The sequence below is a fragment of the Natator depressus genome, chromosome 3 (genome assembly GCF_965152275.1).
Source record: "Natator depressus isolate rNatDep1 chromosome 3, rNatDep2.hap1, whole genome shotgun sequence".
In the NCBI taxonomy this organism is placed as follows: Eukaryota; Metazoa; Chordata; order Testudines; family Cheloniidae; genus Natator; species Natator depressus.
Window position 1 is genome coordinate 84,218,284 of NC_134236.1, and position 217,649 is coordinate 84,435,932.

Consider the following 217,649-nt stretch of genomic DNA (forward strand, 5'->3'; position numbering starts at 1 on the left):
TTGTGTGTCTGATTGGTTTGTAAACAATTCAGGATCGAGCATACCTCATACTGTGTATTTATAGAGTTTTGTCCACTCCTGCAATTTTGGTTGTTTTCTTGAAGCCCCAGCTCCTGGAATCATGTGATTATGTAAGGCTCTTAGCTATCATTATAAAAGAAAAGTTTCTAACTCGCATGGTTAGGGAGGAAAGCTTGGAAACATTACTTCTAAAGATTTAAAAACTAGAAAGTGAATAACCTAATATATATATTTAAAATCATGATTTATAAATCAATTTCATGATTTTTGGGTCCTGACTCAGGATTATGAATGTTTAGGATTGGCAATACTAGTACAGTTGTAAAATGGGATAAACCTTGTTATGGGCTGAATTAAAATATTGGTAAAATCAATGTGTGAATGTCCCCTTCGGTTAACATTGCTATAAGGAACAGTTAAAGGGCCCACATAAAATGCAAAATGGAGTCTGCCTAGAAAGTAGGACCATATGGGCAAAAGTTTCTACTACGTATTGTTCTGACCAAGTAGGGACAAGTGTGGGAAAAAGTATAGCTGGGAGAGCGAACAAGGAACTGGCAGAGACGCAGAGGCAGTAAGAAAGCAAAGCAGCAACCTGTAAGTTTGGCCCTAGGAGAAGCCTAGAGAAAGATTCTTGGTTGCAGGTGTTAGCTGAAAAATGCTTGGGCTGTAAACTGGCTTGGATGTTTGTTTGTTGCCATGATTGAAACTGGCCTTGCATGTTTTGTTTCTTATTTTTCTTCTCAAAAGTCCAGTATACAAAAGGAGAATGTGGTTCCTGTTATCCAAAGGTTGCTGAATCTTCAGCGGCAGGTGAATCACTGGGGGAAAATTGGTGGTGAGTCTTTAAAATTATGTGTTTCTATACTGTTCCATTTCATGGTCTCTTAGTTACATGATAGAAAATCTATCCCATCTACTGGATAGCTTAAGAGGTATCCAGGGGAGCATGTTCTATGACAAAACTTTTAGGAGGAAAGTAGTGTGTTTTAGAAACAAATTCTAAAGAAATAGTGAGGCCATCAGAAAGCAAAATAAAGCTGTTTCACCTGCCCGTGGCAGCAAGTTGTAACAAGACTCATATTCCAATAGTCTCATTAAATATTTGAGACTTAAAAGGCAAAAACTATCCTGCTCTAAAAGTGCTTATCACAGAAGTGTAGGGCTGGGAAAGCCCTGCGTTGAGGCGGGACCAAATATACCTAGACCATCCCTGACAAGTGTTTGTCTAGCCTGTTCTTAAAAACCCCAATTGATGGGGATTCCACAACCTCCCTTAGAAGCCTCTTCCAGAGTTTAACTATCCTTATAGGTAGAAAGTTTTTCCTCATATCTAACCTAAATCTCCCTTGCTGGGGATTGAGCCCATTGCTCTTGTTCTATCTTCAGTGGACACAGTAAAGAATTGATCACTCTCCTTTTTATAGGTGAAGACTATTATCATGTCCCATCGCCCCCAGTCATCTTTTTTTCAGGATTAAATATGCCCAGTTTCTTAAATCTTCCCTCATAGGTCAGGTTTTCTAAATCTTTTGTTGCTCTTCTCCACTCTCTTTCCAATTTACCCACATCTTTTCTACAATGTGGCACCCAGAGTTGAACACAGTACTCCAGATAAGGCCTCATCAGTGCCAGGTAGAGGGTGACAATTACTTTGTGTGTCTTACATATGACATTCCTATTAATATACCTCAGAATAAGTCAGTACTAGGAATAACTATTCCCTAACTCATTAGTTCTCCATTATAATTGTCTTTAAAAACCACCTACTCTTAGAATTGCCCTACCCTAGCCCAAATATGTCTTTTTGTTTGCTATTGCACTTGCCCTTCTGATCAATATCATTGTTTAACCCTTTTGTTATTGCCATAGCCCTCCCACATGAAGATGGTTTCCCTCCTATTTTGAATGAGAACTGGTTCCCATCCCCCGTAACATCTGAGTCTTAATTTTCTAATGAGGCTCAGGAGCTCCTGAGCAGAGCCTAATTATTTCCTCCTGTTTACCAATCTGCCAGGATACTCAGACCTTCCTCACATTCCAAAAGGCTTCTTGTACTGCTTCTGCTCTAATTGGCAAATGCAAATTGTTGTGGGGTGAAATAGAAGAGGGCCAGGTGAGTAACAGCAGATGGAAGATAGCATGGTAATATCAATAGCACTGCAGGCCTGAGCACTAGAAAACAAACACAGTAGGAAAGGAGATACTTATATTTTTCTGCTGGGGGTGATGTGTGCACTTAAATCCCAATCAGCTTTAAGAGTATACAGCACCTCTCAGGAGGGAACTTTAAGACAATTAAGTATTAGAGGAACAAATTAAATAGAGCTTCTTATGAGTGGGAAGAAACTGCTCCTTTATTTCATTGCAAATAACATTTTGTTGCTAGTGAATGCAGAACAAGATATGGGGAAAAGGAGATTGGAGGAGGAAGAAGAAAAAAGAGCAACAAATGAAAGAGGGATGATAAAAAATGAATTAAGAGAGGGAGGATGAGGGAGAACAATGGGGGAAATGGATGATGGAAATGGGAGTGATTGGAGGGAGGAGTTATGAGAAGGATTTATTAGGAAGAAGAAACATGCTATTTTATTAATTTATATGCTTGTTCTTTGTAGACAACTCTTATTTCCTCACTGCAGAGGAGTTGTATTTAATTATTATTGAGTGATTTAAGGAAAATAAATTTAACTGTGAATAATGTATCCTAGTCTATCTAGTTGCATGCTAATATGGCAATTGTTAATAAATCTAAGCTTGTAACCTAGTCCCTGTAACTACTAAATTCAGCTCTTAGCTGTGTAGAAGAGTTATGCTTAATTTGCTTGAATGCTATTTTCTTATAGCACCTACGACCTGATTTTATGAAGGACTTATGACTGAAAAACCGTACTAGATGTGGAATTGGACCTATTGACTTCAATTAAATAAATAGCAAAACTTTAACTTAAAATGGGTGGAAGATTTGGCTCAATAGATACCTCATTGGATACCTCACAGGACTAGGACCTTAGTGACAAAAAGATTGCTTACAAAATATTTGGTTTCCTCAACACTGGTTATTTCCCAGCCTTATTTCAATATATCTAATAGTAATTCCACTCTTCTCCCCCCACCCTTACCCTTCTTTCTACTAAGAGAAAATTGTAAATCTAATTTTATCCCCCCCCCCCGAGAAGTTTTGCATGAGTCTTTTGGCTTAAGTATTAAAGGGTTTCGGTACAACTTCCACAGTGGCTTGATCAAAAAGGTGGAGTCCTGAAAGCTCTGTGTGTTTATCCAATCCTGAGTCTATCATCAAGCATGCACCTTGCAGACAAAAAGGTGACTACTCCTATAGGTTCTCTCTGTTTTTTATTTTTATTTTTTAATTCTCTTCTGTCACTGAGCCATTGATTTCCTAAATCATTTAATCACCTGCTTAAGACCCATTTAGAGTGGGACTTCATTAGGACTTAAGCACATATTTAACTTTAACCATGTGTTTAAGTGTTGTATCAACTCAGGGCTAGCACTGATTTAGCTCAGTGACTGTTAGCAACAGTGGGCATGCCTCCCAATAGTCCTGAGTTTTGTGGGACTGTTCCACTTTGATGCCCAACACTCCCTTACCTGATTGAAGTAGAATGCTTCCTGCATTCAGTGGTGCCTGATGCTATATGCACATTGTGCACAGTGTGTACAATTGGCAGGGAAAAGGATAGGGAGGGCAGCAGCTTCAGCTGCTCCTGGGTATGCTCAGCCTCCTCAGGTATGCTCACTAGCTGCAAGGTAGATCAGGAATGGGGAGTGATGCTGGTCCCAAGCAGGCTGGGTTGGATGGTGAGGACTGAGCATGGCACAGGTGTGCAAGGTGCTGGGGCCAGTGGCTGCAGTGGGGATGGCTCCACAGGGATTGACTATGACCAGTTGTCCCGCTTTAGCCACTTGAAATGTTGGGAGGTGTGACAGTGGGTGCCCTACCATAGATAGGTGGCCGCTGCCGCCACCTCCACCATGTTTCTAGCTTGCCTAGTTTAGGGAAAGTTCCCCCTTTGTCCTAGTGTTAAATTACACTGGTGCAATATCCTTAGATTCGCTTTGAGCAGCGTTATAGTACATGCTAGTTAAAATGGTGGTGGCAGGGTTTAGCGAATGGGCATTCCAGTGAGTTTAGAACTCAGCCTTCAATATGTCAGGGGTGAGGTTTGCCTATGATATGTTTTCCAAGTGGGAGAGAGCAGTTCTTTGCTCTTGCATATCAGCGTGGTATTGGTTTTAAAATAACTTATTAAGATAGACTACACAGCTGTTTAATCTTTCTCTTAGTTCCTGGTGGAAAACAAAGCGTGGGGGGGGGGGGGCGGGGAAACAATTGAGATCCATTTGGATTGTGTCACGAAACAGACATCTAAGCAGTCTCTTGCCAGCCACAGTTGTCTCAAGGGGATAAAGCAGCAGCCAACATACTGGGAGTTTCTTGGTACTGCCTATGTTATTGCAAGTAAACTGAATTGCTGTTTTAATGTGTCAGTAAACAGTGAGTCATTCCTTCAGTACATTTGAGGGTTTAGTGTGTTCAAAGGTGAATAAAACTATGGACTCTGCATACCCAATAGGTCAGTTTTGAAGATGGATAGCTTTGTTTTCCTAAAATACAGATCCATATCTTAGCTTTTTTTAAAAGAAAAGAAAGAGTGAAAATCAATCATCAAAATAGAACGCCTTACATTTTTAAAGTTTGCATCACAGAAGCCGTCACAGTTTGCACAATTGGTACCTTTTGAAAGGCAAATCAGGTTTGAAACAGTTGCATAACTGCGTGCAGGATGTCTATATTGCCAATGGTGTGGATTTAGTATGACTATAGGCCTGCACTATTCACCCGTCTTAACAAAACCCTTCAAATGTGTTGTTTTTCAATAAACTAAAACTACATGTTGTCTAATGTTGCCAAACATTTTCAGGCTTCCACCCTTACAACATTTTTGTGAAAGTCATAATTACTTGATTATAGGAGGTTATAACTGGACTTTGTCCTTCTGTAGTGTAGAGCACATTATTGGTGTCTAATAATTCAGGTATCAGTGACATGGTAAATTGTGCTAAAGATCTATAACCACTTCCTCAAAAACAATGAGAAGTCTGGTGGCACCTTAAAGACTAACAGATTTATTTGGGCATAAGCTTTCATGTGTAAAAAAAAAAACCTTCTTCAGATGCACCTGTTTTTGTGGATACAGACTAAGATGGATACCCCTCTGATACATAATCATTTCCTGTACTTGACACTACAGCTATTCTACATTCTCCAGGTGTTTTATTTAAAATAAGGTAGTGTTCCTGAGCTATGCAGTTTTTTATGGATTACCATCTCTCTATATGTCCCAAAAATGAGAGCAACATGGACCACACTCTAATCAGAGATTGACCATACACTTTTGGATCCCTATGACCCAAAAACTGACCTCGATTTTCACTAGAAATCTGACCTTGTTCTACTAGCCGTGCTGAAGCTCCACCAGTGCTAGTACAGATGAGGCACTAGTGTTCTTACCACCCAGTTATCTAATCCCTACTCAGTGCAGGGCAAGATGAGTTGGTGGTAAAATCTCTGTTGGCTCCTCACTCCTGCAGAGAAGCAAGGGTAGCAAACTCACCAAAGAGCACGTCCAGACGGGGCTATAGGTTGATGTTGTGGATATCGGAGGTGGGGCTGAAAACAGTTTAGTTTTGTCTACACTAGGAGATTAGCCGCTTGTTGAAGGGCATGTGTTGCTAGCACAGGGACAGCTAGCTAATAGAGGACACAGGTGGGGGCCGGGTCCGCTCTACACGAGGGAAATGCTAGGGAGCTGAACAATCTGGGGAACCCTTGTGCGGCAGGCGACTGGCAAAGGGTATCGACTAGCTCCACTCTAAGCAGGGCTAGAGGGCACCGCTCACAGCGTCCCAGGGCCTCGTCCCAGGGAGCCCCGCTGGAGGGGAGGAGCCCCAGCCGCCTGCTACGGCTGCACGCCAGTCGCTGAGCGAGCTGAGGAGAGGGCCTGGGCGCGGCTCGGAGAGCGGGAGGGAAGGCGGCACATTTAAAGCTGGGCCCGGGCAGCCCCTCCCCGGAGCAGCCGCGAGTCTAGCGCGGGCCAGGAGGCGGCAGGAGCAGGTAACGCGGCGCTGCGGGAGGGTTGGTCCCTCGTCCCTGTCACCCCCTTCTTCTCTCCCCCCGGCTCATCCTGCCTTTCCCCTCAGCTCGGGACCCCGGCATCCTTCCTCGCAATCCGCTTGCGGTAACCGCATCGCCCTCTCCAGCGCCCCCCACCCCGCCGGGGCCGGGGCCGGGGCAGGTGGCTCTAGGGACTAGCAGCGGCAGAGCCAAGGCACGGCGCTGCTCTTCGCCTGCTGCGGCGGGCGCTCAGGCCTCAGCTGCGTTAGGAGACCCGGGGGCTGGCTGTGCAACCTCCCCCGTCTCACCGGTGCGTCCCCGCAGCGGTTCGAGTTAGTGACCCAGGGAAAGGAGCCTCTCCAAGGAGAGCGGAGCTGTCTGGAAGAAATGGACGCGGATGGTAGATCGGGTCATCGGGCTGCTGCTAACACCCCCGCGTACAAAAGCGGGAGCCTGGCTTGGTGGGCTGCTTTTGTACTGCAGGTGTGGTGAAGGGACGTGGAAACCTCGCTAATGGAGGTGAGCAGTGTCTCTCTTGTGGCCTTAGGAGCTAACAGCTCAAACAACAATCTGGTTAAACAGTGCCCCGCAAAGGGAAAAATGGGTTTGGGGTCGTATATGATCTATTTAGATGGCCTGAAAGTTGTTTCAAAATACTCCCCCTTCCCCTCTTCCCGCCTTGTCTTTTATCTTCTAGAAATATCAGGAATGTCCAGTCTGGGTGGTGGGGTTGTTCTTCCTTTTGGGAATTTTTTAGGCGTTCTTTGAAGGGGTGGAGGTGGTTGCATCTTTTAAAAAAAACTTTCCTATTTCAGTTGAATAGTTGTAAACAATCCAAATTTTGATAGTCGGAGTAAAAAATTACTTCCTTTCTTAATGACCTAGGTTTCAGTTGCTTGATACCTGTGCCTCCCTTATACATTCATAATAAAGTTAAAAATACATAAACTAATTTTCCACCATTGTTTATCTGTATTCCAAATACAAAGGCCCTCCACTGAGATGTAGCATCATCATTATGCTAGGTCCTGTAAAACTTAAGAGTTCTGTGCCTACATAATGAGACAGGCCATGGGCAGGGGGAGAAAGGAAGTATTGCTGATAGAAGGTTACATGCTTTGTAGCTTCAGTCCAAGTGCATTGTACACACAAAAGGTGACCAGATGTCCCGATTTTATAGGGACAGCCCTGATATTTGGTGCTTTTTTATATATAGGCATCTATTAACTCCCACCTCCTGTCCTGATTTTTCACACTTGCTGTCTGGTCACCCTAGACACACCAGAGGTTCCTTTTATCCCTCCATAAACTCCATTTGTACTACTCTCCCATTCCCCTCAAAAACTTCCTGCAACCACCCATGCTAGAGAGGTTGCGTGTGCCCCATCCAATAGCCCCATTCCCCATCCCATTGGTTGTGTGCCCCTCTAGTCCCCCTTCCCATATGCCAAAGTCCTCTGTTCTGCCCCTTTATGCACAGGGTCTGTGGGCTATGAAGTTTTTGCCACTTCAGTTATTTTGGTATAGTTAAAGTGGCAAACCTCTCTAGTGAGGGGGTCTCAAACTCAAATGACCACGAGGGCCACATAAGCACTCGTACATTCGCCCGAGGGCTGCACCACTGACCACCCCCCTCCACCCCTTCCATGAGGCCGTGCCCCTGCCCTGCCTCTTCCCACTCCTTCCCTGCCCCCATTCTAACCCCTTCACCAAAATCCCCACCCCAACTCCGCTCCTTCCCTGCCCCTGAGGGATGCAGGAGGGGTGTGGGATGCAGGAGGGGTGTGGGGTGCAGCAGGGGGCTCAGGGCAGGGGGTTGGGGTGCAGGAGGGGTGTGGGGTCCGGCAGGGGGCTCAGTCCGTGTGCCTGGAAAACACTAACCCAGACATGTCCTGGTGGACTTTGCTGAGTCACAGAGTTGAGCAATCCCCCATTTTGCGATGCTTGCACAGCCCTCTTACAGCATTGTAAATCCCTTGATTGTAACTCCCCTGCTGATTAATGGCTATTTAGCACCATCCTGGGAATGGGTCACCTCATTTGTCACTGGAGAACTAGCAGTGAAGACTCTCAAACTTACAACATATTTCAGTAACAACCATATAGCAAAATCTCATAACTTCATACACACACATGATATACATATTTTGACAGAACAATGGGTTTCAGAAGATCATAACTTTTCATATATCTTCTTATATGGCATGCTTTGTATGAAATATATCATAATTATATGATTGGTGAATATGGGGGTTCCTGGGTGCTGCTTTGAGGTACAGAGTGCCACACTGGTGTGTAAGTTTGTTTTCAGGACCACCAACCTGGCCCACAGATTATTTTATGAACCCAGCAAAGCACACAACCACTGCTTGCTGTAGCAGACAAAACCACTGCTAACTCCAGAGTTCAGATCCAAGGAACAGGTTTATATCAGTAGAGGTACAAAGTACCACACCCCTGTGATCAGTTGAGCGTGACCTGCCAGTGATCTGGCTTAGTACATACAGACAAGGCTGTACACAAACAAAGGCAAAGACTTAAATTTCAGTACACTTTTATGCTCAAGATGACCCCATATTTTTATCCACACCCCCTCCTCTGATTCATTACATAACGAGTAATAATATTTTATGACCAAATATAAGATTCTGCATTACACCCTAAATTATATAACTTGATTATCTACTTATTAATAATTTTCTTATTGTTAATTTTAATATTTGACAGGGACTTTCTTTCTTTACCCTGATCATATTTGGTGGGGTCATCACAACCTCTCATTGTTACTGCATCCTTGTTATTTACCTAAATATCAAGGACATTTCAAGAAGTGAAATAACAGGATATTTAGTTAGCCAAAAAGTTGTCTTGCGCTCCTTTCCAAAGGTCTGATGAACCAAACTAAACTAGGCCTACATTTATATTGATTATGCACTTGTCTATCTAATATGTGATATATATGATCCATTAAATACACTTAGGTCCTTACCCTTTTACATGAGGTAAGTTTACCTAATCATTGTCTCACCTCCTTACATGGTGTAACTTTTCTAGTGTAGACTACCACTTAGGGTATGTCTACACCTACCTTGGATTGACACTGTGGCGATTGATCCACTGGGGGTTGATTTAGCGGGTCCAGTGAAGACCCACTAAATCGATCACAGATCACTTTCCCGTCTACTCCAGTACTTCACCAGAATGAGAAGCATAAGGTAAGTTCTCCCGTCGACCCAGTACAGTGTAGACACCACAATAAGTAGACCTAAGCTATGTCAACTCCAGCTACGTTATTTAGGTCGACTTAGCCCTGTAGTGTAGATCTGCCTTCAGTGTTGAACAGAGCCTTCATGCAAACAATGTAGGGTAAAAATGGAACCGATCATACCTGAATTTATGCTGGCTACTTATTTCCTGATACATATTTCTTGTCACAATGGGCTGAATACAGTAGGTTTCCTGGAGAGTCATTTGTTGCTGGTTCAGGCTTTATTCAGATGTCTGCATGGGACCCTCAGTGCTGTAGCTGAGTAGTTACATACACATGTAGAGAATGATTAATTGTCCATTATAAGCTAAGGTACATTCTCTGAAAAGAGAGACACTTGGGTGTTAAACCAGTCACCCTACAAATATTAAGCAAACTAAATATAAATATTAGTATAAAATAATATTCATGGCTTAGAAAGGCCTCCCAACATGCAGCAGGGAGAATTAACTGATGGGTGTTGTGGGGACACAAGACATCCTTTTCAAAACTTAAACTTTGTTTTTAAATGATGTTGCAAAGATAACATTAAATAGCTGATCTGAATGTAAACTGATGTCATTTTGTCTGGCCTAAACTAGCATTTAGGGAAAGGAGGTGGGGGAAGAAAATCTCCTACTAGCGTAAAAAATGATGAAGGCAATAGCGTGGTATCTAAATCAAGAATTCTCAAACACTTTTGTGGACCACTCCTTCTTTCAAATCATGATATCTGAGATAATCTTCTCTCCTAATCATGATAATAGCCCGTTGGCAACTCTGGAAATTGCTTACATGGAAGAGTTATACTATGAAAATATTAAAAATTGGCTACAAGCACCTAAAATTAAATTTTTTTTTTTTAGCAGCTGGAAATGTGGAGGTGAGCAGCCAGCTTCCTGCAGAGTACCATTGGTCCACAAACTGCAGTCTGCCACTCTCTCTGCTTTTATTTGTGTAATCTTACACAGATAAAAAGGATGCCCTTTTTCTCAATGTTGCTATCACTGGTGGAATTGCAATGATGTAAGACTTAGCACCAAAAAAGCTAGTGTAACACAGCCTCTAAGTCTCAAGACAGATGATTGAAATGACACTAAAAATGACTCTAATGTTTTCAGATGACTGTTCCAGAGGCATTGGTGAAACTGATCAATAATATTGCCAATTTCATGCTGCTGCAGATGCTTTACTGAGCATCAGCAGCCACTATTCCCTGAGGAGTAAGAGCTCCAGCCATGGCCCCCCAAAAAGAGGCTGGAAGAAGGGCTGGCTAACAGGCCTTTCTGCATTTCACCTGAAACAGTGAGATGCTCATAGGGTGGGGAGGAAGAGAAGGAAAAGAGACAAAGCTGCTATCCTTTTCATAAAAAGAAAAGGAGTACTTGTGGCACCTTAGAGACTAACCAGTTTATTTGAGCATAAGCTTTCGTGAGCTACAGCTCACTTCATCGGATGCATACTGTGGAAAATACAGAAGATGTTTTTATACACACAAACCATGAAAAAATGGGTGTTTATCACTACAAAAGGTTTTCTCTCCCCCCACCCCACTTTCCTGCTGGTAATAGCTTATCTAAAGTGATCACTCTCCTTACAATGTGTGTGATAATCAAGGTGGGCCATTTCCAGCACAAATCCAGGTTTAACAAGAACGTCTAAGGAACGGGGGGGGGGGAAACAAGGGGAAATAGGTTACCTTGCATAATGACATAGCCACTCCTAGTCTCTAGTCAAGCCTAAGTTAATTGTATCCAATTTGCAAATGAATTCCAATTCAGCAGTCTCTTGCTGCAGTCTGGTTTTGAAGTTTTTCTGTTGTAATATTGCAACTTTCATGTCTGTAATCGCGTGACCAGAGACCATATACTGTCCTGTAGTAGGCGACTTCTGGGTACTCTTCTGGCTCTGTCAATCTGTTTTTTCACTTCCACAGGTGGGTATTGTAGTTGTAAGAATGCTTGATAGAGCTCTTGTAGGTGTTTGTCTCTGTCTGAGGGGTTGGAGCAAATGCGGTTGTATCGCAGAGCTTGGCTGTAGACAATGGATCGTGTGGTGTGGTCAGGGTGAAAGCTGGAGGCATGTAGGTAGGAATAGCAGTCAGTAGGTTTCCGGTATAGGGTGGTGTTGATGTGACCATCGTTTATTAGCACTGTAGTGTCCAGGAAGTGGATCTCTTGTGTGGACTGGACCAGGCTGAGGTTGATGGTGGGATGGAAATTGTTGAAATCATGGTGGAGTTCCTCAAGGGCTTCTTTTCCATGGGTCCAGATGATGAAGATGTCATCAATATAGCGCAAGTAGAGTAGGGGCGTTAGGGGGCGAGAGCTGAGGAAGCGTTGTTCTAAGTCAGCCATAAAAATGTTGGCATACTGTGGGGCCAAGCAGGTACCCATAGCAGTGCCGCTGATTTGAAGGTATACATTGTACCCAAATGTAAAATAGTTATGGGTAAGGACAAAGTCACAAAGTTCAGCCACCAGGTTAGCCGTGACATTATCGGGGATAGTGTTCTTGACGGCTTGTAGTCCATCTTCTGTGTGGAATGTTGGTGTAGAGGGCTTCCACATCCATAGTGGCCAGGATGGTGTTATCAGGAAGATCACCGATGGATTGTAGCTTCCTCAGGAAGTCAGTGGTGTCTTGAAGGTAGCTGGGAGTGCTGGTAGCGTAGGGCCTGAGGAGGGAGTCTACATAGCCAGACAATCCTGCTGTCAGGGTGCCAATGCCTGAGATGATGGGGTGCCCAGGATTTCCAGGTTTATGGATCTTGGGTAGTAGACAGAATATCCCAGGTCGGGGTTCCAGGGGTGTGTCTGTGCAGATTTGATCTTGTGCTTTTTCAGGGAGTTTCTTGAGCAAATGCTATAGTTTCTTTTGGTAACTCTCAGTGGGATCAGAGGGTAATGGCTTGTAGAAAGTGGCGTTGGAGAGCTGTCGAGCAGCCTCTTGTTCATATTCCGACCTATTCATGATGACAACAGCACCTCCTTTGTCAGCCTTTTTGATTATGATGTCAAGAGTTGTTTCTGAGGCTGTGGATGGCATTGTGTTCTGCACGGCTGAGGTTGTGGGGCAAGTGATGCTGCTTTTCCACAATTTCAGCCCGTGCGCTTTGGTGGAAGCACTCTATGTAGAAGTCCAGTCTGCTCTCTCAACCTTCAGGAGGAGTCCACCTAGAATACTTCTTTTTGTAGTGTTGGTAGGGAGGTCTCTGTGGATTAGTATGTTGTTCAGAGGTGTGTTGGAAATATTCCTTGAATTGGAGATGTCGAAAATAGGATTCTAGGTCACCACAGAACTGTATCATGTTCATGGGGGTGGAGGGGCAGAAGGAGAGGCCCCGAGATAGGACAGCTGCTTCTGCTGGGCTAAGAGTATAGTTGGATAGGTTAACAATATTGCTGGGTGGGTTGAGGGAACCATTGCTGTGGCCCCTTGTGGCATGTAGTAGTTTAGAAAGCTTAGTGTCCTTTTTCTTTTGTAGAGAAGCAAAGTGTGTGTTTTAGTAAAGCCAGCCATGAGGAAGTTTGTGTGGAAGGTTGGTTTTTTATGAGAGTATCCATTTTTGAGAGCTCATGCTTTATCTTTCCCTGTTTGCTGTAGAGGATGTTGATCAGGTGATCCACTGTTTCTTTGAGAGCGTGTGGCACAAGCTGTCAGCATAGTCTGTGTGGTATGTAGATTGTAATGGATTTTTTACCTTCAGTCCTTTTGGTACGATGTCCATCTGTTTGCATTTGGAAAGGAAGATGATGTCTGTCTGTATCTGTACACGTTTTTTCATGCAGTTGATTTCCATTCCATACTGCTAAATGCAGTACCTTGCATGATGACAGGTTTCAGAGTAGCAGCCGTGTTAGTCTGTATTCGCAAAAAGGAGTACTTGTGGCACCTTAGCGACTAACCAATTTATTTGAGCATAAGCTTTCGTGAGCTACAGCTCACTTCATCGGATGCATACTTCACCTACTACAGGACAGGCCTAACAAAGAAAATAACAGAACACCACTAGCCATCACCTTCAGCCCCCAACTAAAACCCCTCCAACGCATTATCAAGGATCTACAACCTATCCTGAAGGATGACCCAACACACTCTCAAATCTTGGGAGACAGGCCAGCCCCCCAACCTGAAGCGAATACTCCCCAGCAACCACATACCATACCACACAACAGAACCACTAACCCAGGAACCTATCCTTGCAACAAAGCCCGTTGCCAACTGTGCCCACATGTCTATTCAGGGGACACCATCACAGGGCCTAATCACATCAGCCACACTGTCAGAGGCTCGTTCACCTGCACATCTACCAATGTGATATATGCCATCATGTGCCAGCAATGCCCCTCTGCCATGTACATTGGTCAAACTGGACAGTCTCTATGTAAAAGACTAAATGGACACCAAATCAGATGTCAAGAATTATAACATTCATAAACCAGTTGGAGAACACTTCAATCTCTCTGGTCACGTGATTACAGACATGACAGTTGCGATATTACAACAGAAAAACTTCAAAACCAGATTCCAGCGAGAGACTGCTGAATTGGAATTCATTTGCAAATTGGATACAATTAACTTAGGTTACCTTGCATAATGACGTAGCCACTCCCAGTCTCTATTCAAGCCTATTTCCCCTTGTTTTTTTCCTCCTCCTCTTCCCCCCCCCCCCCCCCAGGAGAGGGTTCGCAGCTGAGAATCACAAGCAGAGAGATGCACCTACCTGTAGTGAGGACTTAGGCATTTTTGTCTGTGAGAGGGACAAGACTTAAGACACGCCCCTGCCATCAGCGTCTTCCATTGGCTAAGTAAGGGAGCTCTCTATGTAGCATGCTGTCTGTTGTGGATCATATTCTAATGTGCCTGTCTCTCTCCATTCATTGTATAGAGAGCCTAGGTGCCTAACTCAGACTTTGTGGATTGCATTGATGTTCCTGTGATTTTTCTAGGTGCCTGAAAGTTCGGGGTTGTGATGCTGAATGTGAATCTAAGCCCCCGAATTGTTCAGCTACCGAATTATATCCTTTGGGTATTAAACTCCTATAAACTGGAAAGAAAGGATCATGAGATAATGTAATGCAAGCTTACTTATGTGTTCCTGTGCTTTCTGCCCCATGCAAGTAGAATTGTCTACTGTATTTTATCCTCTGCTGCTTAGTAATCAAGACTGCATATGATCTCCTGTCCTGGTGAAGAAGGTTTTCTCATCAATAAGAGCTACTGTGGCAGGATTCAATTTAGATAATGTGGTTTGTAATCTGTAGTAGATATGATGTTGCAGTGTTCTGTATGACATCCTAGAATACAGTGGTTGTCAGTAGCAATAAAACTGCATTGGAATGTTATGGGCTGAAGTACTCTCCAGGACAGGACGGTGATTTGTACACGATTTTGAACAAATTATTTGTTTGACAACTTTCGTTAGATAGTTTTAGCGGAGTGGACTGTTATAGTTTGGCTGTGTCCCAGGTCTTAGGGAAACCTCTATGAGCTCTAGTTCATCTGAAGGGTTAGCTGTGAGAGTGTCTTGAAATCAGATATGTACTGACCAGAAGATTTCTGAGCTTGATAGCATCTATTTAATAGTAATTTAGAACATGAGGAAGGTATCCGACCGAGAATCTCCGATTTCTTGAGTAGCTTGAAGATGCAGCATACCAGGATGTTGGCCCTTTTTCTGTTTTAAATGCCCTCTGAAACATCAACACTGACCGCTTTTTCTGGAAATTTTTTTCTGTTTTGAATATTTTTTTCAAATTGACTCTCGTCTGGGATCTAACTTTATTTAGATAAATGCTGTAGTTTGTTGTGGGTTGCTGCTTCTTCCTGTTGGTTCCTTTTTGTTACGCCCCCAAATGAGTGGTGTAAATTACTTTGTCTAAACAGAAACCACGATGCTGTGCTGAGTAGACATTGGGGTTCATGCTGGAAGTGGTACAGCAAATAATCTTCCGTGGCAGACAATACCCTCTTTCTGCTACTTGGTGAAGAAAAGGTGAGTTTGCTGCAGTATTTTAATCTGCTGTATGGAACCACAGTTTTACTGTATTACTAGGCCTGCAAGTAAGTTGTTTTTCTGTAATGAGAATTGTCTTCCACTGAGCTGTGATGGTATGATTAACAGTTGCCTAATTCGGTATTGCAGTTGCTCTTTTTGAGTTTAATTATTTAGGCTTGTTAAAGGAATCTTACATGTGTCTGATGTGTTTTGATAAAAGCTGTCATCTTCTGTGACTATTAAACTTTTGAAGTACAGCACAAAACCAAGTTTCTGGGACCCAAGTTAAAACCAAAGATGTTGAATTTGAAATAAGAAATACTGTATAAGGCCTTGGAAATTCACAAATTAATTTGTGAAAAATAATGAGGAATGTGAGTAAAAATGGGGCTTATGCATTTGAGCTGACTTTGAGATAGTAAGGAGTCAAGAATGGATGGCTTGTAACTATTATGTTACAAGGATTGTCTACAGACTCTCCAAACAATCCATAGTTACAGTAGGGCAGTTTTATGAACTCGTCATTAAAACACGATTGCAATAAGACTGAATAGAGGTGAACTTGAGCTGTGAAGTTCTGACTGAGAGTTTTGATGTTAGGCCTATCTATACCCAACAGATATATTTAAATAAAGCACCGTAAGAAATGGTAGGGTTAAGAAACCATGAAACAACTGACATTCTTAAAACTTGTTTCTAATTTGTCTTGAGCATCATTAAGGTCAAATTAGAAGTAAAGTAATGCAGTAAGCAAAATATTGTTTATACACGATCAATAATCCAACACATCTGAAAAACATTTAAGAAATGCATTTCTTTCATATTGTCACATTTTTTTTTCTCCATTTGGGTGGAATACATAACTAATATTCAGAGCTTGAATATTTAATTTCTAATCTAAATATCTGAATGGAACTTGAGTTAGTTATCCTGGAATAAACATTTTTGGCTGAGCTCTGAGGGTCAACTTTACTAAATCACCTAGTCCAAACTTCATTGTCTGTATCTCAAATACAGTTAAACTGTCTTTTATTTTAGGCAGAATAAACATGCCCTTGAAAATCTGCTTCTGACAAAATGAGGAGTGTGGGGGAGGGGGGGAGGAATTCTTTTACTGGATTGTATTAATGGGAATACAGCATATTTAAATCAAGAAAAGGAAGGCAGGGGTTTTTTTGCTTGGCCATTATTAGGTTTCAGCTGTATTAAATTTTGGACACGACATGTTTATTTAAAAAACACCTGCATTGGTGGATTCAGAGGTTTGGGGTGGGGTAAAGTATATGTAGGGAAAAAGCATGCTCATTGTACATTAAAGATCAGACATAACTGTCCTGTAAATATATGAGGATGTTAGCAAAGGAGTGCATTATTCCCTGGTCAAAAAGTTAAACAGAATAAATGTGTTTAGAAGTCAAGAAGGAAAAATGTAAGAATCTTTTTGGTAATAAAACAAGATGCCAAGGGAATCTGTAGCATTTCTCTCATTGGTGGTGTTTTGTTTTTTTTTTAAGGAATTTGTTGGGAGTTATTTAAGCTGCAGTATTCTTGATACAATGTAGAGGGAAGGACCAGCTGACTTGCTCAGTGTTCTTTCCAACCCAGTTGATTTCATTTGATACAAACTTAGGGCTTGTTCAAGACAGGGCATTGGACTAGTTGTTGGTGCTATAATAATAGTCCATTTAGGAAATAATGGCATTATGTATATCTTTCCTTCTACAGACCATGGGTTCTGAATCAAAGCAAAGTTTCATAGGAAGCTTTCTGCAGCCTCCAGATAAAATGGTTGTTCCTACCTTTGGTCAGAGCAAGTCAAAGAAGGCAACAGCTACCACTGGTGACATGCTTCCTGCCCCAAACAACCAAGGTAAAGCCACAAAAAAAGTGTTCTTTTTAACTCTATTAAGCAAATTGCCTTGTCTGTTCTACTTATGAACGTTAGTCATTTAGATCATTGGACTGGAGGCTTGTGTGGAGAGTGAGTAGTATCCCCAGACTTGGGGCTGTATCCTAGAAGCTGGTTGCCACCTCTCGTAACTTTGGCTGTGAAATCTGTTTTGTTTGAAAATTGGAGATGTGCTCTGAAGACAAAGGAGAATGCTTCTGTAGAGTTTGAAGTTTATCACTTTCTTTTTAGTATTACTTTGATTTGAAACTTTGATTTTTGTATGACATTGTTTGCTTCCCTCTAGGTCAAAAATCACTTAACTTTCTGTATAAGATCCCCTGGAAAACTTGAGAAGAAAATACATTGTAAAGAACCAAAGTTATAAACTACTTTGGTTATGGATAGTTTTGAGCCAAGTCTTGTTCCCGTTGCTGTTAATGTGAATTATTTGCTATTGATTTTGGTGGGAGCAACATTGGGTACTATGTATGTGAACATGTTTCTTTCTACTGTGGCTTAATCATAGGAAGAACCTAAGGCTCCTTCTTTAGTTGACCCCTAAGAGGGTTCTTACACAAGCTTCTGCTATGAGAGAGAGAGAGAGAGAGAGTGTGTTGGGTTGTCTCTTTTAAACTGTCGGACTACAGTTCTGGAGCTTAGTCTTCAGGTACACTGGAATAGTGCCTGGTACACCAAGGGGAAGATCTAAGGTGGCTTTATACCACATTTCTGCCTTCTAGTCCCTGATCTTAGGGACAGTATTGCTCCAAGTTTGAGGCCTTTCTACATTAGGGGCCATTGTGCTAGCTGGGGGTCACTGCAACATGATCCAGCCAACAACCATGCTCTGAGGAAAATGGGGGTAGCTGGCAGGGAGAGCGGGGACATCACCAAGGGAGTCCTCCGTTTGTGTACAGGAAACCTTAAGGCTTATGTGTGCTATTGGAATGTCAGAGTGCTTAGTTTGTGTCAGAACTGAGCCCTTTCTCTGTAAGCGTGTGACTATGGAGAGGCAATAGCATCTTCGGAGTAAAAGCTGTAGCTGTGGTGATACTTCATCATAAACATTTGAAAGCACAGTTTTAACCACACATTATGTTAGGGAACAAATACTTTTTTGGAATGTAAAAATGGTTCCTCCTTGACATTTTTCCAAAGTGTCTAACTTTCCCTTCGATCTGTCCAAAACAATCACATGATGCCACAATAAGTGAATCCTAAATAGATGTTGAGGTTGACTCATCCAAGAAGCTTTTTTCCAAGGACAAGAATAATCAAGGATAATTGATTATTAGGGATAATAATCAAGATGATAATCAAGGAATTGCCATTATTTGGCAGTAGAAGCAGTTCTTTCAATAAAGCAGATATTGGGGAGAAAAAGGGGCAACAGAATATCTGACACTCAAAGTAGCTCAAACTGGCTTTCAGAAGTGAGAGAAAAATCTAGGATCTGTTAAAATGTACTCCTCTTCCTTCCTGCCATCCCTATGAAAATGCCCCTGTGACCTATAAGGAATGTAGATTGGGTAACTGAAGAGCAGAGCATAAATCAAGTGCAGAGGTTACACAGAAAATACGACTGAGCCAGAAACAAGACTTAATTTCTAATCTCAATAGCAAACCCATGTTGTATTCAGTAGATCACTGTGCCTCTGATGCAAATTGCTTCCAATCTCTGTATTTAGGCTAATTGTAAAACTGGGCAAACAATGCTTACCCATTTCTGAAAAGTTCTCTGAAATCTAGAAATTAAAAAGGATTACTCACCCTTCTCCAGGAGGCATTGCAAGTTAGGCATTGGCTGTTTAACTTAGAGACCTGAGTTCTAGTCTTTGGTCTGATATTTAATTTGCTATAACTTGCTGGCACCCCTTACTAGCATTTGGAGTGAAGATGGCTATGCATGTATACACAGCACATTCTCACTTATCGACATACAAAACGCATTTGTTTTGTAAGGTGTACATTGAATGTGTTGGGTCTCCATAGGATCCACTGTTAACTTTTCCAGTGGGTACTGTGGCTCTTCTCTAATAATTGGGTGAGTTATTTATCACATGTATTCTTTCTTTTTTAAATGGTCTTTTCTACTCCATTTAAAAAGGAAAATGGAGTATATGGCTTTAAAAACACATACACCACTGGGGGAAGCAAAACAGTTGTTTCAAATAGCAGTTAACTGATGTTTGTAATGTTGATTTATGTAAAAAGTACACTGTCTCTTCATAACCCTTATTGGTTTTTTTAAACATTTCTGTTTGTTTTTTTGGGAATCGATACAAGTTTTTAATGGCTAACACTATATTGCAATGCAGTAAAACACTTTTTTAAAAAATTCACTATTTTTCAATTGTTCACCAGCTCTGATGTCAGCCCTCAAAACTCTTCAAGAAAAGATCCGTCGTCTAGAGTTGGAGAGGTCGCAGGCTGAAGATAACCTGAGCTGCCTTTCCATTGAGGCTGCCCAGTATAAAAAGACCTTGCAGCATGAAACAAATGAGAAAGATATAGCACATGAGGAATTGATACAACAGAAAAAAGGTCTCTCTCCAATGGTGATAATTAGATTTGCAGACTTGCCATCTTTTTTTTTTTTTATTTTTATTTTTTTTTTAAATCAAAAATCCTGGAGCAGTCGCAATAAATTTAGTAAAAATCATGGGTTTAGGAGGAAATGGTGTAAAGTCACAGGTGTGTCATTTAAAGTGTAGCGGAGGGATTTACAAGTATGTGGGGAGGCGTTGGGCCCTACCCTGACGGGAAAGAGGCCTTGGGGGTGGGAGTGTTGCAGAGTGAATCCATCCTGCACTCACCTTCCAGCAATGGCTCCTGTCCCACAGGGCTAGCCCAGCTCCCTGCTACAGAGTCCAGGCAGGGTCCACCTCCTGTGATGACCCTACCGCCCTTCCTGGCCCTGGCGCTGCTGGATTTCCTGTCCCAAATTGGGCTGTGGAAGCATAAGTGGTCTGGCCATGGCCCACGTGCCCCCCCCCCCCCCCCATGCAACGCAGCTCCACAGCCTGTGAAACCCTGGACACAAAGAAAAGTCATGGTATTCATGACAACTTTACCTCAGTGACAAACCTGTCACCATACTAATAATAGAAATAGTCAGTATAGCTGTTAGTTCTCTCAAGTGAAGGAGTGCTCATGTTTGTTTTGGCAAGCTGCTATTGAATGCAGGTTCTAGTTTCAGCTTTGAGGAGTATAGTCCTATCCAATCATCATAATTTGTCTGAATTTTTCTTAATAAAAATTAACCAAATATTGCCTTACCAATCATAAAAGATTAGGGTTGGAAGAGACCTCAGGAGGTCATCTAGTCCAACCCCCTGCTCAAAGCAAGACCAACCCCAACTAAATTATCCCAGCCAGGGCTTTGTCAAGCCAGGCCTTAAAAACCCCTAAAGATGGAGATTCCACCACCTCCCTAGATAACCCATTCCAGTGCTTTACCACCCTCCTAGTGAAATAATTTTTCCTAATATCCAACCTAGACCTCCCCCACTGCAACTTCAGACCATTGCTTCTTGTTCTGTCATTGCCACCGCTGAGAACAGCCTAGCTCCATCCTCTTTGGAACCCCCCTTCAGATTGTTGAAGGCTGCTATCAAATCCCCCTAACTCTTCTCTTCTGCAGACTAAATAAGCCAAGTTCCCTCAGTCTCTCGTCATGTGCCCTAGCCCCCTAATAATTTTCATTGCCCTCTGCTGGACTCTCTCCAATTTGTCCACATCCTTTCTGTGGGGGGGGGGGGCCCAATCTGGATGCAATACTCCACATATGGCCTCACCAGTGCTGAACAAAGGGGAATAACCACTTCCCTCGATCTGCTGGCAATGCTCCTACTAATGCAGCCCAATATGCCATTAGCCTTCTTGGCAACAAGGGCACACTGACTCATATCCAGCTTCTCATCCACTGTAATCCCCACATCCTTTTCTGCAGAACTGCTGCTTAGCCAGTCAGTCCCCAGCCTGTGGCAGGGCATGGGATTCTTCAGTCCTAAGTGCAGGATTCTGCACTTGTTCTTGTTGAACCTCCATCAGATTTCTTTTGGCCCAATCCTCCAATTTGTCTAGGTCACTCTGGACCCTGTCCCTACCCTCCAGCATATCTATCTACCTTCCCCCCCCCCCCACCCCTGGTTTAGTGTCGTCCGCAAACTTGCTCAGGGTGCAGTCCATCTCATCATCCAGATCATTAATGAAGATCTTGAACAAATCTGGCCCCTGGTACTGTCCGCTTGATACCGGCTACCAACCAGACATCAAGCAGTTGATCACTACCTGTTGAGTCCAACAATCTAGGCAGCTTTCTGTCCACCTTATAGTCCATTCATCCAATCCATACTTTTTTAACTTGCTGGCAAGAATACTGTGGGAAACCGTATGAAAAGCTTTGCTAATATCAAAATATATCACATCCACTGCTTTTCCCCATATCCACAGAACCAGCTATCTCATCATAAAAGGCAATCAGGTTGGTCAGGCATTACTTGCCCTTGGTGAATCCAATCTTGACTGTTCCTGATCACCTTCCTCTCCTCCAAGTGCTTTAAAATGGATTCTTTGAGGACTTGCTCCATGATTTTTTCCAGGGACTGAAGTGAGGCTGACCGGTCTGTAGTTCCCTAGATTCTCCTCCATCCCTTTTTTAAAGATGGGCACTATATATTTGCCTTTTTCCAATCATCCAGGACCTCCCCCGATCGTGAAGAGTTTTCCAAGATAATGGCTCTGCAATTACATCAGTCAACTCCCTCAGCACCCTTGGATGCATTGCATCCGGCCCCATGGACTCGTGCATGTTCCAGCTTTTCTAAATAGTCCTTAACCTGTTCTTTCACCACTGAGGGCTGCTGACCACCTCCCCGTATTATGCTGCCCAGTGCAGCAGTCTGGGAGCTGACCTTGTCTGTGAAGACCAAGGCAAAAAAAGCATTGAGTACTTCAGGTTTTTCCACATGCTCTATCACTAGGTTGCCTCCCACATTCAGTAAGGGTCCCACACTTTCCCTGACAACCTTCTTGTTGCTAACGTACCAGTAGAAACCCTTCTTGTTACCTTTCATATCTCTTGCTAGCTGCAATTCCAATTGTGGTTTGGCCTTCCTGATTACACCCCTGCATGTTCGAACAATATTTTTACTCTTCCATAATCATCTGTCCAAGTTTCCACTTCTTGTAAGCTTCCTTTTTGTGTTTAAGCTCATCTCTGTGAAGCCAAGCTGGTTGCCTGCCATATTTGCTATTCTTTCTGCAAATCAGGATGATTTGTTCCTGCGCCCTCAATAAGGCTTCTTTAAAATACCGCCAGCTCTCCTGGACTCCTTTTCCCCCTCATATTAGCCTCTAAGGGAATCCTGCCCATCACTTCCCTAAGGGACTCAAAGTCTGCTTTTCTGAAGTCCAGGGTCCGTATTCTGCTACTCTCCTTTCTTCTTTTGCCAGGATCCTGAACTCGACCATCTCCTGGTCACTGCTGCCCAGGTTGCCACCCACTTCTACTTCCCCGACCAATTCTTCCCTGTTTGTGAGCAGCAGGTCAAGAAGAGCACAACCCCTAAGTTAGTTCCTCCGGCACTTGCATCAGGAAGTTGTCTTCAACACTCTCTAAAAACTTCCTGGATTGTCTATGCACTGCTGTGTTGCTCTCCCAGCAGATGTCAGGGTGGTTGAAGTCCCCCATGAGAACCAGGGTCTGTGATCTGGAAACTTCTGTTAGTTGTCCGAAGAAAGCCTCGTCTACCTCATCCTCCTGGTCTGATCTGGTCAATTGAGTTACTTTTCCGCTTGGTGCTAAATAAACCAGCTTTAGATACTGGATGTAATAAAGCTTATCAAGTAGCTGTTTCTGTGAGAAGTATAGCTATTTCACATGCGATCATGAAGGCTTCCGGCCTGCAACACAGGGAGCAGCCCCTCAGTCAGTCTTTGCTTGCTGAGGGTTGGCTGGATGAGATGTCCATTGGTGGCACTCCTAAAAGAACCAGGACGTCACTACAGGTCAGAATTCGGTGCTACTTATATGGTACCCCCAATCTGATGAAAGGTACGGAGGGGGCAGGAGGGAACCGGATTTGATTAGGTTTATACTGGTGTAAATGGTGAGTAACTCCTGTGAAGTCAGTAGTAACACAGATCAGGGTCTGGACCTGGAAACACATCCTGAGTCTTGCACATGTTAAAATACTCCTTGTTAACCACTTCACTGGCCCAGCCCAAGTACCCTTTTTTATATTTAAAAAAATACCAACCCAAAAACTTTGAAATCTCCAAGACCATAGGGTGAGGGGCAGGCTAAATGTTACTCAAAAATACTATTCTACACTGTGTGTGTCTGTGCCTCTCTCCACAGATGTTAGTGTGCAGTTAAGTGCAGCACAATCCCGCTGCTCCCTACTCGAGAAACAGCTGGATTACATGAGGAAAATGGTTTTCAATGCAGAGCTAGAAAAGAATATGGTTCTACAGCAACAGGTGAAGTATTTAGTATAATAAATGAAACAGTAAGAGCACAAAATTGTAGAGATAAGATTGTACTTCCTGCATATTGCATCTCCCCAGTTCTGCTCAGATTGGTAATGACGGAAAGTGATGATCATCGGTCAGCTATTCAGAGAATTACACAAAATGGCTTGCTAGTGTGCCGTTTCTAATAAGCTGTCATGTTCCTGTGTCAGGTGTAGCTTGCCCAGAGAAAGCTCTGTAGCCAAGATACACACCAGATATGTTCATTATAATATCCTTTTAATGCTCTGGCCGGTGTTGGCTGAGGTTTGTTAAAATAAGGTATTTTATACACCATGCTACCTAGTGGCTGAACACTATAATACAGTTTAACATTCCATTACATCTCCCCCTGTAAGTTCTACATTTACACTATCACACTGTCTTTGAATTTCGTCTGTTAAGTGTCTCTGAATTCTACTGGTTTTCTAATTACATAACCCAAACTTGTAACAACTTGGTCATCTGACTGTCCATTAGTTGCAATGACTGGTTTTGGTTGGTCTAAAATCCTCGTCATCTTGTTCTGCACCTGCTATCTGTTCCTTCTGAGGAGCAAACTGTAGATGTCAATGTTTTTTGTTGAACTCTCCGCTGGCAGTCTTGATCACATATGATCTGGGTGCTGAATTCCTTTTCTTTAGGACAGCTGGAGTTGTCCATCCTTTTTTTTTTTTTTTTTTTTTTTTTCTATAAGAACAGCCATGCTGGGTCAGACTAATGGTCCATCTAGCCCAGCATCCTGTCTTCCGACAGTGGCCAATGCCAGGTGCCACAGAGGGAATGAACAGAATGGGTAATCAAGTGATCCATCCCCTGTCACCCATTCCCAGCTTCTGGCAAACAGAGGCTAGGGACGCCATCCCTGTCCATCCTGGCTAATAGCCATTGCTGGACCTGTCCTCCAACTTTATTTAGTTCATGGTGTTGTGTTTTTTTTTTTTTTTTTTTTTTTTAACCCTGTTATAGTCTTGGCCTTTGCAACATCCGCTGGCAAGGAGTTCCACAGGTTGACTGCGTTGTGTGGGGAAAAAATACTTCCTTTTGTTTGTTTTTTAAACCTGGTGCCTATTAATTTCATTTGGTGACCCTTAGTTCGTGTGTTAGGAGGAGGAGTAAATAACACTTCCTTGTTTACTTTCTCCACACCAGTCATGATTTTATAGACCTCTATCATATTCCCCCTTAGTCATCTCTTTTCCAAACTGAAAAGTCAGTCTTATTAGTCTCTCCTCATATGGAAGCCGTTTCATACCCCTAATAATTTTTGGTGCCCTTCTCTGAACCTTTTCCAATTCCAGTATATCTTTTTTTGAGATGGGGCAACCACATCTGCATGCAATATTCAAGATGTGCGCGTACTGTGGATTTATGTAGAGGCTAGAGCTGGCAGCTCTCTAACTGAATTATGTCTGTGGTAAGTGTTCCTAGGCTCTTTTTGCCATTGTATCCAGTTTGACTGCTCTTTTCATAACTAGCAACTTTGGAGATGGATTCTTTCCCAAACTTGAAACAGTAGTTCTGAGTTGTTTTTTCATCAGCAGTTGTGCTGGACTGTATCCAGTATCTGCTATTGGTGTTGATCTGTAACTCAGAAGAGCAAGAAATGGATCTTCCTGCTGTAAGATTTTCTTGGCTGTCTGTATAGCTCTCTCAGTTCTCCATTCATTGCTAGTATTGTGGGCTGCTATTAATATGCTCAAAATCATATTTAGTTTAGAATGACTTAAATTCTGTTTGCAGGGAATTGTGGTCCATGGTATTCCAGAACAACTTGTGATGGACAAAAGTGAGCAAAAGCAATAATAATGCAACATATCTTTCAAGTACGTTATTTCTGTATACCTGGGAATGTACCTGTGCTTCAGTGGGTCACAACTGAGAATACCAAATTCAGGACAAATTGCTGAGAAATAGGGCAGAAATACCCTAAAACTGGTGGTTATTCTTCCATAAGAAATACGAAACCAGCAACAAAAGTAAACTTCTGTCTCACCACACTGGCTAACAAGAAATCAGAACTGCAGCTTCCTTAGGTATTCCAGTCTTTGTTTCAATTCCCAGACGCTAGACTTAATGATGAGTGGTTATTTAAAACCAATTTCATCAACCAAAGGATTCTTCTGATCCCAAACTACCAGCCACATACCCAGATCAATATATAACTTAGATCTTACCCAATAATCACGCTGTTGCCAATCCTTTAGTATCTAAAATATCTAAAGGTTGGCTTATAAGAAAAGAAAGGTGAGAGTTAAAATTGGTTAAAGGAATCAAATACATACAATAATTGAAAAATTCTTCGATTAGGTTTGAAGCAGTAATGGCATAAACTGCTGGCTTAAGTCTCTGGTTGCTCAGTCCCTTGATTAGATTTCTCCCATTCATATAAGTCCATAGTCCAGAGATCAGAGCAGGAAAGAGGCAAAATGGAGATATTTCCAGGGCATTTTACAGTTTCTCCCATGTGGAGGGTCTGCTCTCAGTACAGCCAGTGGAAACGTGCAGGCACAAGATGGAGTCCAGTGTTACACGAGGTGGTTACATGCCCTTGCATGCTTCAATGAGTCATAACAGGGGCCATTACCCATATTCTGGCTGGAAAGTCCATCAGGAGGGGATAAACTTCTTCCATGGCCCATTATGTTTGTTGATGGGCCATCAACTTGAATAGTCTATTCACAGTATGCTGGCAAGACTGGATGAAAACTACCTTGAGGGTGTTACCAGGAGCAAACACATTTGAAATACAGATATACAGTCAATATTCATAACTTCAAATATGAAAATGATACATGCATACAAATAGGATAATCGTATTCAGCAAACCATAACTTTTCCATTGACACCTTACATGACCTATTTGGCACAAGATTTGTTGCATTTGTATAACAGTGGTAGCAACAATGATCTACATATTCATGTTTTAATCCTATAGCATCACAATAGTCCATAGTGACCAATTGTCCTCTGAATTTGCATAAATCTGCTGCTTGTCTCTTCCAAGGCCTCTCTGTTAGGGCTGATGTTACTAAAGGTTCTTTGTATTGTGTTGGTCTGTTAGCTCTGCAATGTTCACATAAAATAACTTTATTTTTCACATCCCTACTGATGCCTGTCCACCAAGCTGACTAGTTGGTCCATTTGTGTCATTTAATTAATCATTAAACTTCACCCATGAAGGACATTAGGATTTCTCCTCTCCTTTCATTTGGAATTAATATGAAATGGCCTTTACTCATGACTTAATAGTCCCTGCACCACAGAGTAGTCTCTTGTCACTTCCTTTGTGTTTGTTCTTTAGATACTTGGTCCAGATGCAACTTCAGCAAATTCTAAGTTACTTTAGGGTCATGTCTGTTGAGGTTGCTTGTTGTAACGGATGTAGTCTGTTCTGACACTGGTCTGTATGCATCCATAGCTTTCACGTATGCCTTTACATTATCTTCCAGCTCATGGATAGTTGAGTGTGATGCTGGGCTCTGTGACAGTGTCTGCTACTACCAGATTTTTCCCAGGAACATATTTAACAATTGGGTTAAATCTAATTAACCTTATCCGTAGACACTGGCATCTCAGCAGTGCTTGATCCAGGCCTCTTCCATTGATGAGGGTTACAAGCAGCTTATGGTCTATTATCATAAACAAATTCAATCCACACAGATACCTGTTTAATAAAACTCATGCCCATACTCTTGTCAGGCACGCCTTTTCAATTTGTGCATATTGTTTTTCTGTTTCAGTGAGAGTGTTAGAGCAAGATACAACTGGCTTCCACGCATGTTGCAAAAATACACCTAGACCAGAGGTGGGCAAACTATGGCCCATGGGCCACATCCAGCCCATGGAACAGTCTTGCCCAGCCCCTGAGCTCCCAGCCTCTCCCCTGCTGTCCCCTCTCCCCTGTAGGTATGGCACTGTGCAGGCAGCGCGGCTTGCACCCGCCCATCTCCCAGGCTTGTCCTGCCGCTCTGAGCGGCGTGGTAAGCAGGAGGGGGGCTGGATAAGGGGCGGAGGGGGGTTGGATATGGATCGGGGGTCCTGGGAGAGGGGGGACAGGGAGCAGGGGGAGTCCTGGGGGGGGCAGTTAGGGATGGGGGTCCCAGGAGGGGTCGGTCAGGGGACAAGGAGTGGGGGGGGGGGTTTGGATGGGTCAGGGGTTTCGGGGGGGGTGTGGACAGGGAGGGGGGGGGGCCTGGCTGGGGGGGGGGCAGTCAGGGGCAGGGGACCCCAGGAGGGGGTGGTCAGGGGACAAGGATTGGTTGGATGGGTCAAGGGTTCCAGGGGGCCTGTCAGGGGGCAGGGGTGTGGACAGGGAGCGGGGGGAAGGGGGTTGGATAGGGGCTGGGGGGTCCCAGGATGGGGCGGTCAGGGGACAAGGATTGGTTGGATGGGTCAAGGGTTCCAGGGGGCAGGGGTGTGGACAGGGAGCGGGGGGAAGGGGGTTGGATAGGGGCTGGGGGGTCCCAGGATGGGGCGGTCAGGGGACAAGGATTGGGTGGGGGGGTTGGATGGGTCAGGGGTTCTGAAGGGAGCAGTCAGGGGGTGGAAAGTGGATAGGGGGCGGGGGCCAAGGGGCGGGTAGGGGGCCAAGCATAGCCTTCCCTACCCAGCCCTCCATACCGTTTCGCAACCCCGATGTGGCCCTCGGGCCAAAATGCTTGCCCACCCCTGACCTAGACCATAGCTGCTTGCATCCTCACTGACCATTGTGGGTTTGTTCACATAATAGTACTTGAGAACAGGAACTACTGAGATAATTTCTTTTACCTCGTAGGAGGCAATGTCTTGATCTGGCCCCGATAGCCAAGGTGTATTGGACTTTAATAGTTCATTCAGTGGTTTTGTCACTGTAGAAAGGTCTTGTAGGTATCGACTAAGGTAATTTACCATCCCCAGTATACGTCTCAGTTCTGGTATGTTAGTTGGTGCATTGCTTGAATTGCTTTTGCTTTCTCAGGACTAGGAATGATTCCATTTTTGTTTCTCAAAAACCTCGACATGGGATAGGTGGTAAACACATTTTTCCTTTGTTTAGCTTCAGTCCAGGCTGGCTGACTAGGCTTAGGACTTTGAGGTTTTGTTGTATTCTTCCATTGAAGATCCATATGTGGAGTTATAGTTAACAGTTCTACCTTTTTTTTTTTTTTTTTTTTTTTTTTTTTTTGGAAAATTTCAAGTGTACTGGTAATCCCAAAAGATAATCTTCACAAGCAAAAACTCCCAGAGGGTGTGATAAATGTAGTCAGTTGAGCACTTTCTTGGACTAAAGGAGTTTGCCAGTGTCTGCTCAAGACATGCAGCTTGGAGGTTACTGTAGCTCCTTTCACTTTGGGGAGGAAGTCATCCAGTGTTGGGAGGATATATTTTTCTCCCACAACTGTTTCATTAAGTCCTTTTAAGATCCACACAGACCCATATTTTTCCATTTTTTTCCTTATTACTGCTATCATTAGGGCATACCATGCTGTTGGATCAGAGATTTTTCTCAATGTGCCAATCCCTTCCATTCTCTTTAACTCAGTTTCCACTTTATGAAGTAATGGGATAGGAGTCCTGTGAGGTTCATGTACACTATAAGGTTCAGCATTGTCTCTTAAGGTTATTTGTACCGGATCTCCTTGCAAAAGTCTAATATTACCAAATATTCCACCAAGTTCTTCCATCTTTCTCACTAGGCCCATCAAGGCTGCCACACTGCAGCTGAGAAGGTTGTTGGTCTGTGATTCTTTGATCACATACACTTTGAATGCAAAGCTTTTGTCTCTGTAAGTTGTCTCTGTGGTGAACTGGCCCACGCAATTCAGAGAACCTCCAGGGCTATTCAGAGTGGTGTCGGGTGACTTCAGCTGTGTGAGAGGTTGAAGGTGATTGTAAGTGCCTTCTGAGAGTATTGTGGCACCTGCTCCTGAGTAAATTTTCAAGTCAATAGTTTTGCCATGAGTATTCACTTTCACTCTCCAGGCAGGTTCTCTGTCACCACAAGTGCTAGATCCCAGAAACAATGGCTCTTGATTATCTGTCATATCAATCAACTCCGACTCCTTTGGTGCAACAAACAGCTGCAAAATGTTCATGTTTCATGCATTTAACACACCATGTGCCTCTGGCTGGACATGCATCATCTCTTGGGATATGACTTTTTCCACACCTTGTGCATGTAGGTTGGAATTTGTTCCTTTTAGCCTGGGAGTTCTTTCCTTGCGTTGCGGGCTTGATGGTAATACTCTGAACATTCAAGTGTCTGTCTTATCATTTCAAAGCTAGTTTCAGGGATTTCAAATTGCTCCTACCTGGTGTTCTGTTTGACTAGTTCAGACCACTTTGCTCTCTGAATAGCTATGGCTAGGATTAAGTCTGTCTTCTATTTAGCTACTGTGAAACATTTTTAACCCAATAACCTGTCTCTGTTACTTTTCATGTTTTGTATTCCCCAAATCAGTTTTCATCCAATGTATGCAGAGCTCTTATAAAACATTCGACATTTTTCCTCTGGTTCTTGAATCACTGGTGGTGGGGGGGGGGGAAAGCACATTTCTTTGGGGTATGAAAGGTGCATCAAACATAGCCAGAACACTTTCATAGTCATCTTTGTGACTGTATTCTGTAAAATCAAAGGATATAAAGAGATGCTCTGACTTCTTCTCCATCACCTACATTAAAAGAGATACTGGTATATCTCCAGTTTCCCAGTGGAGCTTTTTTGCAATTCAGAATTTTGTAATTCAGAATTCTTACTGTCTGTCCATTGTGAAGGTTTGTCAAAGCTGAAGTTCTCTTGGGCACTGAAGAGCAGTATGTTGATGAGATCCTGCAGCCTTTGTTGCTTTGTTCTTTCTGTTCTCTTCTGGCCTAGTTTACTTTTGACACAATGGCATGTTCCTATATCAGATATGGACTGGCTATAGAACTTGCATTTGCACAAGGTACACACTGGTTGTGTTCGTTCTAAGATCCTTTAATGCTCTGCCAGGTATGGCTGAGGCTAATGTAAATAAGGTATTTTACACACAGTGCCATGTAGTGGCTGAACTGTGTAATAGAGTTTAGCATTCCTTTACAGAAGTCCATGACATTTAGGAGGTGGGAGGCAGAAGGGAACATGCCAATTGAGACCTTTTGTTGACAAGCACTTTGCTCACATGTTCTCTGGCCACTTTTCAATGTGACCACTATTTTCCTATTCCTCCAGGTCCAGGCTGACTCCAGCAATCCTTACCTAGGTAATTCATAGTTTATGCGCGCGCGCACACACGTATTGAATACTTGCTGCCTCTAATATTCCAGGGCCCTAGACAATTGCCTCTTTCAACTGCAAGGCTTAGTTGGTGGTTCCGGCTGAGGTTCAGCAGCAGCCCAGCCCTAGGGAAGTTAGGCCTGTTGCTGCTTGCACCCTGCATGCTCTGTGGGCAAACTGACATAATAGCTATACTGGGTCAGACCAGTCGTCCATCTACCCCAGGACCCTGTGTTCAGACAGTGGTTGGTGCCAGATGCTTCAGCGAACAGAACAGGGCAATTACGGAGTGACCCATCTCCTGTTGTCCACTTCTGGCAGTTAGAGGCTTAGGACACCCAGAGCAGGGGTGTGCACCCCAGACCATCTTGGCTAATAACCATTGATAGACCTTGCCTCCATGAATTTAGCTAACTCGTAGTTTTGGTCTTAACTACATCCCATGGCAATGAGTTCTACAGGTTGACTGTGAGTTGTATGAAGAAGTACTTCCTTTTGTTTGTTTCAAACATGCTGCCTATTAATTTCATTGGTTCATGTGTTTTTATGTGGAAGAGTAACCAACACTTCCTTACTCACTTTCTCCACACCATTCATGGATTTTGTAGGCTGCTGTCATATCCCCCTTTAGTCATCTCTCTTCCAATCTGAAAAGTCAGTCTCTTTAAGCTCTCCTATGGAAGCAGTTCCATACTTCTAATCATTTTTGTTGCCTTTCTCTGTACTTTTTCCAATTCTAATATACCATTTTTGAGATGGGATGGCCAGAACTGCATGCAGTATTCAAGGTGTAGTTGTACTATGGATTTATATAGCAGCATTATATTTTCTGTCTTATTATATATCCCTTTACTAGTGGGGCCAAACATTGTTAGCTTTTTTGACTGCCGCTGTACACTGTGCAGATGGTTTCAGAGAACTATCCGCATTTACTCCAAGATCTTTTTTGAATGGTAACAACAGCTAATTTAGACCCCATCATTTTGTATGTATGGTTGGGATTATGTCTTCCAATGTGCATTACTTTGCATTTATCAACATTGAATTTCATCTGTTTCTTTTGTTGCTCAGTCACCCAGTTTAGTGAGATCCCTTTGTAACTCTTCGCAGTCTGCTTTGGACTTGACTATCTTGAATAGTTTTTTTTTTTTTTTTTTGGTATCATTTGCAAATTTTGCTACCTCACTGTTTGTTTACCTCCTTTTCCAGATCACTTATGAATATGTTGAATAATACTGGTCCCAGTACAGATCCTTGGGTGACACCTCTCTTTACCTCTGTCCATTCTGAAAACTGGCCATTTATTCCTACCCTTTGTTTCCTATCTTTTAACCAGTTGCTGGTCCATGAGAGGACCTTCCTCTTATCCCATGACTGCTTACTTTGCTTAAGAACCTTTGGTGAGTGACCTTATCAAAGGCTTTCTGAAAGTCCATGTATACTATATGCTCTGGATTACCCTTGTTCACATGTTTGTTGACCCCCCTCAAAGAATTCTAATAGATTGATGAGGCATGATTTCCCTTTACACAAGCCATGTTGACTCTTCCCCCAACAAATCGTGTTCATCTATGTGTCTGATAATTCTGTTCTTTACTATAGTTTCAACCAACTTGCCTGGTCCAGAAATTAGGCTTACCGGCTTGTAATTGCCAGGATCACCTTGGAACCTTTTATAAAAAAAAAAAAAAAATTGGCATGACATTAACTATCCTCTAGCCATCTGGTACAGCAGCTGATTTAAGGGACAGGTTACATATCACAGTTAGCAGTTCTGCAATTTCATATTTGAGTTTGTTCAGAACTCCTGGGTGAATACTATCTGGTTCTGGTTACTTCTTACTGGTTGATTAATTAATCTGTTCCGAAACCTCCCCTACTGACACCTAACTCTGGGTCAGTTCCTCAGATTTGTCACCTAAAAAGAATGGCTGAGGAGTGGGACTCTCTCTCTCTTACATCCTCTGCAGTGAAGACTGATGCAAAGAATTCATTTAGCTTCTCCTCAATGGTCTGGTCTTCCCTGAGTGCTCCTTTAGCACCTCGGTTGGTTCGGTGGTCCCACTGATGGTTTGGCAGGCTTCCTGCTTCTGAGGTACTTAAAAAAAACACTGTTAGTTTTTGAGTCTCTTGCTAATTGCGCTTCAGATTCTTTTTTGGCCTGCCTGGTTATACTTTTACATTTGCCTTGCCAGAGTTTATGCTCTTTCTATTTTCCTCAGTAGGATTTGACTTCCAGTTTTTAAAGGATGTCTTTTTGCCTCTAACTGCTGCTTTTACTCTGTTTAGCCACAGTGGCATTTTTTGGTTCTTTTACTAGGTTTTTTTTAATTTGGGATAAACATTTAATTTGAGCTCTTATGATGGTGTTTTTAACAAGTTTCCATGCAGCTTGCAGGCATTTCACTCTTGTGACTGTAACTTTTAATTTCCATTTAACTAGCTTCTTCATTTTTATGTAGTTCCCCTTTCTGAAATGGTACTATGGTGGGCTTTTTTGGTATTTTCCCTTCTACAAAGATGTTAAATTTAATTTATATTACTGCGATTGCTATTACTGAACAGTTCAGCTATAGTCACCTCTCGGACCAGATCCTGTACTCCACTTAGGACTAAATCAAGAATTTCCTCTCCCCTTGGTGGGTTCCTGGGCTAGTTGCTACCAGAAACGGTCATTAATGGTGTCTAGAAATTTTATCTCTGCATTCTGTCCTGAGGTGAAAGGTACCCATTCAATAGGGGGATAGTTGAAATCTCCCATTATTATTGAGTTTTCTATTCTTATAGCCTCTCTAATCTCCCTGAGCATTTCACAATCCCCATCCTAGTCAGATGGTCAGTAATATATTCCTACTGGTAGACTCTTATTATTCAAGCATGGAATTTCTCTCCATCGAGATTCTATGGTACAGTTTGATTTAAGATTTTTTACTATATTTGACTCTATGCTTTCTTTCACATCCATACCAGCACGACCTACTCTCATTCCTATATACCATATATACTCCATCATAAGCCGGTTCGTTTATAAGCCGACCCCCACCAAGATGGATAAGTTTAAAAATGGAAAATTTTTATGAAGCATTCATAAGCCAACCCTATAATTCAGGGGTCAGCAAACTTTGGCTCCCAGGCCATCAGGATAAGCTGCTGGTGGGCTGAGATGGTTTGTTTACCTCAAGTGTCCGCAGGCACGGAGGTAAACCTAAGTAAACAAAGTGTCCCTGCGCACCAGCTGCTTACCCTGACGGGCCGGGACAGAAACGGATGGGGAAATTTTTTTTGGCGGTGGGGGGAAGCTGGGGGTCAGGGTTGTCACCGGGGTTACTCCCCCCCACATGACCCCATCCCTTCCCACCTTATCTGGGGAGGGCCGGGGAGGATGTCTCTGGCCCGGCCAGAGCTGGTCCAGCACGCTGGACAGCGCAGTCACGGCATGCTCCGGCGGGCCAGACCAGGCAGCGTGGCTGCAACATGTTCCAGCAGGCTGGGCCAGGCAGCACGGCTGCAGTGGGCCGGGCGGCGTGGCCACAACCTGCTCTGGTGGGTGGGGCCGAGCAGTGCAGCTGCAGCCTGCCAGCCCTAGAGCTGCAGCTGCTTCGGCGGCTGGGGGGAGAGCTGCGCGGCCAGAAGCGGAGAGACTCTGGCCCCGCCTCTTCCCTTCTGGCTCTGCTGGATGTGCTGCCTCTCCTTGCCCCTTCTGTTGGGGGGAGGGGCTGTGTCCCACCTCTCTCTCTATACCCGTTCATAAGGCGACCCCATTCTTTGATGCTTCCCTTTTTTACTAAAAAAAAAAAAAAAAAAAAAAATTCGGCTTATGAGTATATGCGGTACTTTGTACCCTGGTATTTAAGTGTTCTATTGATTATCATTGTTCCACCAGTCTTCTCTGGTGCTTATTCTATCAATATCCTCATTTATTACCAGGCACTCAAGTTCACCCATCTTAGTATGGAGGCTTCTAGCATTTGTATACTTAAAAAATTTGTCAGTTTTTAGTTATGTGATATGATTGAATTGAAACTCTTTTTCATTTGACTGTTTCTCTTCAGTTCCTACATGTACTTTATCAGCTTCTGACAGTGGTGGAAACTGAACACTGCTTTGTCTGTCTGGCATTTTTCATAGCACTGAACTTAATACTTAAAATTGTAAACTGTTTAAACAAAGTTCACTGTGGTGAGAGATTTCTTGGTGTGTCAAACTATTTTATCAGCTGCCAAACTTAACTTTTGCTTATTCTTTCCAGACTCAGCTTCAAAAGGAAAAAGATCAGAATCAGATGGAGCTCCATGCAAAACTTGAAAAGCTTGAAGTCCTAGAAAAAGAGTGCTTCAGACTTAGCACTACACAGAGAACTGCAGAAGTAAGCAATCCTAACATGACCATGTGCAGTTACAGTTCATTTCAAATTTCTTTGTGCCACATTTGCCAATTGTGCTAAAATACACAGACCATTTATCAACTAGTTCCAGCAGAGGAGTATAAGATCTCAACATTCACTTTGCCTTCTAACTCAGACTTCATTTCCTATAAATCTGAGGAATTTAAGCCTGCTTAAGAAGATTAGTAATTTTGACTATTTCAAGATTCCTTCAAATTGCAAGGTACTTGCCAGTTCTGATTCACTGGGCCAGCCTTAAATGTGACTAACCATACTAGTGTTCTGTTTCAGGACAAGATCAAACAATTGGAGGAAAAACTTCGTGAAGAAGAGCATCAGCGTAAGTTAATACAAGACAAAGCTGCTCAGGTAGGCTAGCCAAATTACTGGATTTATCACTGAGGAAATAGTGTCTCTCTTCAAGACACTTTTTTTTTTTTTTTTATAACCTGTTTATTAGTTTGGAAAAATTCTGTAACGCTAACTTGACAACTCCAAATGATAAGCTTTGCTTAATGAGGTTTATATTATGTACATTTGGCTTCTTCTAGAACATCAGTTCCATAGGTAAGACTGAGTTGTGTTTTGAACTTAAAGCAGGGATTCAACCTTTTTTTAATTTCTTCTAAATGCATGAAGAATATAGCACATTCACCTCAAAATTAGAGTACATTCTCATTGAATAAACAATGAATTTTCTGAGAATTTATAATTTAGTTTAACTTAAAATTAATTATAAAATGGGTCAGTTAAGCAACTTAGCATCCTAGGTTAAACTTTTTGTCCTGAACTATCTTAACAGAATAACGCAGACTTTCAACTTTCCATATGGTTAAATCCTATACATTTGGCTACACTTAGAGACCTTTTTCTTTGTAAGATTCATTTTTTCACTATTAAATAAAAAATTTCTTCATCAGAGGCTGAAAAATAAATGATCTTCTATAGAGAATTCCATGAACTGATTTTCCTGCCAGGGCCACCATCTTCCCTGAGTGCAGCTTGATTTTACTCACACTAAGAACACTGAGAGACACTAGTCATTTTAAAAGTGGGCATGTTTGCTATGAGCAGTCATAGCCTCACTCTCATTGAGAACTATACTAGGTAGCAGCCGTTTTGAAAGAGGGCAGTTCTTTTTGGAGTTTACTGTAGAAGAATACTTACTCTTCAGCTCTTGTGTTGCACAGACCTAACAATTACAGAAATGTAGATCTAGAAGGGACCTCAAGAGGTCATCTAGTCCAGCCCCCTGTGCTGAAATAGGACTAAGTACACCTAGACCATCCCTGTCAAGTGTTTGTCCAAACTACCTTGAAAGCCTATTCCAGAACTTAACTACCTGTATAGTTATAAAGGTTTTTCGTAATATCTAACCTATATCTCCCTTGCTCCAGATTACGCCCATTACATTTTGTCCTACTTTCAGTGGTCAACACATAACAAATGATCGCTGTCCTCTTTATAACGCCCCATAACATATTTGAAGGCTGTTATCAGGTCACCCTTCAGTCGTCTCTTATCTTAAGATTTAAACATGTTCACTTTTTTTTTAACCTCTCCACATAGGTTAGATTTTCTAAACCTTTTTGTCATTTTTGTTGCTCTCCTCTAGACTCTCTCCAGTTTATCTACATCTTCCCTAAAGTGTGGCACTCAGAATGGGACATAGTACTCCAGCTGAGGCCTCACCAGCGCTGAACAGAGCAGGACAATTACCTCCCGTGTGTTGCATATGACAGCGTTTTACAATAAGAGAAGCTAGCTCCTTACCCATTTTCACCATTGCAGTCGCCTCCTATAGCAGTTCCACCACAACCTCACTGGCTTCCATCAGTCAGGAACTGTAGAATTACCCCAACACCTCAAGGACTCAACTGAATGCCACAGTCCAAAACACAATCCTCTGGGTCTCTCCCTTAACTGGTTTTGCTAGCACATAAGCCTTCTGTGCATGTCTGACCTTATAAAAAAAAAAAATACATAATACAAAGCTTGCCTAGAGCAATTAATTTGTCTTCAGTGCCACTGCAGAGAGACTCCATCAGTGCAAGAAAGGACTCTGGTGCAGTAATGTGATCAGTATGCTGACTACTAGTCAGATTTTACCACAATCCAGGATCTATCAGAGTTGGTTTTGGGGTGGGAAACCTTCTGTTACAGGTCAGGTGCCATGACTTCTCTTCAACCTTCTCTTGATTCACGCTCAGTGAAGTATCTGGCTGGGGTAGTTTGAGCTGATGATAGTTCTACTGCATCTTTTAGCCAGGTCTGCTTATATGTGCAAAGACAGAGGCCTCATCCCTTAAAGGGATGAATGGTAACTGCCCTATTACACTAATCTCGTATAGACAACAGTAATTATAAAGTAATCCCTAGGAAAAAACCCTCACTTGGACAATGGGACTGATGCTAAATGTTGCATGACAGGTGATAGATCACTCAATTGCCCTATTCTGTTGGTTTGCTCTGAAGCATCTGGCTCTAGCCACTGTTGCAAGACAGGACACTCGTCTAGATGGACCACCGTTGGTGACCCAGTATGTCCACTCCTGTGTTGTCCAAACCTCTTCCCGCTTTAAATGGCCATATCCCTAGCTCACTGCTATTTCCAAACCCAAGTACAGCAACTGTATCTCTTGGACTACCACAACTAATGCTGCAATCTCTAAGGCAGCGTTGCAAGGTATATTTGATACCATGACATCCTGTATCCTATTCAGTCTCCATATCCTCTTTTATAATCCTCCTGCCTCCCAGAGAGTTCAGTTAGTTATGCATCTAATTAATCCTCTTTCATGTGTGGATGAAGATTCAATCTGTGCTATTTAAAAAATTTTGATATTTAAATACTTTATTCTCATTACTATAGCTTCAAACTGGACTTGAGATAAATAGAATTTTAATGTCTTCAGTGTCACCTCAAAATGAGCCAAAAAAGAAAAACTGGAAAAAGAAAACTGCAAAGGTAACATGCAAGTTTGTCATTTGCACAGTGATAATGTCTCTAACATGCCTCTCTTATTTTTGTAGCATCTCATTCATGGAGTGATAGGGATGTTACTGGAAAAGTGGTGGTGGGTGGGGTTCTGTTGGCTCTCTCTACTCTGTCATTTACTCTGGAAATATAACATGCTGTTTTTCCCTCTCTTTAGATAACTAAAATATGTTTAATGTGGTAAAGCCTACTTTTAAAATAGAAAACTTGCCCACTCCAGCAGAACCTTAAACTATGCGCGGCCATTTCACTGGCCTGTGTTCATGCCCTTAGTCGATTTTTGAATTTACTTTCAAAGACCACTTGAATTAGGATTTTTTGAAATGCTGTAGCAAGTGTCATACTGAAGGCAAGATGAACTTCACCCACTGCATTCTTTTCATCCATAGGCATTGCAGGTCTGCTAAAATGACATGATTTGTAAAACTGAGTCTGTTAAATGCACAGAGACAGTGCTAAATTTCTCAAATCGTAATCTACTACTGAGTTGTCAGATTAACTGTGTACTAGATCTCAGTCTTATTGGAAATTCTTCTGTATTGGGGAGAAGTAGGAAAACTTTAATACCCATTAAAGGAGATGAATTGAGACTGCATATTTTACCGGCTATTATGGAGCACTGCTTTTGTATGGAAAGATTTGTTCCCTAAGTGTAGCTCAGACTTGTTCTCACTGGGGCAGGGGGGAGGAAAGGTTTGTTGACAAAATACTTGGGTTACGCTCTTCTTTATTATTTGTATTGTGGTAGCACTTATAAGCCTCAGTCATGGGGCAGGACCTTGTTGTGTTAGACACTGCTCAAAGACATAACAAAAACAGCCCCTGCTTCAAAGCGTTTACAGTCTAATTTGAAAGAAATAATTTTAAGGTTGCACTGTTAGGCAAACATGTCTTCTGTCTACCGTCTGTCAGAAAAAATCTGCTCTGAAGAAAGTACATCCTCCACAATTTTGCCTAAAGGCTGGGATGCTGCCTTTTGTGGCTGGGAAGGTGAGCCTGATTAGATTCTCATTTAAACATGTGTCCACGTTCTTTTTAAATGAACATTTTTCCATTAATTACCTTAGTTATAGCTGCTTACAGAAGTTTCCTTTTCTCCTCTCAAGTCTGCCAGCTCCAGCCATTCTGTTAGTGCAAATGTACAAAGTGTCTTACATATGATGAAACATCGTAGTCCATGTGTCTTGTCACGGTGTCCAGAAGCAGCTGAACACAGGATTTCTAGACGAACTATTGCATGCAAATCTGTATCCTCTTGTTCCACATCTTCTGTCACTGAAAATCTATCTGACCTTTTGCTGGCGATACAAGATGAGCTAGGCCAAATGAGCTTGTAAGTATGTATCTGTGTATTATCTCCAAAGGATAAAAAGACTGTGATGCTCTGAGTAAAAATGGCTGCAAGCTGCAGCCATGTGAGGGCTATTTAGAGGTTGTACTAGAGCATGTTTGGGTCTAAAAATATTTGGGGAGTGGGGTTTGGGTGGATCTTGCAGATAGGATTTTCTCTCATTGGGAAGTTTTTATAGCCCTTGCATTTAAACAGCTTCACGAGCAGATAGTGGAGGTTCTTTTGTACTTCTGGGGCTTTTTTTTTTTTTTAAAGCCGCACTTTTAATATTCGTGCAGCAGGCTGTCTAAAATGAGGCCTGAAGGATATCCTTATCCTCAAAGCTACACACAGCACAATGGTAGGTTTTCTTTTGGAGAAACCTTTTATCTGATACCTAGAAGAGTAAGCCATATTGCTGTTGGGGTGTTGCCAGCTTTGACCTTATTGTGACTGACAAGAGGCCCGAGATGAAAGGGACATGATTAGTCCAGAAGGACAACTGCATGGGTTGGAGACTAGATGTCCTGCTGGTGTCCATCTAGTCCTTGTAAATAGCATATGTGTTTTGAATCCACATAGCATTTTAAAATTCCTATCTCACAGATCATGCTGAAATAGTTGTTGATCCTCATTTCAGGACACGTGGCATTGATTAATCTAAGCTGTTTGCAGAATCTCTTCACAAAGCTCTAGTTATAACTCCCTTATTAGTTGTGTGCCAATCAGAGAAAATATTTGATTTAGAGTAGCAATTTAAGCTGGAGGAATTTATGAAGAGAAGAAATAATTATTTATTTTCAGTTGTGGTCACTTTTTGTGCTAGGCATTGTATTAAAATATAAAAGAAGGCATGGCCCTTTGCCACAAAGAACTTGTTGATCAATAACTTCTAACTGTGAAATGTTCTTATCCTTTGTAACTAATGTATAGCTTAGCTTTGTTTCTCTAGTGGGGAGACCTCCTGGAGTTGAAACTTGTGCAATGTAACAAAAGTCCATGTAAGAAGAATGTTGTTCAAATATACCACCAATACTATTGTCTAATATCTTTGTCTCTAACAGTGAGCATCAAGAACTCCTGAAGCAGATACAAGAAACTCAAAACTGTGAAGTTCGTGAAGACCTAGAACGTGAATTGGATTGTCTTGTAAAGCAAATGGAAATTAAAGGGGAACAGATATCTAAGTTGAAAAAACACCAAGCTAGTGTAAGGAAATTTTTAAAGAGTTTACTTAGAAGCAAACTATTGGAATACGATGAAAATAATTTTTCATGCTGTTGCTAGAGAGAGAGCCAGTGCCTACCTTTTAGAATGTACAATTCCGTTGGGATTCCAAGACAAATAGGTTCAAAGGTGTTGAGGCTTTAGGTAAATATTTAGATTCAAGGGCTGATACTGAACATCTGGAAAGAAGCTAAAGTGGAAAACATTACCATAAGTAGGATATTATAACTGATGAGGGCTGGTTTACATTGAAAAGTTATATCTGCTGTGATACATGAGAGCCAGGGAGCAGTGGGAGAGTGCTAGAGGGGAAATATATAAACTCAAGGCTAATTAAAGCGTGGTTCCCTATAGACTAGGGAAGGCGGCTGCAGGTTAATTGGAGCACCTGCAGTCAATTAAGGCCCTGTTAGGAACCTAATAAACCTCCCTGCTTCAGGCAGACAGAGGAAGAGGAGGAAGGAGAGAGGACTGGAGATTGGAGGTGTGCTGTGAGACTTGGAAAATCAGAAAACTGAAGTAAGGGGGACCCTGCCCAGTAGGGGAGGGAGACTCCCTTCCCCAGCATCTAAGCACTGCAGGTACCCCACCCAAGGGGGAAGAGGGGAAGAACCCACAGGGGTTGAGAGGGGCTGGGGCTCAGAGAGAGGAGCAAACCCAGACCCCTCCCCAGCTTCCCTCCTTTAGCACCTTCCTGGGCCACTAGCGGGGCCATCGACACCCCAAGAACAGGGGCAAGGGGTGGCATCTTACCTCCCTGCCAAGAAAAGCACAGGACCCACCAGACTAACATTGGCCATCTTGTCACACTGCATAGCAACGTCTCTTGGGCATATGAAAAATCCACACCCCTGAGAGATGTAATTAAGTTGACTTAACCCCTAGCTACCGCCTCTCAGGGAGGTGCATTACCTATAGCAGTGGGAGAACCCCTCCCATCGCTGTAGTAAGTGTCTACACTGAAGCCCTGCAACAGTGCAGCTATAGTGCTGCAGCTGTGCCTGTGTAGTGTTTTAAGAGTAGACATAGCCTTAGGTAAGTCAACCTATGCTATGCAACTCCAGCTACATGAATAACGTAGCTGGAGTTCATGTACCTTAGGTCAAGTTACTGCGGGAGGTCAATGGGAGAAACTCTCCCGTCGACTTGCCTTACTCTTCTCGTCAGGGGTAGAGTACTGGGGTTGACTGGAGAGTGATCTGATGTGGTGGAAAGCTAAACTCTCCTCTCTCTTTTCATTTATAGTTGGTGTTTGAGATTGTTGCTCTTAAGTGGTGCTTGGGTCTCTAGCCAGTATCCTTTCTGAGCATTAAAACTTTCATGCATATATCTTCATTTTTAGGTCCACAAATTAAAGCAAAAAGCTCAGAAATTGAAGAGACAATCAGCTCATGTCCTACCAAAATCTGATGACCTAAAAGGAACAAGAGAGATTCCAGTTACTTCAAGCGGAAGAGCATCAAAATCCTGTCCTGTGCAGAAAAGCAAAAGCTCACTTCAGCTATTAAAAAATGTGCAGAAACTTCAGTCAACACTGAAAAAAGATGATATCATGTGGGAACAATAGTTTTTTACATATTTATATAGGTAGTGCCTCTTACTGGCATGCCAAAAAAAAATGTCTGACCCTTCTTCATAGGTTTGGATTGAACAAATATTAGACAGAATTAAATGTTTAATATTTCATTTATGCCATGTCTGAATATTTTCTAACCGAATAGTAAATTTCAGTTGAAACTTAGGTTTGGGTTGAACAAACTCACTTTCCCTGTAGCTATACATATTTTGTAATATCTGTTTTAACTGTTTCATGAAGTGTCCCAATTTCTTTTAACTTACAAAATTAAAAACTATCTTTTGAAATATATAAGAAATGCAATCTGTTTTTTTACCCACTTTCCTCCTCATCAACATACATGCAAACACTCTCAAATAATTAAATTATGAAGTAGAGGAGGAAAGGAAAACTCCTTTAATGTAGGTCAGAAACTCAGGATTATCACATTTCCTCCATGCTCAAAGGAGATACTTAAAGCCTGCTTCTGCAGCCCTAACAGGGCCAAAATTCCCAGTGGAGTAAGTGGGAGTCTTCCTTTTGTGAGGACTGAATACTTGGGTTCTTACAATTTAATGCAGACAAGTACAATGTCTGTCATGAACATGCACTTACTAATTTTGTAATGTAAAATTATCTAGGACATAAACTTTAGTGCCTGCATTCGTGGACTGATGTTGAAGATTGCTTCTTTTGCAGAGGCAGTTTGGCAATAAGTCATTTGTAGTGATAGAGCAAAAAGGTCTTCTGTCTACGAAGTACTTTTTTCTGAAAGTGCAATGGCTTGTATTATACACATTTGCCAGTCATAGGGCTTAAATGGCCTGTATTGGTTCAAATATGGTGTGGGTTCTTTTTATTAAAATAAAGCAAAAAAAAATCCACCATATCTGACTCTTTAATGCTGCCTAATTATAATTAATGCTAATAAGGCACCATTTTATACTGCTGCCACAGCCATGTTTTTAATATAAATATTGCTAAACTCATTTTGGCTGGATACATGGAAGGGCCCAATCATTAAAAACCTAAGTAGATGCCTCACCTAGAACTCTGTTAACAGAGCCTGCCTAAATCGTGTAATAAACCAGTGTAGTGGAAACATGTATAAAGATGGCTGAAGCCATTGTGTGTACTGGGCCTAGAACCCTTGTCTGTACTCAAATATGTAACGAATGACCCAATCCACTACAGCTGTGGAGTTTTCAGACTCTCTCAGCTGCTTGCTGCTGTTAGTACAACAGAGGTACACTCTACTTCTAATATTTAGTACTTAGGGTGTGATCTACAAAGCAACTTAGTTGCCTAAGTTTGCATACACTGTGATGAATAAAACTCCCACTCAGCTGTGAGGTGCCTAAACTGACTCGGTGCCTACATTTCCATTGTAAAAGTTCCTAGGCACCTAAGTTTGAGCCCCTGGAGCATGTACACTGCTGGCCTGCATTAGGCAGCTGGGTGCCTATTGCTTGCCTAACCCCGACTCCGATCTATGAATCGGGAAGCTAGGCAGAGGAATACCTCTCTCTCTCATTTTGGGCCTGATCCAGTAGGTGTGCTCCGAGACCAGCTAGTACCTGGCTTTTACCAGTCCATGCAGCACAAGGGGCAGAATGTGAGTGTGAGCAAGGTTTTGAGCATGACAGAAGGGGAGGGGGGAGAGAGAGAGAAGCAAGATCTGTTGGAGAGACAGCAGTCAGGTAGTGCTAGGTGTAGATAGACAGGGATAGGTATTGGGTTAACACATCAGAGGGTAGCTAATGGGGCCTCTAGTGGGGCACAAATTAGAGACTGCTTAGGGTAGGGAAGGGGAACCACAGATAACCAAGGAAGGGAAGCGGGGAGAGGGCTGGGAAAAGGCTAGGAAGCAAGAAGGGAGGCATGGGGGGCAGCTGAGCTGCTCCTAGGCAGGGTAGTGGGAGGCCAGGGAGAAAGGTCCAGCATGATAAACAGAATTTTCATGTTGCAGCACCAGTTATGGCAGCAAGAGGAGGAAGAACAGGGGCAGAGGCAGTCCAGTCCAACCCAATCACCAGTCTCAGGCCAAGGCCAACCTTGAGCCCTCGGCTGAGGCTATCCACCGCAGCCAACCCGGTGAATTTACCAATCCCACCACAGTTTCATGGGGATCTCTCAATGGGCCTGCATCTGGTACTATGTGCTAGGCCCAGACACTCTCCAACACCTTTGTAACATTCTTCATGAGAACCTCTCCACAACTGTACACAGGAGGCAGCCACTATCGGTCGCCACTGGATCAGCACCACTCTGGGGATACAGGCATCAGGATCCTTTCAGCGGATTGCTGCACAGACTACTGCCATCAGCAAGTCTACAGCCTCCAGGGTCCTAGACCAGTTCCTGGAGGCCGTAATCAGTTGTTCACAAATACATTGACTTACCAAGCCAACCAGAAGGAAAACAGAGTTCCATGGGGCTGCTGCCTTCCCATGGACTACTTCCTAGGAGTAGTCAAAGGTATCTGCGAGACCACTGGCATTCGTATGTGACAACTCATCTTGGCTTCCCCTCTCCCCGTCCCCTTGTCTACTCTGCCCATCTCCCTGAATGTGAGATATCACGTCCCTCAACTATTATTGAAGGGGGAATTTTAAACTCACCATATAGGGTATTTGCATCCTGTGTGTGCAGAAACCTGGTGGCAGCTGAGCTTTGTGCATGCTGTCCAGTGGGGAGTGTAATGGGCAAGTGAAGTGGTAGGTTTTGAGAGGTCCAGGGGTGTCTCATGAGTATGTCTTTCAAACACATTTCTTAAGATAATGTACATCTCAGAAAGTTATTTTGTCTTTGTGCTGTCAACGTGAGGCGCTTGTTAGCGCTTCAGTGGAGCTATAGATTGGCATGAGCACTTGCGTGTGGGGGTTGGGAGTCACCATGCTGCCTCCCCTGGCTGACCTAATTAACTCCTCACTGCTTGGTGGAACGCAGTGTTTTTCCTGTTCTCTAGATTGATTTGAACCGGGGTCTCCCACCCCCCCCCAAGTGGATGCTCTATCTGCTGGGCCACAGACTGTCTCTCTTGCACTCTGGCCCAATGATTCTTTTATACTTTGTCTGCAGAGGACCAGTTATTGGGCTAGAGGAGGTGAGCATGCTTCTCTGGCCCAGTTGTTAGGGCACCTACCTAAGAAGTGGGAGACCTTGGTCTGGTCCCCCTACTTGAATGATTCTTTCTTAATCTTTCGTTATTTATCCACTAGTGGAACAGCTTCAACAGGAGAGATTGTGGGGGAGAGGCAGGTGCTTAATTCATTCCTGCAAAAAATGCCTAAGATGCCTGATGCCACGCAGCAACTTTCCATTCATGGATCACAAGCAGAGATGGGCGTCTCCCTGCTGCCTGGATTTAGGCATCTATCTCTGAGGAGATCCGCATCTCCGTTTGACTGGCCTAGGTGACTGCCTACCTAGTTGCTTGGCTCAGTGGATTGCATTTTTAGGTGCCTATCTCTCCTCATTCGCTATATAAAGGGCCTTGGGTGCCTAATTCAATGTGGTGGATCACAGTGTTGTTCTTGTGACTTTCCTAGGTACCTAAAAGTTAGGCACAGTAATGCTGAGTGCTGCAATGCCTAGGTCCCCTTGTGTACGCCAGGGTTACTTCCTTTCCCCTCATGTAAATATGGCAGAATGCACAAGCTAATTATTCAGACTTGATATTATAATCACCTTGATGCAATAAATCCCTGATTTAGTGCTATCTCTCTCTGCACCACTTTTTTCCTTCCAAGGAGTAGATAGGGAGAGATAGTAATGCTAACAAAATATAGCTATATCCTAACATTTTGAAGAGGATAAATCGGTGGTTCAGTGTTACAAACAGAAGTAGGTGAAGGAAGGATAGTGCCTTTGTAAGAGCATAAATAAACCTCCTCTTAAAAACAAGCTAACAACAACAAAATCACCAAACCACCACCATGAAATTAACTAGGAGCAATTGTCTTTCACTTTCACACAAAGGCATATTAGCCACACCTGCTGGAAGCTTCAGCAGCTTCATGGTAGGAAAGGAATAGAAGCTGCTGTAAAGATGGCTCCTTTTCTACTCCCAGATCCGTGGAGTACACAGATTTTTTTTTTCTCCTGGGAATTGTCTACACCCAACCTGCTGGCTATGAGCATTGATACTATCTGGAGTGTAGCAAGGGGAAGGGTTTGTCCAATTACAGCTCAAAATTCTAGTGTCGTTCTGCAACTCATGTTAATTAAGGGTAATTTTATAAGTCTACATACACCAGAAATAAAACGTTGTGTTGTGGCAGTTCAGTGAAGTTCTGCTACTGATCTCTGGTGTGAAGAGCTGGGTGGTCCCCACAAATCTTTTTGCAGATAGGGCCTTGCAAAAAGTAGAGCCAAACCCTGTTTCCAGGGATTTGCAGTTGGTGTTTTCAGAAGAGGGTCTTTAATCAGAAGATGACAATGCTGCACGGTTGTGGAATAAAGTTAATAAGCACTTTTGGACTAATGGGTTGTGCTTAGTGACTTCCCAGTGATGAAAGAAGACTGCATATGTTTTGTGGTGTATGAGCTGTATTGTCTACAGATTCACTACAATTTATTAATTTTTTAAAAAGTTGACTAACTGGGAGTCTTATAAACTTAATGAATTGTTTTAAAGCTTTGGTGACTGGTGGGAGACCAGCAAGTTTAATTAACGTTTATTTCTGGTCTGTTTGCCTCTAAATTGTGCCAGAGGCTGAATCTAGGATTTCTCTTATGGAGCATGTCTGGCCTAGAAAAATAGGTTGTGTTTTAGAATGTGTTTCCCAACACAATTTTAAACACTAGCATACACACCTTTTAAAGACATGTTTACTGGTAGGGGTAGCCTCAAATTGACCCAAAGGATTGATCATGATCAGATAACATGGTTTTATTTTTAAGGATATCAAATCCTGTCTACATTAGTGTTTAAAAAGGCATTTTAATTATTTTCTAGTACAGATGGGACTTGGATGAAGAAAGGAAACCTATTTCTATACACTGAAGTCAGCATTGCTAGAGGTAGAAGCAGTGTTCTGCAGTTGCAAAGAGCCTGCTCTGATTTTAGGTTCATATTTCACCTTAGGAGCCCCTCTTATCTTAAACCACCTGATTTCCTGCTATCCCTGTGAAGTAGACAAACATTTCAGGAGGCAGGGAGGGATAGATCAGTGGTTTGGGCATTGGCATGCTAACCCTAGGGTTGTGAGTTCAGTTCTTGAGGGGGCCATTTAGGGATCTGGGGCAAAAATTGGGGATTGGTCCTGCTTTGAGCAGGGGGTTGGACTAGATGACCTCCTGAGGTCCCTTCCAACCTTGATATTCTATGATAGGAAAACTAAGGTACAAGGAGTAGTCTAAGGTTACCACACAGTGAGTTCCTAGCAAAGCCAGCATTGCTACTATGGGAACCCCTGTACCTAGTCCAGACCCTGCAGCCTATTTTCAAAAAGTTTCAAACACTTAAGGGCCATATCATGTCCCAGGTAGCCCAAAGGGTTGCAGTCAGCTCTCGCAAGAGGGCAGGGGATCCTACACCTAAGCAATAAACCATAGACCCACTGCTGTTAACTCTAGACAAGAAACAACCAGACTTTCCCCCCCGTGTGTAAGTACCAGGTGAAAGTCTTTGCACAATGACAGCACCAGAAGCCAGGGAGTCCCTGCACCTTCAGAGCCAGAGATGATCAAAGGCAATTGCAGCTCCTGTCTGGAAGCCCAGGAAGATCCTTTCTCTGGGCTTCCCCGCCCCTTAGAACGTTCAGTGTACTGGGGTTGCTATGGTTACACCTGGGCCTGTCCACGCGCTGGGAAAGTGGCGAATGTATCAGCTGCTTCCTCTGCGCCCTGATTTTGATTCTGTTGTTAACTCTAGAAAGCTGGGGGACAGAGTGTTGTTGTGTGTTACTGCTGCAGGGAGAGGATCGGAACGTTTCGCTCACTGCAAGGGTTGATTGGTAGCAGCGGCTGACAGACAGCAACCTCAGGGGAGTTAGACAGGTATTGTATGGCTCTGAAGCTGGTAATGGAGATTTTGGTGCTGTGGTCCTGTTTACAGAATGGAGGAAGGGCCAATGTTTGAATGGCATAGCAAATGTGTAATAAAATATTTAATCGACATAAATAGGTTACTACACACCGCTCAGATTGCCTGTCTCTGTGGAGTGGAAGGAGATGGAATAGGAAACCAGGTACAAATGGTTCATGACAGAGAGGTAGTTACTTGAGATCTTTACTTAATTTTATGTCAAACGTGTTCAGTTTGGAGTCTAGATGCGATTTTGGAGAAAAGAGGTGAGTTGATCATAAAGCAGTTTTTTAAAATGTATATAATCAAAAACTTTTATGCATGTTTTATATTTCAGCACCAAACAGTTCAACCCATTTTTTAACATGAATGTCTCACTATTATTTGTTCTCAGGAACTGTTTAAATTTTTCAACATGGGTTTCCTTTCTCAGAGTAAAACAGAACTGATGTACTGTAATATGCATTAAAAAGAGGTAAAGTATAGATAATAAAATGTAAACCTCAAAGTTTCCTTAGCTAGAGAAAAAAATATAGAAATGAAAAATGCATTCCTAAAAAGCAGCAACTGCAAGAGTTTGTTTTGGAATAGTATCTCAGCATTGCCTGGAGTGGGGAGACTAGCTAAGTTATTTTTTATTTAGAAAATTTACAATTGGAAGCAGTTGTTAACTACTTGTGATGGGATTTTTAAAGGAGCCCAAGGCCCTGCACCTGCAAACATGTAGGCATGTACTTAAATTTACTAGCATGAGTCGTTCCATTGATATCCGTGGAACTACTCATAGTAGTAAAGTTAATCACATGCCTAAGTGTTTTCAGGATCAGGGCCTATTATGAGAGTTTGGCGTTCAATATCAATGGGATTTAGATACCTAATTCCCTAGACTCCTTTGTGAATCCCAGTCTTGAATTCTGTAAATGACTAATATGTAGGAGAGTTTTCAAACCGATTTGTTTTACTCAAGCAGCAAGTTTGGCTTAGTGAGGGCTTGGTCTGGAATCTCTTACAAGTCCTTTTAAATTATACATAGAAGAAAGAAAATAGTTTCAAATGCAAAGGACATTTAACTTTTTATGTTCATTCGCATTTTGAATATTATTACAGAGGCAGCAGACAAGTGTTACAATGACCCATCCCAAAGGACAGTAATCACCCCTTACACTGGGTTATACAAATTGGTCTTGCATAAAATGATCAATGACAAGAGAATTGATTAGTGCTCTAATCCAAGGCAATAGTTTACAACTGGGATAGCTCAGTGGTTTGAGCATTAGCCTGCTAAACCCAGGGTTGTGAGTTCAATCCTTGAGGGGGCCATTTAGGGATCTGGGGCAAATGAATTGGGGATTCATCCTGCTTTGAGCAGGGGGTTGGACTAGATGACCTCCTGAGGTCCCTTCCAACCCTGATATTCTATGATTCTATGAAAGCAGGACAAAGGATACAGGCCAAACAGTATAATGGGATACCTAGAAAAGTAAATTGTATCCAACAACTGTTCACATTTCTGGTTTTAATCAAATATACTAACACACGTTAAACAGTAATACTCCGATGCATCCGATGAAGTGAGCTGTAGCTCACAAAAGCTTATGCTCAAATAAATTGGTTAGTCTCTAAGGTGCCACAAGTACTCCTTTTCTTTTTGCGAATACAGACTAACACGGCTGCTACTCTGAAACCAGTAATACTGTTACTTAAACCTGCTGGAAATATTTTTTTGTCTCTGTACAAAAGGAATTCAGTTTGAAAACATACGTTACGATCTTCTTCCCAGCATAACTAGGGATTGGCCATTAGATAGCTCAATAAATCCACTGTGTTCTGGGAATAGGAACTGGCAAAAACACTTTTAGAAAAATATCAAGGCAGGATCCCATCAAGACTTGGATACTTACTAATATAACTAACTACAGATGTTTGTGTGGACTGAAAGATTTACTGAGAAACATTTGCTTCCCAACATAAAAGTACCATACAGAATTGTGATAACTTTATGGCAGGAAAATAAGAAACTAGATATATGGGAGCATATGTTCTTATTTCAGATTAAAAGTTCTATTTTCATCAGTTCACTCACATCTGGGAAATCCACAAGGAGACTACATTGTCCTCCTGTAGGGCCTGATCCAAAGCCCAATGAAATCAGTAGGAGTCTTCCCACTGACTTCAGTGGACTTTGGGTCTGTCCCTTAAAACTCCCCCATGGTGTGATGTATCAAAAACACTCGATAGTGGTAAGGCACTGTTCGTAACTGTCTTACTTGTTCCCTTGCATTCCTTTTCTGTTTGTCACATCAGTCTGTTGTATCTTGTCTTAAATTTGGGCCCCAGTTCTGAAAACACTTGTGCATGTGCTTAACTTTACTCCAGAATAGTATCATTGACTTCATGTGAGTAAATGTTTGCAGGATTGGGGCCTTAGGTTGTTAGCTCTTTTGGGCAGGGACCTTCTTTTTGTTATATATTTGTACCATGCCTAGCATATTAGGCTCCTGGCCTGTAGGTGCTATCACAATACAAATAATACTCAAAGTCCAGGTTGTTGTTTAATTCCACACTCTATATCCCCTTATAGAATGTGGACGTTTGGTTGCCTATATATATAAATATATATAAGTGTTACTGTTCAGTAGCAATGTAACAAATGCATGATATGTTTTCAGGAAATTAAAATTGGTTCCATAATCTTATACAGTGTGAATAAGATGCTGGTTATTGTTACTTATTACTAATTTGTGTACTTGTTATCAGAGTTGAACAGTTTTTGCCTGAACGTCTATAGTACAGCTGGAGAGCAGAGATTGATTTTGGAGGGACTGTGTCATACCAAGTGACTTTGCATTATCAATTTTGATTGTTTAGCAAAAACCCCAAGCCTCACCTCAGCTCTCGATGAGCTTTTCCTTTCAAAGCATTTTACAAAAGAGGCCAGTATCAGTATCCCTCCATTTTACAGATGGGGAAACTGAGGCCCAGAGAGGGGGAAGTGACTTGCCCAAGGTCACTCAGCAACAATGTGATTAAACTCCATGAGACTTACTCAATAAATCCCAAAATGCAAGAATGCAAAGAGTGTAATTCCAGAGTCAGGAATAGAAATTAGACTACGGGATTTCTTTAGAAATTCCAGTGGATCTGGTGTTTCCCACACCAGAAGAAAATTCACTGTGTTCATTATAATATATGTCCTGATGGTCATCTCATATGCAGCACATACCACCTGTGATCTCTGTGGAGTTTTTTTTTGTTTTAAACCTCATTCTTTGGAAATATAAGAAAATCTCTGTGCATGTAGCTAATGTAATGTGCTCTTGAGGGGGAAAACCCTGTCTCTAGGCTTGTCATATTCTATACTGTACTTTGGTTGTAGACTTAAAGCACTGAGGTTTACAATATGGATGAATTTTACAAGATCTCTTCCACTGAGAGAGTCCAGCAGTTGGAAAAAGAACTAGCTGCTCAACTGGCAGAGCTGAAGACAGAAATAGAAGACAATGGGGTACTTCAGGGAACACCAGATAGATCTTACAGGTAAAGAAAACCTCTTGGTGAATGAGGAAAAGAGGACTGATTATGTCAATTATGTATTTTATAAGTGTCTGTTTCACGCACTTTTGTTTCCTCTTGTTAGAAATCCTACATGCCTAGTGATCTAGAGGCTTGGACACAGACCTAGGAACCAGGAACCTTGACTCTTTCTTTCAGTCCTGGCTCCGCTACTGACTCACTGTGTAATATAGGAAAGCTAATTCTAAACTCTTTTTGGAAATTCAGTGCCGTTCTATGTTTTAAATCCCAAAACAAAATTAATCCTCTCACTTCTTTCTTTGAAGAGGGGTGTCTTTAAGTGTTCTAATATGGTTTCCTATACATTGCTTTTGGATGTGATTCTGCAGCTCATACTCAAGTGAGAAGTGGGCACTTGGTTGGTATTTAAAACATACACATTCATTTTTATTTAGTAGTATAAATATTTAATATTTACAATAGTTTTTAGTGTGTAAAATTTTTAAATATATCTACATAGGTTGTGTGTGAGAGAGAGAGATTTGGTTCTTATCCTTTTTACAGCCTTGGTCTTCAGTGTCAATAAATACTGGGTCCTGTCTTGCAGGCCTCACTCAGGCAAAGCCTTTATTTATTTCAGTGAGGATTTTAATTGAGTAGGGCTTACAAGCCCTGCCCAGGTGTACACACGATCTGTCTGTCTGTCTCTCTCTCTCTCTCTCTCTCTCTCATTTTTTAAACTTTTTTGCCTTAAAAAAGGGATATTTACTGTGGATAATATTTACCATTGATTTATACCACTTGAATTGTACTGGGCCTTTCAAATTATGCAAAGGAATATATTAATTATCTGACACTGCATTGTTTTCTATCTGTCTGTAATATTCTTTTGGATAATCTTTCTATAGCTCTGTTCCGATACCAAAGGACGCTTCGTATTTCAGAAAAGAAAGGGAGGTGATACTAAAGAAAGGTTTACAGGTAACTGAAGAATATACTAGCATGAAAAAAGTCACCTTTAAATATATTCTAAACAGTAACTGAGAACTAACTTCAGTTAAAGGTGGGTTTGTTTTTTTTTTTTAAATGAACAAAAGTGTAACTGTCTCCATTTTTGACAATAAGGAGTACGGGGATAGGGGTGGGAAGAGTACTAATATAATTGTTTGTATAGTAGTGAAACAACCCTTTATTTTTTCTACAACAGCTGTTCTTGTGATACTGATAATTTTTGGCCCAATCTGGTAGCCGTTGCCCATGTGATCATTCCCACTGGCTTCAACGGCTACAGGATGAAGCCCATAACGATAGGTTTTCTTTATTTAAAATCAATCATTTTGTATTCCAGATTGTGAAAAATTAGCCTGCTGCTGAGACTTTTGTGGGGGGAAGGGTGGTTTTGCCTATTACAAAACATGAACGTAGCATAGCATTTTTCCTGAGTGTCTGTATTTGCCCACAAAGGTTGCTTGATGTCTAATTACCTGTGCTTGCAGGTAGCTGAGGCAAAACCTCTTGTTGTTCAGGCTGATGTCATGCAGAGGGAGCTAGAGAGCTGTCTGAGAAGAGAGAATACAGCAGAAAGCTTACCTCTGTTACTGCACCAGGTAACTTTTTTCTATTTGCAACTCAAAGACTCCGACAATGTTTCAACATGTATGTTCTAGCCTGATGGTGACTGAGTTATGACTTAAAGCAAGGATTAAACAAAACTCTGTTCTAAGGGCCATCTTGAAAATGGATGTGCTTAAAGCATTTCCTTGGATAATAAGGAACCTCTTGTACTACTTGGTTTGGTATCTGAAAAGGGATCAAAGTCAGCCGGGATGGGCTGGAACAACATTCCTGTACTACTGTGTGCCCTCATCTGTTTCTGTAGGCTTTGTTCTTAAGCTTTTTTTTTTTTTTAAGTTGCTAATCCTAGTGGGACAGATTCTGCTGCCTTCCTCATGCTGATTAGTACCTTACTAACAGTGGTGCAAATAGAAATCATACTGCACTCATGGGAGGGACACAAGGGGACATCATGTGACTCCTCCCCGGCCCCAGCCCAAGGCCCCCATGCTCTCCCCATCCCCTCTGACATCCCACTTTGTATATACAATGAGCAGCATGCTTAACTACTCACTTTCCCCCCAAATATGTAGTATTCGGTCTGTTTATATGGAATATGGGATTTGAGTGAGGAGCCATTTCAGCAGACGTATGACTTACTAAAAGACAAATTTTAAGTAGAACTGTGTCATAAACTGCTTTATGGTATTGTATTCAAAGATTGCATTTCAATGGGGGATTCAACTTCCTTTATAGGAACAGACTCCTGAAACTCTTACCAGCCCACAAAAGTGATCCACAGTCATGCAAATAGTCCCATTGTCTTCAGTGGGATTGATCAAATGATTAAGGGTTTACAGGATTAGGGTCCAAGTTTGTAAATTGTTCTGGATGAAACTGACAATGCCTGAGCTGTCAGATCAGAAGGAGCTTCATTCGAATAAAAACGAGGAAATGTGTGATAAGACTTAGCTCCGTTGCTAAGATGAGGAACATATTTTCAGCAAAGTTCTAGGCAGATTCTTGTGGCAGCTGGCTGGTTTAAGGCTGTCAGTGTCCGGCATTATAATCTTCACTTATAGTTCTCTCATGAATAAAGCTGGAAAATGAGGCATTTGTTTTCTTTGTTTTGCTGCTCCAGTTCCAGTTAACAAAATGCATGTTAGACTAGTTTGGCTGCAAAGAAGAATGCTGTGTACACTGGGGACAACACCTGATTCCTGTCAGGCTGCGGAACTGGGCTGACATCAGAATCCAAACATTCTCTGGTCAGTGCAAGCAGAGACATTCCTCTAATGATTTGGACTTGATGTGATGCAGTATGGATGTCATGGATAATTCAGAACAATGGGGAGAAACAGAATCGAAAACACTGTTTAAACACCTTTCGTCCCCTCCCCTCTTGAGGTCCTGACCAATGTAACAGCACAATACATATGCTAACAAACTTAAACAAAGCCTTGCCGCTTTCTGCTCCTTTAAGGAGCAGAGTGCAGCGCCCCCCTCCCCAAGTCTTTCCGGTATCCCGTACCCACTAAAAATCTCTTGCTGATACTGCGTATTGGAGGGTACCGCTCTACTTGCACCACTGCTTACTAGTGAGTAGAACCATTTTCTTTACTAGGACTACTTGTAGAGAAAGTTATCTCTCAGTGTGAGGATGGGTGGCAGAACGGGGATACTAAGGGACTGACTATTTCTCCCACTTATGTTATTCTCAGTTCTACTTTAGTTCCCCATAATGTTAAATTGTTACCATTTGCTCAAGTGTGACACTTTGTTTATTTTTGGTTTCATTAAAGTTTTTTACAGACAGAATTACCCATCTTGTCCAGAGTAAATATTTACACATGCTTAGATGGAAGAGATTTTGTAGGCACAGCAGTGTTATTGAACAGCTTTATCCCCTCTATCAGGTAGGAAATCAAAAAATAGAAATATTGCATATGTGCATGATATGTTCATGGTGTTTGAGATGGCTGTCTTGCACTTAAGTGACAAAGCCATAAAGGATAAGGATCATCCATAAAGCACTGAGATCTTCAGATGAAAGGTGTTCATATGGTAGCACGTAAAATGTGCTATGCAGTTTCCAGCAAGAGAGGAGAACACACCACCTACCCTAAGAATGTACCGTGAGTGGAGGGAAAGGAATATTGAATACAAGTGATTGGGGGCATAAACATGTGGCCTTTTAGTACACATTTGTGGTTTATTTTCAAAGGTAACCACTAGATGCCAAATGTTATCATTACTATTTATTATGTAGGTCATTTCAAGAGCATCAGAAAGACCTTTTATATCACCCCCTCCCCAAAGTATTCTTCATATGCCATATGTTAGCAGAATATAGTTTAGAAACTTCAAAAACATTTTGCTGGTACTACGTTTGTTTTCTTCCCTCCACTTGTAATTCAGACGTTTTTAGTGCTATGAGTCCAACTATACATTCTTGTAAAGAGCCCCTGTCACTGTAATGCTCAAAAATACCAGAGCTTTGAAACTAGTATGGCAATGGTCTTAACACTGTAATCGCACATTTAGCCCAGCAAGCTACTAAGTCATTAAAACCACATCACTTGGCAGCTATGGAATTATATGGGTTTATTCAGTAAAATCTGTTTTTGTGACTGAAAACCACAGGCTTTAGAATATAGGCCCCTTCTGAATCTCCCTGCCAGATTATCATTTAAAAATGAAGCAAAAGCAGTTCAAGAAGAGTCGAGTCCAGTCCAGGAAAGTGGAAGGCTCTTGCCCATTCCAGCTTTCCATGCCCTCATTTATTGTATTTCAAAGAATGTAGCGCTTGTTTCGTTCAGCGCAGGTTCCTTACATTTCCAGGAGAAACACTTCTCGCTGAAAATATTAGTGGTGGAAGCTGAAATGTGACATTATGAAATAATAAATGTTAGGGTACAATAGTTTAAATGCTCCTCTTGACAACCTGTTCTTATTGATTTAAATATAAAATGTTTAGTGACTGTGAGCATAGTAAATTTGTTGATTGCATTTTCTGGTTAGTATGTTATGCAGTTGTATTGTAAATATCTGTATTGTTTACCGACTCTAAATCAATATACATAATGAAAATATCAGCAAAGATAAAGTGGATACTGCAAGAATCCTGTTGGTTGTAGACACAGACAGATTATGGTTATTTTCCAGCATTTTGTTATTCTAGCAGTGTGGAAGCACAGTGTCAGAGATGATAAAGCTGTTTCTACCTTCCACCACGGCAGGTTTATCAATTTAAAAAAAAAAACTGCTACTTAATATTTGAGCAACCTTTTAAAGACCGGAAATTCAGAGAAGAGGTAATAGGTTATGGAGCCAGTCACTAGCACTCAATCTACTTGGTAATCTCTGTGACACAAGTTGGTGGTTTCAGTGCATTTTCTAGTGGACTGTTGTCCAGATCATATGCCATTACCACAACTGGCACTTACTGGCAGCCTCCTAAAAGGGGCCAAGGACTGAATGGACATGGAAACTGAAACAACCCTCCATTTCTACCACGAACCAGAGTAGATGCACACTGGCAGCGCACATGAGGAAACTTTCGCTGCTCTGGCATGTGCTGAACCTCTGTGGTTGGCGAAAGGCCCAACTGTAGCACAAGAACTACTGTGTGCTAGTGTGATTCTATGCAACAGTTGTGGGGGTTGGTGTTGTAACAGCCTGGGAGAGTATTTTAGGCGAGTGTGTATCGGGGAAACTGTAATAAGGAATAATGTTTAACTTAGTTTTTAATTAGTGCTTGTGCAAAACTTGGGATGTTGTTGCTAAATGAGGAAAAAATTACTTTCCACTTTCTGATGAGCTCTAGTTTCCACCAAGAGCATCAGGTAACTAGGGATGTCAATCTAGAACATTCACTAGCATTAAATTTCCTAAAAATATACAAGGAAAAATTGTTTTTGAAAAGGCTTTTGTTGTTTGGTTCTAAAAGCACGATGTAAACTGATGTCACAAATGCCACTTATTTTTTATCCAAGTAATCATTGCCATGTGGAGAATGGGGTGTATTTAACTGGAAAAAAGATTGTGGATGATTCTGAGTTTTTATACATTCGGATTTTAGACAGCTGGGTATATTAATTACAGCTTCTTTTACTGTCAGAGATGACTGCTAATAAATTCTCTGTTTGAGACTGGAGATGATCTTTCCTCTTATCCCTGGTCTACACTACGAGTTTAGGTAGGATTTAGCAGCGTTGGATCAGTTTAGCCTTGCACCCTTCCATGCTATGAAGCCACTTTTCCTGACTTTAAGGGCTCTTAAAACCAGTTTTTGTACGCCTCCTCGACGAGTGGATTAGCGCTGAAATCGACCTTGCTGGGTCCAATTTGGGGTAGTGTGGACGCAATTCGACGGTATTGGCCTCCGGGAGCTATCCCAGAGTGCTCCATTGTGACTGCTCTGGACAGCACTCTCAACTCAGATGCACTGGCCAGGTAGACAGGAAAAGCCCCATGAACTTTTGAATTTAATTTCCTGTTTGGCCAGCATGGCGAGCTGATCAGCACAGGTGACCATGCAGTCCCAGAATCGCAAAAGAGCTCCAGCATGGACCGAACGGGAGGTACTGGATCTGATCGCTGTATGGGGAGACGAATCTGTGCTATCAGAACTCCGTTCGAAAAGACGAAATGCCAAAATATTTGAAAAAATCTCCAATGGTATGAAGGACAGAGGCTATAACAGGGATCCGCAGCAGTGCCATGTGAAACGTAAGGAGCTCAGGCAAGCCTACCAAAGAACCAGAGAGGCAAATGGCCACTCCGGGTCAGAGCCCCAGACATGTCGCCTCTATGATGAGCTGCATGCCCTTCTAGGGGGTGTCCCTACAACTACCCCAGCCCTGTGCGTGGACTCCATCAATGGACTCTCACACAACAGGGATGCGGATTTTGGGGACGAGGAAGATGAGGAGGAGGAGGAGGTTGAAGCACAGCAAGCAAGCGGAGAAACCGTTTTCCCCGATAGCCAGGAACTATTTTTCACCCCGGATCTAGTACCTCCCAACCCACCGAAGGCAGGCTCCTGGACCTAGAAGGCGGAGAAGGGAGCTCTGGTGAGTGTACCTTTGTAAATATAATACATAGTTTAAAAGCAAGCGTGTTTAATGATTAGTTTGCCCTGAAGTCTTGGGATGCATTTGCGGCCAGTACAGCTACTGGAAAAGTCTGTTAACATGTACGGGGATGGAGTGGAAATCCTCCAGGGACATCTCAATGAAGCTCTCCTGGATGTACTCCCAAAGCCTTTGCAAAAGGTTTCTGGGAAGGGCAGCCTTATTCTGTCCTCCATGGTAGGACACTTTACCATGGCAGCCAGCAGCACGTAGTCTGGAATCATTGCATAACAAAGCATGGCAGTGTATGGTCCCGGTGTTTGCTGGCATTCAAGCAACATCCGTTCTTTATCTCTCTGTCTTATCCTCAGGAGAGTGATATCATTCATGGTCACCTGGTTGAAATAGGGGAATTTTATTAAATTTTATTAAATTTCAGAGGTGGCGGTTCCTGCTGGGCTGTTTGCCTGTGGCTGAACAGAAATCATCCCTGCTGTTAGCCACGCGGTGGGGGGAGGGGTGAAGCGATCATCCCAGAGCATTGGGGGGGGGGGGGTGTGGGGGAGGGGGGTTAGTTGGGTTGGTGCTGCACATTAACCCGAAAACCGCAGCCCCTCCTTTTAAATGGCCAACCCATTTTAAAGGGCCAACCCATCGGGTGCTTGGTATATGAAATGAGGGCACTGCTGTTTGAAACCATTCCCACATGTTAGGAAGGTTAAAGAAGCCAAAAGACTGTGGCTTACCATGTCTGCCTGCAAGCCGAATTCTGTTGCCTGCCAGCCCTGCGTGTGTGATCTCTCACACCAAACCGTCAGGCCCTCGATATAAGAGGCAAAATGCGACCTTGTAAAGAAAGCACATGTGCTATGTAATGTTAACAGCTTGGTTCACCGTGAAAAAGTCTACCCATTGTTCTCTAAAATGCCTGTTTTTTAAAGACTAATCTCCCTCTTTACCCTCCCGCAGCTGCAAATGTTTCATCGCTCCACATATCATCGCCATCCCAGAGGCTATCAAAGATTAGAAACCGAAAAAAACACACTCATGATGAAATGTTCTCTGAACTCATGCAGTCCTCCCATGCTGAAAGAGCCCAGCACAATGCATGGAGGGAGACAATGTCAGAGTCCAGGAAAGCACAAAATGAACGCAAGGAGAGGAGGGATGAGCGAGAGGAGAGGAGGCAGGATGCAATGCCGAGGCTACTGGAGGATCAAACTGATATGCTCCGGCGTATGGTTGAGGTGCAGGAAAGGCAGCAGGAGCACAGACCGCTGCTGCAGCCCCTGTGTAACCAATCGCCCTTCTCCCCAAGTTCCATAGCCTCCTCACCCAGATGCCCAAGAATGCAGTGGGGGGGCCTCCAGGCACCCAACCACTCCACCCCAGAGGACGGCCCAAGCAACAGAAAGCTGGCATTCAACAAGTTTTGAAGTACAGTGTGGCCTTGTCCTTCCCTCCTTCACCACCCCACCTGGTGCTTCCCTCCTCCCGGGCTACCTTGGCAGTTATCCCCCCATTTGTGTGACAAATTAATAAAGAATGCATGAATTTGAAACAACAATGACTTTATTGCCTCTGCAAGCGGTGATCAAAAGGGGGAGGGGAGGGCGGTTGGCATACAGGGAAGTAGAGTGAACCAAGGAGGTGGGTTTTCATCAAGGAAAAACAAACAGAACTTTCAGACTGTAGCCTGGCCAGTCATGAAACTGTTTTTTCAAAGCTTCTTTGACGCGCAGTGCGCCCTGCTGTGCTCTTCTAACTGCCCTGGTGTCTCGCTGCGCATAATCAGTGGCCAGATGATTTGCCTCAACCTCCCACCCTGCCATAAACGTCTCCCCCTTACTCTCACAGATAGTGTGGCGCACACAGCAAGCAGTAATAACGATGGGAATATTGGTTTCGCTGAGGTCTAACGGAGTCAGTAAACTGCGCCATTTTTAAACGTCCAAATGCACATTCTACTGCCATTCGGCACTTACTCAGCCTATAGTTGAACAGCTCCTGACTACTGTCCAGGGTGCCTGTGTATTGCTTCATGAGCCATGGCATTAAGGGGTAGGCTGGGTCCCCAAGGATAACTATAGGCATTTCAACATCCCCAGTGGTTATTTTCTGGTCTGGAAAGTAAGTCCCTTCCTGCAGCTGTTGAAACAGACCAGAGTTCCTGAAGATGCGAGTGTCATGTACCTTTCCCGACCATCCCACGTAGATGTTGGTGAAACGTCCCTTGTGATCCACCAGTGCTTGCAGCACCATTGAAAAGTACCCCTTGCGGTTTATGTACTTGGCGGCTTGGTGCTCCGGTGCCAAGATAGGGATATGCGTTCCGTCTGTGGTCCCACCACAGTTAGGGAATCCCATTGCAGCAAAGCCATCCACTATGACCTGCACATCTCCTAGAGTCGCTACCCTTGATAGCAGCAGGTCAGTGATTGTGTTGGCTACTTGGATCACAGCAGCCCCCACAGTAGATTTACCCACTCCAAATTGATTCCCAACTGACTGGTGGCTGTCTGGCATTGCAAGCTTCCACAGGGCTATCTCCACTCGCTTGTGAACTGTGAGGGCTGGTCTCATCTTGGTATTCTGGCGCTTCAGGGCAGGGGAAAGCAAGTCACAAAGTTCCATGAAAGTGCCCTTACGCATGCGAAAGTTTCGCAGCCATTGGGAATCGTCCCAGACCAGCAACACTATACAGTCCCACCAGTCTGTGCTTGTTTCCTGGCCCAGAATCAGCGTTCCATGGCATGAGCCTGTCCCATTGCCACCAGGATGGCCAAATCGCTGGGGCCCGTACTTCGAGAGAAGTCTGTGTTCATGTCCTCCTCTCTCTCCTCACCTCGCTGCTATCGCCTACTCGCCTGCTTTTGCAGGTTCTGGTTCTGCATATACTGCTGGATAATGCCCGTGGTGTTTAGAGCAGTCACAACTGCCGTGGTGATCTGAGTGGGCTCCATGCTTGCCGTGGTATGGCGTGAGCAGGAGAGCAGAGTGGCAGCGGCAGGTAGATGACGATGCTGACAGCAATATGGCGCCTGCACGGAAAAAGGCGCGAAATAATTGTCGGCCGTTGCTTTCATGGAGGGAGAAGCAGGCTGGCAGCAGACAGTGCAGTACAACTGCTAGCCACCATCTCCTGGGTGCTCGCGGTGCTGCTGGCTGGGAGAGTAGCCTGAGGCAGAATGGCCCCCTCAGGGATTGAGCTCACAACCCTGGGTTTAGCAGGCCAATGCTCACACCACTGAACTATCCCTCTGCCAATATTCTAGGCAGGACTGAATCTCCATTAGACAAAACTTAAAGAAGAGAATGACCTGAGTCAGTCCCATTTATGTCCAGGCACCCCTGACAGATCTTACCGAAGTCTGCCAGGAGCACCCGGGAGACGACAAGGACAGATACCAGTCATACTGCACTGTCTGCTGCCACAAGGCAATGAGCTGCTGCTGTGTGGCAATACAGTCCCACGTCTGTCAGCACCCAGGAGACGTATGGTGATGGTGTGCTGAGCGGGCTCCATGCTTGCCGTGGTATGGTGTCTGCATGGGTAACCGAGGAAAAAGGCACAAAACGATTGTCTGCTGTTGCTTTCATGGAGGGAGGGATGGGGGGGCCTGACGACATGTACCCAGAACCACCTGCGACAATGTTTTTTGTCCCATCAGGCATTGGGATCTCAACCCAGAATTCCAATGGGTGGCAGAGACTGAGGGGAACTGTGGGATAGCTACCCACAGTGCAACGGTCCAGAAGTCGACGTTAGCCTCAGTACTGTGGACGCACTCCGCCGACTTAATGGTCTTAAGTGGGGACACACACAATCGACTGTATAAAATTGCTTTCTAAAAAATCGACTTCTATAAATTCGACCTAATTTCGTAGTGTAGACATACCCTTAGACTGCAAATATAATTTTGTCTGGGAAGCAAGAGCCTCAAAATTACTCCCAAAGTAGGATATTTCACATGGTGGGAGTGCAGAGTTCTTTTAGTTAATTAATAGATTGCATAAAGAAATAAACACAGGAAAATGATGGTCTTTTCTCTCTCTACATAGAAACAAATTGGTCACATTATGCAGGAGTACAACGATGCTGTTCAGAGGGCTACGAGGCTGTCGGCCGCACGACAGAACTTCCTGACAGGAAAGAAAAATCCTGTAAATATAGTGACACAGGAGGACCTGGTTATTTACATGCAGTGGTTAGTGTGTCACCTACACTCTCTCAAGGCGATTCACAGCTACCTGAGGGTAAGAGAGCATTGTGGACCGTGCAACATAATTGCCAACCTCCGCACTGCAAAATATTAGCGTTTATTAAATGTAATAATATTTCCCAGGGAAAACGTGATTTTGCTGGAGCGAAGGATTGAGAGTATATCTCAAAACTCTATGGGCTTGTTGTTTTAGGGGAACAAATCCTTGCAAGAATGCTGTAGCTAGTGTAAAAATCTCTGATGAAAAAAGAGAAACTCAGGAAATTCAGAGTTAAGGTTAAATTTTAAAAGAAATTCAGAGATTTGAAAGTATTGAATTGCACAAGCAGAGTGCCCTGTAAAATGCTGGCAATCTAAGGGCCTGCTAACACAGTGGATAATTCTGCTAGAAAAAAAAGAGATAAGTTCTTCTGGCTCATTGAGGTAAGTAGGATAATGAGTCCCCTGGGTATAATGTAAATAGGCTGCTTGGGTTGAAGAAGATCAAGGGTATGGGCAGAGCAGTCTAGAAGGAGAACACCTGAAATCTTCTCTCCAGGCTATCTTTATAATCAGAGGCCTGGTCTACACTAGGATTTTACATAGGTATAGCTACGTCTCTCAGGATTGTGAAAAATCCACAGCACTGAGAGACATGGATATACCAACCTAACCCCCAGTGCAGACAGCGCTATCTTGGCAGAAGAATTCTTCTAACGACCTAGCTATTGCCTCTCAGGTAGGCGAATTAATTACTCAGAAGGGAGAATCCCTCCCATTGAAGTAGGTAGTGTCTGCACTGAAGTGCTACAGCTGCACTGGTGCAGAGGCACCGATGTAGCATTTTAAATGTAGGCATATCCTTGTGGTGGTGGTGATTGGTTAATAAAGCCAAGCCCCAAGGAGAGATGAGTTTGGACTTTGTCTGTTTGTACGCTAGATTGGGAGTGGCATTTGCTCACACACCCATACAACCTTAACGCCGCCCCTGTAGCAATGCCAGTATACCTAAGGACTCACCTAAGAACACAGAAAATTTCAAAGGCAAATCTGAGGAGTTGTTCTGCATTGCACTTAGTTTACCTAGTGATTTTATTGTATAATCACTGAAAGTAGTTTTTAGTTGTTTATTTGTATCTTTCATAGTACAAATGACAGGCAATCATGGTTAACTTTTTTTTCTCTTCTGTGTTTATTTTTTCCCCCATTAAGTCGCAGACTGGGTGATTTTAGTGCTTTTTAAGTGAGGTGAAATAACGACACATGCATTTATATTTTCAGGTACTCCAGTATTTGCCAATCTCTCGCAGAATGGAAGTAGTTATTGAGAAACACCCTGAGGTGGCCCAAGATAATGGGGACAGATTCAGAAATGCCACTATGTCGGAATCCTTATCTTCTAATATTCACTTCTCTCTTTGCTCCAGCATTTCAGGAAGAGAGGGTGAGAAATAATCGCATTTCCTTTAAAACCACAATAAAAAGACCTCTAGAGTAGAAGTCATCTGTTGATGTGTACTCTTGAGACAGGTCAGCAGTCTTGGTTTGGAAAATATTAAATGTTATTCTTGTTTTCACATCTGAGGAATCTGGAGTGCAGCTTGTGAAGCCAGCCAGCATCCTGTAGAATTGAGAAGGCTTCAGAGATCTAGAGCACAGAATTGAAAATCTGTGCTCCCTTCATTTTGCAACCCTCTGATTGTAGGGGAGGTTTGTGTGTTGTTGCAAATCCTGATTATCTGAAGGGCTTGTATGTGTATTGAGTCATAATAACAGCATATTAGAAAAACACTGCAGGACTAAACTTGATGGGGAGTCTGGGATATTGTTCTAATTATACTAAGCATTGAAATGTTACTCCTGTCTTTTCATAAACATTGCTTAAAAATATGTTTCAATAGGTGACCTCTTTATGGAGAGATTTATAGTTAAAAACTAGGGCTCTCGATTCATCGCAGTTAATTCAAAAGAATTAATCTAGATTAATCACCGTTTTAATCACACTATTAAACAATAGAATACCAATTGAAATTTATTAAATGTTTTGGATGTTTTTCAATATTTCCATATATATTCTGTGTTGTAATTGAAATCAAAGTGCATATTATTTTGATTATAAATATTTTCACTGTAAAAATGATAAACAAAAGAAATAGTATTTTTCAATTCACCTCATACAAGTACTGTAGAGCATTCTCTTTGCCATGAAAGTGCAACTTACAAATGTAGATTTTTTTTTTTTGGTTACATAACTGCACTCAAAAACAAAACAATGTAAAACTGCAGAGCCTACAAGTCCACTCAGTCCTACTTCTTGTTCAGCCAATGCTAAGACAAACAAGTTTGTTTACAGGAGATAATGCTGCCTGCTTCTTATTTACAATGTCACCAGAAAGTGAGAACAGGCATTTGCAAGGTATTTACGTGCCAGATATGCTAAACATTTGTATGCCCCTTCAGCCACCATTCCAGAGGACACGCTTCCATGCTGATGATGCTAGTTAAAAAATGTGTTAATTAAATCTGTGACTGAACTTCTTGGGGGAGAATTGTATGTCCCTGTTATAGCAGTCTCAGATGATGACCCAGCACATGTTGTTCATTTTAAGAACACTTTCAATGCAGTTTTGACAAAATGCAAAGAAGCTACCAATTTGAGATTTCTAAAGATAGCTATAGCACTTGACCCAAGGTTTAAGAATCTGAAGTGCCTTCCAAAATCTGAGCGGGACGAGGTGGGGAGCATGCTTTCAGAAGTCTTAAAAGAGCAACACTGATGCAGAAACTACAGAACCCGAACCACCAAAAAAAAAAATCAACCTTCTGCTGGTGGCATCTGACTCAGATAATGAAAATGAACATGCATTGATCCATACTGCTTTGGATCGTTATCGAGCAGAACCTGTCTTCCACATGGACTCATGTCCTCTGGAATGGTGGTTGAAGCATGAAGGGACTTATGAATCATTAGCATATCTAGCATGTAAATATCTTGAGACACCGGCTACAACAGTGCCATGAGAACACCTGTTCTCACTTTCAGGTGACATTGTAAACAAGAAGCAGGCAGCATTATCTCCTGCAAATGTAAACAAACTTGTTTGTCTCAGCAATTGGCTGAACAAGAAGTAGGACTGAGTGGACTTGCAAGCTTTAAAATTTTAGATTGTTTTATTTTTGAATGCAGTTTTTTTGTACATAATTCTACATCTGTAAGTTCAACTTTCATGATAAAGAGATTGCACTACAGTACTTGTATTAGGTGAATTGAAAAATGCTATTTCTTTTGTCTTTTTACAGTACAAATACTTGTAATCAAAAATAAATATACAGTGAGCACTGTACACTTTGTATTCTGTGTTGTAATTTAAATCAATATATTTGAAAATGTAGACAACATCAAAAATATTTAAATAAATGGTATTATATTATTGTTTAACAGTGTGATTAATTGTGCGATTAATTTTTTAAATTGTGCAACAGCCCTATTTAAAACATATACAAGCATTTCTATAGGAAAATCTCTTCCTGGTGATTCTCTGTTTCTGCTGAATTAAGGGGACAGTGTTCTTGTTTATAGAGTGCCACAAACGTGTATGGTGCTTAACAGCCAAATAAGACACATCCCTACCTCAGAGTTTAAATCCAATACTTCACTTTACAGGCACAGGGGTGCCTCTGGGACCTCCTAATGTCAGGGACTGCAGGTCTTGAACCCTGGGCTACAGAGCACTTCGGCACTAGTAAGTTCCAACCTGCCACCTAGTGACCCACTAGCAACTGCCCCAATAGAAGCTGAACCCTGATAGAGGACTCCAGTCCTGGAATCTGATTGGCAGAATGCTGGAGGTCCTGACTGGTTTACAGCTTCTATACAAACCCAGCACAGGAACAGAAAGTTGTCCTTGCAACTGGAATCAATCTATTTAGGACTGCTTCTCCTGCAATACCTGCTCCTGCTACTTCCTACTGATCTCCTGGTAACCTGATCCTGCCTGCCTCCTGATACCTGACTCTTGGTTTGCCATCTGGCCTGTCTTGGACTCTGACCTCCTGGTATCTGATGTGGCTTAACTCCCGACTCCTGCTCTGATCATTAGGTCAGACCACCCATGCCCCAGCTGTGACGCCTAGGTGTTCAGGGAGCCTATGGCACCTATTACATTTTGGGGCAGCTAGGAAGCTAGGCTGAGCAGTGTGAAGGGGCAGAGTCAGCCTAGCTTGTTGGGGACTTGTTGGGGAAAGGAGGGGAGACTCCATTTGGAGGGGCTAACACTAATAAGCACATGGACTGCAAATGTAGGTTATCACCTGTAGAGGGAGCACCTGTACAGCAGCAGGGCACAATCTGGCTTGGAGTTGGTGTTTGTTCATAAGTGAGTGATTAAAAACGCTCTGGTGGAGAGAGGAGAGGAAGGGAAAAGGAGGGTAAAGGATGCATCCGTGGGCTCTAACATAGAGGAGGGTATGAGATTTGGAGCAGAGATAAAATGCAGTTGCATGAAATGTCCCCTGCTGCCATCCACTATAATGAAGATGGCAGAGCACCTGCCCTGAAAGGGGTTGATGGCTTGATAGAAGGGGGAAGAAGTTGGAGGACCAGCCACTGCAAGCCTCATGTTTCCATGTACACATAGATCATAAGAGTCTCATAAGTTACCGTGTCTCTCAACACTTGCTCTGTGACCACTGTCAGAGTGGGTTCACACACACGTTACTGATTTTGGAATGTCATTAGCAGCACAGTGCTAGGATGCCAACAGAGTGAATGGAAATGCATTGAAATCTGCTGGGATATTGATGCTACTATGATTCTAGTGGCTGTATTTCCTGAAAATTCTGGTGAATCTGGCACAAGAGTGGCATGTCCACTTCTGTGACTTCGTACAAATTATTCCTCATTTCTGCAAGAAGGGGAAGAGCATATTGCTTGAGTTTGTAGTAGAGAATGAATTGGCAGAGGATCACCCAGTGGTTTTGAGAATATTTTTAGAGTATTGTTAGTTTTATCACTGTCGGCTATCCTGGGAAATATCCCTGATTGTCTTCCTTCCCCACAATATCATCATTTTATACCATGCAGCATGTTTTAGAGTACATGTGGTATTCACTTTGCAGGGGAATGGGACCTTATAGTAACAAAAAGCTACTCAAAGGTGGCTTAGCTTATTTTTGGTTTACTTCAATAACATGTTATCTAATGTTTGTACGGTATTATATTAACATTGCAGACTTCAGCCATCTATTATCTAGATCTGAGCCACATAGATTAAACAACAAATGATTAAACAAAACATTAAAAGCGAAGACAAAGTGAAGTGTAGAACGGGAACACAGATGGCCCATTACTGCCAAAGCAATTAGATAATGTATTTGGTTATATATAGTTCCACTGAAACCCCATGAGTCTGATTGAACTTTAGTGAATTGTAACATATCAATTAGAATTCAATGAGTATGTCTGCAAAATACTGGATAAAGGAGTTGATATTTATTTGGACTTTCTGCTGTTAAAGAAACTAAATAGCTGTTGATGAGAAGTGAATAATTGTCAAGGGTTAGAAACTGGCTTACAGACAAACAAAATAAGAATTAATGGTCATTAATTTTCAGCATAGCAAAGGTTTGGCAGAGGATATCCTGAAGTTCCATGCTAGGGCCAGTCTTAATATACTTACTATACGTCTGAAAAATGGGGAGAAAAGTAAGGTAACAAAATTTGCAGGCAGCACAGATAATTAGGTTGGCTGAAAAGACTTTGGCAGGTCTGGTTCCAGACACAGCTGGAAAAAGGAATAAGGGGGAAAAACACTTAACCATTTCACTACTTCCCCAAAAATATTCTAAAAATGGGTGATTTATTTGGGAGGAAGGGGGGTTATTTCAAGCTGGTTCACCCATCCATAATACAGGCATGAGAAGAGCGGGTCTTGTTTCTGGAAGCATGTTGTTGAAGAAAAACTCATACCACTATCACAACAGTATTATTCACAGTGGTAATAATCATGCGATTATTATAAAGATATTATAAAGAAATCTACTTTAGTTGCTTGTAGACTGTGAAGATTTGATTTGGCAGGCTATTGGCACCGTGGCTTTCAAGCAGACAATGATGTCATTAAAATTCAAGCAGTAAAGTTTGTTTCTGTGCTGGCAGGTGGCTACTGCTGCAGCAGCGACAACAGTACGTTATATTGCAGGCCTGTGCATCGAGAATAGCTATTAGTATTTTGTCTTTGGTGATGGTGGAGGTTGTGGCGGTTCAATGACAAGACAGCACAGAGCTTTTAGCAAGCAAGCGAGCTGGTCTGCTAACGACTTCTGCCTGTCAGCTTTCCACCTTCCCCTTTGTTCTCTCTCTCTCCCCGCGCATTACATTCTCCAACAGATAAAAGAAATACACTGGCTTTGTTTAACATTCTTATTTACCAATTTCTATCTACTGCATTCCTTGCTCTCGGGCCTTGAGCCCAGTCCTGGGAGGCTTCCCATGATACATGTCATCTGTGCGAGATTCCAAGGTTGATGCCCTTGAAAGGAGCTGTGTGTGCACAGGTCCAGCACAACACTCCGGGTGTGCCCTGAATGTTGCCAAGCGCATAAACCTTGTATGAATCCTACAGGAGGTTTTAATAAAAATATCCATTTAGAATCCAGTGGTTGTTCCCTATCAGACTAAACACCAGATCTTAATTAATTTAATCTGTACATACAAAAGAAGTGAGAAAACAGTAGTACTGTATAGTCCCCAATAAAGGACTGCAGCATGTTCCAGAACCCACTGCTTCTCAGCTATTGCTAGTAACTGCTACAAACTGCTGTTAGTTTGATTCTGGCCTTTTGTAGGACCACTCGGCAAGGATGCTGTATTCACGCTGCCCCAACACACAACAGAAAATGAAGAACTGAAACCTCAGCTCCAACTTCTGCTTTCTCACTTTGGTGTCTGCTATGATACGGAAAATCTCAAGAACTCTGCTAATGAGATGGAGCTTTTTTCCATGGTAACTAAAGCATTACAAAATGTTCATGAGCATGCTCATGAGGTTTGGCAGGAGAACACAAGAATTGTAGGTTGTATTGCATTGCAGGAATAGTGTTGTGAATTCTGTGTTCTTGGTTGGAAGTACAATTATATAGAGAGCAGTAAAAAGCCTGTATAGCTTCCCTTATAAACATATTCTACAGTAATAGCCAAAAACATCCTAGTATTGTTGTTTTTAACATTACTGTTCTTAATAAAATGAAGGATTCCACAGCTTTATTCTACCCAGTCACCCTCCTGCCCTTTCACACAAGCTCATTTCTCAATTTTTTCCCTTTTAGTTTTAGTATGTATTACAGGCATTAGTTACCAGCACTAGGAATCTGGCTTTTACAGGTCATTAAGAGTTACTTTACCAAATCCATGCAGGTTAAAAATTACCAGTTTGAGAACAATTTTCTCTATTTTACTACTTTACATGTCCAGGATGTAGAGCAGGTGCATAATATTAATTCTATCTAAAGTGTATATTGTCCCTAATAAAATAGCCACTTAGGTACATGCTTAAAATTTAGCATGAGTGGTCCCTTTGAACCTCATTGAGACTAAGCATGTGCAGAAATGATTTCAGGATTGGGCCTTAATGTAGAATACCTGTACTGTGTGTCAATAGGCAGGTATAGATCCTATCAGTGAGTTCGTATGACCAACTGGAAGAGATTAGGACATACTGTAGTTGATTGTTCAGTGGTTAATATTGTAAACTTGCCCTGTTTTGTGAAACCTGTTGAGAACCTCCTCCATATGCCTTTCAGGTTATCCGGAAATTTCGAAGTGTCTTCAGCAAACAGCAGACAATGAGAACCTTTCCAGTGTATGATGCAGGGGTGCCTGGGTCAGAAAACTGGAGTATTTTAGGACCTAGCATGGTTTTGAAAAAGAGAGCCAACTGGATTCCTTTTATAAAGGTAGAAATAAGTGATTTTTCCCTTTTTGCTCTGTTGGTAAACTGTTGTAATTGCAATTCAGAATATGGCAAGACGCTTTCCAGCCATTTACTTTTTAAATGACCACTTTTTAAAAAAAAAATTCCAGAACCATGTCTAACTACCGTCATATACAATGGGTCTATTTCTGATTTTTCACTCCAGGCAAAAAAGTGAATGAAAATGAATATAATGCATATACTTTATTGTATATTGCCTTCTATCCACATACGACATTTAAGTCCTATTTATAAATTTTTCCCTTGCTTTTCTGTCAACCAGATTAAGCCCAAACAAGATCCCTGGCAGCAAAAGCTTTTGACAAAACTGAAGCAATGGAAAAAAGTAGATGAACTATTGCATCTTCAATCAAAGTTTTTAGAGGTAAGTAAATAGGATATTTTAAATATATTCTTTTTGTTTACTAAGTGCTCTTGGGAAACTTTAAATCCCTGGAGAAACAGCTTGCCTGTGCAAAAAGCTTGTGTCAGGCTTACATTTCAGACTGTAGAGTTCAGACAAACTGAAGATCCAGTACTGAATTGATGCAGATTTTTTTTCTTCTGTTTTCAGTGAATATTAAGGTTAGGAAAATTTCAAAAGATTCAGAATGCAGGTTGGTTACTTGACTAAGCATTCAAAATTTCCAGAGCATAGTTCAGGTTAAACTCCAGGTATTTACATCTCTTGGGCCTGATTCTGATCTTGCATACAGCAGTTTTACAGTTGATGTCAATGGCATTACTCCTATCATACACTGTTGTAAACTAGATCTGAATTAAGCCTGAAGAATTTATCTAGAAATCTCACAAGAGCAGGCACTTTAGTGAAATTGTTGGCACTTATTATCCTGGTAGGGCCTGAAATACCACGAGAATAGCATCTCTCACAGCATTTAGCAGTTCAGCTTCCAGTGTAATCTTGGAAATGGAAAAGAAATATTATGTGAACCAGAAACTCATACAGTACATGTGCATTAATCTTGCATGACTCTTGTTTCAGAAGCCTCTTGAGAGACTTTACTGTAGTATCACCATATTATTAAGGCACTGCTGTAGTGCTGTGCTGTAACATCCTGTAGTATAGTTGCTTATAGGCTTGGAGATTGGATATGGATATTCCATAGCCACACTAGTTTCTAATGAGTTTATAGAGTAACATTTCACTGATTGTTGCAGTAAGTCTTGGACAATATGGAAATCTGGCATGTCATTGATAGTTTTGGGGAGATGAAAGGTGAGGGGGGCGGGGATTGCCAGCTGGAGGAGAATAGGGAAGATTATTCTCTCTTCTATGGAGTGGAGCAACGGAATAAATGATTCTAGTTCATTAAAAATGAATTTCAATAAAGATAAGTGTAACGTACCCCACTTAGGAAGGAAAAATCAAATGCAGAGCTACAAAATGGGGAATAACTGGGTAGGCAGCAGTACTGCAGGAAAGGATCTGGGGGTTCCAGTGGATCACAAATTGAATGAGCGCCAACAATGTGATGCCATTGCAAATAAAAGCAAATGTCTTTCTGGGACATATTAACAAGAATCTCATGTGTAAGACCTGGGAGGTAATTGTCCTGCTCTACTCAACACTGGTGAGGCCTCAGGTGGAGGTCAGTGTCCCATTTTGGGCACCATACTTTCAGAAGGATGTGAACAAACTGGAGTGAGTTCAGAGGACAGCAACAGAAATAAGGTGTTTTAGAAAACCTGACCTATGAGGAAAGGGTGAAAGAACAGGGCATGTTCAGTCCAGAGCAGTGGTTTTCAATCTGTGGTCCATGGACCCCTGGGGGTCTGCAGACAATACCTAAGATTTCCAAGGGTATCTGCACCTCCATTTGACATTTTTAGGAGTCCACAAGTCAAAAAGGTTGAAAACCAATAGTTTAGAGAAGATAAGGCTGAGGGCAGACCTAAACTTTCAAATATGTAAAAAGTTGATATAAAGAGGCCAGTGATCAGTTGTTCTCTGTCCACTGAGAGTAGGACAAGATGTAATTGGCTTAGTTTGCAGCAAGGGAGATTTAGATTGGATATTAGGAAAATCATTCTAACTCTAAGGATAGGTAGGCACTGCAATAAGTTACCTAGGGAGGCTGGGGAATTCCCATCTCTGGAGGTTTTTAAGAACTGGTTAGACATACCTGTATCAGGGTGTACTTAATCCTGCCTCAGCATGGGCGGATTCACTAGATCAGTGGTTCTCAAAGCCGGTCCACCGCTTGTTCAGGGAAAGCCCCTGGCGGGCCGGACCAGTTTGTTTACCTGCCGTGTCCGCAGGTTCGGCCGATCGCGGCTCCCACTGGCCGCGGTTCGCTGCTCCAGGCCAATGGGGGGTGCGGGAAGTGGCGCAGGCCAAGGGACTTGCTGGCCGCCCTTCCCACAACCCCCATTGCCCTGGACCAGCGAACCACGGCCAGTGGGAGCCCCGATCGGCTGAACCTGCAGACGTGGCAGATAAACAAACCTGTCTGGCCCGCCAGGGGCTTTCCCTGAACAAGCGGCGGACTGGCTTTGAGAACCACTGCACTAGATGACCTCCAGAGATCCCTTATAGCCTGACCAAAACTGCAGTTGGTAAGCAGGTTTTGATGACTACCAAATAGGTGAGGTGGCATTATTATTATTATTTGTTTTTTTGGTCCCAGTCTCTACCAATGTTTAAAATAAATCTAGGGGGAAAATATAGGAATACAAAAGGTACTTGATAGTAAAGGTAAAACCTTCCAATTTTTTTTAAAGTCTTTTGCTGTATTTTAGGGTAGTATGAACAAGAGACCGGCAAAGGGTGGAACTCATTGATAACACTCAATAAATAATGTGCATGACAGAAAATTGTGGTTTATGTGGGAAATGAATGAGAAATGGTGCTTTTGAGTGGAACTTGATTTTTAATTTGTCTCTGTTAAAGCTTCTTTTTGATTCAGGCCCCGTGCCTATATTTTGTTCATTTATTTTTAACAAGAATTAATGATCAGTATGCCTTAATTTCCAAAGCATGACCTCCAGCACCTTAATTCAAAAGAATTATGCAGAATATTTATTGTAAAAATCCTAGACCCCATAGCCTTATGTTTGCTCCTAAATGTATAACACTACATTAACAGAAACCCTTCCTATGAGAGCTGCAACAGTCTTAACAGTGATTATTACAGAGACACCGTCAACTTAAAAATAGTACTTATTTATCTCTCTCCTTTTTTATTTACTAGCATTTCTTGTAACACATAAAATTACTGACAAGAATAGAGAGAGGTTGTTTTTTTTTTAGTTTGTTTAATATATGCTTTTTGGCAGCACTTGGTGTATATTCAGCTTCCCTGCCTCTGAGCAGAGTTGGTCAGTTTCCTATTTTGTGTGAGTCTTTTCACACCATGACAGGGGAGAGATTTAAAAAAAATGAATAAATAGGAAGATAGAGGGGCAGTGCTGCCTCCTGGATAGAGCATTGGACTGGGGGATTCTGTTCCTGGCTTTGCTACTAGCCTGCTAGGTGACCTTGGGCAAGTAACTTCTCTGTGGGCCTCAGTTTCCCCATCTGTAAAATGGGGATAATGATACTGACCTTCTTTATAAAGCACTTCAATATCTACTGATGAACCTCACTCTGTAATAGCGAGGTAGGTGATAGGGGTGGTGGTTTTATTAGTATTTATTTATTAATTAAATGACTATAATGCCACAAAATGGACAGTGAGTTGGGGGCAAGTGTTGTACTTAACACTACTTTTAAACTTTTTAAAAAGACCAGATTTCACTCTGATGGATCCCTTTAAGGAATGGAAAGATGTGATATAGAAGAAAAGATGTATATGATGCACTGACTGTAGCTGCTCCATATCTAAGACTGAAACGGACGTCTCATTGTAGGCCCAATTTTCAAACCCCTCTCCTCCCACCAAAAATTCCCCAAAGAAACAAATCCACCTGAAATTACACATGCCAAATCTTGTATCTCAGAGTAGAAATTTTCCAGCAAGTTTGGGTAAAATAAATAAATCCAAAAAGGAGTTTTGAAGTGATGACTAAAAACAGTGTCTTGTCATTGACACTGTGAAAAATCTCCTAATCCTTTTTGGGGATCTTATTTTTCAATAATGCCTTTTTCTCAAAACTTAAAAAAAAAAAAGCCTTGCTGAGGAGAAATGGCATTACTGTTTTTTGGTGGGTAGAAGAGGAATTACAGAAATAATGTTCAAGTTTGGGATAGGGCAGGGCCTGAAATACCTAGTGTGATGGGATCCCCAGGTAGAGCATGGGACTGCTGTACCCCCTTAACTCTCTCCAGCCTGAGCTGTCTCTCACAATGCCTTGCTCACAATGCCTTGCCAGTGACAAGCAGCAAGCCCCTCCAGGTGCTGTTATCACTCAGCACAGCCGCATGTGGAGCCCCACACCCAGCTAGATTGCATGAATGCACTCAGAGCCACTCATGAATCTCACAGAAAAAGGCACCAGCCACGTCCCTCCCAGCACTGTACCTCAGGAATATACTGTCTTGCTCAAGATGGGCAGTACAAATTTATTAATTGGTTCACCACTTCATCAATGGAAAGTGGACATACACCAGCCTTTGCAAACATGAGCAGTTTTGCCACACACTTTATACAAACTCACTGGTAAAGATAAACAGTTAAACAAATGTATTAACTACAAAAGATAGATATTTTTAAGTGATTATAAGTGATAGGCAAAAAGTCAGTTAGTTACCAAAATAAAATAAAATATAAGCATGCAGTCTACACTCTCAACCCTATTAGACTGGGCAACATCTAGATTTAAGCAGTTTTTCTCACCCCACTGGATGTTGCAGTTCATAGTACACAGATTTCACCCTTGAAACCTGGGCCATTCTCCTCTGTTGGAGTCTTAAGTCTTCTCCATGTTCTTATTGCTTGCAGCATAGGTGGGGGCAGGAGAAAAGGCCAAGTGTGTGCCCCCTATGTTCTGCTTTATACCCTCAGTCCCATGTGCTTGGAGAACACAATGTCCAGGCATGTCTGGTGGGCATTGCTGAGTCCCCAGGCAAGGCTGAGCAATTCCCCTGGTGTGGCCTCATGCAGGTCAGTCATTGAATTGTAACTCCCTTGCTGGACAATGGCGGTTGATGGTTGTTTGACACCTCCCCCGGGCGTTGGTTACTTTCCTTGCTGTTGTCTCTGGGGAGCTATCATCTGACTGATTCCCCAGCTTACAGCATGTTTTAGTGACAACCATATAACACAATTCTCATAACTTCATATGCACTAAAGATATACATATTTTGCTAGAACAGTAAGTCTCAGCTGATGACAACCTTTTCCCTGATACCTCACAGGGCATGCTTTATATGCAATATCACAATTATATATAGATGAGGAATATGGGGGTTACAAGACACTCCCCCAAGGTATAGTATGTCACACCGAGGGGGGTCAATAAAGGGAATAAAGAGGTGGCATAGGAAGTTGGAGGGGAGGTGGCACTGAGGGGAAGAGGCTGTCCTCTTCTCCCTCTACCAATCCACCTCCATGAGGAAATGAAGTATCTCTCTCTCCCAAATCAGGTGGCTCTCTTGTAGTCTTCTGCTATGGGGAGGTCTCATCTGACATCTTCAGCCTTTTGGGGAGGTGGGAGGGAGGGAAACAGACAATTTACTTGGGCAGAGGAGCAGCAATCATTTGCAGGTATATAATGGATTGGATGGAGGTGCTATGCTGCCTTGCTAAATTCCCTAGAACTCATCCCAACTCCTCAAAAAAAGATTGCCTTGCTTTTAGCTTTGCCTTGTGAATCTTAACTCTTGGATATTTGATGTGATTGTAATAAGGTTTCTGACATGGAGCAAGTGATTGACGTTCTCCAGGAGCATGCTACAGAAGTGCTAGAGCCAAGTCCAGTGCGATCAAGTTTTGTGACTTCTCACCGCTCAAGACAGCATAACTATGATCGAATCTGGGAGAGAATTTATAGCAACTCAGAACTCCAGCAGGTATTTTTGAAGGGGAAGATCAGGTGAAACTTGTGTAACTATGAGTATGGACTAGTAACTCCTTTTTGAGAAAACCTTCATTTAATCAGTGATGATGAAGAGCCTCTACATTGAAAGCTTCTGTAGGGAGACCATGAAGTTCCCTATCTTCCAAAACTCGGTCTCCCTCCTAGGATGTTGTTTCTCATAGGATTGTGGGGTGGGTTTATATATGATTGTTCATACAGCACTGAATGATTCTGGAAAATGATGGCTGGGAGTGGCTGGGTCACTACAAAAAGTAATTTTCCCTTTGTTGATATTCACCCCCTCTTGTCAGCTGTTGGGAATAGGCCACTTCCACCTTGATTGAATTGGCCTCAGTAGCCTTTATCCCCCACTTTGGTAAGGCAACTCCCATCTTTTCATGTGCTGTAACATATATGCCTGCCTACTGTATTTTTCACTCCATGCATCTGATGAAGTGGGTTTCAGTCCACGAAAGCTTATGCCCAAATAAATGTGTTAGTCTCGAAGGTGCCACAAGGATTCCTCATTATAATCTCTTCACTGTCCTGTTGTCTTCTAAAGAATACAGATTTCTGATGCTAACTAGCACTGGGTGCGTGGGTGGGTGGTTTAAGAAATAAATGCCAGTTTTAACACCAGTGTAACTCCATTGACTTCAGGGGAGTAACTCCTGATGACACCAGAGAAAGCAAGATTGGAATCAGGCCTTGATGGGGGTGGTGATGGCTGGGCAGTACTAGCTACTTTCCTGAATAATTTTTACATTTTTTTTAAAGTTTATTGTGGAAGGGGCCTAGAAAAACAGACATCACTACAAAGTATTTCAAAGATATTATCTACAGCCCTGAATTGGGGTGGGGTGGGGGACTGATACAGTTCCAATTACTATTATGATAGTCTCCTTAGGAGTCTGGGTTTGATCCTTCATTTGTATGCCTGCATGTAGGTTCAGAGGAGGTTCACATGAGAGAGAATTAGATTCCTCGTTAAGTATCAGGGGGTAGCCGTGTTAGTCTGTATCCACAAAAACAACAAGGAGTCCGGTGGCACCTTAAAGACTAACAGATTTATTTGGGCATAAGCTTTCGTGGGTAAAAACCCCACTTCTTCAGATGCATGGAGTGAAAATTACAGATGCAGGCATTATATAATGACACATGAAGAGAAGGGAGTTACCTCCAGAGGTGAAAGTAACTGAGGCCACTTACCGGTACGGGCAGCTCCGGCCCCCAGAAGGGGCGGGGCCTCGGATGGAAGGGGCGGGGCTGGGGGGTCAGCACCTTCCAGTTCGGCTGGCCCGCACCGCCCAGGGCTCCCGTGTTGATTTAAGGGGCCCGGGGCTCCGCTCGCCGCTGCTGCTGTAGCGGCAGCGGCGTCCGGAGCCCCGGGCCCTTTTAAATCGCCGGCCCCAGGGCAGCTCCTCCCTTTGCCCCCCTGCGCCCGTCGGCGGTCAGGGGGGCCAAAAGGGGCAGGAACATTAAAGCGCTGCAGGGTCCTTTGCCGCGGCAGCACTTTAATGTTGCTGTGCCCCCCACCGACGGGAGGGCGCAGCAACATTAAAGCACTGCGGCAGCAAAGGACCATCCTTAAAGCGCTGCTGCGGCAGCGCTTTAATGTCCCTGCCCCTTTTGCCTCCCCTGTTGGCGGCCCTGCCGGTACGGACCCTACCACCAGACGCCGCCGACAGGGGAGGCAAAAGGGGAAGGGACATTAAAACGCTGCCGCGGCAACACTTTAATGTGGGCTGGGTATGGGCCGGTGCGGGTTCTTACCGGTACGCAGTACCGGCCCGTACTGGCTCACTTTCACCCCGGTTACCTCACAAGTGGAGAACCAGTGCTGACAGGGCCAATTCGATCAGGGTGGATGTAGTCCACTCCCAATAATTGAGGAGGAGGTGTCAATTCCAGGAGAGGCAAAGCTGCTTTTGTAATGAGCCAGCCACTCCCAGTCCCTAATGTGAGCTTGAATAGGGACTGGGAGTGGCTGGCTCATTACAAAAGCAGCTTTGCCTCTCCTGGAATTGATACCTCCTCCTCAATTATTGGGAGTGGACTACATCCACCCTGATCGAATTTGCCCTGTCAGCACTGGTTCTCCACTTGTGAGGTAACTCCCTTCTCTTCATGTGTCAGTATATAATGCCTGCATCTGTAATTTTCACTCCATGCATCTGAAGAAGTGTTTTTTTACCCACGAAAGCTTATGCCCAAATAAATCTGTTAGTCTTTAAGGTGCCACCGGACTCCTTGTTATTCCTCATTTAAATATAAATTAAGGCTTATTCTAATGTTGGCTCCCTTCTTTATTTGAATGGGAAATCTGTGATTTTAGGCCTTTTGAAATTCAGATACAAATAATTGAAATTTACTAAAAATCAGTTAAAATTGTTTCCAGTCACCCTTTTAATTGAGGGATTTACTTGCTTCCAATCTTCTTCTGTGTCCATGCTTATTTTTCCCTTGCTGTAGCTCATGCTAGTCCCCAGTCCGGCAATGAGCTCTCTGCAGGTCCACCCCTGGACCCTGGTTTTTATGATAAGGCCTTTGTATAATGCTGACAACAAGAACTGTAAGCATCTTCTCAAAACCGTTTTTTTTTTTAAACAGGATCAAAACACAGAGGATAATAATCCTGCTGTGACTATGAATGAGAAGGGTATGGAAACTATCAGTCTCAGCAAGAATCCAGGATCTTCCAGGAAGAAGAAAGAAAGAGGGTAAAACTATATTCTTCTTGGTAAAGAAAAATAAATGCTTACACTTGTCCCATCTTCAAACTCTGCCAGAAACATTAGTCCTCTCTTCTGTATTGTGTTGTGCTATGCTGCAGGTTTCCATGGCAGTTAATTCAATAGGCAGTAGTTCACTTCTAGACAGGACATGAAAGGGCTCTTTAATTTAGATGGGTTTTAGAAATCAATTTGAGGAACAATGACTTAATTTTCTTCTGTCTGGAAAAAGGTATAGTTATGTAACCACCTTGCAGCTGCTGGGATTAGATGAGGGCACAGAGGCCAACAATAAGGACCTTATCATGAGGAAAGGAGCCTACTTGTCCGTCCTTTACTTACGTCACCTGAGAATCAGAGACCTCCAGGTAAAAACAAAAGCCCATGTCAGAGTTAATTTTTCAAGGGCATAAAGTCCGTGTAATCCTAACTAAGCTACAGTAATGTATGTTTATGTATCTCCTTTGTTTCAGCGGGTCTGCCTGGGAATCCTGAACTACTTCAGATCTGTTGAGAGAACTTTAACAATCAGCACCTCAGGTCTCACCCTGCATGCTGGTAATCTAGTCCCCAGTGCTGAAGATACTTGTTGGGTAAATGCTATCAAAGGAGGCATTGGTGTTTCTGGTGGTCTTGGTTCTCGCCACTATGTCCATTATACACCAGCTGACTTCAAGGTGATCCATTCAATAACTCTATAAAAAGGTCATCCAAAACGTAGATTGAAATAGGAATATGTAATATGTTCCTCTTTGGGGTTTTTTTAGTCTTTTTCTCTCTCCATTGCAAACTTTGTTGTGATAGCTCAGCAATTTATCTTATCTGAATAGCATTTATCCTCCTCCTCTGATTCTTTACCTGACAACTTTAAGGCCTGTTGTCTTGTGATCTATCATGGCCTAAAACTGGGAGGTATATGCAGTTGGTAAGGCATTTGGTTCTAGCCTGGGGACCCTGAGATAGTAGACCTTAATACAGTGTATGGAAAAAGGTGTTTTAAGTAACATTTTAGAAACCTCTAGAAGTATTAGTTACAGGTTTTTTTTTTTTTTTTTTAAATCTTCCTCTGAGGTCTGTGTAGGTGGAATGTTGTAACTATGGCACTTGGCTTTACAGGTGAAGGTATATAAAAAAATAATTTCAATAAGATTTTAAAGCATTTTGACATGTAAATTTTTTTCCCTGTGTAAAATATGTGGAATGCACAGAACACTATTATAATATTATTTATCTATAACAATGTGTTTGTACTATGAAACCTGTTCAGGATGAGCTTCAAAACTTGCTGCTGGCTTTACTACTGCAATGTAGCCATACCAAATTGATGTGCAGTACCATAGCATACCATTGTGTGTTCCCTGGACATACTGAGTATATACTGCATTCTCTCTCTCTTTCTGAAATGGCTCCTTTTTTGCTTGAAAAATACTTCATAGTACCAGTTGGATGAACTACTTCACAGCAGGGTTATGATGAGTTCACTTGCATAAGGTTTCTTTATTTCCCTCTCCTTCTCTCCCAAAATGTGGAAGATGGTGTAAGGAACAAGCCTGACCACATTTTTCCCAGCACTCTGTGATCTGGAAAGTGACTGCTAAATACTCTGTGTGTGGGGTGGGGGTGTTGAGGATGAGGTGGTGGGAGAGAGGGTGTAATTATGAGTGATAGTGAAATAATCAATGTGCTTTCCCAGGATAATTCAAAGGTACTGATGTATAAGTTTGAACTTCAACTGAAGCCAAGATAAATATTATTTACTAAACCAACAACAGTTCAACTGGCAATGCAATTGGTAGCACATCCTCCCTAACAACAGTTTCCCTAACAACAGTTTCTAATATGATTTGTTAATATACTGCAAAGGCTGTCTCTTAGGAAGTTTATGATAATAATACAACTGCTTTCCTGGCAGACTAATTGACAGAGCCTCAAGCCTGCTCTGCTTTTTTAACTGATTATGCTGTAACTTGCAAGCTGGTGGTGCCAAGTTTTATACTTCTCACCCCACATGGGAGTCCAGTTGGACAAGCTAATTTTTATTATGACTATATCATTTTGATAAGACTGTAATCTATGAGTTGGGCATTCAGTGTACAGTTAATACATCACACTGCTGTGCAGGAAACCCAGATTTAAGGCCATCATTTCACATTCCAACCTCAGGCTGGTTGAGACTGGAGGCATCAGAGGCATGACACTCAGTTTCAGGATGCAGGGGCATTCAAGAAATATACTGAGTGAAACTAAAAATCCTTCTGCGCGGCATCCCTCCTCCTTCAGTCCTAGGATTTGGCTTGGAACAGCATTTTCTCATTGGAGGCTGCTGTAATCAAGGTAGACAGAGTCAAGTGTAGTGATGCACTGAGGAGGGAAGTATGTGAAGGGTGTTAACATTTATTTTGTAATCCTATGTGGGTTTTGTGGTCTTAGTGCCTCTGAGCAGCTACAGGAGAAAATGACAGGCACAAATAATGGTGGGCACTAACAACACCTCCTAGACACACAGCTACCTGATCTGAAGGCACAGATGTACAGCTGGATTTCTAAAAGCCTTATTTGTACCCACAAACAATTGTGGGCATCAAGTTGAAGGCCTGGCTGAGGTGTCTTTAAAACGTGGCTCCAAACCATAAACATTGCAGGGATGTTCCCTGGTTTGTTTCTTTTGTTTGTTTATTTTGTTTTGTTTGTTTGTTTTTGGGGGGGGGGGTGGATTCTCCAATTTTGTGGGATTGTCCTCATATTTCACAATATTTTGTGGTGACCACTTCCAGACTGCGGTCTAATTGGAGAAACAAATAGCAAAGACCAATGGAAAATTGAGGGGGTAGGGTGAAAAAGCAAAATTTCAGGATCTTCCCTCAACTGATGTAGGAATTTACTGGTACTTAAAACTTCTGCCTTGTATTGTGCTTCTCACTGTGATATTTTCTCAGTTACTTATCTAAATCAAGCTTATCTTGATTCTGCTATAAAGGATTTTTTAAATGTTAACAAATTCCCTACCCTGTCACTTCTGAGAGCACTGAAACTTAATACTCACTTCAGAAATGTAAGTAAAGAACAAAGAGCACATACTTTTAGCAGAAAGAAGAAAAGAATGTTAACAAGCTGATCTAATACTACATTTAAATTAAACATAGGTTTTTGTGGGCATTTACTGGCTAGTGAAATATGAATATATCTCTAGTCCAGCACAGATCTCTGCAGTTAACATTCTGTTACTACTAAGACAGTTAAAGAGCATTGGTCAATGCATTGATTTATTTGGTGTGGTGAGGTTTCCATAATTAAAATTAATGCCTTGCCCAGGGCAAGTATTCTGCTTTGCCCATCTCTCTTTCTAATGGAGTTTTGGAAGGCATTTTGGGAGAGGTAAACTTGTTTGACATCACTGATTTCCTAGGGTCAAGAGGAGGATCTTAGTAAAACCAAAGAGAGGAGGAAGGCTGGCAGTATTAAGATATTACACTATAATATTGGACAGTGTGAATTAGGATGGTGTATTAGACACAGAAAAGTAAAAACAGACTTTGCATATAAATGAAGAATAAGGATCTTGTAAAAAGATATTAAGTAAATAAAGTAACTTCTTGTGAGAGGTTTCCCTTACTGCTGTTGCACCCCCTGTGTCAAGGCATGGCATTGCAGATGGTCCCTGCCTCAGTTTACAATAAATATGTACCGATTCAGAATCTGGTGGCCTGTGCCTTTAAACAAACAAATGTAAAAGCAAGTGTTTGGCTTCAGCACTTTAAGACCAGGACCCAACAAGGCCCTGGGGGTCTGGGTTTACTCTGGGGAGTTCCTTCGGTCTCCCAGAGTCACCCAGCACTACAAGAAGCAGACAAGCTTTCTTAACTGGCCTGCTGGCTCCCTCTTGGTTCGTGTCACCTTCTGGCCCTTCTAGACCTCTGGAGGACTAGATCTTACTAGTGGCCTGGCCAGAGCAGATTTTTCTTAAGCAGATTTCAGAGTAACAGCCATGTTAGTCTGTATTCGCAAAAAGAAAAGGAGTACTTGTGGCACCTTAGAGACTAACCAATTTATTTGAGCATAAGCTTTCGTGAGCTGTAGCTCACGAAAGCTTATGCTCAAATAAATTGGTTAGTCTCTAAGGTGCCACAAGTACTCCTTTTCTTTTTTCTTAAGCAGAGGTATCAGGGCACTGATGTCTCCAGCAGGGGCCAAAACAGCCAGACAGATCATGTCCCTGCTGGATTTAAAAAATAACTTAAAATAAGGCACGGCTGTATAGGGTGACCAGATGTCCCGATCTTATAGGGACAGTCCTGATTTTTTGGGTCTTTTTCTTATATAGGCTCCTATTACCTCCCACCCCCGTCGTGATTGTTCACATTTGCTGTCTGGTCACCCTGCGGCTGTATGCCAAGGGTTTGTCTACACTGGGAAATTAACTGTCATACCATACTCCCCATATGGACACACTTATTCTAGAAGAAAAGTGCTTTTTTTTCTGGTTTTGCTTCTACTGCTTTGAAAGCCACACCACTCCTATTAATTGCAATGTGAAGCTCATGCCAGGGATGTTACTGAACAGTATTAAATAGTGGCACAGCGCCAGAGTAGATAATCTGGACCAACTCTTTTAAAGATGCTGTTGATTTTAGAGGAATAAGAGGTATAGGTAAATGTTAAACTATCCCACTGGTTCAGTACCTGCAAATAAATGTTGTACAATCCAGCACACACACGTCCGTTAATACACCATTTCAGAACCCAAATAGCGATGGCTAAACCTTTTGGATGCTTGGGGGTTCTACCCAAATCCTTCAAAATGTTATATAACACAGAAATGCATGACAAGCAATATTACAGAATTGGAAAAGATGATAAGGAAAACAATAGTTGAAAAGGAGTCTGACAAACTAAATTTTATTTTTCTTCTCTGTTGCTTTTTTGTTACAAAGTGGCAGAAAGATAGAAGACTTTAAAAAAATATTGTGAACACCTGCTTGAGTGTTATAATTAAGAAAGCCCTTATCTGATTCATTATTTGTAGAAAAAAAATCTATCTTGAGCTAACCTACCAATTTTGAGGCCTATATGACTTTTTTTGTGTGTGGTTTTGGGGCGTGAGGTCAAAATCAGGCTAATAATGGAAACTCATTTACAACCCTTATCACAATATAACAAAATAACTTTCATAAGGTAGAAGCACAGAAATGTGATATCTTTTCTTGTATAGTTTTTATTTCTGGCTGTACTTTATTGCTGTTTGGTGACCTTGCAGACTGTCTCTTTCAGGCTCAGGCCTGCTCTTAGATATATTGGTTTGCATCATTGCATGTCTTGTAAAACTGATTGTTTGTATCACAATGTCTCTTTGGATTTGCCATTGCACAGGTCCACAGTGCACAGTTCATGGAGTTTTCTGAGGTGGAAAATCATGATGACTTTTACACCACTCAAGATGGATACATTCACACACAGGACCAGCGAGGGGCTTACATCATGTACGATGTAGCTTTGAAGGACCTGAAGGACCTCGAAAATCAGCTGCTGCTCGTGGCAAGCCAGTACATTGAACAAGATAAAAGTAAGATCAAATGCTGATAGCTCAAAAGCAGGGAGTCAAACTGGACTTATGCGATGACTTTTTTGAAGTGTGGCTATGGACATCGTGCAGAGCCATTTTTCCGATTGAACACCTGGATCCTTTCTTACTCATTCTATGTAGGTTTTTATACCACATCCATCACAACAGTGTCCGAGCACTTGGAATGATTGTCACTTATTGCTGATGCCACTCCAGTGCTCTGCCCACAAGATACATCTGGGACCTCGTTATATTAAATAGAGTTTATGAGGGAAGAAAGATTATTGAAGTGGCCTGAGAGTGGGGTGAAAATATGCAACTGAAGGTGACAGGGATGGGCTAGAGGAGGAAAAAGTTCATAGTTTTTAAAGATTTCAGAGTAAGAGCCGTGTTAATCTGTATTCGCAAAAAGAAAAGGAGTACTTGTGGCACCTTAGAGACTAACCAATTTATTTGAGCATGAGCTTTCGTGAGCTACAGCTCACTTCATCGGATGCATACTGTGGAAACTGTATGCATTAGTTTTTAAACTACTGCTGCTTCTGAAAGTGCTGCTCAAAAGGCAGGTCGGGACTTTATGCATCTCCACCCACTCTTAACCTTCTCTCTGTTGTGGTAAAAACTGAACTGCTAATTATTTCACATTGCAGATTTAGTTTTTTTACCATAGGAAATGACTTGAAAGTGACTGGGTTACAAACTGCTCCTGAAAGAGAAACTGGATTGTGGGGAAATGGAAGGAGGGAGAAGGAGATGAAACAATCAAGGGTACAGAGAGGGAAGAAAGATTAGAAAACCATGAATAAACAGCCACACATGCATATTATATATATATTCAAAAATGTAGAGGAAAAGTTTTCTAATGGTACAGGAGAGGAATTATTTTTAATTGTGGAGGGATATGTTATATGACCTTCCAACACACTTTTTTAAAGCTTTAACTAACACACACGTTTTTAAAATCAGTTACACATATTTGGATAGCAATAAGCCTGGCAAGCTTTAGTAGGCTGGTGTACCTACATCTTGCTACAGGGCATAAGCCAAGCATTAATGTGGGGGGAGGATGGGATAGGAAAAATCTTTCCCTGTGGGCAGGTTATTTCATAACTGCCTACTGCAGGGTTTTGTAAGCCTTCCTCTGAAGCATCTGGTACTGAGATCGATGATTATCCTGATCTGGTGTGGCAGTTTCTGTGTTTGTAAATCACTTAAATCTTCAGTCTCCCATCTCACCCAAGGTCCATTAATGCATGGCCTGTTGTGGATTATTTTTGTCCTAGTTCTTTACGCTCCCATGCCACAGATCCTGGTTCCAGTCTCTGTGACTGGATCAACAGGGACTGAGTGTGATGAGGAGGCAGAGTGCTTTGCTATCGTAGGCAATAAATGCTTTAATGGTAACCCCTTCAGCCAGTTCAGGAACAGCAGTGTTGGGTTCAAAATCCTCTTGTCCTGTCCAGTTATCAAAATAAAGGATGGTTGTTGCAATTTGGAGCTGGAGGGCAGCCAGTGGAGTGTCACGCACTTGCACTAAGGCTGAATTTGGCCTGAGGAAGTTGAGTTTTCAGACCATTTTATGGGATTTATCTTTTGTTGACAAAGCAAACTACATTTTTAATGTAATAGCATCCTTTCCAAATGGGGAGAATAAATAAAACTAACTAGGCACGCAATTTATGAGCTATGCAGACACTTTTGATTTGCTTCTCCATATATTTATTAAGAAATAAAACCATAACCAGGCAGCTGGAATCATTGCTTTCTGGAGGAGTCTCATTGACTGCCAGTGCAGATCAGTGTTTTGTCCCCTACTTCACACCCAGGACTAAACTAACTACAATTAACTTCCTCTAAGAAGAAGTCCTCTGAAAGTAAGACTCTGGTTTCAGCACTGTGAAGAGCTCTTTGCACTGCTGTGCCTCCTGCTGTGTATGCAGATTTCCTTTGTGAGCTCTGAGGTTTTGGGGTGAGGAGGTAGAGATAACTGCAACTATGATTAAATCCTCTGACAAACTAACAAATGTACTTTTCAACCTCTTTGATCTTATCCTGACTTATGTCTCTTTACCTGGAGTTTCCCAAACACTGCCCATCCCTCTTTTCCCTTTATACCAAACAGCATTTGTTTGAATGTGTGTGTTCGATGGATCACACATATTCAAATAAAATTTCCCAGACACTTGGTGTTTGCATTTTAGACTGCATAGAGGCCTCCAGAACCTGTGGAATTTTAAATCTGCTGTCTGGCCTTCTATTCTCTGGTAAAGGTAAAACAGAGTCTCTCTTTTTGTAAATAAATAGGGTGACATCAAGTTTCAGAAAATTTGGTATGAGTAAATTACTCTAAAACCTATCTTGGCCTGCTCCTATTTTGTCTCTTGTGTAAGTCCCATCAAACTAGTCACTTGTAAGAGGTGCTGACCAGTTGGAGATATCTCCCATTAAAAACACCAACATTTACTGCACTGTTCACTTTCTTTCCTAGGCCATGTAACATACCATCAATCCAGTGATGACAACCTCTTAGCATGGGCCCACGCATCTGTGGATCGCTTTGCAGTGCTGCTTGACATTTGGACTTGTGAAGCTGCTCTCTTAGAGAATAAACGTCAGGTACATCCCCACCCAATGAGGAAACTCTGAAAACTATTAATACATACCAGTTAATCTCCAATTCATTATTTAATTTTTTTATTAATCTTCCAGTATGGAAGATTCATATAGTTGACACAACCTGCTACTGCTGGCTACATTAGAGAACATGATAGAGATGGTTTTCAATATTGCTAAACAAATGTTCATGTGTTGCATCGCATAGTTGTTTCTAAATATTAATACTTCTGTCAGTTACGTTATCAGTGAATGAAATGCTGTGGATTAGTACAAAAGTCTCTCTCACATTCTCAGCAAGCATAGTCACTGGATTGTACATAGAGCAGAACCTTTTCTCATTTGCAAACTCAAAAATCCACATTAAGTGATTTGCTATTCACTGGAACAGTTGGAAAAACAGAATTTAGGGAAGAGCCAATAGCTTGCAAGAGCACTGGACAGAACACCAATGAATACACATGGTCATTCCTGCCCAAAGAGTTTATAATTTGAAAGACAAGATTAGACAAGAATGGAATAAGAGACCTAGAGGAGGATGATTTAAAACTATTTTGTATGGTGTTTAGCACAATGTGGTCTTGGTCAATGCCTAGAGCAATAATACAAATAAGAAATAACAATAATAAGTTTATATAGCTGGGAGTGGTGATAGCGCTATATCGTGAGGGCATAAAGCCCAGTGCAAGGAAGCACAGATGGATGCTTCCGAAGAGCAGAGTAAAGGCCCTTCTCACACACTTGAATCGCCCATTTCTACTTCATTCTTATTCCCAGCACAGGCCCTCTGCCACATCACAACAGCAGAAAGAGCACAGGGGAGTTTCTGTGTGCCAAGCAAGGAGAGTTTAGTAAATAGAACTCTAACTAAAAATGGATTCATTTTCATACATACATACATGAAATACATGCACACAGAAATCTCAGAAACCCCCTGTGCATTTGCTGTTGTGGTAGAAGTGGTATGTATATCTATATCCAGTTGTTTATCTCAGCAAGTCTCTATTAATCATATCACCCCTTCGTTGTCTTTGCACTTCTTAAATTGGTTGATACTTCAAATTTTTTGAAAACATCGTGTATGTGTGACAGCCATTGCCAAATAGGACTATATGGTGTCTCAAGGTGAAGCTGGAACTTTCAGGCTGGTAGGGGCATGGAGCTTGATAGGGGCATAATACTAGTCTACATGTGTTGAGGAATTACGATGGTCCAATCGTTAAGGCCCTAGCCTAGGACTTGCGAGAAATGGGTTCAATTCCTTGGTTTGCCACAGATTTTCTGTATGTGATCTTGAGCAAGAGGTGTAGCCTCTCTCTGCCTGAGTTCTCCATCAATATGATAGGGATAGTAATACTTATCTCACAGTGGTGTCATGAGGAGAAGGATTCTGAAGCTCTAAAGAGGTGTTTAATTTTATATAGATAAAACCTTCGTGCTTCAGGATATAAACCAGCTGCTAATTGTCTGGGGCTTGGAAGAAACTTCTTATGTGGGCAGGTTATTGTTGAAATGTCTTGAACTGAAGCTTCTGGTACTGGTTTTTGTCAGAAACAGGATACCAAACTAGACAGACTACTGGTATGGTCTGGTCTCGCTTGCCCCTCTGTTGTACGTGAAATCTCTCCATTACCAGCAAAAAATGAATATTTGGCTAGTAAAAAGGAAAACAAGTCCCTGTTACCTCTACTCACTTTTGAATATCCCTTCAGCTTCTAGATGGTTACTTTGAGGCTTACCAGCATGCTCTGGATACAGAAGAAAGATTTGCTTTGGCCCAAGCAATAACTGACATCATGCACAAACGCCCACGATTTGATCTCAGCCTCAGGTATTTTGTGAACACTTACAATGATGAATGCATCTGCCTAAGGCTTCAGCTGCAGCTGGTGAGAGAGATATTCAACCAACATGTAAGTAGGGTTTGTTGACAATATATCCTGTGGGAGAACTGGAGGGGGGAACTGATACTTGAACTGATAACTTTGATTCACTAAGAAGCCTCAAGTGTACTGGGTATAGGTTTGCAGTGCTTCTGTTTAAGTTGGGTTGTAACTTCTCAGTATTAGTCTAACAATGAAATTGGATGGATGTTCCATAAATTAAATAGCCATAAGTCAACAGGAGAAAGCTGAGAATTGCACTTAAATCACAAAGTGAATGTTGGAAAGATTGCAGAGTTCTATTTAAAATACACACTTTAAAAGACTTCATCTATTGAAATTGGAGACAAGAAGAAAAGCTGAGCAAACTGGAAATTTAAAAAATAAAATTAGATTCTGTGGTCACCCTCAAGTTCACAATGCAATGGGAGACTGAGAGCTCACGTTTGAGTGCCTGATGTTGCTCCTTTCCACCACTGAAGAAAATGTAAACAAAAATCATTAATACTTTGTTTTTAAAATACACTTCACGGTTTGGCAGATAGTTGTGAAGAGAGTGGAAGCCTTGCCAAGTAATTAAAGTACAAAATGAAGTCATGAGCTTTGGGGTCTATTCTAAGTTCTGCCACACACTTTCTATGTAGTTTTGCACAAGTCACTTCATTTCTCTGTGCCTCAGTTTCCCAGTTCGCAAAGTGGAAGTTTGGAGGCGTAATTAGTGAACTCTTGTAAAGTTCTTTGTGATCCTCAGACAGAAGTCCCCATGTACGAACTTACTGTAGTTAGTAGCATTGTTAATTAAAAAATGGTAGCCATCAACATTTAGGGCCCAAACAATCCTGATATAACTCAATTGACAACTAAATAAAATATTTAGCTCAAAAGAATTTGTGTTTTGCCTTGAACATTGATAGATATGTTTTGAGTTTTGTTTGCTAATGTCACTTATATCATGTTTTGATTACTGATTTCCAGATAGATGCTCAGCGGGAATATGTCCAAAAGATTTGGCGAAAAGATCAGACAGGTGGTATCAGTGAATTTGGACTTCCCCATAATATAATTGCTAAGCAACTTATCTCTCTGAACAACAATTGGTGAGTAATTTAATACAGCCAGTCTTGTTGGAAGTAAGTTTTACGTTCTAGTGGTTGTAATTGATGTCTGTCTTCAGATAATGAATCTTGCTGTCTAAGGTGCTGGATCCCAAATTGTAATTGCCTGAGGAAGGGCCATCTAATGAAGATTAACATGTTAGGACTTTTACTATTTAATACACCCTATGGTTTGCCAGAGAGACATCTGAGCAAGAAAAGTGATTTTTTTTCCCTGATAGTGGATTTAATTCATTCATTTTTGCATTACATTGGGAAATTAATATTCCCAGTTATAAGAGGTGTATATAATACTAATGTCAAAAATTCACTTTCAGGATCACTATTTTTTGTTGTAGCTGTGTCAGTCCCAGAATATTACCTTCCGCTAGATGGTAGTGGCAGCAGTAAGGGCTGGGTTCAATATCTAGGGGTTCCTCTTAACATTGCAAAACAGAACCGGTTCGAGCCCACACCCAGAAACCTGGGAAAACTAATCACCACCCTGGGTGCCTCTAATAGGCAATACTTCCTCACTTGCAATCACTAAAGTTGTGTATAACGAGATAACTTTTATTAAGGGGAGAGGGAACACCACATTAATTTTGGAAAACACAACAATAATTTGAAAGTATTCGAACAATGAGTAAATGCTTTCCCCACAGTATCTTGGGCAGTAGTCCTTTGCCTCAGTTTTCCACCTTGCAGCATGAAAGTCCAGTGGACCAATGTCCCTTTCCTTCCGCTGCACCCCTTTAACAGTTGGTTGTTTGAGGTCAGTGAACTCCCAGAATCCAGTAGTGTGTTCAGGTGGGTAGTTGAGTGGTGCCTCCGCCTCTGTTTGCAGCTGCTGCCTCTGCTGTCTTTACCTGTGAGGCTGAGATTCCACCACCTAGCCCAGACCCATTAATGATTTCACTGGGTAATGGGGAACCTCACTGCTGTTGCCTCTTCTGTGTTGTCTTTTCACACTACACTGTCCCCACACCGGATCTAAGGCTCAGCTCCTAGATTAGTTTATCAGTGCCTACAGCTCTAGTGATCACTGAGAAGTAACAAAGACTCTCAATTGAATCAAATCAACTCTGTCTTTAAACACTGATGGGTGAGGGTCAAATGTATCTAAGACCCTTTAAACAGAGTCTGCACCACCAGGTAAGAGTACTTATTCCCACCCTCTCTGACTTTCACTTGGATTTGGCATCACAACCCCCTGCTTAGTGAGTGAAGTTCAGTTTAGGGGGACCCCCTCAATTAGGGCATTTTAAGTACAGTTCTGCTACCCTTTACTCATACAATAAGGAAACAACATTTCACTACCCCTGCATCCAAGACTTAAGTGAATTTTAACCCCAAACAGCTAAAATTGTTCATTTTGGCAAAGCAGCTGCATCTGCTGGTCATCTAGGCAAAGTAGGTGTGTCTAGGCAAATATGGTCTGCTCCTGAGATCTTTCCCCCATATCATCAATAGATGGTAGGGGAGAGTCCATTCAGACCATTGGCTTACAACCCATAACTTTAGAATCGCTCTATCAATATTGTGATATATCTTTGCAGTAATTGGCTATAGTGTTAGTATTAAGTGTGACCACTAGTTATAGTACAGTGATCTGGTTTGAGGGTCGAGTATGCAGATGCATCAGAGCAGCAAATGACTGAAGTTTTTATTCTCTACTTTCATTGACAAATAAAGACTTTACAGTTCCTTTTACATTCCTTTCATATGTAATTTTTTTTTTATTAACTCCTCTACTTTATTTTCAGATGAGCTGCTTGATTTCTGCCTATGGAAGTCTTAGTTTCCAGCTGGTGGCTAAAGTCATTGTAGTTTGTGTACTAATCACTTGCAATAGACACTTATTCCTGCCACTTTCAGAAGGATTCCGTTCAGAGCTTTTTTTTTTTTTTTTTTTGAGTGCTACAAAAGTGGTATGCCAAATATGTATGCAGTAGATTCTGTTTATTAGCAGCTCCTCACTTGCCAGCAAAAAGTTGCTATTATCCAGCAGTTGCTAATAAGTGTATGGCAGATTTGCAAGGCTGCAGCCAGGGAAGGAAACACTGGCCCCACAAACCTGCCTGTGGGCAGGGAGGGAGGCTGCAGCCCAGATGCCGAGGCTTTCCACAGGGAGGGAAAGCTGTGGGCAGGGCAGCAGCAGGGAGAGGTACTGTGAAGCTCTGTCGGCCCCCAGCACCCCTGCTCCCTTTGGAAAGCCCTGGCATCTGGGCTGCAGTCCCACTCCTGGCTACTGCCCTACCTACAGCCTCCCCTCCCAGCCTGCAGCACTAGGACTCCAGCAGGGGATCCCCCACTGGGCAGGGTTGCAGGTACCCCAACCCCTTATGTCCTCTGTGGTCCCCAGGCACAGGCAGATTTGTGAGGTTGCAGACAGAGAAGGCACATCCCAGGATTTCCTTCCCTGGCTGAACCCCACAAACCTTCCTGCGGCCTGGGCCTTTCTTCCAAAAATGTTTTTCAATAAGCGGCATGTGTTAGGGGGCTTATTCCTTCACCCACTTACTTCCCTGGTCCTTCTCGCATGAACAGAGAGCAACAATACCCAAAGTCCAAAGGTGCAAACAATTCGATGTTTATTGGGGTGAACTTCCAGCAAGCATGATTCCAGTTTCCTTCCTTAGTGTCCCCCTTCCCAGCTCTGACACCACAGAGCCTTACCTGTGTCCCTGTTCTCATTCCCCCCCCTTAGAAAAACATGATTCCAATTCCCCACCCCCATTCCCTGTTCCCATTTCCCCCCCCCCATTCATGAGATTTTCTGTTCATTAAAACACAACAATGCTAGCAATAAGACAAACACCACAGACAAACACAAAACACAGATCCATGGTATTCTGGGTTAATTTTCCCGCTGGCGCCAGCTTGCTTGTAGAGTGTCTGAAAAACAAAAGAAACAATTTCCACCACCCCCTAGTGGGGACAGATTATTGCTTAATAATAATAATACCACTTTCTTTTACAAATTTCCTTGCTAATTGCAGGAAAAACAGAAGAATTACCTCCAGGCTATCCTTATTTTGTTCTATAGTCAGGCTAGTGAATTACCCCACTCACTGAAATTCATGAGGTGGTGTACCTCAGGTTCCCCTCTTGTACAACAGAGCAAGTTTGCAATAGTTTCTCTGCTGTACCAAGCATTACGTTTATTCTCAGGTAATAGCTGAGACACAGCTTCAGATTTTAGCACTGTACACACACCCACACACCCACTCCCCACCTGAAGGTTAACCTGTTCCCCTTATTTTCAGGCTTGACTTGTTTTTTCACCTCCCTTTCCTGGAGGGCCATAATCTGAGTCTTCTAGTAACTTGTTTGCTGACCAGATGTATTCATTATTTGCAGCTCCTTTGTGCCCATCAGCTAGGTAATTTGCATTTACAGAGAGGCTTACTAGCTTGCTTTTGGATCCAAAGCTGTTAGCAGCTCAGAGACTGTCTTAAAAGGGAAACATTTTACTTCCACCAGAGTTCTGATTACTTTTCACTTTCATCTCCTGCTCCAAATCACGCAGAGATCTGAAAAAGAAAGCACAACCTATTGTGGCTCCTTTTGGAGCCCTATTAGGATTTTATTTAAGTACCATGTTTTATTTGCATTTCTTTTACCCCTTCTCCAATATACACTGCACACGTCCTGGGAAAATGCACATTCCTTCTGTATAGTTTAACCTCCATAACATTATATTAGCCATATTAATTTTACACAAGGTGTAACTGCCTCCCCCATGCCCACAGAGTTTTCATGCACACCCACCAAAGCGACAGTCTGATCCCCCAAAGCCACCCCAAGGCTCAGTGTTCCCATCAGCATGATGTTGCTGATATCCAAATCCTATTATCGTTGAAGTCGATGGGATGGGTTCCCAGTGAAATGTTACTGTTAACTGGAAGTTAATATAAGGATTGCTATTAAGCAGCATCCACTGCACCAGTATAAAAGTTTGTCCTGCCAATTGCTTATAAAACAGGATCTTTTTCCTTCGGTAGCGATCATGTTCTCCAATAAATTCACCAATTTAATGAATGTCACTTTTTTTTAAAGCCCTACTTTGAAGAACATTTACTTGCTGGAGTTTCATCCTTCCTTGGGCCTGGCATCTTTAATCCCGAAAGCTCTTGAGTACGTCTCTCAGGAGTTCTATAACATCTGTAGACCAAAAACACCCAGTGAGGCGACTAGTCTAGAAAAACAAGTACTTCAGCTAGCAGTGGATGAATGGCTGACCATGGAAAAGCCTGAATCTTCATACAGCTCTCAAATTCAGAAAGATGTAGGTTCAATTTGTACTTTTTATGTAAGTGAGAATTGTTGTAACTTGTAAATCCAGTTGAGTAAGTGTTGTAAGGATGGTGCTATCATACATGTTCTTTGTTTAGTGGTTAATGTTTTAGTTTTACGATCTTTTAGTATTGGTTCAGTTATTTGACTGGAATTTATATATTGATCAAAGTCCTTTTTGTCTGTTTCTTATGCAAAAGATCCCAACTTAAAGGCACAGGGATAAGAAAAAAGAGCATCTTATTCTGATCTCACACCAACGAAACACAATAATTCAAGGATAGTCAGTTGAAGTAAAAAAAAGTTACACAAACATAAAACTGGTCTGAGATCAGAGATGGGCCCTATATTTACTCTGAGTGTGTGTGGGTGTATACAGTTTAATAGTTATTAGTATTAAAAGGTTAGATGTATGCACAAATATTATTATAGGTAGGGCTGGTAACACTGCCTACTATTCAGGTTGCCCAACACTTCCCATTTATAATATCCTATAAATTAGTTAGTCTCTAAGGTGCCACAAGTACTCCTTTTCTTTATCCTATTTTCCGTTGCCTATAACATCACCAAACTTTATTCATTTGGGATGAAATTTCTCATGGTTGGTGTCAGCCTCAGGTTGATTTTTGGGGAAAATTTTAGCCAAATTTCCAAAAATGAGGGAAATGCTTTTTTTTCTCATGTTTTTAAAAATAAAGAAATAAAAAAATCTGGTGACCTTTTCTTTTAAAAGCTCCAATGCCCCCAAGTTTTGGAGTAGGGATTTGAAATTTGGCCGGGGAGTGGCCTTTGTGTCAGGCAAGTGCCTATTGGTCATTGTTGTGAAATATTATAGTTCACACACGCTCAGTCAAGGTTTCTTAAATTTTAGCAGTTTCTAGTTTCTGTCTGCACTGTGTATGCTCCACACTGGGCCTGTGCAGGGCTGTCCCTGCAGTTGAAGCTCTGGGCTGTGAGGGGTTGCCAGGTCTGGATCCAGGTACCTGAAATGAGAGCAAGGAGACTGTCTATCTCTCCTGTGCTCTCAATGACCCCACTCTGCTTAGCTCAGCCAGCATGGAGGAGGAAGCTCCCTGATTTGAATGCATGGGGGATGAGCCAAACCTGTGGTGGGGTAGGGAAAGTAGATTGGGAGAAGGAGCCAGTGCATGTGTGGGAAAACTGGAAATGGAGTCTGGTTGGGGAGAGAGAGGGAAACTGAGATGGAGCATTACTGGAACTGAGAACCAGTGGGGTAGGGGGAAGAACTGAGACTGGATGGACAAGTAAGACTGAAACTGGTTGTGTAGTAAAGGAATCTGTTGTCTGTAGGACCCCTATTTCTTTTGTTGAAAAAGTTGAGATTCGTGGTGAATGCAGCAGGGAATTGCAGGAAGAGAAAGGAGGGTCTCGTGTTTAAGGCAGTTGAATGCTGACCAGGAGGATTAGATTCTAACCCTGCCTGTGCCAAAGAGTTCCTGTGTGACACTCAGCAAGTCACTTAAACCACACTTTTCCTAATTGTCTGTTCCTCAGTTTCTGGCTGCCTGACTTGAGACCCTGGTGTGATGGGTTGGGTCATAGAAACCCTCTTGGGAATGCCACCTGATGTGCTCAGACCTACCTGTGAGCCTGTTTTTCCTGCCAGCTTGGGACTTCAGTACCCAGTCTTGTTGAGCCAGACATGCTAGCCTGCTGCAAACACAGACCCAGGTCTGAACCACATCCCCCACAAGCTGCAGACTTAACTGAAAACAGCATAAGAGGTGCTCCTGTCTCTAGTACCCAGATCCCAATGGGATCCAAACCCCAAATAAATCTGTTTTACTCTGTATAAAGTTTATACAGGGTAAACTCATAAATTGTCCGCCCTCTATAACACTGATAGAGAGAGATGCACAGCTGTTTGCTCCCCCAGGAATTAATTACTTGCTCTGGGTTAATTAATAAGCAAAAAGTGATTTTAAGTATAAAAAGTAGGATTTAAGTGGTTTCAAGTAATAACAGACAGAACGAAGTAAATTACCAAGCAAAAAACAAAAACATGCAAGTCAACTTCATTCCTCAACTGTCCCTTTTACCTTCTTCACCCTTCCCTTCTCTTTCCATTCAGGTTATCCCCTCCTGTGTAAACCCACTCCCCTCCACACATCAAACCAACAACAGAAAAGTATGACGCTAACATCCTGTTTGCCACCATCCCATTGTTCACTCTGTACGTGTGTTATATCCCTTCTCCTACCAAGGGGCTGTCTTGTATGTTTTGTAAGCTCTTCAAGCCAGGGACCATCTACTCTTCTTTTATGTAGAGCTTAGTCCAATGAGGCCCCATTCTTGGTGTTGGCCCTTAGGCACTCCCGTAACAAATGTGATTAATAATAATATCTCCCTTCCCTTCTTTTCCTTGCAGTTATTTGCAGACACGCTGCTAGAAGACCCACTCCTTGTGCGGGATATTGCTATGTTAGCAATAGAGTCAGGAACAGATGAAGAAAAGAAGCAAGGCAGAGAAAAACAAGCCTTTATTCTGGACATCTTCTCCAGACTCCTGGAACTCATCACACTCCGCCATCGATTGATAGAGACAGCCCTGGAGAGTGCACAGTTGGCTAGGTTAGCACAGAGCACATGTGATGCCACCTGTTGTTCTCCTCCTGATACATGGAAGAGTTGCCTACGTAGCATTTACAAATGTTCATGTTTTTAATAAACTGAGGTACAACTTAAGGTTGATAAAAGACACATGAAAATTTTTGCACTTAGATACTGCTGCCTTTGAAATCAGTGGCCAAACTCCCACTGAAAAGGTAGCAGGAGTAGGCCCTTTATCTAGTGAAAATGGGGGTCTGTCTACCTTACTGGAGTAGGGTAACCAAGGGGAATTACATTGATCATTAACCAAGTGGAGATAGATGCGGCCTCTTCTGTAGCAATGGTTTTAAGGTCATGTGCCTCTTTTAAAAATAAAATGACAACATGCGAAAGAGATCCACACAGGTTAAGAAGCCCAGTGTCTTACAGTTTATTCAACAAACAGCAGGCGAATATAGTCCTGTTTTGACCACACTGATCTGAAATAGAACTAGCTGGAAAAGTTTGGGATTTTTTTCCCCTGTGGAAAATTTTGACTTTTTGTCAAAAAAACAACAACAAAAATGTTTGTTGTCAGTGGCTAAATTTTTTTTTTAATATATATGTAAAGCAGATGCTTTGCACAAAATACTTTGTTTTATGGAAAAACCTTTTTTTTTTTTGGGGGGGGGGGGTGTTTTTTTTACAGAAATCTTTCCAAAGGACCCTAATCTGAAATCTGGAATTTTCTCAGTAAAAAAAAAAAACAAGCACAAAAACCCAAGCAATCTGTGAGATGGCAGTAAATACATCCTTAAAATACCAGTAGTGAATTGTCTTACTGTAGGAATAGAGGGAGGCTTTGTAAAAAGCTCTGAAGGGAAAATAAGGGATCAAGATGCATATGTAAATCAATTTAAACATATTATTTGTTTCAGATAAATTATTCTTTCTGGTAGATTGAACATCAGTAGAAGCAGAAGTATTTTATTCAATGTGATATTTTAAGCAGCTAATTTTGTATCTTGTTTTGATGTAATGAAGATCACAGTTCATTAAGCTATCTGCCATGAAAGACTCTGGGGTTTGGATTGAAAATTCAAAAAGGCAAATAACCCGTTTTTCAATTTTGCAGAGTAAGATGAAGTGACTGAAACTAAATTTGTTGATTCTCTAGTGTGTGCCAGGGCTTTAATGAAACTTTTTGGGACCTGCCAGAATGATCACCCATTACTTGTTGGCCTCTCCAATGGTGAAAACTGATTTATATCTAAAAATACATATGCTATCTACACTATTCCACACAGCTCATTGTTTTGTCTTTTTGCTTTCAGAGTAACAGCCGTGTTAGTCTGTATTCGCAAAAAGAAAAGGAGTACTTAGACTAGACTTAGACTAGTCTCTAAGGTGCCACAAGTACTCCTTTTCTTTTTGCTTTGTTCCTTAGTAATGTCCACGTATAGTAAGTGTGTCAAGACAATCTAATTATAAGACATGTAAATGTGGGGGAACGTGGAGGCAGGATGGATTCAGTCTCAATTTGGTTCTCTTCTGTTTCCTTTATTGCCATATTAACCTTTGCCTCCCACATTTCTGTCCCCCCCCCCTTCTGGTTTTCTTGGTGTATCTCTCCTTCTTTGCCACTGTGTCCCCTTGTAACACACTCACACACAAGTAAATATATCATTGCATGGATTGCTCACTTGACTATATGGTGAACTAAGGAGCAACTCATTTCACAAGCTGAGTCTGTAGCATAAACATACCGAGCCCTTTTGGTTTTGGAGCTGAGAGTTCCTTTATCATACACTTCCTACATAGTGTTAATTGATGTGTATGTACTTTTTAATGGTCCCAAATGTGACCTTGTTCTTTTGTATGTGACACCCTTTTCTGCCTCCCCTTTTCTTCCTTCTTTTATTTCACTTTTTTTCTATTCCCATAGAGCTAGGGAGCGTTAGCTACAGTTTAGAGGACTGGGAATTAGGACTTCTGGGTCCTATTTGTGGCATTGCCACTTATTCACTAAGGTTATGGCTAGACTGCACTAACTGTGTCACTGTAAGTTGTCTAGTGTAGAACATAGCCTAAATAGCTTCTCTATGACTTGGCTTACCTATTTATAAAGTAGGCATAATATTTGTCTTCCTCAAAGACCCATTGTTATGACAAAAGGAAGTGTTGTTATCTTATTACTCTGTCGCTGTGTGTCCAAACATCCAACATTTTGATGGTCCTATGGGATCATCTTCCTCTTCTTCCCCTACTATTTTGTTATAATGTTTCTGACTGTGCTGAACTAAGGATTTTTACAACACAACTTCCACAGATTTTCTGTTCTAATGATAAAAATGCTTGTTCAGGGTCTGATCATCTCCTGTCTTGACTACTATAATTTCCTCTCTGTCACCCATACCTCTTCCCAAGCACTATCCTCCAGTTTATCCAAAACATGGTTGACAAAATTATCTTCTTTACATGTCAGGCTGACTTTTTCACACCCCTCTTTGAATCTCTTCACAGGCTCTCCCTTAGACACTGCATAAAACATTAAACTTCTTGTCCTTGCTTTATTTTTGTGTACTGTAATATATCAATCACATGGTCAGTGATAAACAAATAATGAATATCAGCAGCACAATGAGCAGTATTTGTTCTGGTGTCAATGAAAACATGCCAGAGGCTAAGTATCATTAAAATTTTAGGGAAAGTATCATACTGTAGCAGGTCAGTCCAATAGCCGCTGGCCTAATGGTCAGGCAGTGGCTTCACAGTTCTTTTCAGTCTGCCTGTCCTGGAGGATACCCTGCTGGGTTGTATACAGCAGCACTCAGGCTCTCTTGTGTGCCCATCTTCCCCCCTTAAGATTCTGTCACGACAGAGGGGAGGGTGAGCAGGGGATAGGGTCCTGACCCAAGGCCCTAAAGGGGTGTTGCAGTGGTCCATTCGAAGTTAGCCCCCCCGCCCCCGGGGCACTTCCTGTTGGGCTGTGGCTCCTCTGTTTTGGGGCATGGTCTCAGTTATTCTAGTATCTGCTTTCATTTGCCGGGGGACAAACATCCTTTTCTTCAGGGCCTCTCATAGGTTCTTGGCCCCAAAGAGACCGTGGGGAATATGGATTACTGCTCCAGGTGGGGCCTTACTAAGGCTGCATTCGCTCTGCCTGCAGCTCCTGGTATAGCCTGTAACCCCTTCCCCCATCTCAGTGGGCTGGCAGTGCCCTTTTTAAACTGTCCCATCACCTGGAGCAGGGCCTCCCTGGCCCAGTACTGCTCGATGCCTTGCTCTGGTTTAGTGTAGGACCTATAAACCTCATCACACACATTAGATAATTTTTTAATAGATATTGGATTTCTAGGTAGGTATGTACAGCAGTACTAAACTTTTTTTAAAAATGAAGCGACTGTACCAAATATTCCTATTTTTGTTTCAGGATGTACAAAGCATTTGCAGGGGAGATGGGTTTTGATGAGTTCCATTTATACTTGAGGCCAGTGCACTTTGAATTTGCATCTCACAAGGAGAAAGCAGACCAGCCCCCACCAATATTCATTACAGCTCTCCTTGAAGATGACAGTAGTGTGGACAGGTAAACCAGAATTTTGCTGTGTTTCACAGGACATGGTGTGATTAAGTATCTTCCCAGACAGCTCATAACCAAGCATATCCCTTAGCCTGGTAAGGCCCACCGTAAGTGAAGGGCACACACAGATTATTCATACAGGAAACTTGAAATGCTGTGTAATTTGATTCCTTAGCCATACGTAACTTTTTCTGCATTTCTAATGTAAAGATGTGCAGTAATAAAAGTGGGGGTGGGCGCACCAAATCTGTGTGGAACATAGGTAATTTTGGAAGTAAAATGGGTGATAACGCTCTCAAAATGTCCCTCATTTGGAGAGCTGGGACCAAGGAGACAGACAGTGGTTCCCAGACTTCTACAAATAGTGAAACAGGACCCTAAAAAACAATTACTGGTTAGTCCATAATTGTGAATGTAAAGTTGCTGGATTACAGAAATCACTCTCCAAAGTTTATCCTACTATACATTGAATAACAACTTTAAATCTTAGCCTAGACTGCAACTGGAACCAACCCCTGCACAGAGGAGGGACTACTTGTGTCCCTCCCTTTCTCCTCTTATGCAACCATGCAGGTGTCAGGCCCTGAAAATTTTACAGTTGCTTTGATTTCACCTTTACAAACCTGATAAATAAAATAAATTATTTTAAAAAATCAAGGGTTTTTTGGTAGGATGAAAATAAAGTAGGAAAATCCATTTTTCTTACTGGTTTCAGCAAGGATAATTTCTATCAGTGATTCTCAATCATTAGTATGTCTGTGAAGGATTCAGGTTCCCCTCCCCATCTGAATGATAAATCACTACTCATCTCCCAATCAGCTGTATATACTCTAATCCAGTGCTTCTCAAGCTATCTGATGTGGGGGACCGGCAATTTTTTTTTCCAATGTGCGCGCAGACCAGCAGCTGATGGCTTGCGGACCAGCACCCCCAGTCCGCGGACCACCACTTTGAGTAGCACTGCGTCTAATCCACATTGGAGACTGGGCTGCTCCAAACATACAATTCCAAGCAGCTGAATCTTCATTCCAGGATAGAATGTGCATAACTGAATTGTGGGCAGTGGCAGGCACTGTCTGTTGTGGCTGATGTCATAGTCTGGAAGACAGCGCAGCATCCCAAAAGGTTAGGAACTAATATTTTAAATGATGCTTGACAAGTTGATTTTTCACTTTGTAACCCAACTCCTAGAGCCAAATGGGGAAGAATTCATGATTCTCTGTGTTCAGCCACAAACTTCACAGAACACTTTATTTCTCTCTCAAATGCTTTTGAAATATTTAGTAGTACCCTAATCTTCCTTTTTATTTAAAGAAGGAATTCTTCATTCCTTTTGTGACAGAGAAGGAGGCAGAAAATACAGAGCTCTTTAGCATTACCTTTCTTTCCTTCAGTTTGGCTTCTTTGATGCATTCTCTGTGTTATGGATTATTGTTATATATTTTTTCTTGCAGATATATTCCATCTAATTTATTGTTAAGCATTCAAGAGATTGACAATAATCAAATTGGAAAATTTAGCTTTCATACAAGAGATGGTGTTATTCAGGTGACTAGATGCTTTTATTTCCAAAGGAAACCAAAATCGTTCACTGCACATATTATTTAACAATTATATTGCAGTAGCACTTAAAGGCCTCAATTAGCTTTGGCTTCATTGTGTTAGGTGATGTACATTTCTCTTACCAAGTTTTTATTATTTTGTGTCTTTCTGTGTGTAACAGTGTAATTTTGTTCACTTTTCAGAACTGTCCCTTGATAATATCAGTCAAATCCTCTGTATGATAACTGAAGGCCAAATCTTAATGTCTTTAGTGAGACACAATTCTCATTGAAGTCAATGGGAGTTTTGCCAAAGTATAAGGACTGATGAGTAAAAAAATAAACGAATCAGGATTTGGTCCTATTTATATATATATATATATATATATATATATAATTTTTATTTTTTAAAGAATGCAGAAAAGGGATTTTTTTCAGGGTGAAAAGAAAAAGAATCTCTCATTTCCTACACTATTTCAAAGTAACAGATTCTTCACTGTTAATCTTTCACTTTTTGCACCATTGCATTAAAACAATGGTACTGTTCAAAAAGTAGAAACAAAATTGTATGGTGCAGAGTGTCATGACACAGAACTTTCCCAGTCCTTCAAAACTTATTTCTTTCCACAATTTCCCCATCCATGACACACGTTCTTTACCAATAATTAATATTAATATATAATTAAAAACCCATTGCAAACACCAACACGAAAATAATCAACATCCTAACCTTACTTTATATGAATGCCTCCTGTAGTCTGATGGCATCCCTCTCTCATAGCCCTTTGTATAGATCCTTGGTTTAAGTTCCTTGGGGAATACAAATTTATGAATGCAGCTGAGTGAAGTGACTTGAGCATTTAGCCACGTTTAAACGAATATGTACCAGTAGCAGAATGATTAATGTCACTTCTGGAGATCAGTTAATGCAAGGAAAAATTAGTTTATATAACTTGCCTTTATGTTCTGGGGGAAATTGCTAACACTTTTGTGTTTTCACCCTTTAGCTCTTGTCCCAGTTTGGAGTGGAGAACATGCAGATCACCCTTGCCTGTCAAGTCACTCAAAAAAATGCTCTTATTGTTGCTGTTCAGCAAGCCTCATTTTGTCACATGATCAGGCCTACAAGTACAATGGACATGAAGGTCAGCAGCATTTCGTTCCCTAACCCCATTGGGTAAGGTTTTGGGAGCTAACGTCAGGTGCAAGTGCTGTTGGTGCTAAGTTAGATATTAATTTTGTTTTACTTAACAGTAAAAATACAAAACGACTCTAGCAATTCTTTGCAAACATATTACCTGAAAATAAGAAGGTTTCACATCAGTGATTCATTTAATGCATATTAGTTGATCCAGGTGACCACATACAGCTGAAAAATACCATAGAAAAGAATCTGAGGAGCATGGAGATAAATTGGATGCAGGAATCACTGGATGAAATCCTATGGCCTGTCTTGTGCAGGAAGTCAGGCCAGAGGATCTTAGTGGTCTCTTCGGGCCTTGACATCTATGATCTTCTAAGAAGGGGATATTTCCATCATGTAACAGCACCGGCAACTCATGTCACCTCTCTGTAATCTTGCCTTCTGCAAATGGCAGCACAGTTGTAACACCATCTTGAATGGAAAGATAACCATAATTATCTAAAGTTAAACAGGTTCACAAACCATCCCAAGGTTACACAGTCATCATTGTTCTGCATCCCTTGCTCGACAATGTTTTAATTCTGCATTTAAAGTACAGTATCCAGTAGCTGTTTTCCCATCATGTCTCAAACTGTTGCATGGTATTCCTGTATGCTGTTACACAACTGTTGTGTTTCACCAGAGATGGCTACATTTCAGTGATTGGGTTAAGTGATCCCTGTATATAATTTTAAAACTTTTAACATACATAGAGCTACTTCAGGATGAAAGAAACTCTATGAATGTTCCCTTTATTTGTTTTCCTCCCCGCATATAGTTTGTGAGAGCTGTTGTCCACCCTTTTATTCTGGGGCTGATGATTTCCCCCTCTGTTCCCCCAGTGCACCCTCTTTTAGTAACTCCCACTTACTTCTTTTGCAGCCAGTATGCTGAGCAGAGCCCATGTTATATACTTTTACTATATTCTACATGTGGAAAAAATGGTGTCGCATTTTTTCCACATCTGCCTCCTGATATCTTCCCATTAGGAGGCACCTGATGCTCACCCCTTTTCCCATGAGACTCTCATCACTCATTTTCTTTCTCTGTTAAAAAGAAAAGGAAAAACATACTTCACTGTCACCGCTTTCAGCCCTAGCACTTTGGCTGCTGTTGGGGCACCATGGGAAAAGGGGTTGCCTTGTGCTTTAGCAGTTTGCATGTCCCTATGGCTGGTATATGTCAGTGCTTCTGAATGGCAGCCAGCAGTGTGTTCTAGGAGCAGGTTTTCCCACACACTCATCTTTCCCCCACATCAGAGGTGAATGTAAGGGAGTCTTTGTTGACGTAAACTTATAGTTCCTAGCCCCTGAAGCATACAAGTTATACCAGAGTAGGCTTGCTTACCAATATGTAACTTGCACACCTGATTTAGACCCATTATTCCCCATCTCATACCTGAGCACTATTAGCCCAAGGGAATTGGTATCCTGAACAGAGCTGGTCCAGAGAATTCTGATAGAACAGCTGATACTGCAAAATCTGAAACTTTTGCAGAGATGCCATAGTTCTAATGGAACGCAGGCAGGTTTCTGTTAGAGCCTGGGGTTCCTGGGCTTGCAGCTCCTTTGCAGCCCACCAGCTGGACTGCCCTAAAACTGGGGCTCCTCCCCTTTCACAGAGTGAAAATCAGTGAAACCACATTCTGAAATATCAAAATCCTTTGAGAAAGAGCTGTCCAGAGAGAGAGAATTCTCTAATCCTGAAGTCATTCCCAAATCATTCTCCTGCAATGCAATACAGGTTGCTGCTGCCATGACTCTCAACCAACTATTGGGAATATTCTTTACTTTGGAAAGAACTTGCTTCCCCCTATTAATATGGACTGGTCTTCCAAACACTTAGAACAATTTTACTGTCTAAAATTGTTATGACTTTTTCCTTTAGAAAGGCGGTGACTATGCATTTAGTTTACAGACGTCTCCTCTCAGCAATAAATCATTCAATTACTACTGCATCTGTTTCTGGACTAGATTTTACTCATTTACAGTCAGTAAATATTATCTGTCTAAATATAAACCTGAACAATTAATAGAACTAGCAGAGCAGCAGCAACAGCATAAGGCTTGGGCAGGTCATGCATCAATTATTCAAGACCAAGAAGTAAAGAAAAAGCATGTCTAAATTACATATATCAACACAAAGGTAAAGAGGGTAAGTTGGAAACCCCTAGTAGGTTGTCAAAGTCTTAGAAGAAGTATGAGCCCTCAGGTGGATTTGGCTTTATAGTTGTTTAAGAACGTTCTTTCATAATCAATGTTTGCAATATTCAAACAGAGTCAATCACTCTGGTGAATTTCCATATATCTTTCCTCAGTACATGTGACCATAAGTCTGAACTTTTTATACTGTCATCATTCATAGGCTAAAGATTTTTATCCAGAGTCAGTACCTTTTATTACAATGGTGACTGATGTTGATGTGGCCCCCAGTCTCTCTCAGTTTACACATAAGAATAATGGTGGCCAGATATCATTTTACAATAAATATTTGTATCCCCTTGTGATCCTTGCTTCTTTTAAGAGTCCCCAAGTGCTGTGGACTCTAGTTTTATTAAAGTGTCCCAAATGCTTCACTGTTACCCCACCAGAATTATCTTGGGTTTACATCAGTGGTTCTAGTTATGCTTTGTTGCCACATTTTGTCAGAATGGTTGTAGTGTTCTGTAAAATGCCCCCATTAATCCTTACTGAGGGGGGCATGTGTTCTCTCTCTCTATGCAGCCCAGGGCAGCCCAAGCACTTCTAAAGAAATGTTGGGTTGTGTCTGCCTGTTGGCCCACAGTAAGTTCTGCCTGCAGCAGTCAGAATGATCATGTCAGTATTAGGGCTCCTATTTTCCTTGTTTTTAAACATGTGTTTTCCATGCCAGTAGCAATTTAACTTCTCCTATTCCTTTCATTATTCCTCCTCTGGTACAAGCTTCTGGGCTATTTCTTTAATTCCCGCCAACAAAAGAGGAAGGAAAGGAACTGATCTTGTTCCAAGCTCAGAGAGATTTTCATCCAATCTTCAATTTCTAGGATTCCTGTAAAACAACATTTGATTCTTCGAGAGATACCATCTCTTCAACTTAGGTGCCATGCAGTCTGTTCCAGACGCAGAGCAATTCTTGGGGCTAGTCTCCACTTTCTTCATTATAAACAAAGAGCAATCCTATCCTCCATAATCACTGCATTTTCTCCAGGAGATTTCATGGCCTCCGGAGACTTCTTATTGGCATGCACCATACCAATTTGGCAATGTCATTATTATTTCCTCAGGGTCACACATGGCCATACTCACTACCAGTCCAAGAACCTCCTCAGTCATATTCTCCCATGGTTCTTACAAATGTTCTGAGTAATCACAGTGGCCAGTCCATGTGTCCAGGGCACACACTTTACCCTTTCCTGTGTGACATGTCGATCTGGGCATTGTCACTCAAGGAGGCAGCAGCCTGTATTCTGAAGGCACCAATAGTTCTACAGGATTCTGATTTCATACTGATCTGAAAAGAAACCTTTTCTATACCCAGTTCTTTCATCTTTTAGTCAAGACAGAGATGCAACAAGTGCAAGCATTCCATTCCTGTTAGAGGAAGATTTGCCCTCCATAGGCAATATACAGAAAGTCAGGAAACCATCCAGCAGGCTCCATCTGGTCATATTGTATCATGTATTAGCTCAAAATTCTGGAACATAAGCAGTACATCTGAATTTCCAGACTGAAGTTCAGATATGATCAAGAAAGCATATCCCATAAATTATCTCTTTGGTAGTGATTTCAGAGGTCCAGGCTTGATGAATGGTTGTCCTCTGTGTCAGCTCCAGAGAAGATGGTAGTTAGAACAAGAGTGAGCCTTCTAGCTTTGGGAGCTGATGGGTTAACTGATGTTGGTGCAAAGCACTTGGGGTGAGATTCTATGCCAGGACTCTAAGTAGCTCTGTACAGAACTCATAGCTTAGGGGGAATGGTAGGGCAAAAGTAGCTTTAAGCCACCTTTGCGCCCTCCCAATCCTAGGTTGTTCTGGGGCTGGAGAATCACCTAGGCCTGTGTCTTAAGTAATGGTAACTTCTCCAGGCTGCAAAGCTAAGTGCTGCAGCCCCACCCTGAGATTTCCTATGCCAGGGCTTGTGCACTGGTCCTTAGGAGGCAGCCTTATGACTGTCCTCTGCTATTCTTGTGGTGGAGAAATCATTTGTGCTGCCCTCTCTGTCTTTACGCAGCATAAAAGAGGCCAGAGATGGGGTGATTAAAAGAGTTGAAAGAAGGCATAAATATCCTAGAACTTGAAAGCAATAAAATTAGCTCTTCTGGGCTTCCAGATCCTGAGATACTCTAACAACATGACAAACGTATCTGTCATAAATATAAAGGGAAGGGTAAACCCTTTTAAAATCCCTCCTGGCCAGAGGAAAATTCCTCTCACCTGTAAAGGGTTAAGAAGCTAGGATAACCTCGCTGGCACCTGACCAAAATGACCAATGAGGAGACAAGATACTTTCAAAAGCTGGGGGGGAGGGAAAAACAAAGAGTCTGTCTGTGTGATGCTTTTGCCGGGGACAGAACAGGAATGGAGTCTTAGAACTTAGTAAGTAATCTAGCTAGATATGCATTAGATTATGATTTCTTTAAATGGCTGAAAAATTAAGCTGTGCTGAATAGAATGGATATTCCTGTCTGTGTGTCTTTTTGTAACTTAAGGTTTTGCCTAGAGGGATTCTCTATGTTTTGAATCTAATTACCCTGTAAGGTATTTACCATCCTGATTTTACAGAGGTGATTCTTTTTTACTTTTTACTTCTACTAAAATCTTTCTTTTCAGAAACTGAATGCTTTTTCATTGTTCTTAAGATCCAAGGGTTTGGGTCTGTGGTCACCTATGCAAATTGGTGAGGATTTTTACCAAACCTTCCCCAGGAAGTGGGGTACAAATTGGGAGGATTTTGGGGGGAAAGACATTTCCAAACAACGCTTTCCTAATAAAAATAAACCCAGATAAACGTTTGGTGGTGGCAGTGGAAGTCCAAGGGCAAAGGGTAAAATAGTTTGTACCTTGGGGAAGTTTTAACCTAAGCTGGTAAAAGTAAGCTTAGGAGGTTTTCATGCAGGTCCCCACATCTGTACCTGAGAGTTCAGAGTGGAGAAGGAACCTTGACAGTATCCTACATCAGTCACCAAGGAGTAACCAGAAACTCTGATAATCTTTTGCAGTACAAAATCTCATCTAGCCTGTCTCAATGTTTCAAACGCTTGAGCAACATTAAAGCAGATTGGCCCAAATGACAGTCAGTAAAGCAGGCAGAATTGGTTCTCCACTCAACAAATCTATCTTTTAATAGCAACACAGGTAGGTTGTTCCTGAGTAGAGACATTTGCAAGTTTACAGTATTCCAAGGCAGATCAGTGCTTATGGAGGGAGAGCAACCTAATATAGCAACCCTGTCAAGCTGGCCAGTCTTTCTTGTATGCATTCTCTCCCCTCATTCCTCTAATACACAAAACAATTCTAAATAAAAAGGGAAAAGCAACAGGAATTCTAATACCATATTGGCAACGGTGCCTCTTGGTTTTGGACTGAATATAAGTGTCTGTTGTCCCTCCCTTTCTTATGCAGAAAGTAGGACTTTTCTTGCAGTGTTCTATAGTACATCACCAACTCCCTGCACCTAATGTGCAAAATTTGCTTCTCAGCTTCCAAGCAAACTTTTGGATATCCTAAGGAGATTATCTCTCTGTTGGGCCTCATCTTGAAAGGAATTCACAACTCAGTTTGACCTTGGGCACTAGATGAGATATTTCTACAGGTTCATGTCTAAGGATGTTGATTTAAAAAAAAAAATATCCAGAGGTCCCATATATCCTTTGATTATGCTTTAACTCCTGAAGGGCAAATTTCCAATCTACAAAGTGTTCTAAACCTAAAATTTGGAACATCCTTGGCCTATCAGCCCCATGTCATCAGATTTCAAAGAACAGGTAAAATGGTTAGATGTTTTAACCATTCTTGTGATTCTTGTCCTTGGCACCCTTATCTCTGCACTGTTCAGGCCCTTTCCAGTGGCACTTTCTTACTGTTTCTTAAAACATGCGTCCTACTTGCCATCACTTCATCTGGAAGAATCTTAAAGACTGCAACTCTTTCCTCTGAGGAACTGAGTATCATCCTTCACAAACAGAGTGCTTCTTAGGACGTCTCCTAGCTCTATTCCACAAGTCAATACAGTAGAACCTCAGGATTACAAGCTGCCAGGTCAACCACACACCTCATTTGGAACCAGAATTATGCAATCAGGCAGCAGCAGAGACAGAGGGGAAAAAAGCAAATACAGTAGAGTACTGTGTTAAACATAAACTACTAGATTGAACTTTCACCTTGTTTTTTTTCCCCCGTATATTTTAAATATAGTTTTTGGATCACTCTTCTGGTGAAGCCAACAACCCCAGCATCCCCATTTTCTTCATTGTTGATGAAGTGTGGAGAATGTTGTCTGATTATAAATTGTGTATTGCCTCTAACTTTCCTTGTCTCCACAGTTTCATTATTCTTATGCTCACCGAGAACGTTTTTTATTCAGCTTTCAGTGTGCCTGGTGAATTATTATACCATAAGAGTACAGCAGCCTCATGGAACTACAAATCTGTATTGGTTTAACAGGCAGTGTTCCCACTAGAATAAGTACAGACTGGTATTCTTAATACTTTAGGAAGCAAATTTAAGTTTGAAGAGTCAGAGCAGCTCAGCAAGTGGAAGAAATTCAAAATCTGGAAATGAAATAGAAAAACAGTCACTGGTGGCTGCACCAGCAACTTCGTACTCTACAGGGCACCCTTTAGATGGACACTGGACCATTAAAAGGTATTGTTACATCCTGGCCCAGTCCCTGTCTCTCGATGGATATTAATACATTTAAATGCACCCAAATCCTGGGCCCAAGTGCTTCTAAGCCCCCTGAGTCTGGTTAGTGACTGGTAACTGTCCCTAACTCTGGGTCTCTCAGGCATACTCCCATGTGCAGACCTCATGTCTGACATCCTCCTTGGGCAGTGGGACCCTGCAGTTCAGCTGTGTTAAATCACAGAACATGTGGCATGGCCCTCCTGAGCCCCCAGATGCTTAGACTCATTCTGCCCTTCCCAGATCACCTGGCTGGGGAGCTCTGGTTTCAAGTTAAACCCTTCAAAGACAATGTGGAATTAAAGCAAGGAATACAGCATAGCACAGGAATACAAGCATAGCACTAGAGAGTTACAGATCTTTGGAAGATAACATAGTCCTGAATGCAGTCCCCTGCCAAGTCTGATCTCACTGTGGGTCTGAGGTTTGGTCAGTGTCCTTAGGCCCTGAGTGTCCTTAGGCCATCCCATCATGCCCTTTTGGCCTGGTCTTCTTGCCTGTGCTGGTGGTTTGGGTCCCCAGCTCAGAAAAGCAGCCCCCTCTCCCCTTTTTCCCTGTGTAGTCTAAGCAGTCTCTCTCCCCTTTTTCCCTGTGTAGTCTAGGCTGAGGAACTGCAGACCCACCCTCTCCCCAGGCAACCTTCTGTGTAGTGTTCATTGCTCTTATGGATGGGTGTTAAGAGATCATCAGAGTTGATGGCTCTTGCTGGCTGTGTCATGATTAGACCTCTTGGAGATGAAAGTTACAGTGGAAAGTGATGGTTGTAAACAAAATGGAATTCACAAAACAACATGTAATTCCCAATTCACTCAGACATACTCCCCGTCTGTCACAGGTATCCTGTTAATGTGGGGAGGAGACAAATGCTGCATTTTGGCAGGAGATTAGACTAGATTAGATGATCCTTGCGATCCCTTCTAACCCCATGGTTCAATATTTTTAAATATTTTATTTCTATTTCCATATATTTCACTTACAATGAAACCAAAGATGTGTATTGTAAGTCTGTACTTGGGTTTTGTCTCTTTCAGCTACTGTACTCTGTTATCTATGTGCAAAGAATTTATTATTAAATTAACTATTTTGGGGCATTGTGTTTTAACCTAAAGCAATAGCTGAGAGGCTCAGATTGGCTCTATTTGCTTTGCTTCTGATGGCTTAATCTTCCCATTCCCAGTTGCAGCTCAGATACAATATTTTCATTTACCATTCAGGCCTCCAGAAGCTTTTGTATCCATTCAGTTGGAGAAACTGGGGCCACGGGACATGATGCTGAACACGTTCATTCATAAGAAGGAAATCATGGGCAGCAGAATGCAAAACCCTGTAAGTGTGCCAAAGAATTATTATTTGAGAGAGAGAGAGATTTTGATGACCTTCAGCACTATATTAAGATTTTTGATAGCATTGTTTTGTAAAAAGGCGCCAACCTAACTCTCAACCTGCCATTACTTTTAAGGAGAGGAGGGGATGGTCCAATGGTTAAAGTGACAGACTGGCAATATCCTGGACAAATCTTGTGGAATTAAGATAAACTTTGTTGAGTTAGGTTTAATACCTTATAGAGTCCACTGTGTGTGGTATTGTGGAATTGTATGCAACTCCTCGAGGAAGAGGGGGATACTAATGTAATTCCTCCAGTTATCAGCCTTTTGAAGCCACCCTTTGGAGAGGCTGGCATACACCAGTTCATAGAATCATAGAATATCAGGGTTGGAAGGGACCTCAGGAGGTCATCTAGTCCAACCCCCTGCTCAAAGCAGGACCAATCCCCAATTTTTGCCCCATATCCCTAAATGGCCCCCTCAAGGATTGAACTCACAACCCTGGGTTTAGCAGGCCAAAGCTCAAACCACTGAGCTATCCCTCCCCCCGAACTGGAGTCTCCATGGACCACCAGACAAAGAAAGGATTTTTAGATTAAAAGCCTGGTTTTAAAGAGGTTCTGGGTCTTTGTCCTGATCCAGCAAATGGACAGGATTCCCTTAAGAAAGGGTTGGAAGAACTGGCCCTACTGAGACTCCATAAGACTGTGTGCCTGTCTGAGCTGAAGCTGTGATTAACTTGAAATCACAAGGAAACCCCTTGAGTGGGATGTTGATGGACTGCTCCTGTTAAAGCCCATGGTAGTGCTGGGGTGAACTCTGGTAATCTTATTAGCATGTGCGTATGTTCTTTTATTGTTTTTAGTATGTTTTCTCTGTAGTGCTTGTACTGTAAGAATAAAACAGACTTACATAGGAAGTGCTCTGTGTAACATAACTGTTGGCAATCACTCTGATGTTAGCCTCTGAAGAGAAAGGAAACAGGCCTGCTTAGGCAGAGTTTCTTAATGGGATATCACAGTATAGTCAGAGGACAGTACAGCCTGGAAATATCCCAGTCAGAAGGGTGAGAGACATGTGCCTCCACTCAAGAGAGGTGATGGGCAGGGGAGCCTGAAGTCTAGAGTGAGTGTCCTTGCAGGACCATATAGGGAAAATACAGGTGCAGTTGTCCTGAACTATGACAGTTAGTGCACCAGCCTGGGACTCAGGAGACCTAGGTTCAATTCCCTGCTCTTCCACAGACCTTTTCTGTGATCTTGGGCAAGTCATTTAGTCTCTTTGTGCCTCAGTTTCCCATCTGTAACAGGGGGATGATAGATCTTCCCTACCTCACTGTGGTGTTGAGTACAAATACATTAATGATTTTGAGGTGCTCAGATACTACAGTGATGGGGTTCTAGAAGTATCTAAGTGAGAGTGCTTTAAAATATATTACAAAGAACAAAAATAAAGAATCTATATGTTAAAATAATAATAAGAATTCTGTAGCAGAGAAGGAAACTGAACTTGACATGAGCTTAGTTTATTACATGAATAGGTCATCTAATTTCAGTTTTACAATTCTGTAGTCCCAGGATCAGTGGAGTTTAAAGGCTGCCTCTTGAACCTCCCACACTCCTCAGTTGTTCTGGGTACTTTTCCGCCACAGTTGAACATCTGACTATAGATACTTAGATTAAAAACAACTGCAGATTGCGATTTTTTATTACTAGGTTAAATTAAAAAGGCTAATTGGGGTCACGCTTGAATATCGCCAGCTGGGATTGTGAAGAAATTTTCATCCATAATACAGCTTTTCAGTTACATGGTATTCTGGTGAAGCATCCAACATTGGCTTTAGTTAGAGATGAGACAAAATACTAGACTAGGCAGACTTTTTATCAAGTCTCTCTTGTTATGTTACTTTCATTTTTATCAATTTGTGTTTAATTTTTAGAGGAAGAAAAATAGACTTTGTGTCATAGAATCATAGAAGATTAGGGTTGGAAGAGACCTCAGGAGGTCATCTAGTCCAACCCCAACTAAATCATCCCAGCCAAGGCTTTGTCAAGTCAGGCCTTAAAAACCTCTAAAGACCAAGATTCTACCACCTCCCTAGGTAACCCATTCCAGTGCTTCACCACCCTCCTAGTGAAATAGTTTTTCCTAATATCCAATCTACACCTCCCGCACTGCAACTTGAGACCATTGCTCCTTGTTCTGTCATCTGCTACCACTGAGAACAGCCTAGCTCCATCCTCTTTGGAACCCCCCTTCAGGTAGTTGAAGGCTGCTATCAAATCCCCCCTCACTCTTCTGCAGACTAAATAAGCCCAGTTCCCTCAGCCTCTCCTCATAAGTCATGTGCCCCAGCCCCCTAATCATTTTCATTGCCCTCTGCTGGACTCTCTCCAATTTGTCCACATCCTTTCTGTAGTGAGGGGCCCAAAACTGGATGCAGTACTCCAGATGTGGCCTCACTAGTGCCGAATAGAGGGGAATAATCACTTCCCTCAATCTGCTGGCAGTGCTCCTACTAATGCAGCCCAAAATGCCGTTAGCCTTCTTGGCAACAAGGGCACACTGACTTATATCCGGTTTCTCGTCCACTGTAATCCCCAGGTCCTTTTCTGCAGATCTGCCACTTAGCCAGGCAGTCCCCAGCCTGTAGCAGTGTGTGGGATTCTTCTGTCCTAAATGCAGGACTCTGCACTTGTCCTTGTTGAACCTCATCAGATTACGTGTCTTTACCATGAGCTTTCTAACTTGGACCCAGATTTTCTATATGTCTGGAAAATCATCCTTATCCAGTATCTAGAAACTGAGATACTTGGATCCTGTCTTGAATTTGCTGGTGACTCAAGTCTTCTCCTAAATGCATTACAAGTTAGGCATGGTCCTGAACAGACATGGGGTGGCAGTCGAAGCCCCATCAAATATTTTATCAAACAAATTCATCAAAATACATAATTCAGTTTAGTATATTCACAAACTATGGAACCAGCTCAATAAGCTGACTGAATATTTGTGGGGGAACTATAAGTTGAATACTTTTTGGAAAATATCTCAATGTGTCAATTAAATTGTGTTTAATATCATATGTCCTGAATAAAAACTATTCTAATAATTTTGTTGAATTTGATTATTGGCTTGATATAAATTTTTACAGGATCTGCTGTACTGGCCAAAATCATTTCCAAGTTCATTCTCATCAAAGTTTTTTATGAAGAAAGGAATTAGACTGCTTTGTAATGTTGCCTTTGAACCAGAACCTTATTTAATACATTAATAAAGTAACATTTCTATAATAGGAAATGTTGCTATATATATTTTATGGTCTTTTGGATGCAAGGTATACAAATGCTGTAGAAATGTCACTAAGAAGAAAATATTATCTTGTAGAATGAAGATGAAAAAATCAAAAGAGAAGTTATTGCTGAATACTGTCATAAGTGAGTACATCAAATATATACATTTCATTCTTTTTGTTTTTTGTTTGTTTTTTTTTTGTTTAAATCCTGTGCAATTGAAATGTGAGAATGGCCAAGGCTTTACTTTGAAAAGGATCTTTTTCTATTAGATTACTATATAATTATTATAATGTGTTTTTCACAATTTTTTATAGTTAGTCATAAAGCAAAGAGGAAGGCTTCTGGTGGTTAGTGGGAGATTGTGGGGGAGGTAGAGGGAGCACAAGTAACATTGGAGAGAGTGTGCTGGAACAAATGGGAAATGGGCCATTCTTCCTCTAGAACCAGGATGCAAAGAGAGGTTGATGAGGTAATCTGTGGGTGAGAAAAGGTCAGGGGAGTGTCTTCACCATGAGGGTAGAGTTGTGGTAAGAGTAGTTCGCAGTAAATCGGAGAATGACCTAGTGGTGATGGAGTGGCTGGCTTTGGTCCACAAATAATTCTGTAAATTCAGTCCATGTGCTAGGGTGACTGAAGGGACTGAGGAACATGAAGAATCGGAGTTTCAAACCTGAGTTGGATATTTTTACACTTGCTTTGACTTGACAGTATTATAATTCTTTACAGCTGTAAGTCCCACTCTGACTTCTATTTCTGACTATAGGAGTTTTGCCATCAACTTCAACAGACGCAGGATTAGATCCTTGTACAAGATGCCAGTTTATCTATAAAACTAAACAAAAAACAAACCACCAATGGCAATTTGCATATAATTTGACTGGATGAGAAGAGAAAAACAAAACATATTTACAGCATTGAATAGACTGGTTTAATAAATTAGGTGTCCAACACAAACTCATGATGTCACTTATATTACAATAAGGCATAGAGGAATTAAGTATTAATACCTACCTCACAGGGGTTGCAGTGAGCATTAATTCATTGATGTTTTTAAAGGGCTGTGAGAATATCACGTGAAAGGTGTTACAGCAGTACAAAATATTAAGCAGCTTTGCTATATGGTGCCACTGTGTGTTACAGCATAGCAGAATTACTATCTTTAAATCTGATGACTTTGCAGTAGAAGTTGCCAAAGTATGTGTCAGTGTGGAAAGAGATTAGAGCCAGGAAGAGTACAGTTTATCTGGATGGATGACTCACTGCACAGTAATTTTTATATAAAGGCTATATGCTAATATTTGGTACCTTTTTTTAGATTGAGCCATCGTATGTCACAGTATGCCCTGAGAGGCCAGATCATTGCATACTACAATAGTCTGAAAATCCTGCTAGAAGATTTCCCTGTCATCAGAGACAAATACTTCATGATTGGGCTATCCCAAGAGAAAAAGGGGAACAGAGACTCAAAGGAAAACCTTGAGGCTGATCCCAGGTTTGTAATGTCTTCAAACATTTGTCCCTGGTTGCCAGAGTTTCAAATTAGCAAGCAGAGATGAGAAAAGAACAGTGTAGATAATAGTCCATATGCACTTTGAGCCACATTTTCTGCCAGTGTCCAGTTGACCTCTGATTTTGTGTACACAATTGGTTGTGCCTGCGAAAGTCTGCATACAGGGAATTCAAATACTCCAAAGACTTCCACTAGCATGGATGGGAGAATCAAATCAATCTAGTTTTTGTCCAGAATGTAAACCCTACGTTCATAGATTCTCAGGCCAGAAGAGACCATTGTGGTCGTCTAGTCTGACCTGTATAGCACAGGCTGTAGACCTTCCCCAAAATAATTCTTAGAGCAGATCTTTTAGAAAAAATCCGATCTTGATTTTAAAGTTATCAGTCGTGGAGATGCATGCTAAATTGTTCCAATGGTTAATTAGTTTTGTCACTAAAAATTTAACCCTTATTTCCTGTCTGAAATAAAATCTTTAATTCAGTTTAGCTAAAGTTGTCTTATTCTATTTCAGAACTAAGTGAAACCTGTTAACAAGTGACAAGTTAACAAGTACAAGCTCTAGCTCTGTCCCTGAACCCATTGGGATTAAGAACTAGCATCAGTTAATCACTGATCAGCGACTCTAGTTGACTCCCTTAGCCTGGCTGCTTAGCAAGGACTAAATCAAACGCACGATTGCCAGATGAGCACAGTTCTACTGAGATGTTTATCCTTCTGCAGTTCATACTACAGACCGGTTGCTGTTCTTAGGGTTAAATGGAGATGTCTAGTAGAGAGGGAGAGTCTATAGAACAGTTCAGAAACATCCATCACACTGCAGGGAAAGACTTGTCTAGCATTGATTCTGCTGCTGAATGGTTTGACCATTTAGCCCTCAGTGGGCTATTATATCGATAAGTCGTGACAGAGTGCATGTTAATAAGGTATTGGCTGATGCATTGGGCCAACTCCCTTCCACCATCCAAGAAGTGAGTCAATATTGCTTTTAGTTTTTTAGTTTTGCATTTCTTTAAAAATACTTTGTGAGGAAGTGGGGGAGTTGTTAAACAACATCTTTCAACTATGAAGTGTAGCTTGTGGTGAAAAGAGAGAGAGTGGAGGGGTGGGGGTGGAGGGAATCAATCCTTTATTTAAGGTTCTGTGGACTACTTGGACCCCTTTTCACCCACCACCTAGCTCAGAAGCCTGACTGCCCTTTCAGCATTAGTTTGGGGCATGCTAGAAGACAACTTTAATTAGCTTGCTATTAACAAACAACAAGCAGCTGTTCTCCCTACATTTGAAATGGCGAAGCGCTCCCACGCTAGAAAGTCAATTAAAAGTAACTCAGCCGGACTGTAAACTGGGGAAAGAGTAATTAAAACTGTCCCTCTTTCCTTCAGCCCTCACCCTATAGCCCCCATCACACTTCCCAACACCACCCCCTGCTTTTTTTTTGTCCACACTTTCTGTATGTCATTTATTATCAGTTGTATAATTTCAATGAAAAAACAAAACAGCTTAGGACCACCTTGTCTACTGTCAATTAGTTACATTTCAAAGAGAAAATCAGAGCTTCCATCCTACCTTAGTATTATTTCAGGAAATTAATTCTAGCACCTTCTTATTCTCTGAAATAAGCCTATCATCTATGTTTGTATTGGCCAGATACTTGAAGGGTGAGCAGGATGTGCACTCTAGTTTCTCATCACAGGAGGATTTGCAATTGGATGAAAAAAGTGGAGAGGAGGGAAGAGGGTAGAAGAGGGGTAGAAACTGAAGAAAAGAGAATGGTAGGGAAGGAAGAGAGAAAACACACAGTAAAAATGAATATAAGATGAAAGGCCAAATAAGAGAAGAAAGAATACTCCTGCGGGAATTCTGTGCCACTGCGCAATGCAGGATTTGCACAGAATTAGTGCTCTTCTTTGAGTGATGGTCCCTATATGTATTCCAAACGCAGGTGTGCATGTGTGCCATGCATCGGAGCTGGAAGTCTGTCAGCAGCCATGTCCGTTGCCCTGCACAGTCACCTTTCATTGCCACATGCTCCATGAGAGGTTATAAGAGGCTGTGTGGAGCGACATGCCCTCAGTTCCCTTTTACTGCATGGTCAGAGTCAGAATCCTCTCTTCACGCTTGTGCACTCTGTGAGAATGATGGTCTGTGGTAGGTAGGTAGATAGTTCTGTTTCCTTTCCCTTTGTACTTCTGTAAATGTTAGCTTAGTTAGTTAGTGTATGTAGTAGCCCCTTACCGGGTTTCCCCTGACCCCCTTTAGGGATTATGCCCTGCGTTTCAGGGTTCAAGAACTGCACCTCATGTCCTCATTCATTCTCCATGAGCAACGAGCACACGCGCTGCCCCTATTGCCTGGGTGAGACACACCTTGTCACCTGCTGCACTATCTGCAAGTTCTTCCCGTCAAGGACCCGCGACACTCAACGTCAGTGCCTCTGCAAGTTCCTCATGGCGGAAGTGCTCTGGCCTCATGCGGAGTCTGATCCTGGATGGTCAGTGCTGGCCGTGCACCTCCCATCACTGGCTGTGAGCACCCTGCCCTTGGGTTCACTCTCAGATCCATCAGCACCACCAAGACATGAGAAGATGCACAAGAACAGTCGCAAGTGCTCTCACGAACACTGCAGTAAGTCCTCATCGCAGACCTCTGTGCCACACTGCGTTTCCTCTCCAAGCCAGGTTTGATCGGGTGAGACATTGCATGATGACTCCGCTGGGCCTCCCTTAAGGCAGGGGGCAAGGTGAAGCAGAAGCAAGACCCACCAGAACCACCAGTTCCTGAGTGGACCGAGGCTCCCAATAGCCCGCTGGAGTGCGCTACTCAGCCACATCTGGACTGTGCAGGTTCCACTCTGTGTACCCCTCGTTGGAGTGGCAGACAGTGGGATGTATCCTGGACGCTGGGCCAGATGAATCCAGTGATCCCCACATCCCACCTAGAGCTGCTGTACCTGCCTTCACCGCTTCTTTTGGTCTCCCTGGCCACATTCACTGGCAGATGAGCCGCTCCTCCTCGGCTGTGACCCACCACTGCTGGTCGTGGTTCCGCCCACACCGACGGCTGTGCCACTGATGGAGGCTTCTCTGGACTCTGAGGTGTAGTGCAGACTCCCGGGCTCACTTGCCTTTTCTGGCACCCTACGCTCCAGGCCCGCAGTACCATCAACACCTGGCCTTCTGGCTCCACTGGCCCACATGGGACCCTTATCACTGCCCATACCCACTGTCGTTGGCCTCATACAAGCCCACATCAGCCCCTCCGCTGGCTCCGCTAGTCTTGGACCAGGAGGAGGACCTGGCGCTTGATCCACTCTGCCACTGCCAGTACTGCTGACCCCAATGGCAGGCTTCTCCTCTCTGGACAAGACCCTGATCCCACCTCCCCTCTCCTCTCCTGACTATCACCACCAGTACCAGGAGCTGCTACAGAGAATGGCCCTTGACTTGGGCAACCCCCTGGAAGAGGTCTAAGACCAACCGGACCAGTTGTTGGACATTTTCCAGCCCTAGGGCCTGACGTGTGTAGTTGTGCTCATTCACGACATCATTCTACAACCTGCACAAGTAGTGTGGCACATGCTGGTGTCGTGTGCCCCCACGCCCAAGAAAGTGGAACACAGGTACTTCATGCCGGCTAAGGGGGCTGACTTTCTGTTTTCCCACCCACCGCTGGCCTCACTGGTCGTGCATGCAGTCATGGAATGAGGGCGCCGGCACTTTGCCTCTTCCACCCCGCAAATAAGACATTGAAATGCCTGGACCTCATGGGCTGTAAACTCTACTCCTCCACAGCCCTTCAATTCCACATTTCTAACTGTCAAGCTCTGCTAGTGAAGTACACTTTCAACAATTATACAGTACCAAACTGGTGGAGTTCTTGGAGGTTATCCCACGGGATAAGTGCCAGCAGTTCCAGGCCCTGCTGTATGAGGGCTGTTGGACGGCCAAAGTCAGCCTCCAGGCCATGGTGGATGCGGTGGACATATCTTCCCGCTCCCTGGCCACGAGGGTGGTGATGAAATGCGACACATGGCTCCAGTCATTCAGCTTTCCGAGGGAGGTCCAATCCACCATGCAGGACCTCCCTTTCAATTACAAGCTGTTCTGTGCAAAGATGGACGAGGCCTTGCATTCCTTGAAGGACTCATGAGCGACCCTTCGGTCCCTCAGGATCTACACAGCTTCCCCCTGCAGCCGACAATCTGAGCCACAGTTCCAGCAGCGCCCATACCTGCCGTACCAAGCTATCTACACTAGGTACCAGGAGCTGGCCTGCTGGTGCCCCTGTTCCCAGTGCCCACAGCTATTGGTGACTTGTACCTCTGCCACCACACCTCGACACCATCAGAAGGCCCAATTTTGATGCAATGGCTGAGAGCTGCAAAGCCCCCATGTCACTATCTGTGGCCCCCGTGCCACCTTTTGTGCACTGTTTCACCCTATTCACCCACCATTGGGGCAAGATCACCATGGATCCAGTCCTCACTCCCCCTCCCACCCCGGGACCTCAACCTTGTGCTGTCTGCCCTCACCCAGCTTCCCTTTGAACCCCTGACCACATGCTCCCTGGCTCACCTATTCATGAAGGTCCTCTTCCTGGTGGCCATTACCTCTGCCCAGTGGGTCAGCAAACTGGCAGCCATGATGGTTGAGCCCCCATATGCAGTTTTCCATAAGGTCAGTGTCTCCCTGCACCTTCACCCTAAGTTCCTCCCAAAGGTCATCTCAGAGTTTCATCTCAACCAGTCCATCCATCTCCCAGTCTTCCATCCTAAATCCCACGCCACCCCCGTGGATAGGACATTGCATTCCCTGGACATCCACGGGGCACTGGCCTTCTACTGGCCTTTCACGCCTCCCCATGCCTCTTCGTAACCATCATGGAATGTTTGAGAGGGCAGGCCCTCTCCTTGCATTGTATGTCCAGTTGGGTCTCTCAGTGCATTACAGAACGCTATGTGCACTCCATTGCAACACCGCCAGGCAGAATCACAGTGCACTCCACGTGGGCACACGCGATTCCTCCCTGGTGGATGTACCCTGGCATGAGATCTGCTGTGCAGCAACATGGCGCTCTGTCCAAATCTTCACAGCGCACTACACCATTGATCAGTGGGCTGTGCTGTTCTACAGCAGGCCTTACCCTTCGCATCCTCGCACCCACCTCCAAGCTGATCATTGCTCCGTACTCACCCGTGTTTGGAGTACATAAAGGGACCATCACTCGAAGAAGAAGAAGAAGAGGAGATTACTTACCTAGAACTGGAGGTTCTTCGAGATGTGTGGTCCCTATTTGTATTCCAATACCCGTCCACCTTTCCTTCTGCTGTGGAAAGAGGGAGACTGAGGGCATCACCCTGCATAGCCTCTTATAACCTCACATAGAGCAGGTAGTGACATAAGGCAGCCGTGCAGGTCAATGGACACTGCCGTTGAAAGACTTCCAGCTCCAGCGCATGGCGCGCATGTGCACCTATGTTTGGAATACAAATCGGGACGACCCATGTCAATGAAACTCCAGTTACAGGTAAGAAAAGTTCTCTTCTGTGCAGAATTTCCTTTTCCCTGCAGAATTGTTGCTGCAGAGCTGCTGGATGCCACTAGAGGCCACTGGACCCAGCAGAGCCCAGCTCCCCAGTTCACAAATAGTAGACACTGTGGGGGGTAGGGGGATGCAGCTGGAGGGTTCCCAACAGCTGCAGTTCCTGGCACGCCCTGAAGGAAGGAGGCAGCATGCAAGAAACAGCATCAGGCTGTTTCTCCCTCTGGATCCCTGGGCTCTGCTGGGGCAGGGGGATGCAGGTGTCTGCATATGAGGGGCACAGTTAGGCTATGGAGGGGAGGGGGTGCAAGTGTCTGGGCTGGCGGGGCCCCTCAGCTGCGCTCTGGGGTGGGGGAAGGGGTGTGGGTGGCTGGGCTCGGGAATCCCTGCATCTGGGCTCTGGGAGGGAGGGGGTGTGGATGTCTGGGGGGGGGCATGGCGTGGCTGGGCTCTGCGGGAGGGGGGCAGAGAAATGGGGACTGTCATAGGGGTTTCTTTAAATCTCTACTCCTGGGGAAATTTTTTATTGTTGTCTATATTGTTACAGACATAGTTGCTGACAGGTATTTGAAATAAACTACCAAAATAACCTAAACTGGCATGATTATATAGTGTGATTTTGACAAAATATGCAGAATTTTGCAGAATTTTAAAATATTGTATGCAGAATTTTTAATTTTTTTGGCACAGAATTCCCCCGGGAGTAAAAGAAGAGGGTTTCAAGAGAGAAAAATAAATGAACAATAACAGAAGAATTAGTCAAATGGGAAAAATTGAAAAAAAACAAAACAAAGAAAAGGTGTGTCAAGGAACCTGATCCTAAACCCCACTAAAATCAGTGGAGACTCCCATTGACTTCAGTGAGTCTCTGGATCAGGTGCCATGAAAAAAATTGGATAATAAAGTGGTTACCTTCCATCTTTACAGTTTTGCCTTAGGTAACTTGCTAATGTTACCTGAGTATTAGCAATATTCCCTGCTAAAGGACAGGAAATGCACAAATGCTGAGATAATTCTGTTAATTTATCTAAGATAGTCAAACATTTAGCTGTGACGCTCTGAGTATCTTTCCCAGACCTGAAGGAGAGCTCTGTGTAGCTCGAAAGCTTCTCTCTCTTTAGTCCAATAAAAGATATTACCTCACTCACCTCTCTCTAAAAAGATTTTCTGGCAACTACTGTGCGAAGGCAAAGAAAGAAGGGGGGAGGGGGGAAGGGAAACATTGGTATTTGTTTTTTATCATAGAAAGTCTGTTTTACCTAGTATCTTTAAGTTTAAATTGTGCTTTGGCTCTTTCTGAAGTGTGTGTGGGGGGGGCTAGGACGATGGGTGGGGTGGGGTGGAATTCTGAATAATTTCCCAGGTATCACCAGGGCCTCATCTGGATGCTATATAAGTTGTCTTGTATCTTTCTGAAAAGTTAATATAACATACCACATCATAGCAGAAATAAATGACGTTGACCTCTTGGGGAGGGGAGGGGCATTCTTTCCTTAACAACCCTGGAGAAAACACCATTTAAAATTAAATGGAGCTATCTGTGCATCAAAGAGGGGGGAAACAGACCTCTGTGATGGAGAGGCTAAATATACAGACATCCACACTATGGGAGCATGCTCACTACTGAGAGCATTGCCTTTGGGGTGAACTGCAGCTGTTATACTTGGTCTCTCCCTGCTGTTATGGCTTCCAGGCAATGGTGTAAAATGGAAGAAACAGATAAAGAGAGTAAACAGTAATGTCATCTGGTAAAGTACAGTTTCCTTGGGTACAGTTTGTTCTTATCATTCCTTATGCAAAATAGGTAATGAACAGCTGGTTAAATAAATCCTACCCAAAGGTAATTCTCTCATTTACAACACACTGCAGTTAACCATTTGCTATTCCACCCACACACAGATGCAAGTTGTTCCTTCTGCTGTTTGACCTCTCTCTTTAATCACAATAATAATTAATAAGTATAAAACTCACTTTGATTTAAATCAAACTTAATCCCCCCACTCATAGGTGCTGGAACATAGGTGCTGCAGCACCCCCTGACTTGGAGTGTTTTCCACTATATACAGGGTTTACAGTTTGGTTCAATGGCTCTCAGGCCCCCCACTATAAAAATTGTTCCCTGCTCCCACTGAGTTTAAACCTCTCATCTGAGACTAAATTAGTTCAATATTGTATTTCATGTTCATGTGCACTGAGACAAGAAATGACTGTTTTGTTTATGTGGAAAAACAAAAAAATACATGATGCATATTCTAACTTTATAATTTAACATGTTCTGACAAGAAGGTGGGGCTGTCTACTGAAAGTTGCACAGGAATTTTAGCAAATATTCATTGTAGACTTTTAATTCTTATTCATTGTTGTAGCCCTACCTATTACTATGGAAGAAGGAAGTTACATTATCCAAGTTCTACATTTCTAATTTAACTTTGTTTACCAAGAGAGGGAGGATCGTAGAACCTTGAGAATCCCTGCTGATTCTCCCACGTTATAACATTTCATCACCACATTGGGCCAACTCCTTCCAAACAGGGCTGGGTGTGACTCCCTTGAGCCTGGCTGTGTTGTTTCTGAGGCAGACAGAAGCAGTCATCAGAGAATGATGCAAGACAGTGCTATCCTATGCCAAAGCTGAACACTTTTACCTCGGGATCAAAGAGCCAATCCTACAAAGTGCCTCTTGTGAGGTGTCAAATGTCTTCAGTTCTCGTTGAAGTCAATGGAAATTGGGGCCATTCAGCACCTTGCAGGAGACATTCAAGATCTTGTAGGAATGGGTACCAAGCTCTCATCTTTAGTTTGTCCCTTTTGTTGTGTGTTGCTCTTTCATTATTTTGCAGGGCTGGCCCATTATTATTTTTGAATAAACAATACCACTCTGATTGAGAGAGGCCATTTGGCATAAGTGACAGTTGTGTATTTGGTTCAGAGAAGCCTTTTGCAGAGCATTCTGGTCTCCTATTGGTACACTAAAGGCCTAGTTGAAAGCCCACTGAAGTCAATGGAAAGATTCCTATTGAATTCAATGGGCTTTTGAGTCTGGCCTTTAGCAATCATTTGATCTCTGAAATATGTTTATTTCTCGCGGTTCCAAATCTTTGGGGTAAATCCCAAGCCCAAATGGAAGTTTTGCCTGAGCTAGCAAGAGGTTTTTTTTTGCCCAAGTTTTAAGTGAGAATTACAACATTGTAGTATGTAGATTTAAAAATTATTTTCAGAGACTTTTGTTTAGTTGTAACTTTCCAAAGTGACAGGAATCTATCATTTCCCCATATAACTCAGGTCATTTCAGCCACGACCACATCATTTGTTGTCTCCTGATGGGCAAGCCTTCCTCAATTTGTGGTTCATCCCTCACCCTTCTGAGGTGCTGATTATGTTTAAAATGCTGCCAGAGAAGGTTGGTATTTACAAACCTAAAGAGAGATTTTGTTTTCTTAATCAAAGCATGTAAATGTATTTGGAGGACAGACCACATTCTTCATACATGTTGAAATGTTGCTTTGTCATTAGAGATGACTAGCCCTGGGAAATAAACAAACTCACAATGTGTTGATGAGAATGCCTGCTACAATTAGGATGTGCCATTGGAGTGGTGTGTCAGGTCACAGGCATTAAGAAAAAAGGTTGTATCCTCTGTGTTTGAGACACAGGAGCAAAAGATAAAAGGATAGCAGGGTAATGCAGGTTAGTTTGGATCTTTATTTAAATCAGCCTTGTTGGATCCCCTCTGCCTACAGACAAGCCTGCATGCCCCTAACCCTTCCCCTGCTGTCCATCCATCTGTCTCTTCCCCCCCCCCCCCCACTTCCCCAAATGTATAGGGAAGTAGCAGCGATGTTGGCTGTAGTCGCTGTGCTAAGAGGAAAGTGGGGGGTTAAAATGTGAGGAGGTAAAATAGGGAGACATCGTAACATACCAATTCTTTACTTCTGACAAATTGCCTGTTTGCTCTTGATCTATTTATCTTTTTCATGGGGAAAAAAGTTGTTTTTATTTAACTGGTACAAAAAGACACTCATTCAAGACTCTAGGAGCCCTAACGCTCAGTAGTACGACATAACATTTTGGATTGTAAGCTCTTCATGGAAGAGGCAGTCTTCTGTTCTAGGTTTGTCCAGCACCCGGCCAGTGGGCCCCAATCCTGACTGTGGCCTCTAGGTACTACTGGGATACAAATAATCAGTAACCTTCATTCATAAATATTTGCTATGGCTATGTGTTTTGTTCACATTTGAAGTGTTTTCTCCCTATGTTTATTTTATCTGCAGGCTGCTTACAGAGCACTCAGGCAGAGCCTGCAGATTGTGGCAGCGCTTCATGACATCGTTTCGTACCTTTTCAGCTTTGCTCAATTAGGAAACTCCCCAAACTGTTTTGATTCCCTAAATCCAGAGCCTCTGACCGCGGACTGGGGAGGGAATGAAAGGATCGGTAAGTAACAGATACATTGCCATCAATGGTCAGAAGAAGATCAGAAAAACCTTTCAACAAAAAGAGGACCGTTACTGACTGAAATGTTGCCTTTTACCTTAAATATATAGTATACGGTGATGTATTAGTGCCAGAAAATACCTTTATGCCTACCCCCATATTTTCACGTCTTGAGGTTTAAATCAGTTAAATTGCCCTAATATCATATGCTTTCAGTACATTCCACCATGCACATTTTGTGATCTCACAGCCTTTTACAAACATGAATGAATGTGACCTCATCACACCCCGTGAAGTAAGTAAGTAGCATCATTTTACAGATGAGAAAACTCAGGGTATCAAGGGAATTAAGTATCTCGCCCAAGACACAAAACAACTCTGTGGCAGAGCCAGAAATGGAAGACACATCTTCTGTCTCCCAATCCTGTGCTTTGATCACTAGCCCTTCCACCACCTCCTCCTCCTCCTCCTCCTCCCACCACACAGGTCTTATAAATGTAATTTCAGAATAAGTAATCATTAGTTGTTTAAATCCTTTGGGCTGGTCAGATTTTCCGATGTCTTTCTACCATATGGCTCCTACAATGTGAAATGATGCTTCTGCAAATGGAACAGAACTTGTTTGGCCTCAGAGCCATTGAACAGCAGATGCCCTTTAATTAAGACAAACACCTGATAATTTCAGGAGATGTGTGTGATGTCTGGTTTTTGCACCAGCCTTTCACTCCCGGTCAAGCGCAAATATTAGCGCAATAATGTTCCAAAAGCCAGAGATTACAGGATAGTGCACTGGTTAAATTGGGAGGGTTTGGCTGCTGTATGATAAACTGGGGTTAAACAAGAAAGTTGTCCAGACTGCGCTGCACAATTGATTGCTTTCCAAATACTCTTATAACACAAAGAAATTCTGTACCAAATAAACTAAGATTAAATGACTACTACAAAGCCTTATTTGTGTAGAAAAATCCCACAAATGCAATGTGCATGTCTATCCTGACAGAAGTACAAGGCCGTTTACAACTAGCACCTCTAAATTTCAGAATAAAGAAGCCTGTTTGGTTGATTTGTGTGTGTGTGTGTGTGTGTGTGTGTATGTGTGTGTGATGTCAGATGGTATTATGGAGCGGCGTGGAAATCACAGTACTTTTTCCTGCGGCAAAGATAGGAGAAGCCTCAGACAGACAGTCCTAGACATCTTTATGTTCCAGTCTGAAGGCTTTACCTGAGACCCTTCTTTGTTGTCCAAGAAAACCTCCTCCTCACCTTTACTCTTCCTCAGTATGACTCCTAACAGTTTAAGAACCAGCCTTGCAACCATCCTATATTTCTTGTAAAATGAGATTCTACTCTGAAAAGTCTCTCTGTAAATATGGCATCATCTCTGTAAAAATGTATCCCAGTAACTTTTCAGATCAAATCTGCTCAGTTTATAAGTGAGAAGACGGCTTTCCTAGCTGCCAGTGCTATAAACTCAGACTGGAATCTGAAAGACAAACTGTATGCATTCTGGATCACTCAGCACCAACAAGAGATTCTCCTCTCGCACTGATGTGAGAGCGGTTTGTGTCTGACACCCATGAAATTGCTCCTGGCTTCCACTGGGTGTAAATCAGAGGGGACTCAAGCCCAGAAATTCTGCTACAGAAGCTTAACAATTCTGATGATGATGCATGTGCCAGACTAGGATCCAGCTCTCTTCCCGATAGTTTTGTGGGCTCTGCACTGTTAATACAAGTAAAAAGTAGCAGAATGTCAGTCTGGCATTAGAGTCAGAAGACATCCGAATGCATGGAGGAAGCAGCTCTGTTGAGTGAGTACCATAGTGACTTCTTTGGCTTTACTTTGCTTTTTGGTCTAAAATCTCCTCTTGTTCCTACACTGAAACTTGACCTCTCACCAGCTCTGAAGCTTTCCTCTAACTGAGAAGCAGCGCCACAGTGCTTTACCTAACACTCGTCCCTGCTTGAGAATCACCAGTTATCTGTGGGGAAAGTGGGCTGTGTGGACTGTTCAACAATTATTGAAAATGTTTCAGACACTTTTGTGTCCCTCAACCCCAATCTGGAGTGGACAAAACCTGTTGGAACACATTGGTCAGTGTAAAAATAGTGCTAAAGGACCTTCCTTTTTACCACAACTTAAATTCTTCAGCCCTTCTGTGAGATACTTGGTTTTTATGATGGAATGCATCATTAGAGGAGATGGGCATTTTAAGGTCCTGTGTCCATCTTTAGAACAAAAACATTCACAGTGCTAGCCTAAAGAAATATGCTCTAATTTTTATCACATAAAGGCCCCACGCAGTGATGCTATGAAGATTTGACCTGGATATTGTTTGCATGATTTTGTTCTGAATAATCTGTATGATTTATTCTGTTTGTAAACAGGATAATTCATTGATTTGTCTGAGCACAAACATAAATTAAGCAGAAAATCCTGAGGGAGGAAAGAAAGATATCTTAAAGATGAGACACATGTTGAACTGGAGTGTGAAGTTATCAGAAAGTCCCATTCTTATATTCTGCACTTACTTGCTTCCTTTCACTGATAGTAGACTGTCAGAATTCTACAACACACTATGCCAAGGGATGGGAGCTGTCACCTCCTGCAGCACTCAGTCTCTACCAAGCAAGGTAGCAAAAAGCATTGCATTCTGGCCTCCTGCTTGGCAGTGCAGAATGTTACCACAGGTTGCTTGGTTAGCTTATAATGATTTTATCTTTGACCAGCAGATTAAAAAGGCAGGATTTTGTTTCCTTTGTTAAATCAGTTGCGTAACTTTTTTTCCAAAAGATAAAACAGATGAAATGTATATTGTATGCAGAAATGGTATCTGTTACATAATAGATTTTACTTATGACTCGAGTTAAGCTGTATTGCAACTTTCTAAATGCACTCAGCAATGGGATGGTTTTCAGCAGTCGGATTATACCTGTATACAGTGGGCTACATTCTCAAAACATTGGACACATTTGTGCATATTTACAACAGAAAATGTTTGTGGTGGTGTATAATGCATATGTAGGCTGCCATATGTGGTATTTGTGTGACATTTCAAGCTGCATGCTTGTGTGTGTGTGTTTACGTAGCTATACAACTTTGCACTGCTCAAAGACTGAGCAGCTGGAGATCTGACTATGATAGCGTAAGTGTAATTTTAAAAGAAAAATTGAGGGAAGCTTCCTTTCTGGCCTGACAATTTTTAAATGAATGAAAAATCAGGTCTAAATATGAAATTTCTTTCATTCCTTGAAAATGAAAGAGACCAATTCTTCCCTTGGCTGTGTCCAGTCAGAGTTGTATATGTGCAGAATTTGTCTTGTGATAATTTTTATGCTATTATGTGGATGTATAAGCAGGATTCTTATAATCAAACACCCAAAATAAACTGATTTAAAAAAAATGTTCTAAGTCTGTCTGCCTTTAAATAAGTCTGAAAAAGTTCACTGCATAAAAGAACTATAGCAAATCATAAATATGTGCATTCCCTTTTATTTTAATACAGTTATGTTGACTTTAATTTTTTGGGTCATTTAACTTAGCAAAAAGGACTTAGTACAATGAGCGCACACTAAAAAACACACTCAAATGTGCTAGTGACTTCATTTAAGGAATATGTGGCTGAGCAAAATACATGTTTAATAAGCTCTGAAAACCACCAGGAAGTCTGAGCTCATAATGATCATCAGTCAGAACCGCACAATCGAATGCATACAGGAATGTTGTGTAAAATATATTTTTATTTCATATGTCACACTTTTAAAAATCCAAATAAATACAAGGACAGATTCTTCAGAAGTTAGATATTCCCTTAACACTTTTCATAAGATTGTTCTGGCCCATTGTCCCTGACAAAAATATCCTCTTCTTTCACTGTTCATTAGTAGTCACCCCTCTGCCCAGAAGTGACTACATTTCACTGGTAGTTATGGTGATCTGAGCTGCCTAATGGATAAGACATTGGTGTTCTAAGATAGGGACTGTGAGTTTGAGTCCCATCAGTGGTGGGTAAGCAATTTGAGGCACTCAGATAGTACGGTGACAGGTGCTAACATAAGAACATAGGGAGAAGATTTCTATACACCAATAGATTATAATGTGCTTTAGGATGCAAAGTGTTGGATGAACATGAAATGTTCTTTGCTGGTTTAAAAAAACTAAACATACTGGGCCTGATGATCCTACAATGCTCAGGGTGTCTTTGAAGAAGAAAGTGCTCTGTATCTTGCAGAATCAGCTCCCTAATGGTATGTCTACCCTGCAATGTAAGCCCAGAGTTAGTGGGACTCTAATCAGCTGACTCTGGGTTAGAGCAGCTACACTGATTGATTTTTAACCCTATGTTAAGAATATTCTTACCCAGACTCAATCGTGGAACTCTGGCATCCACACTGCATCACCTAGACCCAAGTCAAATCAACTATATCCCAGACTCCCTGGGGTCCTCCCAAAATGTGGCCACTCTAGCCCTTTGACCATGGTGCACTGAGGGGAAAACTTGACTGTGCACCCTGCACGGAACAGTCTGCTATCAGATCCTGCCCAGCAGTCATTTTGGTCTGTGCACTCCCAGCTTCTGGAGCCAGCAACATGAAGGAGGAGTCTTTTGAAGAACTTTTCTTGTTTGTGCTTTCACTCCTGTGTCAGGAAACAGGCACAGCTTCCACAAGATGCTGGTGGACATTTCAGTGGCATTTTCTGACCCACCACAGGCACTTGACAGAGCTTTTGATGGAGGAGGAGGACACACAGACATGGTAGACTCGAACTGCCTGGTGCTGTTCATGACACTTGGTATAACTGCTGATGGCCCCTATGTAGACCAGTGCTTCTGGAGCAGGGCGACAAACAGAGGCTGGTGGGATCACATCAAAATGCAGACCTGGGGTGACCAGGGGCGGATAAACTAAAGGCTTAGCTGATCCTGCTCTCTCTGAAGTCAATGGCAAAATGACTATTGACTTCAATAGGCAAAGGATTGAGTCAACCTTTTTTCTCATTGGTGGTATGTTAAGAATTTGTGCTTTATGTAAGAATGCTAATAGAACCATTTTTAAAAGAGGTTTGTAATCTTTTATTCCTTATGCCTGTCCCTCTCTCTCTCTCTCTCTCTCTCTCTCTCTCTCTCTTTGTCCCCAAACTATGTCCACATAATGACAGGCTTCAGAGTAACAGCCGTGTTAGTCTGTATTCGCAAAAAGAAAAGGAGTACTTGTGGCACCTTAGAGACTAACCAATTTATTTGAGCATAAGCATCCGATGAAGTGAGCTGTAGCTCACGAAAGCTTATGCTCAAATAAATTGGTTAGTCTCTAAGGTGCCACAAGTACTCCTTTTCTTTATGTCCCCATAATCCTCCAATTGCCATAACTTCTTCCCTACAGCATGTTTTTGCAAGGCTGAAAACAATGTCTGAAGACAGCAAAAATTATTTTGTTCCAGAGGCACAAGTCTCCTGGTGAGATTAAAATAGATCACTAGGCCAGTACATATTAGCATGCATTTCCTATTGCTAATTTGATGGATTTATTGTTGTTATCCTGGGAACAATAGGAACTGAACTTCAGGAGCTACAAAAAATGATTGACAGCCTTCAAAACCCCTTGGATCCTAACAAAGTTGCCCAACTGCTAATCATTCAAAGAGAAGTTATGTTTCTACAGTTTGATGCAGCAGTCAGACATTTATTACGGTGAGAGTTAAAAGTGCTAATTCTGAAAAATTATCTCTGCCAAGCTCTTTTATAAAGTACCATGACTGGGTTTTAATTCAGTTCAAGAGGAAGGAGCTGTCTTAACACAAGTAGAAAAGATTAATTTAAAACAGCTGTACATAGTTCATCTATCAGTTGACAAAAAGAACAGGAGGACTTGTGGCACCTTAGAGACTAAAAAATTTATTCGTGGGCTACAGTCCACTTCATCGGTTGCATAGAATGGAACATAGAGTGAGAAGATATATCTATCTATATCTATATCTATACACGCATACAGAGAACATGAAAAGGTGGAAGTTGCCATACCAACTGTAAGAGGCTAATTAGTTAAGATGAGCTATTATCAGCAGGAGAAAAAAACTTCTGTAGTGATAATCAAGATGGCCCATTTAGACAGTTGACAAGAAGGTGTGAGGATACTTAACATGGGGAAATAGATTCAATATGTGTTATGCCATGTACATTGGCCAAACCAGACAGTCTCTACGCAAAAGAATAAATGGACACAAATCTGACATCAGGAATCATAACATTCAAAAACCGGTAGGAGAACACTTCAACCTCTCTGGCCACTCAGTAAAAGATTTAAGGGTGGCAATTTTGCAACAGAAAAGCTTCAAAAACAGACTCCAGTGAGAAACTGCTGAGCTTGAATTAATATGCAAACTAGATACCATTAACTTGGGTTTGAATAGAGACTGGGAGTGGCTGGGTCATTACACATATTGACTCTATTTCCCCATGTTCCTGTGTCATGTGCATTAGACATTCAAAAGAGAATTTTCTTAACTTGAAAATTAATATATAATTGTGATTTACAGTGTTGATAGATTATGGGCACTGCCACTCAGCACACAGGATAGTAGGTAGTGACTCTTACTTCTTCCCCTTTTAATTGCTGTTCTGTAATATCCTTTGATTGTTGTGGGAACGTGATGTAAATACAGCATTGACTTGTTGACAGATTGCAGATCCACAGGGAACCAGAAATAAAAAACAGTCTAGTTTGCTTTATCTTTTACTCACTAAGGCATTGTGGACAATTGGTTCGGAAAACATTTCACTTTGATAAAGATTAGTATGCTGACAGGAAATTAAAGCAAACATAAATATGCCGTATATCACATCTGTATCACTTCTTTATTGAGAGCATGATTAAAGTTCATTTTCTCCAAACTGGGGTTATAATGCAAGGAAGAGCATAGTGACATTAAAATGCAAATTGCTTTCTTATGAGTCCTTTGACATATTCCAGCTGTGAATGCTCTGAGGTGTCCTTAAAACTTGCCTGACAACTCCTTTATTGCTAAAAATACTCTATTTATTTTTATTTATTACTTGTACAGCACCATATGTGCACATGAAGCATGCAAAAAGACAGGGTCTCTGCCCCAAAGAGCTTAAAATTAAAGGGTGATGAGCACTTCCTGAGAGAATGGGTGTTGAGGGTGCTTATCACCTTGCAGGAAATAGTTTGGCTTCAGGCTTTGAGTTAAAAGGTGTGCAAAAAATGTGGGGATGAGAAATGTCTGTAGCAAAGAGATTCAGACGCCCCTCTGCCATGTACATTGGCCAAACCGGGCAGTCTCTATGCAAAAGAATAAATGGACACAAATCTGACATCAGGAATTATAACATTTAAAAACTGGTAGGAGAACACTTCAGTCTCCCTGGTCACTCAATGAAAGTCCTAAAAGTGGCAATTCTTCAACAAAAAAACCTTCAGAAATATACTCCAGCGTGAAACTGCAGAACTGGACACCATCAAATTAGGCCTGAATAAAGACTGGGAGTGGTTGGATCATTACAAAACCTAAACCTAATTTCCCCCATACTAATTTCCCCCTAATGTTACTCTCACCTTCTTGTCAACTGTTTGAAATGGTCCACTCTCATTACCACTACAAAAGTTATTTTTCCTCCTTTGGTATCCTGCTGTTAATTGAATTGTCTTGTTAGACTGACCTCACACTTGGTAAGGCAACTCCCATCTTTTCATGTATTTATACCTGTGCCTGTATTTTCCACTCAATGCATCTGATGAAGTGGGTTTTAGCCCACAAAAGCTTATGCCCAAATAAATTTGTTAGTCTCTAAGGTGCCACAAGGACTCCTTGTTGTTAGAGCTATTGTATATTTAGGCCAATTTCCAGTTTAGTTTCTGGATGTTTCGTTTATATAGTGTGTGTTTATAGAATATATAACAAAGTAGCATTGTGTCTCTATGGAAGAATGCACTATGGATCTGGGATCTCTTTGCTCTTAGTCATTTAGATGTTATGGAAACGTTTCACTTTTCAGGCTGGAGTCGCAAATGGGGAAAGTAATGATGCTGTCTTCCTTATAACTTTTAGCCTAGCGGTTAGGGCACTCATCTCAGATGTGCGAGACCCAGTTCAATCCCACTATCTTCTGCTTGATGTGGAGAAGGGATTTGAATTTGGATCTTCCACAGTGCAGGGGTATCCTAGCTACTGGGCTATGGGATGTTCTGGGGTGGAGTGCTCTCAATCGCTCTTGTTGAACCTGTTCTACTTCATATAAATAATTATTGAATCAAGGACTTGAACATAAGTCTCCTACATCCTAGGCAAGTGCTCTAATCACCAAGCTATAGGGTCACTCTTTCCCTGTCCTAATGCCTGTGGCAATTCATAGTCATTTAAATGTTTACTGGGGTTTTTTCAGTTTGCCCCCAAAATGTCATTTTTGGTTCAACTTCTAAATTAAACTTTTTTTCAGTTTTCTGGAATTGCCAGCAAACCAGCAAATCCATTATTTGCCCAGCTCTATTCCTGACTCATAGTCATGTTCTTTAGCTACAAGCTAGCCCTTCTACCATGAGAAAAGCTGCTTTCCATTAAATGTCCCTGGTATTAGTAGGATGTATTTTCACTTATGTTAATCCACCGGCTGGTGGATACATTTTTGTGCAGTTGTTTCTTATGAAATTGCAAGTGGCTAGTCACTGCATTCAGCTTAAGCATAGCAACTAAAGGCTTGTCTATGGACTTGCTTTAGTCTGCACTTGCCTGCCATGCACGAAGTAGCCCATGTGGACCCCGCTGGCATGCACTAACATTTCCCTAGCGTATAGGGACTACCTTAATATGCACTAGGAAACTTGTAGTGTGCACCAGCAGGGTGTACAAGGCCAGTTAGTATGTGACCTACTAGTGTGGACTAAAACGAACATTCCTCTGATGTGGACTAAAACACCATGTAGACAAGCCCTTAGCTTTTCACTAAGTACAAAACTACAGTCAGTTGCAGGTCGCTGCCCATGACTGTGATGTTCAGTTCAGCATATTAATATGAAAGCGTAAGCTAGTTACAGACTATATTTCAAAAAAGATTTTATAAGGATGGTATTTAAAATGTGATTTTGGTGTCTCTTCAGAGAAGTATATTTGTCATCTGGGAATATTTTGGCTTACCAGAGTGTTACAGACGGTATGCACCATGGGCTGCCTCCCCTGAGTAACTCTGCAGTAAGGAGTGTGTTTGCCTCACAGCTCTGGCTCCCGCAGCTAGTGGTCCCATGCAGCCCCACGGTGAGTAAAATGTACTTTCAAAGAATGACTGATTTGATTTGTTTCCTGTTTGTACTTGGGTGCTGAGGGGAGAAGTTGTTGTTCAGTTCTTGCTGTGATACTCCATTCTGTGGTAGCACAGAACTTAGCACATAGTGACTTTTCGTTTCTGTGATCATAGTCTGTTTCACTTTGTCACTGGGGTCCCCAGAAAAAGTCCACTAATTAGCAAGTAATCAAAAAACTAAAAAATAGAAGAGAACTATTACTGTAAGTCATATCCCTTGCATCCAAAGTAGGATTATTCCCTACACTGCATGTTGGGTCATTTTATCTACCCTAATTGTAATGATGGACCTTCCACTAACTTCCTGTTGTGGGTCATCCGATGCATTAAAGAAAAAGGCTAGTCATAGGGCCTGATACAAAGCCTACTGAAGTTAACTTTCCATTGACTTCTTTGGATTAGGCCCATAGATGCTAGGGTTAGTAGATGTTTCCAGATATTCAGTTTAAACTTTCCTTTGCTCATTTTCATCCTAGCACTCCTCACCATACCCCACTGGATCACCCTAAATGACTACTTTCCTACCTTGGTGTTATACTTTTTAAGTCCTTACAGAATTGTGAAACTTCTATAGTCGGTAGCTTGCTCTAAATCAGCAGTTCTCAAACTGGGCTCCGCGGACTAGGGGGTCTGCAGGTCATGTCCGGGGCCGCTGGCCTCGCTGATCAACTCCTTCCTTTCCCTCCCCGTGCCTCCTGTATGTTGTGGAACTGCTGTTCAGCAGCATGCAGGAGGTGCTGGGTGGAAACGGGAGGATTGGGGAAGGGGGCGTAAAGAGGCAGGGAAGAGGAGGGGCGGGGGTAGGGCCTAGGGGGAAGGGGTGGAGTGGGGGTTGAGAATCTCTGGGGAAAATTAGAACCCAGTTTAGGGGTCTGTGAAAATTTTTAAATCAAAATGGGGTCCTCTGGTTGCTAAAGTTTGAGAACCGCTGCTCTAAATGATCATACTGAGCCATTATGTAGAACAAGTGAAGAATGAGATTTGCCCTCTGTGAAGAAGAAGAATAGTTTCTTTAGGACAGAATGTGCCCTAAACCATCAAAGTTAGGCAGGTGAAAAGGAGAGCCGTAACAGCCAAGTGAGAATGTTTGGGAACCATCCAGTTGGTGCAGTTTGCATGGGTCTGGCAGTTTGGCAGGAAATGCACTCAGCAGTGCATCCTCAGATTGCTGTTACTGCTTTAAAAAGAAGTAATGGGTGCTTCTCCCCACTAAGGCCTGCTCTCATGGGTAGGGGATTCTTGTTGCCTAACCCCATGCCACTAAGCTGGCAGACTGTGTCTCATTAGGGTTTTGATGCATTGGTGGGTGTGTCAGCTTAAAGGATTTTGCCTTTAATGCCTAAGCATAGTGCTGTCAACGTATGACCACTGAACTCCTCCTTTCTTTCAATATAGTTTGTGGCAAAACTCAAAGATAACGAAATTTAAAAAAATGTGAACGTAATGTTAAATCTGACACCAGCTTCCAACAATCCAGGAACTGTAGGGTAAAGAGAACAGTCCCTTAACTCATCCCATTGTTGTCTCAGTAGTCCTCGTACATCTTATATAGTTCCAATTATACACTTATCTGCAACTCATGCAAAGAAGTCAGATCATGGTATATTACAGACTAAGCAGCCATCTGCACTGTGAATTTTATTCCTCAGCTCAAGTTAGATGAGACCTTTATTATTGTTTGAACATTATTTTTGTGCTTCTGAATGTTATCTGAATTTGTTTTAGACATTGACGCTGTTTCCTTGGAGGGCATTTCTAGTAGATGGAGGACCGTTTCCAGTCACTATCAGCAATCTAAATACCATAAATTATAACATGCAGGTATGGTGATTGGTACTTGTTGTACATCCAAAAGTTACTGTGCCTGCCTCCAAATTATTTTACCATTCACCATTTGTTTGTTTATTTAAAAAAACCAGCTGCTCTTGGACAATGAAATTGAACTAGGCAATTTCATTTTTGGTTCTCCTGCAGCTATCACAATGTTGTTGTGCTTGGGTAACAAAGTTCTTCCATGACCTTTAGGTCCACAGTGCCAGAGGCTTCTAGTAGAATCCATCTGTTCATACAAATGGATGGACGACTTTTAAAGTAATTGTACTAACAATAACTCATTACCGTAGTTACTCACTGAGAGCTGTCTGGGTAACCTAGAAAAATCACCATGAGTGTCTCCTCCGCTAGTTGTGCCTGTGCAGACTGAGTGATGACGATCGAAGAGTTGCTCATGGGGCGCTGGTCGGGATGCCGTGTCTAATGGAGGATATGCTGCGGAGTAGCTATGGTGGTGTTATGGAAGATCACGCTGAATGGCAAACTGCTGTAGCTAAGAAAAAACAGGTACCTCTGACAAATTAATTCATTTAGGCTATCCAGCTTGGAGTGGTTCCTCCTTGTCTGCCTCAGAAGGAGGCCATTCTGCCTCGCTATGCCTCCTAGCAGCTGATAGCCATTTGACAGGGAATTAATGTGGTAAGTGTCATTAAAGGGTCTAGGGCCCATGGGTGAGGGGCAGGGCAATTAGCTGTCTATCGCCCAGCTTCTCTGGCTGAGGAAGACAGCAAACACAGGCTGTGTCTACACTAGCGAGCTTACAGTGGTACAGCTGTAGCGATGCAGCTGCGCTGCTGTAAGATGTCTTGTGTAGCTGGTTTGTGCCAATGGGAGAGAGCTCCTGTCCGCATAATTAAACCACTCCCAATAGGCAGCGGTAGTTATGTCAGCGGGAGTAGCTCTTGCATCAACATAGTGCTGTGCACACTACCACTTATGCTGGCAAAATGTATGATGCTCTGGGATGTGTTCTTTCTCACACCCCTGAGTGACAGAAGTTTTGCTTACATAAAAGGTAATGTAGACATGGCCACAGTCAGGCTCAATCCCTCTGAGCAAGGCAGAGCAGGAGCAGTCTATAGCCCAGCTCTCTGACTATGGCAGACAGCAAATGCGCACAAGCCATTCAGCCTGAGGTGGGTAGGCTGCTGCCCTGAACTGGAGGGAGTTTTATTGAGGCAACTGACTCAAGGAAAGTGGCAATAAGATGAAAGGGTGTGTGTGTGTGTGTGTGTGTGTGTGTGTGTGTGTGTGTGTGTGTGTGTGTGTGTGTGTGTGTGTGTGTGTGTGTGTGTGTGTGTGTGTGTGTGTGTGTGTGTGTGTGTGTGTGTGTGTGTGTGTGTGTGTGTGTGTGTGTGTGTTGGCCTTGTCTTTTCTATAGTCATTGCAATGAAAAAATAGCCAGGATTTTGCCTCCGCTAGATTTTGTAGGACACTAGTGTATGGAAACAATTATAGTGGGTTGCAAGTTTTTTTTTATTCAATCTCTAACAGACGTACAGTGGCTTATCTCATTTTATTAAACAATGAAGTATATGATATGAGATTGTAACAAAATATGTCTCCTTTAATAATTTCATTAGAATTTGGCAGAAATTGATGAATCACATGCCAGTGGGTCAGAGAGCAGCAGAAAGACTTGCAAAGCTCTGCCAAGGCCCCACGATCCAGTTACTTCACGTGCTTTGCTGAGATCTTTTCTGATAACATGGAAGCAATTGGAAGTATTAAAGGCAGAATGGGGTAGACTTAAACTGAAAGTCGAGGATATCAATACAGTTCCTCTTTACAAACAGTTTGCTGAGCTATATGGGTGAGTTTCATTCTGATGTAAAAGTATTCTAGACTGGAGTGGTTGTGAAAGTTTAAAAAAAATAAATGCCTGTACCATTCTTCACACTATTCTCTTATTCTTATCCTATTTCAATTTGCTCTGTTTTAGTTCTACCTTTCTTTAGTTTGGTACAAAATCGATAATTATTCTAATATCTTTGCTTTCTCTTTAGAATAGGGTTTTTGACCTGATCTGATTTCTTTCTACCTGAATTGTTCATTAGTAAGGTTGTTCCAAATGTATTCCTGTGGCCTTTCAGTGACACTATTATTTATACCTGTCTCTTTAGGACATTCAGATCAATGTAACACACAGTACTTTTAAAAATTGACATTCCTGAAGCTGATTTTTAATGAAGTGGAAGTGTACCAGGATTCTTCCTAATCCTCCCACTTGGCTTGGCCTGAATAATGTGCATTAGAAAATCTGGCAAGTTTTCTTTAGAGGGACACTTACTAAAAGCCTAAAACTATATCTTTTTTAAAAGTGATAAGGCATTGCCCTCCTGGTCCCCTGAAATAAAATCTATTACCAAAATGAGCAACATAATGAAAATAAAAGTTTGCTGGATAACACAGTAGTAATACAGTCTAGGTAGCGGGTGTTTGGGGATACTGGAAAACAGGATTCTCACAAAATGAAGCAGAGAAGAAGTGTCTGTTTGCGTCCGTGCAAACATTTTTGTCTTAATGCGTTAGTTTGTTCCTTTAACAAACTGGTATCAGGTCTCTCTCTATTCTAGTCATCAGATATCAAAGTGCCACTGAATACCTTCACTGTACTGTTCCTGTGTGACGTGTTGTGTTGCTATCTTCAGATTATATTGAGATCACTCAGATGTCAATTTTATGCCCCTACTCGCTGGTATAACCTGTTGTTAAACCAGTGAGTTACAATAGAAATACCGACTCACTGTTATCTCTAGTGACTTGAGAGAAGAAATACTAAGATATCATTGTTAGTTATACTTACATAAAAGCAGACCTCCCAATTTACGTCTACAAATCCCTGAACAACAGAAGCATATCTGAGTAGAATGTCATACCAGTTTTCTACTGTGCCCAGTCTCTGTTTTGTGCAGCAGGGTGGGGTTGTCAGGGAGGTGATTGCAGCTTTCTAGTTTTCAAACTAGTCCAATGCTGAACTCACAATGCTGACGCACTTTAGAGCAGTCCGAGAGCTATACTCACCTGTGCAAGCTGGTAAAGGCTCTCAAGGAGCCATCTGAGCATAGCTAACATGCAGTAATGCTCCTGCCACACTCCCTCCTGCCCTGGCACATCCCTATGGTGAGTCCAGAGCGGAAGGGTGGCATATGAGCAAGACATGCCAGATTAATGCCAGTTTAGGACTCCCCCATGTCAGGGGAGTTTTCAGGTGGCCTAATCTGGCTCCTTAGCACAGTGCAGGCCAGGGAAGGGGGCGAAAATCTGGTGATACAATGTCACCTAGAGAGCAGGGGGAGTTGGGAGCTGTTCTTCATTGCTCATCCAGAAGAAGAGAAGAAATTGCCAGGGCTGGGGATCTGCAGGAGCAAGACCCACCTGCAATACCCAGACCCACTTACTGGTATAGCCTGGGGATTTGGTAAGATCTGTATGCATCCTGGGACTGGGATCTCTGTAGAGCTTATACAGTCTGCAGGGGGAGAGAGCCCCTAGTTCCAGGAACATGTAGAGCACTTGAGCTCAACCTGCTCCTACAGCATTCTGAAACTCTTCAGGAGGAGTACTGGGAAGCTGGGGGCATGGGTTCTTCACGCTAAATGTGTGGCAGGGCACTTCTCCCACACATCTGGGCACTGGGCAGCTGTGGGTCCAGCAATCACTCTTGCTTTATCCCCACTGTTTCAGGGCTCTGCTAATTTGTGCCAGCTGCCAAGGGACTGATATGGTAGTCATGAGCACTGGGGTACAGCCAAGCTCCTTTTCCCTCCTCCCCTCCCCGCCTTTCCCAAATTCCCTACGCTGGCACCTCCGGAGGAGGTATTAGTGTAGCAGTTCCTATGCCAACTCTGTGCCAGCGGAGAATTTCTCTGTGCCAGGATGATTCATCTGTGCTGGGTTTAGGGATCACTTTGTTGAATCTTGGTGTATATATTTTGTGAATGGAAACAACAGCTCTGTGGAAAGTGCTGGTAAAACACTGCAGTCACCCCCTTCACTGGGGAAAGCTTCCACTCATCTTGAGCAAATGAGGTTTTCAAGTTCTGCAGATGTCTGTGTCTAATGCGATCAGTGGTGTCAAATGTAACCTGGTACCTGTGCCCTTTTGTCAATTGCTCCTCTTGTTGTTTGGAGACATAAAGGGCCCTTTCAGTAGTCAGGCTGGCACTGTTTCAACCTAGCAAACGCGATCAGATACGAGAGGGCAGCATGGGGGAGTGTCTACATCTCTTTGGTTTTCAGGGGAGAAGTTTGTACTGGCAACCAGAATTCTCTGCTTTGTTTTAGCTCTTCCTGCTTCATCCACTGAACTTTTATTTTTCTATAACGATTGAAAAAAGAAGTGATGTAATGTGAGATTCAGTATCACATGATTGGTCCACACAGAAAATCCTGCTTTGCTAGCAGGGCTTCCCGACAGGGTGACAGGGGATAGTGAAATGAGTCCCAGTGCTTATGTGTCGGGGGAGGGGAGGGTAAAGGTACGTGTGGCCGGAAAGAGAGAAATACAGAAGAGACTGAAAATACTGTTGAGAAAGGAATATGTGTAACATCTTTGTCTGGGTTTCTTTAGCACTGACATCCTATACCCTGCTATGAGAGCCATCGCCAGGCACATGGGCACAGAAGATGAGTCTGAAGGACTTGTAACAAGCTCTCAGTCTATACTTCCCCCAAAAGGAGCATCAGAAATTGAAGTCAAAACACGGCAGGTAAAGGAGGACTATTACTGTGCAGGGGGAGTGCTGTTGACCGACATGGAACCATTAAAACCTGTGGGGGGCCTAAACAGAGTCACCTGTAGGGATAGGTCAAGCAAACTGGGACCTGTGCTGTAAGGCCCATGACTCAATGCCCTGGAGCAGCATAAAGCAGCTGTAATGGACTAGTGAATCTGACCCCCAAAGTACTCGTGCTACTGAATTGGACACAATATAACTTCCCTAAATTATCTTATTTTTACTCCTACATACTGTGCGTTTTTTAAACTTACTTTTTAAAAAACTGAAAATTGGCAAAGCACAGCAGATGAGGTATAATAAGCATAGAGATTTAATGTGAACAATTTACTGTACACTTACTATAGCTTCAAAAACTGCTGGAAAGTCTAGAAATACACATGATCCATGATGTGAAAAAGAAAATTAACCAAGAGATGACACTAGTTACATCTGAAAGAGCAAGGGCAGGAAGTGGCCTCCCTACAGGTAAGGTGTTAAAATACAAAATGCATTTTTACATTTAGCCCTCCACCTCTTTTCTGCATAGGAAGCATACCAAACATGGGAAGCCCAATCCTACAGCCTTTACATATGTGTGGGAGCTCTGGAAGGACTTGGGCTACAGTAGGCTTACCAGTTTTGTAGCTGCTTCCATCCATTTTCCCACTGGGGAACATGCGTCCCTAGCGGCACATGGAGGGTGGAGTGCAAGGATTCTACCCAGCCCTTGTGCAGGGTGGTAAGGTTCCTGTCTATCCTTCCTGCTTCCCTTTGCACCCATTCAAGAGCGAGGAACAATTTGTCCCACATACAGTGAAATCATTGGTGAAAATTTACCAACATCACATAAAATTCCCTTCAGGTTTTGATAAAGCCCAGCCCTTTATGTGAAAATGCCCATTCCTTGACTATGCTACCATGTGATGAAGACTTGTACACTGGGGTTTCAAGCACCTGACCCACTTGACATACTTATCCAGCCTGCTCACCCAGATTCAAATGCTGCAAAATCTAAGCTTTGACTTTTGTTTTTATAAAGCAAGTTTTAACCGTAATTATTGCAAAGAAAACTTTCCAGATATGAGCTGTGTGTGCCAAACTAACTCAAACTTTTTTCCCTGCGTCTGCAGACAGCGTGATACTGCTCCCACTTATCTCATTGGGGTGTCAATGCTTAAGGCAAATGATGACACTTTAAAAGCCAGACTTCCAAGTCATTTAAGTGCATAACTATGCACTTTAATTTATACATTTAGGATAACTGTGCAGATCCGATAAGTGCATGCACAAATGGTCAAACAAGCAAGTGGTGGAAATAATGGTAGTTCTAAAAGTGGCTGGTACCATTTTTTCCCACTGACTGGTGTTGAATGCAACAGTAATTTTTCTACCCAAACATTTAGTTACTACATAAAAAGCCATATTCTACTCTCAAATTTCATGCAAAGCTCTTATTATCAGTGAGTGATCAATTGTGGATAGGGCCCTAACTGGGGCACCTGGCCCATAACAAAAATGTATTTTACCCTATTGACACCATGTATCTAACACCCCTGCTGCATAGAATCACATAATTTGTTTGTGGTGATGGTTACCTTCTGTTGCATACAGTTTTAGAAAGATTGAGAAATCCTAAACCACAAATTGCACATGGTATCATTTTACAGGGATTAAAGAGGGATCAATATTTTGTGACAGACATCTGTTGATGTATTGTTTGTTATGTTTTTTCCCCTTGCTCCTCCAGAGCTCTGGAAGCATCGAGTCATGCAAGAAAACTTCTCAGTTGTAAGACCACAAATAGTCGAAACATTTGTTCAGAGACTAATGGAAAATTACCAAGAATCTGATGTAGAGGTACATATATTGTGTTTCTATCCAGGCATAACTAATCTTTATTTACATCTTTACTTATTAAAACCTGGGTCAGTCAGTGATGCACAAGGGAAACACCCTCTCTTAAACTTATGAGTTTACGTTCAGATTATGTTAGCAATGTGAGCATGTGTTATGTATGACACTGACCACCTTGTAATGTAATTTTGTTCAGATCTCACAATTGTAGTAAGGTCAGGCGAAATTAGTACTGGGATTGGAGGCTTCTAAGCAACTATAGGAAAGTAGTGTTGGGGACTCAAAAGGCAGAACTCTTCCTACTAAATCAGTGTCCCTATGTGGTATTAGGAAGTACTCCGTTGCCACTTTAAGTCACTAAAGAACTGATGTATTCATTCTAAGAGTAGGGGTGTTGGCCCCAATGTCCTGGCCAGTTTCCAAGTTGATAATTACATTTTTCATACCTAAAAATTCTTGTTGCAGTTTCAGTTGGAAAAGGTATTCATTTCTCATGTTGTATAGTTGTAATGTGCTTCGTATGTGTATGTGACGCTGCTTTCTCACAGAGGGCCCGCAGAGAATGTAAGGGCCACCCTGACAGCCAACTGGTAGATGCCTGTGTTTTTGGAGCTGAAGGACAAGGCTTTTAGTCTTAGCTTCTTAGAGATATTTGTGGTTTATATAGTAATTGTCTGTTCTCTACAACACATGGATTTGTCACATATGTTGCTGTTTTTCACCCTGAGGGTAGAGGACAGTTTCATGGTGGATGAAATAATCCCTGTATTTATCTTAAATTTATAATTTGGAGATCTTTAGGGATGAAAAGTATTTTTATAAATATATGTTCAATTATAATGAAATATTAGGTCATTATCAGACCTGCTACCTTGTTTTCACTGAAATGTGATTCAGTATTGAGATGCATTGCTTGGTTCTTAGCGGTAAGTCTGTTCCCCATCCAAATTCTGAGTGAATTGTGGGGGAAGTGGAGAAATTTCCCTCAGAGCTCTGCGATCTACAAGTGAGCTTATGGAACTAAGGTCTTGTCTGCACACAAACTTGCTCTGGTTTAATTTATCTGCTCCAAACCCCTATGTTGGACCCTCTTATTTCAGTTTGAGTCATTGATTTCAATTTAGCTTTAGCAACTTTACATGTAGACAAGCTCTATAGTCTGGATGAATCTGCTCGTCTTTTTGGAAGCATTCCTTCTTAGTGCTCAGCAGGGTTTTTGGAAAGTGTAGGGTGGGGAGAAAAGTTTTATTTTTCTCTGAAGTATAATTTCTATAGGAGGAGCAACTGATCTCCAAATGAATGGAAAAACTGAAACTAGGCAGTTCCCATATGGGAGTGTGATATGTCAAACAAAATACAGAAACCTTGGGGTGGATTGCGGAGGTGGACAGGAAACAGATGTAAATACCTGTGTTACCATAGCAGGGTATGTCTAAAATGACTAAAAACTTAAGTTTGGGGTTATCATGTTTTGGTTTTTTTTCTTTTCTTTTTTCCAGATTATGTTTAAAAAAAGCCATTTACAAAGCTGCCTCACTGCACTGGGCTGTGACATCATGGCCAGAGAGCGCAGCAACTTTGAGACTTACTCTATGTTTTATGAAAATCTGCTTCAGCAGGAACACCAGCTACTCTACCAAAAAGAACAGGTACATGCCTGGTGCTGATTCTGTATTGTAGAGAGGGGAGAAATGTCAAAGAGATTTTGCAAGATGGGAAGCCATTGGCAAGTAACACCAAAGCTTTCAGGTGGTAAAATAATTGTAAGATAATTCTGCTGTGCTAGCTTAGTCACAATATGCCTTTGTGCTCTGTTTCAGGAACTGCATGTAGTAGAAGAAGGTGGAAAGCAGACTGATGTAAGCCTTAGTCAGGTTGGTGGTGGTGATTTGTGTGCCAGTAGCATCTTAGAGGTCCCAGTCAGGATTGGAGCCACATTGTGAAGGGCATTGTATGAACTCATAAAGACCATCTTTGACCAAAAGAGCCTAGATATTGCTTTGTTTGTCATGTTTCTGGGCTTGTAGATGCACTGCACAATGACTTTTGATGTTTTCTTTGTAGCCCCAACCGCTCAGCAGATTACAGCTATCCCATTTGGGTTTTGTTCTTGGCAGAGTATGTGGATGGGAGGCCTTCAAAGAAAATCCATGTGGAAGTGGTGGAAAATTTTATAGGGAGCAGCCTTGTATCTAACCCAGTATTGCACCAATGTCCCATTATAGTTTTGGGGTTCCTATGCTGCTGGAGTTGTCATCTTTTGAGTGACTTGTAAAACAGAGGTGTTAACCATTCATGATTACTTAGGAACACAAGACTTTTTTCAAAAGCTCAGAGTCCTGGACAATATCCAGTTTAGATAATTACATGGTCTTACTTAAAATTGTAATTTTAGTAGAAATAGTTTATTCTCCCTTCCAAAAACTTCTGTGCAGCAAGTTTGATACAGAATAGCTATTGTCTGAAGTAAATAGGATGAAATTCAATAAGGACAAATGCAAAGTACTCCACTTAGGAAGGAACAAGCAGTTGCACACACAGAAAATGGGAAATGACTGCTTAGGAAGGAGTACTGCGGAAAGGGATCTGAGGGTCATAGTGGATCACAAGCTAAATATGAGTCAACAGTGTAACGATGTTGCAAAAAAAGCAAACATCATTCTGGGATGTATTAGCAGCAGTATTGTAAGCAAGACACGAGAAGTAATTCTTCTGCTCTACTCCGGACTGATTAGGCCTCAACTGGAGTACTGTGTCCAGTTCTGGGCACCACATTTCAGGAAAGATGTGGAAAAATTGGAGAAAGTCTAGAGAAGAGCAACAAAAATGATTAAAGGTCTAGAAAACATGACCTTTGAGGGAAGATTGAAAAAAATTGGGTTTGTTTAGTCTGGAGAAGAGAAGACTGAGGGAGGACATGATAACAGTTTTCAAGTACATAAAAAGTTGTTACAAGGAGGAGGGAGAAAAATTGTTGTTCTTAACCTCTGAGGCTAGGACAAGAAGCAATGGGCTTAAATTGCCGCAAGGGTGGTTTAGGTGGGACATTAGAAAAACTTCCTAACTGTCAGAGTGGTTAAGCACTGGAATAAATTGCCTAGGGAGGTTGTGGAATCTCCATTATTGGGGATTTTTAAGAGCAGGTTGGACTAACACCTGTCAGGGATGGTCTAGATAATACTTAGTCGTGACTTGAGTGCAGGGGACTGGACTAGATGACCTCTCGAGGTCCCTTCCAGTTCTATGATTCTATAATTGTATTTCACTCCAGACATGGTTGCATTTCAGTAGGGGGTGAGCAATACCTATGCACAGTGTATCACTTTGAGATCCTCTAGGTGAAACACTCTAAAAATATGGTGCTATGGGTGAACTTATACATGTTAACAGTTACCGTGGGGCAGTATCTTCCCTTTCTGAGGAATTTTCTATATTTAAAATATATCCCTTAATGAGGTGTTAGCTTACTGTGGTAAGATGAGGTAAAAATATGTCTTTTTAAGTACAACTAAAGATTTTACATGTTTACTTTAAGTAGATAGAGCGCCAACTTCCACACAACAATCTATCTATCAATTCAAAAAACCCTTCATTGATTAGGTTTGCAAAGTCAACCATTCAAAAGATAAATACTAGAATTACAGTTTCCTATTCAACTGTCTTAACCATGAGGCCAGTCTTCCTCTTTTTATAATCTGGCTGGTAGCCACCTCTTAAGCACCCCCTCACAGCCTGAGGTTGCTCTCAGGCCTCTTTTCCCCTCTTCAGGGCCTTTTAAGTGTGCCGCATACAAACTCTTAAGTTCAGCAATATCCCTCTGTAAGGTTGGATTTATTAATATATGAAAATATTCAGAATAGAAGTTTGCAAATCCCTGTCAAATCTCTGCTCCCAGATCTTCCCTGCCTGGAGCCTTGTCCTTGAAAACTCAAGGTATCCTGCTGAAGTCTACTTGCTCCCAGCAGCCAGTGACTCTGCTTGTTTCTCCCTGAGCATCCCCCTCTCTCTGCAGCTTCCTGCTGCTCTTATAGGAGAATTACCTGATCCCTGCTCAGGTGTGCCTCCTTAGTAACTAGGGTTGGCTGGCCCCAGGCCTCTAGACCTTAAAGGGGCAAGCGACTCTGTTACACTCTTCCTGCAATCCTCTGCCTCGTTCACTACATACCTTCTGCAATAAATGAGGCAAGGATCCGATTGATAACAGTCTCTTTTACAACAACACCCTGATTTTTCTCCAGAGCAGATCAATCTTGTCGATGAACTGATAAAGCCCCAGTCCTGTGGAAAAAAAATAGTATGTGATCATATAATTAAGGACTGTATCATAATTCATATGCTCAAGGGGGTTGAATTAAGGTTGCATGGGCAAGCTTGATTCTGCCATTTCCTAATGGTGGGAGGATGGGGGAAGGGGAGAGGCAGAGCATGAGAGCACGCACTTAGGAAATCACACAAACATGTAGCATCATACTGAAACCCATATGGTTCATCAGCGGGATTGGAACATTTAGGTTCAGCCCCTTGCACTTGAGCTAATGGAGTAGTAGGTTGTCAATCCTCTGTGTGAACCAGCACTAGTGGGGGATGAGACACACACTTTGCCAGTGGGTTTCACAGATATTTGCTGACAGCAGGGGAATGGTGAAAAACTCAGGAATCTGGGGTTCCATTCCAGGCTCTGGAGAGCAGTGTGCTCTACGGGGCACAGACTCTTCTGCCTCTTCCCCCAAACTGCGGCCCCCTCTTACCCCATTTCCTACAGTCTGTCCCTGTGCTGTCTCTACCCCACCCCAGCGCCTCATTGCAGTCCCATTCTTCTCACCCAGTCAGTCCCAGTCTCTACTCCTCAGGCTCCTCCCTGTCTCTGTGCCCCATACACTGGCTGCTAGTCTTTGTCTGCCTCCCCAGACACTTCATCCAATATCAGTCTTACCCCCCACTCCATCTCTGACTCCTTAACCCAGTCTTTTTGTCTAGCCAGTCCGTCTGTCTCTCTCTCTCCTTGCCCCAGGTCTTTGTCCGATCTCAGTGTCATTCCCCCACCGGCCAATCCCACTAGCTCCCAATCTTTCACCTTTCCTGTTTCCCTCACCATCCCGTGGTTCCCAGCCCTAGACTCCTTGCCCAACTGGTCCCAGCCTCTCCTTCCATACTCAGCTCCCAGTGTCCCCACGCAACCTGTCCCAGCCTCCTCTCCCACTACCACCTCTGGCTCCCAGTCTTAGCCTTGCCCCCTCTTCAGTTCCCAGTCCCAGTCTCCTTGCCAAACTAGTCCCAGGCTTACCAGATTCCTTCTCCCAAACTATCCCTTTCCCTCCCCCCACTTCAGCTTTGTTCCCTGTGCAATTGAATCAGATGGCTTCTTCCTTCACAGGGCCTGGCTTCCAACAGGGTGGGGGAGTCCTGGACAGGACAGGTTCCCTGCTCTCAGTTTCAGTGCCTCACCCCACCCTGGCTCAGAACAACTCGGACCAGCCATTACAGAGAACGTTTGGCTCTTCCTCTGAAGCCCTAGGCTGGCGCATGCTCAGTTATTCTGTTGGGATGGCATATGCACAGTCTGATCAGCACTAGGAGCTGTGAGAGCCTTGAGCATGTTCAGTGAGCTTGGACTATTCAGAGATTTTATCTGTTAAACGCTGAGTAGTCTACTGAGTGTGTGTAAACTGTGATCATTTTTTGTCAAAGGCTTCTAAATTGGTCAATTTTTGGCCAGTTTTCACTAGGGTGGAAAAGGCACATCCCTGACACACAGACGTACCAAATTTAAAGCCCATGCTCTAACGGCTAGGGGCACTGGAGTTGTTCAAAGAAAAGACCACAAGAATTTAACAGGGCAATTCTTATTCTAGCCTTATTCTTAGAAATGGCTGAACTGTTCTGGCTGAAATTTTCCAGAAGAATTTCACCTGAGGCAGACACCCAGCACGGGGGAAATCAGTCTAAAGGGTTAAAGTTTGGCAAAGTTATAAGCAACTGAACGCTGGGTTCTGTAATGGGAAGTGTCGGGCAATCATAAAAATAGTTGGTGCTACCAGCCGTGAGTATAGTCTGTATTTTTTGCACATAAAGGCTTCCGGAATCAGATTTTTCAAAATGACCCCTGACTTTCTAATGTACTCACAATTGAGTATGAATGCAAACTGGTTGCAAATGCAATAGATTAAGGATGAAAATGAAACTTTATACGTGTAATAACTACCTGCCTGAGCCTGCAAACCAGGCAGACAAATACAGTCCATTAGTTGTGCTCCCATTTCTGCTAACGTGGATGCCATCTCTAGGAATCAGATTGGTGCTGTGTTTTCAAGTATCAAGAGACCTACTAACAATACATTGCTGTTTATTTGATTCTTTCTTAAGCAGTCTGTGCCTGGAGCTGTACAAACCTATAAGGAGACATTTTACTTGCCCCAAGAAACTTACAACCTAGTAGTTTACTGTACAGCTTAGCTGCAGTTCCTCTGATTTGTATCTTCAAGGAATAGGGGCGGTTAGGGTAAGTGGGATCAGGATTCACCAAAACTTCATGGCCCCACACAGACTCTTTCTCCTAATATCAGACTTCTTAATTTTCCTCCCTCAGCCCTCCCCAATATACTTTCTCTCAATCTCTCTTACCCACTGGATTCATTGCTCATCTTCTTTGTCTCTTTCTCTCCCCCCACTTCATAACCACGAATAGACTCTTGGGTTTTCATATGTCGTTCTACATCTTAGCACCCTCAAAACATTGGGACTGAACCTCAGGGAGCCTTTGTATTCAGCCCCTTTAAAGGAAATAACTTCAAAGCAAATAGAGATACAAAATGTGGATGATTTTACAGAACTGTTTAATTACTGTAATGTAACTTTTCAGTTAGAAGTGGAGTCAAGCCATGAGGTTCATTTCTGTATCTAAACTTTTTCAAAGTTCTGGGATCTTCAGACCAAGGGTTTTGGTTTAGGCCCACCTCTAGTTTCACTGATTTACTTCTTTCTTCTTTGATAGATAGCAGAGCTGAGTCATGAGATGATTATGGAAATAACTGCTCTCAGAGCCAGACTCACTAATCTAGAAAAAAAAAATCTCTGCCTCAAAGAGGAGATAAGGAAAGAAGTACAAGATGAATATGAAACGTTAGTGCAGAATCTATTTGTGACTTGTTTACATCTAAAAGTAAGTACAAACCAAGTGGGTATCTGATAAGTCCCTTTTAGTTGCCATTGTATTATCTAGTATGTGGCATAGAAAGGAATGAATTAGAGAAATGGGCCCACAAGCTAAAGTGGATGGATGAATTACTGTTCATCTCTTTATGTACTTTGGGAGTATCTTGGGGAAATTTTCAGCTAGGGAAGTATGTGGATCTAGTCTGATGAAGAGAAGGTACATTTTATAGGGGACTAATATCCCATTAAAAAGGGTGGGGACACTTTCTCTTTTTACCCACAGTGGTGAGAATGTTTGTTTTTAAATTAAAATTTAACTTTTAATGTGTATTATTTTTCTTAGTAATCTAGGGCCAACTTGTTATGCCATTCTCATGCTGAGTAGTGCCTTACTTCCCAAATGATTCCTCCTGTTGATTTCACTGGGGCTATTTGAGGAGTAAGGTACTACGCAGCAAGGGTGATGGTATCACAATCCAGCTTCTAAATTGAAATGTAAGAAAATTACTCACTTGATCAATAACCTATTCTAGAAGCAATCCAATACATAATCTTGGGGCTCTAGTTCAGGATTATCAGTGAGGTATCCACAAGCCCATTAATGCCCCAGAGGACGGCAAGGGTGGTAGCAGAATTACTTGCAGTCTCATCTCCCCACTCTCTCACTTGTCTCTAGCATGAATCCATTTTGTACCAAAAAGCTTGTTCTTACAACATGCTACTCATTCTGTTAAACATGTGTGTTTTGTGCATATTGGTAGCTTATCTACAAAGCTATGCAACTGAAATGACATGGGCTAGAATGTCTGGCTAGGGGAAGAAATCTGCTTCCTCATTCTGATACTTTATGACTCTGGGAAATATCAGATAAAGCTTTCAGGTAGGAACTAAGATACTTCTCATACCTTCTAAAATACTGTGTGCAAGGGACTCCATAGGGACTGTTAGTCCATGTTCCTCTTTTTCCAGCATCTGATGAGCAGAATACAATCCCATTAAAAGGTGGTAAAAAAAATTTGCAGAGAAATGAAGGTCTTGCATATCTTATAAAAAGAGCCACTAATTCATTTAAATGCTCTGCTAGATGCATTTCAGTGAGTTAGCTGCATATTTTTATATGGAAGCATTATTTAGACTATAGTTTTATTAAGTTCATATGCGTGTGTCTTTCCTCCTCCATAGTGTTTCTAATTGCAGGGGAAGCTAGATGACTATCGCCTTAATATGAGCCGACAAGTGTTTGAGATCATCAGTGAAGTGAGAAAAGAAGGGGTTGACAATATGATTGATTTGAAGAAAAAATTTGGTTCCACTAAAGATGATGGATTGAAAGTACATTTATCTAAAGTAAGGGCGGGGTTTTGTTTTGTTTCTTTGTTTTTTAAGTGTAGGAATTATGGGCCCAAACCAAATGCCTGGATCTAAAACCTACTGAACTTGTGGTGGTTTTGACTCTGAACTTGGCAACTGTCTTGTGTGTCTGTAATGGGCTGACCCAAAAACTTGCATCCTACTCCTGGTGAACTTTGGAGAGGTTGAGTTCTGGGTCTAAACTTTGCAGTTCAGGTCCATCTGAAGTAGAAATGAAAATGGAATTTAACCATAAAAGCAAAAGGACATTGTTATTATTTAGAGCAGACAATGTTCTCAGCACTGGACAAAAAGAGAGAGAGAGAAAGAAATTAGTATTCTAGGAGCTTTTAGTCTGAAATCTAGGAGGAGAATCAACATGAGAATAGATCCTTGTTCACAGGCAGACACACACAGGCCCCAGTTCAGCAAAACACTTCAGCACTTGCTTAATTTAGCACAAGTAGTCCGGTTGTAAGTCAGAGACTACTCATGTGCATAAAGTTAATCACACGTAAGCACTTTGCTGAATAGCAATGGGGACCACTCATGTGCTTTGCTGAACTGGGGCCATAATCTCTCCATAACTAGTCCATAATCTGAAAATTAGGCGTTCCAAAAGGTCAACATGGGGGGGGGGGAAATCTTATACATCTGAGAAAAGCTACCATAAATTCCATTTAACTACACATGGAGTGCCTACCAGCTTTTGGTCACGGTGGTAATATGAATAATAAGTAATAGTGCATTTAGCCAAATCATTAGCTCCCCAATGAAGAAGATAATCCAGTGAAAAGAAACAAACTTAGATCATTTTTATGTCCAAGGCTAGTTCAATTCATGTGGGAAACTTGGAAGAATAGAGTTGCTGATGAGTCCATCAATTAAGTCAAATGAGACCATCTTGGTCTTCCTTTGTCAGACCAGAATCTAATGTCTAAATATCTAAATCGATGATAAATTATAAAAATACACCTCCTGGTCTAACAAGTGCAAAAGCATGTGATGGGAAATGTAAATGTAATGTGGCCACCCAGACCCATCTCAAGAGTACAGGTTTCATCAACAAGCCTCCCAGCTGGGGCAATGTCAGGGAAAATAGGGTTCAGCTTCTCATATCTTCTAATTTTGCCATAATGCTGCTAGGTCATCCTTATCAGGAAAATCGTAAGTGGGGTGAAACAGGGTACTGAATATGAACCAATGAATATGACCCAAAACCACCATTTGGGTAAATTTGGATATCCACAGAAAAATCCATGTGTTTTATCTCAGTTAGTAGTGTTTTATTTTTACACAGTTTACCTGTTTGTTCATTTTCTGTCTGTGGGCAGTGTTCACTTCTGTTCCCTCAGACGTACAGTAACTGACGTTCATTTTGAAAAGTGCACTGGTTTAAACTGCAAAGTTTGAAGCTTTGGAAGTTCAGATCCGTTGGAGGGAAAACATATTGTAAAAACATTGCAGGTTGCTCTAAGGGAAAGTGCCATTGTAAGAAGTCTCTCTTAGTGACTGTGATAATGTTGTCTTTAGCAAGAGCAGCTGCAGTTCTTGCAGGATGAAAACACCAGACTACATAAGCTGGTATGTAAGCTGAAAGTCCTAAGCTGTTGGAAGCAGACTATTCAAAAGGCACAACTCTCTGTAAAGCTGAGAAATGCAGAGAAGGTGAGAAGTCCTGATTCCTTCATTTTTACTATTGTCTTTTTTTTGTTTTCTGCTTAAACTAGGGATCAAATTTGGCCAGCTCGCAGTAGCTAAAAAGCCAGTACTCTCTCATGGTGATTGTTATCTTGTGCTCCAAATTCTAAGCTTCATTTTAAAAGAAGTAAATTATGGTTGTTCACAGTCCAAAGGTTATTTTTACAGAGTGTAAACCTGAACAGAGATGTCTGCCTCAATCAGCAGACAGTCTGAAATAACTCTGAGAAGTACTATGAACAGCCCACATTCACCCCATTGTGACAGGTGTCAGTCCTCCGAGCCCCTAGGGGCGATGGAGAGCAGTGGTCTTTGTAGCAGGCCTCGGCCCCACCTCCCGGGCGTTGGGGAATTAGCGGGGAGGTGGGCCGGCCGGAGTCAGTAGCGCGCCCCTCAGGCAGGGGAGCACCGGCAAGAGTCAATAGCGCGCCCCTCAGGCAGGGGAGCGCCGGGGTAGGGGAACGCAGGCCCACCCAACTCCACTGCGTTCCAGCCCAGGGCCCTGACAGTGGTGGGAGGCGAAGGTCCCGCCGCTGGGTCAGCGGGCGATCTGCACCTGCTGACAAAACACACCCACCCCACGATGTAGTTGGGCCCCTGGGCTACTTCCTACCCGGTCTCTCTCAGGCGGGTCGCTCCGGTCCCTCCATCTCCTCTGGGTATTCCGCTGCGGGCAGCTCTTGAATCTCCATCTCCTCTGGGTAATCCGCTGCGGGCAGCTCCGGCTCTTCCGGATAATCCGCTGCGGGCAGCCCTGGTTCCGCCGGATAATATGCTGCAGGCAGCCCCGGGTCCTCCGGATATTCAGCGGCCGGCAGCCCTGGTTGCCACAGGCCTTCCCCCCGGTAAGGCTCCTCCTTGCCCAGGGGTTCGCTTGGGGGAGCAGCCGGCAGCCTGTGTCTGTCTGCCTCCCTGGTGTTCTCTTCACTGGGCAGAGGGCCCCGCCCTTTGTACTTCCTGTCCCACCCTTCCCCTTCCGGGGATTGGCGGAAGCTTGGCCTGGCCCTGCCCACTCAGGCCCAGAGGGTGGCTCCTTACCCTCTAGTTCAGAGGGGAGCCACACTGGCTCTCTACACCCATCAAGGCATTGACTCCGAAGACTAATTTTGACAATTTATATGTCAAAATTAACTATTTCACTACTGATCAAAGCAAATGAGACAGAAGCGGGACAACAATATTATGAAGATATGTATAGTCTAGTGGGAGAGGATGGGTATTTGTTTGTGGACGTAGTTTGGGAAAGTACTGCTTTTTTTGGGTAGAGGGGAAGGCTTAGGATAATTTGAATTCTGCTTTGGTGTTGTCAAGGTTCCTTCCCCACTCTGAACTCTAGGGTACAGATGTGGGGACCTGCATGAAAACCTCCTAAGCTTATTTTTACCAGCTTAGGTTAAAACTTCCCCAAGGTACAAACTATTTTCCTTTTTCCCTTGGACTTTATTGCTGCCACCACCAAGCGTCTAACAGATATATAACTGGGAAAGAGCCCATTTGGAAACGTCTTTCCCTCAAAAATCCTCCCCAAACCCTACACCCCCTTTCCCGGGGAAGGCTTGATAAAAATCCTCACCAATTTGTATAGGTGAACACAGACCCAACCCCTTGGATCTTAAGAACAATGAAAAAGCAATCAGGTTCTTAAAAGAAGAATTTTAATAGAAGAAAAAGTAAAAGAATCACCTCTGTAAAATCAAGATGGTAAATACCTTACAGGGTAATTAGATTCAAAACATAGAGAATCCCTCTAGGCAAAACCTTAAGTTACAAAAAGACACAAAAACAGGAATCTACATTCCATTCAGCACAGCTTATTTTCTCAGCCATTTAAAGAAATCAGAATCTAACGCATATCTAGCTAGATTACTTACTAAGTTCTAAGACTCCATTCCTGTTCTGTTCCTGGCAAATGCATCACACAGTCAGAGAGCCTTTGTTTCTCCCCGCCTCCAGCTTTTGAAAGTATCTTGTCTCCTCATTGGTCATTGTGGTCAGGTGCCAGTGAGGTTATCCTAGCTTCTTAACCCTTTACAGGTGAAAGGGTTTTTCCTCTGGCCAGGTGGGATTTTAAAGGTGTTTACCCTTCCCTTTATATTTATGACAGGTGTGCATGGTGCTTTTTATAGAAGGGAACTACAGGGTATTTAAGAAAAGCAGAATGGGATACAAGGTTCTCATTTAAATTAAGGAAAAGATGGATTAAGCTCAAAGATTACTAAATTAAACCGAAGTGCAGATGAATGGAAAAAATATGCCTTCTCTCTCTGAATGTGGTTGGACAGAAAGAAACATATAGTTTACTGACAGTTACATGGATTATTTGGCTCTATAAGCCAAACCAAAGAAAGGCAGAATGATCATACTTGTTAATTTAAAATTGGTAAAGGCAGAATGGTGTGTGTGTGTGTGTTTAAACCAATGTACAACTGTATGTGCATACACTTTGTTAATTTATGTCAAGGAGATGCTAAATAGGTGGATGGATGATTGATTAATCAAAAAAGAGACTGAATTAGACTTCTAGCTTGTGGATTTGAAATAAAACGATGGCTCTCTATGACTTAAAAAAAATTAAAACAGGAAAAATTAATGGGAATGTTGGTTTTGTTAGTTTAAATTGAGACAGCAAACTAGGTAATATATATGGTTGACCATCTTAAAACCTGAAGAGGGTAGAACAGATTCTCAGCTGTGTTAATTCATACCAAAGAAAGCCAAAAAGGAATCCAATAAGTGTTAACTTAGTGACAGGAAGGAAAGAACAAAATATTGCTTTGTATAAAGACTTGATGCTTATTGTATAAAAAGTCATTTTATAAAGCATTACTTTACATGATTCAACTAGCCAAAACAAATGCATGGGCCTGACTTGCTGTGTGCTACTCTATGAATTCTTGGCAAGGCTGAAACTGGAGCCTGCATGTTTTATTTCATCTTGTAGTCCTAGGGGCAGGTCAAGATTTATTTACAGAGTGAGAGAAGCGCAATACTGCAGATTACGTCACAAGTGAGCAATATTCTGTTGCTCTGGTTGAAGGTGCACCCCACAATGGGTCAATGCAGTCTCCATAGCTTAGGGGCGTTCCTGGATTCCTCATTGACGCTGAGCTCTTGCATAGCAGCATCTGTGAGTAACACTTTCTACAATCTTCACTTGGCTAGGAGTCTCCGTCTCATCCAGGTGAACGATAATTTGACCTCAGTTATTCATGCCTGCATCACGTCTCGGCTGGACTACTGCAAAGTGGTTTTCCTGGGCATGAAACCTTCAGTATTTAGGAAATTCCGACTAGTACAGAAAGCTGCAGCTCATCTATTCAGCAACCTAGGCTACTGCAAGCACAGCAAGCCTATCCACTGCTCACGATGCTGGCTACCCATAGAATATCAAATCAAGTTGAAGATCTTGGTCCTTATTTTCAAGATGACCCTGGGCCTAGGCCAGGGGTGGGCAAACTTTTTCGTATGGGAAACTTTTTGGTATGAGGGCCACATCGGGGTTCCAAACTGTGTGGAGGGCTAGGTGTAGTGTATTAAATTGCTCCCTGTAGGATTGTGCTACTTACATTGTACTAGTTATGGCTGCCAGTCCTGATGGTCGGAGCGGCATGGTAAGGGGGCAGGGGGGGTTGGATAAGGGGCAGGGGGTTCCGGGGGGCAGTCAGGGGACAGGGAGCAGGGGGCAGTTGAATAGGATGGAGGTTCTGGGGGGGGTCAGGGGACAGGAAACGGGGTTGGATAGGCATGGGAGCCTCTGGGGGCCCTGTCAGGGGGCGGGGGTGTGGATAGGGATTGGGGCAGTCAGAGGACAGGGAGCAGGGGGTTGGATAGGGGTTGGGGTCCTGGGGGGGGCAGTTGGGGCAGTCGGGACAAGGAGCAAGGGGGTTGGAAAACGTTTAGAAAATGGCAAGTGAGGCACTAAAGCTGTTTAACAACCAAAAGGATTAAAGAATCCATATGTTTCTGCTGAGAAGAGAGGGGGAAAAAAATTGGGCTGACCTTGTGATGTGGTTCAGGATTATGTATGAAGTGTCAGGTATATACCGCAAGATCTCTGAGACTCGTATAGACTTTTTATCAGAAGCACATGTGATCATTTAATCATAGTATCCTATAACATATTGGGGCCCTCCATGCAGGATGGAAAGTCAGTGGCTACCATTCTGACGTTTTATTATTTATGTAGTGTAACATGGGGCTTTAAAAACATGCAAGAAAAGAAGGACCCTTCCCTCAAGAAGAATTTACAATCTACATAAAATCGATGCAACAAAAGGACTGAGTAATTATCTTTGGTATGCAAGGAAGGTACCTATAGTTGCAGTGGGTTTGAATATACTGGAGTGAGTAGAGTTACTGAGGCAGAAGAGAGAGAAGGAGGGTGTCAGGGTATGTATTACCCAGCCATGATGACAACTGAAGGTAAAAGTGAATGCAGGGCTGGCCTCGAACACAAGCAGAATAAGTGGCTGCTTTGTGCCCTACTCTTTGGCCTGTGGGCTCATGTGTCTTGTGTACTCTGCAACTAATGTGCAACTCATGATCCATTTTTTCTTTTTGTCAATTCAGGGCTGGCTCCATAAATCTGCTAGGCCAGTCCTGTATGAGCGAGTGAGTGTTTTATGGCAGAGAACACAAAATGGGATGGGAACCAGTCAATGTAAATTCCAGAATCAAATCCAGCAAACCCAGTTTCCCACAGAATCTGACTGCAACAGGAGTCCATTGAACTTGACAAATCTATTCATATTCAGCTGTACTGCGAGTTCTTATGAGTTTTGCTCACCGAAGCAGGACAAAATGATAAAGCTAATCACTGAACCGTGACAGATTATTTCCTGTAATTACTGAGGTTTTCTTTGCAGGTGATTATATCCCAGGTATCAGTATTATTGTCTGCCTGTCTGTAAACTTGCTGATAAGATTTCACTTTTAATTGAAACATATATGAATTAACATTCTAGGTGATAGTTGAAAACATTGAGATCTGATTCTACTTCAACTTTAACAGGAGTGTTTTATCCGAGTAAGGACTGCAGGAAACAGTTTAAAGGAGATCTGCAAAGGGAAAAATTAGGCTCATGCCTTTTTGTATGTATGAAGGAGTCCTGAATGTGGAGGCTATGTGGATTTGTTGTTTTCAGGGGTGGGGGTTGGTTCTTAATTACATTAGAAATTCAGATCATGTCTAGGTTAGAAGATCAGAGTTAACTTGAGTGGCCAACACCTGAATTGGCTTAGCCTAGATATGAGCTGCAAAGCCATACCTTTGAGTTACTGTGTCCTCATTGGTGCTGCGCTCACCCATCTCGAGGCATATCCCAGGGTTCTTTGTGCAGCAGGAAGCTGATCTGCTCTGATTCTTTCCCAATGAATTATGGAAGGACTAGACTCTGCTTCTGGACACACAGGGGAATTGTGGGAAAGCACTGGAAGACTATCAATACTTGAGTGATTTAGCCTACATCCTCACTGCAAAGTAGGAAGGTTACCAGCCTGAGTGAAAACAGCACCAGAGCTCTAGCTCATATACTGAGTAGTGCCAGCTAGCCTAGATTTAAAACACCCACAAACTCAGGGGCAATACCTGAGTCAAAGTCTGAGTTAACTCTGCAGTGAAGATGTACCCAGAGCATGAATGAAGAACTGTTAAGAGAGTGAGAGACTCTTAGTCAGTCTGGTTGTTTAAAACTTTTGTTTGTTTTATTAACACCTATTTAACGCTAGTGATTAATGTTTTGAATACAGGAAGACTTTGCTAAAAATTCAACACCCTCAGCCTTTAATAACATGTTAAGAATTCAAAATAAATGTATCCTATACCTCCTGCTGGTCCTCCAAAAAAACCAAGGAAGATCAGATTTTGTATTCCTGATATTGCTTAGGACCAGGGATCCTAGAAATCTGTTTGCCATGGAAAAACGTGGCATTTCCATTTTTACAGAGAAATCTGTATTTTTTACATTTTATGAAAATATAAAAACATATATTAACTTTTAATTATATTTTACTGAAAGTACCAGTGTCACTTATTCAATGCGCACAACCTCCTCCTCCTGTGGTTGATTTTTTTGAATGTGCTGTAAATTTACATAGCTAAACATACTCCAATAAGCTGCTTCCAGCGTACAGAGGTTACTCAGTGGCATATAGGGGTTTGTGTTTTAATGCATCTCAAATTTCACTTCAGCCTCCAGATGTAAGTAATTAAAGTTATGAAAAGATGCCAAAAACTTTAAAAATCACCCTTACAGACCATGTTGCTGAGTTTGGCCAGGACAAATTTCAAGTTGATGGTAATGTGCTGTTCTGTACTGTATGTGACAAGGCTGTAGATTACATTTGAAGGCAGACAGTTGAAGACCACGAGGAAAGTGCTAAACGTAAACGGAATGAAAAGAAATGAAGAGGTTGAAACAGCAGGGTCATCAACAACAGCAAAGAAACAATGCACTGTGACTGGATCATTCTATTCATTTTATTTTATTATAATGATTGATGGCATTGGTAGGCTTTGTACTTGCTTTAAAAAACTGTAAATGTATCAATAAAACATTGTGTTCAACTGATACCTATATATATTGTGGCCAGGAAAACTAATGTTCAGTGTTTCATTTTAATTGAGTAAAAATGTGAATTTTATGGTTTGTTTTTTTCTTGGAGAATTTTTGGGTTTTTTTAATTACAGAAAACTAGGATCTCTTAAGGGCTTATCTACACACAAGTGTAGTGTTTTAACTACACTGGTACAACCCCCTTGTGTGGACACCATTGCCAGTATAAAGGTGCTTATACTCATAAGGGTAGGATGTAAGATGTCCTTATGCTGAGGTCTGGTCTACACTTAAAAGTTAGGTTGGCATAGCTGTGGCGCTCAGGGGTGTGAAAAACTGACAACCTAAACCCCAGTGTAGATGCAACTAGGTTGAAGGAAGAATGCTTCTGTCATCCTAGCTATTGTCGCTCAGAGAAGTGGAGTTCCTAAAGTGATAGAAAAGAACTTTCCATCACTGTCAGAAGCACCCTCACTAGAGGCATAGCTATGGTGTGGTAGCTGTGCCTCTGTAGTGAAGACATGGACTCATATAAGTTGTACTAACCTTGAATATGTTGGTAAAAATTTATATATACCTATCACATACCTAACCCAAATAGTTCTATCCATACAAAATCTGTCTGTAAACCAAGCTTTAGAAAAAATGAACAGAAACATACCAAACAAGCCCCCAAATACAAAAGCCCCCAAAATCAAACAAGCACCCCTACATTTTTCAGGCCTTCTTTTTGAATCAGAAAGAAACAAAAAGGGACTCCCGCAACTTATTAAAAATCCCTTGCAGGTCACCTTTCAAGTAATCTGACGCTATTAACAATAGAGGACCATGGCTTTCATTCCTTAATTTTATTACATTTTTTTTGTTAACAGGAGGCCCTTCAAAACAAAGAAGAGTGTTTGAATGCCAAGATGCTGGCAGAGCAAGAGGTGTTTTTATTTCGTCAGCAGCTGGTGGCTGTAAGGAAGGCTCTGGCAAAATCTCAAGCAGACAATGAAAGACTAAAGAAACAGTTAGATAAGCAGGTACCTAAAATAACGGTCCTGACTCATTCTACGAAGTGGGTCAAATGATCACCTCCTCTCAATACCACTTACTTGAATAGAGAATTTTACCCATTGCCTTTCAAGAGGGAAATACTTCCTGAAACAATTGAGGGACAATTGAAAACTGAAGCTGAAGATGTATATATTTTGACTCTACCAAGCCATACATATTGGTTTGAGCGTTTTTTACACGCAGTGTTGTAATCAGAGAGAAGTATAGACAAAAGCTGTTAGGGATCATATTTAAGATTTATATCACCTCAGCAAAATGACAATCAAAGATTTTAAAGGGTTATTTTATGAAAATGAAGCTGTAAGATGAAGATGTGAACTGTCCAAGAGCCTAAGAATATCTTCTAGGTGCTAAATACCTGTATTAAAAAATAACTCCAGTAATCTATTGCTGATAATTATTTTACATAAGAGAGAAAAAGAAAACCCAATGTTTATTCCCCCACACAAAAAGTTTAACTTAGGCCTTGTCTACACTACAGGGTTAATTTGATATAAGTTATGCAGTTTAAGTTATGTAACTTACCAGAGCAGGGAGCTCCTTTCCAGGCATTGCTTAAAGGTGATGTGCAAAGGAGAAAAAAGTGGGCATCTGCCCTATTTTGTTTCTGATTCCAGGAAGTTTGAGGATTGGTTTGTTTTTAATTCTGCTTGTTTTTCTTACATGAGAAAGGAATGAGTCTTTCAAGTTCTGTTGCCTGACATATTGTTGTTTCCATGTTATAGAAACACTTGCTACAAGAAGTAGAACATAGGATGACTCAAGAAGCCCGGAGCAGGCAACAGCTGGATGTGATGAAAGCAGCAAACATGGAGAAGATGCTGGAAGACATGGGGCAGAAAGAACAGAAGCTGCAATGTCTGACTGAAGATGCTGAGAAATCTTCTAGAATAGTGCAGCTTCAGCAAAAACGGATCAAAAAAGAAATGCGGCAGGTAAGCGCCTAACTACACCTTTAAACGCTTCAGCATGTACCATGTTGCTAAGGAAGCTAGCATTCCTTGAGAAATGTACTAGGGCCTCAGTATTGGTTACCAGCTGCATGTCTTTCTCTGAGCAATGCTGAATGCATCCCCTCCAGTGTCCTGGATTTCACAGTATAATCTGGATTTTGGGAGTTATTGCCGCCTCCTTCTGCAGCCCTGCCAAACTAGGAGATGTTCTGAAACGAGAGACATCCCCATAGACTGCCTTTGGGTCTAAGGAACAGTGCACTGGGTTGGGGGCTAGGAGACCATGTAGTCTAAGCTCATCTCTTCCAAAGTTTTTTATATTTGTGTGTACTTCACAACTCCTACTATTGAGCATGGCCTTGAATCCCTGTCCTCAGAGGCAAGTATTCTCCCCATTTTACAAATAAGCTAATGGAGAGGTCACACAAGGTCACTTCTGACAGAACTGGGGATAGAATTGTGTTTAAAATGGCAAGCCTAAATCTCCTCCACACATCCACAATGTGCCAAACCTAAGTATTTGTAAGCACTGCTCTAACCACTAGAAAATGCTCCCTTCCTAGAACTGGGAGTAGAACTCAGGAACACTGATCTCCAATATTCTACCATCATTTAGCAAATAGTTGTGTAATCCACTGGCAAATGTGTGTCACATCCCTCGCTAGCTGCTGGTCTACAGAGAGGATAACATGGAATTCTTTAGCTCTGTACTAGGAATCTGAAGACTGAGGGTTCAAGTCCTGCTGGTACTTTGTTTGTACATTGTGGAATTTCTGTCCTTCCTGATTTCTTTTTAAACAGTTAGTTTAATGAGTGAGAAAACATCCTTAAAAACTGCTTTATAGTTAAAAAGCCCCCAAACATTATACCACAATTGACCGATTAAAATGTGTAACAAAACACAGATATAAAATGTTTCAGCCATTTGCGTCACATTGTGGTTGCTTCGATTACACACTGGCAGATTTAAGATTGAGAGGTATGACTGAATGGAATGGAAGAGCTCAGGAGTGCCTGCTAGTTAACCCACTGGTATATTAAGTCTTCTCCTACATTGTCACGTGAACTGTAAATGAGGAAATCCATTCCAGCAGTTTCACCATAAACTCATAAACTTAGAAGTTACTAACATTTAAATGTTCTTATTGGGTGAAATCAAACATGCAGTACTATATTTGGTATAAATTATAGAATGGCTAATCATTCCCAACAGCACAAGCCTTTCGCTTACAATAAAAGTTTGGCAAATTCTACTTGATTAAGTTGTTTTTTATGCAGATTTTACTGATCTTATCTGATTATATATTTTGTGTTTAAACAGTTCTGGATAATCTAGATCCTTTTGGGAGATTTACTGATGTATAAAGTAGATCCAAGAGCACCTTGACAGCCAAAACATACACAAAACAGCTGCTGTTTTGTGTATAAAACAAAAACATATGGTTTTTCATCTTCAGCATATCTTAATGCCATTACTATGGTATAATAACAAAGAAATGGCTTGTTGAAACTAGTCCAGCAAATACAGGGCAAAACCACTGACTCAGGGCAAAGGAGACACAACCAAAAACTAAACACTTTGGTCACTGCCATAGATTGGTCATTTTTATCTCCACTCCAAATGTTTACTGTTGTAAAAAAAGAAACATAATTAGCATTTATGGTAATTATCAAGTCTTTGATACTATAACACAAGTTGTATACAGCCATTGCAGACAGCATACATAGCTGGCATGTAGAAATTGTATTATTCCTTTGCTTTATCTACTTTCTATCTGACACGATTAAGAGGCACACATCCATTACCAGTGGTTCTCAAACTGGGGTTCAAGGAACCATTTTTGATTGTCCACTGAATGAAACATTTTGGGACACAGACAGGCTTGAGCCCAGTCTACACACATAAATTACATCAATTTAACTAAATCAGTGCCAACACGTTGTGTGGACAGTCTGAAGTTGGATATTGAGTTAGCTTAATTTAATTGCTTAACAATGTCCTCCATTATTAGACTGATTTAAGACTGTCTGTAGAAAGGACTGGTACAAATTTAAGTGAATCAATTTAGAAGCTGATTTAACTAAATGAGTACAATTTCCGTAGTCCAGCTCTTGAATTGGGTTGTTGGGTGGATAAGTGGGTCAATGAGAAGTGCTTTGTGTCTCTTACAAAGTGACCTGCAGAATGAAAATGTTTGAAAAACACATGATTAGATTTAGTCAGGTAAGTCCCCTTGGCTGCACTTCATGCACTCCACAATCTCTAAGAGCATAAAGTGTGGCTTTCCATCCCTTTTTTGCAGTCCTATCATAGATAGGATGAAAATTCCTTGTTCTTATCTGACTGCCTCTCCTGTAAACCTGGCCAAAATATTTTCTCTCTTCAACCACCTGAACAGTTCAATTGAAAGCACCCACCGCGATTTGGGAGAGTCGGGATGACAGATAGCATTTTGCTGGGAATAGTTTGGCAGGCTGCTGGCACTTTCTGTGACCGCCTTTATTAAGAGCATATGACGCCAAGAGACTTTTGGAAGAGCAGAGCATTCAGCCCTGGCACATAGGCCAATGAGTTCATAGTTCCCCATCTCTAAATGGTGCAGCTGTGCACCCTTTTGTTGTGTTTACAAAATACTTGTAACCCTTTGAGTGCCCAGAAACATCAGTAGCTGAATCGGCCTTTGAGAAAATAAACAAATAATGTGGTATTGGATAAACAAAACAATTAGTGTCAGGACTTTTAGTGCTACGTAGTGGTCCCTGCTGCTGGAGGAGACCTATGTGGGCATAAAAGCATGTGGCTTATAACAGTTACCCTGTACAGAACTAAGCCGTCATCTCAGTGGTGTCTGATTCAATTGCTGGTTCTCATTTCTTGCTCCTTGTTCTGGCAGGGAGTGGGGGCACTGAGAAGACAGGCCACACAGCCGTTGGAGGAGCTGAAGGGAAGATGACTTGCTGTTGTTCACTCCTATCTTTCATGTAGAATGGCATTGAGGCTGGACGTGGCTGGTCATGATGTGGGGTGTGGGTTACTGGGGTTATAAATAGAGAGCTCAGGGGAATGAGAAGGGAAAAGGCCCCAGGTTGTCTGTCTACTGTCCTTTCTTAAGGTGCTGGAAACTGCAGATTTTATTAGTTATAATGACCGTTTATACCAATTATATCACTCTCTCCTCCAGAAGGATCCCAGACACATTTTATAAAATTATATCTAGGAATTACTTCATCCACCACTGAACTGTGACCACCTTTGATGTTGACAGCATCTGCTTCTCCTCCCTTTGATCCCTTTAGCCTGTGACTTTGCTTTGAACAAGGACTGTCAGAAGATTTTTTTTTCTTTTTTAACCTGAATCCTTTACATGTGGTATTGCCATCCTCCTTAGATAAGAAGCCAATTGATCCAAGAACGTAGTTTAAAACTGGATGCCTTCCAGAGGGTGGACGAACTGCAGTATCAGGTTTACGACTTGGAAGCTGTAACATCCCAGAGAAACTCACCCGCAGGTAAGGGAACACGTATTTCTTTTAAAATGATATGGAACATCCAAACAAGGCCAGTAGATGTTTCCAGCCTAATTGTGTGGCTTGGGTACTGTACCACCACCCGGATTGCCAAAATGGCACATGCCTTCATATTCACCAACCCCCACCTACAAAAATAGATGTCTTCTCTCCCCCTTCATTCCCCCTCTTTTTCTTCTCATGTGTGAAGAAGGCCTGAAAGATGGTTTTGGTGTTTTGGGGGTGGGTGGGTTTTGTTTTTATTTTTGCTTGTTTTTTTAACCTTAGCACCATCAGGAATATAAATACTGCTGTTTTTACTGGAAGTCTCTTTGGAGAACAAGAGAATAGGAGTTTGGAGCTTTCTGGGTTCTTCGTTGAAGGAGCAAGAATTTTGAAGCTTTAACAAAGAGATTTTTTTTTTCTTCCCAGCTCTTTTTTTATAACACCTGTTTAATTCAAAGTGCTTTAAACAGGTTGATGAAAAATCCCCACCCCTGCAATTGCTCAAGTTTCACTTCCTTTCTTCTTGTGATATCAAAATCCTGCTAATTCTTCAATCAGCTGTAGAGTCATGTAGGAAATTGGGATGGCCAAGACCTAAATTTTTAATACATTAAATACAGGGAAAAAACCCAACGTTCCAGGCCTTCTTTAAATATTATGAAGACTAAAAAAATGACATCCAGTTCTGACATACCAGGGTACAATCCAGACCAATGAGTAGCTTTGTCACTCCTGCCCTGTAACCTGGGGTGCCCTTTAGAGTGCTTTGCTTATGTAGCCTCCAACCTGGACTGCTCACAAACAGCCTCCAGCATGTAAGTCACTTCCAGCTATGTCTCTGTGTGTGCTGCAGCCAACCAGCCCCTGTGGGCTCTTACCAGCCTTAAAGATTACCACAGGGTGACACCAACACACTCCCAGTCCCAGATTTTCCCCCAGAAACCTATGTCCTGTACTGCCCAGCCCTCTCCTGAACAATACAAATATATTAAGTCTGTTATTCCTTTGAGGGAATAATATGCACACAACTTATTACCCCAAATGGAATTACCCAAACACTTCGACTTAAACACACCGGACTAGATAAAACAATAAAACAAGTTTATTAACTACAAAGAAAGATTTTAAGTGAGTACAAGTAATGAGGCATAAAAGTCAGAAACGGTTACCAGAAAAATAAAGATAAAACATGTACTGGTGGCTAACTTAAGAAACAGTATCAGATTCAAAGCAAAGCTTTTTTTACCACATGCTTCAGAAAATAACTGACCAAAATTTCCAGTCAGGACCCCTCCCCTAGAATCCAATGGCTGCTTCCTTTGTCTCTTCAGATGCAGTGAATGTGATGGGCAGGGAGAGAGAGAGGTGCCTTGGGGAGTTTCTCTCTTTTTTATAGTTTCATTCCCTCTCTTGAAAACATTGCCAGCTGAGACAGTGTGTCTGTGTGGAAAGATGTTCCCTGCTGGGGTTTTTCGCTTTTCACCTCTAGGTTGATGGTAGTGACAAAAAAAATTGCCCACGTCAATAGTCAATGGAAGCGTCCATATGGTGGTTTTTTCGTTGTCCTATGTGAAAAGAGGTGTTCGAGTCATCAGTTCACTTCACCAGATGTTCACTTCACCAAAGTCACTAGAGTTGGCATGGCTGTGTAGTCTTTAATAGAGAGGACAAAAGCTGGATGGGCTGCCATGGAGCCGTAGCTCCTCTTGGTGGTCCCTCTACATCAGGAGTGAAACATGTTGGTAGGACAGTACGGGGAAGCTTGTGCTGTTGCTGCCCATGCGGCATCTGTTCTGAGGGGTAAATAAAAGCCCTCTGTTTCCAGTTGTGTCAGTCAGACACCTTTCATAAGCACTGAAATTCACATGCAGTGTTAAGAATATTAAACTGCCTTTCCAGTGTTAGTAGAGATGAAACATATGGCCAGCGTAAAAACCAACCGGGCAAGTAAGGATGAGTACATTCTGAACCAACCAGAGCTAGCTCTCTATGGGCAAATCAGACACACAGGATGAAAAGAAGTGAAAATCAGCTTGGACATTTCAAAGTATTTGGCCGGCAGGGAGTTCCCATTATTCAACCTGCTACATAGCTGGAGAACTTGTCTGGAGAGCAAGGAAAAGCCTTTGTTTAAAATGGAGCCTGCCTCAAAATACAGACATTCCGCAGATGTCTGTCCCCAAACACTAAAAGGACATGCTTTTTTCTAGCTTCTTCTTGATGATTGTGGTGTTAACTATATTATGGCTGTTGTAATTTATTTCTTTAAAAAGGAATGAAGAAGTCCACTAATCTGATGTCTTGTAATGCTAGCAGCGTAAGACGTTCTTTATCAGGTAATAAACCAATACAGAATAACTATCACTTCCCACCCATTTGCAGTAATGCACTTTGTCAGGAAAAGCAGGCTCACAGAGTGCAAAGGTTTATATTTTTTATTAATTTGAATAAGGCTGTATTGTCTTTAGTTGTAATATCAAGCCCTAAAGTAATTGCATGCATTACCCTTCATTCTGTTCATATTCATCTAGGGGTGACAAGCGTACAGTTGCTGTATCTCTATCTATTTAGGCTGTAATTGCAACCACAGCCAGGTCTTACACCCTCATGTGATCTGGTTACAATAAACACAGTTGAATTGTCCACATAGATGCTTTAGTCACAGCACAACCGACTGTCCACCACGCTGCCTATCAGTGCTTTCTGAGAAAATCTGGCCTGTTGCCGTATTGCCTCATATTCATTTGCCTCAGCAGGGGACACAGAACAGGGACACAGATTAGTACCAGCAACACTCAGGACAATGCATTCTGGGATGTCTTGCTGCACAAAGATATGGGAAGGAGGAGGAGCACCCATCTCAATTACACTGACTCAGGGTCGTATCGGCATGGCAAAATAAGTGCTATAATTAGTTTACAGAAACATAGTTAGGTATCAGTCAAGGGTGTTGTCACAGGTGACATGTGGCAAGCTGCCAGTGGCTACTAACAGAATATTAACTATGCTGTATGTGGAGACAATCCAAGATTAGAGCTGATCATATGAGTAGCTGGTTAGAAACTCAGCATCTGCTTTACAGATTTCTGTGGCTAACTGGACCAACAGTCAATTAGGGACGTTCCTCGGTCCGTGTGAAGACCTAGTGAAGGGAAAAAACTAAGCTAACACTTGAAATTGAAGAAACACATCATCTTTCATTTTTGATTCTGTTGCAACCTAAGGGATAATGACAATAGCGCTTTGGAGAAACTATTTGCATATAATGGATTAGATTATAGAGTTTGGATCAGCAAAGATCTGCTTCACTGATCTGTCCACTGATGGTGGAATATATGTATGACTCCCACAGTAATGAGACGTTCTCTAACCTGTGACAGGGTATGGGCTTTGATGAGCTTTTTATGCAGAAATATTGTGGCTATTTTTAATTCTGCACATTCTCTTCGAAACTATACAGGAACCACTATGCAGTTAGGACAGGACTAAGAAAGAAGTTGCTTACAGTTCTGTATGACTGTTAACATCTGTATTTTTATGTTGTTTATATATGAGAACAGGTGCTTTGTGTATTTTTGCTAAAGTCAAGTTCTGCTGTAACTCATTATTTATAATATAGGTTCTGCATCCTGGGCCCAGCGCACAGTGCTCTCAGCATCAACTCTACGTAGGGATTACAAGCAGAATCCTTTGACTCCAGATCCCAAAGGTAGCAATATAACATCTGGAAAGATTGAACGGCCAAAGACTGTGAGTAATGGTGGATTTGGTAGTGAGCAGTAAAAGAATGTCAGTGAAATTTGTGAAAAATGAATTGTGTTGAGTCAGTCTTTAGGTCTGGACATTAACAGTCAAATCCCCCTGAAAGATCTGGATTAAGTAGTAGAATAGGGGGAGTGATATAATTGAAGGCTTCCTCTCACACCTGATTCACACACAGTTCTTATACACTGTTGGCTGATTTCCAGGGACTTGTTAGGCTTCTAAGGGACAATGTGTCAGGGAGGACCACCTATGCTAGAGGGTGCTGTGCCAGAGTCAGTAACTTCTGAGAAGAGCAGAGGAGGTGGTGTCTTACAATGAATCCTGCCCCTCCCTTCAGCCAGGAACCTGCCCCATTCCTAGTCAGCCTGCCTTCTGCAACCACTTCCCTTTGTTTCAGACTAGGAAGCAGCAGGAGAGAAGTATGTGCCTGCAGGACAGGCTGGGATGGGTTGCTGATCAGGATAAATCCACTCATGCTCAGTGTAATTACTGCACAGACTCCTTCCGAGGGTTAACTTTACAGCCCACTCACTTACAATTGCAGGTGCCCAGCAGATGGAGGAACAGAGTGATAGATGCTCTCTTACCAGACCTGGCTGAACACGCTCAACCTCCCAGCCTCATGAAAACAGGCTGGCCCAAAAGTGAGCTGAAATGTACTTTTGATTAAGATTAGAGGGTGTTTTCAGACCTATGCATTGTAACTGATCCAGCTAGCATGGAGTGGGATAATGAAATTTATGCAAAGCCAAACTGATGTACAAAGTAATAAGTGCTGTGACTGGGCCCTGGTCTACACTACGAACTTATAGCGGTATAAATATGTTGCTCAGGGGTGTGGAAAATCCACACCCTGAGTTATACCAACCTAACTCCCAGTGTAGACAGTGCTATGTCGGGGAGGTGGAGTACCTACGCTGATGGGAGAAACTCTCCCGTTAGTGCAGGCAGCATCTTTATGAAGCGCTACAGGGGTGCAGCTGCCCTGCTGTAAGTGTAGACAAGACCTGGCAATCGTTTACTGGTGTGAACTGTGAAAGGCTTTTTGTATTATAAAGATTGTGCATATTTGGCAATATGGTTAGATATAAAGAACCCCCACAATATTAACCACATTCCAGGATTTGCTATGAAATTTTGTTTTATATAAAAGTAAATCATTCTGCTGGCCAACCTTCCATGGGAGAAAACAAAGCTTCTGAGTACAGCATGCCAAATATGGACATAAAAAATAATCCCCCTCTGGAGAACAGGAAAAGTACTGTAAAACAAAAGAAACCTCTTAGAGAGGGAGTGGGATGAAGGGGCTTATCCTGCTGTTCAGTTAGCACTAGAGCCGGTCAAAAAACAAAAATTATTTTACAATTTTTTTTTGGTCTGAATTAGAACAAAAACAAAAACAATCAAAATATTTTGTGCAAAGTAATTTTAGAGAGAATCCAGAGAATCAAAACAATGTTTTGAAAAATTCTAGGGAGCAGGGGATTCTGGGCAGGAAGACCTGGTTTCCATCAAAAATTTCTATTGATTTGATACATTCCTGTGAAAAGTTTCAATTCTAGTGAATCAGCATTTTCCAACAAGCTCTAGTTATTACCTCCTCTTTCACTCATCACAGAAACTGATGTTCTGGGACTTTCCTATTATGTAAAAGATGGTGATGAGAAAAGCTTTGTTCAGTGTAGTCCTGAAGCCTTAAAATGCCACCTGTCCTACTGACAGGAGTGTGTAGCCTGATCTATAGTGTGAGTATTAATTATATTGATTACCTAAAAATTCCCAGGTATCACTTTGACGGTTGACAGGTTCTTGGCCCAAGATCAGGCCCAGTATTATTAAAATTACTATATAGTTGGGAACCCCAATGTGCACAGCTGCAACACTCACTACAGGAACTCTTCTATATTTCCAAATAGTTTATTAATACATTTAGCAAAGTCACACACACTAACTCAGTAAGATAGAGACACTACAGAACGTACATCCATATACTCACACCATCCCTTGCAGGATGACCTGAAATGTTAGCCATCATCTTCCTCATCAGGAGTGGCCATCGTTTTGGCCTCTTCCAAGGACTACACTTCTCTTTCTTACCCCACAGGCTGGGATGCAACCTTTATAATATGTTACACTGATACTACTATATCTAAAGCATATTCAGTAGGGCTTTTTCCTACTTTTCCCCCTACATATATTTCCTCATCCTACTAATGTTGAGGTGTCCTCCTTCAACAAGTTAGTATACTGATAGATGTAATTACCATTTCAGCTCATGATCATATCTATCACCTGTTCTTAAGCAGATTTACTGGAACGTTCTAACTCCTACCATTAAGCAAGCTCTCCTTAGTTCATAAAATCTAAAAGTAACTGTTGATCTATGCCAAGGGTTATGGCCTACTTAACCACACTTATGCTAACTTATGCTTCAGCTAATGTCTTACAGGATACAAACCTGTGGGAAAAAAAATGCAGAAATTGGGCTTGTTGCTTTTTTTTTTTTTTTTGGATCAGTTCCTGGCAAGGAGGGGACAGGGGGGAAAGAGTCAGGAGTACACAGCAGTCCCAGACTGCACGCAGGGGGCATCTAGTCACATAGAATGTTGGGGTTCTTAGGGATTGGCTTGTTTTGAAATAGCATTAGCTTGATTTCTGGCTTATTTACCACATGAAAGTTGGCAACTGTGGATACAGTAGGTTTCTTGCATTACAGCTGATAATAAAAGCAGCTAAATATAAGGCAAGGCAGTGAATATAGTAAAGGCAAGCCTATGGGCTACAAGTATCATTTACAAGAGCTGTGTTATTTAGTGGAACTGATCCCATAGAAATAGTGTAGTTCTAAGGCTCCAGGACTGTACACCGCTTGTTCAGTCAGGTACTGCCAAGTATCTCTCTACCTGTATAATTCAACCAAATAATATTCTACTATGCAAGAATGGACATGGGCTGATTTTGCCCATCTACTGATTTCTCTGTACCTTAAGGGATGCAGTCTTTGGAACTAAAGCCCGACCATACTGCCAAAGGACCACAATAATCTGCATAAATTTAGATCAATGTCCATTTGTTTCCACCTGGTGCCTTTAGCATAAGGTAAGTAAAATGGATCTGCCTAGTGTTACAGCTGTGTCATCTATATTCTCTTACATCCCTTTCCTCTGTCATCTTCTCACCTGTGATCTGAGGACAGCTGAATAGTGGTGCTTCCCTGCCACAGGTCAAGCCCATCCAAGCTTGAAGCAAGGCTGCTATGACAAGACTCTGTACTACTACAGGTTCTCAGCTGGTATTTTTTCAGGTACCAAGGCAGAGCCCCAGCGAAGACACTTTTTCAAAGGCAATGGATGGCAACTCTAACTGGCTTTTTCTTTCACAGCATTATCCTTTCTGTAAAACACAGATCAGACTAGATGAAATAATGGTCTCTTCTGACCTTAAAAAATCTATGAAACTAAGGCCTACATCTTCAGAGGTATTTAGGTGCCGTAGACACACTTGCTATTCTAAAGAGCAAAAGTGAAACCTGAACATAAGAATGTCTGAGCTGGGTCAAAACAACTGTCCCTCTAGCACAGTATCCTGTGCTAGATGCTTCAGAAAGAATGAACAGGGCAATTAATCAAGTGATCTATCCCATTGTCCAGTCCCACCTTCTGGTTGGCAGAAGTTTAAGAACACCTAAAGCACAGGGTTGCATCCCTGACACCCTTGGCTAATAGCCATTGGTGGACCTATCCTCCATGAACTTGGCCTTCACAATATCCCCTGGCAATGAGTTCCATAGGTTGGGCGAAAAAGTACTTCCTTATATTTATTTTAAGCCTCTTGCCTATTAAAGACATTGGGTGACCTGGGTTCTTATGTTATGTGAAAGGGCAAGTAACACTTTCTCCACACCAGTCATGATTTTATAGACCTCTATCATATCCTCCCCCTTAGTCATCTCTTTTCTCAGATGAAGAGTCCCAGTCTTTTTAATCTTTCCCTATATAAAAGCTATTCCACACCTATCATTTTTTTGCTCTTCTCTGAACCTTTTCCAATTCTAATGTATCTTTTTTGAGAGGTGTTGACATGATCTGCAGAGTTTGTGTGGCATTATATTTTCTGTCTTCCCTATCCTTTTCCGAATGATTCCTCCATTTAAGCACATTTTCAGAGAACTATCTACAATGCCTCCATGATCTCGTGAGTGGTAACAGCTAACCCGAGTAGAGTTAAATGTTTGTTAGGGAATTTTATAACAAGGCAGCCATACTGCCTAGTGCACGCTCTTTCCCATTGTTTGACCTATGTTAAATTTATCTGATACCAGAGTTGTCATTTAAAACACCACCAATTTTAATACTGGGAGTCCCAGGGAAACAGGCTAGGATGGAATATGCTTAGCAGTACCATAATTTGTCAACAGCCAATGATATTAGGACAATTAAGGCCAAGGTCTATTTACAAGTAGCAGTATTTACAGTTAAGGACAGAAGTTGTGAAAAATAGAATATTCACCCATTAAGCAATGACATTACTTTGTTAAAATAAATAATTCCAGCAAGTTGTTACTGAAGTTTTTAGTGTTGCAGGTTACTTCCCCATAACCTGCACATTGTAATATGAAAATAAGAGCTGTAACATTATTCTAGTGGCGATGACCAGTTAATTTGTTTATATGGAAATTTTACTTTTCATCCACTGTTAAATTGATACTATCACTAGTGTTAAGGTTGTGATGTTTCCAAGTCTGAATCAGTTATGGTTGGTATATTTTTCCATATCATTCCTTAAGCAATGTGTGAGGGTCTTAAGCATTTCCACCTTTAGAGTTACTATTTATGTGTAGAAGGAGTTTGTAAGGCTACTGTACTGTGGCCCTATGAGTTAAAACTGGAAGCTTGCCATGTTAAGAAAATAGCCCTGCAGCTTACTCAGATTGTTACTTAACGCGCCCCCCCCCCGCCCCCAATCACCTCTGTCTACTATGATGCTGCTACCATTATTGGGTAGTTTTCTATGGCAGCAGGCTCCTGAATTCCACAGGATACAAGTAACAGACTCCACTCTCCTCAGAGGAGAGTTTAGGGTGTGTACTCACACCACTTTGCTTTTAATTTGTAAAGGTTATTCTTACTTACTAACTCTTCCCCTTATTCCCAAAGAAGTTCATAGGCTGTTTTCACTGCAAAACACCCCTCAAGTAGCACAATAATTGTGTTAGCAGCAGATGAGTTGTGCTACCTCAAGCTGCAGCACATATTCCCTCGGGCTAGCTGACAAATTAAAAGCATCAGCTGTAAGGGCAAGGAGAGAGAGATTCAGTTAAGGGATAACACTTGACTTGTAACTCTACAGTGAAGACTTAAGTTAAAAGTTAGTGTTAAAATCCCAGTATAGACGAGACAAGTTGTTGTTTTAAACTATTAGAGGCAAATGCTGGGGCATAGCCTCAAGCAGCTAACATTTTAAAACAACTTGCCTTGACTACACTAGGATTCAGTAGATTTTTGTCCTAGCATAGGAATAGTCAGTGAAAGAAGAGTGACTAACATCTCACATCACTGCAGAGATGTTGCAAACTCTGTCAGTGCACATTAGAATCCAGCATCAGGTGCCCTTCCCTCACAATACCACGAACGGTGTCCAGTGGCTAGAGCCCTAGCCCAATCCATGTCTGTCACATTCTTCCTGTGTGACCTTGGGCACATTAATCACAGGTTCTTTTACAGCTGGGAAATTTAGTACTAATCTTCCTCAGAGGGGCTAAAATGAGTGTCAAGGATTACTACTCTGCAGGAGCAGTTTCACTAAGATTCACCCAGAAGGCTGAAAACACTTGTTTAAAAGCCACAGAATGAGACACAATATTTACAAACTGAATAAAACCAAAAAAATTCATTCAATAAATGTGATTTTATTTGTCAATTTGGTTTTCTGATTAGATTTGTTTTGCATTTCTTCCACTGAAGACAAAATACAAACAATACAGCAATGTCTGCAAGGAACATTCATAAGATATCAGGTTTGATAAATATATATTTGCACAAGGTGGCTTCAAGAACAAGTCAGATGATAAACAGCTTGAAAAAAAGTCACTACTGTTCAGTGCTTAAGCTCTGATTTAAAGAGGCAGCCTAATGGCAAATAAAACTACCCCATGGAGACAATCTAAGGAAGCTACCTTCTGCTTCAAAACACAACTAAGAGGACCTGAAAGTTCTGTTAGTCACATGCTAGTAGCCAGCACAGACTAACTGGCACTGTAATTTTGCAAGGAAGCTGTCTCAATTTTAACAAAACAAAACAAAAACCATAGCAAGGCAGCCTAAGCACATGTCTGGCAACCTAGATTAAGTTGCCAGACAGAAACTAAGTCCTAGCTATGATTTTATCAGCAGCGTATGGAAGTTAGTCTGTCTAGCAAGGCAAGCATATAGGCTGCTGCATAAAACTTACACCTTCCTAGAACAAGACTAAACCTATAGTTCTGCAATAACTGTGCATTACAAAATTAGAGCTTCCTGAAGATTGACATCAATGGCACCAAGATCCTGGGTTTCTTAAGTCTTGGTAAGTAGCAATTGCTGACACCAAAGGATTATTTTAGTAACTAAGGCAAGTTCCCCCCATCGGTTTTTCCGACAAATCTGAGGCCAGAGATTTTAAAACAATTAAGGCACTTGAAAAATGATTGCTTAATGAGCACATTTTCTAACATAAATCAAGATCAGTGTGAGACTAATTTAGTTACTGTGTAAAATTTTGCTAAAAATGCTTTAATCAACTCCAGGTTTAACTGTAGCTTTGTTTTCCTTAAGTGTCCTGTAGCCTTTTGCTGCAAGTTTCTAAGACCAAAATGTTAGAGCTTTTAGAGAATTAGGCACAATGCTAAATAAAACTGTTTTATGAAAAGTGGGAGGTCTTATTTGTCACATTATAGAAATAAGTGCATAGAGCATGTTCCTCTGCCCAAATTAAATTATGAAACAATTTAAGGAGATGGGAATGACAGACTAAATGATTTTACAATATAAGGCCAAGGATACACCATCCAATCCAGACAAACAGTGCTTGCTGGAAGTTGGGTGGTCAGTCTGTTTAATAAACCTGAGCTGACTGCCTGGCTTTTGTCAGGAGTACATTAACCTGAAATCCTCTGAAGGTACAGCACTGTCTGGTAATTATTTTATATAGCAAGTTTAGTTTTCTATGCAGCATAACAAAGTGAATGCTTTCCAAGGCAGAAGAGCATGAGGAAATAAAACTCACTGCAACTAAAATGCTTTTTCATTTACATTGCCATGACTTAATTAGTAATCATGCTGTCAATGTTTAAACACCCAGTTTAAGGTAAACATTTCAATCATGCAAGTCAGTAGCTGCATAAGGCTATAGAATTTCTTCAAAATGGGGATAAGGAACACCATCCATTTGAAATCTAGTCAATTTTAATAGTTAAAAAGTAGCTTCAGGTGCTAAGCCTGCCCAGTCCATTTCCAATGTTATCTTATATTGTTTCACTCCCATAGTGCTGCATCAAAGGCCCACAGAAAGAGGAGGAGAAAGTGTTTGTAGGCAGTAGAGAACAGTGAAACTTACTATGCACAAAGCAAACTGTTTCTCTGTTCTAGTAATCTTGAACACCTCTAATAATAATAACATTTTTTCAGACAAAAGTGATTTAAGTTGGCGCCCTTTTGAAGTCAGGAATGTGAAATTATGCTATAGCCTTCCTATGCCTGCCTTGTTACAGGCCAGAAATAGTTTGAGACAAGTGAAAATTTAGTTCACCTTCAAAATTAGTCCAATATCCCAGTCCCTCATTCACAAAAGTAGTCAACCTCTCAAAAGGTCAGAAAATAAAATGTTAGCCATGTTTTTGTTGTAGTGAATGTTGAGATTGGAAGGGTGTACTCTGCTTTACTCTATTAGGCTAGTACTGCATCAGCCTTTAACTTTGATACAAGTAAAAATGGCACAAACATTTGAATTTGCAACCCTACCTTTACTCTTTAAGGCACTGGACATTATTTCCTCTTACATGGAGGGGAAATACTCTCACCACCCTTTCAGTTGTAACAACTAATGGCCAAATTTAAGAAATTAATGTGCAATACAATTCCTGGTTGGCATCTTTAATTCTCATGTAGAAAAATATGGGTATGGCATTATTTTCTTCCACTAGGATATTTTATGAAGACAGTTTCTACTTCTACAAACCTTTGTTAACCTCTCTCACAGTACACTACAAAAGCCACAAGCTAGCACAAATGGTATTTCACTCCCAGAAGTCAGTCACTGATAATTCATATCTTGATAAAATGATAGGGATACTGCACTTATGGTTGATTAAATTAGCCTCCACAATCATCATCATGAGATTGTCTACTCAAGACAGTGTTACCACTGAATACAAGAATCACTGAGAGTCTACATTTGGCATGTCAAGTTTAAAAAAAAGAAAAGTCCCACAGCTGCAGCCACTAAGGAAAAAGAAGAATCACAAGGACTCATGCAGCATATTGAGTACCTCTGCTGAGCCAGAGATGATTCATACCACCTCTTGCCAAGTACAGTGTTACAAAAATATCATCCTTTCAAAAAGTCTTCTTCTGGAGATTTAAAGGATATTCTGAACTGTGGTGTTCCATGTGGGACAGAGAATATATTTTGTTTCAGTGAACTACAGGTGTTGGGCTACTAGTCCATTGTAAAATGACAGGCTCTAGAGAGTATGATAGTTCCGATCTTTGGACTTGCAGAATTTATACAGGAAGAAGATTACAGCCTGCAGACCCAGAACAAGGACAATCCCACCAATGAAACTGGCAGCATCAAATGTAGACTTGTGAGGAGCTGGTTTAGGGGGACTCTCAGTAGTATGGGTTGTACCTGTTAAATACAAATTAATACATTATAGTTTAACAAGAGGATGTCACATTTACAGTAAATATTAGTACAGAATTTGGGGTTTTCCTTCTTGTACTATGAATCTGTTCAGAAAGAGGTTTGAGATTAAACACTGATTAAGAAAGCACAGTGTGTATGCCTGACAACCCCTAAGCATGACATTTGCCAACACAGTTCTTCACTTCCTTCCTTAGTACTCCCAGGTTTGAGGATCTGTCTAAGCAACATTTACAGCAATGGCTTTCAACCTGTGATCCGCAGCCTATATCTAAGATTTCCAAAGGGGTATGCACCTCTATCAGGACTCCCACAGAAGGCCAAAAACAATTTTCCTAATGAGGCGAAACCCTCTCTTCTGCTCCCCGCCCTAAGCTATTGGTTCTGCTCATATTTAGTGAATGACCTTACTAAAGTCAATAAAATCTCTGCTTGAATAGTCTCCCATCTGTTAAATAAAATCTTCTAGTAATGTGTAACAAAGATTTAGATCTACCACATCACAACGCACAGGGCATTGTAGCCATCACCAAATGGATAGGCTTTTAAAAACTACCTCCCCCTTTTGAATATATTTCATTAGGTGGTATAATTTCAAGATCTAGCCTTTTAAGTTGGCTCCTATTGTTGTTGCCCAACATGTGCTAGTGCAGTGTTTCTCTACAACTGGTCCATGGATCAGCACCAGTTCCTGAAATCTCCCCAACACAGTTTAGGAAGGAGCAAGCCAGTCCCTGGTATTAAAAAGATTGAGAAACACTGCATTAGAGTATTTTACCTTAACCCAGGGTGTCAGGAGTGCAATATTTTAACTCAGTCACCGGACTTCACAAGTTCCTCTTGTGAAGCTATGCTTAACATAGCTGAAATGAAGCCAAACTACTTAATTTAGCCAATTCACTTATTTTGAAATTTCACTGAGCAGTGTGTGTTACTGTCAAGGCAACATCTCACAACTGATATTCCACCCTGATAAAAGGTAATTGTGGCATGCAAGATCATGACTTTCTGGCATACCTGCTATTACTATTCTTCACTACTTCCTGTCACCTAAGTAACATTTTTATTTCCAAATAAGCTTTTCCAAATAGGAAGACTTAATTTTTTTTTAAATACTTAAACTGTGACAATAAAAGAAAAGAGTTACCTGGTGTACTGACTGTTGAGAGAACTGGAGTACTTGAAGCAGTAAATGAAGCAGCAGGTGAAGTTGCACTGGTGATGTTAGCTGTTTTGTAGAGAGAAACGTCTGTACATTTTGAACTTGGAAGTATCACTTTTGTAAGCTCTATTTTTGTAATTGCTTCAGTTTTTATAGGTTATCATCTCACTAAAGCAAGAACCACCACCCTTAAAAATGCAGACTATGTACACATAGAATAGAGGTACTTATAATGCTGTGAAGTTAAGTAAATTTTTTATAGACAAATTTGTGAGCTGTTACTACATGTATATTTAAAATTTAAGTCTTGCTGCAGTATAGTTACCTGAATACTTAAGGCTCTCAAGCTATTATAAGTGGATTTAGTTCATTAGACAGTATAGTTCTTTATTGTGTGTGGAGCACTAACATAACTCTGATATTTGAAACATCTAAAATATTTGAGGCAACTCCCTCAGCTAGAAATCTGTTTCACTTACACAGTAGAACCTTAGTTTTATGAGCACTAATCTTACGAATAAGCAGTTATATGGACCAGATTTCCTGACTGGGAAAAAAAGTAAGTCACAACAAAAACGATGTAGATGAGAACAAGTTGACTTCCCTTCATATTCCCATGTCTTCAATTACTGGCAATTCCTTTGTAGTGGTTTGTAGGACAAGAAAGTTGTGCATTGTACCTACTGTAACTGAGATGTTCAATTTTATTCCCAATTAGTTTGGGAAACAAGGGTTCTACCAACGTTTGCTTAAAGTTATCTTACTTAGCCCAGTTGTCAGTTCATTACAGCAAATATTTCTTTTTTACCTGTGGTAGCGGCAGCAGCTGTGGTAGCATTAGCAGCTGTGGTAGCAGCAGTAGATGAATCTGTAGAAGTGTGTGTAAAAAATAAAAACTTACAAGACTGTAACAAACATAAAACAGACTCATTTAAGGATAGTAAAATGCTTAATGGATTATGAAGGCTATTGTGAAGTAGCAAAAAGACTGGAAGAGAGTTCACTGCACTATAGTAACACTAAACTGTGGGAGCAGAATACCTCAAGCAAACAAAATTGAGACACGCATATAGTGTAATTCAAGCCAGAAACAGACTGTAACAGAGGCCAAGCCTGGACTCTCACCACAAAGCTTAGCACAAGTGTTATGGAACGTTCCAACCGGCTACCGCAGACTCTGAAGAGTTGCTGTGGCTAACTGGTGGGTGCACACCCAGGCTTTGGATCTGGAAACTGGGCAGGATATGTAAGATTTAGGCATCCAGTTCCCCTTTGTGTCTTCAAAAGTCTTCCCATAACAGTTCAAGTTCAATTTGGAGCTAGATTCCACAAGCAGGTATGCATTTGCTCTGGCTTGCTGGGTGATTAAAATATATACTGAAAGCTGGGACATCTTCAGTGGTCCAAAAGGCTGAGTTTAGATAAAGCTCTCCTTCCAGTGAGTACCAGAAAGTAAAACCTGAGCATGCAGTCTAAGAAGCTGTTAGAACTTTTAAAAAAGAATTTGGTTAATAAAAGCAGTTTGGTGGGGGGTGTGTGTGTGTGTGTGTGTGTGTGTGTGATGACAATGCATGTTTCATTAAGATTCCTTTCTAAAGGGGGCCCCCACCAAATTCCCAGGATACAATATAACAGCTCTTGGATATGCAGGAGTCAAGTAATACTTGGTATAATGGGAGAAACAGGCTCACTGCAAACCTAACAGGAACGGATTGGAGTTCTACCACTCATTCTGACATTATTGTCATGTTAAACTGCCAGTTAGTGCTGTTTTACTAGAAAGTGGTTTACCAAAAAGTGGCATTCTGGGGTTCCATATTCACCTTAGTGACTCCAGGGCAAATGCAATCAGTTTACAAAGAGGTTTTTCTAATTGCCAGTCCCTAAAACAATCTGAAATTAGAAGTGAAGTACAACGTTTTAGTCCTGGGTATTTTTAGTAAAAGTCACGGACAGGTCACAGGCTGTAAACAAATCTTCATGGCCCAAGAACCATCCATGACTTTTACTAAAAATACCAGTGAATAAAACTGGTGTGTCTGTGTGTGCGGCTGCCCAGGGCCCCCGCGGGTGCTGGAGGGGGGTTTGGCAGGGCCAGCACGCTCCCTACCTGGCTCCATGCCTATCCTCCCACCACCCCCAGTAGCAGCTTGGGTGTGGGAGGGGCACAGGACAGGGTGAGGCAGGCTCTGGGTAGTGTTTACCTGGGGGTCTCCCTGGAAGCTGCAACATCCCCCTCGCTCAGCTGCTAGGCAGAGGCATCATCAGGCAGCTCTGCATACTACCTCCGCCTGAAGGCACCTCCCTGCAGCTCCCACTGGGTGTGGTTCCTGGCCAATGGGAGCTGCGAAGCCAGCACTCTGGGCCTAGGCAGTTCACAGAGCTGCCTGGCCATTCCTCCACCTAGCAGCTGAGCAAGGGGAATGTTGCTGCTTCTGGGGAGACCCCCAGATAAGTGCTGCCCAGAACCCACCTCACCCCATCCCATGCCCCAACCCCCTCCCACACCCAAACTCTGCTGCTGGGGGGTGGCCCAACTTGGATTTTTTTTTTTTTTTTTTTTAAGTGAAGTAAGCTCCTTAATAAAAGGCAACAATATGTACGGTGTTAGCATACAAGAAAGCATATTTTACTCTTATAAATGTAAATCTAGGTTTAACTGGACAATTCTCTTAAAGCTTACGTACTATACAGATTTATACAATTGGGGCTTATACAATTGATACAAGGTAGGTTAGCGGAGGCTGGTAACTACAGCGCTGGAAGTTGTAAAGAATAGGAAGACTGTCTCAAATAGATGACTCTTAATGCAGTCTTTTCCAAGTTAACGTAAACAATATCCAGATACTTACAAAAACACTCTGAAATGGTAGTACAGTTAAGTCTTGTTGCATTTTCACAAGAAAAGTTTGATCCTGTCCAAAAAAAAGCGATATCAAGGAGCGGTAGGAAAAGGTATTTTTATATTGACAATTTCTCAGAAATGAATATTATGCTTTATCAATTACAAATTATATTATCTCATAAAACGTCTTAATGTTCTACGGGGGGATTCCCTGGGGATGTCAGTCTCTTGGCTATTAGAATTAAGACTATTTCAATGGACAAGATTTAATACACGTGAATGTGTTCCACCGTTAATGACATTAAGTATGTTTTTGTAAAGCAAAAGTGAACAGTAACATTAACTCACATAAGCACTGTAAGCAATCCGTGTAATACCTCTTGAAATATATTCTACTTACAGATACCTGCTTATGTACCATTTTGAAAAAGGTATGTGGCTATAAACAGTCAGACAAGTTTAAATAAAACATTAAAAGCACCATTTAGTTTACTGTTACTATGTTTGAAAAAAAAAAACTAGGGCAAAAATACTCCAGGCCCAGTTCTGTGATACTGCACAATGACTTCCACTAAGAATAAATGGAAGTTGCGTGATATATCTAAAGCAGAATTTAACCTCCAATTTAAGAGGAATTCATATTTATCTGTTTTGATCAAACTGACAATCCATATTTACATAGCAATTTAGTGTTAATGTAACCTGTTAAGAAGTTTCAAGACATTTAGCACACTTATTTGTCCATAGTCCTTTCAAACAGGCTGTCCACAATTCTTCAAATTTTGTCAGAAAATTCTGGAAAGACTACATATACTGAATTTGTAGTGGAAAGAACCTTTTGAGAGCAACCCAAAACTGGGCTGGTAATGTTTGAGACTTGCTTTCCATTAACTATGGAGAGAGATCCTCCATAAGACCTTACATGGGTAGTCTACATAACCATGTATTATCCCATCACCACTACCCGCATTTCCTCTTCTTGTTCTAATTGTTTCATCCACTTCTGTGTCTCATGTTTAGAATCTAAACTCATTGGGGAGGGACTGTCTTAACACAATGTTTGATCAGTGCCCAGAACAATGGGATCCTAATTCTGATTATATCTTCTGAGCACAATATAAAGAAATAGGCTAACTTACATAAAAGGATTGTCTACTGCCCAGTCTTCTCTTGGGGCACTTGAGATCAGGACTAGATTTAACAGTTGTGGGATAATCTCAAAAGGGACTGCAATGTTGGAATGCCTGTCAACTTTAAACATGTCAAGGTCCATCCATAACCTCCTTACCAGAAAGACAAAGTAACTAGTTTACTGTCTTTTGAGAAGTCTGCTGCACAGTTAGTAGCTAAGATTTTCTATGGTGCTTCAGGTACTTTGGTTAGCGGGCCTTTAAAAATTCTGTATTTATTTGTATTTTGGGCATAATATTCAGCTGCCTCTGGGTAAGAATTTAAGATTAGTTTAACTTTCATGTCTAAGTGTTTGTAGTTTGCGTCCATTTCTGTTTTGGGATCTTAACAGTTTAGAACAATTTTAAGATAGTGCTGCTTTTCACTATGTTATCCACCAAAACAGAGTTACCATCCATCACCCCTTGTAAATGTTTGTGAAATCAGACCCAAAGACATATCTAGTTATTGAATATTAGTTTTTCCAGATGTTTACCTTGGCACTGACTCCACTTGCATTTTGGAATAGTGCTATTAACACACTCACTGCAGGTGTTAAGATCTGCACAGCTGGCTGAAAAAAGGAAAACATTTAATTATGGGCCAGTTTATCATTATCAGAAGAGCAACTCTCTCAAAGATAATGGGATTAGTTTTCTAGCATTTTTAAAAATCACAGATCTCAGTTTTACTTATTAGCACCTATGAATTGAGGACATCCATAACACCCTCAAAAGTGTTTACATATGAACTGAATCAACTCCCCAACAAAGCATCTTTATTTTCAGATAAGAAGCTGTAGCACAGAGAAGTGACATGCCTAAAATCACAAATCCCTGGCACAGAACCCAGATCTGTCAACACCTAGTCTTGTGGTCAACCCATAGGATTATCTTTTTTCCTCAAGTATTGTTAGTGACTCCAACTACACATGCATTAGGCTCAAGTAGATTCAAATGCACTTTACTCCTGGCCAACAATACTATTGCTATTCCAATGCCATGCCCCAGAAATGCCAATTATACCTTAGGTAGTGGTCTCCAAATATATTTATTAAAGCTCATAAGCATCTAAATAGAGAACAAAAAATGTACAAGAGCAAGAAGAACTAAGGGTATGCCTATACAGCAAATAAAAATCCACAGCAGGGTCACTGCAGTGGATTTGGATTCACAGGGCTGGGGCTGCTTCACTGCTATGTAGATGTGTGGGCTCAGGACTCTAGGATCCTGCGAGGTGGGAGGGTCCCAGAGCTCAGGCTCCAGCTGAGCCCAGAAGTCTACACAGCAGAGAAACAGCCCTAAAGCCTGAGCCAGAGTCAGCTGGTATGGCCCAGCCAGGGGTTTTTCTTTGATGTGTAGACGTACCCCAAGTCTGCCAACAAGACTTCACAGGAGTATTTTGAACTCTCCTGAAAAATGATCCCTCACTCTCACAGATCTTGGGAGACAGACCAGTCCTCGCTTACAGACAGCCCCCCAACCTGAAGCAAATACTTTCCAGCAACCACACAACAAAAACACTAACCCAGGAACCTATCCTTGCAACAAAGCCCGATGCCAACTCTGTCCACATATTTATTCAAGTGACACCATCATAGGACCTAATCACATTAGCCACACCACCAGGGGCTCGTTCACCTGCACATCTACCAATGTGATATATGCCATCATGTGCCAGCAATGCCCCTCTGCTATGTACATTGGCCAAACTGGACAGTCTCTACGCAAAAGAATAAATGGACACAAATCTGACATCAAGAATCATAACATTCAAAAACCGGTAGGAGAACACTTCAACCTCTCTGGCCACTCAGTAAAAGATTTAAGGGTGGCAATTTTGCAACAGAAAAGCTTCAAAAACAGACTCCAACGAGAAACTGCTGAGCTTGAATTAATATGCAAACTAGATACCATTAACTTGGGTTTGAATAGAGACTGGGAGTGGCTGGGTCATTACACATATTGAATCTATTTCCCCAAATTAAGTATCCTCTCACCTTCTTGTCAACTGTCTAAATGGGCCATCTTGATTATCACTACAAAAGTTTTTTTCCCCTCCTGCTGATAATACCTCAACTAATTAGCCTCTCACAGTTTGTATGGCAACTTCCAACTTATCTGTATCTTCTTACTCTATGTTCCATTCTATGCATCCGATGAAGTGGGCTGTAGCCCACGAAAGCTTATGCTCTAATAAATTTGTTAGTCTAAGGTGCCACAAGTACTCCTGTTCTTTTAACAGAAAATAAGAGTCAGTTAAAGACTTATGGGAGAAAGCAACAAAATGGAATTAGTTAATGCTGGCCTAATTGGTATAAGCCCTCATTTGTTACAATTGTAACAAAAGAGCGTGGACATTTAAGCACGTATTGTAGCTGATAAAACACAAGTATTAAAATTTGACTTTTCCATACTCTAGAACTCTATCCTGGCTCCTGAAGTGGACAAGTACTATACAATGCTATAGAGAACAACACTCTAAGCATTAATAGGAATAACTGCAACTAGACCTGACAGCTGTGGATGGGTAAGAGATGGAAACGTCCCTCAGGGTTCAAATGCCAAGGTTACTACATTGCAGAACTGGAAATCCTGAATACCAAGACTGAGCTTTCCTTTCTGCTTAGCATGCATCTTCACTCATATGGGGTCTGTTACTAGTAGTTTGAGATAGTGGGGAGGAAAGATACTAGGTAACTGAAAACCAGGAATGGCTTATAGGACAGAGTCCACCCACTCTTACTGGGTTTCTCAACAGGTGTGACCTGATACTTCTGTTTTCGTAAATAGAGAGTCATCAGCTTGTCTAACTCCACCCTGCTTATTTTTTGGAATACTAAGATATCTTAAGGTACATAGCGTATGCAATGCCAGCCTTTGACTCTAAAAGTGATGTACTGTTTTTCTTGGAGAAACTAACGGCTTCTCCACCTGAGAGTGAACACATCTTTTAATACTGAATCAGAAGTCCAGTTGTAATTAGAGATTATCCTTAGACTGGAACTAGACCAGAAATGTCCTGTCACTTGGATATGCACCCATGTCCTATGTTGCTCATGTCTATCAAGATGTCAGTCAGTAATGGTTTCCACATTAAAGTATGCCACAGATACTACTGAGATCAAATCATCCAGCCTCTGAAGTTGAATCTGAGCAGACATCTGCTGACTCAGATAAATCCTCTGCCAGACTTCAAATGCACTGGATCCTGTCCTAGAACAAGAAAGCTTAGAGCCGAGCTTTGTCTTACAGCCCCAAGGTACCTGCAGACATCACTCTTGAAACAGCAGCTCTTGCCACCATATAAATTAAAGGTAATTTATTACTTGAAGTCAAGGCATTCACCTGGCCTGAGTGACCTTTCACATTTCCTTGTGAAGAGACTTAGTCACACTAAGCCATCTGCACTGACATTTGGCAATGTAGACCTGGAAATCCACATTTTGAGGTGAAAGTATAGACTGGTAAAATCCTTCAGCCACATGAAGACTGCAGCAATGAAGCTCGGGATTCTAGGGTCTTGAATTCAGCCCTTTCTTCTGGATAAGGCTGCCTCAGAATTATGAGAGAGGTGTCTTACTCAAAGACATTGTTGCCTATTTCTCCACTTTCCAGGAAAAAGGGGTTCCTTACACCTTTTCATCTTTACCAGCTCATCAACACAATGTGAGGACGCACCAATCTTATTCACATAGGAAAGCTGGTCCAGTTACCCATCAGTGACTGTCACAATTCCTAGAGAGGCATGGATCCAAAAAAATCAGTTCAGTCTGCAGGTTCTCCTCTTCTATAGAGATTGTGACAAAGTTCCTCCTCTGTCTTGGTGGGTCCTGCGCTTATTGGTGGATTTGCTTACCTCAGAGGTTCACAGCAGCCCTCAGTTTGGCCACTTCGTGGCTCAAATCTGCTGTTCACTCAGTTAGCCTCATCACTGGCCAGCATAGGGAAAAGGAAGAACAATCCCCGCAGTCTCTGCTGATCCACCTAGTGGATCGGGGAACAGGCCAGAGACCTTCCCCTCTGATGGAAGCCACAGTCCAGGTCAATTCCTCTGGTATCAAGTAGAGAGTTGGGGGGGGATGGAGGGAACCTGGGCTCGCCCTCTACTCCAGGTTACAGCCCAGGGCCCTGTGGATTGCAGCTGTCTACAGTGGCTCCTGTAACAGCTGCATGACAGCTACAAGTCCCTGGGCTAGTTCCCCATGGCCTCCTCCCAACACCTTCTTTATTCTCACCACAGGACCTTCCTCCTGATGTCTGATAATGCTTGAACTTCTCAGTCTTCCAGTAGTACGCCTTCTCACTCTCAGCTCCTCGCACGCACACCACAAACTGAAGTGAGCTCCTTTTTAAACCCAGGTGCCCTGATTAGCCTGCCTGTCTTAATTGATTCTAGCAGCCTCTTGATTGGCTGTAGGTGTTCTAATCAGCCTGCCTTAATTGTTTCCAGAAAGTTCCTGATTGTTCTGGAACCTTTACCTTACCCAGGGAAAAGGGACCTACTTAACCTGGGGCTAATATATCTGCCTTCTATCACTCTCCTGTAGCCATCTCGCCTGACCCTGTCACAAGATGTATATGGCTAATGACTATACCCTGAATAGAATCAGAATAGCACTCATCTTCAGATACTTCCCCTTAATGCCACACAAACAGCTTGGCACAGCACTTCAATGGAGATGGCAGGACAGAAGTTGCTGCCAAAATAAGACATCTGAGAACAGCTTTGTTGAGGTTCTCGGTGCAGACTGCATTCTCTTTAGACTACACCATCTTTTTGTTCTGTTTGTACATTGCTTATCAAATAGGGACCCAGTCCATGGCCGGGGTTTCAGATACCACTGTAGTACAAATAATAGAAGTTGTGTCTGCCTGACCACTGTGGTGCAAGTATACCACTGCATCATCTCAAAAATGGAACTGTCAACTTTGACCCTGAACCTGAATGACTGGAATAATTCAGTCAGAACAAGTCAGATCTTCAGATGCCATCCCAGGTTTGACAAGGGTTCTCTAAAAGGTTTCAGTTCGGGGCTCCATGAAGTCAAAAGCAGCAATGAGCTCCACAGAGCCTCTTGATTTCAATGCTTCTGCAGAGAAAGTTTCTCATCTCCAGAGGAACCGAAGCTCAGTACTATAGACTTAACTGACAAAAACTGCAAGTTCATAAGGTGCTGCTGACCTGCTTACATGACACAACTGGAGTAGATAATGCTACAGTGGTTTCAGCCACTCTCTTCAGTTTGAGGAGTGACTGGAAACTGCTCCTCTATCAAAACTCTTCACTTAAAGTCCCACATGGATTTACCCTGTCCTCTTATGCTGAAGAGGATGATGCAAATCATATCAGGACACAGAATTACTGGCAGAAGTAACACAAAAATACCAATTATATGAACAGTCAATATGATTTTACCATATTAATGACTCATGTCCAGTCTCATTTTGTTTCAAACAAAGCTATAATGGCTTTTAAACATTTGACTGTATAAACAGCACTAATTTTGTCCATGTGATTACACATGCTGTACTTTGATCTACTACATTTAACTATTTATAAACAGAAGTCATGATCATGGAAAAATCATGGAGCAGGTCCTCAAGGAATCAATCCTGAAGCACTTACATGAGAGGAAAGTGATCAGGAACAGTCAGCATGGATTCACCAAGGGTAGGTCATGGCTGACTAATCTAATCGCCTTCTATGATAAGATTACTGGTTCTGTGGATGAAGGGAAAGCAGTGGATGTATTGTTTCTTGACTTTAGCAAAGCTTTTGACACTGTCTCCCACAGTATTCTTGTCAGCAAGTTAAAGAAGTATGGGCTGGATGAATGCACTATAAGGTGGGTAGAAAGTTGGCTAGATTGTCGGGCTCAACGAGTAGTGATCAATGGCTCCATGTCTAGTTGGCAGCCGGTGTCAAGTGGCGTGCCCCAGGGGTCGGTCCTGGGGCCGGTTTTGTTCAATATCTTCATAAATGATCTGGAGGATGGTGTGGATTGCACTCTCAGCAAATCTGCGGATGATACTAAACTGGGAGGAGTGGTAGATACGCTGGAGGGCAGGGACAGGATACAGAGGGACCTAGACAAATTGGAGGACTGGACCAAAAGAAATCTGATTAGGTTCAATAAGGATAAGTGCAGGGTCCTGCACTTAGGACGGAAGAACCCAATGCACAGCTACAGACTAGGGACCGAATGGCTAGGCAGCAGTTCTGTGGAAAAGGACCTAGGGGTTACAGTGGACGAGAAGCTGGATACGAGTCAGCAGTGTGCCCTTGTTGCCAAGAAGGCCAATGGCATTTTGGGATGTATAAGTAGGGGCATAGCGAGCAGATCAAGGGATGTGATCGTTCCCCTCTATTTGACATTGGTGAGGCCTCATCTAGAGTAGTGTGTCCAGTTTTGGGCCCCACACTACAAGAAGGATGTGGATAAATTGGAGAGAGTCCAGCGAAGGGCAACAAAAATGATTAGGGGTCTGGAACACATGACTTATGAGGAGAGGCTGAGGGAACTGGGATTGTTTAGTCTTCAGAAGAGAAGAATGAGAGGGGATTTGATAGCTGCTTTCAACTACCTGAGAGGTGGTTCCAGAGAGGATGGTTCTAGACTATTCTCAGTGGTAGAAGAGGACAGGACAAGGAGTAATGGTCTCAAGTTGCAGTGGGGGAGGTTTAGGTTGGATATTAGGAAAAACTTTTTCACTAGGAGGGTGGTGAAACACTGGAATGCGTTACCTAGGGAGGTGGTAGAATCTCCTTCCTTAGACGTTTTTAAGGTCAGGCTTGACAAAGCCTTGGCTGGGATGATTTGATTGGGGATTGGTCCTGCTTTGAGCAGGGGGTTAGACTAGATGACCTCCTGAGGTCCCTTCCAACCCTGATATTCTATGATTCTATGATATTTTTATTATGATCTTTTAAATACATTAAGTACTGAAATTCTCACCCATAGACATTTCTGTCTTATATTTCCCTAAATCTGATGTACCAAGACCAGTACTGAAGTGATTAAAAACATGGTGATCTAGTGGATTAAGCATAGGATTAGCAATAGTGAGCCTTGGTTTCTAATGCCACTGAATTCATGTGAGGCTTTGGCAAATCACTTCCCCCACAGGCAAGTACTAATATTTACCTTTTGTACAAGGTCATTCTGAGAATGAATGTTTAAACAAAATATAGGATAGGACAATCTTCAAGTAATTATAGTTCAGGCTACAATTTTGTTAGGGATAATTTTAGGTAAAAGTCAGGGACAGGTCATAGGCAATAAACACAAAATCACAGAAGCCTGTCCTGATTTTTACTAAAAACACCCCTGACAAAATGGGGAGGGAGGAGGGCCCAGCACCCCGCCCCCCACGCCCACTTCAGAGACTGGGAACTGTAGGGACCCCCATTGCCCAGTGGCTAGGAGCTGTGGGTGTCTCCCGCTGCCCACAGTGGCAGAGGAGCTGCGGGGGGGGGGGCCCTCCTGCCCCTTAGCAGCTCTGGGGTCCCTCTGCTGTCACCAGCTGCAAAGCTGTGCCTCCCCCTCTTCCTGCTCATGGCCACTGAGCAGCTCTGGGGTCCCTCTGCCACTGGCAGCCGCGAGGTGGCCCTGGCTGTGCACAGCAGCTGAGGCACTGCAGGGGGGACCCCTGCCAGCAGCAGTGACTAGGCAGCTCAGGGGTCACCACTGATGGCAGGTCGATCAGTTGCGGGGGCTCCTGCCACCCACAGCTTCTGGGCAGAGGACATGGGGTCCCCCGCTGCCAGCAACCGCTAGCCAAATCCCTGACATAATCTTAGCCTTAATTATAGTGATGCATTTCCTTGATGTAGGGAGTGCCAATTAACACTTACATAAATAAATACTATATAACAACATTAAGTTATCTAAAAGCATGCAATAAACTATTGTAGATTTGAGTACCTGGCTATCAAAAACTCCAGCGTGACAGTTTGTCCTCCTGACTACTCAAGAACAGGATCTGTAGCTGGTTACTCAGTTTTGCTGCGCTATTTCCTCCAAGTGGTCTTTGCACTTTTTTATACCAACTATAAATCACGGCTTCGGGAGACAGATCTGGGCATTTACTGCCCTGGGTTAATCAAATCTGTTAAGTGGCTCTGCTTGTCCTCCTCCTGCCGTAGCAGGGGGAGCAAATGCTGCAAGCGGCGATTAACACCAGCAAGCTGCGCTTTCGGGAACTGGATCCAACACCAGAGTAATAAAGCTGGGTGCGCGTGCAACGGAGCCGGCTGCCGCCGAGTCTCCTGGGCAGCGCGCGCGGCGACCGGGGGGAGGGGCGCAGCGCAGGGCATTGGGGAATCACGGCGACAGAGGCGAGCTTAGGGAGACGCCCCCCAGCCCGTGCAGCCGCGCCGGTCACCCGGGCCCCCCCGACACTGGGGCGCTCCAGCTTCACGGGGCCCTGTCAGCGCCCGGCCCGGGGACGCGTTTCCCACCCCGCGTCACCCCGGCCTGGGAAGGCGCGAACTCCTGCTGGGCGCCGGCGCATAGGCCCGCCACAGCGCTCGAATTACGGGGGTGGGGTGACCTCCGCCGTTTACAACCCCCGGCCCCAGGAGGAGCCGCCCCAGGCTCGCCGCGGCACCCCCAGCTCCCGCCTCACCTGCCGCCGCCGCCGCCACCCGCCACAGCAGGGCCAAGCAAGCCGTGGCGAGCAGGAACCTCGGCGTCCGGCCCATAGCTCGGTGTCTGGCTGACGGGGCGACTCAGAACCCTCCGCGACCAGCCCCAACTACGCTCGCTCTGCGGCTCCGAGCCCAGCTACGTCACGTGAGCAAGTGGGAGGGGCGTGGCGCTGACCTCTTACGTAGAAGTGACTGGCCCCGCCCTCGCTCAGGATTCGGTCCGTCCATTCGCTGCTCCTCACCCTCCCCCCCTCGAGTACATGGACCAGTCCCCCAGCCGAGCACCAGGGCGGGGGCAGAACACGCCCCTTCGGCACGTGACCGCATCCCGTGATAGCTGTCCCGCCCTCTCTCCGGCGATCCTACACCGCTCTAGCCTCCGCGCCCCACTGCCGCGGGCTGGTGAGAGGGTGGGACAAGCCCTGACCCGCCCCACCCCCGCGCGCTGCGCGGAGCGGGCGGGGCCTGGCGCGGCCGCACACGGGCGGGGCTGGGGGAGGGAGGGGGCGCCGAGGTGGAGGCGCTGGCTGCCGGGTCTAGCCTGTCAATGTGAGGAGCCCCCAGTACGCTTCAAGCACGGGGGCCGTAGAGCCAGTGGAGCAGGAGGGGGGGGGGCAGCTGAGGCGCCGCAGAATCCACCTACGCCCCCCATTTAGCGCCACGTTGTGCACAGACTTACACCGTGTTCAGCCCATGAGCGTCCGCGGGAGCTGCAGGGGTGTAAACGAGCGTAGGCCTTGGCTTTTGGCATTTGTCCACTGCCGCCGCTCACACCTCTCCACGTACCTAGCTGAACACCTGTCCAGAGTGCAGGCGCTAACCCCCCCCAGGCTGCATCGTTCCAAGGTTTGTTCTCTCACCGCCATCATTCATCATTGTAAGAATGCCAGGGACCAGCTCCCCTTAGGCCCATCCTCACGCGGTGGAGGGGGGAATGCCTTGTAACACTATAGTGAGGGTCAGGGTTCATATCCATAACAGGCATAGGAACTATTCAGAGGCAGTTTAGTAAAATAAGTATTTAAAAAACTAATGTACACAATGCATCCTCCCCCCCCCATGTGAGATTTGGAAAACAGACAGGAAACCTCTTAAAATAAGCCTGCCACTCTATTACTTGTCAGTTTGACTCCATGTTTTTCTCCAAAGTTTGTAGGAAGGATAGCAGTGCAAGGGAAGAAGTGTTCAGCTGATAATGTGAATACAGCCAGGAATGTTCTCCTGCACAGAATCCCATTCAAGCCCTGTGTCCAGTTGTAATTTAGTGTAACCAGCTGCAGATTCTTAAAAGGGAGACAGTCCTAAAACCCAAAAGTGAGACAGGTTAAAATGCAGCAGTTCTCTATCCCCCCTCCACAGTCACCATCTGTAGGCCACCCACCCAAGAGGTAACAGCCACACTGTTCCCTAGTTGCTTGGACCAGGTCCAGAACCCCACTCTTCCAGCCCTCTACTTCAGTTAATAGTCCCTATTTTTTTATTCCTGTGCCAGGGCTTCTACACTTATGGCAATTCTCCATTCCCCTTGCAACTCTTCTTTCCTAGCCCGCAAGACGGATCCCCACAGGGTGCCACTCCCCAGCTTCCCCCTTTCATCTGCAAATTACATCCCTGCTGAGCAGCTTCTCATAGGAACCTCTCTCCAAAATCAACCCTCCTTTCCTTGGCTGAACCTTCCTTAACTGACCTGGTTCATCCTTCTTTACTTTAGGGGCTTCTGCACAAACCTGATAATCAGCAGGGTTCCCTAGCTCTGGCCGTTTTCTCCCACAGTTCTCATCAGTTCTCTCTGCCAGCTATCAACTAGGACTTTATCAGGTCTCATGCAACTACTGAAAGCTCCCTGCTCCTCCTTCCTACTCCCTTTTCTCAACTGTTGACTGGATCTTTATAGAGGACAGATGCCTTCTATCAGGAGCCATCCAGAGGCCACTAACTAGTCATAGGTGAACTGGACACATTCCCTCTTAAAGGTGCCAATCACACTTGGACAATCCCCCATGAGTACTTCATACTAAAGGAATTAATGTAGTTTATGTAAATATTTTTGCAAAGGAAAAATGTGCTTAATGGGCATCTCTTGTTACTGAAGAGAAACAAACACTATTTAACAAATAATTTCCCACTCATTTTTCTTTTCTAAATCTAATAGATTTAGAAAAATCTATTAACTGGTCCATTTCAATTTTGGCATAGAACGAAACAGTGAAGATAATTCTATAGTCAAGTTACAGTGGGAAATTTTATTGGTTCTGATTGCCAGAATCCAAATACGAACACAAAAGTCATTTCAGGGTAGCAACCGTGTTAGTGGGTACTCCTTTTCCTTTTGCAGATATTGCCACAAGTACTCCTTTTTACAAAACTAATTGTTGTACTTAGGTCTTAGAAATTTTCATCTGATGATTTCAGAGTGCTTTACACAGGAAGGTAAAGTAAAAATTCAAAGACTCTTTTGCCAGTTGCAGACATGTTAGAGAGATTTTAATGGTTATGGTTTATCTTTGTTGAGATTCTGGAACACTATTTCATTTTCCACACTCTTGCCATCCATTTGCCAGCTTCTGCTGAAACCATCTGCTGTCACTACTCCTGTACTATGCCTAAGAGAGATCTTTCATCTCAGAAATTATTTCATCTCAGAAATTACTATGGCAATTGGCAACAAGTTGTGTGTTTAGTCTCCTGAGTCATAAATGAAGGTTTTTTACACCCTTTAGATAAACATTGACTTCTTTATGTGGAACTTTTACACTCATTGAAACCACATCTACTCATTGCTATTTGCAAAATCTCTTGGATAATAGGGTATAGTTTATAATTTCCTGTTTTGGTGTAATTTTAGCATTTTAATGAGTTCAGTTGGGTCCAAATATCTGAATAATTTGATACAATCTGTAAACAAAATAATTAAATATAGGTCTAGGGCCTGGGTCTAATTTTATGTACACTGGTTTTACTCTGGTGTAGCTCCATTGACTTCAGTGGTAACTCTTGATTTATACTGGTGTAAGTGAGATCAGACCTCTGATATTCAGAGACCGCCCAGTACCCCCTTATGTTGAGTTGTACCTTACCTCACATGCACTGATTTTAATATTACTACCAGTGGCATGAGGTATGACTTAGTGTGACTCAAGAATGGCAGAATTGGGCCAAAGGTAAATAATTGTGTCTACTCATCACAATCAATCAATAGCAAATTCAATTATGAAGTAGTGCTAATTGGTGTTCTACTTAACAGGATTATTTATAGTGCAGCCTACAGTAATGTAATCTCTCACTGGACATCCATATTTACACAATAATTTGTATAGCTATATAATGGCATAATGTTAAATTCCCAAGCCCATTAGTATATTCATGTAAGAATCTGTGTGTGAACAAGCCATGAACATGTTCAGAATAGAAAAAATATCAAGCTAAAAAGTTTAGATGTATAAAAATGCTATTTTAGATTAAAAAGCCTACAAAATCTATAAAAGGCTGGTCAGAAACATATGCATTTTTACACATTACAGTAGGAAGGTAAATTGGCTTGTAATCAAGGCACAAGAACGCCACAGTTAATAATTTTACATTCTACTACAGGTCTTTCATTGTATGTAGATACATCTTCCAGTTTCTGAAGAACTTCTGTACCTTCAATCAGCTGTCTAAAGTAAAGGGGGAAATTATATATACATAAAAAGTCAGTAAAGTTATGATTAAGTATCTGATCACTGCCATAAAGCTCTACACTTTTAGTAATCTATTTGACCATTTGAATTCCATGGTAATCATTTTCCACTACAAGTTATGTTAAATGTGCATGATTTAACAAAAGTGTAGGACCATACATGTGTATAGATGATACATATGGGTAGAGGATCAGGAAAATACACCAATAATTTAGTAGCGAATACAACTGTGTTACCTACCTTCAGTGCCTGTCAGAGGTCAGAGCAAGTAAATTAGAAACCCTGAATTCCTTCTATTAGGCTATAACAACATAATTATAGTTTTCTCAGTATGACTGTCTCTTAAAATAAAGGATTCATGCCTTATATGTTCTTTTCTTTATAGGATTGTTCTTCACAGCAGCCTAACATTCCAGGTGTTTCCTCTGAAAATATCCCAATATTTAGCATTTTAGGAGATAGAAAAATGCTACACTTTGAGGTATCTGTACTTGTAATTATTCAAAGCAATCAACGTTGCAGCGTGTAGATACCTTTCCAGATTTTTGTGGCTACAAGTGTCCATGATATCTAATACTCTTCTTCCATTTCAAGAAAAAAAGGTGAAGAGGAATACTGTCAGAAATTGTTCTGCATTTAATTAAAATGGTTTAGTCTCCCCCCAGCCCACACACACACTTTTTGAAGTCTTAGGTCAGTTTTCTTCTTAATTAATCTGAATCATGAAACCAATACAACAATGTACAATTCTACACTGTCTAAACTGTCCTGAGCTGCAATATGTAGGGCTCAATCTTATAAGACCCTGTGTTAAACTGTGCACACACGGGTTTGCTAGCAGTTCATATAGAGAACTCTGTACCTTATCTTTGGCACAGGTGTTGTGGAGGAGGGGAGGACATGTTAGAAGGTTGTGAATGGATCATTGATGTGGAACTTGTGTCCAGGACAGGCCAATGAGGTGTGCCGTAGCTATTTTAATGTAAAAGTTTCTATTGCTATTGCAGAATTCTGTTGTATACCTGTGGAAGGCCAAGGTATAAGGAGTGGTGTGCCAATTTATAGCACGATAAATCCATATAATGCTGAACTGCCCTCTTGACACCTTATGGCCACTCTTTGCTCTTGCTGGAGTAAGCTCCTAGTATGTTTATACATTGCTCTTATAATATTGCCCAGTGCTTGAAATTTCCTGTGCTTTTAAAGTAGGGAGTTCCTGGTAAGATAACAAGACACTCCAGTGTAGAATTAAAGTCAGATGCCACTGATTTAGACACATCCAATTAGAACTCATTTTTAGTTTGTTTTTTATATGTTATATTGGTATGCTTTTTTTTTTTTTTTGCTTTTGAAATGCTGTACTCCTCTATGGTGCATTAGATGATAACCCCGCTGGCATGAGAGTCTCATGCTTCCCCATGCTCCCAGTCTCTTTATGCTAGGAACCGCTAGCTGGGTAGAGGGATCTTAAAAGCCCCAGGGTGAAATCCTGCCTCCATTGACGTCACTGGGAGTTTTGCCATTGTCTTCAATGGGTCCAGGATTTCACTCCTGGCTCTGGGTGGGGAAGGATTCCCCTGGCACAAGCAGGGCAGAGGCAGCTATAAGCTGCTTTCCCAGGACATCTTTGCAATCTTTGGGAGGCTGCTTTTTCTTAGGCCAGGTCTGCGTTAAGAGTGCTTTGTAAGTATAATTATACTAGTATGCTGAACTGACAAAGTGCTTTTAGTGTGGATGTAGCTTATACTGGCATAACTATACTTTTTCCAGTATAGCTTATTCTAGCCTGCCAGAGCGAAACACACTATACCAGTAAGAGGGCAGTTTTGCAAGTATAACTGTCTACACTAGGGATTTTTGCTGGCTCAGCTATGTCAGAAATAGCACCTCATCATAGCCCTGAACAACACAGCTATGATAGCAAAAGTCTACTGTATAGACCTGGACATAGACAGGGCCCAGACCTGCCTTATGTTTTGCCAGGAGCCTCTCCAGCCCCTGGCGTAGCTTCGGACTGGGAGGGTGCAAAAGTGGCTTAAACCCTCCACCCCTGAGCTGTGAGTTCTGTGCTGTGCCTCTCAGAGATGAATCTCAGTCTTGGACAATGGTATCTTAGAAAACCAGGAGTATTTTTTTTTTAAACATTTTAAAATTATGTACCTCTAGTATACATACCCAAAAGCCACATATTTTTTATCCATATAGGGAGTTGGCTGTAGTGTGATATAAAACTGTGAACCATTGCTGTGACGTCCCTTGTTGGCCATCCCAAGAATCCCTTTTTTGTTGTGAGGAATGGAAAAGTTTTCATCTAGAAAGTTTACAGTAATAAATGATCATAGATTTAGTTTGCCTTTTACTCACGGTTGCAACTGCTACAATCCCATCTCTTCCACAACCCCTTTCTCGCCTCTTGCTTCCTTTTCCCTCTCCCCCATTCTTATTACTTTCTTTCCTATTATATACTGTACATTGGGAGCCTTTCAGCAGGTCGCCCTTCAACTTTCCCCCAAGTTAGTGAATGGAAATGAAGGGGATTATAGCTTCCTTTGACTCTGGATCACTGAATTCTGCTTCCTAGAAAGAGGTTCAGAAATAATTTTGGGTTATCATCCTGGAAAAAAACCCTAGTGATAAATATTCAAAATGTAATTGCTAACATGCTGCAGACTTTAATAGTATGCCAACTCTGCTATAGCATCTTTTATCTGAGGATCTCAGAGCACTTGAGAAACAACAGTGAATAGGCTGGTTAGTATTATTCCTATTTTATGGATGAGGAAACTGAGGCACTTAGAAGTGAATGGCCTGATTTTCAGTGGTGCTAAGTCCCCATAGTTCTGTGCCATAATGACTTGTCCTGAGTCAGACGGTAAGTCAACAGCAGAACCAAAAGTAGAATCCAGAACTGTTGACTCCAAGACTCTCATTCTGACCTTCCATATTAACCTCCAGTTGCTAATTTTTAGGGAATACCAAGTTCTGGGCACTATATGATTAAAGGCCAGCTGCGGCTATGGGATGAGATAAAAAGGGAGAGAGTTGGCAGTGGCGATAACACTGGATTTACTGCAGTTTCTGCACTTCGCATTAGACAGGGGTGAGGATGATAAGACAGACCAAGTGCTACAATTTTCTTTCCACCTCCTCTCAGTGTTTTGTGCAGTGATCAGAGAAAATCCAAAAATCCAGTGCAGCCATTGTCACCAAAGAGCTTACTTTTCTCAACAAAGAACACATTACACAATGCCATGCTTAAACAGAATTAACTAAACCACATAAAAGAGATGCATTTTATCAGAACAGCTTACAGTAACTGGCATGTTTATTTATAAGACTCACTCAGTGCTGTTTGCTGCATATGGAGAGTTAACAAGAGCACATAAAAAGCAAACTGAAGTCAAAGGAGTTACAGCAGAGATGGGGAGAAGAGCTAACAGAGCAGAAAGGTAGGCAGGAGATTATGCAGGGACCTGAAGGCCAGGACAAGTTGCTTAGGATTGTTGTGAAAGGTGAGGGGATTAGTTGAGGGGTAGAACATGGCTGGAGTGGCAGGTAATTTAGATATTTGCAGCAGGGTTTCGGAAGGATGACAGTTCTATCATGGAGAAGATGGAGAGTTGTTTAGCAAGTACACTCATAGCACAAAGAAAGAACAGATTTTTACTTGAGGAAGTCTGAGTGGTGCCTGGACTTTCTCCAGAAGCATTCCGTGGTGCAGAAGACTAATGGATGCAAGGTGTAAGACACATTTTGGAGGTGGGAGAGCCCAAGGAATAGGGTGCAGAACAGAAAAGAGTTGTTGATGAACTTGAGTCAGCTGAGGAGAGAGAGAGACCAAGGAGGGAAAGAAAGAGGGTGGAAAGCATCAGAGAATGAATGCCAGTGGACAGGAGGTCACAGAAGGAATGTGAGATATGCTTGGGGGATGGTGACAATGATGATTTTCAAAGACGGAATTCAGCAAGAGGGAGATCAGCAAGGGAGCAGCTTCAAGTGAAGACCACATTGAAAGTGAATCAAGGTAGTCTGTGGCGGAATTGATACAGATCTGCAAACTGAAACATCTCTAAGCCCCTTTGTTGCTTAGGCTGATACGTCATATTGTGTAAGCTGGAATCCAAAGAAAGCGCTCCACAAACTCAAAAGGAATGATGGAAATTTGGGCTCAAGACATGAATAGGGATTATATTCTTCTTCCATGTTTTGTTATTCTTACTCTACTTGAGGGCTGTTCTCCCAAACTAATTAATAAAAATGGCAATTAAATTCTAAACGAAGCAGTTGCTATGCTGCTGTTTGTGAATTGCAGTAATCACTTAAGCAGTCTAATTTTGGATTAGGCTTCTTTGTTTTAGAAAATGACACTTCAGTCCAAGTGGTTCTCTGTAATTACCTCAGTACTTTGAGCTAATTTCAGGGAAATGTAGAAACATCCCATTCATTTCACAGAATATTGCAGCGAATGGATGTTTGTCAACTGTGGACATTCATAGAATTTTAGCATCTGTGAGTGGTAGCTGTCACTGTTCTCAGACAGCAAAAATAGGAAAGCCATATAATCATCACATTAAAATTCCATATCTGAGTGAGCACCTTTATAAAGGACTGAAAACAATGATTATCTTTTAATTTTAAAAGAGGGTTTAATATGGACAGTCTTCTCTTTTGAAGATTCAGTATTTATGGTGTGTGAAAGAGGGTAACAAAATTCCTTTTAGGGACAGTTATAAGATTGACAGAACTCAAATTAAGTCTATCTTAAATTACTTTCCTAATCCTAGAATATCTACTGCTGCCTCAAATAGAGTTACAAGAGGGATAAAAAAGACAAGCTTCTCTCCAAGATAACAAATGACAGGTACTGGATTTGTCTGGAGGAACAAACAGAGTTGCAAGTCACTAAATCCTCTAATTCTAATCCTGACTCTGCCAGTGTCTTGCTGTGTGGCCTTGGGCTAGTCACTTAACCTCTCTTAGTTTTTCCCTATCTGTAAAATGGAGAACACACTACTTACCTCACATGGATGTTGTGAGGATTAACATTGGTACAGCATGTTGTATATGTAAAGCACTATAAAATATTAAGGACTAGATTGTGGCATTTATGCCACAGTCCTGCACAGAGCGGTGTGGAGCTACAGCAGTCCAGGAGGAGCAACAACAGAGGTTGTGCCTCAGGGGCACACTCCCCCTGCTGGGGCTGCCCAGTGCACACTGCTGTTTGTTTTAGGATTGCCCAGATTGTTCCTGCCAGCATGAAAGCTCACAGTTTCCAGAACAGCTCTGGAGCAGGTGCATTGAAAGAGAACATATAATGAATAGCAGATGCACAGCTGGTAGTGTTCCAGTATAGTCTGTAGAAGATATCTATGCAGCGTGGGTAGGGAAGAGGAATCAGATGAAGATTTCTAGCACGTTATTAAAATGTTTTGGTTTCCATTGATTTAGCTTATAGACCTGATTGATGGTTTCCCCAAGAAACAGGTTACTTTCTTGCTGAGACTCCTGTGTTCTGAGGATCTATGCTTCACAGTACTCCAGGTGCATGTGATGTTGGAGGGAGGACAAGCCACTCTCCGACTTTCTCTTACCCAATTTTTGGTAGGCAATGTGCAGTGCTCCCTGAGGGAAAGCAACAGGGACTCTGAGAAAAGTTTGCAGGCTTTGTGGGAATCACTTGTTTAATTTTCAATGATTTGAAAATTCCTGTAAACTTTCCTGCATGTCTATGCTACTTTCCAGCAAGGCAGCACCATGGCAGTAATTCATATGTTCCTAAAAAAACAGTCCAATTACCTGGATATAGTTTAAATGCAAACTTTAGCCCTTTTGCTTAGTCTTGCAGTTTCAAGGTGCGAATCACTTATTGTCAGTGAAAGCTTAACTGTCTTTGAAAATAAAGACTGCAGTAACACTTGGTGGGTGAGGTAATATCTTTTATTGGACCAACTTCCAGAATAGTGTTGTGTGGCTAGAAAGCTTGTCTTTCTCACTAACAGAAGTTGGTCCAATAAAAGCTATTACCTCACCCACCTTGTCTCTCATATCCTGGGACCAACACGGCTACAACTACTCTGCATGCAGTTACACTTGGCAGTTCTGAACTGTTGGCTGATGCCCAGTCTGCTGAAATGTGACATAATTTGCAACACTGGCAGTAAGGACACTTTATGTAAGAGAATATAGACTAGTTCCCAGCTGGCTTTAACTGTCCTAAAATATCTTTATGAGTAATTGTTACTCTAAACAGACCCTCCTCCCTTTAAATTGCTGCTTTGACTGTTTATTTGAGTTGTTTTTCTTAAATATTGCTCTGCCATTGACAATTTTATTATTATTCTTTTTATTACTCTTTATGATTATAGGGGTTTGCATCTTTGGTTTGATGTTATGATCTGTAGCTCCTGTTCGGTAATTTTAGATTCTCACAGTTAGAGTTGAGAGACTAAGGGTCTAGCTCTGATCCCACCCTGGTATAAATCAGGAGTAACTCCATAAAGTCAGTGGAGTAATAATGCTGTATAAATGAGATCAAAATCTGGTCCTAAGACTCTAAAGCTGCCTGATTCCCATTTTCACAGAGTAAAAATCAAGTAACTTCCATTAATTTCAGCATATTTAAATCATCCCAGTATAATGATGCAGCACAGAGGCCCATTGGTGCCAGCTGGCAAAGGTTTTGCTGTTCTGTAACAGCAACTCCTAACAGGCTTGACAAACTCACTATACTTAGCGCACCTCTTTCATAGTATTTATCCATGAAGAAAATCATGTGAGGTCTTAAAAGAAAGCTAGTGCCCCATTGGTTATGAATGTTGTCATAAAATGTATGTATATATACTATTTAAAAAGTTATGTATGTACACTAAAAATATGTTCCTAAAGTCTGTATTAAGGGAGAGTAGACAAACAGGTTTCTGCCAGACAAAGAATGTTCATTCACCTGTTTCTGTTGGTCCACAGGTAAAGTAAGCATTGTAGATAACAGGGGGGAGTCATTTACATACAAAGTCAACAGGAGGATGTGAAATCAATAGAAAAAACAAGAGACAGGGGTTCTATTGTCACTGAGGACAGACCAAGAACTTTAGGATATAAGCATAAGGCAAGGCGACACCCTTTTATCCTGCACCTTGGATAGACAGTGCATTTACATTCATAAAAATGGGATCTCAACCAGCTTTGGTAGGAAATGCTGAAAAAGCCTTTGGGTGAGAGAAGACTGCTTTAGACAGGAGATCAGTATTAAGTTTAGTCTATAAAAAGCATGTACTTATTTTGTTTTATATGTAATCCTTCTATATCCATTATTCTTAATCACTCTCTCTTATATCTTGGTCTTTGATAATAAATTTATCATTGTTTTTGCTATAAACATATCTCAGTGCTCTGGTATTACACAAAGAGCAGATCCTGAGTTGAATTGTGGAAGCTGGTGTGTATAGTGTTCCCTCGGGGACAGCAGGCACAGTATTACTGTTGGTGTTCAGTAAATAAGGGCTGAACACTACAGGGAAATGCTTGAAAGGGCTTGGGGACTGGGGTGCATCTACTGGTTACAGCTGTCAGGGAAAGTAAGGGCTGGCAGAGCCCTGAGGAGATTGTTTGGGTGGCTAACAGGCTGATGATGTCAAGGAGCTGACACCCAGTTAAGCACCAGGAAGTCTTTCTACTGCTGGAGGCAGGGGGGTAACAAGGTTTTTCACAGTCCAGGCCATCCTGAGAATCATCACAAATGAATATGTGGTATCAGTGGAAGCACAGAACCCATACTTAACATTTACCCATTATAGTGCTTCAAATTTTCAAAGCCCTTTTATAAGCATGAATGTTCGTAACATTCCTGTCAGGTAGGTTAAGTATTATCCTTATTTTACAAGTGGAGAAAATGGACACAGACAGGTGAAGCTGAAAATCATATAATGAGTCAGTGGCAGAGCCAGGATTACCAGTCAGAAAATCAACCCACTAAACCAGTCTGCCAGGAGAACTATGTTAACAACAAATAGAGAATAATTCTGACTGGTACGAGAAAGTCTGAAACTGCTGTTGAGATGTAAGTGATGAAAAGGAAGGAAAAAAAAAAAACTAACTAAACCTGAGAATACTTCAATGCAAATCCAGTTATTTACCTGAAGTTTGGCTTATGCATGGTAAGATAAGGAAATTTAAATATACCTTCAAAAGTGGGTCCATAAATTGACTCACCACTGTCTCCTCTTCCAGCTGTTATGTCTGTATGCGATTAGACAAAAGTGACAGAATACAAATGTTCACCACTGGCATTAATTGGCACTTTCATTGGGCAGTTTCAACAGAGGTCAAGGACATGGGTCCCGATCCTGCAATTGATAATATGCAGGTGGACTGCTGCACCTGTATGGAACCTGGTTTGAATGCAACGGTCTCCACACAGGTGCAACAGTCTGCCTGCATGCTATCAACTGCAGGATTGGGGCCTTACTGGAATTGCAGAATGAATTAATCTCTCGCTCCAAGAGGTGGTCTCCAGAAATAAGTAATCCATATATACTGTACAATAAGAAACATTATATATATATAAAAATAAATACCCTCTTGCTGCTGTGCTAATACAAGTACCTGCGTACCTAGTTTCCAGTATTTAGTAAAATACTTCAAGAGTGTTGCTGGACTGAGGTACTAGTCTTAAGAAACAGATTTCAGTATATGAAAATGTGCCACAGTGAATACGCCCTGTATCCATAAATAATTACCTGTGCTTAGAACAAGGGATGATGAAAATAAGGATCTGATAATATAGCAAGTCAGGGCCAGCAAGCCTTCAGTAAACTCCCAGCCATTACACAAAGCTGACAAGTATAGGAAACATATAAAAACACAATTGAAAAGAGTTTGAAAAACAAAAAAAACCCAAAACAGTTGTTAGTTTATTTAAACTCTTGTATATGTCACTCAGGTAAAAGGAAATCCTCCTCAGAAGTAAGCCAGTTATTTTAAGTTGCTCTTCTGAACCTCATATGTATCTCTATTAAATGAATTACTTGGGGAAAGAAAAAAGGATGTCTTGGAAATCTGATCTTAAAACAGTATTAACTAAACAATGTTTGGAGTAGGAAGGAAACACAGGGAAGAGATGCAAGGAGGTGAGAGAAGAGAAACAGAAAGAACTGAAAGAAATCTCTTCAAACACACCTATGTTTATTTTTACTGCAATGCTGTTTTCTTGGATTACTCATCATTTACTAAGCTATTCTCCTAGATTCACAATGACACTTTTCATGCACAACCCCGATGTTCAAATATACTCCATGTCACCAAAACCTCTGGATATCTATGACTGGTTAAATACTTATGTAAAGTAACATCTATACAAAACACATAGGATGTTTCTTATGGATTTTCTCAGTGTTTAAATGTTTCCTGCTAATTTCTTGCGAAGAGCCTTGTGAAAAACTTTTGGCCAATTAAACAAATAATAATAATATGGACTATTGATTTCTTATCCATGGTTTGCTTATAATTAGGGAACAAGATCACCAAGAGAGAAGACACTGCTTTTTGTTGTATATACACCTCAGTTAAAACCTTGTCCATCACAAATTGTTTAAATCTCTAAATTCAGCTTTATTTTGTTGGACAAAATCTAATTTTCATGCTGATTATTCCATCCAAAATCAGAATTACACCAGATTTACAGAAGATGTTTTTAAACGTACCTCCTCCTTGTATCCAGCCATTTTTTACTAATCGATGAAAAACTGACTCTTTATAAGTAAGCTCCAGACCACTGCGAGAGGTCCCTGCTTCTCCTGTACACAAAGAGCGAAAATTCTCACAGGTTTTGGGGCACATATCAGAATAGAGCTGCAAAATGAAGGGAAGTAAGTTTGTAAATAACTTCAAAAGGAAAGATCCTGCAGCCCTTTCTCATGAGAATAAGAGCTGCAAGACAGGGCCTTATGTTTGCTCTTTTTTTCTATATCTTACCTCAAATAACAAGGTGCCTGTGGGCTGCTCCTGAATAGCTATATCCAAGTACACAAACACATGCTGTTTAAATCAGGAAAAAAATCCGGTTAAAAAAAAAAGTGTCAAAATCTTTTAAGTGTTCACTATTCTGATGTAAGACAGTTTAGCTGCTCAGTAAAGTGGTCTCAGGTTTCTTTTTATAACGAACATCTAAAATGGACCCATAATTAGGTATCAAAACAGTTTTTAGAAATAATAACATATTAGCTATATAATCTAGTATTTTGTTGAAACAAAAATATTCAGTAAGTTTCAGGTCATTCTTGGACAAAAAAGACCATTATGTCGCACTAGGAGACAGCAGGCTGGGCCCATTTCATCACTGGTGTAAGCAGGTGCAGGTTCACTGAGGCCTATGTAAGATCACAACCAATTAATCCGTAAAAAGAAAAGGAGTACTTGTGGCAACTTAGAGACTAACCAATTTATTTGAGCATAAGCTTTCGTGAGCTACAGCTCACTTCATCGGATGCAGCTGTAGCTCACGAAAGCTTATGCTCAAATAAATTGGTTAGTCTCTAAGGTGCCACAAGTACTCCTTTTCTTTTTGTGAATACAGACTAATACGGCTGCTACTCTGAAATTAATCCATAGTAACACTGACTGCTATACCAAATGGAATTATTTTGCTGGATGGCTGATCACTGGTCAGATATAAGGAGGTAAATAATTAAATTCCAGTCAGCAAGAAGCAAACTTAATTCAGCATTTTTTAGGATAAATTGATCTCTGATAGGAAAAAATTTTTAAAAAATTGTATGACAACTGAATTAGATTTTCCAGAAACATTGACAAAAATTAACCCATTAATCAAACATCATAGTGTTTGCAAAAGCATTGAAAAGTTCAGCTGCTTATCTGAAACTTATCTGGACATCCTGGATGAAACCATGGCCCCACTGAAGTCAGTTTTTGCCACTGACTTTGATGGAGCCAGGATTTCACCACTTGAGGGTATGTCTACATAGCAGCTGGAAGCAAGCGTCACAGCTCAGGTAGACAGACTCACGCTAGCGGGGCTCAAATTACTTCACTAAAAATAGCAGTATGGACACTCAGGCATCTCAGGCTGGAGTTTGGGCTGCCAAGCCTAGGGAGTTGTGTGGACTTGAGAGCCCAAGCGCCAGCCTGAGCTGCAACATCCATACTGCTATTTTTAGCCCGCTACTTAAGCCCTGCTAGGCTGAGTCTATCTACCCAGAGTGGGAGGCTTGCTCCCAGCTCCAGTGTAGACATATTCTGAGTCTACAAAACTGGTCTGGAAATCTCAAGAAAATAGGTTTACTCATGATATTTGTAGCACTTTTGATTTTGGTCCTAGCTGAAACTTCACAAGAGCATTCCTTTCTTTGGCATTTCAGCAGTTTTCATTCCAGTTCTGACCAGAAACAACTTAGCTCTATTCTGTCTATATTCCCTGGCTGCTGAGAGGTGACATTCTCTCCTTCCTCTTCCTCTTCGCTGCTAGTAGGAGGTGGCTTTCCACAATTTCCCTCCCCTCTTGGCTGCTGGGAGAAACAAAATCTCCCATCTCCTTTCTCCATTCCCTGGGTATGGAGATAACTCTTCTTTTCCTTAACTCTGGTGGGATGCCAGTGATTATTTCTCTTTGCTGTACCTTCCATGTGGTGGTGGGAGGGAGGAGAGGAACCAGACACTACAGTGCAGTTGTCTCCTTTCATTTCTTGTTGGGTTTGCCATTTTGCCCAGTAAGCAAAAAGTAGGGCAGAGAGCACAGGTAGGGAAGGCAGTCCTTTAGTATGACAGCAGCATGAACTTCACTGTAAGTCTGTGGTCTTAGACACAGAGTGCAAATCAAGAAGTCAAAAACTGAGTGGCAACCATACTGCAGATTTATATGGATGGATCTAAGAAGTCATGTCTAGAAAGTATCAGTTCCTCTTATCCTCTCCCCAAGACCCCACTACCCACCAAATCGCAAGCAAACAAGCAACCCATTGATAAGTCACATCAAATAATTACAGTTACATAGCATATAACTGGTAGCAGACCCTACAATTTCCTTTTAGAAACCAGTGTAACCTGCCTTGCTATTTTGCATATGTTTGGTGTAAAAATCCTCAGTAATAGCTTGGTAAAGTGCCACAGGTTTAAAATCTTGGTAGTTCCACTTGTCATAAGCCCACTTGAGCAGTTCTTGTTCACTTCCCAGCAGTTGGCCATCAATAAAACACATCACGCTGGAGGGATACTCCCAGGTTTCACCTTTCAGTTCCTGAATTTAGAAGAAAAAACGAACATCTGCAGGAATTACACTTTGGATTTAGTACAGAAGCAGTCAGTAATACAGACTCAGATTCCATGCTGATGAATGTGATATAAATGCCTAGTTAGATGGATTTATTTTTTTCGTTTTACTTGTTAGGTGTTTATGCTTTCCCTTCCCAAACTCCACCCCTCCTAAGAACACCACCATGAAAAACAAAACATAGGAATCATTCTACTATATTTTGCAACTTCTCCTGAAATCAAGAATAAATGTCCGAAAGCTATAGAAGGCTTTCCAGAATCCTGTTCTAACAGAACATGATCATAAAAACAAATTATTCTGGTTCCACATTTGGGTCAGCTTGGAGGTTTGCTTTGGCAAAACCCATTCACCAAACTAGGTGTAACCTCTATAGTTACGTATAATTAATCAAGGATTCCCCAAGGGAAGCAAGGGCTCTAAACCACATTTCAGCATGCTCATATGTAATTGTTGAGTCTTGAGGGCTGTAATTATACTGATTTTTTTAATGAGATTCTCCCACCATTGCTTTAGCACTTATGCAGTTTCATCAGTGCAAGTAACGGTGGGAGTGCTGCACTTCAGGCTGGCTAAAATGCATGGTGATGGGGGTTGAGTGGAGTAGGTAAGGGTTGTAGTTTGCAGGCCTGGATGGTGAAGCTACAGATGTTGGAGGCAGCTGGTGGCGATAAGAACCCGGGGGCAGGAGTGGGTTGGAGGTGACATGGGGGCACAAGGGAAAGAGTTTTGGGACAAGGGCTGCGGGGGCGGGGGGGGCAGGCATAGTAGTGCTCCGCCTGCATAGCTACAAGCGCCTGTATCAAGTCCACTTGGCGCTCCATAATGCTTAGCAGCTGCTCTGTGCTTTGGTGCTGGCGATCTGCATTCTGCTGGCGGAACCTCCTTTCTCTCTCCCACCACTCCTGTGCTTTTTGGTTTTCATGAAGGGACTGCTGCATTACTTCATGCAGCATGTCCTCTTTGCTTCTACGTGGTCTCTTCCTAATTCTTTGGAGTCTTTCGGCCAGTGATAACACGGACGGCTGAGATCTCAAGGTTGTATCTGTAAAGCCAAAATGCAACACTTAACAGAGGCAGCATTGTTCACACCAGACAGAACAATGATTCACCCGTACTTAAAGACAAGCACAGTGTACACAATAGAAGAAACTGCCCGTCCCAAAGCGAGCACACACAACCCACAGGAGCCCCAAAATGGTGAGTAAGCACAGGGGTAAGGAGGACTGATTGTTTCACGGCTGTTCTGTCCTCTGGGTTTCTGTGCCTTGGGGAGAGCTAACAGCTGCAGGGGGCCCCCATATTTAACACTGTCCCCACATTTTCCACGAGTTCATCCTGGAAGATCTCTCACTGCTGAGGGTGAACTGGGAAGGAAGGGAGGGTCTTCTACTACAATGTAGCTTGCACCCTGGCCCATATGCAGCTTGCTGTGTGCAGCAATGGTCCCCCTGCCTCATGGCACAGTGGCGCATGTTAGCCTGACTGGGACAAGGGGCACAGTAGCTCTCCCAAGCAACCTTAGGGGACTGGAACACATGACTTATGAGGAGAGGCTGAGGGAACTGGGATTGTTTAGTCTGCAGAAGAGAAGAATGAGGGGGGATTTGATAGCTGCTTTCAACTACCTCAAAGGGGGTTCCAAAGAGGATGGATCTAGACTGTTCTCAGTGGTAGCTGATGACAGAACAAGGAGTAATGGTCTCAAGTTGCAGTGGGGGAGGTTTAGGTTGGATATTAGGAAAAACTTTTTCACTAGGAGGGTGGTGAAACACTGGAATGCGTTACCTAGGGAGGTGGTGGAATCTCCTTCCTTAGAAGTTTTTAAGGTCAGGCTTGACAAAGCCCTGGCTGGGATGATTTAGTTGGGGATTGGTCCTGCTTTGAGTAGGGGCTTGGACTAGATGACCTCCTGAGGTCCCTTCCAACCCTGATATTCTATGATTCTAACCTGCGCAAGCGCATTGCCCACTTCTGCATGAGACCTTTGAAGAGATCACTGAGGCCGATTACCGTGATGTGAGAGATCACAACAATGCCCTATTCTGCATCTAGGCATGTATGCTGCCCTAACCCTCCTCGCACCAAGAGCCCACACCGTATAACTTCCTTCCCAAAATAAAAGCCGCTTACCGGGCACCTCCTCTGGTGTTTGTCCTTCCCCAAGCACTGGCTGCTGCGACTGGCTACCTTCCTCCTGGCTTGAGAATAGCTCTTGGCTGCATGCATCTAGGGATGCCGGGGTGTCTCCCTCCTCCTCAGCACCCTCGCTCCTTGTTTCCTCCTCCTCCTCCTCCTGCCTTGTTGAACTGGGCTCTGAAGTGTCCATGATGGTCCTCGGAGTGGAAGTGGGGTCGCCCCCAAGTATCGCGTCCAACTCTTCGTAGAAACAGCAGATCGCGGGGGCAGCACTGGAGCGGCTGTTTGCCTCGCGGGCTTTGTGGTAGGCATTCTGCAGCTCCTTCACTTTAACCCTGCACTGCAGTGCGTCCCGGACATGGCCCCTTTCCATCATGTCCCTTGATATCTGCCCAAAGGTATCATAATTTCTATGGCTGGAGCACAGCTGGGACTGGACAGCTTCCTCCCCTCAAACACTGATGAGGTCCAGCACCTCACCACTGCTCCATACTGGGGATCGCCTGGCGCGTGGAGGAATGGTCACCTGGAAAGATTCGCTGAGAGCACTCCACCCCTGGCTGAGCAAACAGGAAGGGGATTTTCAAAATTCCCAGATAATTTAAAGGGTGGGTCTGATGGGTGGTTACCTGAAGGCAGGTCAGTAGAGTTCAAAGTGATGACCAGAGTGGCTAGAACAGGCATTGTGGGACACTTCCGGAGGCCGATCTGAGTGCATTAACGGTGGCGCCCAGCCGGGACGCAGGAAGCGTTATGCTTCTCGTCAAGGTGGATTACCAGAAGCATTCCAGCCGCAGAGTCCAGGATTTCTACGTGCCTTGCCAGTGTGGATGCGTCGTGAGTTAGGGCGCCCAGGGCTGCTTTTTTGCACTCTAACTCGCAAGTGTAGCCATACCGTCATCAGCATAGACAGGGCCTAGGATGGGCTTGTCTACTCAGTGAGTTAGCATGCAGCAAGCCAGGGTATGAATCTATAGCACACCAGCTTGCCATGCACTGACTTGACACAGGGACACTGCTACTATGCATTAAAAGTGCTGGTGGCAGTGTCCGCATGGCAAGTTTGTGCACAGGACATTCATGTCCCTGCTTGCCATTCATTAACTCATCAAATGAGACAAAGGGCTTGCCTCCATGAACAGTGATGCAATATAGCAACATATGCAACCCAAAAATCATAAAACAAAAAATTAACAGCCAATTCTGCTCTTGGATATGTGTCTGCAATTTGTATTGATTTTAAGGACCCCAACGCTCTTATACCACACACATCATTAACATATCTAAGACTCTAAATAGATGGAGACTGGAACAGAGGTTGCCCCTATGTTCGTTGACCTTAGTTGCAATTTTGGCAACTGTAATGATTGAGCCATTTTTGTTGGCCATTGGAACAAGCATCTATATGGTAGATATGTAAGGACCCTATTAGGCGAGTCAGATTTTTCATGTGTTTTTTTAGGATTTAACATAAATTATTAAAAAGAATAAAGATTATATTGATGGGGCTCTCTTATCTTTCAGAATTAGCTTTATTATAGGAATTAACCCCGAGACTCGAGATCAGAGAAAAAATTGCCTAAATATCTAAGCACTCTCTTTTTAAACATGATTCATTAGATTGTGATAGTGAAATGTATTAGAGGGCAAAGACAAACCTAGCTGGTAAGGATGTAGGGTAAATTCAGTCCTGGTGAAAGCAGGCACAATTCAACTGTCTTCACTATAATGCTACTCACTTATGCCAAGGCTGAATTTGGCCCCTAGCTTCCATATACAGCATATTAGCAACACTGTGGTAATAAGTGTTGCCTACAAGACCTCTGAAGTCTTAATTTCAATGAAAAATCTTCAAAATACTGCTTATCTTTTGTAAAAATTCCAGTTCAAAGAGGGGCTAGATTGGTAATGGTAAACAGAGTTCAGAATAGTGTGGGTCCTCTATATAGCAGGGAAGGAGAGCTAAGAACTGATGATCTCAAGAGGTCTGATATGTTTAATGCATATTTTGCTTCAATCTCCATTAAAAGGGTAAATGGTGACTAAAGACTAATATAATTAATATTAACAACAATGGGCAAGGAACAGAAGACAAAATAGGGAAAGAATAGGTTAAAGAATATTTAGAGAAGATAGGTTTATTCAAGTTGGCAGGGCCTGATGAAATTCAACCAAGGGTACTTAAGGAACTAGCTGAAGCAATCTTGGAATGTCAGCAATTATCTGATAACTCAGAGGACAAGTGAGGTCCCAGAGGACTGGAGAAGGGCAAACAAAGTACCTCTCTTTAAAAAGGGGAACAGAGGAGCCAGGGCATTGTAGACCAGTCCGACTAATTTTGATATCTGGAAAGATACTGGAATCATCTAAATTTACTTGGTCCTGCCTCAACACAGGGGGCAGGACTAGGGTCCTGCCTCAACACAGGGGGCAGGACTAGGGTCCTGCCTCAACACAGGGGGCAGGACTAGATGACCTCTAGAGGTGCCATCCAGTTCTACATTTTTATAATTCTATGATATAGAGGACCCCCCACCCCCAATACAGTTGAATTCTTAGTGGCAGATTTAGCAGAGATGCCAAAAACTGAATGCATGCGCAAGGAGGCCTATTCTGTTCAACCCTAGAAGTGGTCTCCTCAGACTAGGATCCAGGCACATTGGCAGGCCAATCTGGGGAAGTATGCACTTGCTACTGCAACTGCTGTAAATACAGGACTTGGCTTTCAAATGCTTCCCAATGTTATATATACCTTCTGCAAGCATTACAGATACTGTATATTTAAAATAAAGTTTCCACAGAGAAAAGGACAGACCATTGCCCTCCTCTTTTGGACTAGTCCTACCTTAGTTTTCTTCCCAAATCAAACAAAATACCTGTTTATTTTATGTTTCTGCACCAACCAAATGGTATCATGAACAGAACTTGGAGAAGGTATAGAACACCTTTATCTTTATCTACTGCATAGAAGATAGCTCTGATTTGTCAAGCAAAAGCTAAATCGAGGTAATTCAAGCACAATTCACTTTGGGGAAAAAAAAAGGCACCTTTTTTTTCTCCTGTAAATATTCATGCCATGCAAATTCTAGCAGAGGAAGCACTGCAGGCTCTGCAATCTTGGTTGGAAAATTCAGCCTCAGAGCCTAGATTTTCAAAATAAAAGAAATATTTACTTCCAGGCAGTTTACTTGAAAAATTCTCATTACATTTTGTATTCTCTTAACTAAACAGATTAGGATCCAGGCACTATGTTTTAGTTTATTTCATGGCAGTTTTTTCACACATGTAACATAGCTCCCGACAGTTACATAAGACTACACAAACTGTTTTAAATTAGTATTTTAAACTTGAGGTTTTTTAGCATTTGCAAAAGCAGCTGCTTTCCAAACATTAACTAGTTATACTCACACTACCCCAATTAGGGAGGGAGGATAAGCAGATGGGGAAACTGCCACAGAGACATTGTGTGTCTGAGCATCATCAGTTGCTCTCGACTTCATAGGGAGTTGCAAATGCTAAGCATCTTGCAAGATCATTCCCAAAGCCATAAGTGAATCAGGAGCACAGTGAGGATTAGAACTTGGGAGATCCTGAATTCTAGTTCTTGTTGCCTCTATCATTTTATGAACAGTACAGTAGAAGTTAGATATGGAACATTCCCATTAGGCCATTTAGGCTCATCTCCTGGAGTGCAGAATTTTTTCCAGGAGTATATCTTCTAGACCTTTATTCAGGCTGATTTGCAACGTCTCAATAATAATTTGTATTTCTATAGTACCTTCCATCTAAGAATCTCAAAATGTATTACAAAGATGAACAAATTAAAGACCTAGATCCTGCGATGCTTTACACAGATCATGGCGCTACAGCCAGGGTAACTGGGCACTGGAGAATCATCCCAGTATAGGAGGGTTCTGCTCAGCCCCCACTTTCTGTTCCCGCATTAGCGTTTGTGGCCAGGGAAAAATGAACATTGACAGGGTGTACCTTTCCACCACAGCTGTATCTGCAGCTGGTAAATTTAGGCTGCTCTAAATAAAGATGAGGGACAAGCTCAGCAGCCAGCCTGTTTAGGATTAGAGTAACAAAAGGTCACATTTGCACATCTCATCCTAAGCTGCACTGCGTGCTGCTTGGATATGACCAAGGACCTGGGTCTAAATCTCCCAACACCCTGGCAAGGTAGGTATTTTTACTCTCATTTTACAGTAGGGGAAATTGAAGCACAAGTAAAGGTTAACTGACTTGCCTAGGGTTGCAGAGCAAGTCAGATGGTGTTTCATTATATTTTAAATCCTGTGTGGCATCACAATATGCAATAAATACTTTAGAACAAACAATTGAAGGATCCTAAGTACCACATGCTTGACAACAAAAAACTGTACGATCAATAAGTAGTTCCCTTCACACTGGTATCATTATAAATGCATACATGAGATTAAATTATAAACTCTAAAAGAGAACCAAATGTGGAATTTTAAATCTTAATTTCATAAAAATATCTAGGGCCACAGACAGTCTTCTAATTTGCTTTGTATTTGATTTTAACAATAATGCCGGCCACTACTTTTGCAATCTCCTGTCCCTAGAGCCCCTAGGAAGCAGAAACAGAAAGGAAGAATTTCAGACTGTGCTTTCTTCTGCTACAACAATGGCCTGGGAGGAGTTACCTCTGCTGTACACTTCGCCACGTGGAACACAGGCTCTTTGAGAAAACCGACCACCGTCAACTGCTGCAATTGCAGGGGACCCATGGCACCCTCACCCCGACCGCACACACAGTCTCCTGGTTTTTCCTCCTTTGGTTGCTGCTGCTCTGCTGGCTGTCCAGCCTCACTCCAGGTCAGCTGGAGGAGGGAGTGTAAACAGAATTCTGCTCACCATAGCAACTCCAATCACAGGGCTAGTGCTCTGCAGCTTCAAGTTGTACTACAAGCCTTACAGATAGAAACTCCGCCTGCACATACATTATACATATCCTAGTGCTGTGCAGGGAGGAGGGATTGTTTATGAGTGCGCCACTTTCACGGGGCATTTTATTAACACAGTGCTAGATCTTTAACTGCATCCTACATTGGTCTCCTTGGGTGGAGTTTACAAATGTGGCAAAGTGACTGAGGTGCACAACACATAGCTAGGATAGTCCATCAGCAAATGAAATAAAAAAAAAAATAGTACCACGATCGACACACACACAAAAATGAAATGGTAAATAAAGACAAATCAATAGAAATAGAATGTTTACTTTTTCTTTTTGAGAGAGAGACCTCCCACTAAAACCTCTACCCACAATTAAAACAGATCCACTTACGGAGGTTAGGTGGCTATATGGGTATGTGCACTCACCTTTTACTATTTGGACAGTTAAATTAAAATCTTCTTTTAGAAGTCAAACAAGAAAATTTACCTGTCTTAAGTATTTATATCGCTTCTATTATCATGGTAGCTAAGTGCTTCTATGAGGTGTGTTCATTTCACACTGGCCTGGAAAGGGTTAATGTGGCCTATCAAATTTCTTAGCCCCTTTGAACCACACCTGAGGGGAGTCAGGCTTGAGAGGCAAACACTGACTGAGGATTGAGCCCAGTGGCAGGAGCAGGCAGGGCTGGCATAAGACCAGCAAGCAAGGATAGAAGGAGGCTTCAGAATGGAAGTATGCAGTCACTCTCTGGACTTAAGAGCAGGAAAGGTGGAAAGCCAGGAAGGAAGCAGTCCTGGGATCTTGCTCCAGAAGGAAGGGTTTATGCAGAGGTGTGGTGGAGAAAAAAAACTTGATAGAGGTGGACTAGGAGGCAACCTAGGGAAAAAGCAATAGGGTAAAGCAAACCTTGGCTGTTGACTGAATGGTCCCTAGGCTGGAATGCACAGTGGGCAGGCCTGAGTTCCCTTACCAGTCATTCAGGAAGTGGCATACCCTTGAATTGGGGGACTGCTGAAAACTATAGCTGGACAGTCCAGTAAGACTTTGATAGGAGTGTTGGAAGGATTCATTAGCTAATATTTATACTAGATTTTGAAACTGTAAAGTTCTGTTTGAGACCTTGTCTGCACTACATATGATTTGCCAGTATAGCAATATCAGCAGTGCCTCCTAGTGTAGATGCTGCATATGCCAACAGAATGCATTTTTCTGCTGGCATTGTACCGCCTCC

At 42.2% G+C, this 217,649-nt stretch overlaps 5 protein-coding genes across 12 annotated transcripts; 2 read left to right on the forward strand and 3 right to left on the reverse strand.

Moving 5' to 3' along the window:
* The first annotated feature begins 6,265 nt into the window (after positions 1-6,265).
* CEP57L1 (centrosomal protein 57 like 1) lies at positions 6,266-127,749 on the forward strand. Of its 2 annotated transcripts, XM_074948210.1 has the most exons (29): positions 48,326-48,843; positions 51,954-52,114; positions 52,999-53,071; positions 53,587-53,697; positions 55,447-55,560; positions 62,782-62,976; positions 64,203-64,365; positions 69,768-69,925; positions 70,722-70,874; positions 71,175-71,276; positions 76,701-76,862; positions 79,481-79,590; positions 79,835-79,970; positions 80,076-80,279; positions 84,970-85,162; positions 87,651-87,778; positions 89,488-89,688; positions 90,634-90,755; positions 94,815-95,043; positions 97,441-97,643; positions 101,035-101,190; positions 102,639-102,732; positions 103,733-103,870; positions 110,598-110,749; positions 112,003-112,114; positions 115,498-115,547; positions 116,722-116,898; positions 125,743-125,860; positions 126,732-127,749. In XM_074948210.1, exons 2-29 carry the CDS (start codon positions 51,978-51,980, stop codon positions 126,900-126,902), a joined length of 4,062 nt encoding a protein of 1,353 aa, XP_074804311.1. In that variant the 5' UTR covers positions 48,326-48,843; positions 51,954-51,977; the 3' UTR covers positions 126,903-127,749. The 2 variants fall into 2 exon arrangements, with proteins under 2 accessions (XP_074804312.1, XP_074804311.1); XM_074948211.1 differs by lacking the exons at positions 48,326-48,843; positions 51,954-52,114; positions 52,999-53,071; ... (24 more) ...; positions 125,743-125,860; positions 126,732-127,749 and adding exons at positions 6,266-6,679; positions 17,134-17,278; positions 19,664-19,843; ... (6 more) ...; positions 40,829-40,973; positions 42,334-42,808.
* Positions 127,750-146,304: 18,555 nt separating this feature from the next.
* On the forward strand, positions 146,305-171,335 carry LOC141984501 (coiled-coil domain-containing protein 162-like). The gene is made up of 10 exons (XM_074947576.1): positions 146,305-146,492; positions 151,610-151,777; positions 152,968-153,117; positions 154,654-154,788; positions 162,248-162,400; positions 163,160-163,369; positions 166,777-166,897; positions 169,174-169,236; positions 170,520-170,650; positions 171,210-171,335. The coding sequence occupies exons 2-10, from the start codon at positions 151,631-151,633 to the stop codon at positions 171,333-171,335; spliced, it is 1,236 nt and encodes a 411-aa protein (XP_074803677.1). The 5' UTR covers positions 146,305-146,492; positions 151,610-151,630.
* Positions 171,336-176,545: 5,210 nt separating this feature from the next.
* Positions 176,546-193,542, reverse strand: CD164 (CD164 molecule). Its single transcript, XM_074948212.1, has 6 exons — positions 193,374-193,542; positions 185,240-185,317; positions 183,581-183,643; positions 181,537-181,596; positions 180,714-180,794; positions 176,546-179,551 (listed from the first exon to the last, which is right to left on the reverse strand). The coding sequence occupies exons 1-6, from the start codon at positions 193,447-193,449 to the stop codon at positions 179,385-179,387; spliced, it is 525 nt and encodes a 174-aa protein (XP_074804313.1). The 5' UTR covers positions 193,450-193,542; the 3' UTR covers positions 176,546-179,384.
* A 2,084-nt stretch (positions 193,543-195,626) lies between these two features.
* On the reverse strand, positions 195,627-216,445 carry PPIL6 (peptidylprolyl isomerase like 6). 7 transcript variants are annotated; one of them, XM_074948213.1, is made up of 9 exons: positions 216,168-216,445; positions 214,545-214,640; positions 209,137-209,325; positions 207,048-207,110; positions 206,777-206,924; positions 205,814-205,909; positions 205,257-205,313; positions 199,251-199,386; positions 195,627-197,051 (listed from the first exon to the last, which is right to left on the reverse strand). In XM_074948213.1, the coding sequence occupies exons 1-9, from the start codon at positions 216,249-216,251 to the stop codon at positions 196,940-196,942; spliced, it is 981 nt and encodes a 326-aa protein (XP_074804314.1). In that variant the 5' UTR covers positions 216,252-216,445; the 3' UTR covers positions 195,627-196,939. The 7 variants fall into 7 exon arrangements, with proteins under 7 accessions (XP_074804314.1, XP_074804318.1, XP_074804316.1 ...); XM_074948216.1 differs by having other exon boundaries at positions 196,970-197,047; XM_074948217.1 differs by lacking the exon at positions 205,814-205,909 and having other exon boundaries at positions 205,287-205,313.
* On the reverse strand, positions 209,830-212,032 carry LOC141984817 (uncharacterized). The gene is made up of 2 exons (XM_074948220.1): positions 211,492-212,032; positions 209,830-210,403 (listed from the first exon to the last, which is right to left on the reverse strand). Exons 1-2 carry the CDS (start codon positions 211,871-211,873, stop codon positions 209,931-209,933), a joined length of 855 nt encoding a protein of 284 aa, XP_074804321.1. The 5' UTR covers positions 211,874-212,032; the 3' UTR covers positions 209,830-209,930.
* Positions 216,446-217,649: the final 1,204 nt, after the last annotated feature.

Excerpts from the sequence above, each read along its gene's own strand:
- PPIL6 (XM_074948213.1), bottom strand. The coding sequence starts at position 216,251 with ATGGGTCCCCTGCAATTGCAGCAGTTGACGGTGGTCGGTTTTCTCAAA. Across the intron at positions 207,111-209,136 it reads AACATATGCAAAATAGCAAG|CATGTGTTTGTGTACTTGGA; the intron begins GCAGGTTACACT and ends TGATTTAAACAG. Across the intron at positions 197,052-199,250 it reads AAAAAATATGTGGCTTTTGG|ACAGCTGATTGAAGGTACAG; the intron begins GTATGTATACTA and ends CCTTTACTTTAG.
- LOC141984501 (XM_074947576.1), top strand. The coding sequence starts at position 151,631 with ATGATTATGGAAATAACTGCTCTCAGAGCCAGACTCACTAATCTAGAA. Across the intron at positions 151,778-152,967 it reads TGACTTGTTTACATCTAAAA|GGGAAGCTAGATGACTATCG; the intron begins GTAAGTACAAAC and ends TTCTAATTGCAG. Across the intron at positions 162,401-163,159 it reads AGAAACAGTTAGATAAGCAG|AAACACTTGCTACAAGAAGT; the intron begins GTACCTAAAATA and ends TCCATGTTATAG.
- LOC141984817 (XM_074948220.1), bottom strand. The coding sequence starts at position 211,873 with ATGATGGAAAGGGGCCATGTCCGGGACGCACTGCAGTGCAGGGTTAAA. Across the intron at positions 210,404-211,491 it reads AACACCAGAGGAGGTGCCCG|ATACAACCTTGAGATCTCAG; the intron begins GTAAGCGGCTTT and ends TTGGCTTTACAG.
- CD164 (XM_074948212.1), bottom strand. The coding sequence starts at position 193,449 with ATGGGCCGGACGCCGAGGTTCCTGCTCGCCACGGCTTGCTTGGCCCTG. Across the intron at positions 181,597-183,580 it reads TACCATTTCAGAGTGTTTTT|ATTCATCTACTGCTGCTACC; the intron begins GTAAGTATCTGG and ends ACACTTCTACAG. Across the intron at positions 179,552-180,713 it reads CTCAACAGTCAGTACACCAG|GTACAACCCATACTACTGAG; the intron begins GTAACTCTTTTC and ends TGTATTTAACAG.
- CEP57L1 (XM_074948210.1), top strand. The coding sequence starts at position 51,978 with ATGGATGAATTTTACAAGATCTCTTCCACTGAGAGAGTCCAGCAGTTG. Across the intron at positions 55,561-62,781 it reads AGCTTTATCCCCTCTATCAG|AAACAAATTGGTCACATTAT; the intron begins GTAGGAAATCAA and ends CTCTCTACATAG. Across the intron at positions 71,277-76,700 it reads TTCAATCAAAGTTTTTAGAG|GTTTCTGACATGGAGCAAGT; the intron begins GTAAGTAAATAG and ends GATTGTAATAAG.